General features: G+C 46.2%; 1 protein-coding gene and 1 long non-coding RNA gene across 11 annotated transcripts; one reads left to right on the forward strand and one right to left on the reverse strand.

Moving 5' to 3' along the window:
* Nucleotides 1–3,778: 3,778 nt before the first annotated feature.
* Nucleotides 3,779–28,984, reverse strand: LOC134338924 (uncharacterized). Its single transcript, XR_010016310.1, has 3 exons — nucleotides 28,786–28,984; nucleotides 8,988–9,188; nucleotides 3,779–4,174 (listed from the first exon to the last, which is right to left on the reverse strand). It is a non-coding gene; the product is annotated as an uncharacterized LOC134338924 (long non-coding RNA).
* luzp1 (leucine zipper protein 1) lies at nucleotides 26,144–225,472 on the forward strand. 10 transcript variants are annotated; one of them, XM_063035116.1, is made up of 8 exons: nucleotides 27,597–27,774; nucleotides 32,216–32,360; nucleotides 33,514–33,594; nucleotides 95,703–95,859; nucleotides 95,970–96,017; nucleotides 170,533–173,710; nucleotides 198,220–198,441; nucleotides 216,997–225,472. In XM_063035116.1, exons 6-8 carry the CDS (start codon nucleotides 170,774–170,776, stop codon nucleotides 217,033–217,035), a joined length of 3,198 nt encoding a protein of 1,065 aa, XP_062891186.1. In that variant the 5' UTR covers nucleotides 27,597–27,774; nucleotides 32,216–32,360; nucleotides 33,514–33,594; nucleotides 95,703–95,859; nucleotides 95,970–96,017; nucleotides 170,533–170,773; the 3' UTR covers nucleotides 217,036–225,472. The 10 variants fall into 10 exon arrangements, with proteins under 10 accessions (XP_062891192.1, XP_062891190.1, XP_062891186.1 ...); XM_063035121.1 differs by lacking the exon at nucleotides 95,703–95,859; XM_063035117.1 differs by lacking the exon at nucleotides 32,216–32,360.
* The last annotated feature ends 27,252 nt before the right edge of the window (nucleotides 225,473–252,724 follow it).

Genomic DNA, 252,724 nt, shown 5'->3' on the forward strand with positions numbered 1-252,724 from the left:
GTAACAGGAAGCAGAAGGTAATGGTGAGTGGTTACTTTGCCTCTTTGATGGAGATTTCACCTGAAACATTACCTTCCCATTGCATGCAAGTAGGGTTTTTTTAGGCGTGTGCGTGCACGTCTGTGTGTCTGTGCCTGCGTGTCCATGCGAGCGTCCGTGGGTGCGCCCGTGCATGCAAGTAGTCTTTAAATAAGGGTCTCAAGTCAAGTCAAGTTTATTGTAATTTAACCACATACATGTAAACTGCCAAACAAAACAACATTTCTCTGGACCAGGCTGTAAAGCACAGTAGTACACATAACACACAATAACTTCAGCAAGTAAGAATTAAATCTGCAAATGAATTATGAATAGATAAACAAAGTAAAGTGCATAAATTAAATATTGTAGGGTACAGCACAAATTACCAGATGACACATTAAATGCGATGCAGGAGGGAGTTCAGAAGCCTATTGGCCGGAGGTTTCTGCCTCTTTCACATTGTCGGGGTGATTCCTCATCCCTGCTACCCTTTGGGTTGAAGCATCTTTCTTCCTTTCAACAGGAGTTCCCAAACTGGGGTCCATGTACCTCTTGCTTAATGGTATTGGCCCATGGCATAAAAAAGATTGAGGACCCCTGCTTTGGAAGGACGTCCCCTTCGAACACAGATGAGGAGGAATGACTTTAGCCAGAGGGTGGTGAATCTGTGGAATTCTGTGCCACAGACAGCAGTGGAACAGGTATATAAAGCAGAGGTTGGTAGGTTCATGGTTAGTAAGGGCGTCAAAGGGAGAAGACAAGAGAATGCAGTTGAGAGGGAAAATAAATCAGCGATGTGGAATAATAGGCCAAATTCTGTTCCCATGTCTTATAATCCTTCCCTCACATCCTTGCAATTACTTTAAATCTGTTTTTCTTCTCTCCTCTGCTGAGAGATCTTTACTATTTACTCTAATAAGGCTTCTTACATGCCTCAATTAAGCCTCCCCTCAGCCTCTTCTGTTCCAAAGTAAACAACCTTAGCATATCAAATCTATCCTCGTAGTTACAATTTTCCACTTCTGCCATCATCCTCATAAATCTCCTTTGCACCCTCTCCAGTGCACTGACAATTTCCTGTATTGAGCTGGATGCTGTATTCAAGTTGTGGCCCTGTGGTGCCTTAAGCAACTGTAGCAAACCAACCAGCCCTGCCCCCCCCCCCCCACACACACACACACACACACACACACACACACGTACTTTTATATTCTATGCCTTGGCTAATAAATGAAAATAGCCACCTAACTTTTTAAAAGATCTTATTCACTGATTCTGCTACTTTTCGGGATTTGATCCCAAGGGCGATTATATCACTCAGTAATCTGTTCAATATTGTACATTTTCTGTCCTTACACCAGCTCAAATGCATTACCCCATTTTTCCAGCAATTAAATTCCACTCACCATTGTTCTGCTCAATTGAGCAGAGCTTCTAAATCTTCCTGCAATCTAAACACCAAACAGCACAGTACAGGACCTTCGGCCCACAATGTTGTGCTGACCTTTTAACCTACACTAAGATCAATCTAACCCTCCCCCCTCACATAGCCCTCCATTTTTCTTTCATCCTTATGCCTATCTAAGGGTCTCTTAAATGTCCTGAGTGTGTCTGTCTCTACTACCACCCCTGACAGTACACTCCACACAGCCACCAATCTCTGCGAAAAAGCCTTACCTCTGACATCCCCTCCCCTCTCTATTTTCCTCCTATCACCATAAAATTATGCCCCATCATCATTTCTGCCTTGGGAAAAAGTTTCTGGCTGTCCACTCGATCTATGCCTCTTATACACCTCTATCAAGTCATCTCTCATCCTCCTTTGCTCCAAAGGAAAAGGCTTAGCTTGCTCAACCTTTCCTCATAAGATATACTCTCCAATCCAGGTAGTAGCTCGGTAAAACTCCTCTGCACCCTCTCTAAAGCTTCCGCATCCTTCCTATAATGAGGCAGCCAGAACCGAGCACAATATTCCGAGTGTGGTCTAACCAGGGTTTTATAGAGCTGCAGCCCGCAAACGCAATCCCCCAAGTATGAAGGCCAACAGACCGTACTCTCTCTTGACAGCCCTATCAACTTGAGCAGCAAAATTTCTATTTCACCTTCAACCACGTCGCCAAGTTTTGTCTCATCCGTAAACTCTTTCATAATCCTTCAAAATTCAGTCTAACTCATAAATATGACGATAAAAAACAAGGGATGATGTCCTGAGAGGTGTGAAACCCTGATGGGAACAACCTTACAGACACCAGAATCTGCTTCAACCACAGACCTTGACTTCTGCCACTGAGCTAATTTGAGATCCTCTTGTTACTCTCCCATGGATTCCATTGGCTTTCATCTCTTTGACCAGCTTACCACCAATCAACAATCCCTATAGACCACATTAACCACACCACCCTCATTGACCCTCCTTGTTAATTCCTCAAAGATTCAAACAAGTTAGGCAAGCCCTAACCTCGCTTTATTAAACCCATGCGGACTGTCCCTGATTCATCTGTTGGGGGACCTTCCAAATGAAAGTTGGTACTGTCCCTTTAAATGAATTCCCAGCTGACCAAGTCAAACCAATGGTCCTGTAATTAAGTACTTTATCCCTTCCACCCTTTAATAAATAATGTACAGGTTCAACAGTGTCCCAGTCAATAGATATAACATAAAAACTTAAGAAGTCAAGCCTGATCTGGTATCAGTGATATCATGGTTGATCTGGTTATAGACTCAACTCCACCTATCTTTCCCCATAACTTTTAATTTCCCTTCAATGCAAAAATCTATCTAATTGTCTCTTAAATGGTACAATAATAAGGAAAAGAAGGAAAGATATGTCGCATCCGGAGTTTCTCCGGTTAGCAGACGATTTCCCTCCGCGCCTCTCTGACGTAGTGGGGAACCACGTACGAGGCAAGTCACAGCAGTGGTTTGCCGTTGCCTTCTGCTGGGTGGGTTTCCAAAGAGATCACCAGCTCGTAACCCAGCTCGGATGGAAAGCGTGCAGGGGAGCCGGCTAGATTCGAACTCGGGACCTTTTGTCCCGAAGTCCAACACTGATGCCACTACGCCACCAGCTTCAATCATCGTAAAATCTTAAGACACGGGAACAGAATTAGGCAATTTGCCCAAAGAGTTTTCAGTGCCATTCAATCATGGCTGATTTATTTTCTCTTTCAGCCCCATTCTCCTGCCTTCTCCCATTAGGGGAGAAGATGGCGGCGCAACAGCAGTGCACGTGGCCACTTTGGTGATAAATATCTGTTATCTGTCAAGTAGGGGACCGTGCACAATTCTGATTTGATGGAGACAGATGTGAGAGTACGGAGGAACATCTGGAAAACTACTGAAATGCCCGCTTCGCTGCCGCTGCTACTGTGTGGTAACCGGAATCTCTGGAGCTGAAGGCCCCAAAATCCTCGGCTTTGCGTGTTTCAGTGGCAAGGGAGAGGTTGAAGGCGCTCGGCAGAGGATGGCGCTCGGGAGGCTGTATCAGAGAGACTGGTCGGATGCTCGAAGTTTTCGGACGGATGGACTTAGTGTCGGCTGTGGTCGGCTGCTTCCGAGGTATCGTCAAGTTGACGGTGCCTGGAGGTTTATGGCAGGGATTTTCTCCCTTTTGCCGCCTGCTATCGGGGACTCGGGAGTCGATCGACTCGGGACTTTGAGACTTTTTTTTACCATGCCCATGGTTTGTTCTTCATCAAATTATGGTATTGCTTTGCACTGCTGTAACTATATGTTATAATTATGTGGTTCTGTCAGTGTTAGTCTTTGGTTTGTCCTGTTTTCTGTGATATCACTCCGGAGAAACATTGTATCATTTCTTAATGCATGTATGCATTTCTAAATGACAATAGAAGAGGGCTGAGTGTTCTCATAATCTAATACCCTTTGACACCCTTGCTAATCAAAAACGTATTGACCTCTGTTAAACCACATGGTTAGCGCAACGCTATTACAGATTGGGGTGACGGAGCTTGGAGTTCAAATGTGGTGCAGCCTGTAAGCAGTTTGTACGTTCTCCTCCGTGAACCGTGTGGGTTTCCTCTGGGTGCTCCAGTTTCCTCCCACAGTACAAAGACGTACCGGTTGGTAGGTTAATTGGTCATGATGGTGGTGCGGCTCGTTGGGCTGGAAGGAGCTGTTCCACACTGTACCTCTAAATAAAATAAATAAATATTTGCACAGTACTGTAGTAATTTTATGCATTGTCACAAAATAAATTGCATGACATATGTGAGTGATGATAAACTGTTCTCTGATATGGGTCTCTATTGTGGAATGAGAGTGGGAAGGGGGCAGGGAGAGGGGACTCGTGGTTGGGAAAAGGGGAAGGGAGAGGGAGAGGGAAGCAATATAGAGACTTCTGCAATGATATCTCAGGACTGGGTGTATCTGTACCCGCACTAACCCTCCCCACCCCCTGGCACTCCTTCTCTGCCACCAGTCACACACCCCTCCCATGGCGCTCCACCCTCGCCATTCCCAACATCCTTTGCTCCCACCAGATTTACAAACTCGATCTTCGCTCTACATTGACAAATACAGTCCTGTGCAAAAGTCTTAGGCATCCTAGCCGTATGTATATAGCTATAGCTAGATAGATGTGCCTTTAGACTTGTGCCCAGTACCGTATCCAGTGACTTAGTCTCAACTAGTCCCTGTACCCAGTTGGGTCTGGAAAGTTGTAGTGAAAAAGTTGCAGCTTTCTCCCTTGCTTCTTAACTGCACAGGATATACTTCACCTTCACCTTGTTATTTATCAATGATTAGCTTCCTACTACATGATTTATAACTCTGTTTATCCTATCTAATATTTCACATTCCTTGATTTTAACCACATCATCAACATTATGTTCATATTCTATTAAGAAAGGCCTCACGTATTTGTTAATAACATTACCCGATCCTCTGGCCTCACGTACCTTTGCGGTCCTTACCCCCATAGGCCCTCTCCTTCCTTAGTTACCCTGTTGGATTTTCCTTGAATTCACTAATTTAATTTCATTCCCATAATCCTACAGCCTTCCTGTCACATTCAGCTCTTCCTGCCTCATATATACTCTCCTTTCGTTCTATAGCTTACCCTCTCTGCCCCTTATCATTGAATGCAGCTTTTGTGGCCACGTTAACTCTGAACCCCACGACTCTCCTTCGGTGCCTCCCCTTTGCTCCGAGACTGATTTATCACCAAGCTGCTGTTTCCTGTCCGCATTTGCTGAATCACTTCTCAGTCGAGTGAAGATTGGCCTCTCCCCAACCCAGTTATTCCGGAACTTGGCTAAATCGAACTGAAGCATGATCATTGACACAAAAAGGCACTCCCATTGAAACCCCTTTCACCTGCCCAGCTTCTTTCCTTAATTTAAACTCAGAGCAGCCCCCTACCCCCACCACCATCCACTCATCTGGGCCTTGCTTCATCCGGAAAAAAAGCAGTTCTCAATGCAGTATAAGAGTTCAGTCGTCTCTCCATCTTTTAACAGCATTTGTCTTCAATGTGGTGCCTGGACTGAAACTTCTCTCACCCCTCCATGCCAAGTGAGATCTTTCAAAGTTTAAAATGCTTCTGGTGGTTCAATTTAATATCAGAGAGTGCGTACAGTGTACGACCTGAAATTCTTACTCTTCACAGACACCCACAAGACAAAGAGACCTCCCCAAAGAATGAATGATAGAAACATCAGAACCCCAAAGCAGCCCTTCCCCCTCCGCACACAAGCAGAAGTAGAAGCATCAAGTCTCCCCATCCCCCACGTGCAAGAGCACAACCACCCACCCTTCACTGCCCCACCCCCACCATGCAAGCAATAGCAAAAGACTTTGATCTACAGTCCACCAAAGCCTACCGTTTATCCCGCAATACAGCAAAGAATTGATTAAGCATTTACCCCTGGTACAGAGTCTGGCCTAAAGGGAAAATCACTCCCAAGTCAAGTCAAGTTTATTGTCATTTTATTGTCGCCAAACAATTGATACTAGAGCGTATAATCATCACAGCGATATTTGATTCTGCTCTTCATGCTCCCTGGAGTACAAATCGATAGTAAAGATTAAAAATTTAAATTATAAATCATAAATAGAAAATAGAAAAAGGAAAGTAAGGTAGTACAAAAAAACCGAGATGCAGGTCCGGATATTTGAAGGGTATGGCCCAGATCCGGGTCAGGATCCGTTCAGCAGTCTTATCACAGTTGGAAAGAAGCTGTTCCCAAATCTGGCCGTATGAGTCTTCAAGCTCCTGAGCCTTCTCCTGGAGGGAAGAGGGATGAAAAGTGTGTTGGCTGGGTGGGTCGTGTCCTTGATTATCCTGGCAGCACTGCTCTGACAGCGTGCGGTGTAAAGTGAGTCCAAGGATGGAAGATTGGTTTGTGTGATGTGCTGGGCTGTGTTCACGATCTTCTGCAGCTTCTTCCGGTCTTGGACAGGACAGCTTCCATACCAGGTTGTGGTGCACCCCAGAAGAATGCTTTCTACAGTGCATCTATAAAAATTAGTGAGGGTTTTAGGGGTCAGGCCAAATTTCCTTAGCTTCCTCAGGAAGTAAAGGTGCTGGTGGGCCTTCTTGGCAGTGGACTCTGCTTGGACCACAAGCTGCTGGTACAGTCCACAGTAAAAACGAAACAATGTTCTTCCAGGACCATGGTGCTACATGAAACAACACAAATCTACACTAGACTATATGAGACAGCACAAGGCTACACTAGACTACGTAAGACAACATAAAAACTGCACTAGACTACAGACCTGCACAGGACTACATAAAGTGCACAAAACAGTGCAGGGCAGTACAATAATTAATAAATAAGACAATAGGCACAGTAGAGGACAAATCACAATATAATAATAAATGATGTAGATGTCAGTCTAGACTCTGAGTATTGAGGAGTCTGATGGCTTGGGGGAAGAAACTGTTGCACAGTCTGGTCGTGAGAGCCCGAATGCTTCGGTACCTTTTGCCAGATGGCAGGAGGGAGAAGCATTTGGGTGAGGGGTGCGTCCACCCCAGTGCTCAGGGCCAATCAACTCAACCCAACATGTAACTTTAGAACATTTAGGCTCAACCTTTCCCCAACAAGAAATTATATGTGTGAATGTGTATGCAATTCCATCTCGGCATTTATATTTCATTCTTACTCCATATGTCAAATCCTAACGGACTCCGAGGTGATCTTCTTCTTCTTTGGCTGTCCATCGGTTTCGGTGATGACTGAGGACTGGGCAAGGTTGTATGGAAGACCGGCAGCTGCCTATGCTGCAAGTCTCCCCTCTCCACGCCACCGATGTTGTCCAGGGGAAGGGCATTAGGGCCGATACATCTTGGCACCAGTGTCGTCGCAGAGCAATGTGTGGTTAAGTGCCTTGCTCAAGGACACAACACGCTGCCTCGGCTGAGGCTCGAACTAGCGACCTTCAGATCACTAGCCCGACGCCTTAACCACTTGGCCACACGCCACATCCTAGGTGATACATCCTGGTGAAATAGTAGGCTGCTAGAGCCTGTAGCCTGTACACTCAGCGACCACTTTATTAGTTACCTCCTGCACCCAATAAAGTGGCCACTGTGTGTATGTTCGTGATCTGCTGCTGTTGTCCATCCTCTTCAAGGGTCAACATGTTGTGCGTTCAGCACACCACTGCTGTAACACGTGGCTATTTGAGTTACCGTCACTTTCCTGTCCGCTTGAATCAGTCTGGCCATTCTCCTCTGAGCTCTCTCATTAACAAAGCCTTTCCACCCACAGAACTGGACTCACTGGATGTTTTTTTTTCCCTTTTCGCACCATTCTCTGTAAACTCTAGAGCAGGGGTTTCCCAACTTTTTTTTATGTCATGGACAGCTAACATTAACAGAGGGATCTGTGGACCCCAGGTTGGGAAACCCTGCTCTAGAGACTGTTGTGCGTGAAAATCCCAGAGATCAGGAGCTTCTGAGATACTCAAACCACCCCATCTGGCACCAACAATCACTCCACAGTCAGAGTCACTTAAATCACATTTCTTCCCCATTATGATGTTAGGCCTGAACAACAACTGAACCTCTTGACCATGTCTGCATGCTTTTATGCATTGAGTTGCTTCCACATGATTGGCTGGTTAGATATTTGCATTAACGAGCAGGTACGCGGTTGTACCTAATAAAGTGGCCACTGAGTATATATGCTACATCAGTTACCTGTCAGCCAGCTGCTCACCCTGTCATACAGAGTAATACTTGGCATCAGGCGGCCAAGTATGTGTCTGTTTAATAGGGTGAGTGACAGGCTGAGATTTAATTGGGTTTATGAATTCAGGCTAGACCTTTGAGGGCCAAGGCTCCGTACCTGGACAATTTAACAGCCCTCCCTGCCCTGACAACTCTAGCCCAACATGAGTGAGGCCTCCGTCGGTCAGGGTCGACCATGGATATTGTATCCTAGTTGTCTAGATACGCAAGTCGGGGCAGTACGATATGGAGAGCAAGCTGTTGCCCAGGTAGCAAGCTCCCCCTCTCCACGCATCTGATGAGCCTAAAGGAACAGCAGGGACTGATACAGTTTGGTACCAGTTGTGTTGCAGGAGTTTCTAGTAAGTTTTGAACTCAATATAGCACTGCCTTAGGGACTCCAGCTCTGGATTTTTCCCTCGGGGTTCACTCCCGAAGCCTTCTCCATGAGTACGTATAGCCGCAAGGCAGCAGAGGTCTGAGATCAGAGTTTTCCTTCTCCTAAATGAGCTGCCAACCAGGCTGGTGAGCCCCATCTGCCCAAAGCGACTGGTTTTAAGGTGCCAGTAACCCACCTTTGCCTTCTTTCCTGTCAGGAGAAACAGTTCCGTCGGACTTAGTAGCTAAGCCACACATGAAGGTTAGGAGCTGGACTTGGTTGTCAGAGGAGATCTGAGACTCTTGGCTTTGGGAGCATTAAATAGGTGGTGGGAGCTTGTCCCCATTACCACCCCCAGCTAAAACAAACTTAAGGAACATTACTTACTGTCCGTTACGCCGCTGGTATATAGGGCAGCAATGAATGTCTTCCATCTCTGATGGTGTTCCGGGCTTCCTCTATCATGTCAGTAGTTTCCTCATTGTTTTCACTCCTGTCAGTCATGCAAGTCCCGGGTGGAGACTCAGAAATACCGTTGCACTCAGATGGGAGGAGAAGATGGCGGCGTGCCTGCGCGTGCGCGGCCCTCTGGTGAAAAAATGATATCGTATCTGTTAAATAGGGGCTGTGGACAATTCTGATTAGATGGAGAATGGACGTGAAAACACAGAGGAACACCTGGAGAAATTTCTGAAACGCCCATTCACTGCTGTTGTTACTGCGCGGTTGGGAATCTTTCGGAGGGTAGGCCTCAAAATCCCCAGCCTTGCCTGCTTTTGGCGACCGAGAAGGGGGTCGAATCATTCGGACAGAGATGGCGCTCAGTACTCGGTGTCGGAGACCTGATCAGAGCTCGAAGTTTTCGGATGACTCAGAGTCGGATTGTGGTCGGCATGGCAGGGAGAGTTTTTCTTCCTTCTCCTGTCTGCGTGAGATGTGGGACATTTGAGAAACTTTGAACTTTACTGTGCTCACGGACTTCTTCATCAAGTTATGATATTGTTACACTGTTGTAGCTATATGTTATAATTATGTGGTTTTATCAGTTTTTTTAGTCTTGGTTTGTCCTGTGTTTTGTGATATCACACCGGAGGAAATAATGTATCATTTCTTAATGCATGCATTACTAAATGACAATAAAAGAGGACTACGTGTCTTCATAATCATATCATATATATATAGAAGGATCCTTCATTGCTGTTCCCATAACAACTTTGTTTTACTAGTTTGGGTTGTTAGTCCCAAGCTGAACCCCTAAACCTCAAGGACCACCCGGTGGACCACATTCAGTCTGGCCTCTACCCTTTGACCTGTTCGGCAAGGGTGACCCTACCAAGAGCCAAAGCACAAAGACCTGACTCCAGCCAACATAGCTCTCCAGGTCATTGAGGCACACAAACCTCCAAACCCTACAACAAAGTTGTGGTCCTCTTGTAGGATTAAGCTCAGCGTAAGTTGGGACTTTCAGCAGAAGAGGTGATAACAGAGGGGAAAACAGATGGTAAGGGATTAAGTAAATGGGTCTTTAGGTAAGAAAATTAATGAACCCATTATACTGATCAAAATTAATATATCTGGCAGAAGTGATGGGATTAGACTGCACAATCTGTTATATGTTAAATTTGTGTGGCCTCGTGACAGACTTTTAAAAAAATACACGATGACTTTCAATGGATTTTCCATTTTCCTCTGACTTTAAGTAGTGAATAAACTTATCAACCTGGAGAAATACATACAATACGTGAGCTTTTCTTGTCAAGTACCACCTTAAAGTGTTGTTTCAAAGGATTTAAAGTCCATCTATTATCAAAGTATGCATGCAGTATACAACCCTGAGATTCATCTTCTCCATAGACAGCCATGGGACCTGTTCAGAGGAAAAAAAATCAACCTCCTCCACACGTAAAAAAAAAACAAATCATGCAAATGGCAACAAAAACGAGTGAGAAACACAGAATATAAGGCACAAAATCAAAAGGCGTATTTCTATTCAGCTCAGAGTTCATTATCTTCAGACTGCCCTAGCTAGCAAGAAACACATCGTATGTGAATTAGATCACAAACCACCTTGCTCCAGCACCATCCTCCAACTTTGACCTATCACTTATCAATCCTCCCTCCCCTTAGGAGTGATGATGGAGGATTCGAGAGTTGTAAATATTATTTTATTTATTATTTATTGGGATACAGCACAGAACAGGCCCTCCTAGCCCCTTGAGCCGTGTCACCTGGCAACCCTGATTTAATCCTTGCCTAATCCTTGCCTCGGTGAGTAGGGTAAAGGAAAACCCCAAGGCATTCTTCAGTTATGTGAAGAACAAAAGGATGACAGGAGTGAAGGTAGGACCGATTAGAGACAAAGGTGGGAAGATGTGCATTTAAACGGAGGTTGATAGGTTTTTGATTCGTCAGGGCTTCAAAGGTTGCAGGAAGAAGGCTGGAGAATGGGGTTGAGCGGGAAAATAAAGCAGCCAGGATGGAATGGCAGAGTAGACTTGATGGGTTGAATGGCCTAATTCTGCTCCTATATCTTTTGGTCTGAAAGGATTTAATCCAGAGAAGTGTAAGATTAGGCATTTGAGGAGTGCAACAAAGGAAGAGAAAACACAACAAATGTGTGGATATTAGGTGCTCCGAGGAATGGAGTAGTAGTCAGGTTGTTAAAGACTACAGAACAAGTGGAAAAGATGGTTGCAGAACCATCTTGAATTGCTGAAGGACAATAAAAAAACAGCAGGGAAGCTATAGAAGAATTACATATGGTTATGTCAATGGTTCAATTTAATGTCAGAGAATGTAAACAATATACAACCTGAAATTCTTACTCTTCACAGACATCCACACGACAGACAAAACCCCAAAGAGTGAATGAAAGAAAAATATTAGAACCCCAAAGCCATCCTTCCCCTCCCACACACAATCAGCAGCAAAACTATCAATACTCCCTCCTCCCCCCCACCACCCACCATCCACCATGCAAGCCCACAGAGACCGTGATCGAGAGTCCATCAAAAATTCTGTCTAATCCAAAACTCTGACGTCTCAAAAGGCTCTCTCTCTCTCTCTCTCACTAACAAGAAAAGAGAGATATCACGCAGACATCCCACCTCTCCCGGAAGTTCCGGGAGTCTCCCGCATATTAATAGCGGCTCCCTGATGCCCGCAAATTATATACAATATCCCGGAAATCATTTTTTTCAGAGCGAACGCAAGAGAGAGAGCGATAGAGCTAGCCAGTGTGAGAGCGAGAGCAAGAGAGCGCGCGCGAGAGAGAGAGAGCAAGAGAGAGAGCACGCCATGGCAGAATGTTCCAGAAAAAGAAAACATAAAACGTACATCACCCCAGACTACACTAAAGTGTACCCCTGCCTAATAGGGGTCAAAAATAATGACAGTGTTGCTCACTGCACTGTTTGCAACAGTGACTTTTCTATTGCCCATGGTGGGTTAAGACTGTAAAAGACCTGTTGAGGTGAGTTTAACAGGTGTCATTCGTTCATCAGCATAGCTAACATTATTTAAACTAGCTGGCTAGCTGCTAAGGAGCTACTCTATTGCAGACATCCCACCTCTCATGGAAGTTCCGGGAGTCTCCCGCAAATTGATGGTGCTACCTCCCTGAAATGAGTTTTTGCAGGGTGGGATGTCTGTATCACGGAAAGAGGGCAGACCAACAGCTTGTTGTTTCGATGTTACAATCTGCGGTGCTGCTTATCCGAGTTCCCCCAACTCGAGAATCAGCAAATTGTCTCTTGGAAGAGAGAGGAAGACAGAGAGTGCAGAAGTCTCTGACAACCGCAACCATTGCCTCAATATTTTGACCTCCCACGATGCTTCAGTTGGCCACATTGGCAAGGAATCGGGTCGCCTTCAGGGCCGCACCCAGAAGGCGCACGTCTTCTCAGCCTTCTGAGATGTTCGATGTTGAGATATTTGCCGAGCTTGGCAATTAGTTTGCAGACGTTTCATCGCCAGTTGAGGTGACATCCTCAGTGCACGGTTGTTGGTGTTTCTCTCTGGGAGTGCTCACGCTTTTATAGCCTCCCCCATTCATTCGCCTCGGTCCTGATTGGCTACCCCTTCAGTTGACCTTTGAATTCTATTGGCTCAAACTTCTTTGGCCGTTAGTGGCTAAGCACATCGCTACGCAAGCTCTCGTGGAGAAAATACAGTTGCTCTGGCGTGGAAACGTCACGACAGGTGGAGGTCTCCCAGTGTCGAGCCTCTTTGAGCGTTGCTCGCCCGAAAGTAGTTTAGGATAGGAAGATGTGTCTGAACAACGATGAATATACTGCATTAATCCAGTGAAAATGATCCTGGATTGATCTGTGCAGCCTTAATCCTGCGTGGAAACCGATTTGTTTTGAAATGAAAGCACGCTGCCTCTTCATCCTATTGAATGGGAGAGATTTGGAATCCGAGGTTTTGGAATGCTCTCTGTTGACAGCCATGAGGAATTTATCTGCACACAGCATTACTGTTTAGACTGATTGTCCATGCTGACAGTTTAAGAACTTGGTATCGAGCTCATTGATTGATGGGCCTACCCGTGAGCATGCCCACTCGATTATGGCATTTTGAAAGAAATGTTTGCATTTCTAAAGCAAATTTGATGTCCCTTTCAGAATATCCTGAAGTATCTCGCATGAAATGGGATGCTTTTGAAACGTGGTCACTGTTGTAATGGAGAAAACACAGCGGGCGATTTGAACACACTGAGTGTCACAAACAATGGGGTCACAACGACCAGTGTAATGACGAGTGGGGGATAATCGTTGCCGGTGATAACTCTGTGTTTTTCTAATCTATCATTCCCCACTGTAGGTGGGGAGTTGCTTAACATCACATCCGAAAGACAAGCACCTTTTCCTAGTACAGCACAGGAACGGGCCATTACAATATTGTGCTGAACCAGCTAAAATACAAATCAAAAACACCCAAACACTAATCCCTCCTACCTACACCATGTCCACATCCCTCCATCTTCCTTCTATCAATGTGCCTATCTAAACATCTGTTAAAACTCTCAAATGTTACTTGTCTCTACTGCCATACCAGGCAGTGCATTCCAAATACCCACCCTCTTTGAGTAAACTACTTAACCCTCACACACCCCCTTAATCCTACCCCTCTCACCTTCAATGAATGCCCTCTGGTTCCTGGGAAACAGACACTCTCTGTCTACTCTATCTATGCCTCTCAAGATCTTATAAGCTTCTATCACATCTCCCCTCAGCCTCCGGTGCTCCAGAGGAAACAACCCAAGTTAATCCTGCCTCTTGTGATAGCACATGTCCTCTAAACCAGGTAAACCCCTTCCAGTAAGCCCAGGTCATTGTGCTGAAGTGTCAGGTGTGGGACCTGGTTCCATGATCTTCTGACTCAGAGATAGAATCATAGAGTCATAGAAAAGTACAGCACAGAAACCGGCCCTTCGGCCCATCTAGTCCATGCCAAAACAATTAATCTACCTGCTCCCATCGACCGGCACCCTTCATACCCCTACCATCCATTTGCCTATCCAAACTTCTCTTAAACGTTGAAACCATGCTCTCATGTGCTACGTGTGCTGACAGCTTGTTCCACACGCTCACCACCCTCTGAGTGAAGACATTTCTCCTCAAGTTCCCTTTAAACTCTTCACTGCTCACCTTCACCCATGACCTCTGGTTGTAGTCCAACCGAACCTCAGTGAAAAAAGCCTACACGCATTTACTTGATCTGTACTCCTCATAATTTTGTATAGCTCTATCAAATCTCCTCTCGATCTCCCATGTTCCAAGGAAAAAATCCTAACCTATTCGATCTTTCCAAATAACCCAGCTCTTGCGTACCCAGCAACATCGCTGTGAAGTTTCTCTATACTCTTTCAACCTCATTTACATCTTTCCTGTATGTAGGCGACCAAAACTGCACACACCAACTTATTAACATCTTATACAGCTTCAACATAACATCACCTTTCCTGTACTCAAAACTTTGATTTCTGAAGGCCAATGTGCCAAAAGCTTTCTTTACAGCCCTATCTACCTGTGACGCCATTTTCAATGAATTATGCACCTGTATTCCCTGATCCCTTCGTTCTACCACACTCCTCAGTGCCCTAGTGTTAGGGTTGGTCCTGCCAAAGTGCAACGAGTCTCACTTGCCTGCGTTAAATTCCATCTATTGTCATTTTTCAGCCCATTTTTCCAACTGGTCCAGATCCCACTCCAAGCCAGGATACATGAGAGAGCCCTGAACCAAACCATGATTAACACGCTGTTCTCTAATCAGTAATGATATCTTCTTACACCAATCGCAACAAAAACAACCCTCAATTCCCTCGCACTGTTGAATTGGAAGATATCCTGGACATTTCACCAAAGCATTAACAAACAAAACCGACTAGGCTTGATGGAAGAGGTCAGTTTTAAGCAGGGCCTGAAGGGAGGACTGAGAGGCCAAGAGGCTTTGAGTGGGGAATTCATTGGTTGAATATACAGCTGTTGATGGTGAATTTTTTTTTGAGGCACTGCGCCTTGAAGATGTCCTGGATACTATGGAGGTGAGTGCCCATGATGGAACTGACTAAGTTTACAAATCTCTGCAGCTTATTTCGATCTTGTGCAGTAGCTTCTGCATACCAGATGGTGATGCATCCAGTTAGAATGCTCTTCACGGTACATCGGTAGAAGTTTGCGAGTGCTTTTGGTGACGTAAACTCCTCAAACTCCTAACGATAAATAGCCACTGTTTTGCCTTCTTTATAGTTACATCAATATATTGGACCCAGGTTAGATGCTCAGAGATACTGACACCCAGGAACATGAAATTGCTCACTCTCCACTTCTGGTCTCTCTTCCCATTAAGTGTTTATTTCTAAGCAGGAAGGGGTGTAGAAAAGATTCACAATGATTCAAAGATTCGAGTGAAGATTCAAAACTTTATTGTCATTCTAACCATACATCAGCTCTGCAGGGCAGAATGAGACAGCGTTTCTCGGGGGCAGTGCAATCATAACATAACAAACGCAACACTAAATAATAAACATAACAATAAATAGTAAAACACAACAGCCACATGTCAGTTAAAATCAGTTATAAGTGTCCAGTGCAAGTTAAAAGTGTCCAAAGCAGAGTCAGGTGGAGCAGCTATTTAGCAGTCTGACTGCCTGTGGGAGGAAGCTGTTTAGTAGCCTTGTGGTTTTAGCTTTGATGCTCCTGTAACGTTTGCCTGATGGCAGAAGAACAAACAGTTCATGGAGAGGGTGTGAGGGGTCTTTAGTGATGTACCGTGTCTTCTGGAGGCATCGACTCTGAAAGAGGTCTTGGACAGAAGGTAGGGAGACCCCAATAACCTTCTCTGCTCCCCTAACCACCCTCTGCAAGGCTGTTTTGTCGACAGCCCTGCAGCTGGAGTACCAGGTTGTGATGCAAAAGGTCAGCACACTCTCAACCACGCCTCTGTAGAATGTAGTTAAGATGTTAGTGGGGAGTGATGCTTGTTTAAGCTTCCTCAGAAAGTGCAATCTCTGCTGGGCCCGTTTCACAATCCCAGTGGTGTTCCTGGACCAGGTGAGATTGTCCAAGATCTGAACCCTAAGGAAGTTGATGTTTTCCACTCTCTCCACTATGTCGCCTATACCGATCACTATCTGGTATGGGAGTAGGTAAGCATCAGACTGGAAGCCCCTGGAAAGAACTGTGAGAACAGTTGAGAGGATCATAGGGTCTCCCTATTATCCATCAGGGACATTAATCAGGAGCGCTGTATACTTTATACTTTATACTTTATTGTTGCCAAACAATTGATACTAGAGCATACAATCATCACAGTGATATTTGATTCTGTGCTTCCCGCTCCCTGGAGTACAAATCCATAGTACATATTAAAAATTTAAATTATAAATCATAAATGGAAAATAGAAAAGGGAAAGTAAAGTAGTGCAAAAAATCCGAGATGCAGGTCTGGATATTTGGAGGGTACGGCCCAGATCCGGGTCAGGATCCGTTCAGCAGTCTTATCACAGTTGGAAAGAAGCTGTTCCCAAATCTGGCCGTACGAGTCTTCAAGCTCCTGAGCCTTCTCCTGGAGGGAGGAGGGATGAAAAGTGTGTTGGCTGGGTGTGTCATGTCCTTGATTATCCTGGCAGCACTGCTCCGACAGCGTGCGGTGTAAAGTGAGTCCAAGGAAGGAAGATTGGTTTGTGTGATGTGCTGCGCCGTGTTCACGATCTTCTGCAGCTTCTTCTGGTCTTGGACAGGGCAACTTCCATACCAGGTTGTGATGCACCCCAGAAGAATGCTTTCTATGGTGCAGCTATAAAAATTAGTGAGGGTTTTCGGGGACAGGCCAAATTTTTTTAGCTTCCTCAGGAAGTAAAGGTGCTGGTGGGCCTTCTTGGCAGTGAACTCTGCTTGGTTGGACCAAGTCAGGTCATTTATGATATTGACCCCAAGGAATTTAAAGCTTTTGACCTGTTCCACTTGCGCACCACCGATGTAAATGGGGTCGTGTGGTCCGCTACTCCTTCTGAAGTCAACAACCAATTCCTTCATCTTGCTGACGTTGAGGGATAGGTTATTGTCTTCGCACTATGCCACCAGATTCTTAATTTCCTCTCTGTACTCAAACTCATCATTACCTGAGATACGGCCTACAATTGCGGTGTCATCAGCAAACTTATATATTGAGTTCGATGGAAACTTGGCTACACAATCATGAGTGTACAGTGAGTACAGCAGGGGGCCCTTAGTATTATCAAGGATCCCACCCATCCACCCAGCATCCTCTTTGGCTGTCAGGAGACTCTGATGCGTAAAGACAAGAACAAACAGGTCGGGTAACAGCTTCTTCCCTCAGGCTGTTAGGGTTCTGATCTCCTTGTCGCATCGCATTCAAAGTGTTCTGTACCTTACAATATTTAATCTATGCACTTTAGTCTGTTTATTTATGTGTAATCCAGCTGTAGATTTTATCCTTACTTCCATAAGTTATTGTGTGTTATATGTGTGATATGTAGTATTACACCCTGGTCTGGAGAAATGTTGCAACACACACAAAATGGTGGAAGAACTCAGTAGGCCAGGCAGCGTCCATGGAAAAAAGTCCAGTCGACGCTTTGGGCCGAGACCTCTCGGCAGGGCATTTGGGCAGGAGTCCTGCCGAAGGGTCCGAGCCTGAAAGCTCGACTGTTTACTCTTTTCCACAGATGCTGCCTGGCCTGCTGAGTTCCTCCAGCATTTTGTGCGCGTTACTTGGATCTCCAGCATCTGCAGATTTTCTCCTGTTTGTGGCCAGAGAGGTGTTGGCTTGTTTGATGGCATACATGTAAATGTCAAGAAACTTGGCGTGACCGGAGGGCTTGGGTTAGAACAAGTTTGGACAGGCTGCAACGTTTTTCTGTGGAGCAAATGAGGGTGAGGGATGAGCTCAGTAACATTACGAGGGCCACAGGTGAGGTAGAGAGCCCATGTTTTTCTCAAGGCATATACGTCTAAAACGAGGTTTAAAGTCAGAGGGAAGTGATTTAAAGGGGAACTGAGAGGATGGTAGGCACATGGAACAAGCCGCCAGAGGAGGTAGCAGAGGTAGGTACTTTTATAATGACCAAACAACATTTGGACAGCTTCAAGATTAAGATGAGATTGAAATGACACAGGTCAAAGCAGGCAAATGGTATCGATTTCAGTGGGCACCTTGGTCAGCAGGGATGCGTCGGGCTGAAGGATATAGGAGCAGTATTAGGCCATTAGGCCAATCAAGCTTCTTCAACCACCTCATCATGGCTGATCCATTTCTCTCTCAACTCCATTCACCCGCCTTCTCTCCGTAACGTTTCACGCCCCGACAAATCAAGAAGCTATCAACCTCTTCCTTGCTCGATGATCCTATGAACCTGCCACTTCTAATGGGAGGCCCTTCATCCAAAGCAACCCCTTGAACTTAAAAACATTAGAAATAGGAGCAGGAGTCAGCCATCTGGCCCATCGAGTCTGCTCCAGCGTTCAATAAGACCATGGCTGATCTGACCATGGACTCATCTCCATCCACCTACCTTTCCCCCATAACCCTTAATTCCTCTACTATGCAAAATTCTATCCAACCTTGTCTTAAATACATTTACTGAGGTAGCCTCCACTGCTTCATTGGGCAGAGAATTCCACAGATTCACCAGTCTCTGGGAAAAGCAGTTCCTCCTCTTCTCCGTCCTAAATCTATTCCCCCAAATCTTGAGGATATGTTCCCTAGTTCTAGTCTTGCCTATCAGTGGATACAACTTTCCTGCCTCCATCTTATCTACCCCTTTCATAATTTTATATGTTTCTGTAAGATCTCCTCTCATTCTTCAGAATTCCAGCCAGTGCAGTCCGAGGTGACTCAATCTCTCCTCATAGCCTAACCTCCTCATCTCTGGAATCAACCTAGTGAACCTCCTCTACTCCTCTGTAACTGAGATATAGAAGTTATAGAGTCATAGAAAAGTACAGCACAAAAACAGGCCCTTTGGCCCATCTAGTCCGTGCCCAGCCAGTTAAACTCCTATTGACCATACTCCTCCATACCCCTCCCATCCATGTACCTCTTCAAACTTCTCTTAAACATTGAAATTGAGCTCGCGTGCTTGTGCTGGCCCCTCATTCCACACTCTCACCACCCTCTGAGTGAAGGTCCCCCCCCTGTTCCCCTTAAACTTTCACCCTTAACCCAACTTCTCTGCCATTCAGTAAGAAATTGAGCTGATCACGTAGGTGTCTCCGTCGCTCTTTCTGCCTGGCATTGGAAGCTAAGGTTCGTACCCTTGGAGACAACCAATCTTGAATATATTCAGTAATTTAGTATCCACAAAGAATTCCAAAGATGCACGGCTCTCAGAGGGAATAAATTCTTTTAATTTTTTTCATTGGGCTTCTTTTTATTCTGACACAATGATACTTAGTTCTGGTTCCTATCACCAGGGGAAACATCATCATAACATCCACTCTCTGAAACCCCTGCAGAGTCTAGTGCCACCCCTAATTTGGCTAATTCCGGACAGCGTGGTCGACCTTTCCTCATAAAACAATCGCTTCAACCTGGGAAGCAGTGCTGGGAGCTGAACTGATGAGCACGCCCAGAGCCACAGCAACAAAGATCAATGTTACTGGTAAACCTCCTACAGTACGCCAGGGATTACGTTTTATTGGCTGCAAAGTGCTTGGGAACATCCTAAAAGGGATGGAATAGGTGCTATAGAAAGATAAGTCTTTCTATATAAGGGGAGTTAGTGATGTGTAAGGAAGTAAAATATGAGGTTGTGATCACTTGAGTTGAGTGTGATCTATTGGTGGTAAAAAGAAGCGGTCCCAATACTGATATACATACATATATTTGTGTGTGTGTGTATCAGATAGTTAAATTAAATAAGTTGTGCGAAAATAGAAATAGTGCAAACACAGAAAAAAAAGGAGATAGTGTTCATGGGTTCAACGTCCATTCAGAAATCAGATGACCGGGGGGAAGAAGCAGTTCTGGAATCGTTGAATGTGTGCCTTCAGGCTTCTGTACCTCCTTCCTGATGGTGGCAGTGAGAACACCCCCTCTAAGAAAGGAGGAAGGCAGCAGAAAGGAAATTATAGACCGGTTAGCCTGACCTCAGTGGTTGGGAAGATGTTGGAGTCAATTGTTAAGGATGAGGTTGTGGAGTACTTGGTGACAAAGGACAAGACAGGACAAAGTCAGCATGGTTTCCTTAAGGGGCAATCTTGCCTGATGAACCTGTTGGAATTCTCTGAGGAGATTACAAGTAGATAGATAAAGGCGATGCAGTGGATATTGTATATTTCACTTTCAGAAGGCTTTTGACAAGGTGCCTCACGTGAGGCTGCTACCAAGTTAAGCGCCCATGGCATCACAGGAAAGTTACTGGCATGGTTAGAGCATTGGCTGATTGGTAGGAGGCAGCGAGTGAGAATAAAAGGATCCTTTTCTGGTTGGTTGCCAGTGACTAGTGGTGATCCACAGGGGTCAGTGTTGGGACTGCTTCTTTTTATGCTATATATCAATAGCTTAGGTGATGGAATAGGTGTTTTTGTTCTCAAGTTTGCAGATGATATGGTGGAGGGGCAGGTAGTGTTAAGGAAACAGGAAGGATGCAGAAAGACTTAGACAGATTAGGGGAATGGGCAAGGAACTGGCAAATGAAATACAATGTTGGAAAATGCATGGCCATACACTTAGGTAGAAGAAATAAATGTGCAATTTTCTAAACGGGGAGAAAATCCAAAAATATGAGATGCAAAGGGACTTGGGAGTCCCTGTGCAGAACACCCTAAAGGTTAACTTGCAGATTGAGTTGGTGGTGAGGAAAGCAAATGCAATGTTAGCATTCATTTCAAGAGGTTTAGAATACAAGAGCAGGTATGTGATGCTGAGGCTTTATAAGGCACTGTTGAGGCCTCACTTTGAGTATTGTGAACAGTTTTGGCTCCTTATCTAAGAAAAGATGTGCTGGCATTGGAGAGGGTTCAGAGGAAGTTCACAAGGATGATTCTGGGATTGTAAGTGTTATCATACGAGGAATGTTTGATAGCTCTGGGTCTGTACTCACTGGAATTTAGAAGGACGAGGGGGCATCTCATCGAAACCTTTCGAATGTTGAAAGGCCTAGACAGAGTAGATGTGGAAAGAATGTTTCCCATGGTGAGGGAGTCTAGGACAAGAGAGCACAGCCTCAAGATAGAGGAGCGTTCTTTTAAAACAGAGATGCGGAGAAATTTCTTCAGCCAGAGGGTGGTGAATTTGTGGAATTTATTACTACAGGTAGCTGTGGAAGCCAGGTTTTTGGGTGTACTTAAGGCAGAGCTTGAAAGTTTCTCGATTGGACACAGCATCAAAAGCTACGGGGAGAAGGCTGGGGAGTGGGGATGAGGAAGGAAAAAAATGGACCAGCCATACTTAAATGGTGGAGCAGACTCGATGGGCCAAATGGCCTAATTCTACTCTTACGTTTTATGGTCTTATGGTCTAACAAGTGATAACCTGGGTGACAGGTTTTTAATGATAGATGCTGCCTTTTCGAGGCATCGCTTCTTGAAGATGTCCTGGATACCATGGAGGTTAACGCCTTTGATGGAGCTGACTAAGTTTGCAACTCTCTGCAGCTTACTTCGATCCTGTGCAGTAGCCGCCCCCTCCATACAAGACGGTGATGCAGCCGGTTAGAATGCTCTCCACGGTACATCTGTAGAAATTTTCGAGTTTTTGGAGACATGTCAAATCTTCTCAAGCTCCTAATGAAGTTGTTGTGTCTTCTTTGTAAGTGCATCTTAAATGGACATCTTGTAGTATAGAGATAAAGTCATAATCTCACAAGCTATCTCATCAAGGCCCTTGGTTGTTTTTGTCTAAATGCAATGTACTTTCTCTGTAACTGTAACACCGTATTTTATTTCTGCTTTTTCCCCTTTGTGCTACTTCAATGTGCTTGTGTTTTGAAATATATCTGTATCGATGACTCACTGTATCTCAGTACATTTGACAGTCACTGTTCCCTCTGAGCTGCACAGGTGTGCGACCACGCAGTAATTGAAATGCTCCCACGCACATAGCCTTTGTTGCCACGCAGCTGAAATTCTCTGTTAATGTAATTTTGAAATCTATGTTAATATAATCATGAAATACTCTGTAATTAATTGTGTTAATGAATATAATCCATAAATTTTCTAAATAATACATGTACCACAACCTTTACTTTGCAACATTTTAGAGCTTCAACATAATTAAATTGTCAGTGTTTCAAGTTACATTCCTGTTACAACTTGTAACAGTACACACAGAATGGAAGCCAGTAGACCATTGTTAAAAACTGCTGGCCCTCTAATCGCCGATGCCGTCCAGTCAAAACGTTTTAAGGTGGAAAAACATTTAAAGTGCTGTGCAGTTTTCAGGCCGTGTTAGAATTTTCTGCTCAGAGCAATGGTTAGTCTGCTCAGCTGTAAAAAAAAATTAGCGGGAATATTGAAAATAAAACAATTACTGATTTTCACCATTCCTTTGCATCTTCCCATCTGTGATCCCAAACAATCAGTACTCATTAAAGGGCAAGGTCTCCATCTTAAATAATGCAGAGCCTAATGTGTGTCTTCTTCTTCTTGGTCACTTATGTATCTTTATACCCATTTCTTTGGCGAATAGCCTCACCACAGATCTCAGAACCTTTCCCCGTCTCCAGAATTCCCAATCCACCTCGACCCCTCTTTCTGGCCTCTTACCTACTCTGGATCCACGTTTCCCTTTCCACAGATGGCTTACAACGTGTTCCCTGCATTTTCTGTTTTTATTTCCATTTTCCAAAATCCGCAATTTGGTTTTTATCCTAGCAGAGATTGCTGATTGGGTGGCACGATAGCGCAGCAGTTAGCATAATGCTTTGCAGGGCAGGTGACCCGGGTTCAATTCCCGCTACTGCCTGTAAGGAGTTTGTACGTTCTCCTCATGATTGCATAGGTTTCGTCCAGGTGCTACGGTTTCCTCCCACAGCCCAAAGATGTACCGGTTGGTAGGTTATTTGGTTATTGTAAATAGTCCTGTGATTATTAAATTGGTGAGTTGCTGTGTGGCATGGCTCGAAGGGCCGTAAGGGTCTAGTCCACACTGTATCTCAATACATAAGTAAATAAATAAAATCCATCTAAAATATAAAAATGATCCCGAGCTGGATTGTTAGTCTTTCACATGGGCGGGGATGCTCACTGGAGCAAGACCTGCACAAAAGGGTTGGATCTGGTTTGCAAGTCCATGGGGAACTCATTAAATCCACCAAATATTGGAAGGCCTAGATAGAGTGGACGTGGAGAAGATGTTTCCATTAAACACACACAAAACATGCTGGTGAACGCAGCAGGTCAGGCAGCATCTATAGGAAGAGGTACAGTCGACGTTTCGGGCTGGGACCCTTCGTCAGGATTAACTGAAAGAAGAGATAGTAAGAGATTTGAAAGTGGGGGGGAGGGGGAGATCTGAAATGATAGGAGAAGACAGGAGGGAGAGGGATGGAGCCAAGAGCTGGAGAAGGGAAACGATCATGGGACAGGAAGCCTGGGGAGAAAGAGAAGGAGGGAGGGGAGCCCGGAGGGTGGAAAGCAGGGAAGGAGTTATAGTGAGAGGGACAGAGGAGAAAAAAGAGAGAGAAAAAATGGGGAGGGAAATAAAAAAATATATAAAATAAATAAATAAGGATTTGGGTATAAAGGGGAGGAGGGGGATTAACGGAAGTTAGAGAAGTCAATGTTCATGCCATCAGGTTGGAGGCTACCCAGACGGAATGTAAGGTGTTGTTCCTCCAACCTGAGTGTGTCCCTCTGTTCCTCTCACTATAACTCCTTGCCTGGTCTCCACCCTCTGGGCTCCCCTCCCCCCTTCTCTTCTCCTCAGGCTTCCCATCCCATAATCCACTCCCTTCTCCAGCTCTTAGATCCACCCCTCCCCTCCTGTCTTCTCCTATCATTTTGGATCTCCCCCTCCCACTTTCAAATCTCTTACTATCTCTTCTTTCAGTTAGTCCTGACGAAGGGTCCCGGCCCGAAACGTCAGCTGTACCTCTTCCTATAGATGCTGCCTGGCCTGCTGCGTTCACCAGCATTTTTTGTGTGTGCTTCTTGAATTTCCAGTACCTGCAGATTTCCTCGTGTCTGCGTTTTTAAGATGTGTCCATTAGTGGGAGATCTAGGACCAGAGGGCGCAGCCTCAGAGTAGAAAGATGTCCCTATAGAACCAAGACAAGGAGAAATTTCTCTAGCCAGAGGGTGTTGAATCTGTGGAATTCATTGCCAACAGATGACTGTGGTGGTCAAGTCATTGAGTATACATAAAGCGGATGTGATAGGTTCTTGATTAGTTAGGGTGTCAAAGTTTACGGAGAGAAGGCAGGAGAATGTGGTTGAGAGGGAAAATAAATCAGCCATGATCAAATGTTGAAGGGCCTTGGGCCGAAACATTTTCTGTTTATTCCTTTCCATCGATGCTGCCTGATCTGCTGAGTTCCTCCAGCGTTTTGTGTGCATCACACAGAATATAATGTTGCAGCTACAGAGAAGGTGAAGCACAGCTACGTAAAGAAGGTGTGAAGGTCACAACAGGACAGATTGAGAGATCAAGAGTTTATGGACAATTAATTTGATAATACCATAATGGGCACGGAGAAAGTGAATAGCCACAGTCTTTTCCAATGGAAGGAAAATCCAAAACTAGAAGCTGAGGCTGCAGAACTAACATTTAGAAGACATTTGGGCAGGTACTTGGGTAGGAAAGGTTCAGATCAAGGGTTCTCAAACCAGAGTACACGGGCCCCTTGCTTAATGGTATTGACCCCTGGCATATAAAAGGCTGGGAACCCCTGGTTTAGAGTGATTTGGGCCAAATCGTGGCACATGAGACCATCCGAGGTGAGTATGATGAGTTGGGCCAAAGGGCCTGTTTCCGTGCTGTAGACTCTCGAGGGCACTGGTTCATTCATCCCTCCCTACTAATCTCCCTCCTGGATGTCCCTATAGAACCAACAGGAGGAGCTATTTCTCCAGCCAGAAGGTGTTGAATCTGTGGAATTCAGATGACTGTGGTGGTCAAGTCATTGGGTATACATAAAGCAGGATGTGATAGGTTCTTGATTAATTAGGGTGTCAAAAGTTGACAAGCAACTTAAGTGCCACAACCTGCCCATTTACCTCCATCCTCACCTCCATTCAGGGCCCTGAGCAGTCCTTCCAGGTGAGGCAATTAGCAAATCTGTAGGGGTCATCCAGTGCAAGGTTCCCAATCTGGGGTCCATCGACCCCATGCTTAATAGCCTTGGTTCTTGGTAGAAAAGAGGTTGGGTGCCCCTGGTCTAGTGCACCTGGTGCTCCCGATGCGGTTTCCTCCACATTGCTGAAACCCAACGGAGAATGGGGAAACTGCTTTGTTGAGCACCTCCGCTCCACCTGCCAAAAGCGGAATTTCCCAGTGGCCAACCATTTTAATTCCTATTCCCATTCCAACATGTTAGTTCATGGCCCCCTCTTTGGCCACAATGAGACCACTCTCAGGGTGGAGGAGCAACACCTCATCTTCCATCTAGGTAGCCTCCACCCTAGTTGAATGTACATCGATTTCTCCTTCCGGTAAAAAAAACTCCCCCCCCCCCTCTATTCCCTACTCTGGCTTCTTAGTTCTTCTCTCCACCTGCCTATCCCCTCCTTCTTTCCTTCCTCCTATGGTCCACTCTCCTCTCCTTCCAGATTTCATCTTCTCCAGCCCTTTACCTTCCCCACCCACCTGGCTTCAACTATCACCTTCCAGCTAGCCACCTTCCCCTCTCCCCCACCATTTTTTAAAAATTCTGGCATCTTGCCCCTTTCTTTCCAGACCCGAAGAAGGGTCTCGGCCCAAAACTTTGATTGTTCATTTATTTCCATAGATGCTACCTGACCTGCTGAGTTCCTCCAGCATTTGGTATATGTTCCAATGATTGAAAGTGAAAGGGGAAACTTTTTAAGGTGACGTGAGCGATTTTTTTCCTCCCACATTGGGTGGTGCGTATATGGAACAAGCTGCCAGAGGCAGGTACAATTGCCACATTTGAACAGGTACATCGTGCGTGTTTATGGATATGTGGACTAAACGGGACCCACAACACCCAGTCCATGCCTTGTTCTCACTGCTGCCATCATGATGGATGTACAGGAGCCCCTGAAGACATATCATCAACCAAATCAGGTACAGCTTCTTCCCTTCTGCCATCCAATTTCTGAGTGGACATTGAACCCATAAAACACTAGCTCGCTACTTTTCTTTTAAAATTCTGTTTTCTTTCCACTACTTAGTGAACTATTCACACTTCTCTCTATTACTATGTATTGCGTTGTAATGAACAAATGCCGGTGACATTAAACCCGATTCTGAAATGGGATTAGCTGAATTGGGCAATTTGGCTAGTATGGATGCGTTGGGCCGAGCGGGCTGATTTTTATGCGGTGTTCTATGACTCCAGTTGCCTAAATCAGCGCTGGGACGGAATTCTACAGCATCGAGGAGGAGGAGAAAATTGGGAAGCCGGTTGACACCAAGACGCTCTCGGAATGGGACCTCAGTGCTGACATTTTGTTCTAACGCTAACATTTCCACGCAGTCTGTCGGACGTGCCCGCAACACTGGCGTGCTCATTCTTTAACGCAGGTCTGCAGAGACCGACTCAAAGTAGCTAGCGCTGAAAGGTCTGTATCCTGGCAGCGAGGCGCCTTGATCGGCCGGGGGTTGGGGGGGGGGCGGTTGTTGAGGATTTACGGCCGCCGCGTGTGATTCCTGTAGGATTAGGCAAATTCCTACGGCCGCAAGTATCTCTTTAAGTAACCCCACCCCGCCTTCCGCTGAGAAATTCTGCTGATTCCCGGGAAACGGGCGGATGACGGCGGGGGGGGGGGGCATTAACATCCACTGGGGCTAACCCGGTCTAAATCATCAGAACTAGCCGGCGGAGTTTAAGTGTCCACCCTAACTACTTGCCGGAGCGTTAACTCAAAGCAGAGTGAGACATTTCAACGCAACGTGTAAAAAGTGACCGCGAAAAAAAAACTCTTCGCTCTGACTTCATGGAAGTGAAAAAACTGCAGCAAACTCGGGAGCCCCCGCGGCTTTTATGCGGGGACCGGGAATGAATGAGATTTTCTCTTCCCTACAAGGGGGAGGGGGAGAAGCTGGAATCTACACTTAAAAGTGTTCGCGGGACAATGGCGTGAGAACTCCTTAAAACTGGGACTTGGGAGTTGTCCCGCCCTCTCTCCCCCCCCCTCACCCCGACTGCTTCCTGCAGTAATTCCTGAAACCTGAACGTTGTTTCAATCCTCGTTCTGCCTGCTGAAAAGGACCTGCCCCAACCTCGAGGCCACTCACTGAAGCAAAATCCGAATTGCCTGCTCCATACATGGGCAATGGGCTGACGTCAGCACCTCGGGAGGCCGGCGTTTCGCACGCATTCACCTTTCATTGTTGTAAGGCGCATTCTTTTCCAATGTTGGACGGGGGAGTGTGATGGGCGAATCCACCCCCCCACACACACACTTCTTTTTACAAGCAGGGGAGGGAAGAATTGGACTCGGGGGGGGGGCTGACGAGCGCACCACTCAAGGGAGTTTAAGGCGGCGGGACCCGCTCCGAGACTTGTTTGCAGCTTGAGAAGGTAGGAGAAGCGGCTACTTCACCGGTGCTGGAAGTTAGGAGCTCTGTGTGTGTGTGTGTGTTCCCGGCCAAAGGTACAAGAGGAACAGGTGGGGGCAGACGGAGGGAAGGTTAGTGCGGAAGCCAAGGGGAAGGGGGGGGGGAAGGAGAGTGAAAAGGAGATCTGGGGTAGGGGCTGAAAACGGGGGGGGGGGCGGGCAGAGGCAGCTAGCTGCCCCTCTCAGGTGTCTCGGCACTTGTTGAGGAGCGGTGTCTGCCACCGGTGCAGGGGTTAAAGAGCCGGCGGCCCTCCTTTCTTTCAATCTTCAGGTTCCCGGGCAAGGGATTACACCGGGGAAAAGTCTTCAGAGCAAACTCGTTCTAAAGGATTGTAACGATAGAAGAGGTCTCCCAAGGGCTGGGTAAGGATCACGACAGACTCCACCCCCCCCCCACCAAACACTCTCTCTGTCTGCCCCGGGGGGTTGTGGATGAGTGTGTTTCGAATTTGGATCTCAGTTATGTGTTCACCTTAGCCGAGAGTGCTTTCACTGGGCCCTGTTGCATCGTCGCTGTGCAGAAACCGGCAGAGTCACTCCGCCTTGGGGCTCGCTTCCCGTTCCCGTGCGGCCGGGGGCGGGTAAAGTCCGCATTCTGGGTGGGAGCAGCGGCGTGAGAGTGCGAGGGCTATCTCATTCCTGTGGCTGCATCGTCTGGTGTGGCGGGGGGGGGGGGGGAGAGAAAGAAAGAGTAGAAACTGATCTCATTAAGTCGCATGTTTACATAACTTTAAAATATCTGGCGTTCTGCATCATTGGGTGTCTTTCGATTTTACCCGTCTTGCAGATCCACTTGGTATTAAATATATTGGGCAAGGGTTTACGGGCTGACCCTGGCTCCGTTTGTGACTGGTTCTAGATCAACGCGGGTTGACAGCGTTGTGACAGTATTAAATCCTGCCTGTCCTTGGTTACGGACAGCACAGGTTCCCTTCACTAAGTGCCACCACAGTGGGGGAGATTTGCTTACCTACCTTCCGCCGTTACTTGCCAGGAACAATAAAGGGGCCGTTTTACTGACTGTTGGGTGCAGTATTCTGCAGTGAAGTGTCTCCCCGTCCCCGTTTCCACAGCAGAGCTGCCGCGGTATTAATGGTGCATTGGCACAGAGTGAACAGGTAATGCAGCATTTTCCGCACCACGCACGGGTTCGGGATCAAAACTCCCGCTGAAACCTCCCCCCCCCCCACACACACACACACACACAAAAAACCAGCAACGTGACTTGTTTCTGGAAGACCAACTTGCCCCCGCTGTGCAGTGTCACTGAACTCATCAAGGAGTCAACACTGACAGGCAACAGGGAAGTGTTTCCTGCATCTAGACAGCTAAGAGGCTGCCAATCTGATTCATCAGCAATGGAGTACTGCCGGCGTGTACTGTCTTGTATTAGTTACCTGTATATCCGGTTCATTACGACAAAGGAATGAATTCACCCCACAGCCTGACCTCTGACCCGAACAGCATTTACCACTGAAGCCCGCTCCAAACAATGGCCCCTTTATCGTGTGGCCTTGCGTTGAATGGCGGGCTCTGACCCTCCTGCCTTCACCAGGATCCACGTATAGCCGTTCTGTGCTTTTTCACCAGTGACGCAGAAATGCCAGCTGCTGAACTGTAGGCAGCATCGTTGCCAGACTTGATCGTACTTGTACTAGGTGTGCACAAACATGCCCCTTTACGTAACCGCCGCGCACAGACAGAAGGGTGAAAACATTTATTTTCTTTCTTCCTCAAGCTGTGACATCAGCAAAGACCTCTGGACCTCTCTACTAGAGTATAACACACTCCAGCACAAAACCAGGCTCTTCAGCCCTTCCTAGTTCATTCCAAATAACGCTGGACATCCAAATTATTCTAGAAGTGTTGCTTACTCAGAATTTTTTTTGTTTGACTTAGACGCTGAAAGATGAGCACAACTATAATTTCAGACTACTTGTCTCACATGGGAATTTGAAGAAACAAGATATTAACTTTTATTGAATATGATGCATAATGGTGCTGGCACTTTGCAATATTTCAACTGAGCTAAAAGCGTTTTGTTGATAATTTTCATTTGCACTCGGTGTCTGAGCTTTCTCACTTAAGTGTCCAACAATAATCAGCCAATATTGAAGGATTCCAGTTGCCCTGATGCGGTTTCTCCACGACCGTGACGTCTTGGTGAAGCCTTTCACCACTGACAGTGCCAAGATTTCCAGGGAAGTCTAAATGGGAACGCAGAAAATGAATCTTTAGTGACGTGTTGCACTTCATGGTTTTGAATGCTTGAAGCACATTGACAACCAGCTGTACATAGTTTGGTGCTCTGCAGTTGCCAAGAAAATTTTCAACAACATCCTTGAATGCCTTCCATGTGATTTTCTCCGGTCCTACTAGAAGTGCATCATTGGTGATCTGTTTGATTTGTGGACAAGCAAAAAATGCCTTCCTTAATCATGGCATCAGTTATTCTGACTTGAATTATGAATTGAAACAACGAATATAAGGGATTTTTTAAAAAATGGTGCTTGATAGGGAAATTTAATGGTGATTTTCATGACCAGCAGCCCAGAATCTTTTAAGATACACCCAAAAGTATTCAAGAAGCAAAATCTTTGCTGTCTAGTGCTATTAATCTGTCTAGTCCTATCGACTCACACCTGGACCATGCCTGTCCATACCCCTCCCATCCATGTACTTGCCCAAACTTATAAATGTTGCAAACAAACTCACATCCACTACTTTGGCTGGCAGCTCATACCATACTCTCCACCCTCTGAATGAAGAAGTTCCCCTTAAACACTTCACCTTTTACCCTTAACCTACAACCTCTAGTTCAAGCCTGACCCAAACTGAATTCAAAAGGCCTGCTTGCATTTACCCTCATAATTTTGTATATCTTCCCTCATTCTCATATGCTTCAGGGAATAAACATAGAACATAGAAATTTACAGCACATTACAGGCCCTTCGGCCCACAATGTTGTACTGACTATGTAACCTACCCTAGAAACTGCCTAGAATTTTCCTAGCACATAGCCCTCTATTTTTCTAAGCTCCGGTTCTAACCTTTTCAGCCTTTCCTTGTAACTAAGTTCCTCGTCCCAGCAATGTCCATGTAAATTTTCTCTGTACTCTTTCTATCCTGTTCATAGCTTTCCTACAGGTAGGTGATCAGAACTGCACACAATACTCCAAATGTGGCCTCCCCACGTCAGCATAAAATCCCAATCATGACCTTTGCAAATGAGTTGATTTTTGGTTTGTTGATCTGGCAGAGGTTACATGAACTATTTTCTTGTAGAGCAAAGCATTCCTGGCACTTTCTACCGCAGCTGAACAAGTTGCATACCTGAATCTCTGTAACCGTGTTAAGCACCAGGAATATACCAGTTGGGGGCCAAAGCAAGTTATCTAAAATTGATCAGTGAACTATGTTAAATCTGCAAAACACAAAATGTCGGAGGAGCTCAGCGAGTCAGGTAGTGTCTATGGGCAGTGGCTGTTTTGGATTGAGTCCCTTTTTGCATTCCTCCAGAGATTTTTGCTTTATATTTCAATACCTACAGTGTCCTATGTCAGTATGTCGGGTATGAACTTGGACGCAGTCGTGGATCAGGGCAGAGTGAATGTACCGATGACTTCCTTGGTATTAAGAGGCAATTAATGAAGCTTATCAAGATAGATGCAGGTTGATACTTCCCTGTCTGGATGCCTAGTGCCTGGTTTCACCACTGATTCCGCAGGAGCATAAAGGCCCAAGATTATAGGAATAGAATTGGGCCATTTGGCCTATCATAGCTGATCAATTATCCCTCTCAACCCCATTCTCCTGCCTTCTCTCCGAAAGAAGCTGCAGAGAGTAGCGGGACCCAATACATCATGGGCACAAACCTGCCCACCATAGATACTAACTATGTGAGGTACTGTCTCAATGAAGGCATTATCCATCATCAAAGATCTCTACTATCTGGCCCAAGCCATCTTGCAGCTATCATCAGTCAGATGGTACTGAAGTCCCACACCACCAGGTTCAAGAACAGATACTTCCCTTTGACCATTCTGTCCTTGCATAAACTGGCACAACCCTAGTCACCACATCAGTATAGCAACATTATGGCCAATTATCTCCCAATTTGTACTGCAATGGACTTTGCTTTAATGTTTATTTCTTGTAAAATTTAGATTGTGAAGACACGCAGTCCTCTTTTATTGTCATTTAGTAATGCATGCATTAAGAATTGATACAATATTTCCTCCGGTGTGCTATCACAAAACACAGGTCAGACCAAGACTGAAAAAACTAACAAAACCACATAATTATAACATATAGTTACAACAGGTCAACAATACCATAACTTGATGAAGAACAGTCCATGGCACAGTAAAAAGTTCAAAGTCTCTCAAATGTCCCACATCTCAGGAAGAAAACTCTCCCTGCCGTACCCGACCACAGTCCGACTCTGAGTTGTCCGAAAACTTCGAGCCTCCGATCAGCCCCCAACACCGAGTACCGAGCACCATCTCTATCCGAACGATTCGACCTCAGCCTCGGTCGCCAGCAGCAGGTAAAGCCGGGGATTTTGGGGCCTACCCTCCGGAGATTCTCCATCACACAGTAACAACAGCAGCGAACGGGCGTTTCAGAAATTTCTCCAGACGTTCCTCTGTGCTTTCACGTCTGTCTCCAAATCAGAATTGTCCACGGCCCCTATTTAACGGATACGATATCATTTTCACCAGAGGGCTGCGCACGCACGGCGCGCTGCTCTCTCCCCTCCCGCCTTGTTGCACTTATTTTTGTTTTTTTTTTTGTGAAACATTATGTGCTTGTGATGGGCCTGCAAGTAGGTTCATTGTACTTGTGCGTACTTGGACCTGTGCACGTGGTAATAAGCTCGACTTTGACTTAGAATAACAGGTTAGCCCTTATTGAGATGAAGGGAGATACCTTCACTTGGAGGAGGTCTCCAACCAAGGTGGTTGTGAGCACTCCCTCACTGAGGAGGTTCAAGGCAGGCCGATGGATTTTTTTTCAAGGTAGAGAGCAAAGTTAGATTAGTGCAGGGAAATAGCACCAAGGTAGAAGACCAGCAATGATATTGGATGGTGGAGAAGGGGTACTGAGCTGGCTGCTTGTATTCCTTCAGAACTTTACTGGCACTTTGCATTTGGCATTTGCAGAAATTCTCTTAATGGTAACAGAAAGTAAGTTTTTCTGTAGCAATTCGAATCCTCTTGAAAACAGCTCAGTGTGCAACAAACTAAAATATCATTTTGTCTAAAGGGAAACCAGCTGCTGAAAGAGCACTTTCTTATTTAGCTCTTTATGCTCCTATTTCCTCGCCATCCGCAAATCTCCTAAAAATTTAAGTGTCCAGCGTCATTGCTTTGAATTTCACACACTCAACATTTTAGCAACAGCTTCTTTCCCTTCGCCATCAGATTTCTGAACGGTCCATAAACACTATTTTGCTCTCCTTCTGCACTACTTAATTAATTAAAATATATATCATTGTAATTAAGAGTATATTTTATGCTTTGCTCGGCTGCCACAAAACAAATTTCACAATGTATGTCACTGATAAAAAACCCAATTCCAAAATTATGCAGTCTCGCTTTAATACTAAAATAGCCAAGGCATCCCAAAGTTCAAAGTAAATTTGTTGTCAAACCGTGTGTATGTCATCATACATCACCCTGAGATTCATTTTCTTGCAGGCATTCACTGTAGAGCAAAGAAATACAAAAGAATGAGTGGAAAATACAAAGATTGACAACCAGCATGCAAAAGAAGGCAAGGTATACCAATACAAAAAATCAATAATAAAAAATAAATAATACTGAGAATGTGTTGTTGAGCCCTTGAAAGTGAGTTTCTAGGTTGTGGAATCAGTTTAGTGTGAGGTGAGTGAGATTATACATGCTGCTTACCAATGTATATAACCGATTCTAAAACTTGACTCTGAGGAGTTATCAGGTTACCTGGTGATCTGAGAAGAGATTATTAAGGATAATCTTTAAAGCACAGCAGCAGAGACAGAATGCCTGAGTTTAGACCTCCTGAAGGCACGACCGAAAATAATGGAGTGATTTTAGTTTGGTTGGATGTGTAAGGTTTCTGGTCTGGAAGAGCAGAGAGATAGTTGGTAGGCAGAAGGGGTTAACAGATAAGGGAGGGTATTGAGGGTGTTTAAAATTGAGTTTTTGGACCAGGAGCCTATGTGAATCAGCAAGCACAGGGTAAGGGGCTTGCAGGACTTGGGACTGAGAGAGCCAGTGCGTTTGATCTCTAGCCGTTGGCAAGCAGCCCCAGCAGGACAGTTGGAATAGGATCAGTGGGTTGTCCCATTCAGCAACTTTCCGCACGGGTCTTTGCCATTCTCGTCTCCTGAATATGCAAGTTGATTTTCCACAGGAACAGATGAGTCTTCTTATGTAACCGTTCTCTTATTTACAAACGGTTTTGCACATTTTGGGCAGGGGAGAGGGTCATAACTGGCATTACAGTCTATTCCTGGCTTTGCCTGACTCTGTAACACGCACTCTACTAAATTATGGTTGGGCTTTGAGACTGGACAATTGTCGCACCAAATCCCATCAAGAGAAAATCTGTGGATGCTGGAAATCCGAGCAACACACACAAAATGCTGGAAGAACTCAGCAGGCCAGGCAGCATCTATGGGGGGGGGGGGTAAGTACAGTTGAGGTTTCAAGCCAAAATGCCAAGTTCCTCCAGCATTTTGTGTGTGTTGCACCTAAGTCCATTGCCTAGCCTGTGATTATCCACTTAGCAGGAGCCAGATATCAAAGAGTGGGAATGGATATTAGACAGATCTTGGACCTTCAATATCTTTGTGGCCAGTGACTCACCAAAAAAAATAGGAAATATTCAAGGAAACTCATCTCTTAAAACAAAATGAGCTTGGACTGTCATACAGCCCACTTGAGCACCAATGTGCTTTTGTTGGAGCTTTCATTGTATCCCTGGCTTGGATGATGGTGTGAATCAAATGTTGTGGGTTCGAGTGACAGTTCAGAGAATTGCTCAGGTTGGAAGGGTAATTGTAAATTGGGGCTTTTTGGATTGAGAGCCTGTTTTTCATTCAGGCTTCCTATTAGGAGAAGCAAAAAGCCAAGGAGCTTGTTTGTCTCTGAGAAGGTGAGGGTGGACCAGTTTCTTGAACCACCACAGGCCTTCTGAGGAAAGTACACCCATGCTACTGTTGAGCGGGATAAGTTCGAGAACCTGGGCACAGCGACGATAAAGGAACAGCGATGCATCTTCAAGTCGAAGTTATTTTGTGACTGGGAGGGGACTCCCAAGGTGATGGTTTTCAAGGTGCCCGCTGCCCTTGTCCTCTTCAGTGGTGGTGGTCATAGGTTTGGGAGGTACCGTCAGAGTAAACTGGGTGAGCAGTTGCATTCAGTTTCGCCGATGGCGCAGTCAGTGTGCTGGTGACAAAGTGACTGAATAGTTCAGGCAGTGCGTGGGTACCAGCTTGGAATCTGGATTAATGTCACCGGCATATGTCATGAAATTTGTTGCTATGTAGCAGTAGTGCATTGTGATATATAATCATTACAGTGAATATATATGTCAGGGTGGGTGATCGTATGAGCAGCCGGTGCATAGCACAAGTCCTGGTTATGTGACCACTGACGCCAGGCAGACAATCTCTAAAGAATCCGGTTTAATACCACCAGCATATGTCGTGAAATTTGTCGTCTTTGCAGCAGCAGTATAATGCAATGCATAATAACAGGGGAAAAATGAGAATTACAATAAATAATTAAGTAGTACAAAGATAGAAATAAAAACAAGTAGTGAGGTAGTGTTGATGGGTTCAATGTCCATTCAGAAATCGGATGGCAGAGGGGAAGAAGCTGTTCCTGAATCATTGAGTGTGTGTCTTCAGGCCTCTGTACCTCCTCCCTGACGGTAACAATAAGAACAAGGCACGTCCTGGGTGATGGGGGTCCTTAATGATGGACGCCATCTTTTTGAGGCATTGCTCCTTGAAGATGTCCTGGATATAATGGAGGCTAATTCCTACGATGAAGCTGACTGAGTTCACGACTCTCTGCAGCTTACTTCGATCCTGCGCAGTAGCCACCTTTGGATGACGTTGAGATCCCTGAGTGTTGACAGGGAGCCGCTCGTTCAAGGACGTGCTGATTGTTCTGACACCCTTTCGCCTTGTCAGCAATGGAAAAGCTTTGAGGTGTCAGGCAAATTGGTTTCTTATTGTCAAGTGAGGTATGGTGAAAAGGTTTCTCTTTAAGCTTGCCTTCCACACGGGCTATGTCGTCACATCGCTGCTTTGACATAGTACAAAAGAGAAGCAATAACAGAGCGCAGAACAGCGTGTTATGGAGAATGCAGGTCAGGCAATCAATAAGGTGCAAGGCTGAAATGCAGTAAATTGTGAGGTCAAGAGTCCATCTTGTACTAGGGAACCATTCAATAGTATTGAAACAGCTGGATAGAGCCTGGTGTTACATGCTTTCAGGCTTTTGTATCTTCTGCCCAATGGATGGTGAAGAGAAGAAAGAATGTCCAGGGTGACTGGGGTCTTTGATAATATTGGCTGCAAGAAGTATAGTCGATGGAGGAAAGGCTGGTTTCCAAGATGTGCTGAGCTGTGTCCACGACATTGTGGAAGCAGCATTAAGTGACTGGGTGTGGTTGATATTTAGGCCCGAGATGTTGAGGGTGATGGGTTGACCTTGAGAAGTGTGTACGTGTGTGAAATTGACTGAATGTACTTGGTTCTGAGAGCAAGCATTCCTTCCATTCAGAATGGGAGCACGTGTCGGCAGGCAGGCACCCACCACTCACAGCATCGGCACTGGGAACACCTAGGAGGGAAAGCGGGTCATCAAGGTCAACCATGATTGACCTGAAGCGTATTGTCTGCCCTCGGTCCCAATCACCCTGGGTGCCGTCTATCGAAAGTCCTAGACAGTGGACGTAGTGAGGATGTTCCCTACAGAGGGAGAGGCTGGGTCCAGAGGGCACACCCTCAAAACAGAAGGACGTTCCTTGAGAACAGAGACGAGGAGGAATTTCCTTCACTAGAGGGTGGTGGCGAATCTGTAGAATTCATTGCCACAGACGGCCGTGGAGGCCAAATCATTTAAGGCAGAGGTTGATCGATCCTTGGTGAGGTTGTGGGGAGAGGGCAGAAGAATGGGTTTGAGATGGAAAATAAATTGGTCATGATCAAATGGGCTAGCAGACTCAATGGACCAAATGACCTAATGCTGCTCCCATCTTATAATATGCCAGCAGTTCTCTTGGCTGTGTGATGATCTTTCATCTGCAATGGAGGCAGGAAGCCAAACATTCATCGTGGGGCCACATTTGTGCGTTGCCTACCACGGCCAAGCAATTTCAAGGAATCCCAGTACTTCCCTGAACTGCACAGAGCACATAGAACAGTTGTCTCTGGGACCATTGCTTTACAAGGACCCAATAAATTATTTTTATGATGTAAAATTCCAGGAACTTTACAAGTATTTCGGGAATCGAAGTCTAGTGTTCTATCTGTTTCTCTGCACGGACAAGTTGGGGAGCTCCTTAAATGAGAAGTCTCAACTTAACTTTCTACCCTGGTGAATACAAAACGTTCTCAGGAGAGGTGGCGGAAACTAAATGAAGTCTAGCGCCACGGGCAAACGGGACGTCCCTTGTGTTCGTGCTTTCTGATAATACTTTACCGTTGAGCCTCTGGTACCTGACAATGTGGCTCACGAGAGCTCTGGGTTTCTGGCAGTAATAAGTTCTAATTTGCCTGTGCAGTCAGGAGGGAGAGAAGAATAGATGCCCCTCTGTCTTTCACATGGATGCCCAAGACCTTGCTAAACCTATCCACCTCCTCTTCTATATTTCCTGACCGCATAGTAGGCTGTTTGGCCCATTGAGTCTATACTAGCTCACAGAGCAGCTCTGTTTCTCCCCCTCCCCTGCCCCACTGATTTTCATTGTAATCTGTTCTCTCCACTTTCCCATCGGCTGTCGGCCACCCGCCCGCATGCCAGGGGACATTTAACCTAAAGTCTCTAGGAGGAATGTGAGCGAAGCAGGCAGAGGAAGCTCGTGCGGTCACAAGTGGATTGTGAGAATTGAACCCGCGTCTCAGGTCCTCTGAGGACGCACCTCTGCTAGCTGTGGTAGTGAGCTCTTTCCCTTTGGAGGGAGGTTTTGACTTGCTTGTGGCCACTTGCTCCAGTGGGGTTTAGGGCAGCAATGAAGTTCGTCCAGCTCGAGCAGTGTTCCGGGCTTCCTTCATCATGTCAGTAGTTTCCTCTCGGTTTTTTGTACAGTCAGTCATGCAAGTCCCGGGTGGAGAATCGGGAACACCGTCGCACTCAGATGTGGAAGGATTCCTCATTGCTGATTCCGTAACTGTTTTACCAGTCAGGGTTGTTAGCCCTGGGCTGAACCCCCTGAACCTGGAGGACCGGTACACCACTGGCCTCTACCCTTTGACCTGTTTGGCACGGGTGACCCTACCAGGAGCCAAAGCACAAAGCCCTGACTCCAGTCAACACAGCTCTCCGGGTCACTGAGGCTCGCAAGCCTCCAAGCCCTGTGAAGAGTTGTGGCCCTTTTGGAGGGGGAGGTTTTAAGGGTCAACTTGATTGGCTCTGTGTATTCATTTGTTGAGGCTCTATGATCTCCCTTTATCTCCAAGAGGTTCTATATAAATACAGTTTTATGGAGTCGTGTGTATGTGTTGAGACTTCTAATATAAAGTTAATATAATTTAGATTTTAAAAAGTTTGTGGGGAAAGCTGCATTTTTAAAAATAATTAATCGCCAGTATTTGCAAAACAACTGAATCTTATCAGTCTTGTTTTTCTGGATACTGAAGGTTCGTGCCATGCTAGACTCAGAGCACATTTGCAAATGTGCTCCAGAAAGATACGGCCGTCACGGCTTCCTCTTGCACTTCCTTTGTTTAGCAGCGAGTTTTCAGGGTGTGGAGAGAGAGACGGGAATGTTTTCACTCTGAGCTGCTCTGCCCGTAAGTGCACTTTTGTGACACTGCCCGTGGTTGGTTGAGCCTCCCGTCCAGAGTGGTGGCTGAGGAAGGTCACGCCCGCTCTCTCTCGTCTCTCACTATTGGTTCAATATTGAAGCCGGCAGCAACCTCCAGTCGGCAGTGCTGTCAGAAGGCCGGATCATCTGGGCAGCCATGTTGTTGGGCAACTCCACAATCTTCATGTGGTGTCATGGTATCATTAATACAGTCATCTAAGAAGGCATAATGGGAGAACTGAGAGGTTTATATCAAAGGAGGAGACCTCGCTGAAGTCTATAAGATTATTGGAGACATAGATAGACAGTCAGTATCTTTATTGCAGGTTTGAACTGTCTAATACCCAGAGGGCGTACATTTGAAGTGGCGGTGAGGCGGTAAGCTCAAAGGGGATGTGAAGGGCAATTTTTTTTTCCCTGCACTGAATGATGGGTGCCGGGAATGTTCTGCCAGGGGTGGTATTGGAGGCAAATACGACAGCGCCATAGTTCGTTCCTTCGTTATGTGCTGTGGGTAATTATGATCTCATGACCGTGGTTGTTTTCAGTAAATTTTTCTACAGGAGTGGTTTGCCATTGTCTGCTTCTGGGCAGTGCCCTTACAAGATGGGTGACCCCAGCCATTATCAATACTCCTCAGAGATTGTCTGTCTGGCGTCAGTGGTCACATATAACTAGGACTTGTGATATGTACCACCTGCTCCCATGGCTTCACGTGACCCTGATCAGGGGAGAGGGACTAAGCGGATGCTTTACCTTGCATCTCCTTTGCGCTGTTGATGCAAATGACACATTTCACTATGTTTTGATGTACGTGTGACAAATAAAGCTAATTGTTAAATCTTTTTGATCTTGTACTGTACAATGTTCTGTAACCTAATTGCCATATGCGATGTTAGCATTCATTCTGACATGACTAGAATATAAAAGCAAGGATGTAATGTTGAGACTTTATAAAGCACTGGTGAGGCCTCACTTGGAGTATTGTCAGCAATTTTGGGCCCCTTATCTAAGAAGGGATGTGCTGACATTGAAGAGGGTTCAAAGGTTGATGAAAGTGATTCTGGGATTGAAAGGCTTGACATTTGCTCGCTCTAGGCCTTTACTCACTGGAGTTCAGAAGAATGATGGGGGGATGAAAACCTCTCAAATGTTGAAAGGCGTCTGGAGTGGATGTTTCCTATAGTGTGGGGGAACCTAATTCCAAAGGGTACAGCCTCAGAATAAAGGGACAAACATTTGGAACTGAGATGAAGAGGGATTTCCTTCGCCAGAGGGTGATGAATCTGTGGAATCCGTTGCTACAGGAGGCCTAGTCATTGGGTGAAAATTAAGGCAGAATTTGATAGATTCTTGATTAGTCAGGGCATGAAGGACTATGTGGAGAAGGCAGGAGATTGGGGATGAGAGGGAAATGAATCAGCCATGATGAAATGGCAGAGCAGACTTGATGGGCCAAATGGACTAATTCTCCTATGGTCTTCTGAGGAAGCAGGCATGGTGGGCTGAATGGCCTACTTCTGATCCTTATCTGATGAAGATCATATCGGATGGCAATGACTTGTGTAATTACTGGGGTCAGCAGCACTATCTGCTTGCAAAGAGTTCAGCTTTAAAATTGGTCAAGAATTGGAATCAGTGACCAATGCCAAACGACAATGTCGTCTTCACTCTTGACAGTGTTCTGTGCTGTATCTCAATAAACAAATTAAATACTGAGGTGACCAGAAGTGAACACAATATTCCAGGTGTGTTCTTCCCAGTTTGTTGAAGGATCCGTAACTTTGAAAAGCCACAGTAACACTGGTGGTTTTGCAGACTTTTCTCACCACACTGTTTTACAATTGATGCCTGCAACTGCCCGCTGATCAATGTTGACATGATTTGCCAATTACAAGGACACGCCTGCAGTGCTCACACAACCTATTAATAGGTTTATAGGCAGTGTGGCATGAAAAAGCAAGCCCTGGAAAATAATTTGGTGCCAAGCAAAATCTGTCCCTGGTTACATGCAGCTTCACCCCTTGATCAGTGTTAATTTCAATCAGTAGATCTGTCACAGTCCCTCACAGTAAAACTAACCTCTTTTTCACTTGCTTGTACATCACCACAACATCCAAACCTTTTCTGTAGCTAACGGGAGAAATTCCTGCAGCTTTCAAAATCAGGTATTGTATACAATATACAACCTGAAATTCTTACTCTACATAGACATCCACGAAACAGGAAAAATAAAACCAGAAGAATGAATGACAGAAGAACATTAGACCCCAAAGCCCGCTCTCCCTGCTCCCATGCACAAGCAGTAGCAAAGCATCAATCTACCCGCTTCTCCAGCAAAAGCATCATCCCCCACCACCCACCGTGCCTCAGCAAAGCCCCCAGAGTCCATGATCTTCAGTTGATCAAAAATCGCTGTCCATCCCAATGTTTTGACATCTCGGGCAGGCTCTCGCACTCAATAGCGAGGAGGAGATTGCTCCTGCAGCAGGTGAGAGGGAGACCAGCCCGATGTTACAATCTGCAGTGTTTCTTTTTCAAGTCTCCCCCCCCCCCCCCCGGACTGGAGGGCTGCCTTCCAGTGGCAGTGGACACTGCTGTCTCGATATTGTAACCTTCCCACTTCAGTCGGTGACTCTGGTTGGGAATCCGCAGGGCTGTGATGCTATAGCAAATTGGTGATGGGGAAAGAAGTTTTGGGGAATTGCAGGGAGATTCATTGAAGTAAAGAGTATTGGAATTGTTTTATTATCTCACATGTACCGAGGTACAGTGAAAAGCTTGTCTTGCATACTGTTCATACAGATCACAGTGCATTGAGCTCGAACAAGGTAAAACAATAATAATGCAGAATAAAGTGCAATAGGTATGCACAGAATGCAATACAGGTAGTGAATGAAGTGAGGATGATAACCTGGTAGATTGTGAGGTCATGTGCCTGACCAAGCTTCTACATTGTACAGCAGCTGATAGGAAAGCACTTCAGCGGGTCGTCTCTAGCGCACAGAAGATCATCGGGACACAGCTCCCAGCCCTGGAGGACACTTACAGCTCTCGCTGCCTAAGGAAAGCTACAAGCATCTGTAAGGACAATACACACCCATGCAATCATCTGTTTGAACTTCTTCCATCTGGCAGACGTATAAGATTTTCTATGCCCGCACCTCCAGACTAGAAAAATAGCTTTTTCCCCAGAGCTATAATTGCTCTGAACCAATTGATCAAGCATCATCCATAAATTTGTTATATTGCAACTTTAATACTGGTTTTATGGTTGCTGGTTGTACTGGTTGGTTACTTGATTTTATTTATTGTTTATTTTATTTGTTGTTTTATAGCATTGAGTATGGGAGTTGTAAACTCATTTTTGCTGTATTGGTGCCTGACAAATTGTATTATGCAATGACAATAAAGATCATTTCATTTCATTCATTTCACTTCATTTCAAGAAAGAAATCCAGAGCAACACACTCAAAACGCTGGGGGAACTCAGCAGATCGGGCAGCGTCTATAGAAATGATCAAACAGTTGATGTTTTGGGCTAAGATTCTTCTTCAGGACCGGGAAGGAAGGGGGAAGATACCAGAACAAAATGGTTGGGGGGGGGGAAGGGGAAGGAGGCTAACTTGAAGCTGATAAGTCAAGCCAGCCCTTTATCTTTCCTACCCACCTGGAATAGTTTACCAAAAAGATTATCTAGCATTCTGGTTATACCCGTATTTAAAGCGTTGTGACCCTGTGGTAGATGCAGGCATATTTTAGCGTGGGGAAGGGTTGGAACAGACTACAGACCTGGAATGATAATGCAATTCACTGGAGTCCCACCTCAGAATCCGAAAACGTCCCAAATATGGATATCTTCTATCATACTTTCCATTTATAGACTTTCAAAATAAGAACCCACATTTAATCTTTTGGATAAATTTCCTTGTTCTGATGCTCAACAGAAGCCTGATAAACATCTCTGAGGAAGCCAATTATAAAAACAGTGCTGGCAGGGCAAGCGGGCTTTTGGAGGGTTGGTACAGTGGCGTTAAAGTGTTACGCTCATCTAACAGTGGGCTAAGCATGAGTAGGTTCTGAGTTTCACTTGATGTCACAGCAAATACTTCAGAGTGTGTTGACTGATGTACAAGTCAGCAGTACGATGGAATGCTCTCCACTTGGGTCAGCCGATTGCTAACAGCGAGTGCGAAAGAACAGCGTCCAGCTCAAAACTTGGCATTTCACTCACCATGCTTAAACATTTAGTCCTACACTAGATGCTTTCTCTAGTTCCCTTGTCCATTGGGCAGAAGATAGAAAAGCCTGAAAGCATGTTCCACTTGGCTCAAGGACAGCTTCTATCCATCCCATTGTTGTAAGACTATTAAATGGGTTCTTAGGACAATAACTAGATTCTTGATCTCACAATCTACCTTGCACTGGACAACAAAGCTTTTGCTTCTTAAATACTTTTGGGTGTATTTTATAGATTTTGGGCTGCTGATCATGAAAATCAGCAGGAAAGTTCCCTATCATGCACCATATTTTTGAAATGCCTGTATTTATTTTAATTCATAGTTCAAGTCAGAATAACTGATGCCAAGATTAAGGAATGCATTTTTGTTGGTCCGCAAATCAAACAGGTCATCAATGACAGGCAATTCAAAGAACTTCTATTGGGACTGGAGAAAATCACATGGAAGGCATTCCAGGATGTTGTTGAAAATCTACTGGTCAACTACAGAGCTGGTTCACAACATGCTTCAAGCATACAAAACCATGAAGAACAACGTGTCACTAAAGATTCATTTTCTGCATTCCCATTTAGACTTCTTCCCTGCAAATCTTGTCACTGTCAGTGACGAGCATGGTGAAAGGTTTCACCAGGACATTGCAATCATGGAGAAACGGTATCAGGGCAACCAGAATCCACCAATGCTGAATGATTATTGTTGGACGCTTAAGTGAGAAGTCTCAGACACTGAGTACAAATGAAAATCATTATCAAAACACTTTTAGCTTAGTTGATCTATTGCAAACCGTCAGCACTGTTATGCAATTACATGCATTCTATTCAATGAAAGTTAATTTCTTATTTCAATAAATTCCTACATGGTACAAGTAGCCTGAAATTATATTTGTGTTCAGCTTCAAGTGGTTTATCTTAAGCACAAAAAAAAAATTCTGAGGAAGCAGCACTTTCAAAAATTTTTCTTTTTTTGTCTCGTGTTACCTGCACTGTACTTTCAGTGTAGCTGTTACACTTTATTCTGCGTTCAGAATTGTGTTTATTGTGAATGACTTTAGTCGTGAAATTTGTTTTGTGGCAACAGTATAGTGCAGGCAAATCAAATTATTTAAAGTTACAATATATAAAAAAACAAGTAGTGCAAAAGGTGAAAAGTAAGCTAGGGTTCTTGAGTTCATGGACTGTTCAGAAATCTGATGGCAGAGGGGAAGAAACTGTTCTTCAAATGTTGAGCGTCTTCAGGCTCCTGTATCACCTCCCTGATGGTGGTAATGAGAAGAGGGCATGTGCTGGATGGTGACGGTATTAATGATGGACACCACCTTCAAAAGGCATTGCCTCAAAGAGGATATCTTTGATGTTGGGGAGGTGGGGTTTGAACCCATGATGAAGCTGGCTGAGTCAACAGTGCTCTGAAGACCATGTAATGGTGCTGCCATACCAGGTGGTGATACAACCAGTCAGAATGCTCTAGATGGTACATCTGTAGAAATTTGCTAGTTATTGTTATTATTTTACCTTGTTCCGCCTCAATGCACTGTGAAGTAATTTGATCTGTATGAATGGAATGTGAGGCTAGCTTTTCACTAGGTCAGTACATCGTCATCATCATGTGCCGTGTCGAGAGACATCATCATTTTGCGCCGTGTTATGGGACATAGGCAATCATGGTTCCATGATTGTTCTGGGCAAATTTTTCTTCAGAAGTGGTTTGCCATTGCCTTCTTCAGGGCAGTGCCTTTACAAGACAGGTGACCCCATCCGTTATCAATACCCTTCAGAGATTGCCTGGCATCAGTGGTTGCATAACCAGGATGACCATCCACCACCTGCTCCCTTTGCTCCATGTGATCCTGATCGAGGGGGGTTGAGGAGGTGCTACACCCTGTCCAAGGGTGACTTGCAGGTCAGCAGAGGGAAGGAGCACCTTACATCTCCTTTTGGTAGAGACGTATCTCCACCCCACCACGCATCATCTGCTAACACCTCTTCCATTATAAATCTGTCTCCATAACCAGAACTTCCTCCTCAAACAGCTTGTGCTTGTTATGTTCTCCAGTCAGAGGTACAATCTCTCTGAATGACCAATCCCCTGAAAGAGAGATTTAGCATTTCTTCAAAACACAATGAAAAGTCAGTTAAAAATTTGCAGATTGAGTATAGATTTTTATTTGTATTCACCAATCTTTGCCAACAAGGCAATTATTTATTTCTCACCTCTAAATGCCCTTGAGAAAATGGTGGAGAGCAGCCATCTTGAATCTTGAACTGTGGTAGATTGTCTGATGGTGGTGAAGCTAATCCCACATAACTCTCAGTCAGTGGGGTTCAGGACTTGAATGAAGTGACAAAGAGGACAATACCTTTTCAGGTCAGGGTGGTACACTACTTGGAAGCAGAGATGGGAGTAGCTGACACAATCAAGTACAAATGGTTTAAAACCAGAAGCTGTTGGAAATTTAAAAAAGACGCTACCATCTTTACCACTTTAGTCCCAGAACTGCCCACAGGACCCTCTGTGAAGAGTCATCAGTTCCGATTCACATCCTTATTCATTAGCAAATCTTGTCTCTGCAAAAATTTCAGATTCAGAATCAGAATCAGGTTTATTGTCACCGGCGTGTGACGTGAAATTTGTTAACTTTGTAGCAGCAGTTCAACGCAATACATAATCTAGCAGATAGAAAGAAATAATAAATTAAATAAAATAAAACATAATAAATAAGCAAATCAATTACATATATTGAATAGATTTTAAAAAGTGCAAAAACAGAAATACTGGATATTTTTTAAAAAAGTGAGGTAGTGTCCAAAGCTTCAATGTCCATTTAGGAATCAGATGGCAGAGGGGAAGAAGCTGTTCCTGAATCGCTGAGTGTGTGCCTTCAGGCTTCTGTAGTTGCTACCTGATGGTAACAGTGAGAAAAGGGCATGCCTTGGGTGCTGGAGGTCCTTAATAATGGACACCGCCTTTCTGAGACACTGCTCCCTGAAGATGTCCTGGGTACTTTGTAGGCTAGTGCCCAAGATGGAGCTGACTAGATTTACAGCCTTCTGCAGCTTCTTTTGGTCCTGTGCAGTAGCCCCTCCATACCAGACCGTGGTGCAGCCTGTCAGAATGCTCTCCATGGTACAGCTATAGAAGTTTTTGAGTGTAATTGTTGACATGCCAAATCGCTTCAAACTCCTCATAAAGTATAGCTGCTGTCTTGCCTTCTTTATAACTACATCAATACGTTAGGACCAGGTTAGATCCTCAGAGATCTTGACACCCAGGAACTTGAAGCTGCTCACTCTCCCCTCACTTGTCCTCAAACATTAAAATACTTCCAGGTCAGTTAAAAGTGAACAAGATGAACCCTTGATTATAAAGATGAAGTCTTGCTCACTCAAGCTACTTCATCTTGGCCCCTTCACCTTATTTATCTCCCCACTCTCGACTTGCTCTGTGACTGCAATGCTATACAGCTGACAGTTACTTACTCCAGTAATGGAATAATTAGTTTCAGACACTGATATTTTAGAACATGGTAAGCTCCTGAGGGATGTGGGGCTGGAAAGAATCAATTGAGTTATGAAGTCATAAAATCATAGATGTCCAAAACGTGAAAGGAAGCTATTTATCCCATCAGGTCCATGCAAGCTAATCCTGTTTTTCAGCTCTCGTCAAGAGTTGTATCCATCTTGGCCTCATCATCCTTTCAAGCTGTGAATTCCAGATTCCGTGACTCAAATGTCAGCTACATCCTTCTGTTCCTTCCCTCACTGTCTCCATATCTAGCTTCTCCTTCAGAGAGTTGATGCTTCCACCAAAGCTGTACCTCTTTTACTACCACTTTATGATCCTGCTACTGTTGGAACCCGTGGTTTACATTCTGGTGGTGTGTTTTTTGGGGCCGAGTGAGCAACCTGGTGCTCTGCTGTCTCTGAGGGAGCTGGGTGAGGTTTGGGGTGGAGCGTGCAGACTGGAGGCCAGGTAGCCTGGGAGACCCCATTTCTCGCCGATGGAGCAAGGTTGAAATCAACGAGGAAGAGAATGGAAGGCAAGTGGGGATTCAGCACCACCTACCCATGTCTGACCAGTCTCCCTGTCTCTCTCCCTCTCTCTCCCTCTCTCTCCCTCTCTCCCCCTCTCCCCCCCTCTCTCCCCCCCTCTCTCCCCCCCCTCCTCTCCCCCCCTCTCTCCCCCCACTCTCTCCCCCCCTCTCTCCCCCCCTCTCTCCCTCCCTCTCTCCCTCCCCCTCTTTCTCTCCCTCTCCTCCTGGACATGGGTGCCTGCGTTTGACTGGTCTCTCTCTCTCTCCCTCTCACTTATAAGAAATAGGAGCAGGAGTAGGCCATCTGGCCCATCGATCCTACCCCACCATTCAATAAGATCATGGCTGATCTGGCCATGGAGTCATCTCCACCTACCAGCCTTTTCCCCATAACCCTTAATCCCCCCACTATGCAAAAATCTATCCAACCTTGTCTTAAATATATTCACTGAGGTAGCCTCCACTGCTTCATTGGGCAGAGAATTCCACAGATTCACCACTCTCTTGGAAAAGCAGTTCCTTCTCATCTCCGTCCAAAATCTACTCCCCCGAATCTTGAGTCTATGTCCCCGAGTTCTACTTCTCACCGGATGGTGTCAGGATTTTGGCAAAGTTTGATCCACGCAGTTTGTGGATTGGACTCTGCAGTTCATGTTATGACATGTTTCTGGTTTCTGGTCACTCCTTTTTTTAATTGCTATTTAGTACGATTTTGATTGGGGCGGACCAGCTCTGTGGCCTGTAGTCGACAAGCGACAGCGCTAAAATGAACTGAAATAAACTGAGCCTTCCCAACCTGTTTCAACGACTTTGTAAATTGAATTGACTTTAGTTCTTGCATCCTTCACATACATGAGGAGTAGAAATCTTTATGTTACATCACTGTCTAAATGTGCAATGTACAATCATGGTAATTTATAATAAATAGAACAGTCAATGTAACATAGAAATACACTCAAATCAGAGTGAGTTAATCAGTCTGATGGCCTGGTGGAAGAAGCTGTCCCTGAGCCTGTTGGTCCTGGCTTTTATGCTGCAGTACCGTTTCCCGGATGGTAGCAGCTGGAATAGATTGTGGTTGGAGGTGATTCGGGTCCCCAATGATCCTCTGGGCTCTTTTTTTTCATACCTGTCCTTGTAAATGTCCTGAATCATGGGAAGTTCACAACTACAGATGCACTGGGCTGTCCGCAACACTCCCTGCAGAATCCTGCGATTAAGGGAGGTGCAGTTCCCATACCAGGCCAGTCAGGATGCTCTCAATTGTGCCCCTGTAGAAAGCTTTCAGGGTTTGGGAGCCCATACTAAACTTGGTTGGATGTTTTATATTCTGTTTTTCACTCGGTTTTTTTTTGCCTTTTGTGCAATTTCTTTTTTTTTGGACGTTAGATGTTTGACGTTTTTGTTTGAATGGGTTCCATGGTGTTTCTTTGTTTCTGGTTGTCTGTGGGGAAGATGAATCTCAGGGTTGTGCAAGGTTTGATAATAAATGTACTTTGAATCTTTGAAACCATGCCTTGTGGTAGTGCGCTCTGTGTTCTCAACAGTCTCGGCAAAAAAATTTTCTTTGGATTTCACTGACCACCCCTCCCCTTCCCTTGTAGTTATGGTTTTACCTGTAGACTTAAATCACATCTCAAGGAGATCTGTCCAAGAGTAAGTTGAGAGACTATTTGAGTACTTCCTCGGTTGAGGATGTCTTGTTTCCACTGGATTTCTGAGGAAAGAAAAATTCCTGTGGGTGAGTTCTTTTAATGAGTCAACCATAGCATGCCAGCTACCGCATGGACTTGACAGAATGGGGTCTTGGCTCAACGTGAAGGAGGTGCAAGACGACAAGAGGTCAGAATCTGCTGCTCAGAGATCGAGACTTACAGGGGCACGCTGTGTACATGTAGGTACGCGGCTCGACCCTGACTAACAGTATCCGTGTCTTTTTTAAACATCTGTCTTTGCAAACAGCTTGATACTTTTTTTTCAGGAAGGGAAACATTGGGGAATGATTTATTAACACAGCCTTTTGTTATTGTGGTCCCTAAGACAGCTTCCACTTAATCGCTCCTGAGAGGAGGGGATTTATTAGGAGAACATTTTACTCTGATTACAGAATCAGGTTTAATATCACCGGCAGATGTCGTGAAACTTGTTTTAACTTTGCGGCAGCAGTACAATGCAATACATGATAATTGAGAGGAAAAGATTGTGAATTGCAGTTTACCAGAGGGCATGCGTTGAAGGTGATAGGGGGTAGGTTCAAAGGAGATGTGAGGGGTAGGTGTTTTACTCTGAGTCAAGGAGGCCTGGACTACACTGCCTGGTATGATGGTGGAGGCAAATACATTAGAGGCTTTAAAGAGATGTTTAGATAGACACATGGATGTGAGGAAGATGGAAGGATATGGACGTGGTGTAGGTAGGAGGGATTAGTGCTTGGGTGTTTTTGATTAGATTTTTTTAGCTGGGTCGGCACAATATTGTGGGCCGAATGGCCTGTTCCTGTGCTGTACTGTTCTGTATCTTCTACAGAAAAAGCTGCTTCTGAATCGCTGAGTGTGTGCCTTCAGGCTCCTGTACCTCCTCTCTGATGGTAGCAATGAGAACAAAGCATGACCCAGGTGATGGGGGTCACATGTGAGTTCCAACACTTGCCTTTTTTTCCCTAAAAGATTAAAAACTAATCTTTAAACAATTGTTGCCATGCAGAAAGCACTGGAACTCAGCAGGTGAGGCAGCAACCACAGAGGGGAGTGGACAATTGACGCTTTCGGCCAAGTCCATCAGCTGTCCACTTCTGTCCCTGAATGCTGCCTGACCCACTGAGTTCCTCGTACATTTCCTGCGTGCTGCTGCCCTGGTTTTCCAGGATCTGCAGTCTTTCTAGCGCCTGCTAGTTTGTTTAGTGCCTCGATCAGCCCTTGCCAAAACCGGCAGCCTTGAAACATGCATAACTGACAATTAGATTAGGGAAGATCCAGCTGTTTGGCTTTCTAAAGAGGGGAAATTCTCAGCTGCCTTGGTGACTTTGAAAGAAGTCGTTTGAATTGTGTATTTATTCTGATCAACACGCCATTGCAGTGACTCACGAGTACGTCTGAATGAATAATGTATGACGTTGCAGTGTCTTTATGGAAATGATGCTCGAACGCAGTGCAGGTCGCTGCAGACGTGGTCGAAAATGTGCTGGTAATGTTTGCTTTTCGCTTAACCCAACCGTGCGCGTGCCTGCATGAGCACGCCTGCCTCTCGACAGGTTTTCATTGAGGGAAGCATGGTGTGAGGTCAGGATCTAAAGGCCAGTTCAATCGCTTCACGTCACCAGAGATCGCCGACCTGGGTTCGATTCCCGCCGCCGTCTGGAAAACGTTTGTACATTCTCCCTGCGAGCGCGTGTCCTTCTGAGTTCTCCGGTTTCCTCTCGCGTTCCTAAGACGTACGGGTTAGTGAAGGTGAGATGCTATGTTAGCGCTGGAAGCCTGGCGAGGCTTAAAGGCTGCCACCCCTGTCACTGATTTGATTTGATACGAAAGACACACTTCACTGTATGTTTCGGCGTGTATGTGACAGATTAAGCTAATCTTCAGCTAAAATTAGTGTACACTGAAGATATTTCTGTAATTATAAGGTAACAAAAACAAATGTTGCTGTTTCAATAACTTCAGAAATGCATTGCTAATCTGATCCTAATGTGACTTAATTTGCACTCGGTAGTAAAAGGCAGGGGGAAGACTTATTTTCTAGCCCCTCTTGGTGTCCCCAGGAGGTATAGAATAGGCATCTGTTAGTCTCGTGAGACCATGGATTTGCACCTTGGAAGGTTTCCAGGGCGCAGGCCTGGGCAAGGTTGTATGGAAGACCGGCAGTTGCCCATGCTGCAAGTCTCCCCTCTCCACGTCACCGATGTTGTCCAAGGGAAGGGCACTAGGGCCGATACTGCTTGGCACCGGTGTTGTCGCAGAGCAATGTGTGGTTAAGTGCCTCGCTCAAGGACACAACATGCTGCCTCAGCTGAGGCTTGAACTAGCGACCTTCAGATCACTAGACCGACGCCTTAACCACTTGGCCACGCTCCAACCTGTAGGTATGTGTATGTACATATATCAGCTGAGTTCTACTGCGGTAAACTTTTCCTTCACGTAGTTTCTGCCATTCATTCTGTCCAGGGTCTCATACAGAGAGGGGTACAACAGCAAATACCTTCTTGGTTGAGTTACAACATTTGAAGTCGGTCCATAGCCACTTCCATTCCACTACGAGCACCCTGGGTGGGCATGATTGTCCCACGATCGTGCGCTGGTGCAATTTGGGGGCTTATGAGGAACTCACCAGTGAAACAAGGACCAAAGATGCAATGTACCATTGGTCAGTGGGCAACAGTTATATCACATACATTCAGTGGCCACTTTACTAGGTACCTAATAAAGTGGCCATTGAGTGTATGTTCATGATCTTCTGCTGCTGTAGCCCATTCACTTCAAGGTTTGATGTGTTGTGTGTTCAGAGATGCTCTTCTGCACACCACTGTTGTAACGTGTGGTTATTTGAGTTACTGTCACCATCCTGTCAGCTTGAACCAGTCTGGCCACTCTCCTCTGACCTCTCTCATTAACAAGGCATTTTCACCCACAGAACTGCTGCTTTTCGCACATTCCTCTGTAATCTCTAGAGACTGTTGTACGTGAAAATCCCAGGAGGTCAGCAGATTCTGAGATACTCAGTCCACCCCATCTGGCACCAACAATCATTCCTCGGGTCAAATTCACTTAAGTCACATTTCTTCCCCATTTCTGATGTTTGGTGTGCACAATGAAACCTCTTGACCCTGTCTTCATGCTCCTATGCATTGAGTTGCTGCCACATGATTGGCACCCATTAGTCTCATGAGGCCATGGATTTGTGCCTTGGAAGATTTCCAGGGTGCAGGCCCGGGCAAGGTTGTATGGAAGACCGGCAGTTGCCCATGCTGCAGGTCTCCCCTCTCCACGCCACCGATGTTGTCCAAGGGGAGGGCACTAGGGCCAATACAGCTTGGCATCGGTGTCGTCGCAGAGCAATGTTTTGGTGTGTGGCCAAGTGGTTAAGGTGTTCGTCTAGTGATCTGAAGGTTGCAAGTTCAAGCCTTGGCTGAGGCATCGTGTTGGGTCCTTGAGCAAGGCACTTAACTTCCATACAACCTTGCCCAGGCCTGTGCCCTGGAAACCTTCCAAGGCTCAAATCCATGATCTCACAAGACTAACGGATGCCTATATACACATGATTGGCTGATTCGATATTTGCATTAACGAGCAGGTGTACTTCACAAAGTGGCCACCGAGTGTACGTCAAATATCGACATAGCTCTTTTCTTAAGAATTTGAGAAATTCTTGAGGCCCGTGATTTCTCAACCAGGCCAACAACTACAGCCCCGCGCTCATTGACAGTGGTTGCTGTTGGATACAGTGACTTGTATGCCAAGCCACTCGAGCGGACAGTTTGGAATCGACCATCTTGAGCAGGATGTAGACAGCACCAGAGTAGGACTTGTTTCCAACAGTGAGGGAGTCTAGAACCAGAGTGCACAGCCTCAATACAAAGACAAGGCAGAAGTTGATTGATTCTTGATTGGTCAGGGCAGGAAGGGATACGGGGAGAAGGCAGGCGATTGGGGTTGAGAGGGAAATGGATCAGCCATGTGAAATGGAGAAGCAGACCCAATGGGCTGAATGGCCTAATTCTGCTCCTATATCTTATGGTGACATCCCTTAAGAGTCATGGAGCCCTAGAACTCAGAAACTGGCCCTTTGGCCCATCTAGTCTGTGCCGAACTGTTATCCTACCTAGTTCCCATCGACCCACACCTGGACCATACCCTTCCCATCCACGTGCTTATCCAAACTCCTCATCTAAGCTCCTCTTAAATGTTATCTTTGGAACAGAGACGAGGAGGAATTTCTATAGCTGGGGCGTGGTGAATCTGTGAAATTCATTGACGCAGATGGCTGTGGAGACCAAGTCATTGGGTATCTTTAAAGTGAAGGTTGATAGATTCTTGATTGGTAAGGGCATTAAAGTTTTATGGCGAGGAGGCAGGAGAATGGGTTTGAGAGGGAAAATAAATCAGTCACGATCAAATGGCAGAGCAGACTTCATAGGCCGAGTGGCCTAATTCCGCTCCTATATATTATGGTCAGAGTGTATACAGTGACCCCTTTAGGAGAGTGGGTAATCGGTTGGGCTTCTGCTGCAATCCAAGAGTTTCTAATTCGAACCCATGTCTTTACCAAAAACACAAATTTCAAAGGTCCTTCTGGATTGAGTCTGCTACCGTGTCCATCCATCATGGAAAATTGGGCAGGAGGTTCAGGAGCCTGATGTCTCACAGCACCAGAATCAGGAACAGTTATTGCCAATGTTCCCTCTAATTTGTGATTACCAGTGTGCACAAAAATCTTGTGCTGTGCAATTTTGTGCCCAGTGACATTAACGTGTGCACTGAATAATTTCTTCAATAAAAACAGTATAAATAAGCCAGTTCTAAACTCCGCAGACGAATCATCGCAAGCTCCACGTTGTCAGCATTGTCTGCATCAGAAACCAGAAGGGGAATTGTGATTATGCACAATTGTGAAATATACTGAACATGCCAATGAGGTAGAGGGTTTCAACCTTTTGTGCGCAGTTTAAATTCCTTTGTGCGTTAGTAGCAAAAGATGCGTGCGGGCGCATGCGTGAACACCTTGTAAGGAACATTGGTTATTACCCTTCAGCCATTAGGTTTGTGAGCCAGCTTGGACAAATTCACTCATCTCAATGCTAAGCTGATTCCACAACCTATGGATTCACTTTCAATGATACTACAACTCATGTTCTCAGTATCAATTAGTTAATTAACTTATTTTTATCTTATCTTTTTTCTTACTTATGCCATTACGCCGCTGGCGTTTAGGACAGCAATGAAGGTCCTCCATCTCTGGTGGTGTTCAGGGCTTCCTTCATCGTGTCAGTAGCGTCCTCTCAGTTTCCACTACTGTCAGTCACGCAAGTCCCGGGTGGAGACTCAGGAATACCGCCACACTCAGATGTAGAGGGATTCTTAATTGCTGTTTCTGTAATAATTTTGTTTGACTAGTCAGGGTTGAAGTTGTTAGCCCTGAGAACCTGGAGGTCTGGATGACCACTCTTAGTCTGGCCTCTACCCTTTGACCTGTTTGGCATGGGTGACCCTACCAAGAGCCAAAGCCTAAAGCCCTGACTCCAGCCAACATAGCTCTCCGGGTCACTGAGGCACAAAGCCTCCAAACCCTACAAGGTTGTGGTCCTCTTGGAGGCTTTCTTTTAAATATTATTATTATTATTAATGTTTAATTGATTCATTTATATTTTATTATATTTGCATAATATGTATTCTTTTGTCCCCTGGTTGTTTGTCAGTCTGTAGTTTTTCACTGATTCTGTTTTATTTCTTTGTTCTACTGTGAATGCCCATAAGAAAATGAATCTCGGGATAATATACAGTGACACGCAGGTTTCTGATAATAAATTTATTTTCAACTTTTCACTGTTTGTTGTATGTGCCAAGGTAACCGTACTGCAGCATTAACACCCTGCAGGATTTAAATGAGTTTTGCAGATTACTGTGCGGCTGTGGTTGGGTCTGAGCTGGGCAGAGTTGAATAGTTAATTAAGACATCAACCACAACAGAATTCCTCTTGCTGTTTGAAATCCTGTTTACTGTAGACAGCTCCACATTTTCAGGTTGAACCAGACATTAAAGAGAATACAGACTAAGGAAAGCAGGTGGTGAAGGAAGTCCTTCAGAGTAAATAACTGTTTACCTTGCTTGGAGTTGCTTTGAATGCAGGTTGACCAGTTGATGCATTTTGTAGATCTTTTAAGCTTCTGTCAGCGTATATAACATATGACCAGGGAAATTAAAATGTCTGGTATCCACTATCAAAATCAACTTTAATATCGGGGGCTTGTGTTGTAAAATTTGTTGTTATGTAGCATCAGTGTGCTGCACCACATTAAAAAATCTGTAAATTACATTAAGAACCCAATTACATTAATTGGGTGCATTTAAGGCAGAGATAGATAGGTTCTTGATTAGCCAGGGCATCAAAGGGTATGGGGTGAAGGCAGGGGAGTGGGGATGACTGGAAGAATTGGATCAGCCCATGATTGAATGGCGGAGCAGGCTCGATGGGCCGAATGGCCGACTTCCGCTCCTGTATCTTGTGGTCTAACTATTCCTGAATCGTTGAGTGTGTGCCTTCAGGCTCCTGTACCTCCTTCCTGATGGTAACAATGAGAAGAGGGCATGTCCTGGGAGTTGAGGGTCCTTAATGATGGATGCCGCCTTATTGAGGCTTCACTCCTTGTAGGTGTCCGGATACTACGGCGGCTAGTGCCCATGCTAGAGCTAACTGAGTTTAGAACTTTCTGCAGCTTATTTTGATGCTGTGCAGTAGTCACTCCCTCCACCCCGCCATACCAGACATTCCCAGTGACAATAAAAACTATTGTGACATTTACAAAGTCCACAGTAAATTTATTATCAAAGTATATATGTCATGTCACCATATATGTCACCATGTACTACTCTGAGTACTCATGTAGTATTCATTTTCCTGCGGACATACTCAATAAATCAGTAATAGACTAATAACCATAATAGAATCAATGACCAACTTGGGTGTTCAACCAGTGTGCAAGAGATGGCAAGCTGCAAGTACAAAAAGAAGGAAATAATAATAAATAAGTAAAGAATAAATATCGAGAACATGAGATGAAGAGTCCTTTCTTTCCTCTCCTTTCTATAAATGTATACCTCAGATAAATATTATGTGGAGATTTGTGACAAATATGACTATATGATATATATGTACAGTATCTGAAATACATCTTGTGGAAATATTTGTTTGATGATGAACTTCAATAAAAAATAAATTACAAAAAAAAAGAAAGTGAGTCCATAGGTTGTCTCTCAAGGATGGGGCAAGTGAAGTTGTCTGCTTTAGTTCAAGAGCCTGATGGTTGAGGGGGTAGTAACTGTTCCTGAACCTGGTGGTGTGAGTCCTGAGGCTCCGGTAGCTTTAGATTAATAACTATGCTAGTTTTGATTGCCACTTTAATACAACCTGTACTTATCACAACCACTAAATGGAGGTGTAGGGTATTTGTAAAGGTAAAGTTTAGCTTTATTTGTCACATGTACATCAAAGCAAACTGGGAGCTGTGTAATTTGTGTCAACGGCCATCTTACTGCCTGTTACGCCACTGGCGTTTAGGGCAGCAATGAAGGTCCTCCATCTCTGTCAGTGTTTAGGGCCTCCTTCATCACGTCAGTAGATTCTTTTTGGTTTTCACTCCTGTCAGTCATGCAATTCCCAGGCAGAGACTTGGGAATACCATCGCATTCAGATGTAGAAGGATTCTTCATTGCTGTTTCCATAACAATTTTGTTTGATCAGTCAGGGTTGTTGGCCCTGAGCTGAACCTCTGAACCTGGAGGACCAGTGGACCACTCTTAGTCTGACCTCTACCCTTTGACCTGTTCGGCGTGGGTGACCCTACCAAGAGCCAAAGCGTAAAGCCCTGACTCCGGCCAGCATAGCTCTCCGGGTCACTGAGGCACACAAGCCTCCAAACAGCGACAAGGCTGTGGTTCTCTTGGAGGTTAACGAGCAACATTGTCTGAACGATCTGCTGGGGGCAACCTGCGAGTGTTGCCACATGTCCAGCACCAAAATAGCACGCACGCAACGTACTAACTCTTGCTAAACCTTGCGTCTTTGGACTGTGGGAGGAAACTGGAGCACCCGGAGGAAACCCACACAGCCGCAGGGAGAGCGTACAAACTCCTTACTGGCAGCAGCGGGAATTGAGCCCTGTTTACTGGCGGTGTAAACGACCCCCATGGTCCACGTTGAGCCGCAAAAGAGTTGTGATCATCGAGAGGGGGGAGGAAAGTGGGAGGAGCTCAGCAGCTGAGGCAGCAAAGGGACGATTGAGATTTCAGGAGGAGATCCTGTGTCCAGACTGAGAGTGTATGCTGAGCCAGTATGAAGAGGAGAGGGGTGAGACACATGTGGCTAGCGATAGGTAGATCCAGGTGGGGAGGTGCTGATGGGCAAGGGAGGGATGGAGATAGCGACGAAGGCTGAGAGGTGTGGAGCGAAGAGGTATCTTGGATATTTAATTTCTGGTTACGTTTGATTTAGACACTTGAATCTTCAGGATTATTGCAAATGTCTCTCCAGATTATTGTCTATGATTTTCAGCCCAAGTTCAAAAAGTTCAAAGTATATTTATTATCAAAGTATGTACACAGTATTCAACCCTGACATTCATCGTCCTCACAGGCAGCCACAAAACAAAAACACCACAGAACCCATTCAATGAAAACATCAAACATCCAACGCGCAAAGAAAAACTAATCACGCAAGGAGCAAAAAAAAAGTGAGTGAAAAACACACAGAGTATGAAATATCAAACCACAGAATCATTAAAACAGTCTAGGAATGTTCAAATTTAGTTTGAATGGTCTAGTTGAGTTCAACTTAGGGTTGTGTCATTCGCTGACCTCAGACTTCAGAGCCAGCCCGTCCCGATCAAAATCGCAGAAAATAGCAATAATAAAAAAAAAGGAGCAGATGTCCAGATGAAAGCCGTGGCTTCAGATTTTATCCAGGAGGTAGAGGTGGCCTTAAAAAGGGAACGCAAATGTAGAACCTCAACTTGCTGTGAGACCTCTCTTGGCAGACTCTAAGTAAACGGGCTTCTGAAAATTGGGCCCAGAGGGAAATTTGAGTGTAACACCAGGTCACCATTTTAGAATCAACTTCCAATGAACCTAGTGTTACTGGAATGGGTATTTTTTTTAAAAATTCTATTTACATTGTTTATAGATCTAGCTGACTGAATTGGCTGTTGCTTTGGACTGGATCCAACGACTGAACAAGACTTTTGAATCTTTATATTATTATTTTTACAAGGAAATGCTGTGGAGGTTCCATTTGGCTAAAGGGAAAAAAAATACTTGAAATCTGAGAGCTCATCTTTAACTTGCAACTGGTCTGCCAAGTCTTTTTTTTTACCAAAAGTAACTTGTGCGCAGTGTATCTGCATGTTCGAAGCGTGTTTCATTATCAATGTTATCAGCTTCATGTACTTCGAGGGTTCATGTTGAACGAAGGGTAATCCTGAATAATTTTGGCTCTGCTCTTCCAGCAGTGCAGATAATATCACCCAGTCACGCAACTCAATTACCCTCAGTGCGTGTCAATACATAGATTGTGGATCTGTTGCAAATACCTGAACGTCAGACACAAAACACATTTAATTAGGGCATTCTGTCCAAATGAGGACTAGAATATGAAACATGGAACAACTGCCAAGGCTTGATGAGATATACTTTATACTTTATTGTCGCCAAACAATTGATACTAGAACGTACAATCATCATAGCGATATTTGATTCTGCGCTTCCCGCTCCCTGGATTACAAATCGATAGTAAATATTAAATATTTAAATTAAAAATCATATATAGAAAAATTAGAAAAATAGAAAGTAAGGTAGTACAAAAAAACTGAGATGCAGGTCCGGATATTTGGAGGGTGCGGCCCAGATCCGGGTTGACAGCGAGCTATTGGCCTCCCCTCTCTCTGTGATGGGGGCGATAACTCTTCCCCTCGCTAGGGAGGGGGCCTGTCTGAGATGTCGAAGTGTTGGGGTGGACAGTAGTTTTCGATGGACTCTAGATCATGGTCCCTTTGGGGGCTTTGCTATTGCTTGCATGGTGGGTGATGGGAGATCGGTGCTTTTGCTTGGGCAAGTGGGGAGGGGGGAGGGTTGATGAGTTTTCGGGGAGGGGGCTATGGGGGTTCTAATGTTTTTCTGTCATTCATTTTTTGGGTTTTTTTCTCTGTTTCGTGGATGTCTGTGAAGAGTAAGAATTTCTTTTTTTTTCTTTTTTTTTAAGTAAGAATTTCAGGTTGTATACTGTGTACATTCTCTGATATTAAATTGAACTGTAAATAGTGTGAGCAATATTGGACCCGGTATCTAAGGAAAGATGTTCTAGCCATGGAGAGGGTCCGGAGGACATTCACAGGAATTATTGGGAAGGAAAAACATGAGGAGCATTTGAGAGCTCTGGGCCTATACTCGACAGGGTTCGGAAGGTAGGGAATCTCACTGAAGTCTACTTGATTCCATAAGGCCTGGATAGAGTGTTTTCATGTCAAGTCAAGTTTATTGTCATTTAACTACATACTTGTATACTGCCAAACGGGACTAGATTGTAAAGCACAGTAGTACACATAACACACAATAACTTAGGAAAGTAAGAGTTAAATTTAGAGATGAGTTATGCATAGATAAAGTAGTGTATAAATATTGTAGGGTACAGTACAAATTATGCGATGACACTTTGAATGTGATGCAGCAAAGAGTTCAGAAGCCTAATGATAAGAAGCTGTTTCCTGTTCTGACCATTCTTGTCTTAATCCATCGGTCACCTCCTGCCTGATGGTCGAACGTCAGAGAGGATGCTGGATGGATGAGTGGGATCTTCGATAATACTAAGGGCCCTGCGTACGCTCCTGATAAATGTCCCCGGTGTATGGTAGGGAGACCCCTATGATCCTCTCAGCCGTTCTCCATTAGTGAAAGAGTCTAGGATCAGAGGGTACAGCCTCTGAAGAAGGGATAAACCTTTAGAACAGAGGTGAGGAGGAATTTCTTCAGTCAGAAGGTGGTGAATCTGTGGAAATTATTGCCACAGATGGCTGTGGAGACAGTTATTGAGTGTATTTAACATAAAGTTTGATTTGATTAGATTAGATTAAATTATGAGAACACTCAGTCCTCGTTTATCGTCATTTAGAAATGCATGCATGCATTAAGAAATGATACAATGTTCCTCCGGAGTAATATCACAAAAAAAATAGGACAAACCAAAGACAAGACCACATAATTATAACATATAGTTACAGCAGTGCAAAGCAATACCATAAGTTGATAAAGAGCAGACCACGGGCACGGTAAAAAAAAAGTCTCAAAGTTCCGATCGATTCCCGATAGTCCCTGATAGCAGGTGGCAGGAGGGAGAGACTCTCTCTGCCATAAACCTCCAGGCACCGACAACTGTTGATGCATTGGAATCTCCCGACCATAGCCGACACTGAGTCCGTCCGAAAACTTTGAGCCTCCAACCAGCCCTTCGACACTGAGCACCATCTCTGCCGAGCGCTTCAACCCCACCCCGACCGCCGAGCAGCAAGCAAAGCCGAGGATTCGGGGCCTTCCCCTCCGGAGATTCAGGATCACACAGTAACAGCGGCAGCGAAAAAGGCATTTCAGAAGTTTCTCCAGATGTTCCTCCGTTCTCTCACGTCTGTCTCCATCAAATCAGGATTGAGCATGGCACCCTACTTGACAGATTACAGATATCATTCACTGGAGTGGCCGCGCAAGCTGCGTCGCGCCACCATCTTCTCCTCCTCCTCCATAGGTTCTTGATTGGTAAAGGAGTTGAAAATGTGGGTGAATGGGTTTGGGAAAAATAATCAGCCTTGATTGATCACTGGAGCAGATCAGTTGGTGCGATTCAGCACTCATGATTATTGTGTACTACTGTTGCCACATCAGACAGACACGAGAAGTCAACACGCCCAGAAACCAGATTCGAATTTACATGTTGGTTTTTGATGGCCCACCTGCTTCCTAGGTGTAATAACGTATCAAGGTTTGCTGCCCAGTGACGGACAGAACACTCCCATAACCAGCAACGTGTCAATGACCAGCTAAGCTGTTTGTCGGGTCGATTGAGGGATGAATATTGGTCAGGAGATCAGAATCTATCCCATGCCCCTTTTGGTTGAAGTACCCCATGTGATGGCAGACACAGTCCATGGAGGAACATCTCATCTGAGAGACAGCAATGATCACTTCCTCGCCTGTGCTCCAGGAGCACACATGTCCTGATACAAGTCAGTATTTTTATCTTCGGGTCCCGAAAGTGAAGGGAGTTTCAGGCAGCACTGGTTTTACATCCTCCTGCTGCCAGATTCATTTGTCATAATTTGTTTCATTGGTGTGTAAGTATCTTGCAGTGGGCCAACGTTTCCCTCCGGGCACCTGGCAATGATTTTCAGATCACCAGTGACCCCCTAGGTAGGCAAGTCGGTGAGTCTGGAGTCAAAGGCCCGGACCATCATCGGCAAATGTTGGGGTCAATATCAAAGATCAAAGGCTAATTGGAAGTTCAGAAATCAAAGATCAATGGCCAAAAGCCTGGGTCCAAGTATCTGAGAGTTCACTGGGAAACTCGGAGGCCCATTGTCTGCAATTCTGCTGTAGTCTTGAACTGGGGTTGGAGGACTAGGAAGAAAGATCTTGCTTTGGTGTTCACACAGAGTGCAGGCAGAACTCAGCAAGTCAGGCAGCATCTATGGAGCTGAATAAAAAAAGCCGGCGTTTCGGGGAACTCCCCCCACCTTTTTATTCTGGTGTCCTCCTCATTCTCCCCTCGGTCCTGATGAAGAGTCTCGGCCCAAAACGCAGACTGTTTATTCATTTCCACCGTGCTGCCTGGCCAGCTGAGTTCCTCCGGCGTTTTGTGTGTGTGTGTGTGTGTGTTCCTCTGGACTTCCAGCTTCTCCTGGGCTTTTTGTTACTCTTTGTTCTGTCGTTGTCGCTTTATTGTTCGGCTGAACGTGGTGACCATGCTGTGTTAGCAATGGAATCGGTTGTGTTGGTTGTTAACGCAAGTGAGCATTTCACCCTATATTTTGACAGACATGGTAAATAATTCAATCTGAATCTGATCAGATATTAAGGCACAGATTCCTACCATGTATGAGTGCTTTACAGCTGGTTGGAGGTGTAGCTTGTTATCAAGTGCCCAAGAGTTCTCAATGAATCAAGTCATGAAAGGTGAATGAATACAGTAGTCATAGTCATACTTTATTGATCCCGGGGGAAATTGGTTTTCGTTACAGTTGCTCCATAAATAATAAATAGTAATAGAACCATAAATAGTTAAATAGTAATATGTAATTTATACCAGTAAATTATGAAATAAGTCCAGGACCAGCCTATTGGCTCAGGGTGTCTGACCCTCCAAGGGAGGAATTGTAAAGTTTGATGGCCACAGGCAGGAATGACTTCCTATGACGCTCTGTGTTGCATCTCGGTGGAATAGATGTAAATAGTAAATTTAATTATTAAAGTACCTGCCTGTCACCATGCACAAACCTGAGATTCATTTCCTGTGGGGATCCTCAGCAAATCTATAGAATAGTAACCATATCAGGATCAATGAAAGATCAACCAGAGTGCAGAAGACAACAAACTGTGCAAATGCAAATGTAAGTAAATTGCAATGAATAATAGGAACATGAGATCGTGAGGTAACGAGTCAGTAAAAGTGAGATCGTTGGTTGTGGGAACACTCTAATTGTGGACTTCAGAAGACAAGGGAACACATACCAGTCCTCAAGGAGGGATCAGAAGTGGAAAGAGTGAGCTATTTCACGTTCCTGGGTGTCGATATATCTGAGGATCTATCCTGGACCCATCATATTGATGCAGCTACAAAGAAGGCACGACAGTGGCTATGTTTCATTTGGAGGTTGAGAAAGTTGAGTCTGGCTCCAAAACAGTTGAAAATTTCCACAAACATACTGCGGAGAGCACTCTAACCGGCTGCGTCACCATCTGGTGTGGGTACTGCACAGGATCGAAAGAAGTTGCAGAGAGTTGTAAACTTAGTCAGCTCCATCATGGGCACTAGCCTCCTTAGTGTCAGGGACATCCTTAAAAAACCAGCGTCCATGATTGAGGACCCCCATCGCCCAGGTCATGCCTTGTTCTCATTGCTACCATCAGGGAGGAGGGACAGGAGCCTGAAGCCTCAATGATTCAGGAACAGTTTCTTTCCCTCTGCCATCAGATTTCTGAATGGGCAATGAACCCAGGAACACCACCTCACTAATTTTTATTTTTATTTCTGCACCACTTATTTAACATATATTTAAGGCAATGCAATTTTTTAATCTCTACTATTTCGCCATGAAATTTGTCGACTTTGCGGCATCAGTACAATATAGTGCATAATGATAGCTCTCTCCCCCTCCATACCAGACAACAAAGCAACCAGTTAGAATGCGCTCCATGGCATAGCTGTAGAAATTTGCGAGGACATGCTGCATTAACAAGTGAAATATGATCGGTTAAACTAGACACAACTGGAATGCCTGATGTTTGCAGTAACAACAAGATGCTCCATTCCTGGCACGGAGACAGCTACAGACTCCTCAGTCTTACTGACAGTTTCATTGTATGCGGCTGTCATCGATTTCCCACACTCCCTGCCAGAAATTGATTGTACTGTTGTCACACCTTGAGGAGGTACGATAAGCATTTTCCGTGTGCCTGAGAAAAGAAGGTGAATTTTAAGAGCGGTGGAACGGTTAGTACAAACAACAGGAATTCTACAGGTGCTGGAAATTCAAACAACACACATCAAAGTTGCTGGTGAACGCAGCAGGCCAGGCAGCATCTCTAGGAAGAGGTACAGTCAACGTTCCTGTCTTCTCCTATCATTTTGGATCTCCCCTTCCCCCTCCCACTTTCAAATCTCTTACTAACTCTTCCTTCAGTTAGTCCTGATGAAGGGTCTCGGCCTGAAATGTCGACTGTACCTCTTCCTAGAGAACGGTTAGCACAGCGCTTTGCAGTACAGGCGACGGGTTCAATTCCCACTGCGGCCTGTGAAGAGTTTGCATGTTCTCCCCGTGACCTCTCCAGTTTCCTCCCACATTCCAAGGACTTAATGGTTAGTAGGTTAATTGGTCATTGTAAATTGGCCTAATCCATGCTATATTTCAATAAATACTGCTTTTTGTCGTTCTGTTCAAGACATGCCAGTATTTAATCTGTAGGGCTCTTGCCTCTATAACGCTCAGCTATATTGGCTCGTATTTATCTAGGGGAAACCCCGTAAGCCGCCCACCTTGTCTCCTGGTTACGTCGGTTGCTGTACAAATGCCACCTGATTCAGCTTCAAACGTCAATCATCAGCCAGCACACAATGTCCGTTTTACCAATTACACTTTATAGATATTACTAAGTCTATGAGGTTAATAGAAGTACAATACGAAAAAGGAATGGAAAAGGCGCCAGACTTATTGAAGTTCAATTTCTTCGTGCACACATTGGAGCTCGGGGACCTCTTCGGGACCACCCGACCCCTTCGACTCGCAGCTCGGGACCACCCGGATCCCTTCGACTCGCAGCTCGGGACCACCCGGACCCCTTCGACTCGCAGCTCGGGACCACCCGGACCCCTTCAACTCGCAGCTCGAGACCACCCGGACCCCTTCGACTCGCAGCTCGGGACCACCCGGACCCCTTCGACTCGCAGCTCGGGACCACCCGGACCCCTTCGACTCGCAGCTCGGGACCACCCGGACCCCTTCGACTCGCAGCTCGGGACAACCCGGACCCCTTCGACTCGCAGCTCGGGACCACCCGGACCCCTTCGACTCGCAGCACGTGACCACCCGGACCCCTTCGACTCGCAGCACGTGACCACCCGGACCCCTTCGACTCGCAGCTCGGTACCACCCGGACCCCTTCGACTCGCAGCTCGGGACCACCCGGACCCCTTCGACTCGCAGCTCGGGACCACCCGGACCCCTTCGACTCGCAGCTCGGGACCACTCGGATCCCTTCAACTCGCAGCTCGGGACCACCCGGACCCCTTCGACTCGCAGCTCGGGACCACCCGGACCCCTTCGACTCGCAGCTTGGGACCACCCGGATCCCTTCAACTCGCAGCTCGGGACCACTCGGATCCCTTCGACTGGCAGCTCGGGACCACCCGGACCCCTTCGACTCGCAGCTCCGGACCACCCGGAGTGATTAATCAGAGCTTTTCCCGCACGTCCGTCGTCTTCACAGTCTCTCTCTCCTCCAACTCCCCACCAAAACCCCATGGTTCCCAGCCGTATGAGACAGCATAAAAAAGTAAAGGCATCCATTAGCCTTGCGAGACCATGGATCTGTGCCCGGAAAGTCTTCACTCTCCAGGGCGCAGGCCTGGGCGAGATTGTATGGAAGACCAGCAGTTGCCCATGCTGCAAGTCTCCCCTCTCCACGACACCGATGTTGTCCAAGGGAAGGGCATACAACCTTCCCTTGCTGTCTTGATATGAGACAGCATATCACCCCAAGAAAGAATACATGGACACCCATTGGTTCATTTACTCTGTTATCTATATTATAACCCAAGCATAGTGCTAGCTAGAGACTTTATCAGCATTTTAATATAACAAAGAAGCCATGTTAATTAACATATGCAGTAACATAAAAGATTAACATAACAAAGAGGCCATTTTGATTAACATGTGCAGTAACATAAAAGAAGAAACCCCTTACACCTCCAAATCGAAGTTCTGGGTGCGAGTGACTCTCCACCCACACAGGTATGAAAATTTTTTTTTTGTAAATTGTACACCATGATAACATAGAGATTAGCACAATGCTTTTGCAGCTCAGCGCGTCGAAGTTCAGACTTCAATTCCACGGGCTGACTGGAAGGAGTTCGTGTGTCGTCCCCTGTGACTGCGTGGGTTTCCTCCGGGTGCTCTGGTTTCCTCCCACAGTCCAAAGACGTATCGGTTGGTAGGTTAATCGGTCATTGTAAATTGTCCTGTGATTAGGCTGGGATTAAGTAGGTGGGTTGCTGGGTGGTGTGGCTTGTTGTACCAGAAGGCCCTGTTCCATGCTGTATCTCTAAATTAAATAAATAAATATTATCAGAGACTCAATCTTCCGGAGTTTGATGTTTCGGTGTTTGCGAGCTTGGCAATTAGCTCGCAGAGGTTTCATCACCAGTCGAGCTGCCATCCTCGCACAAAGTTCACACAGCCCATCAGCGATTGAGATTTCCTCCCCACATGGCAAACAACGTCCAATCAGCTGATTGAAAAGTACATGAAGGCCAAGCTTTCAGAGGACACACCGCCATCAACAGCACAATGATGATGTCTCCTCGTGTGGCGATGAAACGTTTGCGAGCAAATTGCCGAGGTCAGAGATCAGCTCAACCCAAACATTACTATAGATTGCAAAATAAATAATTAGTGCAATAATGAGGTAGTGTTCTTGGGCTCATGGCCATAGATTGATTTATTATCCATGCAAGGCAGTAAATGGCCTTGGTTTGATACAGGGCAGCACAGTAGCGTAGTGGTTAGCACTGGCCTGCAGCGTTCACCAGCAACTTTGATGTATGTTGCTTGAATTTCCAGCATCTGCAGAATTCCTGTTGTTAGTGGTTAGCACAACGCTTTGCAGTGCAGGTGATCCGGGTTCAATTCCCTCTGCTGCCTGCGGGGAGTTTGACCGCGTGGGTTTCCTCCGGGTGCTCTAGTTTCCTCCCGCAGTCCAAAGATGTACCAGTCGGGAGGTTAATTGGTCACTGTAAATTGTCCCATGATTAGGCTAGGGTTAAATTGGGGGTCAAGCAATACACATCAAAGTTGCTGGTGAACGCAGCAGGCCAGGCAGCATCTCTAGGAAGAGGTACAGTTGACGTTTCAGGCCGAGACCCTTCGTCAGGACCAACTGAAGGAAGAGTTAGTAAGAGATTTGAAAGTGGGAGGGGGAGGGGGAGATCCAAAATGATAGGAGAAGACAGGAGGGGGAGGGATGGAGCCAAGAGCTGGACAGGTGATTGGCAAAAGGGATATGAGAGGATCATGACGTTTCATGAGATGATCATACAAGAGGATCAGGATCAGGTTAGTTCTGACGAAGGGTCTTGGCCTGAAACGTCGACTGTACCTCTTCCTAGAAATGCTGCCTGGCCTGCTGCATTCACCAGCAACTTTGATGTGTGTTGCTTGAATTTCCAGCATCTGCAGAATTCCTCGTGTTTGCGTTAAATTGGGGGTCGATGGGTGGCGCAGTTGGAAGGGCCAGACGAGCCTATTCTGCATTGTACCTAAATAAATAAATCTCATCTTAAAAAAAACACATCCTGTGGAGAGATGTTTTCCCAGGGTGAAAATGGCTAATACAAAGGGAAATCATTTCAAGGTGATTGGAGGAAAGTATCAGGGGTTGTCAGAGATGAGTTTTTTTCCCCCACAGAGAGTGGGGAATATGTAAAACCTGCTTCCAGCGGTGGTGGTAGAAGCAGATTGTTAGTCTTTGTGTCCAGTTTTTCATTAATTCTGTTGTATCTCCTTGTTTTACTGTGAGTGCCCGCAAGAACATGAATCTCAGAGCAGAGTATGGCGACATATAGATACTTCAAACTTTGAACTTTAAGACACATTGGGGGCACTCGAAACTCAAAGATAGGTGCAGGGATGATAATAAAATGGAGGGCTATGTTGGAGGGAAAGGTTAGATTGATCTTAAAGTAGGTTACAAGGACGGCACAACTTTGTGGGCTGAAGGGCCAGTACTGTGCTGTAATGTTCTACATTCTCTGTACTTCTTGGCCTGAAGAAGGGTCTTGGCCTGAAATTTTGGTGGTTTACTCTTTTCCATAGATGATGCCGGACCTGCTGGGTTCTCCCAGCATTTTGTGTGTGTGTGTTTCCGTGGCCAGGTAAATGCTGACGTCCCACTGAATCCTTCTGCTGTGATCGATAGCATAATCAGTGTGCGACCGGGTGAATCAATCTGGTTTCCAATTTATTGAAGGCAGCTATGCGGGTCATGGAAGGGGCAGTAGCTTGGTTCAATGCAGTAACGAGCACATTTAACCTCGGTGGTCTATCGATCCATTCGGAGCAGGGAATTTGGATGGGTTGGAGAGTGGAGGGATTAATGAAGTACTCCCGTGCAGCGTCCAAGAACTGCCGGGATACCAGCGGCAAACCCTTCCCACAGCTCCTTGAGTGTGCTTCGCAAAGACTTCACACACCGGAAAAACAAAATAACAAACTATGGCTGTGGGTCTGCTCACCATCCAGGAGTTCCGGTAGCACCTGTGGAGGGTAAACCTTCCATTTTGTTACCTATATAATTAACACCGCAGCAATTCCTTACTCGTAAATCAGGACGGCACACAGTGGAGCTCGTCGCGGGGTCAGCGGTGGATAACCTGAGCAGCCCCCTATTTCTGGGTGTCCATATCTCAGGAGACTGTCTTGCTCCCAAAATGATGCAATCGCGAAGAAGTTCGAGGAGGTTTGGTGCGTCACCACAGACCCTATGGCAGGCTTCCACGGAGAGCGTTGTGACTGGTTGTGTCACAGCCTGGTGTGGAGGCTCCAGCTCACAAGATAGCAAAAAAAAGTTGCGGAGGGTTGAAAACTCAGCCAGCTCCCTCATACGCACAGGCCTTCCCGCTACTGAGGTTCTTTTCTTACCGTATTTCCTTTTGTGCTGCACTAGACCTGGAGTAACGATTATTTTGTTCTCCTTTACTTGTGTACTGGAAATGACATTAAGTAATTCCTGATGAATCTTGAAGAAGGGTCTCGGCCCGAAACATGGAGTCTCTATTCACTTCCGTAGATGCTGCCTGGCCTGCTGAGATCTTCCTGTGTGTGTGTTGCTTTGAACCTTGAAATGATTTGTCCATCTCCTGCCTGGCTTTAAATCATTCCTACTGACCCTTTTCTCTGCTCCTGAGAAAACACTCAACTGCAATGTGGTTTTCCTTGATCTACTCCCTCTAGAAAAACTGCTGAAAGTGTTGAATTTCATTTGCTGTCACCCATCCATTCAGTTTAAATCTTATTTTCCTCCTCTACCTTCCTACCTCGTCTTCCCTAAAAACATAGTCGTTTGCTCAGCTGCGGCACAGTAGTGTAGTGGCCAGCGCAACGGTTTAGAGCACCAGTGGACACCGATGGGCGTTCGATTCCTTTTGCTCTCTGTAAGGAGTTTTGTACGTTCCCCCTGTGACCGCGTGGGCTTCCTACGGGTGCTGCGGTTTCCTCCTGCGTTTCAAAGCCGTTCGTGTTACGGTTAATAAGTTGTGGGCGTGTGCTAGTTCGATGCCGGAAGCGTGGCGGTACTTGCGGGCTGCCCGCCGGCACAGCCTCAGACTGCGTTGACTGTTCACGCGCGCAACGCGTTTCGCTGCAAGTTTCGATCTCTCAGTATACCCACGACAAGTAAAGCGACGGCGCCCAGAGACGGTCCACTCCAAGGTGTCCATCCTTGCTGAGGTGGGATGTTCTGGGAAGCAGCATGGAATGCTTCACCACCCAACCGGAACGGTGGATACCGTCGGGGGCAATCCAGGAGCGTTGGCAATGGCTTCGAGAGGGAAGCATGTGGGGTAGGTGGTCAGTTCAATACCTTCGAGGTATTGAACTTGGAACAGCTGGCGATGAGCCCTCATGTGCCCATTTCACCATTCAGTGATCCGTTGTTGAACTCCACAGAGTCAAAGATCACTGCAGCCCGAGCCAGGCCCTTCGGCCTGTCTACTCAATGCCGAGCTATTGTCCTGCCTAGTCCCATTGGACCATAGTCCTAAATACTCCTCCCATCCTTGCACTCATCCAAACTTTTCTGAAGTATTGCAATGGAACCCACGTCCACCACATCCACTGGCAGCTCGTTCCACCCTCTAAGTGAAGGAATTCCCCCTGAGGCAACTCTTTTTAAAAAAAAATGTCACCCTTCACCCTTAACCTGTGACCTCTAGTTCTAGTCTCACCCAACCTCAGGGGAGATGCGACTGGCCACCCACGGAGCCCGGTTTCACTCTTGTTGACTGAAAACAAACATTGTTCTCTGTGTACAGCAGGCAGCTGTTCCAATACTGCCGTCCCTCCACCTCCTCCTCATTTCCACAATTAGTCCTTGGCCAGTCCTCCGAGGATTCCTCACAGGGCCAACAATGGCAAGGTCGCCTTTCCCCCGATGCTAACTCCATCGTGCAAAGACGTTTCGGTTGCGGTCAAGTTCAGATTGATTTATCACACGCACAGCGAAATATACGGCAAAATGTGTCACTCATGTTAACAATCAGCGCATCTACAGGTCAGAGGTAACCAATTTTCTTCGCTGAGTATTAGGAATTTGCTGTGGTGTGTTGGTCAGGATGCAACATGTAACAAAAAAATAATATTCAACAATTTTAAAGAATTATATATATATATATAAAAGTAAAGTTAGAAGTCAATAAAATGTGCAATTATATATAAATACCAGCACATACAATGTAAACAGCATTATAAGGAGTGGTTAGAGTATTTACAATATAAGACTATTACAGTAATGGGTTAAGTAGAATGGTTGATCAGATTAACTGTCTGTGGGAAGAAATTTTTAAGATGGCATTGTGTTGTTTGTCTTAATAGCCCTATATAACTTTCCAAAAGGCAGCTTTTGGGAAAGGTAGTTTGCTGGGTGAGTAGTGTCCGCAGTATTTTCCCTGCCTGCTTTTTTGCCTTGGATGTGCTGGGGGTGCCCGTTCTGATTTCTTAAAAGGTATCCTGGTTCAAAAGTATCCTGGCAAATGTCTTTTTTTTTAAAGTTTAGCCGTCTCTTGCTGACTCAATCAAACCTCACTGGAGCAGGTCTGTGCAAATCTTGCTTTACCAATACTCCTGTCCTCATTCCTGGAGACGGTGCTTCAAATTGACTATGTTGTCTGATGTTACTCACCGCAATCAATATCATTCAGGTGACTTATCAAAGATCCCTTTGTCCTTTATTCATTTGAAAAAGTGTACAAATAAGTACTTGGCTTTTTAAAAAAAAACACATTTGTTCAAAGTGTTTACTCAGACTAATTTAATTTGGTTGATGCTCCTTTATTCTTGCATGCTTTCATTGCCGTGTGGCCTGCAGTGATCATTGCTGGGAGGGAGAGGAGATGGGAGGGGGGTCCCGGTGATCTGTACATATGCAGCGGAAACCGGGAGGGAAGAGGGATTTCAAATATCAAAGTAAATTTATTATCAAAGTGAGCATATTTCAATAAAGTGCACATCCTGGTGTATGGGTCAGGAAAGCAGCATCCATCATCAGAGATCCCCACCACCCAGGACATGCTCTCTTCTTGCTGCTGCCATCAAGAAGGTGGTACAGGAGCCACGGGGCTCTCACCACCAGGTTCAGGGATGGGTACCACCCCTCAAACATCAGGCTTTTGAACCAAAGGGGATAACTTCACTTGCCCCATCATTGAAATGTTCCCACAACCTATGGGCTCATTTTCAAGGACTCTTCACCTCATGCTCCTGATATTTATTGCTTATTTATTTATTATTATTAATATTATTTCATTTTTTTTTGTATTTGCACAGTTTGTTGTCTTTTGCACACTGGTTAAACACCCAAGTTGGTGCGGTCTTTCATTGATTCTGTTATGGTTATTCCTCGATAAGTCCGTAATAGAGTGTGTCCAGAAGAAGAAGAATCTCAGGGTTGTATGTGGTGACATAGATCAAAGTTGAAAGGTAATCTATTATCAATCTATATATATATTATCATATATATGTCACCATCTACAACTCCCGAGGTTCACTTTTTTGTAGGAAATTCACAATAGACCAAAGAAATGCAATAGAATTCATGAAAAACTACAAAGACTGATAAACATCCAATGTGCAAAAGATAAACAGTGCAACTACAATAAAAATAATAATAATAACTAAATAATACTGAGAACATGAGTTAAACATAGAAAATAGGTGCAGGAGTAGGCCATTCGGCCCTTCGAGCCTGCACCGCCATTTATTATGATCATGGCTGATCATCCAACTCAGAACCCCGCCCCAGCCTTCCCTCCATACCCCCTGACCCCCGTAGCCACAAGGGCCATATCTAACTCCCTCTTAAATATAGCCAATAAACTGGCCTCAACAGTTTCCTGTGGCAGAGAATTCCACAGATTCACCACTCTCTGTGTGAAGAAGTTTTTCCTAATCTCGGTCCTAAAAGGCTTCCCCTCTATCCTCAAACTGTGACCCCTCGTTCTGGACTTCCCCAACATCGGGAACAATCTTCCTGCATCTAGCCTGTCCAATCCCTTTAGGATCTTATACGTTTCAATCAGATTCCCCCTCAATCTTCTAAATTCCAACGAGTACAAGCCCAGTTCATCCAGTCTTTCTTCATATGAAAGTCCTGCCATCCCAGGAATCAATCTGGTGAACCTTCTTTGTACTCCCTCTATGGCAAAGATGTCTTTCCTCAGATTAGGGGACCAAAACTGCACACAATACTCCAGGTGTGGTCTCACCAAGGCCTTGTACAACTGCAGTAGTACGTCCCTGCTCCTGTACTCGAATCCTCTCGCTATAAATGCCAGCATACCATTTGCCTTTTTCACCACCTGCTGTACCTGCATGCCCACTTTCAATGACTGGTGTATAATGACACCCAGGTCTCGTCGCACCTCCCCTTTTCCTAATCGGCCACCATTCAGATAATAATCTGTTTTCCTATTTTTGCCACCAAAGTGGATAACTTCACATTTATCCACATTAAATTGCATCTGCCATGAATTTGCCCACTCACCCAACCTATCCAAGTCACCCTGCATCCTCTTAGCATCCTCCTCACTGCTAACACTGCCACCCAGCTTCGTGTCATCCGCAAACTTGGAGATGCTGCATTTAATTCCCTCATCCAAGTCCTTAATATATATTGTAAACAACTGGGGTCCCAGCACTGAGCCTTGAGTTGTAGAGTCTTTGAAAGTGAGTCCGTAGGTTGTGGAATCAGTTTGGGGTTCAGGTAAGTGAAGTTGCCCATGGCGGTTCAGGAGCCTGATGGTTGACGGGTAATAACTGTTCCTGACCCTGTTGATGGGGCACCTGAGGCTCCTGTACCTCCTTCCTGACGGCAGCAGCGAGAAGAGAGCATGGCCTTGGATGGTGAGGGGTTCCTTGAGGAAGGTTGCGTTCTCGTGTCAGCACTCCTCGTAAATGTGCTCAATGACGGGGAGGGCTTCCCCTGTGAACACACCAGTCCTCATAGAGGGGTCAGAAGTGGAGAGAGTAAGCTATTTGAAGTTCCTGGGTGTCAATATTTCTGAGGGCCTAATCTGGACCTAACAGATCGATGCAGCCATAAAGAAGGCAAGACAGCGGCTAGATTTCATTAGGAGCTTGAGGAGATTTGTTGTGTCAACAAAAACACCAGCAATGGTATGGTCTGACACCAGTAGAGAAGTGGTTATTGGTGAACTCACAGTCCCCTGGGAAGACAATATCGATGAAGCCCATGAGCGCAAGTTAACCAACTATGCAGAATTAAGATCAGAGTGCAGAGACAGAGGGTGGAAGGTCTCATGCTATCCATTCGAAGTAACTGCCGTGGGTTTATTGCGTTCACTCTCCAGAAGTGGCTGCGTGATCTTGGCTTCACTAGAAGAGAGATCAAGTCAACCAGCAGGGCTGCAGCTGAGGCAGCAGAGAAAGGATCAGCGTGGGTGTGGACCAAGTACGTCCAGAGGGGCAGATAGTTGGACAGTGTATGCATATCTTGCAAACCCTTCAGTAGTTGCATAGACACCTGAAGATCAGACTATCTGTTGGATGGAAGTGACTGATAGAGGCAGATGCCAAGTTTTTAAGCTCACCAGTGGGAGGTGGTGCTTTCGCACTGCTGGCCCACCACCCTGAGGCAGTCTTGAACATAAGCGGGCTGAAACTCCTGAAGACAGGTGGCAGATCAACTGATGATCCCACTGGTGATAGCACAGGACAGTTAACATCTTAGTCCACTTGTATTTTTAATTATAATAATTCAGATGTATCCTGGAAAGATGTCCAGGGCATCTTCAAAGAGCGATGCCTCAAAAAGATGGCATCCATCATTAAGGACCCCCATCACCCAGGACATACCCTCTTCTCATTGCTACCATCAGGAAGGAGATACAGGAGCCTGAAGGCATACAGTCAATGATTCAGGTTACGTGGGCACGTGGCCAAGTGGTTAAGGCCTGGACTAGCTACCTGAAGGTCATGAGTTCGAGCCCCAGCCAAGGGAACGTGTTGTGTCCTTGAGCAAGGCACTTAATCACACTTTGCTGTGCGACGACACTGGTACCAAGCTGTATGGGTCCTAATGCCCTTCCCTTGGACAACATCGGTGGCGTGGAGAGGGGAGACTTGCAGCATGGGCAACTGCTGGTCTTCCGCACAATCTTGCCTAGGCCTGTGCCCTGGAGAGTGAAGACTTTCCAGGCGCAGATCCATGGTCTCGCAAGACTATCGGATGCCTTTAATGATTCAGGAACAGCTTCTTCCCCTCTGCCAGCCGATTTCTGAATGGACATTGAACCCATGAACACCACTTCACTACTTTTTTCTTGCTCTATTTATTTAACTACTTAATACATTAATTCAGTCATTTTTCTCTACTATTATGTATTAAATTGTACTGCTGCCACAAAGTTAGCAAATTGGCGATATTAAACCTGATTGTGATTCTGAAGCACTGGGCTGTGTCCACCACTTTTTGTAGGTGATTGAAGTACCTCCAGACCTGGCTGTAAAAGTGCTTATTCTGGAGAGCTGCAGGCTTGTAAAGGGTGCGGTGAAATCGCCCTGCAGGAGGAGGAATAACTGGTGAATTTGCCTGGTGTAGACCAGAACGAGAGGAATCTGTTTGCACAAGATTTACAAACAAGATAGAACGTATAATTTTGAGGGTGGTGCCTAGTTAGACATAGACTACAGCACGCCTGACCTTTTAATCTCAAAGTGATCCTTCTTCAAACAAGCCATCGAGCCGTGCCATAAACTCTGAATGCGCCACAAATTAATGCGATTATAACAGACTCCAGCTCACATCATCCGGCATCCTGTAATCAGGAGTTTATTTCAGATTGCCGCAAGCTCTCAGATTTCCTGTTAGCCACCCCCCACTCCTCCCTGACGTTGGGAAGTTACCGGGATACAATCTGAAAGTCCTTTGGTATCGCACTGGTCCCTGGCTTTCCGCCCCTTTAGCGGCCGGTTGGCCATGCCGTCCCATCCCACTGCGGTTCTCCTACGGACGCGAGGTTGGAGAGATCCCGTTGCCTGTGGCAGGGGACGCCAGCCGGCCACTCCTTGGCCGTGGGTGGAGAGCGGCCTTCAGGTGCAGTCACCTCCTGGGGCAGCTCGACACACCCGAGCGTCTCCCCTCCCTTTCGTTGCAGGTGAAATCAGGAAGTGAACGGACGACGGAGTTCATGTGTGAGGGCCGCCATGGATGTGGTGCTCCAGCAGGATTGTGCAAGAGCACAGTCTGGTCCAGCTACCCTGTCAGGCACCAGACATAGAACATAGAAATCTACAGCACGTTACAGGCCCTTCGGCCCACAATGTTGTGCCGACCATGTAACCTACTCTAGAAATGGTCTAGAGTTTCCCTATCTCTATTTTTCTAAGCTCCATGTACCTAAGAGTCTCTTAAAACAGTGGTCCCCAACCACCAGGCCGCGGACCGGTACCGGGCCACAAAGCATGTGCTACCGGGCTGCGAGGAAACGATATGAGTCAGCTGCACCTTTCCTCATTCCCTGTCACGCACTGTTGAACCTGAACATAGGGTTGCCAATGTCCCGTATCTGCCAGGACATCCCGTATATTGGGCTAAATTGGTTTGTCTCATACGGGACCGCCCTTGTCCCGTATTTCCCCCGCTAAGGTACAGCGTTCCTATGAAACCTTTCGTGCGGAAATGGCGTGAAGCGAAGAAGCAATTACTATTAATTTATATGAGAAAAATTTTTGAGCGTTCCCAGACCCGAAAAATAACCTAGCAAATAACACATAAAACCTAAAATAACACTAACATATAGTAAAAGCAGGAATGATATGAAGTAGAAATAATGTATGTACAGTATAGTCGGGAAGATTAAGCCAAAACCGATGTGTGGGGGGAAAAAAAATCGGCACGTACACGCATGCGCACACAAGTGCCCACGCAAGACTTCATGGTCATGGTAGTCTTTCTCGGGGTAAACACAAGTGTCCCGCATTTGACTGCTACTTTTGTCGCTTATTTGGGAGTGAGAAAGTTGGCAACCCTAAATATAAAAGAGTGAAAGACATGTTGAGGTGAATTTAAACCTACCTGAACCCCCCCGCCCCCCCGGTCGGCCGGTCCACAAGAATATTGTCAATATTAAACCAGTCCGCGGTGCAAAAATGGTTGGGGACCCCTGTCTTAAAAGACCCTATTGTATCTGCCTCCACCACTGTCGCTGGCAATGTATTCCATGCACTACATTAAAGAAAGCCCTTTCTTTAAATTTTTGCCCACCGTCTAAAATTTGAGTCCATGAGACACAGGAGTAGAATTAGACCAGTTGGCCTGCTCCACCATTCAATCATGGCTGATTTATTGTCCCTATCAACCCCATTCTCCTGCCTTTTCCCTATAGCCTCTGACACCCTTACTAATCAAGAGCATGTCGAATTCCACTTTAAATATACTCACTGACCTGGTCTCCAATCGTATTCAGCAATGAATTCCAAAGATTCACCCCGCCCCCTGGCTAATAAGGACGGCATGGTAGCATAGTGCTTAGCACAACGTTTAACGGTACCAGCAACCCGGGTTCAAGTCCCGCCACCGCCTATAAGGAGTTTGTACATTCTCCCCGTGACCGTGTGGGTTTCCTCTGGGTGCTCCTGGTTCCTCCCACAGTCTAAAGACATACCAGTTGGTAGGTTAATTGGTCATTGTAAATTGCCATTAAAGAAAGACCTTCCCTCCTAATTTTCACGATTTTGAGCCCATAAGATACTGGAGCAGAATTAGGCCAATTGGCCTATCAAGTTTGCTCTGCCATTCGATCATGGCTGATTTGTTATCCCTGTCAATCCCATTCTCCTGCCTTCTCCCCGTAACCATTGACACCCTGACCAATCAAGAAAATGTTAGACGCCACCTGGTTTGGCCCTCACAGATTTCACCACCCTCTGGCTGTCCTTCAATTCCGACGACGATAGGAAACCTGTGCAGGAAAGTTTTTAAGGTGCTCGCCGAAGTAGGGAAGTCTTAAAACTCGAGGGCATAGGATTTTGGTGGGGGGGGAGGTTTAATGGGAGTTCTGAGGGGCAACACCTTCACATAGAAGGATGGTGGGTACATGGAACAAGGTACCAGGCAAATGGGTAGAGATGGGGACAATTAAAATGTTGGGAAGACATTTGAACAGAGGAATTGAAAAAGTTTTAAGGGATATGGGCCAATGTAGGCAAGTAGAACTAACTCAGAAAGACATTGGTCAGCATGGAGATGTTGGGCCAATGGGTCCTGTTTAGGTGCAGTTAAACTATGTGACCATACAACTCTGTAACCAGGCCAATTGCTTTGCTATCCTACTATAAGATTAAAGATTGCCTCGATTTTTCATGTGTACATCAAAACATGCAGTGTCTTTTGAGTCAATGACCAACCTAGTCTGAGGATTTGCCGGGAACTGCAATGCTAGAGTGTTTTTACCCAGACTGTGGTCCCACACAGCAGCTTCGCTCAGTAGGCCTCAGGCCTGGGAACTTGGGCGACTGAACTCTGCAGCTATGGCCCAACGCCTGAAATGGCCATTCGCAAACTGCTTCTGTAACCGTCTTGAACACTTCTCGAGGTGTATCAGGACTAGTGTCGTCAACCCGCCTCGGGATTCCTTAGCCTCCGCGGCCTGCGGGCGGTGAGGAAGAAACTTCCGCACCTTGTCGCTATTTTTGTGAAATCGGGAAGCAAGTGTACATGGCAAGATCCCACGATTGCAATTCTGCCTTTCGCCGTGCGGAGCCGATTCAACGACAGGAGCAGGAAGGAGAATGGCGCTTCCTGGCCGTGAATGTGAATGAATCTGAAGTGCTTTGGACCAAGTGTGAATGAAAGGAATCTGCCCGCTGCTTGGTCTGATTGAAGCGGTATCCAATGTCAGCAGATGGCGGTCGTTTGCAGACAAGCCGTGTGTGGCTCTGATTCCATTTGCATGTCCCAGGCAATCTTGTGTGGCAAGCATCACTGTCCAAAGCCACCCCAGCTGAGCAAAAGAAACCTCTTTTCCATAATTGTGGTAATATTTACTTATTTATTGCGACACAGGTGGAGTAGGCCCTTCTGGTCCTCCAATTTAACCCTAGCCTAATTGTGGGGCAATTTGCAATGACCAATTAACCTAGCAACCGTCACGTCTTTGGACTGAGAGAGGAAACCAGAGCACCTAGAGGAAACCGCTTCGCCAAGCATCTGTGCTCCATCCGCTAAACGGGTAGGATCCCCCAGTGGCCACTCATTTTAATTCCTTCCATTCCCATTCTGATATGAGGCCGCAGGGGTTGGAAGAACAACAGCTTATATTCCGCTTGGGTAGCCTCCAACCTGCTGTCATGAACATAGATTTCTCAAACTTCCAGTAGTGCCCTCCCCCATTTCCCATTCCCTTTTCCCCCCTCACCTTGTCTCCTTGCCCGCCCAACACCTCCCTCTGGTGCTCCTTCCCCCTATTTCTTACTTCCATGGCCTCCTGTCTCTTTCATCAATCAACCTCCCAGCTCTTTACTTCATCCTTCCCCCTCCAGGTTCCACCCCTCACCTTGAATTTCTCCCTCCCCTCCCCTCAGCTTTAAAATCTACTCCTCAGCTTTTTTTTTTCTCTCCAGTCCTGCCGAAGGGGTTCGGCCCGAAACATCGACTGTACTCATTTCCTTGATGCTGCCTGGCCCGCTGAGTTCCCGCGGCGTTTTGTGTGTGTCGCAGCAAGACCCTTGCTGATTGGATTTGGCGCAGTAGAGCACGTTCGTTTGAACAGACGTGCTGCTTTTTTAAAAATTCAGTATTACAACTTGGGCAAGGAAGTGCCTATATTGTGCACAGCAAGATTCCACAAATGACCATTCAATCTTCTGAGTGAGGCGGGGAGCATTCTGACTGGCTGCATCCACCTACCGTCTGGTGTAGTGGGGGTGGGGGGGGGAGGGAGGCTACTGCACAGGATCGAAGTCAGCTGCAGAGAGTTGTAAAAGTAGTCAGCTCCATCATTTGGCCTGCATTGATCAAGATCTCCAGCATCTGCAGAATCTCAGTATTCTTGCTTTTCCCAGCGTTCCTCACTGCGCATCTGCACCCCTCCCTCACTTCATCCACCCCTCTCCTTTGTTGTGAGGGTGGGGTTTTTAGTCACCCCTTTCACTTCCAGAGAAAAATAAGCAGGCTGCTTTCTATTTTCTCTAAACCCGAGATTTTCCATCGCTCTGGGGGGTCAGAGCCGCAATGTTTTTGTATATTTGGCCAACAGCTGCTAAGTAAGTGGGACTCCCACTTAACCCAGTGTTAAAAAACATCCTGTTCAAAGTTCAAAGGTCAAAGGTTCATTTCTACTCTGAGATGCTGCTTCTCTAGATAGCCACAAATCCAAGGGGAAAAAAAAGAACGTCAACCCCCAAAACCCCCTCCCCCCCACACGAACATTGGCCCCCAAAATACCCCTCTCCCTGCTCAAAAAAAAGGAACAAAAATGCAACAATGAGTCGTCGTCTTTTTCTTGGGCCCTTAGCACTCAGTGGGGCACAGGCGCTTGGTGACCTCCCATCTCCATCGTCCAAAGTCGGCAGTACAGTTGGAGTTCATCAATTTTTCTGCAATCAATTGTACACAGCTTCACCAGAGCCCTGATGGCCAGCCCTCCCCGTTTCACCTCTCACGGGGACTTTGAGAGGTTGTACAATGAGTAGGGAAGGAAAGGTACATCGCATCCGGAGTTTCTGCGGTTAGCGGACGATTTCCCTCCACGCCTCTCTGACGCAGTGGGGAACCGTGTACGGGGCAAGTTACAGCAGTGGTTTGACGTTGCCTTCTGCCGGGTGAGTTTCCAAAGAGATCACCAGCTCGCAACCCAGCACGGATGGAAAGCGTCCAGGGGAGCCGGCTGGATTCGAACTCGGGACCTTTTGTCCCGAAGTCCGGCGCTGATGCCACAACGCTACCAGCCGGATCGTACAATGAGTACCCTAGGGTAAAACGGGATCTTCTCATCAGCATCGGAAGCCACAGTTCATCCAGTTACCCTGCGCAATGTGTAATGTGAACAGGTATATTTAATTAACAGGCTCTTCAAACCACATATTTAATTACTAGGGATTAAAATATGTAATTATGAATTGATATAAATATTCGTGTTACCTGGGTGAAGTATAAATTCTAATTCATCCCGGATTCCAGAGAGCTTAATAAATTTTTTTTTTTAAAGTTGTTTTTCCCCACTTTGAGGCATGTCTGGCCTCCCTCCCTCGTTCCTGCTCAGAAGCCTTTCTGAGAGAAGCGGGTCGTGTTGAAAGGCATCCAGACTCTGAAGCTGCTTCTGCAAACGCCCCAGATGTGGAGATTGCTAAATCCCAATCGGCCCGGCCTTGAAGAACTGCAAAGCTGTCTGTCGGGCAACTCCCTGTAGTGTAGAGTTAATAACTCTGAGCCTCCTAAACCACACACGTCACACAAAGGCTTTAAAATACCTCATAGATGGAAATCAAGTATAACAGGCGACAAGGGTAATACCAGGTACTCTTCAGAAGGCAGGGATAACACAGACTGAAAATCAAGAAGTACAGATGTTGGAAATCTGAAATAATAACTTAAAATTTCATGTTGCGTTCATCGAGCTTGGAAATTAGCTTGCAGGCGTTTCATCATCAGTCGAGTGTTTCTGTCTGGGAGTACTCGCATTTATATAGGCCCCCATTCATTTGCATGCCTCGGTCCTGATTGGCTACCTCTTCAGTTGACCTTTGAACTCTATTAGCTCCTGTTTCTTTGGCTTTTAGGGTTTCAGAGATGGGATCAATTTTGATATGTTTGTTTACGGAGTTATCAGAAGAGAACCACACTTCGTGCCTGCCTCATGTTTGCCTACGCCAGAAGCTCCACTGTGTCCCATTTAAAGTGTAGTCCTTCTTGGACTTCATGTATTGAGATCAGCAATCAAAACTTAAAGTGCTAGCTTTCAGCAGGCCAGGCAGTATCTGCAGAACAGACATAGAACAGTACAGCACAGGCCTGATGTTGTGCCAAACCTTTAACCCACCAATAAAGAAAAACATTCTCATATGCTTCCTTAACCACCCTGACTACTGGTACTGCCATATTAGGTACAACCTCCTATACCTAATAAAGTGGTCTCTGAGTATATGTTCATGGTCTTCTGCTGCTGTAGCCCGTCCACTTCAAGGTTTGATGTGTTGTGTGTTCGGAGATGCTCTTCTGCACACCACTGTTGTAACGTGTGGTTATTTTTGTGCAGGAGATCAAAGGTTTCTGAGGTACTCAAACCCACCCTGCCTGGCACCGACAATCATTTCCCCATCGAAGGGGCGGCATGGTAGCCTAGTGGTTAGCACAACACTTTACAGTACCAGAGGCCTGGGTTCAAATCCCGTCACTGCCTGTAAGGAGTTTGGCACCTTCTCCCCATGACTGAGTGGGTTTCCTCCGGGTGGTCCGGTTTCCTCCCACGGTCCAAAGACGTATCGGTCGGTAGGTTAACTGGTCGTTGTAAATTATCCCGTGATTAGACTAGGGTTAAATCAGGAGATTACTGGGCAGCATGGGTTGAAAGTCCAGGGGGGGCCTATTCCGCACGGTATCTCAATCAAGTACAGGGTGAAAGAAAAATGGAGGGTTATGTGGAAGGGAAGAGTTAAATTAATTTTGAAATAGATTGCAATGTAATGGGCTAAATGGCTGTACTCTGCTGTACCATTCTGTGTTTTATTATGGTTACAATCCATTCCGAAATTCACAGTAATTTATTATTGAAGTTCATACAGTTTTATATATGTGCCTCAGACTTTTACACAGTACTGTATTTGTCAACGTGGAGCGGCGAGTGAGTTTGTAAATCTGGTGGGAGCAAAGGATGGGAATGGCGAGGGTGGTGCACCACGGGAGGGGTGTGGGACAGGTGGCAGACAAGGAGTGCCTGGGACGGGGCTGGTTCCAGCACGCCAGCCCTGAGTCAACAGACAAGTTCATTTGATTCCAAATGATAGGTGTATTGATCATAACAGAATATCTCTCTGGTGCTTCCCATTCCCCCTCACCTTCCCCTTTTCCCAACCATGATTCCCCTCTCCCTGTCTCCTTCCCACTCTCAGTCCACAACAGAGACCCATATCAGAATCAGGTTTATCATCACTCACATATGTCAAGAAATTTGTTTTTTTTTGTGGCAGCTGACAGTGCAATACATAAAATTACCACAGTACTGTGCAAAAGTACTTGGGCACCCTAGCTATATATATGCTTGTGTATGTATATATGTATGTGCATACATGGATATATCTGTATATATGTATCGCCATATACAACATTGAGATTTATTTTCTTGTGGGCATTCTCAAAGAACTATTGTCCGCAGCCCATACAACATCCAACAGTCACCAGCACCATCTTACTCACCCAAAGGCGTAGAGGGCTGCCGTGAGCTTTCTGAACTTGCTGGCTGTCTCCACCCTTGCTCCATCGTCATCTTGTGTTTGTCTGCCTCCGTTTGCCATCCACCCGCCTCGCTCTCTCAGCTCCGTGCCCCCCCCCCCCGGAGCCATTGTTCTATGACTGATCTCTCAGTCCATCAATCACCTCAGATACCTGTCTTGCCACTTCCCTCATGTTGTGCACAATGTAGGATTTAGACCCTGAAATCTTTTTTTTAATTTAATGAGGTACAGCACAGAATTGGCCCTTCTGGCCCTCCCAGCTGTGCAGCCCAGCAACCCCTGATTTACTTACTTCTCAGCGTTTAGGGCAGCAGTGAAGGTCCTCCATTTCTGTCCAGGAGGATTCTTCTTTTGCTGTTTCCATAACAACTGTTTTTTGACCAGTCAGGGTTGTTCACCCTGAGCTGAAACCACCCTCCACCCTGACCCTGGAGGACCAGTGAACCACTCTTAGTCTGACCTCTACCCTTTGACCTGCTTGGCATGGGTGACCCTACCAATAGCCAAAGCTCAAGGCCCTGACTCCAGCCAACATAGCCCTCCCGGTCATTGAGGCACACAAGCCTACGACAAGGTTGTGGTCCTCTTGGAAGAACCCTCGGCTGATTAAACCCTAGCTTAACCACCAGACTATTTACAATAACCAACTGACCTACTGACCAGCACAGCTTTGGATTGTGGGAGGAAACTGGAGCACCCAGAGGAAACCCACGCAGTCACGAGGAGAACGTTCCTTACAGGCAGCGGCGAGAATTAAACCCCAGTCACTGGTACTCTAAAGCATAGTGCTAACCTCTACACTACCATGAAATGTCAACTTTTCCTTCCCCCCCCCCCCCCACTCAGTTCGTCCAGCATCTGGTTGTTGTACCGGCTGACCAAAATCGTTCAGTAGCCTCTGGCTGTCTTCCTCACTGTCAGCACCAACTGCCAGGTCTAAATTCTGGAATGTCCTTACTACTAGACACCTTTCCCAGACAGACTACAGTAGTTAAGGAACTCCCAACCATCACCTTCTTAAGATCTCTAGGGAAAGGCCATAAATACTGCCTTTCTAATGTGGCCCGCATCCTGAAAAGTCAATGAGCGAAAAATGATAAAGATGTGCCATTCTTATGGTAAGTTACTGTAACTTGTCGCACATTCTACTGGAATGTAATGCACTGTAGCGTAACGATTGGATTAACTTAATAACAGCGTCTGTAACCTAAGTTTAATTCCTGCTGTTCTTTCCGAGGAGTTTGTACGTTCTCCCCATGTCCGCATGGGTTTCCTCCGGGTGCTCCAGTTTCCTCCCACAGTTCAAAGACGCACGACTCTAGGTGTAATTGGGTGGCCCTTCCGGCCTGATACCTTGCTGTATCTGTTGGGTGGCGGGGTGGAGATGCGCCTCCGCCAAAGGAGGTGTGAGGCACTGCTTCCCTCCGCTAGCCTGCGGGTCACCCTTGGGCAAGGTGTAGCACCTGCTCAGCCCCCGATCAGGGTCACGTGAAGCCATGGAAGCAGGTGGTGGATGGTCGTATGAGCAGCTGGTGCACATCACAAGTCCTTGTTATGCCACCACTGACGCCAGGCAGACAATCTGTGAAGAGTATTGATAATGGTGGGGGGGGGGGCACCCATTTTGTAAAGACACTGCCCAGAAGAAGGCAATGGCAAACCACTTCTGTAGAAAAATTTTCCCAGAACAATCATGGTCAGCAGATGGAAACCACGATCACCTGTTATATGATACGGCACATAATGATGATGTAATATGATATGGCACAAATGATGATGTCATATGACATGGCACAAAATGATGATGGTGGTCTCTAAGTAAATAAAATAAATTAATTAATCATTTATGTAGACTAACTGGTGTGTATTTTGGCTCCTAGTACTGAAGTAAATGACTAAGATCGTACAAGGATCAGGTCACAGCATCTGAGGACTGTCTGTCTAACTGAATCGATCACAACCCTCTTATCCTCCGTTGAACTAGCCAAATCTAACATCTCGGATATCACCACCTGCTCTTGCACCTGACACCGAGAAGCAAGTGGTCTTCCGGCTAGTAAAAATGTGCTCTGCTTATGCCCGTGGTATGCAGTCTGTCCAGCACCTGCAGGAAGCTCAAGTGATGGATTTGGACATTTTAATTTGCATACTTTTGTTTTCTCTTGACTACTGCGGCCTCCGTTAGCCTCGCTCCTGGAGACAAGTGAGCAGTCTCACCATCCCTGTGCTTTCCCACCCACGTGGCTCTGAAAGGAAATCCAAGTGTTGCTAAACACTTGTATAGCTGTTTGCGCATCCCATTTAAAACCTTCTGAGCCTTTCTGAAGAAAATTTCAAAAGTTCAAAGTAAATTTTATTATCAAAGTACATCTGTCACCACATACAGAGCTGAGATTCATTTTCTTGTGGGCGTACTCGACGAATCTATAGAATAGTAACTCTAACAGGATCAGTGAAAGATCAACCAGAGTGCAGAAGACAACAAACTGTCCAAATGTTTGTATAAATGAATAGCAATAAATAACGAGAACATGAGATAAAGAGTCCTTAAAGTGAGATCACTGGTTGATAGGGCAAGTGAGTGTAGTTATCCCCTTTTATTCAACAGCCTGATGGTTGAGGGGTAGTAACTGTTCCTGAACCTGGTGGTGCGAGTCCTGAGTCTCTTGTACCTTCATCCTGATGACAGCATGGCTTGGGTGTTGAGGATCTCTGGTGGACTCCGCTTTTCTATGGCAATGTCTCATGCAGATGTGCTCAATGGTTGGGAGGGCACCATAACTGCTGGTACAGTACACAGTAAGAACAAGACAACATTTTTCAGGATCATGGTGCTACATGAACAATACAAAAACTACACTGAACTACATAAAACAACACAAAAACTACACTAGACTACAGACCTACCCAGGACTGCATAAAGTGCACAAAACAGTGCAGGCATTACAATAAATAATAAACAAGACAATAGTCACAGTAGAGGGCAGTAGGTTGGTGTCAGTCCAGGCTCTGGGTATTGAGGAGTCTGATGGCTTGGGGGAAGAAACTGTTACATAGTCTGGTCGTGAGAGCCCGAATGCTTCGGTGCCTTTTGCCAGATGGCAGGAGGGAGAAGAGTTTGTATGAGGGGTGCGTGGGGCCCTTCATAATGCTCTTTGCTTGACGGATGCAGCGTGTGGTGTAAACGCCTGTAATGGCGGGAAGAGAGACCCCCGATGATCTTCTCAGCTGACCTCACTACTATCCAGAGGAGGTTTGAGAAGCTGGATAGCTCAGGAAAGAAGCTTCGGAGATGACGTGTAGACCTGTTGGTGATGGACTTGCAGCGTCTCCCTGATGGAAATTTGGTGAATAGGTGATTACTAGGGTGGGTGGAGTCAACAGTTTCTTTCTCACCTGTTCTATTTATTTATTGAGACAAGGCACAGAATAGGCCTTTCTAGCCTTTCGAGCCGCACTGCCCAGTGACCCCCTGGCTTAACCCAAGCCTAATAAAGGGACGATTCACAATGACCAATTAACCTACCAACGGGTTCGTCTTTGGACTGTGGGAGGAAACCCACGCGGTCGGGGGCGGGGGGGGGGAGAACGTACAAACTCCTTGCAGGCGGCGGCGGGAAATGAACCCAGATCACCAGTACTGTGAAGCGTGGTGCTAACCACTGCCCCATAGACGCTTTTCTGTGCTCTGGCGATGAACAGGTCTTTTAACGTCAGTAGCTGACAGGCAATCATTTTCTCCGTTTTCACTGTAACCTGGATTTGGGCAGGGAGGAGGCGGCAGGAACCAAATCGGTGAGAACTTAAACCTAAACGTTTGTCGCACTCTCTCAGTGAGGGCTGTTTGATGTTCTCCCAGACCATGCTGTAATTCTGGCAATTTCCGATCAATGAACTAGATAGTTATTTTTAATTTAACAAAGTGCAGCTGTGCTTGCATTTCCCAGCGTCATGTTCTGACAGTTGAGGTTCTAGTTTTCGCCAAATTCTTCAAAGGCACCCTCCGAGAAGCAAATGCTAACTTCACAACAGCTGCTGGGAAACCGCCGATCGTCTGCAATCCAGTCTGAAATGGATTTCTGCTTGTTTACCTTGTAAAATCTGGTGGGCTAGAACTCTAGCCGGTGGTCAGCATACTGCCTCAGTGGGTGGGCTTGTCTCGATGCCGGGGAATGTGGCTTTTCATACAACATGGAAGAGTACGGCAGAGGAACAGGCTGTTCGGTCCACAGTGTTGTGCCAAACCAGCTAAAACGCAGATCAAAAACACTCAAACACTAATCCCTCCTACCGACACCGTATCCATACCCCTCCATCGTCCTTACATCCATGTGCCTATCCAAACTTCCCTTAAAAACCTCTAATGTATTTGCCTCTACCACCATACCAGGCAGCACATTCCAGGCATCCGCCACTCTCTGGGTGAAAAAACTTACCCCTGGCATCCCCCATAAACCTACCCCCTCTCACTTTCAATATATGCCCTCCAGTACTAAACCTTTTAACCCTGGGATGTAGATACTGCCTGTTCACTCTATCTATGCCTCTCATAATCTTAGAAACATAGAAAACCTACAGCACAATACAGGCCCTTCAGCCCACAAAGCTGTGCCGAACATGTACTTATTTTAGAAATGACCTCGGGTTACCCATAGCCCTCTATTTTTCTAAGCTGCATGTACTTATCCAGGAGCCTCTTAAAAGACCCTGTTGTATCGGTGAACCTCTTGTAGATCTTGCAAACCTCTATCAGATCTCCCCTCAGCCTCTGACACTGCAGAGAAAACAACCCAAGTTTATCCAGATGATCGCGCAAGCCTTGTAAACCAGGCAGCATCCTGGTGAATCTCATCTGCCCCTTCTACTAGAACTGTACGCAGTACTCCAGATGGTGACCAACCAGAGCTATATAAAGTTGCAACACAACCTCCTGACTTTTGAAGTCAATGCCTCGACTAATAAAAGCAAGAGCTTTTTTTCACAAGCGGTTTAAACGTCCTTTGACTGTTGTACCTTCCGGGTCACAGCTTCATTCTTTAGTCGCTATTGAGGGTGCAGTGGTGAGCGAGCGAAGATGCTGCTGGGGAGGGACTCTAGGACTTAGAGCATGCGACACGGGTCAACTGCCAGAGCATTTTCCACTTGGATGAAAGAAACTTAGAGGTGGCGGTGTCCTTTGCCTTTATAAAACAAAATTAAGATGAGCTTTATTTTGTGGCATACATCAAAACGTGTCGCACGCAGGTCAGGCCGCATCTATGGAAGTCGGCGTTTTGGGCCAACCATCCTTCAGGACTGGAAAGGGAGGGGAAAGACGTCAGAATCAAAAGGTTGCGGGGAGAGGAAGGTGATGGTTGAAGCCAGATTGGTGGGAAAGGTCGAGGGCTGGAGAGGAAGGAATCTGATAGGAGTGGACTTATAGGAGAAAGGGAAGGAGGAGAGGACTCGGGAGGGAGGGGGGTGATAGGCAGGTGAGAAGAAGTAAGAGGCCTGAGTGGGGAATAGGGGACGGGGAGGGAATACCGGAAGCAGAAATCAATATTGGAGGCCGCCCAGACGGAATATAAGGTGTTTGTGTCAACGACCAGCACAGTCTGAATGTGAGCTGGGGGCAGCCCACAAGCGTTGTCTTTCTCCCAGCGCCAACAGAGCATGCCCACGACTTACTAACCCTTAAGGCTGATTTACACTTCTGCGTTAACTCAACGCGGTAACCTACGCAAGTGACTTACGTGCATTGTGAGCATTTATACTTGTGTGTTGGTGTGTCTGCGTCGCTCTGCAATTCGCGCACGTCACGCATGTGCACACGCCTGCCCGTGCAAGGCTTTATGGTCATGGTAGTCTTTCAGGGGGTTAACAAGAAGCAAGCGTCTTTTTTCAGTAAGAGCGAAATGTGTCCTCTATAATTTCGGAGGTCTGTAAAGCTTTATTGAAAGCATTGCAGCCAGAGTTCCTTCCCTGCCCTTCAGTCGCCCAATGGGAAGCTATTGCAGCGTAGGAGGAAATGTGATGCTACCAAGCGGACCAATCACTGGTGTTGCGGTCTGCGTTGCCGCGACGCATAGTTACATTTTGGGAGAGGTGCGCGTCAGGCTATGGTGTAGGGATCCGCGTAGTGTTCGCGACGACGCCGTACCTACGGCGTTGAGTTGACGCACAAGTATAAATCAGCCTTTACTGACCCCTCTGCCTTTGGAGTGTGAGAGGAAACCCACACGGTCACAGGGAGAATGTACAAAGTCCTCGCAGGCAGCGGCGGGAATCGAACCTGGATCACTGGCACTGTAACAAACTGCACTAACTGCTGCACTGCCATGAAGCCCTAAGAGGGTGGGGGTGGTATTAAAGAGTCTGCACTGGAATGTGCAGTGCTTCAGGATCTTAAGTAGTCATTGGCCAAGGCAGGGCTGGCAATGCCTGGTTTGGCCTTGAAGGACAGTTGGTGAAACATTTATATTCTTTGTATGGGTGCTTTGCACAACACTTCATGGGGCCTTGGCTCCCGGTGGAGCACAGACCATTGATGACCTCCCGTCTCCATCGCCCAATGTTTATGGTGTGGTTAGAGTTCATCAATGTTTCTACAATCCATTGTATCCACCGTACAGGCCCTACTGGCTAGCCTTGCCCATATCCACCTCTCAGGGCGGGGACATAGGGCTGGACTTTGAGAGGCCTTTGCACAACACACCATGACCAAAACCACTTTGCTCTTATTGCAGTTAAGCCCATCTCCCCTACTGGCGCATAGACCACCGACGGCAACCCACCAGATTTCTTGGCCCCAGACAAGTCTTTCAAGCTGTCCCTAGGTAGGGCCCATCGAGGATCCTTCCTCTCCCAGGGATGAGGTCTCCAGAGATTGTGTCGGCATTCCTGCAGCTCTTTGTATAACGGGATGGGGTTGCTCGCCCCATGCCCGGCCTTCCCCCGTTCGCAGCCGGGCTTCGGAGCATTCCATGGCGGAGTTGCGTTGCTCAGGGTGTGTTATCGGCTGGCTCCAAGCGCCAAGGCAGTTCTCCAGTCCAGGTCTTAAGTGAACAGGGCACTAGGAGAAGAAATTGAAATCATCCGTGTGCAGTTTAGGTCACCCACCTGCAGGAAAGATGTAAGTAAGGTTGATAGGGTACAGAGAAGATTTACAAGGATGTTGCCAGATCTGGAGGTACAAGGAAAGATCGAAAAGGTTAGGACCTTATTCCTTGGAACGTAGAAGATTGAGAGGAGATTTGATAGAGGTATGCAAAATTATGAGGGGCATAAATAGGGTAAATGCAAGCAGACTGTTTCCACTAGGACTACAAGCAAAGGTCATGGGTTAAGGGTGAAAGGTGAAAAGTTTAAGGGGAGCATGAGGGGAAACTTCTTCACTCAGAGGGTTGTGAGAGTGTGGAATGAGCTGCCAGCACAAGTGGTGCGTGCGAGCTTGATTTCAACATTTAAGAGAAGTCTGGATAGGTACGTGGATGGTAGGGGTATGGAGGGCTCTGCTTCCAGTGCAGGTTGATGGGAGTAGGCAGTTTAAGTGGTTCGGCACGAAGTAGATGGGTTGAAGGGCCTGTTTCTGTGCTGTACTTTTTTTCCAAATAGATTGCTCTATTAGGAATCCATGATGCACTGAATGGCTTTAGCTTGTTCCATAAAATGCTTTGGTTCTAAATGTTACAACAATTTTCAGTTCAGTACTGCAATGCTAGCTCCACACCAACCAGTGGTCAGGTTTAGTAAGCCCTTTGCCTCCATCATATGAAATTCCTCTCGTCCTGGCTCATCTTCCCAAGAATAACGTCAGTCCACTTGGGATCCTCCCTTTTCCTAGGTTTTGGTGAGTGTCATCCCTATTGTATCTTGAGTAGGATGTGATGATATACTTATGGTGCTGACTCACAGTTGTCTGTACCACATGCATTGCAGAAAAAAAATTAACGGGACGTTCAGTTCTGGTGCAGCCCACTTCTGATCACTCCAAGATACCAAGACAATGAATGTGTGACAACTAGTGCAGAACTTGCCTGCAGTTTTTATCTGCTGTGTCACAGATCATTCGGTGTGTACGTGGTAACAAAATGCAGCAATACAGCCACCCAGGTTCTCAAAGTGTAAGCATCCCATTTTGTAGGTGCAGTGCGGAGGAAGCGTTGTTCTGCTTCTAGGTGTGTTTATCTGTCGGTCAGGGTCGACCACTGACGTTGCACCCTAGCTGTCTGGATAGGCAACCCAGCGTGGAGGGCAAGCTGTTGCCCACGTAGGAAGCCTCCTCTCTCCATCCATCCGACGGACCCAAAGGAATGGCAGAGACCGATACAGTTTGACACCAGCAGCGTCGCAGGAGTGGCCAGTCAGTGTTGAACTCAACGTAGGAGCGTCTTGGGGACTCCAACCAGGATTGACCAGGCCCAGCTTGTGGACCATGATAATGAAACGTGTGTCGTAGGGTGTTTTAGACCTCGTTATTTGGTTTCATTTTGACCATTTGGGGAGTAGGATGTTTTGAGGCCTGTGTATAATGAATATGCTGTAAGCTACTGTGCACATTCATTGCGTTGACTACATTATACCCAGTCGCTTCGCTTAGCCCTGTGAAATAGATATAGTCTCCTCTACAGTCATGAGATTGTATTATATGTGACCATTTGTGGGAGTGAATAGAATTCCCATCTGAATGGTTCTCTTCCATCACCTGCTGTAGGGGGGAGCTAACTGCTTTCCCTGCTAAATAATGTTTGTTATTAATGGGACAAGGGCAAGAGGGGGGACTATCCAAGGGCTCATAATACATTTTAGATTTAGTACAGTTACTGTGCAGATGTGTGTGACTTGCCATTAATATGCCGAATTACCTGCTACAGGGTCGGGAGGTTGTCGGAGCTCGTCGGAAATGCTTGCGTGATCAGTGAGTGTAGTCAGGCACTATTTATTCAGTGCGCATGTGAGGACCAGTGAGACGTTTGTGCTGACGGTCCCGGACTGCTGCCTTCCCACTGTTTCGGGGGAGCCAAGTTTGATCTTGTGGTAAACCATATATATATGTTGTAACTCGGTTACCTGTCTGGACACACCCCTCTGCTGACTGCCCCTGTGGCTCCTCCCACAGAGTCCTGTATAAAGGTGTTTGCCTTGCCCCTCCCCCTCAGTCCGGGGGCAGACACTCACCGTGGAGGTCGTATTGTACAGCGAATAAAAGCCGTTCAGTATTTTACCAAACCTCAGTCTTTTGGAGTAATTGAAGGTGCTTCAGATCCCGATCTGGGGTGTTTATGGTGCAGAATTTGTGGGTTCCCCTTTGCATGCGTTTCCCTTGTTACACTCCTTATCAGGGTGAATGCGTTTCAGGTCCACGGTCAGTTGGTCTCTCCGTTAGTAGGTGACCCTTTGTCCCTTGTTGGTGAGGCTCTGTCAGCACAGTGGTACATTTGAAAGGATGCAACAGCCAAGCATCACTGGCAGAGTGGACTGTACGCTCATTGGCCTCTTTGTTAGGTATCTCTGTATCTAATAAAGTTCCCACTGAGTGTATGACCATGATCTTCCTTTGCCGTAGCCCAGCCACTTCAAGGGTCGATGTGTTGGGCGTTCAGAGATGCTCTTCTGCACACCACTGTTGTAATGCGCGATTATTTGAATTGCCGCCACCTTCCTTTCAGCGCAAACCAGTCTAGCCGTTCTCCTCTGAACCCTCTCATTAACAAGGTCTTTTTCCCCACTGGAGGTTTTTGTTCTTTTGCACCAGTCTCTGTAAATTCTAGAGGCTGTTGTGCGTGAAAATTCTAGCAGTTTCTGAGATGTTAAGACCACCCCATCAGGCGCCAATGATTATTCCACGGTCACAGTCGCTTGGGTGACGTTTCTTCCCCGTTCTGAAGTTTGGCCTGAACAGCAAATGAGCCTCTTGACCATGCCTGCATGCTTTTATACGTTGAGTTGCTGCCACATGATTGGCTGATCAGATATTTGCATTAATGAGCAGATGTAGCTAATGAAGTGTTTGCCTTTCCCCCCAATCTGTGTGTGACAGTTGCTCCTCAAGGGGTCGTTCAAGATTCGGACCTGGTGTCAAGGGAACAATTTTCATATTCAAGCCAGGATGGTGTATTTCCCAAGAACCTGATGCCCTTGACCTTGGTGGTAGAGATGGAATGTTTGTTAGGTTCATTTATTTATTTATCACAGTGCAGAATAGGCTCTTCTGGCCCTTCGAGCCATCACCGCCCAATTTGATCCTGGCCCAATTTCAGGACAATTTACAATAACCAATTAGCCTACCAATCGGTACGTCTTTGGACTGTTGGAGGAAACCGGAGCACCCGGAGGAAGCCCACGCAGCCACGGGGAGAACGTACAAACTCGTTCCAGGCGGCAGATATTGACGGTACACACCGCAAACCAGGATGCCGGTTGGTGGGTGGAAAAGCTGTGGAAGAACAGACTTCTGCTCTAGTTGGACTGTCCCTTGGAGCAAATTTTGGGAGTAAAAAATGTTACTCCGGGAAGCTACTGTGATGATGAAGGAAGCCCTGAACACCACCAGAGATGGAGGACCTTCATTGCTGCCCTAAACACCAGCGACGCAATTGGCACCAATCGATCAGCCCACCAGCAACTGAGCCAGAGAGATAAGAAATCCTTCTGCTAGGATTCTCACATGTCAGCATCTTTCAGTGATGTTCAGTTAGTAGTGAATAATAATTCTTTTTTTAGGTAATATCTGCAGGTCAATAATGTACCAATGTTCAATTTGAATGCAAGTGCAATGTAAACGCTCCCAACAGATTTCTAGCACCGGCTAGACATGCAGACATGCAGAAAGGATGTTTGTGTGTGCTCTCTCCATGATTCCCTTGTCCATTCGTCCCTCCCCACTGATCTCTTTCTGGGCATTTTTCCTCGCAAGCAATCTAAGTGCCCACTTGCTTCCATTCAGGGCCCCAAGCAGTCCTCCCAGGTGAGACAGCACTTCGCTTGTGAATCTGCTGGGGTCATCTCCCGCGCCCGGCGCTCCCGATGTGGCCTCCTCAACGTTGGTGAGACCCGCCGCAAATGGTGGGGCCGCTTCATCGAGCACCTCGGCTCCATCCAACAAAAGCGTGGCTTCCCGGTGGCCGACCGCCTTAATTCCGATTCCCATTCCCATTCTGACGTGTCGGTCTGTGACCCCCTCTGGTGCCGAGATGAGGCCACACTCAGGGTGGGGGAACAACACCTTATATTCTGTCTGGGTAGCCTCCAACCGGATGGCATGAATATCGATTTCTCCTCCCGGGTTTTAAAAAAAAACCCTCCCCTCCCTCTCTTCTGAGAATTTACTGGGAGGGAGCAGCCTGCAAATGTCACCAGGCATCCAGCGCTAACATAACGTGCCCACAACTCACTACCCCTGACCCGTATGTATATCTTTGGAATGTGGGAGGAAACTGAGAGACCCACAGGAAACCCACGCAGTCACAACGTGCTAACTCTTCATAGGCAACGACGGTACTGAACTCTGGTCGCTAACGCTGTACTAGCACGGCGGTAACCATTACGCCACCTCAGTGTGGTTACGGCTGGAATGTAAAGATATTTCCTCCAGCCGTCAGGAGAAAGCTCGAAGGGCTTCACTGGTGATTCATGAAGGACTGTTGTTGTTGTTGTTCCTCTCTGCACCTTGTGGCATTTCGGGCGGCGACCTTGCACGTTTTGTCTTTTTTTTACGAGTTGCTCGCTCAACGCTCAACCCAGCACGGATGGACAGCGTGCAAGGAGCCGGCTGGATTCGAACCTGGGACCACTCGCCTCGAAATCCAGTGCTGATGCCACTGCACCAGCGGCTGGTAAATAAGGGGCCATAACCAAGACCAAGGCGACCATTATCCATCCTTGCAGGAAACCGTCAAGAGAAGTAGAAATAAAGGGAAAAGGAAGGAAGTATAAAGACATCTTTAACAGATGTTTTTGAAGAGGTACTAAGGTTATTCTAGGGTCAATGGAATAGAATCGTACATTTAGCAAAGCAAACAGAAGGTGATCTCGGGAATTAAAGGGTTAATGTATGAGGAGCGTTTGTTGTCTCTGGGCCTGTTCTCACTGGAGTTTGGAAGAATGAGGTGGTGATCTCATTGAAACCTATTGAACAGTGAAAGGCCTAGGTAGAATGGATGTGGAGTGGATGTTTCCTGTAGTGGAGGAGTCTAGGATCAGGAGGCACAGCTTCAGAATAGAAGGACTTCCCTTTAGAACAGAAGATGAGGAGAAATTTCATTAGCCAGAGTGGTGGTGAATCTGTGGAACTTATTGCCACAGTCGGCTGTGGAGGCCAAGTCATGGGTATTTTTAAGGTGGAGGTTGATAGGTTCCTGATTAGTCAGGGTGTGAAAGGTAACGGGGAGAAGCAATGAGATTGGCGGTGAGAGGAATAATAAATCAGCCATGCTGGAATGATGGAGCAACCTCGATGGGCTGAATGGCCTAATTCTGCTCCTTTGTCTTATGGAGTCACGTGTTCAGTCAGTTACTGGAGGCTTCTTAACACAAGAATAGGCAGAGATCTTTTAAAATGGGTTTCAACTGAATTTGATGGCGGCACTGGCTGGGAGATTTAATATCCTGCCAATGAGCTATGATCGATTGGCATTGTAGCTGAACGTGTGATTGGTACAGTGACCCACCTTAACCCATGCCACCAAACAGGCAGCCAGGTATGGGTATGAGGTAAGAGTTTCCGTCGGACTGTGTGGCAACAGTCTCATTCAGATCTGCTACCACTCGCTGAGTTGGGTGGTGGTGCGAAGGAAATATGGGACAGGTGCCAACCTGGGAGTGCAAGAGAACTTGTCTCTGAACTACAGGGAGGCAAAGGTTAGTGTACTTAAGTGAAACTTGGGAAACGGTGCTCGATTCCACTTGCAGTAAAAATAGTTCTCCCGGCTTTGAAATGACTAATACCAGATGGGATGCATTTAAGGTGAGAGGTATAAGTTCAAAGGAGATGTGTGGGGCAAGTTTCTTTTAATATAGAGTGGAATATGCTTCCAGGGGTGGTAGGGAGGGAAAACATGATAGAAGCATTTATGAGGCTCTGAGATAGGCACATGACTGTTCGAAGTTCAAAGCTCAAAGTAAACTTTGTTATCAAAGTGCATGTATGTCACCCTACACACAACCCTGAGGTTCATTTTCCTTTGGTTTAATAGCAAATATCACAGGATCAATGAAAGATCAACCAGAGTGCAGAAGATGACAAAGCGTGAAAATGCAAACATAAATAGGAATGTTCACGAGAGAATGGGGTGATGAGATGAAGAGTCCTTAAAGTGAGATCATTGGCGGTAGGAACATTTCAACGATGGGGTGAGTGGGTGTAGTTACCCCTTTTGTTCAAAAGCCCGATGGTCGAGGGGTACTAACTGCTCTTGAACCCGGTGGTGTAACTGATGAGGCTTTTTTGCCCCCTTTTACAGAGAAAGCACGACAGCGCCTCTACTTCCTTAAGAATCTGCGGAGATTTGGTAAGTCATCAAAATTCTTGACAAACTTCTACAGATGTGTGGTAGAAAGTGTATTGACTGGTTGTATCACAGAGGCACCAATGTCCTTGAGTGGAAATTTCTAGAAAAGTTGGTGGATGCGGCCCAGTACATCATGGGTAAAGCCCTCCCTACCATTGCTTTCCTACGAAAGGGTTTCATGTTGATGTGCTCAACATCCTGAGAATGGAGGGATATGAATCCTTTGTAGGGCAAAAGGATTAGTTTAGTTAAGTGCTTAATTAGTTTGACACAGCTTCATAAAGTAGTAGAGCGATACAGCATGGAACTATTCCATGAATCGATCCAAGTGCTTCTCAGATTATACTCGCATCAACCATTTCCTGGGCGAACCCATTCCAGGAACCCACTGTCCTCTATGTAGACAAGTTATCTCTCAGTTCTCTGTCTAATATCTTCCCTCTTGTATTCGTGCCCTCTGGATTTGACCTCCCCAACCCCAGGGGTAAAACTGTGACCATCCATCTTATCCCTACCCCTCATGGTTCTGTAAACTTCCGTGAGGTCACAAGTCATTTCCTTGAACTGCGGGAACTAAAGATCCAGCGTGGCCACCCTCTCCCAAAAATTCTAGCCCTCTTGTCCATCCAGTATCCTCATCAATCTCTTTTGTACCCTCTTTGGTTTGTCAATGCCCTGACTCAGGGGGTTCCCAGCCCTTTTATGCCACGGACCAATACCATTAAGCAAGGGGCCTGTAGACGCCAGGTTGGGAACTGCTGCCCTAACTGATGAAGGCCAGTATGCCAGATGTCTTTTTCACCACCCTGTCCACCTGCTGCTTTCAGCAAACTGTGTGCTTACACTCCCAGTCCCTTTGTTTCACAATGCATTTATCAACGTTGAACTGCATTCGCCTCTCCTCTGCCCATTTCTCTGAAATCTCTTTGCAATTCATTGCGACCTGCTTGGCAGTCAACATCTTCATCATCATCGTTATGTGTGCCGTGGGCCATGAATGTTTTTGGCAAATATTTCTACAGAAGTGGTTTGCCACTGCCTTCTTCTGGGCAGTGTCTTTACAAGACGGGCGACCCCGGCCATGATCAATAGTCTTCTCAGAGGTTGTCTGCCTAGTGTCAGTGGTGGCATAACCAGGGCTTGTGATGTGCACCAGCTGCTCATACGACCATCCACCACCTGCTCCCATGGTCACGTGACTCGGATCGGGGGGGGCTAAGCAGGTGCTACACCTTGCCCGAGGGTGACCTGCAGGTTAGCGGAGGGAAGGAGTGCCTTACACCTCCTTGGGTAGGGACATCAATGAGGTCCCCTAATTAATATCGTGCACTGTACTGTGTTCCTTGTGAGAGGTAGAGTATTTATGATGTACTAGAAATTGGGATTATTTTTTCCCCGCTGGCTGTATTACAATACTTCCATTTCCATTGAAAGGATGCACTTGTTGGCAATCGCACTATCGTTTGCTTACCAAGGGATCACTGTTAATACAAGGTCTGGTTTGGAACTCTACTGCAGTGTCAGCAACAGGGGTTCAATTCTGCCACGGTCTGTAAGGAGTTTGTACATGACAATAAGATATAGGAGCAGAAGTAGGCCATTTGGCCCATCAAGTCTGCTCTGCCATTTGATCATGGGCTGATCCAATTCTTCCAGTCATCCCCACTCCCCTGCCTTCACCCCATGCCCTTTGATGCCCTGGCTGATCAAGAATCTATCTATCTCTGCCTTAAATGCACCCAATGACTTGGCCTCCACAGCCGCTCATGACTTACCACCCTCTGTCGAAAGTAGTTTTCTCCGCTTCTCAGTTCTCAATGGACGTCTTTCAATCCTGAAGTCGTGCTCTCTTGTCCTAGACTCCCCTACCATGGGAAGTAACTTCTAATCTGTTCAGGTGTGACCCCTATGACCATCTGGGTTTTATCCAATGCTCATTACCTCCCGCATTCCAAATATGTACGGGTTAATTGATTAATTGGTCACAGGGACCCCTAAAGGAAGAATGTCAAGTAACAAGCAGTACGTTTTGAGGAAACTGGCTGTTCCTTTCCATGCCTTGCAGTGCATTGGGCGGTAACCTTGCTGCTACTTTATCATTTTTTTGTTTGTTTTTTTTTTAATGAAGCTGAGTTACTAGCTTGACGCCCAGCCCAGCACAGATAGAAAGCGGGCAAGGAGCCGGCCGGATCCGAATCTGGGACTACTACGGATGCCACTATGCCACCAGGTGGCGAAGCGCTTGGCGGAAACCCAAATGGTCACAGGGAGTATGTACAACTCCTTATAGGCGGTGGTAGAATTGAACCCAGGCTAGAAGCTATCGCGCTGTACCTTGAAATAAAATACAGTCGGCCCTCCTTATCCGCGAGGAATTGGTTCCGGGACCCCCTGTGGATACCAAAAAACGCGGATGCTCAAGTCCCTTATTTAACCTGTCTCAGTGTGGTGGATCTTAGGACCCAGCGGAACCCCGGACCTTATTTAACCTGTCTCAGTGCGGTGGACTTTAGGACCCGCCGCAGCTCTGAATCTGTAGTGTTTCTGTTCACGAAAATAATCACGATCACAATTGAAAATAAAATGGAAGTAATAAAGCGATTGGAAAGAGGTGAAACACCCATCGGTCATTGGAAAAGCGTTAGGCTACAGTCGGTCAACGATCGGAACAATTTTAATGATGCATGTGAAAGGCCCTGCCCCGATTAAAGCTACAATTATTACTAAGCAACGCAGTGGTTTAATTATTGAAATACATACGTTTCTTAAGTGTTTTATATGCATAGAAAGGTAAAATATAATATATACTAAGACAAACGTTTGACTAACTGACACTAAATAATACCGAATGTACCCGTTCTGACTTCAAATCCAACTTAAAGATGGACTCAGGAACGGAACTCGTTCATAACCCAGGGACTGCCTGTACTTTTAAATCATCTCTAAATTACTTATAATACCTAATACAATGTAAATGCTATGTAAATAGTTGTTATACTGTTGTTTAGGGAATAATGACAAGAAAAAGTGTCTGTGCATGCTCAAACAACGAGTGCTAGAGAGAGAACTTCCGGGTTTTCCTGATCCATGGTTGGTTGAATCCGTGCATGCAGAACCCTCGGATAAGGAGGGCCGACTGTAACTAAATAAAAGATTGTGTAGCTCCTGAAGTGCAAACAGAAACTTTCCAGCACGATTTATGCTTCAGATGCCCATCGAGTGTGGCCACTCACTCTGTAGTGTTTCATTTCGAGCAGGGTGTTCCCAACTTTTTTTATAGCACAGACCCTGACCATTAACTGAGGGGTCTGTGGACTCCAGGTTGGGAACCCCTGGTTTAGAGCGGTGCTAGGGGGTTACTTCATGTTTTCCCAGGACAGGCTGTATTAAGTTACTCCATCCAAACCACAAAGGGTTATGGCCTGGAACTTGCCATTCCTCCTGTCCACTTGCCGATCTGTCCCATCGGTCATTAACCCTAACTGTTAATTTGCAGGTTGAGTCTGTGATGAGGAAGACAAATGCGAGGTTAGCATTAATTTCAAAAGGACCAGAATATGAAAGCATGGATGTAATTTTGAGGCTTTATAAAGCACTGGTGAGGGCCTCACTTGGAGTATTGTGAGCAGTTTCGGGCCTCTTTTCTTAGAAAGGATGTGCTGACACTGGAGAGAGTTCAAAGGAGATTCACAAAAATGGTTCCAGGAGTGAACCACTTGTCATATGACGTGCGTTCGATGGCTCTGGGCCCGTATTCACTTGAATTCAGAAGAATAAGGGGTGACCTCATAGAAACCTATCAAACGTTGAAAGGTCTTGATAGAGTGGATGTGGAGAGGATGTTTCCATGGTGAGGGAGTCTAACACCAGAGAATACAGCCTCAGAATAAAGAGGTGTCCTTTTAGAGCGGAGATGAGGAGGAATTTCTTTAGCCAGACAGTGATGAGTCTGTGGAATTCATTGCCACAGGCAGCTGTGGAAGCCAGGTCTTTATGTATGTTTAAGACAGAGGTTGATAGATTCTTGATTTGGTCAGGGCGTGAAGGGATACAGGGACAAGGCCGGAGATTGGGGCTGAGAGGGAAATGGATCAGCCTTAATGAAATAGTGGAGCAGACTGGATGGGCCAAATGGCCTACTAATTATCTTATAATCTTTACAGTCTTATGTCCTTCCTATCACCCGGATATTCTCTCTCCTCCTCCCTCCCATCGGGCAGACGATACAAAAACCCGAAAACTCACATCACCAAGTTCAAGAGCAGCTCCTATCCCACTGTTATAATTCTATTGATTATCTTCTTTTACATTAATGGCAAATCCTTGACCCTGCAATCGATCTCACCTTATTGTCTACCTGCACTGTCCTCTCGGTAACTGAAGCTCCACATTCTGTATATTATTAACAGCATTTCCTGTGTACTACCTCAAAGTACTTGTGTTTTGATATTATCTGTATAAATGATTTGCAAAGCAAAGTTTTTTTCCACTGCGTTTGAGTACACGTGACAGTAATAAACCAAAACTGTGCAAAAGTCTTGGGCACATAAGTATAGCTAGGGTGCCTCGGACTTCTGCACAGCACCGTATTTGTCAACGTGGAGCGGCGAGCGAGTTTGTAAATCTGACGAGAGCACAGGATGTCGGGGATGGCGAGGCGGAGGGGTGCGGGGCAGGTGGCAGAGGAGGTGGGGAAAACATTCCGGGAAGGAGAAATCGATGTCCGTGCCATCAGTTTGGAAGCTCTGGAATATGAGGTGTTGCTCCTCCATCCTGACAGCGGCCTCATCGGGGCAAGGGAGGAGGCCGTGTCGGAGCAGAGTCAGAATCAGGTTTAAAATCACCAGCATAGGCTGCGACACACATAGCAAATGCTGGTGGAACGCAGCAGGCCGGGCAGCATCTCTAGGAAGAGGTACAGTCGACATTTCGGGCCGAGACCCTTCGTCAGGACTAACTGAAAGAAGAGATAGTAAGAGATTTAAAAGGGGGAGGGGGAGATCTGAGATGATAGGAGAAGACAGGAGGGAGAGGGATGGAGCTAAGAGCCGGACAGTTGATTGGTCCAGCTCTTAGCTCCATCCCTCCCCCTCCTGTCTTCTCCTATCATTTTGTGTCCCTTTTGCCAATCAACTTTCCAGCTCTTGGCTCCATCCCTCCCCCTCCTGTCTTCTCCTATCATTTCAGATCTCCCCCTCCCACTTTCAAATCTCTTACTAGCTCTTCTTTCAGTTAGTCCTGACGAAGGGTCTCGGCCCGAAACGTCGACTGTACCTCTTCCTAGAGATGCTGCCTGGCCTGCTGCGTTCACCAGCAACTTTGATGTGTGTTGCTTGAATTTCCAGCATCTGCAGATTTCCTTGTGTTAGCATATGCTGTGAAATCTGTTGACTTTTACGCTTAGCAGTCACTTTATTCAGTACGAGAGTACAACCTGTGCAGTTTCGCGGCTCGTAGCCCATCCACTTTAAGTTTCGACGTGTTGTGCACGCAGGGATGTTCTTCTGCACACCGCTGTCGTAGCATGCGGTCAGTTCAGCTACTGTCAGCTTGGCCACTCTCTCATTAACAAGGCAGTTTGACCCACAGAACTGCCACTCACTCGATTCTTGTTTCTCGCACCGTTCACAGCCTCACAGTTGTAGCCATGAGATAAAGCTTTGAACACCCAGAAAGAGGTGCGTTATTGAATAACTCTAAGGAGGAATGATGTTTTTTTTCCCACTCGAGTTCAATGGCAAACACTTTCTACGCACAGATAATGTGTACACTCCCTGCACTATTGACTTGCACAGGGACGTTGACGCAGGTGTTACCATGCCGACCTGGGTGAGGTCACCCGCACGCTGGTTGGCTGGAGTTGGATGAGTCATTTGCATGGAGTCAATCAAGTCACTGCGCTCCAGCTTTTGAACGGGGCGGGCAAAGGTCCACTCTCACCTGGGGCTGCAGCCAAGCCTGACGGAAGGAAGGCGGAAACGCCTTCCGGAAGTCGACAGGAGTGTGGGAAGAGGCGAGGCGAGACATTCTATAGGATAGGCAGCAAGTGAAAGTGTTCCCTTAACCTCAGGACGGGAGTCCTTACAGCTGGGGATTGGACCTCAGTGGAAAGGGAGGGGTCGGATTGGGAGAGGAAGCCCTCAATAAAGATGGTAGTATACCGCCTCGGGGCGGGGGGGGGTCACTCGAGTGGGAGCAGTGCTATTGATGTGTAAGAAGGTAATAGAACAGAACTGAAAGCATTGCCTGCAAGTGTAAAGAACGAAAAGGCTTTATTCTTGAAGGATCTTTAGTGTGAATAAACCTAATTTTGATCATTTTTTTTAAAAAAAAGTACTTGTAGCTGTAACTAGCACTGACGAAGCACTGTACTGGCCCAGGATGTTGTGGCTGTGATTATAGCACCCAAGCTGTGGAGAGTGGCTGTCATCACTGTGTAAGAGTGCCTGCGATCTCTGTATGTGTTGAAATAGCAATCCAGTCTTCACTGTCCAAATCCGAATCAGGTTTAATATCACCAGCATACGTTGTGAAACTTGTTGACTTTGCAACAGCAGCACAATGAAATACATAATAATAGAAAAACTGAATTACAGCGTGTGTGTGTGTGTGTGTATGTACATGTGTGTGTATGTGTATGTATATATGCGTGTATGTATATATGTACATGTGTGTGTATATGTATGTGTATATGTATGTATATATGCGTGTATGTATATATGTGTGTGTGTGTGTGTGTGTGTGTGTGTGTGTGTGTATATATGTATGTATATCGTGTGTGCATATGTGTGTAGTGAAAAGATAGATATTAAAAAGTAATGAGTTAGTGTTCATGGATTGAACGTCCATTCAGAATTTAGGTGACAGAGGGGAAGAAGCAGTTTCTACCTCACTTTTTTTAATATACAGTATTTCTGTTTTTACACTTTTTTTAGTCTATTCAATATACGTAATTGATTTACTTTATTTATTATTATTTTTTTTTTCTCTGCTAGATTATGTATTGCATTGAACTGCTGCTAAGTTAACAAATTTCACGTCACATGCCAGTGATAATAAACCTGATTCTGATTCTGAATCGCTGAGAGTGTGCCTTCAGGCTCCTGTACTACCACCTTGATGATAGCAGTGAGAATAAGGCATGTCCTGGGTGATGGGGGTCCATAATGATGGACACTGCCATACAAAACCAAGAAGTGCAACATGTCACTAAAGATTCATTTTCTGCATTCCCATTTAGACTTCTTCTCTGCAAATCTTGGCGCTGTCAGTGACGAGCATGGTGAAAGGTTTCACCAGGACATTGCGGTCAGGGAGAAACGGTATCAGGGGAACTGGAGTCTATCAATGTTGGCTGATTATTGTTGGACACTTAAGCGAGAAGCTTCAGACACTGAGTACAAATGAAAATCATCAAAACATTTTTAGCTTAGTTGAACTATTGCAAAGCACTGTTATGCAATTAAATGCATTACATTCAATAAAAGTTCATTTCTTCTCCAAATTCCTACATGATTCAAGTGGTCTGAAATTATATTTGTGTTCAGCTTCAAGCGGTCCATCAGAAACAAAAAAAAAAATTCTGAGGAAGCAACACTTTTGAAAAAAATATTGTTGTCCAGTTATCGGATGTGGAAAGGCCAGCAGGGTGCAGGACTCCAGGATAGAATGGCTTTCATTCTGGCTCTTTCCAGAGGAAGACACAGAGGCTGAATCGTTACCAAGAGCAACGCCAACTGCCTTTGATTTATGAACTTCTGTTTGTAGAGGAAACATGCACCACACAGGGCTGGGAATATAATCTGCTGTTGGCACCAGTAGAAGGAATCCCCGGCAGCTTGTTGTCATTTCTGCACAGCAGTGCTTGGGATTAAACGCTCTTTAAACAATACTTCCCACCTTCATTCTCCGTGAACCCACCCTGAAGGCAGAGCTTCCTGCTGGGATGTCCTCTCTTAGAGAGCAAGTGGCCCGAGCTCCAATGTGCCAAATCCAGAAGGTGAAAGTCAGTCGGCTATTTAACGAGAGAGTTGCAGCCTATCGTAAGATTGTATGATTCAAATGAAGCAGGTACAGTTTAGCTGCGGGTGGCGGGGTGAAGATACGTCTCTACCAAAGGAGGTGTAAGGTGTTCCTTCCCTCCGTGAGTCTGGGCAAGGTGTAGCACGTGCTTAACACCCCCGACCAGGGTCACATGAAGCCGTGGGAGCAGCTGGTGGATGGCCGTATGAGCAACTGGTGCACATCACAAATCCTGGTTATGTAACCACTGAAGCCAGGCAGACAATCTATGAAGAGTACTGATAATGGCTGGGGTCGCCCATCTTGTAAAGACACTGCCCAGAAGAAGACAATGGCAAACCACTTCTGTAGAAAAATTTGCCAAGAACACTCATCGGTCATGAGACCATGATCACCTATATCACATGACACAGCGCATAGTGATGATGTCATACAACACAGCACATAATGATGATGTCATATGACACAGGACATAATGATGACAATTTCATAATAACATTTCTGTGGAATTGGGCTCATGAGACAAGGATGTTCTCGATCGTCTTAGACTCTCTGGCTAGAGTAAAGTTTAATTGAAGGATAGCAGGCAAATTATTTAAGACTGAGATGAGAATTTTCCTATTTTTTAATGGCTTATTTTTGTCACATGACAAGAGGCATAGATAGAATGGACAACCAAAAACATTTTAGCAAGTTGGAAATGGCTAATAGGAGGGGGAATAATTTTAAGTTGATTGGAGGAAAGTATGTGGGGGGGGATGTAGCGTGGTGCGTGGCCAAGTGGTTAGGGCGTTGGGCTCATGATCTGAAAGTCATGGGTTCGAGTTTCGGCCGGGGCAACGAGTTGTGTTTTTGAGCAAGGCACTTAACCACACACTGCTCCAGTCCACCCGGCTGAGAATGGGTACCGGCAAATGCTGGGGGTTAACCTCGCGATAGACTGGCGTCCTATCTGGGGAGGGGGGGGCGGGGGGAGTCTCGTACTCTCAGTCGCTTCACGCCACAGAAACCGGCATAAGCACTGTCCTGATGGGCCTCAAAGGCTCAGGACAGACTTTAACTTTAATAGGGGGGGATGTAAAAAGTTAAGTCTTTACACAGAGAGAGCAGAGTGTGTGGAATGCCCTGCCGGGGTTGGTGGGTGGAGGCAGACACATGAGGGGCGTTAAGAGACTCTTAGATAGACACATGGATACATACAATTGATTAAATTTAGAGTATGTTAAAATAGCACAGCAATGTGGGCTGAAGGGCCTGTACTGTGCAGTAATGTTCTCTACGCAGAGGTACAGTGAAAAGCTTTCTTTTGGATGCTATCCACACACATCATTTCATTAGATATAGGAGCAGAGTTAGGCCATTTGGCCCATCGAGTCTGTTCTGCCATTTCATAATGGCTGATTCATTCCCTCTTGATATGTTCTTGATATTTATTGTTTAATTATTTATACTCTCATTTGCGCAGTTTGTTGTCTTTTGCACTCTGGTTAAACACCCTAGTTGGACGGTCTTTCATTGATGCTGTTATAGTTACTGTTCTGTAGATTTATTGAGTATGCCCACAAGAAAATGAACCTCAGGGTTGGATATGGTGACATAAGACAAAGGAGCAGGACTAGGCCATCCAGCCCATCAAGTCTGCTCCGCCATTCCATCATGGTAGATCCCACTCAACCCCACACACCTGCCTTCTCACCATATCCTTTGATGCCCTGACCGATCAAGAAACGATCAACTATCACCTTAAATATACGCACGGACTTGGCCTCCACCACAGTCTATGACAGAGCATTCCCCACAGATTCTCTACTCTCTGGCTAAAAAAATTCCTCCTCACCTCTGTTCTAAAAGGTCGCCCCTCCATTTTGAGGCTGTTCCCTCTAGTTCTGGATATTCCCACCATAGGAAACCTCCTCTCCATAGGAAACACATTTGTACTTTGATAATAAAGTTTACTTTGAATTTTGAACTTTAAATAGGCACAGACTCTCACGAGCTGAAGACCCTGATTCTATGCTAAACTTTGAGCTTTCTGTTTAGAGCCTTGTTCAGTCAATGTGTATGCCATTGTTTATAAAACGGACAGATCACCAAATCTTCCAGCAACAGCGTCCGACACTTTGTTTCTCCCGGCTTCCAAGAAGTTTGATGATGTTGCCATGGTTCGCTTCGATGTCTTAGAAGAGGCTCATGTCGCACTCTTGGCGAGGAGTCAGTGCGTTGTGGATTCGAGCGCCACCTCAAAGACTTGAGCAAGCCATATTGAAGAGGGCGGCAGTGATCTTTGAGGTGGATGTTACCCTGGGGGTGTGACTACCCTCAGATCAGAATCAGGCTTATTATCACTGACATAAGTTCTGAAATTTGTTGTTTTGTGGCAGCAGTATAGTGCAGTACATAAAATGCATAAATAGAGAGGGAATGTTCATGGCTCATTGTCCGTTCTAAAAAATTGATGGCGGAAGGGAAGGAGATGTTCCTGAAACATTGAGTGTGTGTCTTCAGGCTCGCCAATGAGTATAATATTTTATTGGCTGTGAAGTGTTCTGGGGATATTGTAGTAGGAAAGGACAAAGCTATAAATATGTGATTTTCACACGTCATCGTGCTACCAGGTAATCCATGCCTAAGGTAAACACAATGTTAGACCCTCATTTTGGGCGCCCGTGTCTTCCTTTGAATTAGTTTAATGTTTTGAAGTTACAAAACATAACAGCCTGCAGACAAGGCCTTGGAGATGCTTCTTCAGTTCCCAACGACTATAGGAGGGTTGACTTTGATCGCCTCAATTCTTACCGTCGCAAATATCCTGTATACTTTCAGCTCGCGGCTCCGGTGGAGCAACATCTGCCTTCCCCCCGAAACCGGGTGATGCAGGCTCCAGGCTGTGAAACTTTATGGGCTCTCTCTAGTGCAGTGCCGAAGGGTGCACTGTGACATTACAGCTTCCAGTACAGAGCTGCTCTGCCTTCCAGTTTCTAAAGTGCTTAATTGACTTTTGAAATGTCAGGAGGTTCTTAATATAAATGCATTGGCTCCTTTGAAATTAGTCGGTGTGTTTAATGCACAGCTCAGCTGTGATTAGAAACATCTCGAGCGTTTCTCACTCTCCATAGCGAGCTTCTAACAGCCATTTAAGTAAAGCTTACCTTACCTCTCACAGTATTGAAGTTTTGGCCTCTCCTTTTGCTGGCGATGGTTATGTTGAACATAGAAAGCCGCAGTGCGGTACAGGCCCTGCGGCCTACGACGTTGTGCCGACCTTTTAACCTACTCCAAGGCTAATCTAACCCTTCACGCCTACATAGCATACATTGTGGGCCGAATGGCCTGCACTGTGCTGTACTATTCTGTGTTCCCTGTTCTAGTACAGCTAGCATCCGCCAAGAGAGAAATGGTTAATGCTGCAGGTGGATGAGATTTATTCATAACTGTGCCTGCCATTTTATTTACAAATGTTTGGTGAGATCACACTGGGAACCTTCTTGTTGGAAGAAATGGCTGCCTCTAGCAGCAAGGAGTAGTGAGGCGGCAGATAGTTCTGTTACCTCAGCACCAGAGGCCGGTGTTCACTCCTTGGCCGCTGTCTCACAGAGTCAGACAGCATTGAACAGATCCTTTGGCTCAATATTGTCCATGCTCACTGTGTTGCTCGGCAACCTAGTCCCATCTGACCATATTTGGCCCATTGCCCTCTAAACCTTTCCTATCTATGCACTTATCTTTTAAACGCTGGCAGTGTGCCTGTCCATCCAAGAGGACGACAACCTTGTAGGGTTTGGAGGAACACACATCAAAGTTGCTGGTGAACGCAGCAGGCCAAGCAGCATTTGTAGGAAGAGGTGCAGTCGACGTTTCAGGCTGAGACCCTTCGTCAGGACGAACTGAAGGAAGAGTGAGTAAGGGATTTGAAAGTTGGAGGGGGAGGGGGAGATCCAAAATGATAGGAGAAGACAGGAGGGGGAGGGATGGAGCCAAGAGCTCTGTCCCTCCTTCTTTCTTCCTTCAGTTAGTCCTGACGAAGGGTCTCGGCCTGAAACGTCGACTGCACCTCTTCCTACAGATGCTGCCTGGCCTGCTGCGTTCACCAGCAACTTTGATGTGTGTTGCTTGAATTTCCAGCATCTGCAGAATTCCTGTTGTTAGGGTTTGGAGACTTGTGTGCCTCAATGACACGGAGAGCTGTGTTGGCTGGAGTCAGGGCTTTATGCTCTGACTCTTGGTAGGGTCACCCATGCCAAACAGGTCAAAGGCTAGAGGCCAGACTAAGAGTGGTCCTCTGGACCTCCAGGTTTGGTGGTTCGGTTCAGGGCTGACCACCCTGACTGGTCAAACAAAATCGTTATGGAAACAATATCGTTATCCTTCTACATCTGAGTGTGACTGTATTCCTGAGTCTCCACCCGGGACTTGCGTGACTGACAGTAGTGAAAACCGAGAGGAAGCTACTGACACGACGAAGGAAGCCCTGAACACCGCCAGAGATGGAGGACCTTCATTGCTGCTCTAAACGCCAGCGGCGTGATGGGCAAAGAAAAAATGTGCCTTTCTGGCAGCTCATTCCAAATTCACACCTCCATCTATGTGAAGAAACTGCCCCTGATGTCCCCTTTAAATAGCTTGTCTCTGATCTTAAATCTCTGGCCTCTTGTTTTAACAATCCCTCCCTGGGAAAAGAGGGTGCCTTCACCCTGTCTATGCCCCTCATGGTCTCATACCTCTATCAGCTCACCCCTCGATCTCCTACATTGCAGGGAATTAAAGTTCTAGTTGATGCAACCTCTCCTTGTACCTCAGGCCCCCACAGGTCCAGGCAAGATCATGGTAAATCTTTTCTGCACTCTTTCTCAGTTAATAACACCTTTCCTATAATGGTGACAAAAACTGTACACAACACCCCCAAATGCGGCCAGTCCAATGTCCTAAATTGTTGTTCCCTTTCTCGCCTTGTGGCTGATTGGGCGCCATTTTGCCTTTGCCATTTCCGTAGCCATTTTGACTTTTTTTTTCACTAGGTTGAGTTGCTTGCTCAACACTCAACCCAACATGGATGGAAAGCATGCAAGGGGTTGGCCGGATTCAAGCTCGGGACCATTGGCCTCGAAGCCCGGAGGATGCCATTACACAGACATCCCACCTCTCCCGGAAGTTCCGGGAGTCTCCCGCATATTAATAGTGGCTCCCTGATGCCCGCAAATTATATACAATGTCCTGGAAATCAATTTTTTTGAGAGCGAGCGAGAGAGCGCGAGAGCGACCACGAGAGAGAGAGAGAGTGCACGCGAGAGCCATGGGAGAGTGTTCCAAAAAAAGAAAATATAAACCGTACGTCACCCCAGACTACACTAAAGTGTACCCCTGCCTAATAGGGGGTCAAAAATAATGACAGTGTTGCTCGCTGCACTGTTTGCAACAGTGACTTTTCTACTGCCCATGGTGGGTTAAGACTGTAAAAGACATGTTGAGGTGAGTTTAACAGGTGTCATTCATTCATCAGCATAGCTAACTAGCTGGCTAGCTGCTAAGGAGCTACTCTATTGCAGACATCCCACCTCTCCCGGGAGTCTCCCGCAAATTGATGGTGCTACCTCCCTGAAGTGAGTTTTTGCAGGGTGGGATGTCTGCATTACACCACCGGCTGGCAACATCTTGTATTACTGCAGCGTCACTTCCCAACTCTTGCAGTCAGTGGCTTGACTGGTGAAGACCAGTGTGCCAAATGCCTTGTTCACCACTCTGTTTACCCATGGCACTCCTTTCAGTGAGCACTCCTAGGCCTCTGCTGCATAACCCTGCCCAGGCCCCACCATTCAGCGTACAAGGCCTACCCTGCTTTGATCTCCCAGAATGCAATGCCTCACAAAGAGCTCCATAGTATGCTCCCAAACTGGAAAACCATGGATTAAAGCTACATTGATGTAACCCGCTGTTACCTCGAATAATTAGTATCTGTAGCAACACACACACACGAAATGCTGGAGGAACTCAGCAGGTCAGGCAGCACGTACGGAAAAGAGTAAACCATCAACGTTTCAGGCCGAGACCCTTCATCAGTTAGTATCTATGTTTGCCAAGAAATACTGTAAACCTTTCCCTTGGTGCTTACATTGAGAGAGAATAGGAGAGACTCTCGCTAACTAACTGAAAGCCGTTTGCCAGCCCTGTGAGGATATTTGCGCATTCCCCCCCCCCCACAACTGCATGGGTTTGCCCCAGTTCCTGTTTCCTCCCAAGCCCCAAAGGCAAGCCAGTTGGTTAATTAGCCTGATGAAGGATCTCCACATGAAACGTCGACTGTCTATGCCCCTCCCGTAGATGCTGCCTGATTTGCTGAGTTCTCCGAGCGTGTGTTGCTCAAGGTCCTCAGCGTCTCCTGAGTTCATGATAAATTAGCCTCTATAAATGGCCCATTAATATTGGTAAATATCACAGGACAAGCGGGAGTTCTGCTCTGACCCTAAATGCTACTTACCTACCACACTGAATCATCTGCTTCCCCCCTCTCTGTGTTTTATTTATCAGTCAGGGAATGAAATGGTTACTATATGAGGTGTGTTTGATGGTTCTGGGCCTGTACTCGCCGGAGTTTTAAAGAATGAGGGGTGATCTCATTGAAACCTACTGAATATTTAAAGGCCTAGATAAAGTGGATGTACAGAGGATGCTTCCAAAAATGGGAGAGTCTAGGAGCAGAGGGTACGGCCTCAAAATAGATTTAGAACAGAGATGAAGAGCAGGGGGTCCCAAATTGGGGCCCACAGACCCCCTTGCGTAATGATATTGGTCCATGGCATAAAAAATGTTTGGGAACCCCTGGAGGAGAGGAATTCATTTAGCCAGACGGTGGTGAGTCTGTGGAATTCATTGCCACAGATGGCTATGGAGGCCAGGTCATTGGGTATACTTAAAATGGAGGTTGATAGGTAGTTAATTAGTAAGGCTGTCCAAGGTTTCGGGAAAAAACAGGAGAACAGGGTTTAGAGGGAAAATAAATCAGTTATGATCGAGTGGCAGAAAAGCCTCGATGGGCCGAATGGCCTGATATCTTATGGGGGAGAGAGAATAAACTTGCAGCACTGCTGCCAAGTAAGGAGAGTTGGATGGGAAATAAGAGAAAATGGAGCTGGATAGATGGAGTTGGTTTTCTGGGAACGGCCATGGACCTAATGGATCAATTGCCTGTCTCCTGTGGCCGTAATAAAGAACTGAAGTGTAAACAATAATAATAAGCTTTCTTAAAAATAAGTGCATGAGAAGGCTTTCTGGTGCCTTATGAGGAATTCATTCACGTCAGAGTGGCGTCGAGTGAAGTGAGGTGTGGCATTTTAATGAGCAAATATTTCACACGGTCCCAGTCACTTCCGAGCCATCTAAGCAGTGCCATATTGCTGTTATTTTTCAATCAACCGTTGAACTGGGCGAGGCAGGGCTGTGTTCTCATGATGCCACCATGCAAACGTACCTTTGTGTGAGTTGGCTGCGAAGTGCCCCGAAAGTGAAAATAAAAGTTTTAAAGTGGTGGCCACTTTAGTTCTCTGATAAAGAGCATTCGGGAAAACTTTGTACAATTCAAAGGACATTTATTATCAAAGTATGCATACAATATACAACCCTGAGATAAGTCTTCCCCCACAGACAGCCCTGAAACAAAGAAATCCTTGGAACCCGTTCAGAGGGAAACATCAAACCCCTCCCCCTCCCCACGCAAAGTAAAACAAGTTGCACAAATGGCAACAGAAAAAGGACGAGCAAAAAGCACAGAATACAAAGCACAAAATCAAGAGAGTCCACATTTCAGTCCAGCCCAGTGTTCATTTAACTGCAGGCCGCCCCGATTCAAAAGTTGCCCAAAGTAGCGACAGGAAAAGGAGTGACCAGAAGCTACAGACGCGTCATAATGTGAACCACAGTCCCAATCCACAAATCGTGTCGATTGAACCTCGCCCAAGACACGGAAACACGGGGAAATCTGCAGATGCTGGAATTTCAAGCAACGCACATAAAAAATGCTGGTGGTGAACGCAGCAGGCCAGGCAGCATCGATAGGAAGAGGTACAGTTGACGTTTCGGGCTGAGACCCTTCGTCAGGACACGAAACTCTGGCACCTGCCCTCAGGAGCAGCAAGTGAGAGGGAGAGAGAGAGACTCTCACATGCAGACACCTTCCTCTGGCTGCAGCGAGTATCACAAGGTGGATGGATGTTACGTGAAATTAGATTAGATTATTTACGTTATTTAAACAGACAGCAAGCTAATAGGCCCTTCCAGCCCAATGAGCCCAGGCTGGCCTAGTGACACCCATGTGAACAATTGACCTACTGACCCGTACGTCTTTGGAATGTGGGAGGAGCCCTGCATGGTCATTGGGAGAATGAACAAAGACCTTATGGATCGTGTCAGGAATTGAACCCTGTTTGCTGGTGTTGAAAAGCGTTGCACTACCCCGCTGGCCGCCATGCTACCATTCCGCTTAAAGCAGGTGTTCTCAACCTTTTTTGAGCTGTGGACCCTGGGCCGGGAATTTCTGGCTTAAAAGTATTAGATTAGATTATGAGGACACACAGTCCTCTTTTATTGTCATTTAGTAATGCATGCATTAAGAAATGATACAATATTCCTCCGGTGTGATATCACAGAAACACAGGACAGACCAAGACTGAAAAACTGACAAAAACCACATAATTATAACATATAGTTACAACAGTGAAATCAATACCGTAACTTGATGAAGAACAGGCCATGAGCAGGGTAAAAAAAAGTTCAAAGTCTCTCGAAAGTCCCACATCTCACGCAGACGGGAGAAGGAAGAAAACTCTCCCTGCCATGCCCGACCACAGTCCGACTCTGAGTCATCCGAAAACTTCGAGCTTTGACACCGAGCACCGAACACTATCTCTGCTGAACGCTTCGATCCCAGCCTCGGTAGCCAGCAGCAGGCAAAGCCGGGGATTTTGGGGCCTTCCCTCCGGAGATTCTCGATCGCACAGTAGCAGGGGCAGCGAACCGGGCATTTCAGAAATTTCTCCAGATGTTCCCCCGTGCTTCTCACGGCTGTCTCCATCAAATCAGAATTGTGCACGGCCCCTATTTAACAAATACGGTATCATTTCACCGGAGAGGCTACGCACGCTGCATCACGTCACCATCTTCTCCTCCTCCTGCAGCAGATTAATGCATTTGAGTTTACATTTACATTTCAGTAAAAACATGTATTTCGGATATGGAAACACTGTGTGCACTGCTTCCCAGAATCATGGTTAGGTCACATCTGGAGAATTGCACACAGTTCTGGTCACCCCACTATAGGAAGGATGTTGAGGCTTTGGAGAGGGTGCAGAAGAGGTTTACCAGGATGCTGCCTGGTTTAGAGGGCAAGTGCTATCACGAGAGGCTGGACAAACTTGGGTTGTTTTCTCTGGAGCGCCAGGGGAGATCTGATAGAGGTTTACAAGACTTTAAGAGGCATAGATAGAGTGGACAGAGAGTACCTGTTACCCAGAGTTGAAATGCCTAATACCAGAGGGCATGCATTGAAGGTGTGAGAGGGTAGGGTCAAAGGAGGATGTGAGGGGCAAGTTTTTTACTCGAGAGTGGTGGATGCCTGTAATGCGCTGTTTGGTATGGTGTCCAAAGCAAATACATTAGAGGATTTTAAGATACGTTTGGATAGGCACATCGGAAGGAAGGAAGATGGAGGGATCTGTGTTTGGGTGTTTTTAATTTGCTTTCTAGCTGGGTCAGCACCACATTGTGGGCTGAAGGGCCTTTCCCGGTGCTGTATTGTTCTAAGTTCTATGTTCTATCCTTCTATGTGCTGCTAAGGTTCGTCATAAAATGGAACATTTAAGTGTTCGCTCATCAGTGGCACATTTGTCTGAGAGGCATGATGGCCCCACCCGATGTCGTACCAAGGGAGTGCTGCATTGTCTGAGGGGACGGCCGGGGGATGAGGTCCTGCTCAGTGGGCCTGCAAATCCTATGACACCATGTGAACAAAATCTAGGGAATTCACTCTTGCATCTAGATCACCAACATCTTTGAGCTCTTTTCCGATCTTCTGCGTTGGCCCCTCCGCACCAGACAGTGATGCAACCATTCAGAATGCCCTCCCACCGTACATCTGTGGAAACTTGCTGGAGTCTTTGGTGACGCATCAAATCTCATGAAATTCCTAACACAGCTGCTGGCGTGCCTCCTTCATGATTGCATCAATATGTTGGTCCCAAGACATATCTCCAGAGATGCTGATGCCCAGGAACTTGAAGTCACTCCCCCTTATCCCAGTCAGGCTCATATGAAGCCATGGGAGCAAGGAGTGGATAGTCCTATGAGCAGCTGGTACAGATCACCAGTCCTGGTTACGTGGCCACTGGCACCAGGCAGACAATCGCTGCAGAGCAGCGCACACGCAAAATTCCGGAGGAGCTCAGCAGATCAGGCAGCATCTGTGGAAGAGAGTAAGCAGTCGAGACCCTTCCTCAGGACTGAGAGGGAAGCGGGGAGATATTGTTCATGGCTGCGGTCACCCATCTTATAAAGACACTGCCCAGAAGAAGACAATGGCAACTCACTTCTATCAAAAAATTTGCCGATAACAATCGTGGTCATGGAAAGACCATGATCATCCACATCATATGATATGGCGCCTGACCAATGAGGCCTTATCGCTGCTGATCCCTCGGTAAGGACACGTAAGTGTTCTCCCAACTTTCCAATCCTGAAGTCTACAATCAGTTCCTGATCTAACTGGCACAGGTGCCAAGGTTGTTGTTGCAACGCCACTCAACCAAAGCTTGCAATCGTCTTAGAACATAGAAATCTGCAGCACATTACAGGCCCTTTGGCCCACAATGTTGTGCCAATCCTTGTAACCTACTCTAGAAACTGCCTAGAATTTCCCTATCGCATAGCCCTCTATTTTTCTAAGCTCCATGTACCTATCCAAGAGTCTCTTAAAAGACCCTTTTGTATCTGTCCCTACCACTGGCGCTGGTGGTGCACTCCACACACCCACCACTCTCTGAGTGAAAAACTTACCTCCAACATCCCCCTTGTACCTACTTCCAAACACCTTAAAACTGTGCCCCTTCGTGTTAGCCATTTCAGCCCTGGGACAAACGGATGGTGCAATCCGGGGTATATTATGATCGAGGAACGTATTTGCAGACTGGATATTGAACTTTTTACTGTTGGACTTCGGCCACATTCCACCATGATACAACACTGGGTGGCACGGGAGGTCGTTCCTGCCTGTGGCCATCGAACGTGCAGCTCCTCCCGTGGAGGATCAGACACGCTGAGCCAATAGACTGGTCCTGGACTTATTTTCCATCTGGCATTGTTTGCATTTTGGTGTTTGATTGTTGGGGTTGTTTGTATTGCTATATTTACGCTCTATTCTTGGTTGGTGCGGCTGTAACGAAACCAGATTTCCCTTGGGATTAATAAAGTAAATCTATCTATCTGTCTATCTAAAAAGCATCTGGCTACCCACACCATCAATGTTTCTCATCATCTTATACACCTGTATCAGGTCACCTCTCATCCTCTGTAAGGCCAAGTTCACTCAATCTATTCTCATGAGACACACTCTCCAATCCAGTCTTCGGTGTCCTTTTGAAACAACAAACCACCGGAAGAGAATTATACAAACACCAGCAGCCCACAGTAATTTTTGCCAAGTGCCCTTCGACCTGAGCTCTTGCTTTTGGCTGGGAAATATTGAGCCTGCGGTAGAACAAAGGTCCCTACGGAGAATCCTGGCAATTCTGGACAACGTTCCTCACCCTCTACGTGCCACCTTGGCTGAACAGGGGAGCACTTTTAGTAAAAGACTAAGACAACTGCACTGCTCCAAAGAGCGCTATATGAGGTCATTCTTACCCTCGGCCATTAGGCTCTATAATGAGTCAACCTACAGCTGGGGAAGTGATGACCCCCCCCCCCGCCTCCTGTTAGACTGCTTGATGTAACTTCTTTTTATTCTTTCTATTTCTCATAATATTTATATCTGCGCACTTGTAATGCTACTGTGACACTGTAATTTCCTTTGGGAATAGTAAAGTATTTGTCTGTGTTTCCTGCTGCTCAGTCAGCAGTGCACACCAGAAAGCAGCAGATCAAAGCCTTTCCCAGGGCTGGATAGCTTACATAGGTGATGTGCCTGGCCTGCGATGTGTCCGGGAACTTATCTGGTTTAATGGTAAGTGGTGTTATTAGGTTTAGTGAAAATGGTATTATTTCAGTAGCCGGGGGAAATGTTTCCTCAGCTTCAGCTGTGAGACTTTAGGAAGTTGTTTACAGTGGGCAAGTGTTCAGCACATTCAATCAATATGTACATTTTTAAAACATGCATTTCTGTAGCACCTTTCACACCCTTTTCAGTGCGTTTGCATTGAATGAAGTTTTGCCTTTGAAGCCGCCAGTGGTACAGTACTGTGCAAAAGTCTTTACAACATGTATATAGCAAGGGTGGCTAAGACTTTCGCACAGGACTGTATTTGTCAACGTGGAGCCAAGAGCGACTTTGTAAACCTGGCAGGAGCAAAGGGTGTTGGGAATGGCGAGGGTGGAGAGCCGCGGGAGGGATGTGGTGTGGGAATGTAGGACAGGTGGCAGAGAAGGAGTGTCGGAGCCGGGTGCAGACACACCCAGCTCTGACACACCAGGCAAGATCATTTGATTCCAAACAATCAGTTTATTGATCGTTACAGAATGTCTCTCTGGTGCTTCCCACTCCCTCCCCTCTCCCTTCCCCTTTTCCCGACCATGATTCCCCTCTCCCTGCCCCCTTCCCACTCTCAGTCCACAGTAGAGACCCGTATCAGGTTTATCATCACTCATGTACGTCACGAAATTTGTTTTTTATTTTGCAGCAACAGTACAGTGCAATACATAAAATTATAAAATCTTGCCCGGAGACTACCATTCTTCAAAATTTTTGCACAAGGTTTTTGTTCACCCATCTCTGAGAAAAACAGGGGAAAAAAATTCTGGTAGACAGAAGTTCTGTGGACAAAGCACCTTGTTCATGAGAGAGGTCGGGAGAATGGCCAGACTGGTTCAAGCCGACTGGAAGGTTACAGTAACTCAAACAACCGTGTGTTACAGCAGTGGTGTGCAGAAGGACATCTTGGAATGCACAACACGTTGAACCTTGGAACGGACGGGCTTACAGCAGCAGAAGACCATAGCTGTAAAGTGGTCACTGAGTCCATGGATCTCGATCGATCCCCACCCTCCACCCATGTTCCACTGCTGATGCTACAGATGTTGTGGTACGTCAGCTTCCTCCTTAAACAAGTCAGGCAGTGAGTTTAACTAATGAAAGGGTATTTTCAGCATCGTATGGCAGAGAGAATTTCAGCCTCTCGGGAAAAGACTCTTGATATGAATGTGAGGATGAGTATCTTCTGCACCCGGGGTAATTTCTTCTCTTTTAATCTTCGCCTGCCTCCACCCTGCAAGGTTTTCAACCTCTTAGTAATTCAGCTTGTGGAAAGGCCATTCAGCCCATTAAAGGGGTGTGCACCACTCTTGGCTCTTATCTTCTAACCTCAGTGTAACCGTCTTCTTTATGCTTCATTGGGTCAGCTGGTGTCAGACCCAAGATAAAGCAGATAAGTGTGAGGTGTTGCACTTTGGTAGGACCAGTCCAGGTAGGTCTTATACAGGGGGCTGTAGAGCACTGAGGAGTGCTCTAGAACAAAGGGATCTGCACCTCTACTCCATCCGCCAAAAGCAGAACTTCCGGGTGACCAAGCATTTTAATTTCCATTCCCATTCCCGTTCCAACATGTTGGCCCATTGCCTCCTGTTGTGCCACAGTTAGGCCACCCTCAGAGTGGAGGAGCAACACCTTGTATTGTGTCTGGGTAGCCTCCAACCTGAATATCAAATTCTCCTTCTGGTAAAAAAAAATCCCTCCCCATCCCCTCTTCTTCTCTTCCCCACTTTGGCCTTTTACCTCTTCTCACCTGCCCCTGGGTCCCCTCCTCCTTCCCTTTCCCCTATGGCCCACTCTGCTCTCCAATCAGATTCCTTCCTCTCCAGACCTTTTACCTTTCCCACCCACCTGTCCTCACCTATCACGTTCTAGCTATCCTCCTTCCCCTCCCCTCACCTTTTTATTCTGATATCTTCCCCTTTCCTGTCCTGACGAAGGGCCCCCGGCCCGAAACGTTGACTGTTTATTCCTTTCCACAGATGCTGCCTGACCTGCTGAGTTCCTCCAGCATTTTGGTTGTGTTGCTTTCAATTCAGATGTTTGGGGGTGGGGGGTGACTGCTTGCATCTTCCTCGTCCTCTCATTGTTGTAATTATCAATTCCAAAGGGAATATCCCAGACACGAGTGATCTGATTTCCTTTTGGCTTTGGTGTTTGCTTCTCATTTTCGAGTTTCTTTAACATCTTCACTCTGGTCATCTCTCCACATCCTTGACTGTTGACCTCGTCTCTGCGTAGTCAGACTCCACAGCGGAGGGACTCTCTAGCTGCTGGGATCCAGACCAACCATGTGTTTTCGCTTTGGCTAACCTTTGAACCTGAGTACACTGGGAAACGGTTAATGCAGAGAGCAAGAGTGTGAAGGTCAATAGAGGTGGCCCAGTAATAACACACACCCTATGGAAGGGGAACAAGGAGAAGCTGGTGGGAAAAGCACTCGAATTAGCTTAATTTGTCACTTGTACATTCAAAGTTCAAAGTACATTTATTATCAAAGTATGTATAAATGATACAACCTTGAGATTTGTCTCCTTGCCAGCAGCCGCAAGACAAGAAACCCAAAAGAATTCAATTTTTAAAAAAAGACCAACACCCAATGCGCAGAGAAAGAAAAAAAACTAATTGCGCAAACAATTAAAAGCAAGCGACAGCACTGGGAACGAAAGTGAGTCCATAGACCCGGAGCAGGCCCACAGCCTCAGTTCATCACACGGCAGACCAAAACAACATGGAGCGAGCAGATATTCACCCCGGAGCAGCCGGCGCAGGGTACAGTCCCAGCCTCTGTGCCGCGGAGAGTGGAGTAAACGTCACTAAGCGAGCAGGGCCAGCCCAACCACAGCGTACTTACAATTCAGATCTTCAAAAAGGCGGCATCCATCATTAAAGACCCTCACCACCCAGGGCACTCTTCTCCTTGCTACTTTTTAGGAACAGCTTCTTCCCTCCATCATCGGATTTCTGAATGGACGAGGAACCCATGAACACCACCTCACTATCTTTGCCCTACTTATACAGCAGTTCTTAAAATTTTTAGTATATTTTAATACTGTACTGTTGGCGCAAAGCACTACATTTCATGATGTGGAGGAAGTCCCCTGCGGTTGTATGGTCTCCCTCTTTTCCTCTATGTTGTCAGAGGATGGCGTTGGAGTCCTGGGTCTTGGGCAAGGTTTAATTGATGCGGTTTGTGGATCAGACTCTGTGGTTCACGTTATTATCTGTTTCTGGTTACTCCTTTTATTTGTTGCTATTTTGTGTGATTTTAATCGGGGCAGCCTGCAGATTACAGAACGATGCAGCGCTAGATTGAACTGAATATGCCTGCACTCTTGGTGTTTTATACTCTGCGTTTTTCGCTCGTTTTTTTTGCTGCTTGCGTGATTTTTTTTTGCACGTTGATTGGAGGGTGGGGGGGGTTGATGTTTTTCTTCGAACGGGTTCCGTGGTGTTTCTTTCTTTCGTGGCTGCCTGCGGGAAGACAGATCCCAGGGTTGTACACTGCATACATAACCCTTTGATATGCCAATGATAATAAGTCTGATTCTAACCCTAACCATACATCTTTGGGATGTGGGAGGAAGCCCATGTGGTCAGGGGAAGAACGTAGAAACCTCGTTCTGGACGGTGGCAGGGATCGAACCGCAATCAGTAATCGCCAGCGCTGCAAAACAATTGCGCTAACCGCCACGAAACCGCGCTGCCTCAGCTTCGGTTTTTTGACTTTAGCTACATTTCCCGCTGACTCCCTGTCTGTTGGCCAAGGCCAGTCTAAACATTATCACAGCTACAAGGGGGGGCGACTGCTGCTGTTCAAAAAGACAAGACATTGCATTCACCGATCTGAAAGGGTGCAGTTTGCTCACTGGTGGACAGTTCACCACACTTCAGTCGAAAGAATGAAAGCATTGTGCATTCTCAAAGTCTCCTTCCTCCGCTCATGGAGAGATGTGGGCAGTCCTGATGCGTTACCGATTTTTCTTATTATTATGCGAGATTAAATCTGGGTTGTTTTTGAAGGAAATGCGATGACAGGCCCGCCACAAAGTGTGACGCCTCACTGTGCACAAGTTCAGCTGTAGATCCAGCATCGCCCCTCTGTGCAGTGACAAGGCAAAGCAAGGAGGGAGGAAAGGAAATTGAGGGATGCTTTGGTCAGTTGGTAGTGGAATTGGCTATTATTGTCACAGTTGGAGCTTGTCTTGCTTACCGTTTATACAAATCAAATCATTACACGGTGAGCTAGAACACTGAGGGGTCCGCAGACCCCTCGGTTAATGGTAGGGGTCCTTGACGTAAAAAGGATTGGGATTTCCTGAGATAAATAAAAGTGTAAAAGCTACCAAAAAGTGCAGTGTAGGCAAATGATAAAGTGCAAGATCGTAACGAGATGGACTGTGAGGCTAGGAGCCCAACTCATTGTACAAGAGATCCGTTCAAGAATCTGATAACAGCGGGGTAGAAGCTGTCCTTCAGCCTGGTGATGTGTGCTTTTGGGCTTTTGTAGGATTGTTGACCCGCTTCAGGACTCCTCCTTGGTCCTGAAGAAGGGTCTCGGCCCGAAACGTCGACTGTTTATTCTTTTCCACGGATGCTGTCCAGCCTGCTGAGTTCCTCCAGCATGTTTGTGTGTGTTGCTTTGGATTTCCAGCATCTGCAGACCTTTCTTGTCTTTAGGCTTTTGTGTCTTCTGCCTGATGGGAGAGGCATAATAGACATCTGTTAGTCTCGTGAGACCATGGATTTGCGCCTTGGAAGGTTTCCAGGGCGCAGGCCTGGGCAAGGTTGTATGGAAGACCGGCAGTTGCCCATGCTGCAAGTCTCTCCTCTCCACGACACCGATGCTGTCCAAGGGAAGGGCATTAGGACCCATACAGCTTGGCACTGGTGTCGTCGCAGAGCAATGTGTGGTTAAGTGCCTTGCTCAAGGACACAACACGCTGCCTCAGCCAAGGCTCGAACCAGCGACCTTCAGATCACTAGACGAGTGCCTTAACCACTTGGCTACGCGCCAACACAAGGATGGCGAGAGGGGAGAAGAGGGAATGTCCAGGGTAGGCAGAGACTTTGACTATGCTGGCTGCTTTACTGAAGCAGAAAGAAGTATTGACTGAGTCTCCAAAAGAGAGGCTGGTTCCTGTGATGTGTTCTGCTGGATCAGAAGCAGAGGGAGATGGTTATATTTCCCCTTGCTTACAGACATTAAATGATCTGTACCACCTACAACGTCCTTGACCCTAATAATTTTCACTACAAATAATCCATCTGTCTGGGGTTTTAAAATGATTAATTGACTCTTAACCTCAACAGGCCAGGGGTCACTTACAGCATGTGATCACGCTGGAAGGTCTGCAGAGAAATATAATTAGAACTGGTTTATTACTGCCACATGTACTGAGGTGCTGTTTATACAGATCAAGTCATTACCCAGCAGTACAAGGTAAACCAATTGCAGAATGCAGAATAAAGTGTTAACAGCCACAGAGAAAGTGCAGTCCGGATAAACACTAAGATGCAAAATCACAATGAGGTTGATTGTGAGATTGCCCGGACTGGGGAATTTATTTATGGGGAGAAATTGTCTGAGCTGAGCTTGTTTTAAGAGCAGAATTAGGCCATTCGGTCATCAAGTCTGCTTCACCATTCGATTTATGTCTTCATTTATTTTCCCTCTCAACCCCATTCTCCTGCCTTCTCCCTGTAACCTGTGACGTCCTACTAATCAGGAGTGATCAACCTATTGGTTTTAAATATACCCAATAACATGGCCTCCACCATCGTCCGTGGCAATGAATTCCACAGATTCACCACTCTCTGGCTCAAGAAATTCCTCCTCATCCCTGTTCTAAAGTGCCATCCTTGTATCCTGAGAGTGTCCTCTGGTTGTAGACATGACCACTATTGAAAGCATCTTCTCCACGTCCACTCTATCTAGGTTTCGATGAGATATCGTCTCCCCTCCCCCTAATCTTCTAAGCTGCATTGAGCACAGGCCCAGGGCCATCAAACGCTCCTTATACATTAACCCTTTTATTCCCCAGAGCAAAGGAGACTGGGGGTTAACATGATATACAGGAAATGCAGGTGGGGTAGATAGTTAGAATATTATTTTGATATCAGGGGTGTCAAGGAGGGGGAACGTCGACTCAGACCATGAGAGGCCTGCGTCGGGCATCTTCATGTCTTACAAGGCGCAGATTGGAAGTCTGTGTGGGGCGCCACTCCTCACACAGACTAGAGCAATGTGTGGTTAAGTGCCTTGCTCAAGGGCACAAACACGCTGCCACAGCTGAGGCTCGAACTAGCGACCTTGAGGTAACTAGACGAACGCCTTAACCACTTAGCCATGTGCCCAACACAATGTCAAGAGGGCATATGTTTAACTCCTTAATACCCAGAGTCTAGACTGACATCTACATCATTTATTATTATATTGTAATTTGTCCTCTACTGTGCCTATTGTCTTGTTTATTATTTATTGTACTGCCCTGCACTGTTTTGTGCACTTTATGTCATCCTGTGTAGGTCTGTAGTCTAGTGTAGTTTTTGTGTTGTCTTGCATAGTCTAGTGTAGTTTTGTGTTGTTTCATGTAGCACCATGGTCCTGGAGGAATGTTGTTTCGTTTTTACTGTGTACTGTTCCCAGCAGCTTATGGTCGAAATGACAATAAAAAGGACTTGACTTGACTTGAACAGCACAGACTCTTTGTCCACAATGTTATGTTGACAATTTAATCTGATATCCATCTAACCCTTCCCTCCCACTTGGCTCTCGATTTTTCTTTCATCCACGTGCCTATCTAATCTCTGACATGGATGGTCCCAAGGTCGGTTTGGGAAAGGAGGTGGTTTAGGCCCTGGGGCTGGCGACCACATCCCGTAAAAACCCAGAACTACAGAAACGCCAAAGACGGGAGAGGAAGGATCTTCGCCTGGAAGATGCAAGAAGCTGTGTGGTGAAAGTGGAAGCCGCCTTCCATCGGCCCATGAGGGGTGGGGGGAGGGCATGGCAGTTTAGCAGATAACATAATACTATCACAGCGTCAGCAATCTGGGTTCGATTCCCACCTCTGTCTGCCAAGAGTACATTCTCCCCCATGACTGCGTGGATTTCCTCCGGGTTCCTCCGGGTGCTCCGGTTTCCTCCCACATTCCTGCTTGGAATGTGTGTACAGGTTAATTGGTCAGACGGGTACTGCAGAGACATTTGTTCAGGCACTTGGAGAGACAAGGCTGAGAGGGATGTAGATCTACTGTGTAAAAATCTTAGCAACATACATATAGCTAGGGCACCCCAAGGCATTTGCACAGTACTGTAGTAATTTTATGTATTGCACTGTACTATTGGTGCAGAAAAAAACAAATTTCATGACATATGTGAGTGATGATAAACCTGATTCTGATCTGGGTCTCTATTGTGGACTGAGAGTGGGAAGGGGGCAGGGAGAGGGGAATCATAGTTGGAAAAGGGGAAGGGAGAGGGGAGGGAGCGGGAAGCACCAGGGACACATTCTGTAATGATCAATAAACCAATTGTTTGGAATCAAATGACCTTGCCTGGTGTCTCAGGGCTGGGTGTGTCTGCGTCCACGCTGCCCCTCCCCAATGTTCCCACTAACTTGTCATGACCAGTGTGTGCAAAAATCTTGTGCTGTGCAATTTTTTGCCCAGTGACAATAACGTGCCCATTGAATAATTTTTTTTCAATAAAAACAGTGTAAATCATCCCGTTCTAAAATCTGCAGACAAATCATCACAAATGCCACGTTGTCAACCCCGTCCGCATCAGAAACTGGAAAAAGAAACGTGATTCTTTGTGTACAACTGTGAAACATACTGAACATGCCAACGAGGTAGAGGGTGACAACCTTGTGCCCCAGTAGCGAACGATGTGTGCACGCACACACACCTTAGGGGCAACATTGCCCCCACCACCCCTGACATTCCTCCTCTGCCACCCCTCCCACAGCGCCCCACCCTCACCATTCCCTCGCTATGTATATGTGAAGACTTTTACACAGTACTGTGGGTGCTCTCAATATCACCCAAAATGCTAGGCACCAAGTTGAAAGTCACGTTTGCTTGTTCTGAACTCCACACAGATGTATATTTTTTCTATCCCATCAAATCTTTTAATCAACTTGAAAGCACAACCAGGTCACTCGAGGGGTTCTGGCTAAGTTGTTGCAGTCTCTCCTCCTCAAAGTTAACCCTTTAACTCCTGAATTAAATGAGATCGATTCTCACTACCCCGCACTGAACCTTCTAATTTAAGAAATGGATTTGAAGACCTTCACGATGTGAATTCAGTGCTGAAAGAGAGCAGTGGCTGGAAATCAGTCTGAGCTGCAGTTAAGTCCGCTCGCCGGCATCCGGGTAGCTATGCAGGTTTGGCAGAAATGCTGGTGCCACTCAAACATCCGACCATCATAATGAATAAAGAACTCTGTTGTCTGACTCTCTACAAAGCTTCTGCCAATGCTAACCCACTGTTAGCAGCAGAGCTGGAGGGCAAGTTCTAAGTTGCCTCGGAAAGTAGCGTTCCATCTGCACGCAAAGCAAATAATTATCCAGGTACCTGTCGGTACAGGCATTGTACCAGTTTTCTGAGAATCTCTGTTCCCTGGTTTTAAGCTCGATTTGCTTCACATCTGAGGAACTACTTGGTTCAAGAATTATTCCAGCAGAACACAGAAATATAGTTTTGTTTCCTGCCATTGCTGGCGAAGAATAATTGCGCAGATTCAATGCACAGAGTGTTCTACACTTGCTCAGTCTGCAAAAGCAATTAAATTGATTCAAAGTACATTTATTATCAAGGTATGTATTCAGTATACAACCAGCCACAAAACAGAGAAACACCATGGAACCCAGTCAAAGAAAACATCAAACTCCTGAAGACCAAAAAAAAAGGAACAAATTAAACAAATGACAAAAAAAAAGAGCGAAAAACACAATATAAAACATCTTCATCACATGGCTGTGTGTTTCACTTAGTGCTTGTCAGGATAAATTCAAGTTCAAAGTACATTTATTATCAAAGTATGTATGCAATATTCAACCCTGAGATTTGTCTTCTCCACAGACGGCCACAAAACAAAGAAAACCATGGGACCCGTTCAAAGAAAAATATCAAACTCCCCCTCCCCCATGCACAAACAGCAACAAAAAAAAAGTGAAAATTAAAGGGTAAATTGAAAATTTTCCTGACATTTACTAATGGTAGAGCAGCTTTTTGTGTTTTAAGTAGAAAAGGAATCAAGCAGAGATAAGAAAGTTAAGATATAGCGTGAAGGTATTACAGCTTGGAGCTTTCTGCCGTCGTCTACGCGGAGTTTGTATGTTCTCCCCGTGACTGCGTGGATTTCCTCTGGGTGCACCCCGTGACTGCATGGATTTCCTCCGGGTGCACCCCGTGACTGTATGGATTTCCTCCGGGTGCACCCCGTGACTGCGTGGATTTCCTCCGGGTGCACCCCGTGACTGCGTGGATTTCCTCCGGGTGCACCCCGTGACTGTGTGGATTTCCTCCGGGTGCACCCCGTGACTGCGTGGATTTCCTCCGGGTGCACTCCGTGACTGCGTGGATTTCCTCCGGGTGCACCCCGTGACTGCGTGGATTTCCTCCGGGTGCACCCCGTGACTGCGTGGATTTCCTCCGGGTGCATGCCACGGGGAGTCTGAACAGGGACTCCTATAGAATGGCACCGGAATTGAATTCCGGAACGCCCCGAGCTGTGATAGCGTCACGCTGACCGCGCAGCCCAATCACCGGAGTGTTGCCCAGTGCTTTCGTGTGCGGGTGCCAGCGACCGGGGATCGAGTCCGTCATAACGGAATGGTGCTCAGTCACTGCGGGCGTGCGCAAGGTAAAAGGCTGCGTGGGCGAAGCCCGAAAGAGCAAGCGGCTGCTTGGAAATTTACTGTGATCTGAGCTGCGGACAGACGAAACCAAAATTGGCTGACGAGTGGAACAAGCCTGATGCACAGTATTCATGTGTTCAAAACCAATCAATAATGAATGTAAAAGCACAGCGATATTTCCACTGTTAACAGTGTCACTGATGTTCCATTCTCTGAACTGGAGCTCTGCATCCAGCTATACGGTTACCCCAAACCGAGGCACTCTGAGCAGCTGTCATCTTCCGGAGAGGTTGACAACCACCGGAAAATGGAAGAGAGCGCTGCTCTGTGTTTCAGTGTCGGCCGCCGGGTGTGGCTTCCCACCGCTGAGTGCGTCTACAAGGAGCGCTGCCCCAGGAAAAGCAGCACCCATCATCAATGACCTCCAGGGCCTCCACCATCCAGGTCATGCTCTCTTCTCGCTGCCGCCATCGGGGAAGGAGATGCAACAAGCCTCAGGTCCCACACTGCCAGGTTCAGGTACAGTTATGACCCCTCAACCGTCAGGCTCCTGAACCAGCATGGATAATTTCACTCACCTCACCACAGAACTAAGGACTCGTTTTCAAGGACTCTATAACTCATGTTCTCAATATTATTTATGACTTTTTTTTTTGTATTTGCACACAGTTTGTCTTTTGCACACTGGTTGCTTGGCAGCCCTTGTGTGTAGTTTTTCATAGTCATACTTTATTGATCCCAGGGGAAACTGGTTTTCGTTACAGTTACACCATAAATAATTAAATAGTAATAAAACCATAAATAGTTAAATAGTAATATGTAAATTATGCCAGGAAATAAGTCCAGGACCAGCCTATTGGCTCAGGGTGTCTGACCCTCCAAGGGAGGAGTTGTAAAGTTTGATGGCCACAGGCAGGAATGACTTCCTATGATGCTCTGTGTTGCATCTCGGTGGAATGAGTCTCTGGCTGAATGTACTCCTGTGCCCACCCAGTACATTATGTGGTGGATGGGAGACATTGTCCAAGATGGCATGCAACTTAGACAGCATCCTCTTTTCAGACACCACCGTCAGAGAGTCCAGTTCCATCCCCACAACATTACTGGCCTTACAAATGAGTTTGTTGTTTCTGTTGGTGTCTGCTACCCTCAGCCTGCTGCCCCAGCACACAACAGCAAACATGATAGCACTGGCCACCACAGACTCGTAGAACATCCTCAGCATTCATCGATTCCGTTGTATTCCTCTTTTCTACTGTGAGTGCCTGCAAGAAAATGAATCTCAAGGTAGCATACATATGGACACTTTGATAATAAATTTACTTCGAATCGCACGATTGTGGGATTAATCCTTACTCTAGAAACCATAGTGCAGATTTCTGGTTGTATTGCGTGTTAAGTTGGACTAACATGAGACATAGAAGGTGCTGCAGAAGGACAAAGCTTTCTTGTGTTACCCGCCCATCCTAATTTTCCTGCTGCTAAAATCGTAATTTTACTTTAAGCTTCCTAGTCCGTGTCTATGGATACTCACCGTCAAAAATACCCTCTCCCCCACCCTTCCAACCTGCCCAACACCTCCCTCTATTTCCCCACCTCCTTCCATTAATTTCATGGTCTTCTGTCCTCTCCTATCAGATTCCTCCTTCTTCAGCCCTTTGTCTCTTCCCACCTATCACCTCCCAGCTTCTTACTTATCTCTGCACCAATCACCCACTTTCTCCCTCACCTGGCTTTACCTAACATTCCTTCGTTAAGTGCTGTGTTGTATGACGCGGGCAATCATGGACTTTCCATGACCATGATCGTTCTTGGCAAAATTTTTTTCTACAGAAGTGGTTTGCCATCGCCTTCTTCTGGGCAGTGTCTTTAAGAGACGGGTGACTCCAGCCATTATCAATACTCTGCAGAGATTGTCTGCCTTGCGTCAGTGGTCGCTTAACCAGAGTTTGTGATACGTACCGGCTGCTCATATGACCATCTACCACCTGCTCCCTTGACCTCACATGACCCTGATCAGAGTGGGGGGGGTGCTAAACAGGTGCTACACCTTGCCCAAAGGTGACCTGCAGGCTAGCGGAGGGAAGGAGCGTCTTACACCTCCTTTGGTAGAGACGTATCTCCACCCCGCCCTACAGGGTTCTGCCTAACACCTGTACTCTTTCTCTCCCCTTCCCCTCACCTTTTTTATTGTGGCTCCATCCCTCCTCCTTTCCAGTCCTGATGAAGGGTCTCAACCCAAAAAGTCAACTGCTTATTCCCCTCCACAGGCGCTGCCTGATCTGAGTTCCTCCAGCATTTTGTGCGCGTTTACAAATATCAAACTGGAAGCAACTGGTACTTTTTCATAAACCAAAAAAATACACAGATGATGGAAATTTGAGATGATTATGGAAAATACCCCATGCTCAGCAGGTTGGGGAGGAGGGTGAACAGATCTCTTGTTGTTGGCCATTGAAAGTAAATTTTATTATCGAAGTACATATATGTCACCGTATTCAATCCCGAGATTCATTTTCCTGTGGCTGTACTCAGCAAATCTTTAGAATAGTAACTGTAACAGGATCAATGAAAGATCAACCAGGGCGCAGAAGACAACAAACTGTGCAAATGCAAAAGGAAGAAAAAATAATATAAATAAGTAAGGAATTGATCAGATTACTTTTATTAACTCTCTGTCTCTCTGTACGTACTTGTCGCATTCACTGTTGCGGCCTCCCAGGACAAGCTGGCTCTCGTACCAATGGCATCTGAGGAGATCAGTAGACCAGAGATAAAGAGTAGAGGTATTAGGATGTAAAAAGAGGGCGAGGGACTGCTTTAACATTTGGAGATGAGGGTACATTATTGGGGAATTGGATTCATAGTGTGCTAGAGAATCAAAACCAGGTTTAGTCTAATCACCGGCATATGTCAAGAAATTTGTTGTCTTTGCAGCAGCAGTACAATGCAATACATAATAATAGGAAAAAAACATGAATTGCAGTAAGTATATATATTAAATAGTAAAATTAAATAAGTAGTGCAAAAATAGAAATAGAAAAGTAGTGAGGTGGTGTTGAGGCATTGATCGTGGGGATAGCCAGAGGATTTTTCCCAGGGTTGAAATGGCTAGCTCGAGGGGACATAGATTTAAGGTGCTTGGAAGTAGGTCCAGAGGGGATGTCAGGGGTAAGTTTTTTTACACAGAGAGTGGTGGGTGTGTGGAATGCACTGCCAGTGACAGTGGTAGAGGTGGATGCAATAAGGTCTTTTAAGAGTCTCTTAGATAGGTACGTGGGGCCTTAGTAAAATAGCGGGCTATGCGGTAGGGTAATTCTAGGCAGTATCTAGAGTAGGTTACATGGTCGGCACAACATTGTGGGCTGAAGGGCCTGTAATGTGCTGTAGATTTCTATGTTCTATGTTCCATGGTTTGAATGTCCATTCAGAAATTGGATGGTAGAAGGGAAGAAGCTGTTCCTGAATCGTTGGGTGTGTGCCTTCAGGCTTCTGTGCCTCTTTCTTGATTGTAACAACGAGAACAAGGCATGACCTGGGGCATGGGTGTCCTAAATGATGGATGCCGCCTTTTCTGAGGCCCCAGTCCTTGAAGATGTCCTGGATACTGTAGAGGCTAGAGCCCACGATGGAGCTGTCGGAGTTTACAATTCTCTGCAGCGTATTTCGATCCTACGCAGTTGTCCCTCCCTCCCAATACCAGACGGTAATGCAGTCAGTTAGAACGGTACATACAGCCTGGAAACACCTCTACTGCCCACAGTGTACAAGATTGGCTATCAATTATTATTACACTGATCCCATCTCCCAGCATTTGACCTGTGCCCTTTCATACCATGGAGTGTCAAGTGCTGAACCATCTCCAGTGCAATCCTTCCCAAGGTATGGGGGACTGGAACTGCGCACAATACTCCAGCCACGGTTTAACAAATATTTAATGGCATTGTACTGTAACCTCCCTGTACTGATATTTGGTCTCCTGGCTAATGGAAATGAATATCCCACGTGTATTCATCTCCTTCAATGATTCTTGGACTTGTTCCTGCCACTCATTGTGTATATGCCAGTTCAGGAAGAGGTGGAGTTGGGAGAGGAGGGTAAAAAGAAATTGCCCTGCAGCCACCAGCAGTGGTTTTTAATTCTACCAATTTCCTCGGGGGGGGGCGGGGTTCCATTTGGATTCATCCAACAAGCTGCTCCAGTAACCAGAACCGCTCGGAGTGCACGCTCCACTGCGTTCAATCTGGAATTGGTAACAGGACCCAGAGCTGCTCTCATGAGTGCCTGATGAGTTGGCACTGGGGGACGATATTTCCTGCCTTTGGCTTCTGGCCTTCCAAGAAAGAAAATGTTGTTTGCTTCTGGGAGTGGGATAGGAACTCACACCCCACTTTCAGGACAGTATTCTCCTTTCATCAATCTTTAATCTCTCCCTTTTACCAGAACTAAGCAAGTCCTGACATAAGTCATACCCACGTTTTTTTTTCTTTCTTACCCTCTCTCTCTCTCACCCCCACACCACTCCCTCGTACCATTCCCCCTCCCTCTTTCGTACCACTACCCCTCCCTCTCCTCCACCATTCCCCCTCCCTCTCTCCCGCACCTCTCTCTCTCTCTCTCTGCCTGTCTCTGTGGTAGAAGCCCAAGTCCTGCAGAGTAACCCCTGGCTTCTGGTGTTCCCGTTGAGACTCTCTCCAGTAATCCTGCCTGCACCACACTTTAATGCGTTACAGCAGGGAAGGTTTGCAAATAGAACTGCTCGTGAAGTCAGCAGCCCTTGGTGAAAGCCAAGGCACACAGTGAAATAACTCCTGGTGCTTGCCCAGTGCTGCATGCTGTTCATCATCCTGTGTGTGTGTGTGTGTGTGTGTGTGTGGGAGGAAGCGGGAGTGAAAATTAATGAACCGAGTAGGAGGAAATACTTTCTGACTTACCCTGAGTCTAGAATGGAACCGCGTGTGTGTGTGTATACACGGCACAGTAGCATAGCAATAGCACAATGCTTCACAGCACCAGCGTTTGTGATCGGGGTTCAATTCCCGCGGTTGCCTGTAAGAAGTTCGTACGTTCTCCCCGTGACTGTGTGAGTTTCCTGTGGGTCCCACAGTCCAAAGGCGTATGGGTTAGGGTTAGTAAGTTGCGGGCAATCACTGCTGGCGCTGGAAGCATGGCGACACCTTGGGGCTGCCCTCTGCACCATCCTCAGACTGTGTTGGTCACTGGCACAGTGACTTATTGCACGGTACGTTTTGATGTTCCGATGCGCCTGTGGCAAATCGAGATCGTCTTCAATCTTTATCTCATGCGTGTGTGTAGAGAGAGGGCTGTGGCTTCAGCTTCCTCTTTTTTTTTTGGGGTGTGCGTCTGCGTGTCCGTGATGATGGATTTTTCATGGCTTTTACAAGGCGCGGAGTGAAAGAGAGAGACTGTGTGACACGCCACTCCTCACACAGACAGTTTCACAGTATTTTCCCTTTATTTTTACGAGGTCGAGTTGCGATCTCGACACTCAACCCGGCACGGATGGAAAGCGCACTCGGGAGCGGCCCCGACTGGTTTCGAACCCGGGAATCTCTGCTCCCGGGTCCAGCGCCGATGTCGTTGCGCCACCAGCCGGCCCATGGCTTCAGCTTCCATTCCGGGTTTTTGACTGCCGGTCTGGCATGGGATGCCGCAGCTGTCATTAAGTGAGACCTGAACCACGTCCCTGGCAGATCTCTCAACTGGAAGCAAATAATCGGATTACATCACGTCGAAGGAGAAAAGGGAAGTCTTTCTCAGGGTCCTGGTCAGGCAGCAGAGCTGTGCTAGAAGTTGGCTCTTACTGACTGCCTGTTATGCAGCTGACACTTAGAGCAGCAGTGAAGGTCCTCCATCTCTGGTGATGTTCAGGACTTCTTTCATCGTGTCAGCAGCTTCCTCTCGGTTTTCACTACCGTCAGTCATGCAAGTCCCGGGTGGAGACTCAGGAATACCGTCACACTCAGATGTAGAAGGTTTCTTCATTGCTGTTTCCGTAACAGTTTTGTTTTACCAGTGAGGGTTGTTAGCCCTGAGCTGAACCCCCAAACTTGGAGGACCACTGTTGGTCTGGCCTCTACCCTTTGACCTGTCTGGCATGGGTGACCCCAGCAAGCATAAAGCCCGGACTCCAGCCAACGGAGCTCTCCGGGTCATTGAGGCACACGAGCCTCCAAACCCTACGACAAGGTTGCGGTCCTTGCAATGTATAAATTTTCTTCCCATTTGTATTTATAGCAATTTGCATTTCCTAATTCCTACTTATGTAAAAATAGCCAACAAAGGAAGTTCCCCAACACCACCCTTCCCCTGGCAAGGTCCTAAACTGTACCAGGACGATTTGGCTCCCAGTATGTTGTTTTACCTGTCGTCAGCCAGGGTGGTGATGACAGATGTGGTCCTTCTAATCTCTGTGCTGTCAGTGTTGGATCCTGCTGTTCTTGCAAGTTTGAAGGTCAGGAATGAAATGTTTAAAATTGGTGGTTACAGCTGTTCCAAGGAGAAAGAGCTAAGAAATGCAGAATTTACCTCCCCCCTCACCTTCACTCAGGGCCCAAAACTGCCCTTCCAGGTGAGGTCACAGTTCACCTGCGAATCTGCTGGGGTCGCCTGTCATGGCCGGCGCTCCTGAGGCAGCCTCCTCTACGTTGGTGAGACCCGTCGTAAATTGGAGGGAACACTTCATCGAGCACCTTTGCTCCATCCCCCAAAAGCGGATCTTCCCGCTGGCCAAACATTTTAATTCCCATTCCCATTCTGACGTGTTGGTCCATGACCTCCTCTTGTGCCAAGATGAGGCCACCAGGTTGGAGGAGCAACATCTTATATTCTGTCTGGGTAGCCTCCAACCTGATGGCTTGAATATCAATTTCTCCTTCCAGTAATTTTTTCCCCTTCCCCTTCTCGCTTCTATTTCCCACACTGACCTCCTACCAGTTTTCCTCGCCTGCCTGTCACCTCCCCCGGGTCCCCTCCTCCTTCCTTTCTCCTATGGTCCACTCTCCTCTCCTATCAGATTCCTTCCTCTCCAGCCCTTGACCTTTCCCACCCACCTGGCTCCACCTCTCACCTTCCAGCTATCCTCCTCCCCACCTCTTAACTCCGGCATCTTCCCCCTTCCTCTGCAGTCCTGAAGGAAGTTCTCAGCTTGAGACGTCGACTGTTTATTCATTTCCATGGATGCTACCTGACCTGCTGAGTTCCTCTAGCGCTTTGTGTGTGTTGCTTTAGAGCAAACAAGTCGTCAACTTCGAGGAAAAAAAAACTCACTCTGACTAACATTCCAGTGCTAGCAACTAACCCATAAAATAGCCACGTTCAAGAGGCCTGTCAACTGCTGCAGTAAAACAAAGGAACATCCAGAAAAATTCAGAAGCAGCTGTACAATTCCTGGAAAATTCTCTCAGCAATTACGCGTATATAGGTGATTATATAAAAATGCAAGCAAACTTAGGAAAGTTAAACCACACAAAAAAAAGAAACAATTCTATGCCCTAATCCAACAGTAGGAAGGGGCGTGGTGGATTAAAGCACTTGGAAATGCAGTTGACAAGAACATGTGTTCACTGGGACAGGAGGAAGAGACGGGCTTTGGACACAGTGTCAGTGCCTAACTTTTGTCACAGGCATTCCACTTGGCTGCTCATTTTGGGAGGGTATTGCGGGTTTGGAGTCTGACGTTCTTGTTGCAGTTTGGCGCGATCTGTTAGTTATTTGGTGCGAGGGGGTGGGCTGGGGGTTTGGGGCCTGATGTTCTTGCCATTTGGTGCAGTCATGTTTTTTTTTGTGTATGAGGGAGGGTGTTAGAGGTTTGGCGTTTAATGTGATTTGGCTTTTATTTTGCATGGGTTGGGTGGTTGATCTTTTTGTCGTTTGCGAGATTTGTCTTTTTTTTGTGCTGGGATGGGGGTTTATGTTTTTCTTTGAACAACTCCATGGTTTTCTTTGTTTCACGGCTATCTGGAGAAGACAAATCTTGGAGTTGTATACTTCATACACTGATAATAAAGGAACCTTTGAACCTTTTGAGACAATGGAGGCTAAGGACTCCAGCAAAATCTCACCTCAGTGACTAGATATAGAGCAGATTAATGAGATGAAGTTGCAAGATTTTGGTTGTTGTTTTTTTTTGACTACTTAATTTTCCTGTGACAGAGAAGGAAGCTATTTGGCCCATCGAGTCCATGCTGACTCACAGAACAATCCTTTTCCTTTGCTATCTATCATCATTCTTCCCACACACTGATTAATTCCCCATCCTCTCAGATTCTATCACTCTCTGGACATGATGTCCAATTCAAGCCAGACAGTTACCAAATTTTTTTGTAAACGTTGCTTCCTCAGAAATTTTTCTGTGTTATGATAGCTTGAAGCTGAATACAAATGTAGGAATTTGGAGAAACAAGAAAATAACTTTTATTGAATATAATGTGTTTTAATTGCATAACAGTGCTGACACTTTGCAAGTTCAAGTAAGCTAAAAAAGTTTTGTTGATGATTTTCATTTGTACTCAGTGTCTGAGGCTTCTTACCTAAGTGTCCAACAATATGCAGCCAGCAATGATGGATTTCAGTTGCCCTGATACCGTTTCTCCATGGCCACGATGTCTTAGTGAAACCTTTCACCACAGACAGTGTCAAGATTTGCAGGGAAGAAATCTAAATAGGAATATAGAAAATGAATCTTTAGTGACATGTTGTACTTCATGGTTTTATATGCTTGAAGCATGTTGTCAACCAGCTGCACATAGTTTGGTGATCTGTAGTTGCCAACATCCTTGAATACCTTCCATGCAATTTTCTCGTCCCACTAGGATTGTCTGTCATTGACCTGTTTGATTTATGGAAAATAAATGCCTTCCTTAATCTTGGCATCAGTTATTCTGACTTGAATTATGAATTGAAATAGCAAATATGGATGTTTAAAAAGAAATGGTGCATGATGGGTAAATTTCATGGTGATTTTCATGATCAGCAGCCCAAAATCCATAAAATACACTCAAACGTATTCAGGGAGCAAATTCTTTGTTGTTTAGTGTAATTTGGAGATACAGTACAGTAACAAGCTTTTACAGTCCAACGAACCCACACCGCCCACTTACGTCCACGTGACCAATTAACGGTCTTTGGAATGTGGGAGGAAATTGGAGCACCACCCGGAGAAAACCCACATAGCCACAGGGAGAAAGTGCAAATTCCAAACAGTTTGCACCCAATGTCAGGATTGAACTGGGGATGCTGGAGGTCTGAAGCTCAACAAGCTGCAATAGGTTTGTCATTTATCTGAAATTCAGACCCCAGATTTATGTCAAGCTTGAAAGGGAGCTGGAAAACTCTGCACAATGTTAGTTGTTGAGACTTGCCGGCTCTGGAGGACCTGCGTTATAAGGAAAGCGTGAAAAAGTTAGGATTTTATTCCTTGGAATGTAGAAGATTAAGGAGACATTTGGCAGGGGTGTACAAAATTATGAGGGGTGTAAGTAGGGTAAATGCAAGCAGGCTTTTTCCACTGAGGCTGGATGGGACTACAACTAGAGGTCATGGGTTAAGGGTGAAAGGTGAAAAGTTTAAGGGGAACACGAGGGGGAAACTTCTTTGCTCAGGGTTGTGAGAGTGGAACGAGCTGCCAATGCAAGGGTTCCATGCAACTCAATTTCAATGTTTAAGAGAAGTTTGGATAGATACGTGGATGGTCGGGGTATGGTCCCAATGTAAATTGATGGGAGTAGGCAGTTTAAATGGTTTGGCATGGACTAGATGGGCTGAAGGGCCTGTTTCTGTGCTGTACTTTTCTATGACTGTATGACTTTTCTTTATCTTTAAGTTGTATAAACATCTTTTAGTGCAACAGAACCACAAGGAACATTCCAATCAAGATATCGGCATCAATGTTAGGCATCATCATCATTATGTGCTGTCTCATATGACATCATCATTATGTGCCATATCCTATGACATCATCATGTGCCATGTCGTATGATGTGAGAGATCATGGTCTTCGGCCATGATTGTTCTTGGCAAAAATTTTCTACAGAAGTAGTTTGCCATTGCCACCTTCTGGGCAATGACTTTACCAGACTGGTGACCCCAGCCATTATCAATACTCTTCAGAGATTGTCAGTGGTCGTATAAGCAGGACCTGTGATATGCACCAGCTGCTCATACGACCATCCACGAATGCTCCCATGACTTCACGTGACCCTGATCGGGGGCTAAGCAGGTGCCACACCTTGCCCAAGGGCGACCTGCAGCCTAGCAGAGGGAAGGAGTGTCTTACACTTCCTTTGGTAGAGACGTATCTCCACCCTGCCACACAAATATTAGACGGGTAACTAAAATCCAGGGCAAGAGAAGTTTCTAAGGAGTAAATGGAGGAGAGAAAGAGAGGTGGAGAGATTTGGGGAGGGCATTCCAGAGCCGAAAGCCTGGTAAGGGAACTCTTGTGTTATTATAAACACAAGAGGTTGTGCAGATGCTAGAATCTTGAGCATGGTACATGCATGTTCTCGTTCGCTCTCGTTCTCTCTCTCTCTCTCACTCTCACTCTCTCACACACACACACACAGTCTCTCTCTTCTCTCCTCTCTCTCACTCGGAGGAATTCAGCGAGCCAGGCAGCATCTATGAAAGGGAATAAACATTCTTGATACAGGGTTTGGACGAAAAACGCTTCTAACTGGTGAGTCTGTGGAGGAATGTGAGATTAGTGCCTTTAGGCGCTGAGGAAATTCCTCCTCATCTCCCGTATTCACCTACACATCCTAAACCATCTGACACTAAATATTGTTGAATTTTGAAGCTCCCGGAGCCGGTGATAATGTTGTCGTCATCCATCTGGTTTACTGAGTTCCTGTCGTTGAGTGTGTTGCCTGAGATATCAGGACCTGGTCAGTGAGGAATGGGGACATCCTGCATTGTAAGCCATTGACACAAATTGACGTTGAATCTTAAAGGCCCACTGCCAGTGGTAGCGAACCTGGCTAGTGGGAACTGAGCATAGGACGAAAAGGTGCAAGGTCATAATGAGGTAGATTGCGAGGTTGTGTAGATTAGAGAACTTATTTTATTTAGTGAGCTGCGCCGCTCAGCAACCCCCGATTTAACCCGAGCCCGATCACCGGACAATTTACGATGACCAATTAACCTACACCTTTGGATTGTGCGAGGAAACCAGAGCAACCACATGGTCAAACTCCTTACAGGTAGCGTCAGGCATGGAACTGGGGTCGACTGTACTGTAAAGCGTTGTGCCAGCCACTACGCTGATGTGCTGCTGGTAGCATTGTGACTTTAGTTATGGGGAGAGATTGACCGGGCTGGGTTTGTTTTAAGACCATACGACACAGTCGCAGAATTAGGCCATTTGGCCCATCAAGGCTGATTTATTATCTCTCTTGCCTTCTCCCGCTAACCTATTGACACCTTGCTAATCAATAACCCCTGCTTTAAATGTACCCAAAGACTTGTCCTCCACAGCCGACGGTGGCAATGAATTCCACAGGTTCACCGCCTTCTGGCTAAACTGGTGAGTCTGTGGAGGAATGTGAGATTAGTGCCTTTAGGCGCTGAGGAAATTCCTCCTCATCTCCCGTATTCACCTACACATCCTAAACCATCTGACACTAAATATCGTTGAATTTTAAAGCTCCCGGAGCCGGTGATAATGTTGTCGTCATCCATCTGGCGTTGAAGCAGCGGTTCTTTTATTTTTTTGGGGGGCGGGGGGTAGAGTGGGGGGTCAGATGTTGATGAGACGAGAGCCGCTAACCCAGCTGAGGATTGTTAATGAGATTTTATTTGAAGTGTGTGGGGGTTTTTTTTCGCGGGCGGTTCATCGATCCTGTGTTAATGGGGGGGTTGTGTGTCAGAAGGGCGCGGGACGGCAGGGAAGGCGGCGGAAAGCCGGTCAAACCTGCGCCCTTCGCGGTGTTTGCAAGCGCCCCCGGTCCGCAGGCGACAAAGGGTCTGGTCTCCACGGAATCCCGATGCTATGAACGGCGGCACTCGGGTAAGTGAGAACGATGCCCCTCAGCGCCCCAAGAAGCTGCAGGGGGAGTGTGTGTGTGTGTGTGTGTGTGTGTGTGTGTGTGTGTGTGTGTGTGTGTGTGTGTGTGTGTGTGTGTGTGTGTGTGTGTTTTAAGTTGCAGCTCTGCACCAAATTGCATGTCGACGCCCGCCGCTGATCTGCGAGGCGACCGAGGAACGGAGAGGTGTGTATTAGCGGACGAACCAGTCCTCGGTCGGAAGTTTGGAACCCGTCTCTTGCCCCCGCACCGATCCCGGAGAGATGCGGGCATTTGCCTGGCGAGGCGCAGGAAAACCGGGGGCCACTGCGGTCTCCGCAGGACGGGGGGTGACCTTGCGGGTTCCGGGAGGAGACGGAGAGCGGTGCAGCCGAGGGACCGAACCTGCGAGGGACCGCCTCCGAACACCACATGGCGAGCGGCTGTAATCCTTAATAATTCAGCCGCTGACACGCCGTGTACCTTCACTGCCGTCGAGATTTTAAAATGTAACCCACTGCGCGGAAAGGAACTGGACGGCGCTGGGGCACATCGGCGTCTTGGTGCAGGAGTCGATAGTTCCCTACCTCCCGTAGGCGCTGCTCGGCTTGCCGAGTTCCTTCAACAGATTACTTGTGGGGAAAAAGCAAGAATGTTGGCGGGATTAGGAGAAATAGTTATACTTGGAGTGGCGGGGATGGAAATCGGGATGAATTGCCGTCCTCAGCTGGCACAGGTATGAGGTGTCCCGTGACACAGGAGCAGGCCATATCTTTATCATTCAAACTCCTGGTTGGAAAAGGGGGGGGGATATGATTACAGATGCATGGTTGAATAAGAAGGAAATGCATTCAATACAGGGGGCACGGGTAGCATAGCGGTTGGAACAACAGGTGACAAGGGTTCAATTCCCGCAGCTGCCGGTAAGGAGTTTGTACTTTCTTCCGGTGACAGCCTGGGTTTCCTCCCACAGTCCAAAGACCTACCGGTTGGCGACACACACAAAGTGCTGGAGGATCGCAACAGGCCAGGCAGCATCTGTGGAAAAGAGTAAACAGTCGACGCTTCGGGCCAAAAAGCCCTTCTGCAGGGCGTACCAGTTGGTAGGTTAATTGGTCATTGTAAATTGTCCCGTGATGAGGCTCGGATTAGATCTGGGGTTGCGGGGCCGCGTGGATCTAAAGCTAGTCCACGCTGTAACTCAATAAATTTTAAAAATATATATATAAAGAAGCTTGTGCTGGAAATGGATAATAGATGCTGGGGGAACTCAGCAGCCAGGCAGCATCTGTAGAGAGAAATGAACTGGCCATGTTTAGGGGTGAGACTCGGGCAGGACTGGAGGGGGAAAAAAAGCTGAGGAGTAGATTTATAAGGTGGGGGAGGGGAGAGGGAAACACAAGGTGAGAGGTGAAACTGGGAGGGGGAGGAATGAAGTAAAGAGCTGGGAGGTGGATTGGTGAAAGAGATACAGGGCTGGAGAAGGGGGAGTCTGATAGAAGGGAACAGAAGGCCATGGAAGGAAGAAAAGGGGGGGGAGCACCAGATGGAGGTGATGGGTAGGCAAGGAAATGAGGTGAGGGGAATGGGAAATGGTGAAGGAGTTGAGGGGCGCATTACTGGAAGTTTGAGAAATCGATGTTCGTGCCATCAGGTTGGAGGCTGACTTGTCACATATACATTGAAACGTACAGGTGAAATGTGTCATCCGCCTTAACGGCCAACGCAGACCGAATATATGCCTGAGGGCAGCCTGTGAGTACCACCATGCCTCTGGCACCGATGTAGCATGCCCACAGTTTACTAACCCTAACCCTAATCCATACGCCTTCGGAATGTGGGAGGAAATCTGCGCAGTCACGGGGAGAGTGTACACACTCCTTACGGACAGCAGTGAGAATTGAACTCTGATCACCTGTGCTGTAAAGTGTTACACTAACTAGTATGCTACTGCACAGCCCCTAATTTGAATGAACAGAACTGGGTGGTAATCTTAAATAGTCTGCCAACACGCACAGCAAATTCCTAATCCATGTAAATGTATCTGGCAAATATACTTGATCCTTCAAGCACGAAGGGACCAAAATGTGTACTGAATGTGTAATATGTAAATTTGTGAACAGTCTATCAACTGCAGACTGTTTTAGCTGAAGGGTGGGAACACTTCTTGTTTGCTTATCTTCATATACTCAGCAAGTTAAGTAATTACTAACAAGAGAAAATCTGCAGATGCTGGAAATCCAAGCAACACACAAAATGCTGGAGGAACTCAGCAGGCCAGGCAGCGTTTATGGGGGGGGGGTGGGGGGGAACTACAGTCGACGTTTAGGACCAAGACTCTTTGGCAGGACTGTGATGAGAAGTCGATTTAAAAGGTGGGGGAGGGGAGAGACTCCCGGGTAGCCTCCAGCCTGATGGCATGACCATCGATTTCTCAAACTTCCAGTAATGCCCCCCCCCACCTGTCCTTCCCCATCCCCCATCCCCTTGTCCCTCATTCACCTTATCTCCTTGCCTGCCCATCACCACCCTCTGGTGCTCCTCCCCCCTTTTCCTTCTTCCACGGCTTTCTGTCCTCTCCTATCGGACTCCCCTTTCTCCAGCCCTGTATCTCTTTCACCAATCAACTTCCCAGCTCTTTACTTCATCCTTCCCCCTCCCAGTTTCACCTCTCGCCTTGTTTCTCTCTCCCCTCTCCGACCTTTTAAATCTACTCCTCATCTTTTTTTCTCTCCAGTCCTGCCGAAGGGTCTCAGCCCGACTGTTTATTCATTTCCATAGATGCTGCCCGGCCTGCTGAGTTCCTCCTGCATTTTGTGTGTGTTGCAGGTAATTACCAAGGTGTAAACTGGCCAGGAATTTCATGGTACAGTATCACAAGCTGTTTTCTAGATTTCTCCTGTTATAAACACAAGATACTCAGCAGATGCTGGATCTCCAGAGCAACACACACAGAATGCTGGAGAAACTCAGCAAGTCAGGCAGCTTTTATGGAGGGAAATAAACAGTGAAATGTTTTGGGTATTTTGTAGTTGTCTCTCCCATTGCTGTGCCAACTAGGCTTATTGAGTCATAGAAAAGTACAACACAGAAAGAAACTTTTTTGTCCGCCTAGTCTATACTGAACCATTTTAAAAGCCCAGCCCCATTGACCTCCTCTCCATCCTCTTCCCATCCATGTATCTATCCAAATTTCCCTGAAAGGTTGAAGTTGAAGATTAAGGAGCTGGTGGTAGACCTGAGGAGAGCTAAGGTACCGGCGATCCCTGTTTCCATCCAGGGGGTCAGTGTGGACATGGTGGAGGATTACAAATACCTGGGGATACGAATTGACAATAAACTGGACTGGTCAAAGAACACTGAGGCTGTCTACAAGAAGGGTCAGAGCTGTCTCTATTTCCTAAGGAGACTGAGGTCCTTTAACATCTGCCGGACGATGCTGAGGATGTTCTATGAGTCTGTGGTGGCCAGTGTGATCATGTTTGCTGTTGTGTGCTGGGGCAGCAGGCTGAGGGTAGCAGACACCAACAGCATCAACAAACTCATTCGTAAGGCCAGTGATGTTGTGGGGATGGAACTGGACTCTCTGACGGTGGTGTCTGAAAAGAGGATGCTGTCCAAGTTGCATGCCATCTTGGACAATGTCTCCCATCCACTACATAATGTATTGGTTGGGCACAGGAGTACATTCAGCCAGAGACTCATTCCACCGAGATGCAACACAGAGCGTCATAGGAAGTCACTCCTGCCTGTGGCCATCAAACTTTACAACTCCTCCCTTGGAGGGTCAGACACCCTGAGCCAATAGGCTGGTCCTGGACTTATTTCCTGGCATAATTTACATATCACTATTTAACTGTTTATGGTTTTATTACTATTTATTTATGGTGCAACTGTAACGAAAACCAGTTTCCCCCAGGATCAATAAAATATGACTATGAAATCAGGCTTGCATGCACAACTTGCACTGGCAGCTCATTCTACACTTTCATGACCCTCTTGAGTGAAGAAGTTTCCCCTCATGTTCCCCTTAAACTTTTCACCTTTCACCCTTAACCCATGACCTCTGGTTGTTGTCCCACCCAACCTCAGTGGAAAGAGTCTGCTTTTGTTTAGCCTGTCTATGCCTCTCATAATTTTGATTCGTCATCATGTGCCATACTCTGCCAGAGCCTCGGCCACCACTTTCTTCCGCCGCGGTCTGTTGGCAGTCAAACCTCTTGCATCTCTGGCAGTGAGGCTGGTCCACTTCTTGATGTTGTCGATCCAGGTTGTCCTCTGTCTGCCCCGGGAGCGGCCTCCCTCCACTCTGCCTTCAAGCACAGTGCGTTACAGTGTGTCATCAGTTCTTGAGATGTGTCCAAAATAGCAAAGCCTCCCTTGGACAGAAGCATATAATTTTGTATACCGCTATCAAATCTCCCCTCAATTTTCTACATTCCAAGGAATAAAGTCCTAACCCATTCAATCTTTTCTTATAACTCAGGTCTTCCAGTCCCGGCAACATCCTTGTAAATTTTCTCTACTCTTCCAAACTTGTTTACATCTTTCCTGTAGGTAGGTGACCAAAACTGCACACAATACTCCAAGCAACACACATCAAAGTTGCTGGTGAACGCAGCAGGCCAGGCAGCATCTCTAGGAAGAGGTACAGTCGACGTTTCAGGCCGAGACCCTTCGTCAGGACTAACTGAAGGAAGAGTTAGTAAGAGTTGTAAGCGGAACAAGTGCTACACATGCCCTTACACTTCCTCCCTTACCACCATTCAGGGCCCCAGACAGTCCTTCCAGGTGAGGCGACACTTCACCTGTGAGTCGGCTGGGGTGATATACTGCGTCCGGTGCTCCCGATGTGACCTATATATATATTGGCGAGACCCGACACAGACTGGGAGATCATTTTGCTGAACACCTGCGCTCTGTCCGCCAGAGGAAGCAGGATCTCCCAGTGGCCACACATTTTAATTCCACATCCCATTTCCATTCTGACATGTCTATCCACGGCCTCCTCTGCTGTAAAGATGAAGCCACACTCAGGTTGGAGGAACAACACCTTATATTCCATCTGGGTAGCCTCCAACCTGATGGTATGAACATCGACTTCTCTAACTTCCACTAATGCCCCACCTCCCCCTCGTACCCCATCCGTTATTTATTTTTATGCACACGTTCTTTCTCTCACTCTCCTTTTTCTCCCTCTGTCCCTCTGACTATACCCCTTGCCCATCCTCTGGGTCCCCCCCCCCACCCTTGTCTTTCTCCCCAGACCTCCTGTCCCATGATCCTCTCATATCACCTGTCCAGCTCTTGGCTCCATCCCTCCTCCTCCTGTCTTCTCCTATCATTTTGGATCTCCCCCTCCCCCTCCCACTTTCAAATCTCTTACTAACTCTTCCTTCAGTTGGTCCTGACGAAGGGTCTCGGCCTGAAACCTCAACTGTACCTCTTCCTAGAGATGCTGCCTGGCTTGCTGCGTTCACCAGCAACTTTGATGTGTGTTGATTGAATTTCCAGCATCTGCAGAATTCCTGTTGTTCACAATACTCCAAATTAGGCTTCACCAGTGTCTTATACAACTTCCACATAACATACCATCTCCTGTACTCATTACAACCAACACACATAAAAATTGCTGGTGAATGCAGCAGGCCAGGCAGCATCTGTAGGAAGAGGTACAGCGGACGTTTCGGGCCGAGACCCTTCGTCCTGTGTGTTGCTTGAAATTTCAGCATCTGCAGATTTCCTCGTGTTTGCGACCTGTACTCATTACTTTGGATAATGTGCCAAAAGCTTTCTTTATACCCCTATCTAGCTGTGACGCCACTGTCAATGAATTATGGATTTGTATTCCCAGATTCCTTTGCTCTACTTCAAAAGTAATTCACTGTGACATACTGACGTCATGAAAAATAACCCATTCCTCCTTCTCTTTCTTTCCAGAAATGGTAATTTTGTCAAGTAACATGTACAAAATGCTGGGGGAATTTGACAGTCGGCTTCTGTAGAGGGAAATGAGCAGTTCACATATTGGACCTAATGAATGGTCTCAGCCCAAAACACTGACTGTTTATTCCTCTCCATAGATGCTGCCTGACTTGCTGAGTTCCTCTAGCATTTTCTGCGTGTTGCTCAAGATTTCCCACATGTGCAGAATCTCCTGTGTTTTATTTTTCTCAGGTCCTAAATGGCATCACTTCGTGACCATTCTTGTGAACCATTTGACCACATTTGACAAAAGGGCTGCTGCTTGTTTCTTTTATTTTCATTGAATCCGTGTTTGGGTGGCGAGGTGGAGATGCATATCCACCAAAGGAGGTGTAAGACACTTCCATTCCACTAGCCTGCAGGTCACCCTTGGGCAAGGTGTAGCACCTGCTTAGCCCCCCTAGATCAGGATCACGTGTTCTATCACTAGCATTTGTTGTCTTTGTGGCAGCAGTACAATGTAGCACATAATAATGGTAGAAAAACTGTAAATATATATAGTTAAAATTTTAAAAAGTAGTGAGGTAGGGTTCATGGGTTCAATGTCCATTCAAAAATCGAATGACAAAGGGAAAGAAGCTTTTCCTGAATCATTGGGAGTGTGCCTGCAGGCTCCTGTGCCTCCTTCCTGACCGACGGTAACAACGAGAACGAGGCATGACCAGGGTGATGGGAGTCCTTTCTGAGGCATCGCTCCTTGAAGATGTCCTGGATACTACTGAGGCTGGTGCCCATGATGGAGCTGACTAAGTTTACAACTCTTTGCAGTTTATTTCAATCCTGAACAGTAACACCCCTCCTCCCCCACCCCATACTAGACAATGATGCAACCAGTTAGAATGCTCTTCACAGTAGAAATTTTCTAGTATGTGTGGTGATGTACTAAATCTCCTCAAACTCCAAATGAAATATGATAATGTTGGGGATAACTTCACTTACCCTATCATTGAAATGTTCCCACAGCCATCTCATGTTCTTGCTATTTATTGCTTACATATTTATTTCATTTTGTTTCAGCATTTGCGCAGTTTTTCGTCTTCTGCACTCTGGGTGAACGTCCAAGTTTGGCAGTCATTCATTGATTCAGGTTATCCCCAAAATCATCATAATTCATTTGGAGTTTACTTAGAATCATTGACTATTATAGTTACTATTCTATAGGTTTGAGTTTGCCCACAAGAAAATGAATCTCTGGGTTGTATCTGGTGACGGATACAGTATGTACGTTGATATTACATTTACTTTGAACACTGAACTTCCTAAAGGTTTGTCTATTGATGGGTCCTCAGGAGACTGTAGAGGCCAGTCTGGTATCTACATATTCATAGAAGTAGTAGCTGTGGTTAGTGGTTGGGTCTTTTTGATGATCAGTCCCTTCCTTCATAGCTACCATTCATTCTCCACAGTTCTCATGTAGCGCAGCTCCCTCTTGAACAGATTTATCTATTGGGAGCGATGCCTTCTCAGGTTTTGGATGCCATGTGGAATTTCTCCAGGCTGATTTTGCTGTTATTCTTGAACCATTTCCTTTGCCCACCGGGGGCTCGCTGGACCTCCCTTCAATTGGGAATAAAGGACCTGTTTGGAGAGTCGTGAGTTAGACTTCCAGATGAGACGACCTATCCATCAGAGTTGGTATTGCTCATCGTGGAAACCGTCAGATACACAGCTCCGAAACCTTGCTTCAGCTGCTCCCTCTTAGCGAGAACAGATTTTAATGTTAAATGTCACACATGGGTCCAATGAAGACCAGTGCTTTATTGATGTGGGAAAAATGGAAGCACCTTTAATGGGTACATGAGAGGAAGTATTGAAATATAGCAAGGTGCTAAATAAAGTTCAGAGATCCACATCAACTTACTATCAAAGTGCCTATAAGTCATAGTCATACTTTATTGATCCCGGGGGAAATTGGTTTTCGTTACAGTTGCACAATAAATAAATAAATAGTAATAAAAAACAAAAATAATTAAATAGTAATATGTAAATTATGCCAGGAAATAAGTCCAGGACCAGCCTACTGGCTCAGGGTGTCTGACCCTCCAAGGGAGGAGTTGTAAAGTTTGATGGCCACAGGCAGGAATGACTTCCTATGACGCTCTGTGTTGCATCTCGGTGGAATGAGTCTCTGGCTGAATGTACTCCTGTGCCCACCCAGTACATTATGTAGTGGATGGGAGACATTGTCCAAGATGGCATGCAACTTGGACAGCATCCTCTTTTCAGACACCACCGTCAGAGAGTCCAGTTCCATCCCCACAACATCACTGGCCTTAGGATTGAGTTTGTTGATTCTGTTGGTCTCTGCTACCCTCAGCCTGCTGCCCCAGCACACAACAGCAAACATGATAGCACTGGCCACCACAGACTCATAGAACATCCTCAGCATCGTCCGACAGATGTTAAAGGACCTCAGTCTCCTCAGGAAATAGAGACGGCTCTGACCCTTCTTGTAGACAGCCTCAGTGTTCTTTGACCAGTCCAGTTTATTATCAATTCATATCCCCAGGTATTTGTAATCCTCCACCATGTCCACACTGACCCCCTGGATGGAAATAGGGGTCACCGGTACCTTAGCTCTCTTCAGGTCTACCACCAGCTCCTTAGTCTTTTTCACATTAAGCTGCCGATAATTCTGCTCACACCATGTGACAAAGTTTCCTACAGTAGCCCTGTACTCAGCCTCATCTCCCTTGCTGATGCATCCAACTATGGCAGAGTCATCAGAAAACTTCTGAAGATGACAAGACTCTGTGCAGTAGTTGAAGTCCGAGGTGTAAATGGTGAAGAGAAAGGGAGACAAGACAGTCCCCTGTGGAGCCCCAGTGCTGCTGATCACTCTGTCAGACACAGTGTTGCAAGCACACCTACTGTGGTCTGTGTATATGTCACCGTATACGTATGTGGAGGTTCATTTTCTTGCAGGCATTCACGGCCGAACAAGCAATGCAATAGAATCAATGAGAAACTATGTACAAAGAAAGACTGACAAACAACTAGTGTGCAAATTCAAAAAAAAAATTAATTAGTACTGAGAGCCTGAGTTGTGAAGTCCTTGAAAGTCAGTCCATAGGTTGTGGAATCATTTCGGTGTAGAGGTGAGTGAAGCTATCCACACTGGTTCAGGAGCCTGATGGTTGACGGGTAATAACTGTTCCTGAACCTGGTGGTGTGGGACTTAAAGGCTCCTGTCCCTCCTTCCCAGCGGCAGCAGCGGGAAGACAGCATGTCCTGGATGGTGGGAGTTCTTGCTAGGTGCTGCTTTCTTGTGGCAGCACTCATTGTAGATGTGCTCAGTGGTGGGGAGGAGTTGTATCCATCATTTTTTTGTAGGTTTTTCCATTCTGGGGCACTGATATCTCCATACTCGGTTTTCAAATTATAAAGAAAACCATAATACATTAGAAGTTATTGTTTAACGCACAATCAAAACTGTGGATATAAAGTCCTCTAATTCTGCTTTCTCATTATATCCGGTGAATAGGAATTTATGGGGTTTTAACTCAACTCATCCATCAAACTGTTAATCTAAATTCTATTTTATTCCATCTAACTGGTGTTATTAATAAAAGCAATCAATGTTGATAGTTTTTCTATGATTAGAGGTGGAGAGGGTTAGTAACATTCGATTCCTGGGTGTTAATATTCCAAAGGATCTGTCCTGGACCCAGTGAAGAAAGCACAACAGCACCTCAACCTTAGGAATCAGTGGAGATTTGGCATGACATTGAAAACTTTGACAGACATCTATGGACATGTAGTGGAGAGTGTATTGACTACATCACAGCCTGGAATAGAAACATGAATGGTCTTGAATGGAAAATCCTACAGAAGTTAGTAGATTCGGCCTAGTACATATGGATAAAGTCCTCCCAACCATTGAGAACATCATCATGAAATGCTGTCATAGGAAAGGTGCTTCCATCGTCAGAGATCCCCACCACCCGGGCCATGCTCTTTACTCGCTGCTGCCATCGGGTTGAAGGTAGAAAACCTCAGGACTCGCACCTCCAGGTTTGAGGACACTTACTATCCCTCAACCATCAGGTGCTTGAAAGGGGTTAACTACACTCACTTGCCCATACATTGAGGTGTTCCCACAACCAATGATCTACTTTAACGATGCTTGTTACCTCATGTTCTCGTTATTTATGCTTATTTATTCATATTTGCATTTCCACAGTTTGTTGTCTTCTGCACTCTAGTTGATCTTTCATTGATCCTGTTATAGTTACTATTCTATAGATTTACTGGGTATGCCGACAAGAAAATGAACTTCAGGGTTGTATATGGTGACATATGTGAGGGGTGATTGATAAGTTCGTGGCCTAAGGTAGAACGAGTCAATTTTAGAAAACCGAGCACATTTATTTTTCAACATAGTCCCCTCCTACATGTACACACTTAGTCCAGCGGTTGTGGAGCATACGGATCCCTTCTTTGTAGAAGTGGTCCACAGCAGGGGTGATTGATAAGTTCGTGGCCTAAGGTAGAAGGAGATGAGTTATTAACTTCAAACTTTCTGCATTATCACTCAAAGAGTTGAACTACATGTGCATGTAACGAGAGCGTCTTGGACCTCCAGGTGGTCCACAGCAGAGATGATTGATAAGTTTGTGGCCTAGGGTAGAAGGAGATGAGTTATATGGCTCTCGTTACATGCACGTGCAGTTCAACTCTTTGAGTGAAAATGCAGAAATTTTGAAATTAATAACTCACCTGCTTCTACCTTAGGCCACGAACTTATCAATCACCCCTGATGTGGACCACTTATGGAGGTCCAAGACGCTGACTTCGACAAAGAAGGGATCCGTGTGCTTCATGGCCGCTGGACTAAGTGTGTAAATGTAGGAAAAATAAATGTGCCCAGGTTTTCTAGAATTGACCCCGTCTACCTTAGGCCACGAACTTATCAATCACCCCTCGTGTACTTTGACAACAAAATTTACTCTGAACTTTGGAGTTAGGTCCTCCTGCCCACCCAGCTCAGAACTCTCTGCAGGTCTGGGTGATTTGATCATATGCATCCTCGACGCTAGACCAGGTCCCCCTCACCTCACCACCACACAGGTCAACATTCTGACCTGATGCAGGGCCTCGACAAGAAAAGTCTACTTTGCACCTTTTGCCTCTGAAGGTTCTGATTGACCTGCTGGGGTCACCCGGCATTCCCTTTTCATTCTGAGCCTCAGCCAAGCCCAGTCCATTTTCGTTAATACGGTGAGCGCGAGGCTGGGTTTGCGGCAGTGCCTCGATAACTTAAACACGGGAAAATCTGCAGATGCTGGAAGTTCGAGCAACACACACACAAAATTGCTGGTGGAACGCAGCAGGCCAGGCAGCTTCTATAGGAAGAGGTACAGTCGACGTTTCGGACCGAGACTCTTCGTCAGGACTAACTGAAAGAAGAGATGGTAAGAGATTTGAAAGTAGGAGGGGGAGGGATGAAGCTAAGAGCTGGAATGTTGACTGGCAAAAGGGATACAGAACTAGAGGAGGGGGAGGGTCATAGGACAGGAGGCCTAGGGAGGAAGAAGTGGGGAGGGGAGCCCAGAGGAAGATGGAGAGAAGGCATCTCTTACTATCTCTTCTCTCAGTTAGTCCTGACTAAGGGTCTCAGCGCAAAACGCTGACTGTACTTCTTCCTATAGATGCTGCCTGCCCTGCTGCGTTCCAGCAGCATTTTGTGTGTGTTCCTCGATAACTTAAAATGCTTTTCACTCTTCTTGGTTGTGCTGTTTTCAAACATGCCCTATCTGTTCTGAATTACCATGCGTTTCCACATGCTGGCTACCTCGGAAATATTGTATTAACCGAATCAGAATCAGAATCCAGTTTAATATCACCAGCATATGTCCCGAAATTTGATGTTTTGAGGCAGCAGTACATTGCAATACATCATGATAGAAAGAATCTATAATTTACAATAAGAAACGTATGTAAAAATTAAATAAGTTGAAAAAATAGAAATAAAAAAGTAGTGAGGTTGTGTTCATTAGTTCAATGCCCATTCAGAAATCGGCTGGCAGAGGGGAAGAAGCTGTTACTGAATCATTGAGTGTGTGCCTTCAGGCTTCTGTACCTCCTCCCTGGTGATAGCAATGGGAAGAGGGCATGTCCTGGGTGATGGGGGTCCTTAACGATGGATGTCGCCTTTTTGAGGCATTGCCTTTTGAAGGTGTCCTTGATGCTGTGGAGGCCTGGCCTGCGATGGAGCTGGCTGAATTCGCAACTTTCTGCAGCTTTAATGATCTTGCACAGCAGCCCAGGATGATAGGATCCTGTGATCCCATCACGTTATACACAGCAGTGTTCTAGTACCTGGTGCAAGCCTTCCCTCCAATATCTAGGTAGCGTAGGGGGCATCTTGGTAACATAGCCGTTTAGGGTGCCAGCGATCAGCAACCAGTGTTCAATTCCCACCGCTGTCTGTAAGAAGTTTGTAAATTCTGCCCATGACCACATCGGCTTCTGGGTGCTCTGGTTTCCTCCGACTTTACAAAAACATACAGGTTAGGGTCAGTCAGTTGTGGGCATACGGCATTGGCACTATCAGCGCCGTGACTCCTGCGGGCTGCCCCCAGCACATTATGAGATCGAGGTGGTCATTGGCGCAAATCAAAGCATTTCGCTGTTTGTTTTGAGGTACATGTGACAAATAAACTAACCTTTCATCGATAGGTAATTTAATGATGCTGCGATGCACCCTTGGATACGCTGGGACACATCATCAGTGACGTACCCTGGGCTCATCGGGTGTTTTGGGCCTTTCAACATCAGGCACCCTTGCTCAGGCGACCCAGTTAGGGTTGATCAGGCCCCAGCTTGTCTCCTGGCCCACGGGCCACACCTCTTGATCCATCGCCATCTGGAGGCTCGCTCAGCAAAGCCTCTGTGATGGTCCTGATGGCTCCTTGCAGTCCCCTAATGCCAAGGAGAGAGTAGCAAGCAGCTGGCAAGCCTCTGTAGGCTCACATTGTGCCCTCCACCCCTGTCTTTGGCACTGCTCTACCAGCTCCTGGTATTTGGCTTTCTTACACTCGCCTCCTCAATCCAGTCTTCCCAAGGCACTGTCAGTTCAAGCACAATCACCTGCTGCGAGGTCTCTGACAGATTGACCACGTCAGGCCTCTGGAAAGATGATGTGGTGCAGTCAGGGAACTTTAATTTCTTGCCAAGATCGACTCTCAGTTGCCAGTCAGAGAGTCAGTTTGAAGATCTTTGCTCGTCTTATCCCCGCTCCCAATATGTCAGGAGGTGGTCAAACTCCCAAAAAAGAGTTCCTCGTTCAAGTAAATCTTCACAGGTAAGGGCACAGCATTTCTGAAGGAACGTTATTTTCTCACAGTTGTTAACGACACTTTCCTGACGTGTTTATATGTAGCCCACGAGATCTATCAATTACCCAGGCAATGATCGTAGTCCCATGTGGATGTGTGATGTTTTTCTACAGCCTCTATTTTAAAATCTCCTCGATCACACTTTCTCAGGAGTGTTGAAGGAGCTTCACAGTGTTAATTGCTCGTGTTCTAAATGTCGAATAGCTTTGAAGTTTTCTGAGGTGAATGTTTGAGGCCAGTTTGCAGCCCCTCCATTTGTTTTCTATTTCGAGCATGGGGTGCTCGTGAAGCTTCTTGGCGCATTGAATTCTGGTAAAGTCTGTGTGCATGTGTATGCACGCACGCCCGCCACTCATTTAATCTGTGTAAGTGAGATGAGCTTTTCATGTTGTTGAATATACGCATATGTAGCGTAGCGGTTAGCACGACGGTTTACAGTACGGGCGACCCGGGTTCAATCCCCGTCGCTGCCTGCAAGGAGTTTGTACGTTCTCCCCAAGATTGAGTGGGTTTCCTCCGGGTGCTCCAGTTTCCTCCCACAGTCCAAAGATGTGCCAGTTGATAGGTTAATTAGTCATTGTATATTGTCCGGTGATTAGGCTAGGATTAAATCGGGGGTTGCTGAGCGGCGTGGCTCGAAGGGCCAGAAGGGCCTATTCCGCTCTGTATTGCAATAAAATAAAAATAATGATATGTAATAATAATTATCATATATTATTATCAGAATCCAGATCAGGGTTAATATCACTGGGATATGATATTAGAATTTATTTAAAAATTACATCCATTCTATAACGTGAGGGAGTAAAAATCTTTGCGTTATGACTGTTGCAATGTACAGACATGTGAATTTATAAATCTAACAGCTTGTGCGAAGAAGCTGTCCGTAGCCTGTCGGTCCTGGCTTCAATGCTGCGGTAACGTCTGCCAGACGGAAGCAGCTGAAACAGTTTACGGTTGGAGTGGCTGGTGTCCCCAATGACCTTCCAGGCCCTCTTTCTGCACCTGCTGCTGTAAACGTCCTCAATGGTTAATACGATTTGTTAACTGTCATGTAATCTGTTAACTTCGTGGCAGCGGTACAAAAAGATCTAGTGCTTAGTGATGTAGTGTCCATTCAGAAATCAGATGGCAGAGGGGAAGAAGCTCTTCCTGAGTCATTGAGTGTGTGCCTTCAGGCTCCTGTACCTCCTTCCTGACGGTAGCAGTGAGAAGGGGGCATGTCCTGGGTGGAAGGGGTCTTTAATGATAATATATAAAATTCTGTACACACCCACACGCACTCTTGATGCTCGGGCCATTGACCCTTTCTTTGTAATTGAGCACTTGAACTAAAATCTCAGCCACGGTGCGTGAATCTGAACTATTTCCTTTGAAAATAAGACGGGATGTTCTGGGAATGGAGAGGAGCAGAGTTCCAGTGGAAATTTTTTGAGCCAACACTGTATAAATGGACATGCTTTAGACACTTACGCATCGTCTGTAACCATCACTGTGGAGCTGGGCTGGTTGCATTTGCCACGTTTGAACCGGACCGTGGGGTAATCTGCCCGCCATTTGCGTTCTCTGTGAAAGTGAAATGCGCTTTCTGTAATTTAATGTTGTTGAATATAAGTTTGAAAGCATATCAATTACTCTTGGCCACAAACTGCAACTTCAGATGCCAGGTCATAAAGCAAAATTATCTGATGTTGAGACGTTACTGAAATAGGCTATGCAAAGGGTTAAGTAGAAACAGATGTTGCTTTGCACTGTGCTGAAGGTTTGAAAGTGATGGATGCCACAGTCTGGGTCCGCGGATTATTATAAATATATCCATAATGTCAACAGCAAGTCTGAAGTGTCATAAATCGACGATATTTCAGCATTTCGCGTGCTAGAGTAGTCCGTGAATTATGGTTGCAAGTGGCAAATTGTAGTGCACCCATTTAAATCTATGGACGTCAATCAGCCCTGTGGCATTAACACCGAACTCTCTTTGGACCACTTGCATAATTGTTTCCTAAGAATGCCAAGTCAGCAGTGACGTATCGACCTACCTTCTACATAACAAAGACATTGCAGAATACAGTTTGATTGTTGTGGTGTTGGCTGAGCTTGGCGATTAGCTTGCAGGCATTTCATCACCAGTACTCAGCGCGCAGTTAGTTTTCGGCGTTTCTCTCTGGGGCTACTCGGGTTTACGTAGGCCCCTGTTCACCTGGAGAAGAGGGATGCTTATGTTAGAATGCTGTTCCTGGACTACAGTTAAGCATTCAGCACCATCATTTCCCCCGGTCTCAAAAAGAAGCCCAGAGATCTCGGCCTGCACCCTGTTTTGTGCAGCTGGATCTTGGACTTCCTGTTGGATTGGCAGCAGGTGGTAAGGATGGCACACCTCACTTCTGCACACCCCCCGACTCTCAACACAGGAGACCCCCCAGGACTATGTCCTGAGCCCCCTCCTCTACCTATAGATTAGATTAGATTAGTTTAGATTCAACTTTATTGTCATTGTGCCGAGTACAGATACAAAGCCAATGAAATGCAGTTAGCATCTAACCAGAAATGCAAAGAATAGTACTGTGAATAAACAGTAAGTGCTACAGCACACAAATATAGAAGTACTGAGACAGTACAATATGGATGCAATACTGCTTAGTGCTGTGATGAGAGGTTCAGCAGGGTCACAGCCTCAGGGAAGAAGCTCTTCCTGTGCCTGCTGGTGTGGGAGCTATACACCCACGACTGTGTTGCCACGCACAGCTCCAATCTGCTGATCAGATTTACAGATGACACGACATTGATAGGCCTTATTTCCAACAATGATGAGACGGCCTGCAGAGGAGAAGTCAATGCCCTGACACAGTGGTGCCAAGAAAACAGCCTCTCCCTCAATGTTGAAAAACGGAAGGAGGTGATTGTGGACTACAGGAGGAACGGAGACAGGCTAGCCCCTATTGACATCAAGGGGACTGTAGTTGAGAGGGTGAGTAGTTTCAAGTTCCTCGGTCTACACATCACTGACGATCTCACCCGGACTGTACATACCAGCTGTGTGGTGAAAAAAGCACAACAGAGTCTCTTTCACATCTGACAACTGAAGAAGTTCAGCGTGAGTCCCCAAAGCCTCGGGCCTTTCTACAGGGGCACCATCAAGAGCGTCCTGACTGACTGTGTCACCGCCTGGTATGGGAACTGTACTTCCCTCAATCGCAGGGCACTGCAGAGAGTGGGGCAGACAGCCCAGCGCATCGGTGGATGTGAACTTCCATCCATTCAGGACACTTACAGCAGCGGGTGTGTAAAAAGAGCCCAGAGGATCATCAGGGACTCCAACTATCTGGCAAACGGTACCACAGCATTAAACCCAGGACCAACAAGGTCCAGGACAGCTTCTTTCACCAGACCATCAGATTTATTGAATTGAATGATTTTTATTGTCATTAAACATAGGTACAATGAAACTCTGTTTGGCTTCCTCTCAGGCAATTAAGTAAAGCGGTAGATAAAAACAAGACAGTAGTAGAAAAACAGTATTAAATAGATAAGTAGCAGACAATAAGTTGCAGCAGCACCAGAATATCACAGTAATGCACAAAGTGCCATTAGTACAAGTATTTGAGTCCTTGTGTGTGTGTGTGTGTGTGCTCACAATTTCAGTCATTGTTCTGTGGGAGTGCTGTGATGGAGGCCACAGCTCTGGGATAGAAGCTGTTCCTCAGTCTATTTGTTCCGGCTTTTAGCGTCCTGAACCTTTTGCTGGACGGCAGCGGGTCAAACAGGGCGTAGCCGGGGTGTGTGGTGTCTCTGGTTATGCCGATTGCTTTCCTCCTGAGTCTGCTGGGAGCTCCATCCTGACATATTCATTACACATTGATCTGATTGTACATACATGTATACAAAACGACGGTGTATACAATCTTAGTGTTTGGGCAGTATTCTCCCACATTTCCCTTCCTTTTTGCTTGTGCCTAGCGATGGAGACACAATACAAAGATTTTTTTACCCCCTCGTGTTTGGAGATGGATGTAAAGCATAAAAAAATTCCAATTCTAATTCCAATTCTAGTCCTTCTTTGAGGACTGACAGCAGTAATGTGGTTAGTCACATTTGACAGTCTGTGGGCCTAGTAGCTGTTAGGAGTCACCATAAAGCTTCTAGATGTTGATCTCACCTAGGAACAAAGCCAAAGAGTCTGTGTACGCAGCCAAGACCAAAGTTTGAATTGGCACATAAGAGATCAACTCCAGTTATAGTTCACCGCCAGAAGTTCATGTCTGTGATTGCAGTCCAGTAGTGGGAATTTTAAAAGTGATCCTTCAAAGTTCAAAATACATTTCTTATCAAAGTACGTATACATGAAACAACCTTGAGACTCGTCTTCTTACAGGCAGCCACAAAACAACCCATTTAAAAAAAAAAAGCTGGTCAAACATCTGATGTCCAGAGAGGAAATAAAATCATGCAAGCAATAAGAGTAAGCAAGTAGCATTTAGAGTGAAAGTGAGTCCTCAGACATGAAGCCCAGAGCAGGCCACAGCCTTGGCCTCAGTTCAGGGCAGAGCCGAGTAAACATCGCGGAAAAGCGAGCAGAACCGGTTCGACCCTTGCCTCTTGCCCCGACGCCCAGCCTTTTCAATCCACCTGGCCCGGTGTGTAAGTCGTCCAACATCGGGTTGTTCCCTGCACTAGGACCTGGGCCCTGCTCACACTGTGAAAGTGACATTAAGATTGCAGCTTCAGATTTCTGCAGCTCTTTGATCCTAAACTATTGGTATCTTGAATTCAAGATTGTTTATTGCTGATCTTCAACACTCGAGCGTAAAGTAGAAGGAAATAATTGGTACTCTGGATCAAGAACACAATAAGCATAAAGAAACACGGTAGCATAATGGTTAGCACAACAGATAACAGGTAACCTGGGTTCAATTCCCACCGCTGTCTGTAAGGAGTCTGTACGTTCTTGTGACCACATGGTTTCTTCCTGTTGCTCTGCTTTCCTCCCACAGTCTAAAGAGGTACTGGTTGGTAGGTGAATCGGTCATTGTAAATTGTTCTGTCATTGTGTTCAGATTAAATCGAGCAGCATGGGTCAAAGGGCCAGAAGGGCCTATTTCGTGCTGTATCTCAGTAAATAAATAAGTTTTTTTTATAAAAAAAGGCAGTTCCTCAAGAAGGCAGCATCCATCTTCTCTTTGCTACCATCGGGGAGGAAGAACAGGAGCCTGAAGACTCTTTTCCTCATTACTACCATCAGGGAGGAGGAACAGAGGACTGAAGATCCCTCTCCATTTTCAGAAACAGCTTCTTCCCCTCCACCATCAGATTTCTGAACAGTCCACCAATCCATGCGCACTATTCATCTTTTGTATTACTTATTATTTTATTTATTTTAAATTATAATAATTGTTTTTAATGTCTCGCACTGGGTTGGCCATAGAGCAAGCTGTTGCCCATGTAGTAAGCTCCCCCTCTCCATGCAACTGATGAAACCAAAGGAGCGGCAGAGACCGATACAGTTTGGCACCAGGAGTTGCCAGTCCACATTGTACTCAATGTAGGACAGCCTTATGAACTCCAGCGCCAGATTTTTCCCTTGGGATTTACTCCTGAAGCCTTCCCCGTGAGTGGATACAGCCGCAAGATAGCGGAGGTTTGAGATCAGAGTTTTCCTTATGAGCTGCCAACCATGGCTGACAAGCCCCATCTGACCCAAAGCAGGTGCTGTTAAGGCGCCAGTGACCCACCTTTGCCTCTTCTCCTGTCAGTAGAAATGGTTCCACTAGGATTTGTAGCTAAGCCTCACGTGAAGGCCAGGAGCTGGACTTGATTGTCAGAGGCTATTGGAGGCGCACATCATTGGGAGCATTTAATAGGTAGTGAGAGCTTGTCCCCATTACCACAAAAAAAAAATTTCTTGACATATGTCAGTGATAATAAGTCTGATTCTAAAAGGTTTGACCCAAAATATTGGCTATCCATTTTCCTCCAGATGCTGCCTGACTCCTTTGAGTTTCTCCAGCAGTTTGCTTTATGTAGAGTTTATTTCCTTTGTTGCTTTCTGCATTGTTTTGTGAAGGAGTAATCTTGGTAACCCAAATCCAATTACAAGTGGCTAGTATCGAATAGATCACGGTATTTACTGCTGGTAGATTACACAGGACAATAAATTTTTGGAAGTGCTGCTTCCTCAGAAATTACTTTTGTTAATGATAGACCGCTTGAAGCTGAACACAAATATAATTTCAGACTAAGAATTTGGAGAAGCAGGAGATTAACTTTTATTGAATATAATGCATTTAATTACGTAACACTGCTGACACTTCGCAATAGTTGAACTAAGCCAAAAATGTTTTGTTGATGATTTTGATTTGTACTCTTTGTCTGAGACTTCTCGCTTAAGTGTCCAACGATAATCAGCCAGCATTGATGGATTCCAGTTGCCCTAATACTGTTTATCCATGACCACAATGTCCTAGTGAAACCTTTCACCATGCTCGTCACTGACAGCGCCAAGATTTGCAGGGAAGAAGTCTAAACGGGAATGGAAAAAATGAATCTTTAGTGATATGTGGCACTTCATGGTTTTGTATGCTCGAAAAACGTTGTCAATCAGCTGCACGTAGTTTGGTGCTCTATGGTTGCCAAGAAAGTTTTCAAAAGCATCCTTGAATGCCTTCCATGCGATTTTCTCTGGTCTCACTAGAAGTTTCTTGAATTGCCTGTCACTGATGAACTGTTTGATTTGTGGACCAACAAAATGCCTCCCTTAATCTTGGCATCAGTTATTCTGACTTGAATTATGAATTGAAATTATAAATATACCATTTTTTTAAATGGTGCGTGGTAGGGAAATTTCCTTATGTTGTCCTGTGTTTGTCTTTGTTGAATAAATCCAGTCTGGTCTAAGTGGATTAGGCCAGGTAAAAGCTTTTCCAAGTGATTTTCCTGATCAGTAGTCCAAAGTCCATAAGATACATCCAAAATGATTCGGAAAGTAAAATCTTTGTTGCCCAGTGTTACAAGTGATTTGCAAATGAATGTACAAACTAGACAGTCCTAAGATATTTTAAAAATAAAGGCAAGTATGAAAGGGAAAGTGGCTTTGAAAATTTATTGTTGCCAAGAACTGTTCCTTGTGAACCTGTGCCAGGTGCAAAGATAACAACAGTGCTTTCTGAGTGTTGTGCAATGACACAGGAATTTCCTGCCTGTTCCTCTCTCTTCATCTCTCTTGCTGCTTGCTTTGACGTGCAGGTGTCTGTAGCTCCTTCTGAATTTTGCCCTCATTCAATGTCGCTGATATCAAACATTAATCACAACTCGGTGAGTCTGTGCGGCTAACGCTTAAGGTTGCTTCCAAACTTCCTGCAGAGAAATCAGCTGCACCAGGCTCATCTGAAATCCAGTTCCCACAAAGTCTCTCTCCCTAAATTAACAGCATATTAATCAACCATTTCAGTTTTGTTCAAAAAGTTCAAAGTAAGTTTATTATCAAGGTACATATGTCACCATATACAACCCTGAGATTCATTTTCTTGTGGGCATACTCAGCAAATTCCATAATAGAATAATAGGCATAATGGAAGACTGCACAAACTTGGGCATTCAACCAGTGTGCAAATACAAAAGAAAGAAAGAATGGTAATAAATAAATAAGTAATAAATATTGAGAGCATGAGATGAAGAGTCCTTGAAGATGAGTCCATAGGTTGTGGGAACATCTCAAGGATGGGGCAAGTGAAGTTGTCCCCTTTGGTTCAAGAGCTTGAGGGGTAGTAACTGCTCCTGAACCTGCGGAGTGAGGTGGTGTGAGGCCTGAGGCTTCTGTACCACCTTCCTGATGGCAGCAGTGAGAAGAGAGCTTGTCTTGGGTGGTGGTGGGGTGGGGGGGGGGGTCCCCTGATGATAGATGCTGCTTTCTTGCAGCAACACTTCGTGTAGATGTGCTCAATGGTGGGGAAGGTTTTACACATGATGGACTTGGCCCTATCAACTATTTTTGTAGGATTTCCTGTTCAAGGGCATTGGTGTTTCCATACAGGCTGTGATGCAACCAGTCAATATAATCTCCACTACACATCTATAGAAGCTCTATAAAGCCCTTATTAGATCACACTTTGAAAATTGTGCTCAGTTCTGGTCCCCTCATTATAGGAAGAATGTGGAAGCTTTAAAGAAGGTACAGAGGAGATTTATCAGGATGCTACCTCGATTAGAGAGCGTATTTTATGAGGATAGGTTGAGTGAACTTGGACTTTTCTCTTTGGAGCAAAAAGATGAAATAGAGGTGTACAATGAATAAACTCTTCTTGGGTTCCAGCCTTGTACCCAGCTGGAAGCCCGAGAAGAGTTATTTGGTCATGTATGCCGGAAAAGCACTAGATCCTTTTTCACTTACCTCTACGAGGTGTACAAGTTCAAGAGGGGTACTTGATAGAGGTGTACAAGATGATCACAGGCATAGATTGAATGGATAACCAGATACCTTTTTCCAGGCTGGACATGGTTAATATGAAGGAGGCGATTTTTGTGGCAAGCTGGCTGATTCATTGTCGTTATTACTCAGACTTTTTTTTTCTGTTAAAATTTCTGATTGATATATGTATTTGGATTTGACTATCCTAGCTGCCGTGGTGCGATTGGAACTCGTGTCACTCAATTAAGGGTTCCCAACCTGGGTTCCATGGACCCCTCGGATAATGATAGGGGTCCGTGGTATAAAAAGGATTGGGAGCCCCTGCTCTAGATCAATGGATGTCCATTCAGGCAGTTTAACCATCGTGCTGAAATACTGGATTAAGCATGCAGGCACATTCTACTGAAGTATATTGAAATTATTATAGGTACCCGTTAGTCTTGTGAGACCATGGATTTGCACCTTGGAAGGTTTCCAGGGCGCAGGCCTGGGCAAGGTTGTATGGAAGACCAGCAGTTGCCCATGCTGCAAGTCTCCCCTCTCCACGACACCGATGTTGTCCAAGGGAAGGGCACTAGGACCCATACAGCTTGGCACCGGTGTCGTCGCAGAGCAATGTGTAGTTAAGTGCCTTGTTCAAGGACACACACGCTGCCTCAGCCAAGGTTCGAACTAGCGACCTTCAGATTGCTAGACGAATGCCTTAACCACTTGGCCACGCGCTAACATTGAAATTAGCATCCCCTTAAATCATGCAATTACAGAATGTCGAGCACGGTAGGAGGCCAGGGGGATGTGTCGATGCCAGCTTTCTCCCCTTAACCCCTGGTTCATAGTTCACTGCTCTGCTAAGGTCTCTCCACCACGTGTTTGTCCAGCTGAAGGCCTCCACCACATAACGCAGGTTCCAGATTGCAGCAAGATACAGTGTAGAACTGTCCTTCATTTCCCCTTTTAATTCTATTAATTCACTTACCCTTTGTTTTATGCCATAAGACCCAGGAGCAGAATTAGGCCATTCGTCCATCGAGTTTGGTCTGCCATTCCATCATGACTGACTTATTCTCTCTCAGAACCCTATTCTTCTGTCTTCCTGCGATCCCCAGCACCCTTACTAATCAAGAAACTACAAAACGTACCCAGTGACTTGACTTCCTCAGACATCTGAGGCTATGAACTCCACAGATTCACCAATCTCTGGCTAGAAATTCCTCCTCATCTCTATTCTAAAAGGACATTTTATTCTGAGGCTGTGCCTTCTGTCCTGACACCCCCCAATATAGAAATCATCTTCTCCACAAACACTCTATCCAGGCCTTTCAATATCCCTGTGTCCTACTCCTTGACAGCTCCACCAGAGGAAATAGCCTCCATTATCTACCGTGTCCACTGCCCTCCTCAATTTCGACAGTTTGATCAAATCTTGCTTCACCTTTCTCTTTTAACTAAATAGTTCCAGCCACACGGACCCCTTGCTTATTGGTATTGGTCCATGGTATAAAAAGCATTGGAACTACTGCTTTACAACTATAGTCCTTCATCTCAGAAAGCAGTTGTACACATCTGTCCTCACCCCATCCTCTCGCCACCCCACCAGTGATAGGGTTCTTCTTGTCCTCACTAGCCACCACATCCAGCACATAATTCATTAACTTCTGCCATCTCCAATGGGATCCCACCATCTTTCTCCCACCCCCCCCAACTTTTTGCTCTCCTTATAGAACTCCCTTGTACATTCATCCCTTCCCACTGATCTCACTCCTAGCACTTATCCTTATAAGTGAAGCAAGTGCTACACTTGCCCCTACAACTCCTCCCTCACTACCATTCAGGGCCCTAAACAGTCCTTCCAGGTGAGGCGACACTTCACTTGTGAGTCCACTGGGGTCATCTACTGTATCCGATGCTCTCAGTGTGGCCTCCTGTATATCGGTGAGACCCGATGTGGATTGGGAGACCGCTTCACTGAGCACCTACGCTCCATCCAGCAGAAAAAGCGGAATCGCCCGGTGGCCACTTCCCATTCCAACATGTCAATCCGTGGCCTCCTGTACTGTCGCGATGAGCCACGCTCAGATTGGAGGAGCAACACCTTTATATTCCATCTGGGTAGGCTCCAACCTGATAGCATGAACATCTATTTCTCGATATTCTGGAAATTGCCCCCCCCCCACTTCATTCCCCTTCCCATTTCCCCCTCTCACTTTATCTTCTTGCCTGCTCACCACTTCCCTCTGGTGCTCCTCCATGGTCTTCTGTCCTCTCCTATTAGATTCCCCCTTCTCCAGCCCTGTATCTCTTTCACCAATCAACTTCCCAGCTCTTTACTTCACCCCTGCCCCCCCAGGGTTTCTTCCTCCCCTCCCTCCAAATTCTAACTCTGACTCCTCATACCTTTTTTTCCCGGTCCTGCTGAAAGGTCTCGGCTCGAAACATCAGCTGTACTCTTTTCCATAGATGCTGCCTGGCCTGCTGAGTTCCTCCAGCATTTTGTGTGTTTTGCTTGGATTTCCAGCAACTACAGTATTTCTTTCGCTCGTACATCTTGCCTAACTTCTCTTTAACACCTTCACATTCTTCCAATGAGAAGGCACCTGGAGTTGAACACAATGCTCCTGCTAAGGCTACACCATTGTTTTATAAAGGTTCAGCACAACCACCCAGTTTTTAGACTGCTTTCTCACCAGCCCACCACTTCAATAACTTTTGCACCATACTGCAGCTCCTGTATCTTCATTCTGCATTGCTCCCTGCCAAAATGCTCCATGTCACATTTCTTTGTATTCAACTTCATCTGCCACACACCTGCCCAATCCAGCTGTCTATCATTTTCCCCATAATGCAGCCAAAACTTTAGTTTCAAAATAGGAGCAGGAGTGGGTCACCAGATCTCTTTATTATTCCATATGACCATAAGAGATGAGAACAGAATTCGGCCATTTGGCCCATTGAGTCTGCTCTGCCACTTGATTTGGCTGAGTTATTTTCCCTTGCAATCCCCGAGGGGCAGCACAGTAGAGTAGTGGTTAGCACAACGCTTTACAGTACCAGCAGCCTGAGTTCAAATCCCGCCGCTGCCTGTAAGGAGTTTGTACGTTCCCCCTATGCACGTGTGGGTTTCCTCCCAAAGTCCAAAAGCCTACCAGATGGTCATGGTAAATTGTCCCATGATTGGGCTAGGATTAAGTCAAGGGATTGCTGGGCAGCATGGTTCAAAGGGCCAGTTCTGCACTGTATCTCAATAAAAATTTCCTGCCTTCTCCCCGTAACTTTTGACACCCTTTCTAAACGCTACTATGGACCTGACGCACGCTATTCAAGTGTTACCAGTGTCAGAGCAAGGAGTCAATAGAGACTGCACGTTGGAGCAAACAATCACAAATCCTAGGAGATGGAGAAGATGGAGAGCAAAGGCCATTCAGGAAGTGGTGGGTTGCGGACCACAACCCCACCTTAGAGATTTGATTGGGATGGTACTTTAACACAGGAGGAAAGCCCCCAGTTCTGTCAGTTAGTCATAGAAAAGTACAGCACAGGAACAGGCCCTTCAGCCCATCTAGTGCATCCAAACCATTTAAACTGCCCACTCCCATTGGAAGACAGAAAACAAGTACAGAACTCCTGCTACTAAGGAAGCTGGGTGACATCAGATGGCAGGCGCAACATGGACATCAAAAGAAGAATAGGGATGGCAAAAGACACCTTTATGAGAATGAAGACTATACTGACCAACAGTAAACTAGGCATGACAACCCGCCTCAGAGCACTGAAATGTTACATTTATCCAGTTATGTTATGTGGCTCAGAATGTTGGACAATATCTAGTAACATGAGGAAACAAATTGAAGCAGCAGAGATGTGGTTTTTTAGAAGGATGCGAAGAATATCATGGACAAAACGAATATCTAACGAGGATGTCATGAACAGAGCAAGCACAAAATGAGTAATAATGTATGAGATCATGAAAAGGCAACGTAACTTCATTGGACATGTGATTAGGAAAGAGGAGTTAGAATGCACGGTAATTATGGGAAAGATTGAAGGGAAGAAAGCAAGAGGAAGACAAAGACAAATGATGATGGAGACAGCAGCCAGAGAACTGGAAATGAATACCAATGAATTGATCCACTTGACCCAAAACAGGAGTGTGTGGGCCATGGCAGTCAAAGCTCAAACTGGGCTCGGCGCCTGATGATGATGATGGTGATGATGACTCCCATTGACCTGCACCAGGATCATAGCCCTTCATACGCCTACCATCCATGTCCCTATCCAAACTTCTCTCAAACGTTGAAATCGAGCTCGCGTGCACCACTAGTGCTGGCAGCTCACACCACCCTGTGAGTGAAGAAGTTTCCCCTCATGTTCCCCTTGAACTTTTCACTTTTCACCCTTAAGCCATGACCTGGAAGTGTCGTCCCACCCAACCTCAGTGGAAAAAGCCTGCTTGCATTTACCTTATCTATACCCCTCATTATTTTGTAAACCTCTTTCAAATCTCCTCTCAGTCTTCTGCATTCTGGTTGGCCGGATTTGATATTTAAAATCAATTCCCCCTCCTGGAAGCTTTGGATTTGATCCCAACCCACTGAGATGAAATGGCAGGGAAGGGGACGAGTCTGTTCCATCTCCCATTTTGGGTCTGTTGACCGCTTGGGATGTCCTCCCAGCTGCCAAGATTCCTGCGTGTGAGTTAAGGCACATACTTGCTGATCTGATAGTGCGGTATTTTTAATCTTGAGAAACAGCTGGCAATAGACTGCAAGGCTCTAATTCTGGTACAACTCCTCCCCTCGCCCCTCCCAACCACCTTCCCCAAAATTCACCACCAGAAGTAAGGCCAACTTTGGATCAGTCCAACTGGTTCAATTCCAAGCACGGGATTAAATAGCTTCCGCTCAAAGCCAAAGTTCAAACGTGGCAGCTTTAAATTGTTAATTTCACACCATGTGTTGACTCTCAGGGCGAGAACAATGTTCGCTGTCACTTTAACCTCAGTAATTACAAGCGTGTTCATTACTACTGCACTGGACATTATTCAATGCAAAGTAAGATGGCTGCCTTGAGGACTGCCTCATCTTCCCATCGGTGTTTGTACAGTCTAGTGGGATGAGAACAGGGTGGTAAATCTGTGGAATTTTTTTGCCACAGGCAGCTGTGGAGGCTGGGTACAATAAGGCAGAGGTTGATAGGTTCTTGATTAGTCAGGGTGTGAAAGGTTACAGGGAGAAGACAAGAGAATGGGGTTGAGCGGGAAAATGGATCAGACATGATGAAATGGTGGTGCAGACTTGATGGGCTGAATGGCCTAATTCTGCTCCAATGATATATGATCTTATCTATGTGACTTAATTTTGTAGTTGTTCTGTAAACTGAGGGATAGCTGACATCTTGCACTGAGCTGAGGGGTTTGCCACTGACTGCGGGGCAGAAAGCACTGAGGTTCAAAGTAAATTCTATTATCAAAGTACCTATATGTCACCATATAATACGACCCTGAGATTCATCTTGCTGTGGGCATACTCAGTAAATCTGTAGAATACTAACTATAACAGGATCAATGAAAGATCAACCAGAGTGCAGAAGACAACAATCTGTGCAAATGCAAATATAAATAAATCGCAATAAATAACGAGAACATGAGATAAAAGAGTCCTTAAAGTGAGATAATTGGTTGTGGGAACTTCTTGATGGGATAGGTAAGTGAGTGTAGTTATCGCCTATTGTTCAAGGTCCTGATGGTTGAGGGGTAGTAACTGCTCTTAACCTCTGCCTTAAATATACCCAATGGCTTGCATTGGCAGGTAAGCAACTACATGTGGAGTCATAAAATGAGATCTGCGTGCAGCTGGGATTCATTTCTCTCTGAAGCAGCATTTCATCCAGGGGGAAACTGGCTCACAGATGATCAATCAGCTACCAGAGCTCGGCGTTCGAATCTACTTTTCTAGAGACTCCTGTCCTATACTTTGACAGCCAGGGCAGCAACAATTGGATCCTGTAAACTAGCAAATTCAGGTTCCAATACAGATTTATTTCTCACAAGTAATTGACACAGACAGATAGTTGAGTTGTTTGCGTTAACAGCCAGCACATGCAAGGCAGACTCAAAGTTCAAAATACATTTAATATCAAAGTATGTATACATTATTCAACCTTGAGATTCATCTCCCTACTGGCAGCCACCAAACAAAGAAACCCCAGAAGAACCCATTTGAAAGAAAAGACCATCAACACCCAATATGCAGAGAGGGAGAGAGAGGGAAAAAAATCTCAAATTGTGCAAACAGTAAAGGTAAGCAAATAGCTTCAGAAGTGGAGTTTTACCAAAGACACCAAGCCAGACATCACTGCAGCTACAGCAGGCCACAGCCGCGGTTCACCTCGAAGCCAAGTAAACATTGCAAGATCACAGGCGCGAAGCCGGGTGTCACTGCAGCCAGCACTGCAGTTCAGTGTGGAGCCGCGGATCAGCGAACAGATCTGGCCTTCGCCTCTGGTCCCGATGCCCTGGCCTGGCGTTTAAATCGTCCAAACATCAGGTTGTTCCTCAGGACTGGCCCCCACCACCAGGACTCGGCCCATACCCGACCCCTCCGATTCAGCCTGGCATAAAGAGTTATGCTTCTGATTATTCAATGATTGGCTGGGTGCCTACGGAGGAGACAGATGTGTTACGGGCGACCTGGTAGCGTCGTAGTAAGCGCAGCGCTTTACGGCATCAGCAATCTCCAATCAGGGTTCAATACCTGCTGTGGTCTGTAAGGAATTTGTACGTTTTCTATAAGACTGTTGGGGGAGGGGGGTTCCTTCCACGTTATTTCCGAAGAACTATGAGTTAAGGCTGGTAAGCTGTTGGCACTGGAATTGTGGTGATATTTGCGGGCTGCCCCCAGCATATCTGCGGACTGTGTTGGTTGTTGACACAAAAGACACAATTCACTCTACATGTGGCAAAGAAAGCTAGTTGTTAAGCACTTTAAGCAACACACACAAAATGCTGGTGGAATGCAACAGGCCAGACAGCATCCATAGGAAGGAGCGCAATCGACGTTTCGGGTGTGTTGCTTGAATTTCCGGCATCTGCAGATTTCCTCGTGTTTGCGTGTTAAGCACTTTAATCTGCTTCAAATTACGGACATTATTTGAATTCTGACTATGCTGGAACTGAAAGCAGATCCGTGACTGCGCCATATCAGAATCAGCACTGTGTCTTCTTTGACGTGAGGTTTGTTGTTTCGTGGCAGTATGACTTATAACTTGCAGAATAAATACATAATGCAAAAATAAAAGAAATAATGATGGAGTGTTTGCAGGTGGTGGGGTGGGGATACGTCTGTACCAGAGGAGGTGTAAGGCGCTCCTTCCCTCCGCTGGCCTGCAGGTCACCCTTGGGCAAGGTGTAGCACCTGTTTAGCCCCCCCCTGATCAGGGTCACGTGAAACCAGGGGAGAAGGTGGTGGATGGTCGTATGAGCAGCTGATGCACATCACAAGTCCTCCACCTCCCGCCCAGAGAACAAATTGCAGAAAAATAATAGGTGGAGGAAAATAGGAAATAGGAGTGGTACTAATGGGATGTTTCTGAGATGGGCGTGAACAATGTCCTACAAAAATATTAAATATAAGTATATTGGCTGACAGACTTGAGTGGAGCACCAACACAGAGGCTGTGTACAAGAAGGGCCAGAGCTGCCTCTACTTCCTGAGGAGACTGAGGTCCTTTGGAGTCTGCAGGCCTCTCCTTCACGTGTTCCACCACTCTGTTGTCACCAGAACAACCTTCTATGCGGTGGTGTGCTGGGGCAATGACATCAACACAGGTGATGCCAACAGGCTCAATAAACCGATTAGAAAGGCTGGTTCAGTTATAGGCGTCAGAATGGACACACTGGAGGCTGTGGTAGAACAAAGGACTCTACAGAAAATCCTGGCAATTCTGGACAATGGTTCTCACCCTCAGCATGCCACCTTGGCTGAACAGAGGAGCACTTTTAGTAATAGACTAAGACAACTGCTCCGCTTCAAAGAGTGCTATATGAGGTCACTCTTACCCTTGGCCATTAGGCTCTATAAAGAGTCAACCTATAGCCGGGGAAGTGATGACCCTCTCCCATTAGACTGTTTGAAGTAACTTATTTTTTTATTCTTTCTAATTCTCTTATAATATTTATAGATCTGTGCACTTGTAATCTACTGTGACACTGTAGATTTCCTTTGGCATCAATATCTCTCTATTGTTAAGCAGGAGTCTGTGGTGGTGTACAGAAATTCCTAAGATGGTACAAGGGCTTGGTGATCTGGAAAGGATAGAATCATGGAAAAGCACAGCACAGAAACAGTCCATTCATTCCATCTAGTCCGTGCTAACCCATTAGACTGCCTACTCTCAGAGATTTTTGTATTGGGACCATTGACCTCCATACCCCTCCCATCCATGTACCTATCCAAACTCTCTTAAATGTTGAAATGGAGCTTGCGTGGACCACTCACACTGGCTGCTTGTTCCACACTCTGAGGACCCTCTGAGTGAAGGAGTTTTCACTTCTGGGGGAAACCGGTGACATAAAATATAAGAAGGTTGTGGCATAAGCATGCAGCAAGGATAACAATGGAGTACTGTAATTGGATTAAATATTTAACTGAGACATGTTGGCCTCTACACACGTTTGGCAACTTACTGTGGGGGTGACGAACCGTGCCCTCCAAGACAAATAAAAAAACACACACACACACACACACACACACACACTTGAAAGCCCGTGTAAAAGGTGAGTTCCTCCCACGTGTAGGAGGCCCAGCGGATTCAATCGGCCGCGCACATACGTGCCACGTCCTCACAATTGATCCGATAAGGTTCAGAAGTCAAAACTAGATCCAAAAGGAAATGTAGAAAAGGGGGTCCAGCAGGACAATTGTTTTTGTGTGTGTGTGTGTGTGTGTGTGTGTGTGTGTGTGTGTGTGTGTGTGGCGGGGTGGGGGCAGTGCATGTAATTTTCTGTCTCAGTGGGAGTTGAAGATCCACATCCCCTTGCTTAATGGTATTGGTCCATGGTATAAAAGAAGTTTGGGAACCCCTGAACACAAACACAGATAAGGATACGCCGTGGAAAGCAATAGAGGGTCTGCTTCTAGGGTCCATGCGGGGTGGAAGCGTGGATGCCAGTATATATCCATTGGGCTGAATGGCCTCCCTCTATGCTGTAGATACAGTATAATACCGAATTCCAATCATACTGATGTGCATCACAATGAACTTTAATAATTCTTGAGCTTTTATTGTATGTTTTTTTTTCCAATAAGTAACACAATTTTGTCAGGTAACATAAACCTCATTTAAGGAAAATATGCTGCAGGTTTTGATTGTTACACGTAGTTGAATACAGGAAATATATTCATCTACAAAGATATTTTCGAACCCAGCATCCTTTACTCTTTCATTCCAGATCAGGCTTTAGAACATAGTCATAGAAAAGTACAGCACAGAAACAGGCCTTTTGGCCCATCTTAGTCCACGCCAAGCCATTTAGATTATGAGGACACACAGTCCTCTTTTATTGTCATTTAGTAATGCATGCATTAAATGATATAATATTCCATTTAAACTGCCTACTCCCATTGATCTGCACCCGGACCATAGCCGTCCATACCCCTACCATCCACGTACCCACCCAAGCGTCTCTTAAACATTGAAAACATTGACACGATGACTTAACCTGGGAGTTCTCAGGATCCATGATTGTAAATTTGCTGGAAATGGTATAGACTGTTTATTGAAAACAGAACAGTACAGCACAGGAATTAGCCCTTGGGCCCACGATGTTGTGCCAAAATAAACTAGCAATTAAACCCTAACTAAAGTAATTCCCTACACAATATCCATATTCCTCCATATGCCTGTCTAAGAGTCAGTTAAACACCTCCATCATATTTGTCCCCACTTCCACCTGTGGCAGCATGTTCCAGATACCAGCCACTCGGTATAAAACAAAACCGGCCTCGTGAACCTCTTGCTCTCTCCATAGATCAGTTGTTCCCAACCTGTGGTCCACGAACCCCTTGCTTAATGGTATTGGTCCATGGCGTGTAAAAGGTTGGATGATACCAACCTTTAGACGATATCATCTAGTATTAGACATTTCAGCCTTGGGAGAAAGAAACTGTCTGCTCTGTCTGTGTCTCTCATAACCTTATAAACCTCTATCACAGGGGTTCCCAACCTGGGGTTCACGGACCTCTTGCTTAATGGTGTTGGTCCATGGCAAAAAATAAAAGGGCTGGGTAGCCCTGCTCTATCAGGTCTCACCTCGGCCTCCACTGCTCCAGAAACAAAAACAACCCAAGTTTGCCCAGTCCCACCTTGAGTACATGCCTTCTAATTCAGGCAGCATCCTGGTAAACCTTCTGCACTCCCTCCAAAGCCTCCACATCCTTCCCATAACTGGGAGTGACCAGAACCGAATGCACTCTGGATGTGGCACTAGCCAGTGATTTATAAAGTTGCAACATAACTTCCTGGAGGAAATTGGTAAAAGTTTGTCTTTCTCAGGACTATGTTAAGAAAAGTTGCTCCTGACCCAAGTAAAATCCAATTAACAAAAACTCTTTGCAGTGCCTTGACAAGAATTCTGAAGTATCTTTTTTTCTCTTTACAGGTTAAAATGCTTTTGATGCTACAAGAAGCTTTTCAGACTCAAAGGCAAAAAAGGTTTGGAACAAGACAAGTGAAAATTGTGCTGGCGCCATTTTCAACACTTGAGATATAAAACCCAGTCAGGAGAGGCAACCGATAAATGCCCAAAGAAGGGGGGAAAGGCTTTTGGACAGAGAGATAAGTTATTTTGCAACCTAGCTAATCCCTCCCCAATCTGAACTTGGCCTTTTAAAGGGAGAGTAATGACTGACATGATGAACCTCAAGGAGACGTCAACTCGCCAGCTGAGGCTTAAGCTGGCCAGCTTGGCGCGGCGGGTGGATGAACTGGAGGAAGCCACCCGAAGCCTCCATCGGATGGAGGATGAGATTATGGACCTGCAGGACAAGGTCATTCAGGGCGAGGGCAGCAACTCCAGCCTCCTGTCCGAGGTGGACGTCCTGCGCAAGCGCGTCCTCGCCATCGAGGGGAAGGACGAGGAGGTGCGGAAGGCCGAGGACATGTGCAGGAACCTGAAGGAGAAGCTGGAGGCAGAGGTCAAGCTGAGCAAGGACCTCAAAGAGGAGATTGAGAAGCTGCAGGACAGGATGGCAGAGCTGGAAAAGCTGGAGGAGGCATTTAACAGGAGCAAATCGGACTGCACTCAGCTGGGCCTGAGCCTGAACGAGGAGAAAAACCTGACCAGGAAGCTGACGTCCGAGCTGGAGCTGCTCCGCGGCAGGGTGAAGGAGCTGGAGTCCTCCGAGAACCGACTCGACAAAACAGAAAAATCCATAATCGAGGAGCTGGAGAAGTTAAAATCTCTAACGGTCGTCTTAGCCGAGGAGAGGAAGAGCATGAATGAAACACTGCAAGAGAACGAGCAAGTTATACAGGACCTGACAATGAAATTGGAAATGAATAACAGATTAAACACGGTGGATCAAAGCAAGAACTCCTCGAACCTCCGGGCAAACGTCAATGAGAAGACATACGGTTATACAGGGGACCGAGGTGATCTCAGGATAGAGGAGAAAATGACCTCTGGCCTCTCTTCCAAAGGAACCTTAGGAAAGGGGGGGTTGGACGCTCTGACTATAACACACAACGTTGAGCTCAGAAACAAGGAGACTCAGGGAGGCCAAGAGGACAACAAAGTTAAGGAACTCACTCAAGAGATAGAAAGATTGAAGAAACGCCTCACCTTCCTCGAGATGGTGGAGGAGGACCTGAAGAAGACGGAGGCAAAGCACAACGAGCTGCAGGAGAAGTACCTGAACGAGCAGTCGCTCGCCAAGCTGCTGGGCAGCCAGATCGAGGAGATGAAGCAGCAGATGTCGAGGGAGAAAGCCCCGAGGAACGGCGAGACCCCACAGCAGGAGGTGCGCGTCAGGTCCCGGCAGGACAAACCAAAGTACAAGGGCGTCGCAGCGGAGCCGCAGGTCCCGAAAGAGAAACCTCAGGAGGTTTCATCACAGCCAAGGTCCCAGAGGGAGAAACCGAGGAACCGAGACTTGTTACTGGAGGACAGCAGCACAGTAAAGAGCTACAGACGTCCTCTCAGTCCCAGTACTGGTAGACGCTTTCAGCGGTCGTCTTCGAACCCAAGGGTCACGCCTGGTGAGAAGAAAACCGAGGAGAAGGCTTCTGCACCCTGCTCCGAACAGAAAGATCAGGAGCTGCACTCAGAGAAAGTCAGGAAGATGAGGGAGCCTCCGTCTGTGCTGAGTCGCTACCCTCCCGCGGCCAACGAGTCCAACGTGAAGAGACCCTGGGGCGCTCAGAGTAAGCAGAGCGTAAATGGACCCAAGAGCAAACTGGATAGAGATGATGGGGAGCTGGAGCAATCTTCCCTTTCAGACAGACAGAGAAAAACGCCAAGTTATTCAGAAGTTTCCGAGAATGAGAAATCGGCGTGTCAGAATGACGTTAATGGCTCGGGTGAACAGCTGTTATCCACAAGTGCTCCCCCTGCCCTTCAGAATGGAATGATGGCCCCCTACAGGAATCACTCGGCCTCCCCGCCTTCCCTCAGCGAAGCCAAGAACTCCTTCGTGGTTGAGTTTGAGGTGCCCCTGGCCACCGACCACGAACCCGCGCCGGCAAAGCCGGCGGAGAAGCCGCTGTCCAACCCAGGGGCTGTGCCAGGAGGCTCGCCGACGACAACGAGGCCCCGGCGGTCGAAGTACCTGCATTCCTCGAGGTCCCAGGACCTGGGGCTGGAGTACACCGCCGTGAAGTGTTGCCCGGTGGAAGACCCCCTGAGGTACAAGCGCGTGGAAGCGGCCGTGGCGGAAGACGCTGCCGCGAGCCAGAGGGCGGGCCCAGAGCTGAAGAGGGTGTGCAGCCCTCGCGAAGGCCTGAGGTCCAAAGCTGTCATTAAGCCGGCTATCATCGCCATCGACAAGAAGGAAGTGATGATGGCGGGGGGGGAGGCGGGCGCAGGGGAGCAGCGGCTCTCTCCCAGAGCGGTGCCAAATAAAGTAACCAGCAGCATTATGATACTTCCGTCGGAGCTGTCGTCTCAGAGGGGTAGCAGTGCCGCGGTGCCAAAGGAGAAACATACCTGCACTAGCAACATCACCATCGGCGCCGGTGACGGGTCCATTCAGAGGAGTAACATCAGCATCCCGTACGAGATATCCATCTGCCGGAGCGATATCACAATGAAGCACATGGAGTCGGACAGCAGCGAAGAGGACGAGACGGAGTCCGTGTCCGGGCTCTCTGTCAGCAGTGGGGTCACGGTGAGGTCTTCCGAGACGGCAGACGACGATGGCGTCTGCAACAGCATCGCCTCCTACCGGTCGAGGAGGAGCCGGCTGGAGACGAGGAACGCCGCTGCCGCGGACCCAGCGGAAAGGAGCGCCTGGAGGAGCGGCCGCGCGGAGTCCCTGAGCGAGCCCGCCAGGCAGGAGGGGGACCTGGGCCTGGACTACTCCCGGCTGGCCTCCCGCAGGGCCAGCCACCAGGGCAGCACGGGCGAGACGGCCGAGCGCCGCAGCAGCGGGGCCGCGTCCGAGGGGCTGGCCGCGAGGCCGAGCAATGGCTCGCATGCTTTGGACACCGCGGAGTCCCGGAGGTGCATCGCGACAGATCCCAGCCGGAGTTACGTCAGCGTGACGGAAACAGTTACCCGAAGGAAGCAGACCGTTTCAGTAGCGTCCAAGGTGGCCGACTGGAACAACAGCTGTTCTCAGGTAAGTCCGCTTCACAATGCCGTGCCTTTATAACAAGATGTTGGGTGATACCTCTCCACTCTCATAAGAACATAAGAAATATGAGCAGGAGTAGGCCATCTGAGCCAGTGAGCCTGCTCTGCCATTCAGTAAGATCATGGCTGATCTGCCCTTTTCCCCAAAACCCTTAATTCCCTTACTATGCAAAAATCTATCCAACCTTATCTTAAATATACTTACTGAGGTAGCCTCCACTGCTTCATCGTGCAGAGAATTCCACAGATTCACCACTCTCTGGGAAAAGCAGCTCCTCCTCATCTCCGTCCTAAATCTACTCCCCTGAATCTTGAGGCCATGCCCCCTAGTTCTAGTCTCACCTACCAGTGGAAACAACTTTCCTGCCTCTATTTTGTCCATCCCTTTCATAATTTTATATGTTTCTGTAAGATCTCCTCTCATTCTTCTGAATTCCAGCAAGTACAATCCCAGGTGACTCAGTCTCTCCTCATGGTCTAACCCCCTCATCTCTGGAATCAACCTGGTAAGCCTCCTCCGCACCACCTCCAAGGCCAGTATATCCTTCTTCAAGTATATAAGGAGACAGAGAAACATAGAAAACCTACAGCACAATACAGGCCCTTCAGCCCACAAAGCTGGGCTGAACATGTCCTTACCTTAGAAATTACCTAGGGTTGCCGATAGCCCTCTGTTTTTCTGAGCTCCATGTACCTGTCCAGGAGTCTCTTAAAAGACCCTATTGTATCATAGGAATTGCTGTCTATGTGTCTTTCTTATCAACTTGTCCCTCCCCACTAATCTCCCTCGTGGCACTTATTCCTGCTAGCATGACCTGCCCATACACCTCCTCCCTCACCTCCATTCAGGTGAGGCAACAGTACACCTGTGAGGCGATGGGGTCGTCCATTGTGTCCACTGCTTCCGGTGAGATCCAACACAGATTGGGAAGCCTCTTTATCGAGGACTTTTGCTCTGTCTGCCACAAAACACAGGATCTCCCCTTTCAATTCTACTTCCCTTCTGTTCCGTTCTAACACCAGAACTGGGAGATGACCTCCTGTACTCCCACAGTGAGGCCAAGCTCAAGTTGGAGCAGCAGCGTCTCATATTCCCCCTGGGTAGCCTCCAACCCCGATGGCACGAGCATCGATTCCTCTCACTTGAGATCATCAAAAGTCCCGCAGCTTCGTGGCGGGGCGTCGAAGTTCAATTCTGACGTCACCTGTAAGGAGTCTGTATATCCTCCCCATGGAAAGTGTGGATTTTCTCTGGGTCCTCCCACAGTCCAAAGACGTACCGGTTTCGTAGGTTATATCGGTCATTGTAAATTGTCCTGTGATTAGGCTCGGGTTAAATTGGGGGTCTCTGGGCAGTGAGGCTCGAAGGGCCTGTTCTATGCTTTCCCCTTAATAAAAGTAAATAAAAAATCTTAAAAAATGAAACAATGTATCTCCCCCTTTCCCTCCTTGTCCATTCCCCATTCTGGTTAACCTCCCTGTGTCATAGACAGAGATAGTTTTCTGTAGCAGGTACGTCTAGACGACAGGTATAAGGGGAGACGGAGGATGTTTAAAGGGGATTTGAGGGGTAATTTTTTCATACGTAGAGTAGTTGGTATCTGGTATAGGAGAAGGTGCCAAAGGCAGAAACAATGACAATTCTTACGAGGCATCTGGACATATACCTGGATGAGCAGGGCACAGACAGGAGACAGAATTAATCGCGGGGGGGGTGGGGTTTGATTATTTGAAGGCCAAGTTACAAGTTTAATTGCCATACAGCTAAATGAAGCAGCACTCCCTCCGCTTGTCTATAAGGAGTTTTCCCGTTCTCTCCACGAACACGTGGGTTTCCTCCGGGGGCTCTGGTTTCCTCCCACAGTCCAAAGACCGGTTGAGCAGGATAGTTGTTCAAACCAGAGCAACACAACATCGTCGCGAAAATGATTCCGTTGGGTGTCTCTCACGGTTTAGTACCGGGGTTGGGAAGGCGGATGGGATTAGATGGGTTAAGAAACAGTTATGAGACCCCCTCCTCCCACAATGTGACACTAACAGCTCTCACAGGGTTGTTCTCCAGATGCAAAGCAAAGGTTCCTTTAACAAAAGAAAACATACATTCAGTGGCCACTTTATTAGAGACCTCCTATACCTAATAAAGTGGCCACTGTTCATGGTCTTCTGCTGCTGTAGCCCATCCATTTCAAGTTTCGACGTGTTGCGCCTTCAGGGTTGCTCTTCTACACGTTGCTGCTGTGACGTGTGGTTACTTGAGTTACTGTTGCCTTCCTCTCAACTTGAACCTGTCTGGCCATTCTCCTCCAACCTCTCTCATTAACGAGGCATTTTCGCCCACAGAACTGCCACTCACTGGGTGTTTATTGTTTTTCACACCATTCTCTGTAAGCTAAATACTGTTGTGAGTGAAAATCCCAGGAGATCAGCAGTTTCCGAGATACTTAAACCAGCCCGTCTGGCACCGACAATCAATCCATGGTCAAAGTCACTTAGATTACATTTCTTCCCCATTGTGATGTTTGGTCTGAACAGCAACTGAACCTCTTGATCTTGTCTGCATGCTCTCATGCATTGAGTTGCTGCCACATGATTGGCTACTTAGATATTTGCATTAGCCTAATAAAGTGACCAAGGCGTCTACTTAGGAGATTAACGTACATCATTCTTCACTGTTCAAGATCGAACTTGGTGCATCCCGGAAAAACATTTCACAAATTTCTCAAGCAATTTGTGGAACTATGTCTACTGGATGAAACTCAGCAATTAGTGAAGGGGATGGAGGGAAAGAAGTAAATATGGAATTTTAATCATTCCAGCCGTGCCAAGATCAATATTATTCTTAATATTATCATTCATCAGGGTCTGGCTCACTCTGAGAGGAAAAAAAACAAATTCCCTCATCAGGTCCTTCCCACAGGACATATTGTAGCAGAAATGTTTCCATGTTCATACAGACAAGGTGCAGCTCTGGCTCACCTCTGCCACAACCTGGTACCTTGCCAGGCTTCCCGTCTCCAACAGCCGGACATTCCCTCCAACCCTCCGCTGATCCTTTTCCGTTCCTTTTCCATTTCGTTGTGCGAAGGGGTTGATGTTCTGTTCTGTTAGTTTTTTTTTCTGTGTGGGGTTGTTTTGACGGTCGATGTTCTTATTCCGTCTTGTGTGAGGGGTGCGGCGGTTTGGGGGCTGACGATTGGGATGCCATTCTTTTTTTTTGTGCGGGGAGGGGGTGGGCTTGGTGTTTCTCTCCTGATCAACTTTCATGTTCTTTCTTGGATCCGTGGTTATCTGGAGAAGACGGATTTCCGAATTGTACCTGGATACATGCTTTGAAAAATAAATGAACCCCTTTAAAAGTTTTTCAACCTTTGATTCAACCATCTTCCCCCAACATCCACCAAACTTCCTGGTGCTAAACTTTGATAGACACCTGACGTAATCATTGATGCTGAGAGGTTGTTCATTTGCAAAGAACAAATCGCAAAGGGAGCCCATCATTTAAAAAAAAATTGAGGCACTTTGAAGTGTCTTCTCCAAGGGGGTTGGTGAATACTTGGAATTTTCCGCTCCAGAGGGTGGAGTAAGCCCTTGTGTGATGAAGAAAACATAAATCCATTGGTACTTGCAGAGATACCATTGAATCTGTGAACTGAGGTTTGAAACAGTCTGCTCAGGACAAAACTGTTGCCCTTTACCCCCTCGTGAACTCTTGTTCGCTGGTCCTGCTTCCCTCCTGAGTTCTCACAGTCCTGCCCTCGACTCTGACCTGGATATTTATCTACACTTGGGATACGGTATGTCTCCAAAGGAAGCGTAAGGCGCTCCTTGCCTCTGCTAGCTCGCAGATCACCTTTGGGCAAGGTGTAACACCTGCTTAGCCCCCTCCCTCCCCCCCCCCATCAGGGTCATGGGAGCGGGTGGTGGATGGTTGTATGAGCAGTTGATGCATATCACAACTCCTGGTTATGCGACCACTGGTGCCAGGTAGACAATCTCTGAAGAGTATTGATAATGGCTAGGGTGGGAGGGTGGATGGTCACCTGTCTTGTAAAGACCCTGCCCAGAAGAAGGCACACAGCCAAATCACTTCTGTAGAAAAACTTGCCAAGAACAGATCACCCACGTCATACGACACGGTACATAACGAACGAGTGATTTATCCACACAGGCCGCCAAATTTTTCTAAAAAGCTGCAGATGCTAGAAATCTGAAATAAAAACAGACAATGCTAGAAGCACTCAACAAGTCTGGCAGCATCTTTGGAGAGAGTAACAGATCAAAGACCCTTTCAAGTTTTGACAAAGAGTCCTTGATCTGAAATATTAACTTACTTTCTTTCTCTCTCCACAGATCCAGCTGGTGTAAAAATTCTCTTTTCACTAAGCTCATCTTCTAACTCCTCACACAACTCTCCCCATAATGCAACCCCATCTGCTACTGAAGTCCCCATCCATGTTTTTTCCTCAGGACGTGACTGTTCCAGCGGTCTCACAGAAGTGTCCCATCTCCTCTGACCAAAGCTCCAACCTGCCTTGAGTTTGTTAACAGCACATTAGAATAGATTAGATTGGATTCAACTTTATTGTCATTGTGCCGAGTACAGATACAAAGCCAATGAAATGCATTTAGCATCTGACCAGAAATTCAAAGAATAGTGTTATTTACAAAATAACTGCGAATAAAAAAAGTGCTACAGCACACAAATATAAAAGTACTGAGACAGTACAATACGGATGCAATACTGCTTAGCGCTGTGATGTGAGGTTCAGCAGTGTCACAGCCTCAGGGAAGAAGCTCTTCCTGTGCCTTCTGGTGCGGGAGCGGAGGCTCCTGTAGCGCCTACCGGATGGGAGGAGAGTTAAAAAGTCCATGGTTAGGGTGAGATGCATCCCTGATAATGCTTCTCGCCCTGCCCAGGCAATGTTTATGGTAGATGTTCTCAATGGTGGGCAATTCGGTGCCGATAATCTGCTGAGCAGTTTTCACCACTCGCTGGAGGGCTTTGCGGTCTGATATGGGACAATTGCCATACCACACTGAGATGCAGTTGGCGAGTATGCTCTCAATGGTACAGTGGTAAAAGTCCGTCAGTATCCTGGGACAGAGGTGAGCTTTCTTCATGGTCCGCAGGAAATAAAGGCGCTGTTGCACCTTTTTGATCAGGATGGAGGAGTTCAAGGACCAGGTGAGATCCTTGGAAATGTGGACACCAAGGAATTTGAAGCTTGATACACGCTCCACTACAGTTCCGTTGATGTAGATGGGGACGTGAGTGTGGTTCCTGGCATGCCTGAAGTCCACAATGATCTCCTTGATCTTCTGGGTGTTAAGGGCTAGATTGTTGTCTCGTCTCAGCGAAGTCTCGCAAGAAAACGTGAACAGGAGTGGGGCATTTGGCCCCTCAAGCCTGCCCCACCATTCAATATGATCATGACTTCAATGTGCCAGTCACCCAAAGGCCTCAGTTCCTTGGTCATTCAAATCTTCATCTATTTCATGTCTCCATCACTCTCTAGAGCAGAGAACTCCAAATATTCACGACCATCTGAGAGGACATTTCTACTCACTTCTTTTTTAAGTACAGGCTCTTTATTTTGTCATTGTGTCCCTTTGTTTGAGACTCTCTCACTAATGGAAGCTTACCAACATCTCCACTGTCAAGCCCCCATGGGATCCAATATGTTTGAATAAACTATGAAGAAGCAACACGCAAAGATCGGGCAGCATCCATAGAAATGAATAAACAGTCGCTGTTTCGGGCTGAGACCCTTCATCAGGATTGGAAAGGAAGGGGGAAGAATAAAAAGTGGGAGGAAGGTGGATAGCGAGAAGGTGATCAGTGAACAACACGCACAAAATGCTGGAGGAACTCAGCAGGCCAGGCAGCATCTGTAGAAAAGAGTACAGTTGATGTTTCAGGCAGGACTAATGGGTCTTGGCCAGAAACGTCAACTGTTTACTCTTTTCCATAATTCTACCTGACCTGCTGGGTTGCTCCAGCATTTTGTGTGTGTTGCTCAGAAGCCAGCATCTGCAGATTTTTCTCTTGTAGGTGATCGGTGAAGCCAGGTGGGTTGGAAAGATAAAGGTCTTGAGAAGAAGTAATCTGACGGAAGAGAGTGGACCATAGGAGAAAGGGAAGGAGATGGAGACCCAGGGGGAGGTGAGAAGAAGTGAGAAGCCAGAGTGGGGAATAGAAGAAGAGGACAGGGAAAGAGATTTTTTTTCAGCAAAAGAAGAAATCGATATTCATGCCATCAGGTAGGAGACTACCTAGACAGATATAAGGTGTTGCTCCTCACCCTGAGAGTGGTCTCATCTTGGCACAAGAGGAGACCATGTCAGAATGGGAATGGGAGTCGGAATTAAAATGTTTGGCCACCAAGAAATTCCGCTTTTGGCAGATGGAGTACAGGCGCTCAATTCGTGGTGGGCCTCACCAATGTAGAGAAGGCTCCAGTTAACGACAGGTCTCACCAATGTAGAGGAGACGGCATCAGGGGCACTGGATGGCCCCAGCAGGTGAAGTGTTGCCTCACCTGGAAGGACTGTTTGGGGCCCTGAATGGAGGTGAGGGAGGAGATAAACTAAGAAGAATACAGACTCAACATGTCTAACCTATCATGATAAGGACAATATCCCATCCCTGCATTGTAGCGAAGTGGTTAATGGGACACCATTACAGTGCGTGGGTTTTCTCTAGGTGCACCAGTTTCATCTGGCGTTCCAAAGATATACTGTCAGGATTAGTTTAGTATGTTGTGGGCATGCTATGTCGGCCTCTCCCACCCTGGGAAAAAGCCTCTGGCTGTTACTTCAACCTTTACCTCTTAAAATTCTTGTATATCTCTATCAAATCACCTCTCAATCTCCTTTGTTCCAAAGAGAAAAGCCTTAGCTCGCTCAACCTTTCCTCATGAGACATGCTCTCCAATCCAGGCAGCATCCTGGTAAATCTCCTCTGCACTCTCTCTAAAGCTTCCACATTCGACCTAGAATGAGGCAACCAGAACTGAACACAATACTCCAAGTGCGGTTGAAACCAGAGTTTTATAGAGCATATACCAGACATTACCTCGTGGCTCTTGAACTCAGTCATGGACTATTGAAGGCCAACATACTGTACCACCCAATCAATTTCTATGGCCATGGACATCCTTCATGTCCTAGGATGTTAGCCATAGGCTTCAGAAGAAATCTGACTACATAAATGAGTTGGGATATGTATGTCTATTCTTCTGACAGCAGTTGAGCTGTCCCACCTCTGGCAGCCATTAGATCCTTGCCTGTGATCCAAACAAAATCATAGATTTCAGTGCATTCCAGTCCTGAAGGACACGCTCCAAAGCTAACTGAGCAAATCAAGGAGTCTCCAGACCATGTCAGGCATATCAGAATCTTCATCGTTTCCAGTCTTCCGGTTTCTCACAGGCCAAAATGGCCTCTTGTTATCATTAGACTCTGAAGAAGTGACAGTCCTTTCACCAGAAAAAACATGTGAAAGAAATTTTTTTTTTTTAAATATCCAGAGATAATGTCAACAGCAATGTTTAGCAGCCTTTTCAATTTGCTTCCCTTTCTTTTATGGAAGGCAAAATACACCCAGTGGCCACTTTATTAGGTAAACCCGTACAACTGCTCGTTAATGCAAATATCTAATCAGTCAATCACGTGGCAGCAACTCAATGCATAAGAGCATGCAGACAAGGTCAAGAGGTTCACTTGTTGTTTAGTCCAACCATCAGAATGTGGAAGAAATGTGATCTATGTGACTTTGACCGTGGAATGGTTGTTGATGCCAGACAGGGTGGGTTAAGTATCTCAGGATCTCCAGGAATTTTCATGCATTACAGTCTCCGGAGTTTACAGAGAATAGTGCAAAGAACAAACAAAACAAAAAAAATCCAGTGAGTGGTGGTTCTGTGGGCAAAAATGCCCCATTAATGAGGGAGGTCAGAGGAGAATGGCCAGACTGGTTCAAGCTGACTGGAAGGTGAAAGTAACTCAAATAACCAAGTGGTGTGCAGAAGAACATCTCTGAATGCACAGTACATCAAACCTTGAAGGAGATCGGCTACAGCTGAAGAAGACCACATACTTACAGGAGATACCTAATAAAGTAACCATTGAGTGTAATTCAATGGGATATGACATGATGGTTTCATGTTCAAACAATGTGTAGTAACAGCACGTCAAAGAAAAGCAATCCGCTATACATCTGCTTGATAAAACCTGCCCAGTCTATTTGTTCACAAAGATGTCACAGTCAGGCAGAATCTGACCCAGGAGCATCCTTCCGAAAGCACATGATAATAATATTGTCTGTACCTGTTGAGATCTAGACAAACAAAAGTTCTGCAGCTCAGTTAGTAAAGAAAGGTTGATCCCAAACCATTGGTCATTTGAGAGTTTGATAGCATGGTGAGTAGTTATCCATGCTGCAAGTTGATTAAGATCATAAGAATTCGGCCATTCGGTCCATCATGGCTGATTTACTCCCCCTCTCAATCCCATTCTCATACCTTCTTGCCGTAACTTCTGTCACCCTTACTAATCAACGTATCAACCTCTGCTTGGAGGTTGCAACAGTGGTGTGCAGAAGAGGACCTCTGAACGTACAACACTTTGAACCTTGAAGTGGATGGGCTACAGCAGCAGAAGACTACGAACATAAATTCAGTCGCCACTTTATTAAGTACGAGAGCTGTCCAATAAAATGGCCACTGAGCGTATGTTACAGGATTCTGCAAAGTAGACAAAATAAATATCGTTATGTGCCGTGTTGTATAATGTGGGCAATCATGCTCTTTGACCGTGATTGTTCTTGGGAAAATTTTTCTACAGAAGTGGTTTGCTATTGTCTTCTTCTGGGCAGTGTCTTTACAAGACAGATGACCCCTGTTTAGCCATTATCAATACCCTTCAGAGATTGTCTGCCTGGTGTCAGTGGGTGCATAACCAGGACGTGATGTGCACCAGCTTCTCATACAACCGTCCACCACTTTCTCCCATGACTTCATGTGACACTGATCAGTGGAGGTGGGAGAAGCAGGTACTCCACCTTGTCCAAGGGTGACCTGCAGGCTAGCAGAGGGAAGGAGCGCCTTACACCTCATTTGGTAGAGACGTACCTGCACCCCAGTATCCATTTTCACAGTAGTTCAACAATTGGTTGAACCATCATCTCAAGACAGCTTGTAAGTTTTGTAGAACGTCTCCTTCCTTGCACTGATCTGCTGCCTTCATCTTTGCGCCCCCCCACCCTACCCAATGTGGCCTTTACTTACAGTTTGCCGCTCTTCAGACCACACAGAACGTCTGACCATAAAGGGAGCACGCCTAGAAACAAAATAATTGAGACAAAATCCTTCCTCCACCCCTGTACTCCAGCCAAAATCTCTGGCGATAGAAAATGCACATTCTTAAAACTCGGAGCTTTGCGAAAATCCATAAAACCGGTAAATGGATCCGACCCGCTCCCTCCTGCTGTTTCTTTCCCGCAGAGACAGAGAGGCACAAACCAGAGCAATCATTACAACTCTGCCACATCATTGTGCACTTTGACCTAGTAAACAAACTCAGTCTAATTAAGGGGAGTTTTTATGTGAGTTTGGATTCTTCTGCTCTTTATTGGTTCCCTGGTGCTGCTGTGTGGACAGTTTGCACTGTGTAAAGGTCACCTGAGTTCCTTCTGTCCATTTAAGTGGGCAAAAAGACAGGTAGGATGTGCCATACATACAAATCACCTACCTGATATTCCTGCGTGTATAGATTAAAGTTCAGGGTAAATTTTATTGTCAAAGTACATGTTTGTCACCATTTTCAACCCTGAGATCTATTTTCTTGAGTGACATACTCAATAAATCTATTGAATGATAACCATAATAGAATCAGTGAAAGTCCTCCCAACTTGGACGTTCAACCAGAGTGCACAAGACCAACAATGTGTGCAAATACAAAGAAAAGAAATAATAATAATAAATAAGTAAGCAACTAATATCGAGAACCTTAGGTGAAGATTCCTTGAAAGTGAGTCCATGGGTTGTGGGAACATTTCAATGACGAGGTAAGTGAAGTTATCCCCTTTTGTTCAAGAGCTTGATGGCTGAGGGATAGTAACTGTTTCTGAACCTGGTGGTGGAAGTCCGGAGGCTCCTGTACCTTCTTCCTGAAGGCAGCAGTGAGAAGAGAGCATGGCCTGAGTGGTGGGGGTCCCTGCTTTCCTGTGACGATGTTTTGTGTGGATGTGCTCATTCATGGGGAGGGTTTTATTTTGTGATGGACTGGGTCGTATCCACTAGCTTTTGTAGGAATTTCCATTCAAGGGCATTGGTGTTTCTGTACCAGGCTGTGATGCAGCCAGTCAATATACTCTCCACCACACATCTATAGAAGTTTGTTATAGAAGATTAGAATAGAACCAGAAATAGATTACGTACCTCGAGCCCCCTTGTCCATTTAGACCTCTTATCTTTCTATATCTAAAGTTATTTGACTAGGTAAGTAGGGTTGTGAAGAGTATAAAGTCCACCATGGGGTAAAGCCCTCCCCACCATTCAGCACATCAAAATGGAGCATTATCACTGGGAGGCAGCATTCATTATCAGGGACCCTCACCACCCAGGTCATGCTCTCTTCTCACTTCTGCCATCAACAAGAGGGTACAGGAGCCTCAGGGCTCACACCACCAGGTTCAGGAACAGTTATTATCCCTCAACCGTCAGGCTCTTGAACCAAACTTCACTCAACTTCACTTGCCCCATCATTGAAATGATCTCACAACCTATGGATTCAGTTTTAAGGACCCTTCATCTCAAGTTCTCAATATTTATTCCTTCAGTTAGTCCTGACGAAGGGTCTCGGCCTGAAACGTCGACTGCACCTCTTCCTATAGATGCTGCCTGGCCTGCTGCGTTCACCAGCAACTTTGATGTATGTTGCTTGAATTTCCAGCATCTGCAGAATTCCTGTTGTTTGCGTCTCAATATTTATTTCTTACTTTATTATTTTTTTTTTCTTTTTGTATTTGCACGATTTATTGTCTTTTGCAAACTGGTTGTCCACCCTGTTGGTGTGATTGATTCTATTATGGTTATTGGATTTAATGAGTTTGCCTGCAAGAAAATGAATCTCAGGGTTTGGATATGGGGATAATAAATTTAATTTGAAAGAAATAATTATTACTTTGGATCTGATGCAGCACAAAAATAGAATAAGATAAAGAACACTAATAATTTTTTAAAATACAATAAATATAAATACATAAGATAGCTTATATACATTGACTGATCGTGTGTCCATAAAGTGACACTAGGCATAAAAGTCTCTGTAAGTCACGTGGCTGACAGGAAATGATAAAGTTGTGGTGGTATGGTTGTAGAGGGCTGGGTTAATGGGTGGAGGTGTTGATCAGTCTCGCTGCTTGCGGAAAGTAACTGTTTTTGAGTCTGGCGATTCTAGCGTGGGTGCTATGCAGCCGCCTCCCTGATGGGAGTGGGACAAACAGTCCATGAGCAGGGTGGGTGGGATCCTTCATGATGTAACTGGCCCGTTTCCAGCACCTTTCTGTATATACTATGTGTCCTTGATGGCGGGTTGACTAGTGCCGGTGATGCATTGGGCAGTTTTGACCACCCGTTGTAAACCAGTCCTGTCTGCCGCAGTGAAGTTTCTGTACCGTGCAGTGATGCAGTTTGTTAGGATGCTCTGTACTGTAGAATGACATGAGTATGATGTGCATACCAGCTCTTTACAGCCTCTTCGGAAAGTAGACGTGTTTTGTAGGATAACTCCTTATCTCTCAAATCAATCCAGACAGTCCAGCCTATGTTGCCTCCAACAATTACATTTTTAGAGCAGTAAACCAAACCAGCACATGGCACTTCCAGTATGTTCAAAGAAATTTGATTACTAAAGTACCTACGTATATATCAAAGCAGCATCTATCATCAAAGTTCCTCATCAGCCAGACCATGCTCTTTTCTCTCTGCTTCCATCAGATGCAAGGTACAAGAGCCTCAGATCTCACACACCAGGTTCAGGAACAGTTACTACCCCTCAACGAACAGGTTCTTGAACAAAGGGGGTAACTACACTCACTTGCCCATCCTTTGAGATGTTCCCACAACCAATGATCTCACTTTAAGGACTCTTTATCTGGTTATTTCATGTTCTCGTTATTTATTGCTATTTATTTATATTTGCATTTGCACAGTTTGTTGTCTTCTGCACTCTGGTTGATCTTTCATTGATCCTGTTATAGTTACTATTCTATAGATTTGCTGAGTATGCCCACAGGAAAATGAATCTGAGTTTTGTATGTGTTGACGTTTATGTAAAGAAGAAAGAATATTTACTTTGAACTTCGAATGTTACCATATACTACCTTGGGATTAATTTTCTTGTGGGCATTTACAGGACAAAAATAAAATAGAGTTTGTGAAACACTATACATAAACAGGCATAAACAACCAAGACCACAAGATGTAGGAGCAGAATTAGGCCATTGGGCCCATCGATTCCGCTCCATCATTTCATCATGGCTGACCTCAGCCCCAATCTCCTACCTTCTCCCTGGATCCCTTCATGCCCCAACTAGTCAAGAATCTAGCAACCTCTGCCTTATGTATACCCAGTGACTTGGCCTCCACAGCTGCCAATGTTCAAATAAAGAGAAACTGGGCAAATGAAAAGCAATAATAGTGAGGACAGGTTGCTTAAAGTCCTTACAGTGAGTCGTCAGGTCGTAGAATCCATTCAGAGTTGAGGTGGGTGAAGTTTTCCACGTCGGTTCAGGATCCTGATGATTGTAGGGTAATAACTATTCCTGAGCGTGGCAGTGTGGGACCTAAGGCTCCCGTACCTTCTGCCCAATGGGAGTAGCAAGAAGAGGCATGTTCTGGATGGTGGGGGGGTTGGGGAGAGTATTTGATGATGGATGCTGCTTTCTTGTGGCAGCACTCCTTCTAAATGTGCTCAGTGGTGAGGAGGGCTTTGCCTGTGATGGACTGGGCTGCATCCATCCCTTTCCGTAGTTTTGTTCCATCCCTGGGCATTGGTGTTCCCCTACCAAGCTGTGATGCAACCCAGGAGCCGTGTGGTCCCATAAGTGCCCCGAACAATCCCAGCAAATCCTTCGCTTTTCTGCTCCAAAGCCCTTTCAAAAAGGTTAACGCACAGTTAGCCTTCTGAACTTCTGTTGTCCCTGGTGGGTTACTTGGTATCTCATCAACCAGCATGGCCAGACCTCCAAAACTTCAACCTTTATAATTCCTCTCACCACTTAAAAATTCTACCTTTCTGTTGTTTCTCCAAAGAATCCAGGAAATTTTAAATTGTCTTTGGATGAGATGGAGATTAGCTTTATTTGTCACATGTACATTGAAACATCAAAACATGCAGTGAAAAGCTTTGTTTTTGTGTCAGATCAAATAGGCAAGAATTGCGCTGGGCAGCCCACAGGTATTGCCACGCTTCCGTCTCCAGCACAGCGTGCCCACAGTTACTAACCCTAAGCTGTAGGGCTTTGGAACGTGGGGGGACACTGCTGCACCTAGAGGAAACCCATGTGGTCATGGGAGAATGTACAGATTCTTTACAGTGGTGGGAATTGAACCCTGAGTGCTGATCACTGGCACTGTAAAGCAATCGTTAAGCACTATGTTACCTTGCCACCCTAAATCTGCTGTTTCCACAGCCACCACTTGTAAAGCCCTGCAATATGTGGAGTGGCAAGGTTCTAGTTCTCCTGATTCCTGCAGCGCTCTCTCCTTCATGATATTATTTACTTATTGAGATACAGCGCGGAATTGTTCCTTCCATCCCCTCGAGCCGCGCCACCCAGCAATCCCCCAATTTAATCCGAGCCTAATCACGGGACAATTTACAATGACCTACTAACCTACAAATCGGCAGTTTTAGACCGTGGGAGGAAAGTGGAGCAGCTGGAAGAAACCTACGCGGTCACAGGGAGAACATACAAATCCTTACAGGCATTGGCGGGAATTGAACCCTTGTCTCCTGTACTGTAAACCGTTGTGCTGACCACTACGCTACCCTACTAACTGGCATAAAATTCCACATTATTAAAAAGCTCTTTGATTCCTCTGCTAATTCTCATACATTTATTGTGCTCTGGAGTCAAGGTAGATAAAACAATCTCCTTTATTACCATTTTTTTTTGTTCTTTAATTAATAATGTTCCTGTCATCGTGTTTCTGGGACCCATAGTTATTTTACCACTTGCTTCCTTTTTACAAGGTTGTAGACGCCCCTAAAACCATTTATTCATTGTGAGAGTCAGTCAGTAAGTGTCGTCTAATCTCTCCACCAGTTTTTACTTCCAGTCATTTGTCGCTCCATCCTAAAAGCCTTAAATCCTCAGGCTTACTAATCTTCTTGGCGTTATTATAAACCTCTTTAAATGTAGCACTGCCTTTAACGTTTTTTTTTACTAATCTACAGATGGATAATATTCCTTGTGGGAATTTTACGTGCATTTGTTAAAAAAGTTAAAGTAATTGTTAAAGTAAAAGTTAAATCTACTGACGAACTCTTAAATCTAATTTTCCAATCTGCCTTAAGGTTCTGCATGGTAGCGCAGTGGTTAGCACAACGGTTTAGAGTACAGGCGACCCGGGTTCAATTCCCGCCGCTGCCCACCAGGCGTAGGTTTCCTCTAGGTGCTCTGGTTTCCTCCCACAGTCCAAACGCGTGCCGGTTAGTAGGTTAATTGGGCATTGTAAACTGTCCTGTGATTAGACTGGGGTGAAATCGAGGGATTGTTTGGCAGCGGGGATTGCAGGACCAGAAGGGCCTGTGTCTCAATAATATTTAAAAATAAACAAATAAATAGCTTAGTTTTTAAAGCACCTGGCAAAACTCCAACCACTACAGCTGAGCAGTTTGGAACGCTTTGACCAGTTTGCACTAAAAATGGACTTTATCTTTTGTTCTCAGTGTGTTTTCTTGTGAACTAAATATAATATATATTTATGTTTTTCTTGTAAATGCTGCTTATATGATGCCCTGTGCCTGTGATGCTCCACCTGCACATACTTGCAATTCTGCATATAACAATAAACTTAACTATGACTTTTTACTTTTAATGAATGCACTCTATAACTATTTAAGTTCAGGGCTCTGGTTTCTGATGGATTGCGTCCCTTTCGAGCGTAAGCAAACTTCTTTTCCATCTTGATCACTTTTCCCTGAAAGTATTACTTGCCAGATATGCGGGTGACACTGTATTAATTGCAAGTACGGAGGAAGAACTACAAAACTTAATTGATGTAATTGTTGAAGAAAGTGCAAAAATGGGTCTATCTATCAATTGCAAAAAGACAGAATGTATGGTGATATCCAAAAAGAAGGAGAATCCTATCTAAATGGGGAAGACATAAAACAATTACAGATTAATTTTAAACGCAAACAACTTAGGAAGCTGGGTGACATCAGATGGCAGGTGCGATATCAGCCAGTGTTGATGGCAAGTGTGAAGGTGGACTCTCGGTATCTCGTGGCATGGTAACTCCCTCCTCCAGCAGTAGCCCACAGAACTTTCCCCAAGGGCCCCCTACGTAACCATACACCTAATCCCGAGCCTTGCCAGATCAGTCAGCGCAGTCCTTAAGTGGCTTCGCACCGTGAACCAGCAGCAGCAAGTAAATGAAATAAGAGGTTGCCTTGTCAGTTTCCAAAGCAAATCCGTTAAGTGGCTTCTCGCTCCAAACCAGCAGCGGCAAGTATGAAAAAAGAGGTTGCCTTGTCAGTTTCCAAAGCAAATCCGTTAAGTGGCTTCTCGCTCCAAACCAGCAGCGGCAAGTATGAAAAAAGAGGTTGCCTTGTCAGTTTCCAAAGCAAATTCATGAAGTGGCTACTCGCTGTGAACCAGCAGTCCATGGAATGTCCTTGGTAAACTTGTCCATTTCTCTGTGTGCATTCCATATTTATAAACTTTTCCTCAGATTTCTTGGGGAATGAATTTTTAATCTGTAGTATATCTCAAATTTTGCTAATTTGCTAATACAAAATGTCGGACTATGGGAGCTGAAGGGTGAACCACAGCGGACCAAAGAGTTTTCCCTGCAGGTGAAGGGGCATATGGTGGTGAGGACAGTGCAAATCTGTGATGGGATATAATTAGATTGAACAAAAACCCAGCAAATGGTGTTCAAGGATGTAGTTTTGAAGCTTCATACAACACTGGGGAAGCATCACTTGGAGTATTGTGAACAATTTTGGGCCCCTTATCTAAGAAAGGATGTGCTGACATTGGAGAAGGTTCAAAGGAGATTTAAGAAAATGATTCCTTGGTTGAAAGACTTGTGATATGAGGAGTGTTTGATGGCTCTGGGCCTGCACTCACTGGAATTCAGAAGAATGAGGGATGACCTCATTGAAGCCTGTCAAATGTTGAAAGGCCTCGATGGAGTGGATGTGGATTGGATATTTCCTGTGGTGGGGAATCTAAATCCAGAGGACACAGCCTCAGAATAGAGGGGCGTCCTTTTAGAACGGTGAGGAGGAAGTTCTTTAGCCAGTGAGTGGCGAATCTGTGGAATTCATTGTCACAGGCGGCTGTGGAGGCCAAGTCACTGGGTATATTTAAGACAGAGTTTGATAGATCTGTGATTAGTCAGGGCATGAGGGGTTACAGGGAGAAGGCAGGAGAGTGGGGCTGAGAGAGAAATTAGATCAGCCGTGATGAATTGGCAGAGCAGACTCGATGGGCCAGATGGCCTAAATCTGCTCCTGTATTTTGTGGTCTTTATGGTGTTTAAGGTAGGAAAGTGTGAGATCATTCACTTTGGTCAGGGGAATCAAAAGGCACATTGTTATCTAAATGCAGAGTGATGGCAAGTGAGGGAAGTGTTAGAACATAGAACAGTGCAGCACAGACTCAGGCCTTTCAGCACACAGTACAGTGCTGTGAACCAGTTAAATTAGCAATCAAATAGCCAACTAAACTTAATCCCTTCTGCACACACAATGTCCACACCTTTCCATTCTCCCTCACATTCATGTGTCAACATGTTAAGTTCTGTCGTTCCTGCTTGTGTTCTCCTGCTGAACGTCGTGGACAGGCTGTGTTGGCACAACAGAATGTTTGGGCAGCATGGTAGCGTGGTGGTTGGCACAACGCTTTACAGTACCGGTGACCCGGGTTCAGTTCCCTCTGACGCCTGTAAGGAGTTTGTACGCTCTCCGCGTGACCGCGTGGTTTTTCTCCAGGTGCTCCCGTTTCCTCCCTCACCCAAAATCGTACCATTTTATTAGGTTAACTGGTCATTGTAACTTGTCCCGTAATTAGGCTAGGGTTAAATCAGGAGATCGCTGGGCAGTGTGGCTCGAAGGGCTGGAAGGGTCTATTCCGCATTGTATCACAATAAATAAATACAAGATAAATCTCGTAGAAGTCCCTAATGTACTTATCTACCCTCTACTACCATCCTACGCACCCACCACATCTCGCAACTCCTTTGAACTCGCCCCTCTCGCCTTATTGCATGCACCACCTGGTTGGCACAGGTTTTCAGAGCCCTACATGTTGAGGCCCGTTTCCCCACCATTCCCCACCGACCTTTTACTTCTTCTCACCTGCCTATTCTCTCCGTGTTCCCACCTCCTCCCCCTTCTTGTACGGTCCACTCTCCTCCTCTTTCAGATTCCTTCCTCTCCAGCCCTTGACCTTTCCCACCCACCTGGCTTCACCTATCACCTTCCAGCTTTCCCCTCCCCCCCCACCTCTTTATTCTGGCATCTTTCACCTTCCTTCTCAGCCCTGACGAAGGGTCTGAGCCTGAAACGTCAGCTGTTTATTAATTTCCGTAGATGCTGCCTGACCTGCTGAGTTCCTCCAGTATTTTATGTTGTTGCTGCCTCAAAGCTTTTAGAAACATAGAAAACCTACAGCACAATACGGGCCCTTCGACCCACAAAGCTGTGCCGAACATGTCCTTACCTGAGAAATTACCAAGGGTTACCCTTAGCCCTCTATTTTTCTGAGCTCTATATACCTGTCCAGCAGTCTCTTAAAAGACCCTATTGTATCCGCCTCCACCACCGTCACCGGCAACCCATTCCACACTCTCACCACTCTCTGCATTAAAAAAAACTTACCCCTGACATTTCCTCTATACCTACTTCCAAGCACCTTAAAACTGTGCCCTCTTGTGCTAGCCATTTCCGCCCTGGGGAAAAGCCTCTGACTATCCACATGATCAATGCCTCTCATCATCTTGTACACCTTTTGTTTTCTTTTATTGCACCACTTACCTAATTTAACTTCTGAAAAATACACATATACTTACTGCAATTTGCTATTTCTATTATATATTGTAATGTACTGCTGCATAACAATAAATTTCATGACATGTGCTGGTGATATTAATTGTATGCTGATTCTGCCCTCTGATATTCAGCATTTCAACCCTAGGAAACAGAAGCAGATTATGTTCCATATCGTGTGCCACAAGTAATCATAGTCCCATGACCATGCTCGTTATTGGAAGTGCTTTGTCATTGCTGTCTTCTGGGCAGTGTCTTTACAAGACGGATGACCTCAGCCATTATCAATACTCTACTCTTCAGCGATTGTCTGCCTGGCGTCAGTGGTCGCATAACCAGGACTTGTGATGTGCACCAACTGCTCATACGACCATCCACCACCTGCTCCCATGACTTCACATGACCCTGATCGGGGGGCTAAGCTGGTGCTACACCTTGCCCGAGGGTGACCTGCAGGCTAGCGGAGGAGAGGCACGCCTAACACCTCGTTTGGCAGGAGCGTATCTCTACTCCACCACCCAACCACTTTATCTGTGCCCCTCCTAATCTTATGAGCCTCTGTGAGAGATGACAAGCGAGTGAAGGGTTCTGGTGCATGATTCACACAATGTTAGCAGGCAGGTCTAACAAGTATTTAAAGCAGTATCCAGGATTTGGCTCTTGTTGTGGAGAGGTGGGAAAGAACAAAAGGGTAGTTTTGTTGTCTTTGTACAGGATGTTGATGAGCTGACGCCTGGAATACTGTGCACAGTTTCCACCCCTCTGCCTGAAGAAGAACATGGTAGCATTGGAGGCCGTCCAAAGGTGATTCACCAGGCAAATTCCAGGCACAAGAGTGTTGTCCTAACCAGAGGCTTGGTGGCTGTATACCTTGGAGTACTGAAGAATGAGAGGTGGTCTTATTCAAACACATGAGATCCTGGGGGGGTGGTTGACGGGGAGATGTTGACAGTGGGAAAATCTTAAGAAGGGGATCGAAGTACAAGGTCAGGGATAACCATAACCATAAACACATAATTACAGCACGGAAACAGGCCATCTCAGCCCTTCTAGTCCATGCCGAACTCTTACTCTCACCTAGTCCCACCGACCTGCACTCAGCCCATAACCCTCCATTCCTTTCCTGTCCATATATCTATTCAATTTAACTTTAAACGACAACATCGAACCTGCCTTAACCACTTCTGCTGGAAGCTCGTTCCACACAGCTACCACTCTCTGAGTAAAGAAGTTCCCCCTCATGTTACCCCTAAACTTTTGCCCTTTAACTCTCAACTCATGATGGATAGATGGATGGCCATTTAAAACTCAGATGCACAGCAATTTCTCTCAGATTGCGACAAATCGCTGGAATTCTCTGCTGCAGCGGGTGAAGGAGACCAGGTCAACGGCTGTATTTAAGGTGGAGGTAAATAAACAATTGAATGACTGAGGAGCTGAGGAGTTGGGGCGAGCGTAGATCAGCCGCGATCCGATGGAGTGGTGGGACAGGCTTCTGAGTGGCCAAATGGCCTACTCCTGCTATTTTCTTGGGTTCTTGCGTTACAAGCATGCAAGCAATCGGCGATTTCGAAAGGGATTTCAAAACCCTGCAGATTTTTCTCCTCCGCAGATGTTGCTTGACCCGCTCGGTTTCCTCCTGCAGGTTGCTCGTTGCTCCAAGTACATCCTGAAGCCCACTAGCAACCCTCGCTATCCCTCGCTCCCTTGTCAAAAGCTGACTCACCATGTGCCAGCGCACTGGAAGACCGACACCTTGCCCCACCCGCTGATGACCAAAGGAGTCTCCTGACTCCAGTCCATCCATTAGATACGATCTTGCCTTAAGCTGCTGGAGTTGGGAAGATGAGAACATTGATCTTACTCTCCTGCGTACATTAGGGACCCCCATCACCCAGGTCACGCCTTGTTCTCCTTGCTACTGTCAGGATGGAGGCACGCACTCAACGAACCAGAAACAGCTTCTTCCCTTCGGTCATCCGATTTCTGAATGGACGTTGAACCCATGAACACTACCTCACTATTTTGTTTTCTATTTTTGCACCACTTATTTAATTTAACTAATATATATTACTGTAATTCAGTGTTTTTCCTCTATTATTATGTATTGCATTGTACTGCTGCTGCAAAGTTAACAAATTTCACAACATAGGCAGGTGATATTAAACCTGATTCTGATCAGTACAGAACAGAACACGCCTTTCAGCCAGTGATGTTGTGCTGACTTCCATTCTATTCCAAGATCAACCTAATGCTTCCTGTCCACGTAGCCCTCAATTTTTCTGTCATCCACGTGATTTCTGTCATTTTCTGTCATCTAGGAGTTTCTTAAAGGTCCAGAAAGCGTCTGTCTCTACCATCTTCCCTGACAACACACTCCTCACACCAACCACTCTCTTTGTAAATAAGAAAAACTTAACTCTGACATCCTCTCCTATACTCCACCCCCCCACCACCCCACTCCCGTAAGCCATCTTAAGATTATGCCTCCTCCACGGTTAGGAAGTTTGGCTAGTTACTGCTGCCTTCAAACCTCACTGCATTGAATCTCAACGCCCTAACCAATGTCTTGCATAGACGTACTTTATTAATCCCGGGGGAAATTGGTTTTCATTACAGTTGCTCCATAAATAATAAATAGTAATAGAACCATAAAGAGTTAAAAAGTAATATGTAAATTATGCCAGTAAATTATGAAATAAGTCCAGGACCAGCCTATTGGCTCAGGAAGTCTGACCCACCAAGGGAGAAGTTGTAAAGTTTGATGGCCACAGGCAGGAATGACTTCCTATGACGCTCAGTGCTGCATCTCGGTGGAATGAGTCTCTGGCTGAATGTACTCCTGTGCCCAACCAGTACATTATGTAGTGGATGGGAGACATTGTCCAAGATGGCATGCAACTTAGACAGCATCCTCTTTTCAGACACCACCGTCAGAGGGTCCAGTTCCATCCCCACAACATCACTGGCCTTAGGAATGAGTTTGTCGATTCTGTTGGTGTCTGCCACCCTCAGCCTGCTGCCCCAGCACACAACAGCAAACGTGATCGCCTGGCCACCACAGACTCGTAGAACATCCTCAGCATCGTCCGGCAGATGTTAAAGGACCTCAGTCTCCTCAGGAAATAGAGACGTCTCTGACCCTTCTTGTAGACAGCTTCAGTGTTCTTTGACCAGCCCAGTTTATTGTCAATTCGTATCCCCAGGTATTTGTAATCCTCCACCATCTCCACACTGACCCCCTGGATGGAAACAGGGGTCACCGGTACCTTAGCTCTGCTCAGGTCTACCACCAGCTCCTTAGTCTTTTTAATATTAAGCTGCAGATAATTCCAAGCTTCTGAAAATATAAGCTGAAGATTAATGAAGTACAGGCTGGGTCATGTTGTCTTGCCAAACTGCAGGAGAGATCTGTACCTGAAATCTGTACAGGAATCCTTTTACATTCCAGAATATGACATGGTTATTGTGAAGAATGTTATGCATTCATGCTTACGGACTCAGGCACTTAAGAACTGGAGAGAAGCATTTAAGTTTGTTTTGAAGTGGGTTCTGTTCGTGATTAAACTTGGTTCTCGTGCAATGTATTTCTGCAGTCCTCTGGCATTCAATATGTCCAGAAGCAAGAACTGGAGCCATCCCTTCCGATGATTTTACAGGGGCCGAGAGTGCTCAGAAACGGGTTAATGGCAGGATCTTAGTGTGGAGGAGTAGAGGGATCTTTGAGCATATCTACATGAAACGCTGTCGTAGGAAAGCAGCATCCATCATCAGAGATCCCCACCACCCAGGCCATGCTCTGTTCTCGCTGCTGCCATCAGGCTCTTCAACAAAAGGGGTAAATTACACTCACTTGCCCCATCATTGAAATGTTTTTAAAGCCAGTGATCTCACTCTAAGGACCCTTTATGTCATGTTCTTGCTATTTATTTATATTTGCATTTGCACAGTTTGTTGTCTTCTGCACTCTGGTTGATCTTTCATTGATCCTGTTATAGTTACTCTTCTTTGGATTTGCTGAGTATGCCCACAAGAAAATGGATCTCAGGGCTGTATCTGGTGACACACATGTACATTGATAATAAAATTTACTTTGATCTTGAGGTTCAAGCCCTTAGATTCCCCCAAAGTTGAAGTGCAAGTTGAGAAGGTCCATGGTGTGTCTGCCTTCATTATTTGAGGGACTGAGTTCCAGAGCCCTGAGGTAATGTTGCAGCTCTGTAGAACTCTGGTTAGACCACACATGGAAAATTGTGCTCAGTTCTGTTCAACTCCTTATAGGAAAGATGTGGAAACTTTAGAGAGGGTGCAGAGGAGACTTGCCAGAATGCTGCCTCGATTAGAGAGCATGTTTTATGTGCGTAGGTTGAGCAATTAAGGGCTTTTCTCTTTGAAACGAAGGAGGATTAGAGGTGACTTAAAAGAGGTGTGTAGTTATATATCACTTCACATCTTTCTGGATCGAGCTCCGTCTGCCGTTTCTAAGCACTCCCGGCCCTTGTAAAATCATCGGCAGGGATGGCTTCAGTTCTTGCTTCTGGACATATTGAATGCCAGAGGACTGCAGAAATACGTTGCACGAGAACCAAGTTTAGTCACGAACAGAACTCACTTCCTAGGTATAGTTGACAGCTAGTGCCTTTTCCCAGGGTGGAAATAGCTATTACAAGGGAGCATAATTTTGAAGGTGACTGGAGGAAAGTATAGAGGGGATGTCAGAGGTAGGTTTTCTTATGTAAAGAGAGGTGGATGCGTGGAATGCCCTACCAGGGGTGGTGGTAGAGCCACGTGTATTAGAGATGTTGGAATCGGTTGTTTTTTATACTATAAGATATTAGTTGAATTAATGCTAAGACTAAAATCGTAGCTCTTTAACTGACGTAATTTGTATTTTTAGCAAACTTGCGCATTTTTCAAAGTATGTGGTGGCCCATCTCCACCCACTGATGGAAGACAGCACAGCAGTAACATATACTTTTTCATTTTTAATTGTCTAAATATCAGCACATCATACACGTGTTACAATTGTTTTAATTATGCAGCCTTTTGATTGCATTCTGTTATCTAAGGCACTTGCTGTTATCTTGAGTGTAAAGGGTGATAGATTTTTCAAAGGCGCCATCTTTTCATTGGATCTCTTCAACCTCTGCTTTGCCTCTCAGCTCCTCTCTTAGTTTCACATGCTCTGTATCTTTGTTTAAACTTTAAAACAAACGATCGTGAAGAGTCAAAGTTTCCTGCGCATTCCTGAATTCCTGAAGGAACCCAGGGATCAAAAATTACTGAGATCTAATGGGGAGATTTAAGAGGCTCTTAGATAGGCACGTTAATGAAAGAGAAATGGAGGACGATGTGGGAAGGAAGGCTCAGATTGATTTCAGAGTAGGTTAAAATGTCAACACAACATTCCCACTATTCAGGACATTTACAAAGACAGGTGTGTAAAAAGGGTCCGAAGGATCATTGGGGATCCAAGTTACCCCAACCACAAACTGTTCCAGCTGCTAGCATCCAGCAAATGGTACCGCAGCATAAAAGTCAGGACCAACAGGCTCCGGGACAGCTTCTTCCACCAGGCCACCAGACTGATTAATTCATGTTGACGCAACTATATTTCTGTGTTATATTGACTATCCAGTTGTACACATTATAGGCATCTGTTAGTCTCATAAGACCATGGATTTGCACCTTGGAAGGTTTCCAGGGCGCAGGCCTGGGCAAGGTTGTATGGAAGACCAGCAGTTGCCCATGCTGCAAGTCTCCCCTCTCCACGACACCGATGTTGTTCAAGGGAAGGGCATTAGGACCCATACAGCTTGGCACCGGTGTCGTCGCAGAGCAATGTGTGGTTAAGTGCCTTGCTCAAGGACACACACGCTGCCTCAGCCAAGGCTCGAACTAGCGGCCTTCAGATCACTAGACGAATGCCTTAACCATTTGACCACGCGCCAACACCAGTTGTACATAATGTTGATTATAAATTATTATAATTGCACATTGCACATTTGAACGGAGGCGTAACGTAAAGATTTTTACTCCTCACATATATGAAGGATGTAAGTAATAAAGACAATTCAATTCGATTCGTGAGCCAAACGAGCTGTACTGTGCTATGCTGTTCTATGTTCTAAGGAGGTACCATCCCTCCCTGATAAGCTTCTAAGCTGTCCTCAGAAGGCTCATACTAACCGCACTCTCTCTATTCAGTCAGTACAGGACAGCTCAGACCTCCTCTCCGCACTCAACTCCAGCGTGATGTCCAAGAGAAAGGAAGCGGCAAAGCAGATCCTGTCGGATATCGTCACGGAGAGGGCACCGAGGACCGAGGCCGCGGGCAAGAGGCAATCAGTGAAACTTGAATTGAGGAGGAATGCCGAGAGCAGCCCTACCCATCAGGGTGGGGCCAGGACAGAAGAGCGGACCACTGTCGTACGTATCCTTGGTGGATCATGAGCACTGGGGAGAGCAAGGAAATGGGAAACTGCATAGTTGTGATGACTGTTGGAATAACGCTCAAAGTACATAGCACAAGGTCCAACTTACAGCAATCGTTAAGACAATGTATTTCATTGGCATGATCAGTTGACTATGGGGAGGACTTGAGTATTAATGTCTCGATAGAAATATACAAAATTATCAGGGGTATAGATAGGTAAATGCGTGCAGGCTCTTTACCCTGAGACCATAAGATATAGGAGCAGAATTAGGCCATTTGGCCCATCGAGTCTGCTCCACCATTTCATCATGGCAGATCCACTTTTTTTCTCAGCCCCATTCTCTTCATATCCTGACCCAATCAAGAATCTATCAAATATTAAATATACATAAAGACTTGGCCTCCACAGCTGTCTGTGGCAATGAATTCTTCAAATTCACCACTCTCTGGTTGAAGAAATTTCTCCTCATCTCCATTTTTAAAGGGAGCCCCACTATTTTGAGGCTGTGTCTTATGGTCCAAGACCCCCTCACCATTGGAAGCATCCTCTCCAAATCAACTCTATCTAGGCCTTTCACCGTTCAATAGGTTTCAATTAGGTCATCCCTCATTCTTCTGAATTCTGAAGCAAAGAGTGGGAATAAACGGGACCTTTTCAGAATGGCAGGCAGTGGCTAGTGGGGTACCGCAAGGCTCAGTGCTGGGACCCCAGTTGTTTACAATATATATTAATGACTTGGATGAGGGAATTAAATGCAGCATCTCCAAGTTTGCAGATGACACGAAGCTGGGCGGCAGTGTTAGCTGTGAGGAGGATGCTAAGAGGATGCAGGGTGACTTGGATAGGTTGGGTGAGTGGGCAAATTCATGGCAGATGCAATTTAATGTGGATAAATGTGAAGTTATCCACTTTGGTGGCAAAAATAGGAAAACAGATTATTATCTGAATGGTGGCCGATTAGGAAAAGGGGAGGTGCAATAAGACCTGGGTGTCATTATACACCAGTCATTGAAAGTGGGCATGCAGGTACAGCAGGTGGTGAAAAAGGCAAATGGTATGCTGGCATTTATAGCGAGAGGATTCGAGTACAGGAGCAGGGAGGTACTACTGCAGTTGTACAAGGCCTTGGTGAGACCACACCTGGAGTATTGTGTGCAGTTTTGGTCCCCTAATCTGAGGAAAGACATCCTTGCCATAGAGGGAGTACAAAGAAGGTTCACCAGATTGATTCCTGGGATGGCAGGACTTTCATATGAAGGAAGACTGGATGAACTGGGCTTGTACTCGTTGGAATTTAGAAGATTGAGGGGGGATCTGATTGAAACATATAAAATCCTAAAGGGATTGGACAGGCTAGATGCAGGAAGATTGTTCCCGATGTTGGAGAAGTCCAGAACGAGGGGTCACAGTTTGAGGATAAAGGGGAAGCCTTTTAGGACCGAGATTAGGAAAAACTTCTTCACACAGAGAGTGGTGAATCTGTGGAAATCTCTGCCACAGGAAATAGTTGAGGCCAGTTCATTGGCTATATTTAAGAGGGAGTTAGATATAGCCCTTGTGGCTACGGGGATCAGGGGGTATGGAGGGAAGGCTGGTGCAGGGTTCTGAGTTGGATGATCAGCCATGATCATAATAAATGGCGGTGCAGGCTCGAAGGGCCGAATGGCCTACTCCTGCACCTATTTTCTATGTTTCTATGAATACAGGCCCAAAGCCAAAGAAAATACTCTTCATATGACAAGGTGTTCAATCCTGGAATCATTTTCACGAACCGCCTTTGAACTCTCCCCAGTGTCAGCACAGGTTGGGTGAAACTAGAGCTAGAGGTCATGAGTTAAGGGTGAACGGTAAAATATTTGAGGGGGAAACTTCTTTACTCAGAGGGCACAAGCTGACAGCGGAAGTGATGGATTGCAACATCTAAGAGAAATTTCATTAAGTGCATGGATGAGAGGGGTATGGATGGTAGGTCGAAGGAACAGTTCAGCATGCACCAGATGGGCAAAAGGGGCTGTTTCTGTGCTTCAATACTCTATGATATATAGATGCCTATAAAAGGTATTCACCCCCGCCCCCTTCCAGAAGTTTTCATGTTTTATTGTTTTACAACATTGAATCACAGTGGATTTAATCTGGCTTTTTTTTTGGCACTGATCAACAGAAAAAGACTCTGTCAAAGTGAAAGCAGACCTCTACAAAGAGATCTAAATTAATTACAAATATAAAACACAAAATAATTGATTGAATAAGCATTCATCCCCTGCCCCTAATATGACACACCAAATCGTCACTGGTGCAGCCAATTGGTCTTAGAAGTCACATTCTTCGTTAAATGTGTGCAGTCAAGGTGTTTCAATTGATTGTAGTAAAAATACACCTGTATCTGGAAGGTCCAATTGCTGGCGAGTAGTATCCTGGCAAAAGCTCCACCATAAAGACAAAAGAACACTCCAAGCAGGAGATGGATATAAGAAAATTTCCAGGTCACTGAATATCCCTTGGAGTACAGTTAAGTCAAGCATCAAGAGATAGAGAGAATATGGCACAGCAGTAAATCTGCCTAGAGCTGGCCGTCCTCAAAAACGGAGTGACTGTGCAAGAAGGGGACTAGTGAGGGAGGCCACCAAGAGACCTATGACAACTCTGGAGGACCTACGATCTTCAATGGCTGAGATGGGAGGGACTGTGCATACGACTGTTGCCCGAATGCTTCATGGGAGAGTGGCAAAGGGAAGACCACTGTTGGAAATAAAACACTCATGAAACCTAGGCTAGTTTGCCAGAAGGCAAGTAGGAGACTCTGAAGTCAACTGAAAGAAGGTTCTATGCTCTGATGAAACCAAAAGTAAGCTTTTTGGCTATCTGACTAAATACTATGTTTGGTGTAAGCCAAACACCACACATCATCAAAAACACACCATCCCTACCGTGAAGCATGGTGGTGGCTGCATCATGCTGTGGGGATGCTTCACTGCAGCAGGCCCTGGAAGGCTTGTGAAGGTAGAGGGTAAAATGAATGCAGCAAAATACAGGGAAATCCTGGAGGAAAACTTGATGCAGTCTGCAAGATAACTGCAAATTGGGAGAAGGTTTGTTTTCCAGCAAGACATGACCCCAAGCATAAAGCCAAAGTTACACAGGAATGGCTTAAAAACAACAAAATTATTGCCCTGGAGTGGCCAAGTCAGAGTCTGAACCTCAATCCAATTGAGAATTTGTGGCTGGACTTGAAAAGGGTTGTTCGCTCACAATCCCCATACAGTCTGACAGAGCTTGAACAATCTTGTAATGAAGAATGGGGAAAAATTGCAGTGTCCAGATGTGCAAAGCTGATAGAGACGTATCTACACAGACTCGAGGCTCTAATTGCTGCAAAAGGTGCATACTATATACTGACTTGAATGGGGCAAATATTTATGCAATCAATAATTTTGTTTTGTATTTCTAATTAATTTAGACCACTTTGTTAGAGATCTGTTTTCATTTTGACTCAAGAATTGTTGAGCTGTTGATCCGTTGATCAGTGTCCAAAGAAAAACTCAAATTAACTCCACTGTGATTCAATAAATCATGAAGACTTTTAAGGCGGGTGAATACTTTTTAGAGGCACTGTACTTATTAGTGTAAGAAAAAATCCCCAGGCATCTACCTAGAATGGCATGCCTGTGATACGAGCAGAGGTTGAGTAAACAATCCTTTGTTCTGCAAAATTTAGCAGAAAGGGTAATGATCTCATTAAAATGTCCAGAATTCTTCACGGGTGCCACAGGGTAGTTACAGGGAAAATGCCTTGGCTGGCGAGTTTAGAACAAGGAGTCGTTGGTTCAAAACACGGTTAGGAGATGCAAGATTCAACGAATAACTCAAAGAAGTTGTTAATCTTGGAAGATCCTATGCTGGAGGGGTAGCACCGAATCCACTAAAATCTGAGATCAGTAAGATTTTTGAAGATTGGAGGAACTAAGGGACTTGGTCCATAAGACATAGAAGCAGAATTTGGCCACTCAGCCCATCAAGTCTGTTCTGCCATTTGATGGTGGTTGATTTATTTTCCCACTCAACCCCATTCTCCTGCCTTTTCCCTGTAACCTTTGATACTCCTACTAATCAAGAACCTATCAACCGTCACTTTAAATACACCCAATGACTGAGGGCGGTGAATCGGTGGAATTCATTGCGGCAGATGGCTGTGGGTGCCCTGCTCCAGTTTCTGATGTTCGTAGGCATTCACTTACTGTTTGTGGGCTCAGTGGCAATGCCAAAATACGAGGTTTACAGGCAGTGGCGGGAATTGAACCTGGGTCGTAAAGCGCTGTACTAACCACTGCCATGCCGCCCTTAAACACCGACCTTCAATTACAGAGCCAATTCTACTTAGTACTTCAGCTTAAAGCAGAGAGATGCACACAAAATGCTGGAGGAACTTAGCAAGTTAAGTGGCATTTCTGAAGGGACTTTCAGTTAAGAAATTCATTATTGAAGCATTGCATGCCCGTCGTAACACCTTAAGATATTGGAGCAGAATTTGACTCATCGAGTCTGCTCCACTATTTCATCATGGCTGATCCAATTTTCCTCTCAGCCCCAACCTCCTGCCTTCTCCCTGTATCCCTCCATGCCCTGACCAATCAAGAATCTATCAACCTGTGCCTTAAATATACCCATTGACTTGCCCTCCACAGCCGCCGATGGCAAAAAATTCTAACGATTCTCCACTCTCTGGCTGAAGATATTCCTCCTCATCTCTCATGTTCTAAATGGACATCCCTCTATTCTGAGGCTGTGTCATCTGGTCTTAGACTTCCCCACAATAACAAACATCCTCTCCACATCCACTCCATCGAGGCCATCTGGTAGTGCTGCTGCTTCCCCCCCTCCAGTGGCCCAGGGTCCATCCTGTCATGCACTGCTGTCTGTGTGGAGTTTGCACGTTCTCCCTGTGGTTGCATGGATCTCCTCTGGGCTGTGGGTGCTCTTATTTCCACCTACATCTTGAGAACGGGTGTGTTGGTGGGTTAACTGGCCACTGTAAGTTGCTCCCCTCGTGTAGGTGGGCGGTCAAAGAATTAATTGGAGCTGATGGCGTTGCAAGTCATAGAGTACAGAACCAAGTCCTTTGGCCCACCTTGTCCATGCAGATCTGATAATCTGCCACCTCTCATTGGCCTGCAACTGGACCATAGGTCTGCATTCCCTATCCAATCCTTTTACCTATCCAAACTTTCCTTTAATGTTGCAATCAAACCCGCAGTCACCACTTCCCACTGACAGCTCATTCCACACTCTCACCACCCTCTCAGGGAAGGCGTTTCCCCTCAGGTTCCACTTAAGTGTTTCACCTTTCCCCCTTAACCCATTACTTCTAGTTGTTGTCCCACCCAACCTCTGTGGGAATAGCCTGTTTGCATTCACCCTGTCTGTTTGTTCATTTGTTATGTGTCATTTCATATGACGTGAGTGACTGTGGTATTTCCATGATTACTCTTGGCAAACTTTTCTACAGAAATGGTTTGCCACTGCCTTCTTCTGGGCGGTGTCTTTACAAGACGGGTGACCCCAGCCAGTATCAATACTCTTCAGAGATTGTCTGCCTGGCATCAGTGGTCGCATAATCAGGACTTGTGATATACACCAGCTGCTCATACAACCATCCACCAGCTGCTCCCATGGCTTCTCGTGTCCCTGGTCGGGGGTGGGGTGGGGGGGGGGTGCTAAACAGGGTGCTACATCTTGCCCAAGGGTGACCTGCAGGCTAGCAGAGGGAAAGAGCACCTTACACCTCCTTTGGTAGAGACATATCTCCATCCCACCACCCATATCTTATCTAAATCCCTCATAGTTCTATATACCTACATCAAATCTCCCCTCATTCTGTTGCGCTCCAGGGGGAAAAAAAGTCCTATACTATTCAACCTTTCCCCAAGCCTCAGGTCCTGAAGTCCCAGTAGCATCCTTGTAATTTCCTCTGTACTCTTTCAATCTTATTTACATCTTTCCTGCAGGTAGATGACCAGAACTAAACACAATTCTCCAAATTTGGCCTTACCAATCAATGTTTTATAGAACTTCAACATAACATCCCATCTCCTGTACTCAATGCTTTGATTTATGAAGGCCAATGTGCCTAAAGATCTCTTTGTGATCCTATCTACTGGTGATGCCACTTACAAAGAATTCTGGATCTGTATTCCCAGATCCCTTTGTTCTACCGCACTAGGGATAGTACGCAGGGAAAATAAGTGAGTGAATGGGATTGATAGGATAGACATAATGGGCCAAATGGTCTTCTTCGTTGTCATAAAGAGAGGTGGGAAATATGGTGGGCCAGTGAATGCACAGCAAGATTCCACAAACAACCTCCTGGTTAGAACCTGCTGCTGCTCTTCGCCCGAATATTCTAGTTGGGGAGTGGACAGATACGTAAGAGGGTGGATGGTAGCTTCGGTTTTCATTCAAAGAGTGGAACTTCAGACAGTAGGGTCATAGTCATACAGCACAGAATGAGGACCTTCGGCCTGTCTCGTCCTTGCCCACCAAGATTCCCACTGAAGCTAGTCCCATATTCCTCTAGACCAGGGGTTCCCAACCTTTTATATGCCATGGAGCTCCTACCATTAACCAGGGGTCCGTGGACTCCCAAGTTGGGAATCCCTGTTCATGTACCCGTCCATGTGCTTTCTAAATGTTGCCAATTGACCTGTCTCAACCCCTTCTGGCAGCTCGTTCCATATATGCCTCCTCCCTCACCTCCATCCAGGGCCCCAAACAGTCCTTCCGGGTGAGGCAACACTCCACGTGGGCATCTGCTGGGGTCGCCTATCGTGTCCGGTGCCCCCGATGCGGCCTCTAGATCGGTGAGACACATCGTAAATTGGAGGACCACCTCATCGAGCATCTCCGCACCATCCGCCATAAGCGGGACTTCCCAGCGGCCGGGCTTTTTAATTCCTGTCTCATTCCCGTTCCGAAGTGTCGATCCATGGCCTCCTTTTGTGCCAAGATGAGGCCATCCTCAGGGTGGAGGAGCAACACCTTATGTTCCGTCTGGGTAGCCTCCAACCTCATGGCATGGATATCAAATTCTCCTTCTGGTGAACAAATTTACCCCCCTCCAGCCCCACCACTTCCTCTTTTCCCCTCTCTGACCTTTTACTCTTTCTCACCTCCCCCAGGCTCCCCTCCTCCTTCCCTTTCTCCAATGGTCCACTCTCCCCTCCTATCAAATTCTTTCTTCTCCAGCCCTTGACCTTTCCCACCCACTTGCCTTCACCTTTCATCGTCCAGCTAGCCTCCTTCCCCTCCCCCTTACCTTTTTATTTTGGCATCTCACGCTTCCCTTTTCAGTCCTGGAGAAGGGTCTCAGCCCGAAATGTCGACTGTTCATTAATTTCCATAGATGCTGCCTGACCTGCTGAGCTCTCTCAGCATTTTGTGTGTTTCTGTTGCTTTGGACTTACTGCATCTGCAGACCTTCTCATGTTTCATTCCATATACCGACCAATCTTTGGGTGAAAATGCTGCCCCTCAATTGTCTACTAAATCTCTCCCCTCTCACCTTAAATCTATGCCCTCTAGCTCCGGATTCCCAGGAAAAAGATGACGCACATTCCCCTATCTACATCGTTCATAATTTTATACACCTCCATAAAATCTCCTTCAGTCTCTTATACTCCAATGAAAAAGTCCCAACTCCTTCAACCTCTCTCTATAATGTAGTTCTGCAACTATTAAAAAGGCATCCGTTAGTCTTGCGAGACCGTGGATCTGCGCCTGGAAAGTCTTCACTCTCCAGGGCGCAGGCCTGGGCAAGGTTGTATGGAAGACCAGCAGTTGCCCGTGCTGCAAGTCTCCCCTCTCCATGACACCAGTGTTGTCCAAGGGAAGGGCATTAGGACCCATACAGCTTGGCACCGGTGTCATCGCAGAGCAATGTGTGATTATGTGCCTTGCTCAAGGACACAACACGCTGCCTTGGCTGGGGCTCGAACTCACGACCTTCAGATCACTAGTCGAATGCCTTAACCACTTGGCCACGTGCCCACACAGTTCCTGCAACAATCCTTGAAAATCTCCACTGCCCTCTTTCCAGACCGGTGTCAAATTTCCTTCAGCAAGGCAGCCAGAACTGAATGCAATATTCGAAATGCAACCTCACCAATTACTTGTACAACTGCGATATAACGTCCCAACTTCTATACCTAATGCCTTGACTGATGATGGCCAGAATGCCAAAAGCATCCTTCACCAAAGTTCAATGTAAATGTTATTATCAAAGTACATACATGTCTCCCTACACAACCTTGAGATTCATTTTTGTGATTATTTATTTATTTATTTATTGAGATGCAGAACTGAATTGGCCTAACAAGCCACACCACCCAGTAATCCCCCAATTTAATCCCAGCCTAATCACAGGACAATTTACAATGACCAATTAACCTGCCAACCGGTACGTTTTTGGACTGTGGGTGGAAACCAGAGCACCCGGAGGAAACTCCTTACATTCAGCAGTGAGAATTGAACCCGGGTCACCTGTACTGTTTAAAAACGCAAACACGAGGAATTCTGCAGTTGCTGGAATTTCAAGCAACACACATCAAAGTTGCTGGTGAACGCAGCAGGCCAGGCAGCATCTCTAGGAAGAGGTACACTCGACGTTTCGGGCCGAGACCCTTCGTCAGGACTAACTGAAAGAAGGGCTAGTAAGAGATTTCAAAGTGGGAGGGGGAGGGGGAGATCTGAAATGATAGGAGAAGACAGGAGGGGGAGGGATGGAGCCAAGAGCTGGACAGTTGATTGGCAAAAGGGATATTAGAGGATCATAGGACAGGAGGCCCAGGGAGAAAGAAAAGGGGGAGGGACTTTCAAATCTCTTACTATCTCTTCTTTCAGTTAGTCCTGACGAAGAGTCTCGGCCCGAAACGTCGACTGTACCTCTTCCTAGAGATGCTGCCTGGCCTGCTGCGTTCACCAGCAACTTTTATGTGTGTCACCTGTACTGTAAAGCGTTGTGCTAACCACTACGCTACCATACTGTACCACACTCAACAAATCTATTGAATGATAACTCTCACAGAATCAATGAAAGACCACCCAACTAGGGCGATCAACCAGAGTGCGAAAGAAAACAAACTGCAAATACAAAAATAAATAGATAGATAGATAAATAAATAAGCAAGCAACAAATATCAAGAACATGAGATGAACAGTCCTTGAAAGTAAGTCCAATGGTTGTGGGAGCGTTTCAGTGATGGGGCGAGTGAAGCTGTCCACTTTGTTTCAAGAGCCTGATGGTTGAGGGTAGTAACTGACTTCCCTGTCCACCTGCAATATCGCCTCCCGGGAATCATGTACTTGTACTCTTAGGTGCCTCAATTATACATTTCCCAGGGCCCGATCATTTTCTGTAAAAGCCCTACCCTCGTTTGTCCTCCCAAAGTGCAACACCTGGCCCTTATCGGGATCAAACTCCACCTGGCATTCCTCGGCCCACCACCATACAACACTATCACATTTCTGTGGTTGCCAGGGACAGTCTCAAGCTTGCCTGGTATTTCTGTGGTTTTCACGGGGAGGTTAAATAGCATTCATTCCAATCAGTTCTGCTCTGTAAAGGCTTTAGCAAGACAATTCACCTCTTTAACACCCTATGATCCTGTGATTTATTTCCTAGGTTGTTTACAGCTGTGCTCTGGGTATCAACCTTTAAGTAGTAGAACAGGAATCGCTGATCTGGCATCCATGGATCCCTTGCTTAGTGGTATTACTTACTTACTGACCGTTATGCCACTGGCATTTTGAGCAGCAATGTACATACTCCATCTCTGGCAGTGCTCAGGGCTTCCTCCATCTTGTCAGTTTTCACTACTCTCAGTCTCCCGGGTGGAGACTCAGGAATATCGCCGCACTCGGCTGTAGAAGGATTCTTCATTGCTGTTTCCGTAACAATTTTGTTTGGCCGGTCAGGGTTGTCAGCCCTGAGCTAAACCCCTGAACCTGGAGGTCCGGTTGACCACTCTTGGTCTGACCTCTACCCTTTGACCTGTTTGGCATGGATGACCCTACCAAGAGCCAAAGAGAGAAACTTGGGTTGTTTTCTCTGGAGTGGCACGGGCGGAAAGGAGATCCGATAGAGGTTTATAAGATTATGAGAGACACAGATAGTATCTGTTTCCCAGGGTTGACATGTCTAACACCAGAGGGCATGCACTGAAGGTGAAAGGGGGATGTGAGGGGTGAGTTCTTTACTCAGAGGCTGGCGGATGCCTGGAATGTGCTGCCTGGTGTGGTAGTAGAGGCAAATACATTAGAGGTTTTTAAGAGACATTTGGATAGGCACATGGATGTGAGGAAGATGGAGGGCTATGGCGTAGGTAGGAGGGATTTGCGTTTGGGTATTTTTGATTTGCTTTTAGCTGATTCAGCACAATATTGTGCCCCAAATGGCCTGTTCCTGTGTGGTACTGTTCTATGTTCTATAAGGCCCTGATTCCAGCCAGCATAGTTCTCTGGGTCATTGAGGGACGCAAGCCCTGAAACCCGGCGACAAGGTTGTGGTCCTCTTAGAGGTTAATGGTTTTGGTCCATGGCACAAAAAAGGCTCCAGATAATCCTGGAGAATTGGCATTCCTCCTCTCCTATGAGGGCACAGTCACGTTGTTGGAACAGAAGTATGGTGGTGATTAGTAACAAAAGCCATTAACAACAGAACAGGTAAATGCCAAACAGGGCCTAGTCAGAAAAGGCTTAACAGCAAACGAAGGAGGTTAAATGTGAATATCTACAATATAAGACATATAAACAAGCTGAGTACAGGAAGATATTGGAGGTTTAGAAATATGCTTACAATTATTCAAATCCCTTGATCATGTTTCTGCCATGCAACATGCACTTCTCTGTTATTTTCTATTTAACCACAAAATGCTCTGTATTGAAACAGTTGCCCAGCAACAGACATGGCCACTTAATACATTGGAGCTCTCCGTGTAAAACGGTTCAGATACAGAGCACTGCGTGTGACTGGAAATCCTCACGAATGCTATTTGAGGAATGTGTGCTATGCGTTACCGGGCACAGTGGATGCACAATTGGTCACATCTGTGCAAAGCCTCCCTCTCCATCATGCCTGCCCTGATACTCTTTTTTTTTGTTAAAAACCACACCTTGGAAGTGTTTTATCAAGCTGTGTATAATCGAACACATGATGAGCGATTAACCATTGAGCCATGTTCTGAATCTAGCCGAAAAGTTAGAACAAAATACGAGAGGGTTTGATTTTTTTTTCAGCAGGAGTTTTGCAGATAGAGCGCGACAGAACAGAAAAAGGCTCTTCAGCCCATCTAATTTATGCCAAACCATTTAAACTACCTAGTCCTCCTGCACCCAGACCATAGTCCTCCACACGCCTCCCATCCATACACTTAACCAATCTGTCTTTATTAACTTATTGAGATGCACTGTGGAATAGGCCCATACGGCCCTTTGAGCCACGTTGTCCCATAATTGCTGATTTAACCGTAGCCTAATCATTAGACAATTTACAATGACCAATTAACCTACCAACTGGTGCGTCTTGGGAACTGTGGGAGGAAACCGGAGCACCCGGAGGAAACCCACGCAGTCACGGGGAGAACGTACAAACTCCTTACAGGCAGCAACAGGGATTGAACCCAAGTCGCTGGCACTGTGAAGTGTCGTGCTGACCACTACGCTACTGGGCCGCCCTGAAATGTTGAAATCAGACCCCCGTCCACCATTTCCACTAGCAGCTCTTTCACATTCTCACCACACTCCTGAGTGAATAAGCTCCCCCTCCCATTCCCCTTAAACATTTCGCCATTCACCCTTAACCTATGACCTCCAGTTCTAGTCTCACCCCAACCTCAGTGAGAAAAGTCTGTCTGTATTTTACCCCACCTACCTCTATCAATCTCCTCTCAGTCTCCTACGCTCTTTTTGGTGAGGCAATGCCATCGGACAGATGGGACGGACTGTGAAGGGTTTTGAACGGCTTTTAACACTTCATCCACTTCACTGACATTATCGGGTGGGGGGGATCTCCCAGAGGCGGAGAAGGGCATCTTCGACCCCCAGCAGTGGAAGCAATACAGCCCAGGATAGTTAGTGGTCAGATCGCACAGGGATGGGTGAACTCTCCAAAATATGTTGAGCCTCACGGCTGGTGCTCTGACCTATTGGTGGCTGGGAAATTTCTTCCCTGATGAAATTTATTTTTCACACATATATCGAAACATGCAGTGAAATGCACGCTTTGCATTTACAATGCAGTGTGAATTGGGGACCAGATAGCAGCAAGATTTTAGGCCAATCATTTAGTACTGAGTTAAACAGAAATTTCCTCTTGCAGTTGGAGGTGATCTGTGGAACTCTGAGCCCCGGGGGGTTGTGGAGGCTCGACGTTAGGACTGTTTAAAGACCAAGTAGATATGTTTTTGAAAGTTTGGGGGACTGAAAGCTGTGGGGAACTGGCCCAGACAAGGAGCTGAGATCTGCAGCTGATCAGCCATGAGTGTAATTGATGGTGGGACAGGTTTGAGGGGCCGAGTGGCCTTCTCCTATTTTCTTATGTTCCCATTACAAACGTGCTTTCTAAGCTTGGGGCTGCATTGGGAGCACCCTACCTTCTGAGTCGGAAGGCTGTGGTTTCAAATCCCACGCCTGAGACTCACAAACGAGAGCTGAGGCTGATGTGGTACCAAATTAATGAGCCCTTCTCGGGCATCCTCTGGGGAAGGAGAAGAAAGGCTCTAACATTTTGGATCGAAGACTTTATCTGCTGCCTCGCATCTGACCAGACCTGTGAATGTGATGGGTCCAGCTATGTTGGTCCCACACACACACACACACACACACACACACACACACACACACACACACACACACACAAGCGCGCACACACACACATGCACACACTCTCTCTCACACTCTGTCTCTCCCCCTCTCCCCTCTCCTCCCTTCTCCCCCTCTCCTCCCTCCCCCTGCCCTCTCCTTCCCCTCTCACCCTCCTCTCCCCCCCCATCTGCTGTTGCTGAGGAAGGTATGTTTGTGACCGTCTCTCTCTCTCTCTCTCTCCCCCTCTCCCTCCCTCCCTCTCTCCCTCTGCACCCGAAGGAGGGTGTCTCTGTGTGACAGTCTCCCTCTCCCTCTCTCTGCTGCTTCTGGAGAAAGATTTCTGTGTGACGGTCTCTTTATCCCTCTCGTCCACTGCACCTGGAGGAAGGTGTCTGTGTGTATGATGGTCTGTGTCTGTCTGTCTCTTCCCCTCTCCCCTCTCCCCTCTCCCCTCTCCCCTCTCCCCTCTCCCCTCTCCCCTCTCCCCTCTCCCTCTCCCCTCTCCCCTCTCCCCTCTCCCCTCTCTATCCCTCTCCCCTCTCCCCTCCCTCTCCCCTCTCCCCTCTCTATCCCTCTCCCCTCTCCCCTCTCTATCCCTCTCCCCTCTCCCCTCTCTATCCCTCTCTCTGCTGAACCCAGAGGAAGTTGTCTGTCTCTGTGTGACAGTCTCTCTCCATCCCTCTCTCCGCTGCTGGCGGAGGAAGGTCTCTGTACTCGAATGGTCTCTCACCCTCTCGCTTGATGTTGTCAGAGGATGGTGCCGGTGATCTGGGTCTGGGGCGAGGTTTAATTGACACGGTTTGTGGATTGGGCTCTGTGGTTCACGTTATGATGTGTTTCTGGTTTCTGCTCGCTCCTTTTTTTGTTGCTATTTTGATTGGGGCGGCCTGCAGATAACGAACGACACAGCACTAGGTTGAACTGAATATGCCTGGACGTTATCGAAGACTTTTGTGGGTTTGGTGTTTTACATTCTGTCTTTCGCTCATTTTTGTGCTTTGTGCACTAGGGGGAGGGGGCATGTTTTTCTTAGAACGGGTTCCATAGTTTTCTTTGTTTCATGGCTGTCTGTGGGGATGGCAAGTCTCAGGGTTGTACACTGCATACATACTTCGATAATAAATCTACCTTAAATCTTTGACACGTGCTGGCTTCCCCAGCACATCCCTGGGGTGTGTCGGTGCATTTAAGACAGAGGTTGATTGGTTCTTGATTTAAGTTTATGGGAAGAAAGCAAGGGCATGGGGTTTAAAAAAAGATCAGTCACTATTAGCTAGCAGAGCAGTTTCAATGGGCCAAATGGCCAAATCCTGCTCCTATGTCTTGTGGTCTATCTTTTAGTTTGATTGTTGAAACAATGCCCTCATCTGCTTCTTTAAACTATTCCAAGGAAGATGAGGGTAATTATTCCAAAGATCCTGCCCAATATTTATCCCTCAATAAACATCAGGAGGAGAGAGCTGATCTTATTGTTATCACTACTGTTTGTGAGGGCTTTCTGTGCACACATGAGCTGGCAAATTTCCCACATCCAGCAGTGATTAAGCTTCACGAGTTTGCAAACGCAGTGCTGGGGCGGCAGCAAACACCAGATGTGTATAATTTCTGTTGGAACAGAAGGGATAAACTAAATCATTATGAAGGCTGGTTTGTAAACAGTTGCAGAAAGGAGAGGCTATTTCAGCTGGGGCAACTCCACTCTTAAAACGTACGACAGTGTAGCACAGTGCAGGTTCTCTCGGCCACAATGCTGTGCTAACCCTTTAACCTACACTCTCAGAATCAGAGTCAGGTTTATTATAGAAACATAGAAAATAGGTGCAGGAGTAGGCCATTCGGCCCTTCGAGCCTGCACCGCCATTCAGTATGATCGTGGCTGATCATCCAACTCAGAACCCTGTACCAGCCTTCCCTCCATACCCCCTGATCCCTTTAGCCACAAGGGCCATATCTAACTCCCTCTTAAATATAGCCAATGAACTGGCCTCAACTGTTTCCTGTGGCAGAGAATTCCATAGATTCACCACTCTCTGTGTGAAGAAGTTTTTCCTAATCTCAGTCCTAAAAGGCACGTGACATGAAATTTGTTAACTTAGCAGCAGCAGTTCAATACAATACATAATGTAAAAGAAAAAAACCAGAATAAAATAATAAGTAAATAAATTACAGTATACATATATTTTGAATAGATTGAAAATCATGCAAAAACCAGAAATAATATATATCAAAAAAAGAGGTAGTGTTCGTGGGTTCAATGTCTATTTAGGAATCAGATGGCAGAGGGGAAGAAGCTGTTCCTGAATCGCTGAGTGTGTGCCTTCAGGCTTCTGTACCTCCTCCCTGCTGATAACAGTGAGAAAAGAGCATGCCCTGGGTGCTGGAGGTCCTTAATAATTGATGCTGCCTTTCTGAGACACCGCTCCTTGAAGATGTCCTGGGTGCTTTGTAGGCTAGTGCCCAAGATGGAGCCGACTAGATTTACAACCCTCTGCAGCTTCTTTCAGTCCTGTGCAGTAGCCCCCCCCCCCACCCCCCATACCAGACAGCGATGCAGCCTGTCAGAATGCTCTCCACAGTACGTCTATAGAAGTTTTTGAGTGTACTCGTTGACATACCAAATCTCTTCAAACTCCTATAATGAAGTATAGCCGCTGTCTTGCCTCCTTTATAACTGCATCGATATGTTGGGACCAGGTTAGATCCTCAGGGATTTTGACACCCAGGAACTTGAAGCCACTCACTCTCTCCACTTCTGATCCCTCTGTGAAGATTGGTATGTGTTCTTTTGTCTTACCCTTCCGGAAGGGTCTGACACATATCCTTTCATTATTCCTTCATGTGCCTGTCTTCAGAGTCTACAGTGCATCTCATCTACCTCTAACCCTGGGAACATATTTCATGCGCCTACAACTCTGTGTAGGGGAAAAAAAACTTGCAGCTCCCCATACTTTCTTCCAATCACCGTATAATTTTAAGACCATGAGACCATAAGATATTGGAGCAGAATTGGGACACTTGGCCCATGAAGTCTTGGCTTCCACAGCCACCCATGGCAACAAATTCCACAGATTCACCACTCTCCAGTTAAAAAATTTATGCCCTCTCATATTAGCTATTCTTGCCCAGGGAAAAGTCTCTGGCTGTCCTGTCTATCTATGCCTCTTATCATCTGTACACCTTTATCAAGTCACTTCTCACCCTCCTTCACTCCAAAGAGAAAGCTTTACCTTGCTCAACCTTTCCTCGTAAGACATGCTGTCTAATCCAGGCAACATCCTGGCACATATCCTCTAAAGCTTTCACATCCTCCCTATAATGAGGGGACCAGAACTGAACACAATAACCAAGCTGCAACATTACCTCGAGGCTCTTGAACTCAAATCCATGACTAATGAAGGCTAACACACACCATAAACGTAAACACGAGGAAATCTGCAGATGCTGAAAATTCAAGCAACACACATCAAAGTTGCTGGTGAATGCAGCAGGCCAGGCAGCATCTCTAGGAAGAGGTACAGTTGCCGTTTTGGGCTGAGACCCTTTGTCAGCACACCATAAATCTTTTTTTTACCATGTGTGGTTACTTTGAAGGATCTATATGGACGTGGACCCCAAGATCCCTCTGTTCCTCCACACTGCCAAGAATCCTGCCATTAACCCCGGATTCTGCCTACAAAATTGACCTTCCGAAATGAATTAATGCAGTTTTTTTTTGGGTTGAACTCCATCTGCCACTTCTCAGCCCAGCTCTGCAAGGGTCAGTATCCCGTTGCAACCTCCAACAACCCTCCACACTATCCACAACTCCACCAACCTTCATGTCATCTGCAAAGTTACTAACCCATCCTTCCACATCCTCAGCTACGGTACTGTGCAAAAGTCTTAAGCACATATGTATAGCTAGGGTGCCTAAGACTTTTGCACATTATTGCATTTGGCAACGTGGAGCGGAGAGCAAGTTTATAAATATGGTGGGAGCAGAGGATGCTGGGAATCATGAGGGTGAAGCGCGTGAGAGGGGTGAGGGACAGGTGGCAGGGAAGGAGGGCCAGGGGCTGGGGGTGGGGTACGGGTGCAGAGACACCCAGCCCTGAGACACCAGGCAATGTCGCTTGATTCCAAACAATCGGTTTATTGATCATTACAGAATGTCTCTCTGGTGCTTCCCACTCCCATCTCCTTTCCCCAACCTTGATTCCCCTCTCCCTTGCCCCCTTCCCACTCTCAGTCCACGATAGAGACCCAAATCAGAATCAGGTTTATCATCACTGACATATGTCATGAAATTTTTTTTGGCAGCAACAGCAGTACAGTGTAATACACAAAATCACTACAATACCCTAGCTATATATATGTGCCTAGGACATTCGCACAGTACTGTAAGTCATTTAGAAAAATTACAAGAGCAGGGGTCCCAGAAAATTCAAAAATCTGAGGTGCAAAGTGACTTGGGAGTCCTCTTGCAGGATTCATTAAAGTTTCATTTGCAGGTTGAGTTAGTGGTGAGGACGGCAAATGCAATGTTGACTTTCCTTTTGTGGGGATTAGAATATAAAAGCAAAGATGTAATGTTGAGGCTTTATAAGGCACTGGTGAGGCCCCACTTGGAGTATTGTGAGCAGTTTTGGGCCCCTGATCTCAGGAAGGATATGCTGCCGTTGGAGAGGGTTCAAAGGAGGTTCAGGAAAATTATTCCGAAATTGGAATGTTTATCATGTGAGGAGTGTTTGATGGCTCTGGGCTGTACTCACTGGAATTCAGAAGAATGAGGGGGGTTTCATTGAAACCCATCGAATAGTGAAAGGCTTCGATAGGGTGGATGTGGAAAGGATGTTTCTTATGGTGGGGGAGTCTAAAACCCAAGGATAGCCTCAGAATAGGGCGACATCCATTTAGGATGGAGAAGAGGAAGAATTTTTTTTAGTCAGAGAGTGGTGAATCTGTGGAATTCATTGCCACAGGCAGCTATGGAGGCCAAGTCATTGGGTATATTTAAGGCAGAGTTTGATAGGTTTTTGATTAGTCAGAGCATGCAGGGTGATATGGAGAAGGAAGGAGATTGGGGCTGAGAGGGAAATGGATCAGCCATGATGAAAGTAGAGCAGACGATGGGCCAAATGACGTAATTCTGCTCCTGTATTTTATGGTTATAAAATGCCCGGTAATTAATTGTTTTGTTGAATATAAGCCATAATTTATCCAAATAATAAATGTACCACAACCTATGCTTTCAAACATTTTAGAGCTTCAACATATTTACATTGTTAATGTTTCAAGCTACAACACCATAACAAATTGTAACGATAAACACAGAACGGAAGTCGGTAGCTTATTGTTAATAAACCGCCAGCCTGCTGAATGCCGACGCCGTCTAGTCAAAACATTTTACTTTTTCCATTGTGCCTATTAGTTGTTTTGACTGCCTGATATTGTTTGCTTTGTTCTGGTTTGTGTTTACTTGATGTGAAAAATTCTATATTCCGACTTTTAGTATCTAATAATAATTTTTTAATTTAAAAAAATGTTAGAACAAAGTAAAAATTACCCAAAAAAAGCATTTAAAATGCCGCATGACTTTCAGGTCTTATAAAAGTTTCCTGCTCAGGTCAATGGTTGGTCCGCAGTGGTGCAAAATAATTGGAAGGAATGTTGATTATATCTTGCATACTAACGCTGATTCCTTTTGACTTTTCAGGGTATCCTCTCCCAGATAAGGATGACCTCGAGACGGTGAAGCTTATGCTATCGATTTTCAAAATCGCACTGCAGTTTTTTTTTTATGTCGATAAGGCACTGCACAAGCTTCTGCAGTATAGGGTTCATTTTCATCCTGTATACTCCGTGAACTAAAGTAATCATATTACACCTATATTTTTCTAGAGACGATCAAGTTCAGAAGAAATTCTTAACAGCTGCTCGCAGTAGACAGGGAAAACAATTGCAATTATTCAACTCAGGGGAAGGAGAGGTGCCCCCCCCTTCCGCTGGCACAGAATGAGCCAAAGACAGAGACTGTGATAAATTCACCGTGCCTTTGTGCAGAAGGACACTTCAATCTGTGCCATTCGTTCTGGGAGAGGGGAAAAATCAGGAAATCCAGATAGTTGCAATAGAGGCAAGTTCAAAGCTAGTGCAGTTATTATTAGTTACTTCCCTAGGTGAAAGCTGTACAAATCTGCAAATCTTATTTGAACGTCTGAAGAACCTCAGTAAGTATAAAGTCTCCAGTGTATATCAGTGTTCTGGATAAGCAGCCAGTGTGTGTATATAATTGTTCTTTGTACTTGGTGAAAGTTTGCTTTTAACAGAGACAAAAAAAAAAGATTTTAAAAAATAAGTTTTTTTTAAAAAAAGGACCAGGAGTGACTCGGTAAATGAGAATATGCAAGAGAACCTCAGTCACCAGTTTGTTGCACGTATGCTGCGGGAGGAAGTTGGATCGGCTTCTGGCAAGAATCCCGAAGCTATCAGGGATTCAGGCACTCCACGTTGTTCATAGCACCTGAAGTATTTCTGTTCCTTCTCATTCCCGAGGGTATTATTGCTTCTGCTTTCGTGTGCCATTCTTACAGTGAGCTGATTCAATACAGAGCCGTGCCGCTTTGCGTCTGAAGGTAACCATTTGTCATCTAACTTTCTCCTTTCTGGTCATTCCTTAGCCCAGCTGCATTAAATTCAGTGCTGATTTCCAGTATTGTACATTGTTACGTGTGCCCCACTCCTGTGCAGGAGATGGGAAAGGTAGGGCGTCACATAATAAGGCTGAACCTCACTTAGACCTCGTTCACCACTGAACAGCCTGAAATCGCAGTGCGATTTGCTGAGGAAAAAGAAGTGATGAATATCAGGGAGTACAGATAGAGCACCAAATGGCAAATACTTCAGGCGTCTGTTAAATCCACTGTAGCACTTGTGTAACGCATGCAAAATGCTGGCGGAACTCAGCAGGTCAGGCAGAATCCTCCCCCACCCATCCCCCCCTACTGCGGCACAGGCGACCAACAACAGCTCGCCAGAGTCCTCTGTACTGGCCGGTCTCTCAAGTTGTCACCAACTGTAGCCCATCTTCCTGGGGTTATTTTTTTTCCTTCCTCTCCCAGGGATGAGGTCTTTGGAGCTTCTGTTGGTGTTTCTGTGGCTCTGTGTTTTCCTGGGATGGGGTCGCTGGTCCCTTGCCCAACGCTCCTCCTTTCGCGGCCGGGCTTGGAACCATGCATGGTGGAGTTCGGGCAAGAGGTCTCAGCCCAAAATGACGAATGTTTATTCCCCTCCCCTTCCGAGTTCCTCCAGTATTTTGTGTATGTTGCCCTGGATTTTCCAGCATCTGCAGAGTCTCATGTTTATGATTTGTAGCACTTGTGTCTTCCTCTGTCATTACTGACCAGAAAACCCCAGTGTTACATCTCATTCTCACGTCCTCAATCCAAGTTCCTCCTCTGGCTGTGAGGAGGCATGGTCTAGGCAAGGACCAGCACTGGATGAGCACTGTGCTTTCAGCTTCCCCTTCATAAAGCACACCGAAACAAGCGGCTGGTGTAAACATGGCATCCGTTTAACCCCAGCGACCTGAGCTTCTCACTTCAGTGTTACAAGTAACGAGGCGAAGAGGTGTACTTCCAAGCAACTATGCTGCTAATCTCTGCCCCTCACCTCCCATATAACCATATAACAATTACAGCACGGAAACAGGCCATCTCGGCCCTTCTAGTCCATGCCGAACTCTTACTCTCACCTAGTCCCACCGACCTGCACTCAGCCCATAACCATCCATTCCTTTCCTGTCCATATATCTATCCAATTTAACTTTAAATGACAACATCGTACCTGTCTCAACCACTTCTGCTGGAAGCTCGTTCCATACAGCCACCACTCTCTGAGTAAAGAAGTTCCCCCTCATGTTACCCCTAAACTTTTGCCCTTTAACTCTCAACTCATGTCCTCTTGTTTGAATCTCCCCCACTCTCAATGGGAAAAGTCTATCCACGTCAACTCTATCTATCCCCCTCATAATTTTAAATACCTCTATCAAGTCCCCCCTCAATCTTCTACACTCCAAAGAATAAAGACCCAACTCGTTCAACCTTTCTCTAACTTAGGAGATGAAACCCAGGTAACATTCTAGTAGATCTTCTCTGTACTCTCTCTATTTTGTTGACATCTTTCCTATAATTAGGTGACCAAAACTGTACACAATACTCCAAATTTGGCCTTGTACAATTTAAACATTATGTCCCAATACAACTCTGAGTTTGTTGAAGGCTTCAGTCCACCACTTTATGCAACTCATCCAAAATCCGCACCCCAGGTTTGGATTTGAACGGGGGAGCAAGTTGGTCACGGTGGCTGCTGAACCAGGCTGTTCAGACATACCTGAAGTAGGCCAGACTTCCCTTAGCCCGGGGGTCCCCAACCTGTGGTCCATAGACCCCTGAGTTAATGGTAGGGGTCCATGCCATTAAAAAAAGGTTGGGTATCCCTGCCTTTGCAGATCATCCATCAATGGTTCAATTTAATATCAGAGAATGTATACAGTGTACAACCTGAAATTCTTACTCTTCGCAGACATCCACGGAACAGAAAACAACCCCAAAAGAATGAATGACCCATAGCCCCCCCCCATCCACCCACCATGCAAGCCCCCAGAGACCATGATTTAGAGTCTATTTAAAAACTACTGTCCATCCCAACACTTCTCCATCTCAACAGGCCCTCTCTGTCACTAACGCGGGGGAGAGAGGTGTCGATCCTGCCACATGAACACATTGCCCAGCTCTGATTTCTTTTTGTTTCTCGGCCACTTGCACTGAAAGGACAGAAGGTGAAAAGTTATTTCGTTTTTGAAAACTTCCAGTGTAAAGTTGACCCGGTTTAAGATTTGACCTTCCAATCACCTTTCTTACTTGAGCAGTGATTATCCATGATTAGTTAACCAAGGAGTTCTTCCCTTTCTTGATAAAGCATTGAATGAGAGCCCCCAAAAATGTAATTATTTGATTTATAAAATGTACCTTAAATTTGACTGCACCCTTTCCAGACAGAATTAAATGGATTAGGATGGGATTGGTGTAAAAAAAAGTGTTCGGCCAGCAGAGAATTGATGGGCTGAAGGACCTGTCCCCATGTTGTATTGCTCGATGACTCTCCATTAGGTTGACCATATTGAAGATTTTTTTTTTAAAGCAGCTTTCTGTTACATTTGGCATTTGGCACGTGGCAGCTGGCTGCCTTGCGGGAAATGGGGAATGAACTGGGGGGTGGGGAAAGGAGAAAGAAAATCCTGCTGGGTTCCAGTTCCACCTGGAGACCACGACCTCTAATGGAAAGCATGTAATTCTAAAGCCCACATTCCTGAATACCCTCCCTGTCGTCAGCTAACTGAAAGATTTGCAATATCTCCAGAACAGTACACGAATTGTGCTTGGAAAGTCACAGAGCACTACAGCACAGAAACAGACCCTTCGACCAATCTGGCACTGTAGTCCCACTGACTCGCACCTGGGCCAGAGTCCTCCATACCCCTCCCGTCCACGTACATAAATGAAACGGCATCCACCACTTCCGCTAGCTGCTCATTTGGCACTTGCACCATCCTATGAGTGCAGAGGTTCCCCTTAAGTCACCTTTCACCCATAACCTGAGGCCTCCAGTTGTAGTCCCTTTCGACTTCGGTGGCATGGTGGCCAGCAGTACCAGCGACGCAGGTTCAATTCCCGCCGCTGCCTGTAAGGAGTTTGTACGTCCTCCCCGTGACCACGTGGGTTTCCTCCCACAATACAAAGACTTACCAGTCGGTGGGTTAATTGGTCATTGTAAATTGTTCTGTGATTAGGCTAGAGTTAAATTGACGGCAGCTAGGAGGTGTGGCTCGAAGGGCCTATTCTGCACTGTATCACATTAAATATATGAAACACACAGGTGAATTCAGTGGAGCAGAGACCTTCGATGACCTCCCATCTCCACCATCCAAAGTCAACAGCAGGGTTGGAGTTCAATGCTTCTGCAATCCACTGGCCTCTACCGCTTCACCAGAGCCCTGCTGGGTGGCCCTACCCGTCTCCACCTCTCACAACGGGGTTGTAGGGTTGGACTTCGAGAGGCAGGCGGCACATATGGAGGGGAATAAACAGTCAATGTTTCTGGACTGAGGCCCTTCGTCTGATCTGGAGAGGAAGGCCGGAGATGTCAGAATAAGAAACACAGAAAACCTACAGTGCAATACAGGCCCTTCTGCCCACAAAGTTGTGCCGAACATGTCCCTACCTTAGAAATTACTAGACTTCCCCATAGCCCTCTATTTTTCGAAGCTCCATGTACCTATCCAAAAGTCTCTTAAAAGATCCTATCACATCTGCCTCCACCACCATTGCCGGCAGCCCATTCCAAGGTGAGGTGTGGGGAGTACAAGCTGTCGGGGGAGAGGTGAAACCAGGTGAGGGAGGGGCATTGGGTGGGGAGGGGGTGACAGAGCTGAAGTAAGAAGCTGGGACCCGATAGGTAGAAGAGGTGAAGGGCTAGGTGTCCATACAGTCTTTCAGGTTCAGCCCCTCGTAAAGAAGCCATCTTAGTCACTCATACACAGCTCATTATCCCAGCTCACTCCCCCACCTTCGAGTCATCCTGTGCAATATTTTCCTTCTGATTTTGTTAACATGAAATTACAGCCGTGCTCCAGTGTCGTTTTAGAGAAGGAGGATCAAATCTGTAAGTATATCCTGCAATAACAGACATAATAGCTGCCTTGAGCAATGGTTCCAACCCACTCTCTGCTGGATCCACTAGATAGGTCTGTTTAACACAATAATGCTGATTATGATTAAAACCCACATAAAAATTCATGGGAAATAGAAAAAATGAAAACTACAGTGCAGAAACAGGCCCTTCGGCCCATCTCATCCATGCCAAACCATCTAAACTACCTACGCCCATTAACCTGTACCCAGACCATAGCCCACCCCAACCATCTATGTACCTATCCAAACTTCCTTGAACATTGAAATTGAAATCGCATCCACCACTTGCATTGGATTGCCAAACTCTGTGAGTGAAGAAACTTCCCCTCAGGTTCCCTTTGAATGCCTCACCTTTCATCCTTCCACCACCAAGTGCCTCGCAGTTTTTGCACATTAGGAACAGCCAGCGTTTTCCTTCTGATAGCTTTTATCATTGGGGGCGTGAGTGCACAATGTTCTGTGCACCGCAGCTCACCTATAATCCTGAGGTGGAGGAGCTCAGCAAGTCGGGCACCATTTACGGAGAGAAATAAACAGTCGATGTTTTAGCCCCAGAGCCGAGGTCCTGATAAAGTGTCTCGGGCTGAAACCTACCTATCTGCTGCCCGTTACACTGCTGGCATTCAGGGTAGTAATGAAGGTCGTCCATCTCTGGCAGTGTTCAGGGCTTCCTTCATCGTGTCAGTAGCTCGGTTTTCACTGCTGTCACGCAAGTCTTGGGTGGAGGTTCAGGAATACCGTCGAACTCAGATGTAGAAGGATACTTCATTGCTGTTTCCGTAACAATTGTGTTTGACCAGTCAGGGTTGTTGGCCCTGAGCTGAATCCCTGAACCTGGAGGACTGGTGGACCACTCTTAGTCTGGCCTCTACCCTTTGACCTGTTTGGCACGGGTGACCCTACCAAGAGCCAAAGCATAAAGCCCTGACTCCAGCCAACATAGCCCTCCGGGTCACTGAGGCACGCAAACCTCCAAACCCAACGACAAGTTTGGCATCCACCTGGAGGGCAGCCCCAAACAATCACTATTTATTTCCTGCCACAGATGCTGCCTGACCTGAAGAATTCTTCCACGATTTTATGCGCATCACCAAGAATCTTCCACGCTTTCAACTTTCACCACAGAGAAGTGCCAAAGCCTCAGGGTTTAGAAAGGGCAAACCACTGTGTTAATTCAACAGGGAACAGCGTAGGCTGAGGTATTTACAGGACCTCTCAAACTTCACCCCTTCACTGACGATTGGAAGCTAGAAAGTGCCCCAGAACACCAGAGGGGCGGGGGTTAAAACTTCATCCAGAAGGTCTGGGTTAAATCTGTACTTCATGATCTTCATTATCTGTGCCTAACAAGACTACTTGCATCAATCGAAAGGTACATGGCCTTGTTTAAAGCTACAAGTGTGATACTACTGGTGGAACTTTTCAATTTGCCAAGCTCAATATACCCCTTTACATTTTGAATACGAACTTGCTTTCCCATTAGATCGTAGCTTTCGAAAGAGACACGCTCCCTTTAGAGCCTTTTGCCTTCCTGTTTTTGTTCCGATAGGACTTGAGGCTTTTTGATGGGGTTTTTGCAGGATAACTAGAAGTGGACGGGAGGCACTGGAAATGAACCACACAGCTCTCCTATACAAATGAGGAGAAACTCGTCTTTGCTGAGAGGGTATGAGTGTGCCAGCTCTTTGTCGCTCTCTCCAACCAATATCCAATTCGGTCAAAGTCAACTGAATGTCAGGAGCGGATTGCAGTCACTGGCTGACACTCTTGCCCCTGTATGTCCCTGCTGAACAAGTTTTGGACTTCTCCCTTAAGTCATTTGCTTTTTCAGCAATCCGCTTGCTTGGACACTCTCACCGGTTCAACCCGCTCTTGAGTTTCTGCTCTTTGCGAAAGCTTCAAGATCCCTCAAGCATTCTTCCAGGTGGCTAAACATTTTAATTCCCATTCCGATGTGTCGATCCATGGCCTCCTCCTGTGTTAAGATGAGGCCGCCCTCGGGGTGGAGGAGCAACACCTTATATTCTCTCTGGGCAGCCTCCAACCTGACAGTATGGGTATCGATTTCTCCTTCTGGTGAATAAACCCCTCTTCCCTTCCTCTATTTCCCACTCTGATCTTTTACCTCTTCTCACCTGCCTGTTACTTCCCCCTACTCCTCCTACTTCCCCTATGGTCCACTCTCCTCTCCTATCAGCTTCTTCCTTCTCCAGCCCTTGACCTTTCCCAACCACCTGTCACCCCCTCCTCCCACCTTTTAATTCCAGCATCTTCCCCCTGCCTTCTCAGCCCAATATGTCGACTGGCTACTCTTTGCCATAGACGCTGCCTGACCTGCTGAGTTCCTCCAGTGTCTGGTATGCCTTGTCTGTATCATAGCCCGCTCCTCCAGACCTCAGTGACTCGAGGCCCTCCAGTCTGCTCTCTCAGCAGACGATCACATCTTCCTAACTTCCCTCCTCGACTTAGAATCGATGTCGCTGGTGGCCTCGGCGTATTTGAATTCAGCTACGTTGAATGGAATTCTCTGATGAGATCTACTCAGCGCTTGCAGTAAAGGGGCAAAAGGATCTGTGCTGGAGATGACTCTGGAGGCGTGCAGAATCCTCAGGGTTGGCATTCGGCTCTGCCCCACTGTGCCCACACTGATGCAGTACTCTGCTAGTGTGATAACTCCGAGCCCGAGTCTAAAGACTTTGTGGAAGGCGCGATTCAGGTGCGTTTCTCGCACTTCGGGCGGCCCCGGCAGTGCTGCCAAAGCCAAGTTCGCTCCTGTAGAACAAAACTTGCGCAACGCTCGATCCCGTGAACCACATTTACAGAGTCATTATAAAATGTACCATTATATATCAAAACAATATTTTAAGAGGAAATAACGATAGCATTACTGCCTTAATTCACATAGGCCTGATATTGCACCGCTCGCACTTCCTTGCCTGCCTCCACCATCATTTTAGTTCAAGAATTAGTACGTCTTGTTAAACGGATTTATCCGCTCCACGGCAAATAACGGGCAGACGCGGTGTAATTCCAGAGCAAACTAGGACTGGTACTGCAACAACGTTCACTCTCAGCAAAGCTGCAGCCTGTTAATTGCCTAGACGCACATAGCCACTGATTGGCTTGATGTAAAGGATTTTTTAAAGCAGCGGTTTTAATAGATTTTAAAAAATGCAAGTGTAACAAAAAGATATGTAACAAAGTAGATTCAAGAACATTATTTATTTGGTAAAATGCATTCTAAGGTATTTTAAATAGCTTGCAATATCAAACTGCACCGGTCTTTCCGCAAAACTGCGAGAGCTTCAGTCAGAAGGTAGAAAGCCGCTTATCGGTTGTGTTCAACGCATGTTTATCTGATTTTCCCCTTCTGTGGAGATTTCTGCATGTATTGCTCCTGAATTTAAACTGTCCGCTGAACAATTAAAATATATATATTAATCATAAGGTGCAGTGTGCTTACTTTACGGTCCAATAATTAGCGAGGCAATGGTGAGCCGAGCGTATGGCCGATGGTGGAGGAACGTGGTGGGGAATCTAATGTGGGGCGTGTGACGGGAGGGAGGAAGGGTGTGTATAATGTAGGAATATGTTGGCATGTGGGAGTATATTGGAAAAGAATGATTTTATTTCAGAATCAGAATCAAGTTTAATATCACCGGCATATTTCATGAAATTTGTTAACTTAGCAGCAGCAGCAGTAAAATGCAATGCATAATATAGAAAAAAAATCTGTGAATTACAGTAAATATATGTATATATAATCGTTAAATAAGTAGTGCAAAAATAGAAATTAAAAAGTAGTAAGGTAGTGTCCATGGGTTCAATATCCATTCAGAAATCGGATGGCGGAGGGGAAGAAGCTGTTCCTAAATCACTGAGTGTGTGCCTTCAGACTCCTGTACCTCCTCCCTGATGGTAACAATGAGAAGAGGGCATGTCCTGGGTGGTGGGGATCCCTAATATTGGAATTTTAGAAGCACCGCTCCTTGGAGATGTCCTGGATACAACGGAAGCCAGTACCAATGATGGAGCTGATTAATTTTACAACTTTCTGCAGCGTACTTTGATTCTGTGCGGTTGTCCTCCACCCCATACCAGATAGTGATTTGCAGCCACTCAGAATGCTCTCCGCTGTACATCTGTAGAAATTTTACAGTGTTTTAGCTGACTTCAAATGAAATATAGGCGCTGACGTGCCCTCTTTACGGCTCCCTCGATCTGTTGGGATCCTCAGAGATCTCGACACCCAGGAACTTGAAATTGCTCACTCTCTCCACTCCTGATCCCTCTACGAGGAGTGGTTTGTGTTCCCTCATCTTACCCTTCCTGAAGTCCGCAATCAGCTCTCTGGTCTTACTGACACTGAGTGCCAGGTTGTTGCTGCGACACCGCTCGGCTTTATTTACTTAGTTATACCCCAGCAACCTCACAACCCCAGCGGCGTAATGGCAGTAAGTTAGTAACATCTTACACAACCTCATCATAACATCCCAAGCCCTGTACCCATCCAGATCGGAACAACTACTGAGGTATGGCTCTATAGCCGCTTCAGAGCCGGCTACTTCCTTGAAATTCACTGCTGTCCGTTGTGCATTAAATACTTTCGTAATGTTTGAGTATATATATTGGTTGATTAAGTATTTCTGTTTGGTTAAATAATTAATTACGGGTTATATGGAAAAATGTGCATGGCCTACGTCATCACACTACCACGTGATACGTGCGCGCCTCGCTCAAACTAAAAGACGAAGTTACACCCGTATTTTTGGACTCTCGGGAGTTCCTGTGAATTAACAATAAATTGAAGAGATACAAAACGTACCACTGGCGATGAAGTATTTTTTTTAATGAACACGACACGGCTACCGACCTGTTAGAGTGCAGCGTGGCGTTCGAAATCAAATAAAACGCAGCGTCCAGTTAAAAACAGAAAAAGCAGTCAGCACGTGTTCTTCGGCAGGGAAAACCACATAACAATTACAGCACGGAAACAGGCCATCTCGGCCCTTCTAGTCCGTGCCGAACTCTTACTCTCACCTCGTCCCACCGACCTGCACTCAGCCCATAACCCTCCATTCCTTTCCTCTCCATATACCTATCCAATTTAACCTTAAACGACAACATCGAACCTGCATCAATCACAAGACATGAGGGAGCGTTAAAAAAAAGTGTAAACAGAAGGGTTCAGGGTTCATAAAGAGTGAGTACTTGGTGGTAATGGTCATTTCAGCTATGGCTGGCTACTTCAGAAAGACTGACGAGTTTTATTCCACGAGGGGTGGTGACTGCCATAAGTCTCATGAAGATCACCTTCTACTGTTCGTGGGGGTGAATCCTGTATTTGTCTCTCTGTAAGAAGGCCCTAATATTGTATCTGCTGTGGAATTCTTACTGACGCCCAGCGTTCAATAATGTAACCTCGATGGCTGAGGGGGACTCTCAGTTCACCTATCATTTGGGAACCATGGAGATGGGTCCAAGAGGGAGCGACAAGGGAGTGCTGGGGCTGAATGGGTAATCAGAAGGAATACTGGGATCTACTCAGAGCTTGAGGTCAAACATTAACACCAAGCATGTTGAATGTGTACGTTGACTACAGTGCCAAAAGGACTCTGGCCAAGCGTGATATCCACTCAGTGGCCACTTTATTAGGAACGCCTGCTGGATGGTGCAAATATCTAATCAGCCGATCACGCGGTAGCAACTCGAGGCATAAAAGCATGCAGGCATGGTCAAGAGGCTCAGCTGTTGTTCAGACCAAACATCAGAATGGGGAAGAAACATGACTTTTAACATGGAATGATTGTTGGTGCCAGAGGGGGTGATTTGAGTATCTCAGAAAGTGGCAATTTCCTGGAGTTTTTACACACAACGGTTACTAGAGCTTACAGAGAATGGTGCAAAAAAAAAACAAATTTCATGACATGTGAGTGATGATGATAAACCTGGTGCTGATATGGACTGGTGGGAAGGGGGCAGGGAGAGGGGAATCATGGTTGGGAAAAGGGGAAAGGAGAGGGGAGGGAGTGGGAAGCACCAGAGAGACATTCTGTAAAGATCAATAAACCAGTTGTGTGGAATCAAATGACCTTGTATGGTGTCTCAGGGCTGGGTATGTCTACAACTCCACCACCCCCTGCCCCTAGCACTCCTCCTCTGCCACCTGTCCCACACCCCTTCTGCAACACTCCACCCTCACCAGTCCCAACATCCTTTGCTCCTGCCAAATTTACAAGCTCGTTCTCTGCTCCACGTTGACAAATATGCTACTAGAAACATAGAAAACCTACAGCACAATACAGGTCCTTTGGCCCACAAAGCTTTGCCGAAAATGTCCTTACCTTAGAACTACCTAGGCTTACCCATAGCCCTCTATTTTCTCTGCTCCATGTACCTATCCAGGAGTCTCTTAAAAGACCCTATCATATCTGCCTCCACCACCGTCGCTGGCAGCCCATTCCACGCACTCACCACTCTCTGCGTAAAAAACCTACCTCTGACATCTCCTCTATACCTACTTCCAAGCATCTTAAAACTATGCCCTGTCATGCTAGCCATTTCAGCCCTGGGAAAAAGCCTCTGACTATCCACTCGATCAATGCCTCTCATTATCTTGTACACCTCTATCAGGTCATCTCTCATCCTCCGTTGCTCCAAGGAGAAAAGGCCAAGTTCACTCAACCTATTCCCCAATCCAGGCAACATCTTTGTAAATCTCCTCTGCACCCTTTCTATGGTTTCCACATCCTTTCTATAGTGAGGTGACCAGAACTGAGCACAGTACTCCAAGTGGGGTCTGACCAGGATCCGATATAGCTGCAACATTACCTCTCAGCTCTTAAACTCCAATCCCACGGTTGGTGAAGGCCAATGCACAGAGTCAACATGTGTAGCAGCTTTGAGTGTCCCTTGGACTCGGACCCCAAGATCCCTCTGATCCTCCACACTGCCAAGAGTCTTACCATAAATACTATATTCTGCCATCACATTTGAGCTACCAAAATGAACAACCTCACACTTATCTGGGTTGAACTCCATCTACCACTTCTCAGCCCAGTTTTTCATCCTACCGATGTCCCGCTGTAACCTCTGACAGCCCTCCACACTATCCACAACACCCCCAACCTCTGTGTCATCAGCAAATTTACTAACCCATCCCTCCACTTCCTCATCCAGGTCATTTATAAAAATCACAAAGAGTAGGGGTCTCAGAACAGATCCCTGAGGCACACCACTGGTCACCGACCTCAGAATATGACCCACCTACAACCACTCTTTGCCTTTTGTGGGCAAGCCAGTTGGATCCCCTTGGATCCCATGCCTCCTTACTTTCTCAATAAGCCTTCCATGGGGTACCTTATCAAATGCCTTGCTGAAATCCATATACAAAACATCTACTGCTCTACTTTCAGCAATGTGTTTAGTCACATCCTCAAAAAATTCAATCAGGCTCGTAAGGCACGACCTGCCTTTGACAAAGCCATGCAGACTATTCCTAATCATATTATGCCTCTCCAAATGTTCATAATTCCTGCCTCTCAGGATCTTCTCCATCAACTTACCAACCACTGAAATAACACTTACTGGTCTATAATTTCCTGGGCTATCTCTACTCCCTTTCTTGAATAAGGGAACAACATCTGCAACCCTCCAATCCTCCAGAACCTCTCCGTCCTCATTGATGATGCAAAGATCATCACCAGAGGCTCGGCAATCTCCTCCCTCGCTTCCCACAGTCGCCTGGGGTACATCCCATCCAGTCCTGGTGACTTATCCGACTTGATGCTTTCCAAAAGCTCCAGCACATCCTCTTTCTTAATATCTACATGCTCAAGCTTTTCAGTCCACTGCAAGTCATTCCTACTATCGCCAAGATCCTTTTCTGCAGTGAATACTGAAGGAAAGTATTCATTAAGTACCTCTGCTATCTCCTCCGGTTCCATACACACTTTTCCACTGTCACAATTGATTGGTCCTATTCTCTCACGTCTTATCCTCTTGCTCTTCACATACTTGTAAAATGCCTTGGGGTTTTCCTTAATCCTGTCCGCCAAGGCCTTCTCATGGCCCCTTCTGGCTCTCCTAATTTCATTCTTAAACTCCTTTCTGCTAGCCTTATAATCTTCTAGATTTTGATCATTACCTAGTTTTTTGAACGTTTCTTAAGCTCTTCTTTTCTTCTTGACTAGATTTACGACAGCCTTTGTACACCACAGTTCCTGTTCCCTACCATCCTTTCCCTGTCTCAATGAAACATACCTATGCAGAACCATATGCAAATATACCCTGCACATTTCTTCCATGAGAACATCTGTTTCCAATTTATGCTTCCAAGTTCCTGCCTGATGGCTTCATATTTCCCCGTACTCCAATTAAACTTTTCCTTAACTTCTCTGTTCCTATACTATGGTAAAGGAGATTGAATTGTGATCGCTATCTCCAAAATGCTCCCCCACTGAGAGACCTGACACCTGACCAGGTTCATTTCCCAATACCAGATCAAGTACAGCCTCTTGTCTTGTAGGCTTATCTACATATTGTGTCAGGAAACCTTTCTGAACACGTCTAACAAACTCCACCCCATCTAAACCCCTCACTCTAGGGAGATGCCAATCAATATTTGGGAAATTAAGATCTCTCACCACAACTACCCTGTTATTATTACACCTTTGCAGAATCTGTCTCCCTATCTGCTCCTCGATGTCCCTGTTACTATTGGGTGGTCTATAAAAAACACACAGTGGAGTTATTGACCCCTTCCTGTTCCCAACTTCCACCCACAGAGACTCCATAGACAATCCCTCCATGACTTTCTCCTTTTCTGCAGCCGTGACACTATCCCTGATCAACAGTGCCATGCCCCCACCTCTTTTGCCTCCCTCCCTGTCCCTTCTGAAACATCGAAAGCTTGGCACTTGAAGTAGCCATTCCTGCCCCTGAACCATCCAAGTCTCTGTAATGGCCAGAACATCACAGCTCCAAGTGCTGATCCACGCTCTAAGCTCATCCGCTTTGTTCATGATGCTTCTTGCATTAAAATAGACGCATCTCAAACGTCTGAGTACGTCCCTTCCTTATCACCTGCCTTTTGCACTGTCTCCAAGCTTTTTCTATTTGTGAGCCAACCTCCCTTTCCTCCGTCATTTCAGTTCCCACACCCCAGTAATTCTAGTTTAAACTCTCCCCAATAGCCTTAGCAAACCTCGCCAGGATACTGGTCCCCCTCAGGTTCAGGTGTAACCTGTCCTTTTTGTACAGGTCTCACCTGCCCCAAAAGAGGTCCCAATGATCCAGAAATCTGAATCCCTGCCCCCTGCTCCAATCCCTCAGTCAATCATTTATCCTCCACCTCACTCTATTCCTATACTCACTGTCACGTGGCACAGGCAGTAATCCCGAGATTACTACCTTTGCGGTCCTGCTTCTCAACTTCCTTCCTAACTCCCTGTAGTCTGTTTTCAGGGCCTCCTCCCTTTTCCTGTCTATGTCGTTGGTACCAATATGTACCACGACCTCTGGCTGTTCTCCTTCCCACTTCAAATATCATCAACACAATCAGAAACATCCCGGCCTTAGGCATCCTGGTTATATTTATGTGTCTTAAGACTTTTGCATAGTACTATAGATCAGAAGCACATGATTAGGTACAGAGGCCACTGAAAATATATTTTGTTCTACAGGAAATGGAATTATCCAGCAGCCTAATTCAAGCAATGGGAACTGCACAATTAACTGAGATTTAGTATTGTATTACTAAACACAGATTTAGAGGGGAGAGAAGGGGAAGATGACGATGTGATGTCGCGCGCGCAGCCGCTCCGAAATGATATCGTATTTGTTAAGTAGGTACTGTGCACAATCCTGATTTGATGGAGACGGACGTGAGAAGCACAGAGGAACATCTGGAGAAACTTCTGAAATGCCTGCTTCGCTGCCGCTGCTACTGTGCGATCGAGAATCTCCGGAGGGGAAGGCCCCGAATCCTCGGCTTTGCCTATTGTCTGTTGCTGGGGCCGGGGTCGAAGCGCTCGGCAGAGATGGTACTCGGTGCTCGGTGTCGGAGGACTGGTCGGAGGCTCGAAGTTTTCGCGCAGACTCAAAGTAGGACTGTGATCGGGTGCTTCCAGGATGCTGCATCGGCAAGTTTGTGGCGCTGGAAGCTCATGGCAGGAAGAGTTTCTCCCTTCTACCATCTGCGTGAGATGATGGGACTTTTGAGAGACTTTGAGACTTTTTTTACCATGCCCATGGTCTGTTCTTTATCAAATTATGGTATTGCTTTGCATTGTTGTAAATATATGTTATAATTATGTGTTTTTTTGTCAGTTTTTTAGTCTTGGTTTGTCTTGTGTTTCTGTGATATCACACTGGAGGAACATTGTATCATTTCTTAATGCATGCATTACTAAATGACAATAAAAGAGGACTACGTGTCCTCATAATTTAATCTATTAAATTCAAATTATGCAGTGTTTGGTAATATTGAAGCTCGAATTAAAACCACGAAGTTATTTATTGAGATCCAACGTGGGAATAGGCCCTCCCAGCCCTTTGAACCACGCCGCCCAGCAATCCCCTGACTTAATCCTAGCCTAATCACAGGACAATTTACAATGACCAATTAAACTACCAACCGGCACGTCTTTGGACTGTGGGAGGAAACCCATGCGGTCACGGGGAGAAGATACAAACTCCTTCCCGGCAGCAATGGGAATTGAACCCTCGGTCGCTGCTCATGTAAAGCGTTGTGCTAACCACTATGCCACCGTCCCACCCCTTGCCATGTACTCAGAAACATCTTTTAAGCATAAAATTCTGTTGCCTTGTAACCATCCCATTCAATAGTTCTGCCAGAGACGTGACATTATTTTCACCACATTCTTACAGTCTATAATTCCAGGCCTTAAGCTATTTGCAGGCGTCATTCCTTTAATAACCTATTATTTTTAAATCACTAACTAGTTATCTTAGTGACCAGAACACCAGTAACCTCAAACAGAACTCAGCAGGAACAGGCGTGGGCTTGCACAATGTTGGATCAATTTAGATTTTCAAACTTCACCACACTTAATCTGTGCTTTAACAATAAACATTTCATGCAGACATTTGTAATTCAATTCCTAATGCACTCCCAGATTAAGATGTCTAGTCATTACACTAAATAAATAAGCCAGACGCAAAGTGGTATCTTAAGGTATTTATAATATTTGCTTTCAACAAAGCAAGGCACGCTATTTTCTCAAGTTTAAAAGTTCATACCATACTTTTGTTTTGAGCACGTAAGCATGGCAGATCAACAGAACATAGGTAGGTTTCCTCCTATCTCACAAACAAGAGAAAACCTACAAATACTGGAAACCCAAGCAACAGACACACACAATGCTGGAGGAACTCAGCAGGCCAGGCAGCATCTGTGGAAAAAAGAGTACAGTGGACGTTTCTGGCCGAGAGCCTTCAGCAGGACTGGAGGGACATAAAAGACGAGGGGTCAGAGTAAAAGGGTGGGGGCAGGGGAGGGAGAAACACGAGGTGATAGGTGAAACCGGGAAGGAGACGGGGAGGGGATGAAGTAGGCAGCTGGGAAGTTGATTGATGGAAGGGATACAGGGCTGGAGAAGGGTGGGAGGGGATCTGACGGGAGACGACAGAAGGCCATGGAAGAAAGAAAAGGGGGGAGGAGCACCAGAGGAAGGTGAAGGGGAGGAATGGAGATAAGGTGAAGAGGGAGATGGGAAGGAGGAATAGGGAGGGGGAAGTGGTTTCACCAATCACTTTGTCTTTCTCCCTCCTCTCCCCCCACTCTTTTACTCTGACTCCTCTTCCTTTTCCTCCTTTCCTACTAGCTCCCTTTAAGATTGGACTCATAAGCTACTTGAGAGCCCATAAGTAGATCAACAGAACGAAGACCGCCATCCTCGACCTCAAGGGATAGCCGCGACGACTAGCTCCCTAATTAGTCACAGACTAGAGTAAATTTTTTAAAAAACACAAGACATTCTGGAAATCCAGAGCAACGTGCACAATTGCTAGAAGGTGGCATGGTAGCGTAGTGGTTAGCACAACGCTTTACAGTACAGGCGACCCGGGTTCAATTCCCGCCGCTGCCTGTAAGGAGTTTGTACGTTCTCCCCGTGACCGCGTGGGTTTCCTCCCACAGTCTGAAGACCTACCACTTGGGGGGGTTAATTGGTCATTGTAAATTGTCCTCTGATTAGGCTGGAATTAAATCGGGAGATTGTCCGCTGGCACAGCTCGAAGGGCGGGAAGGGCCTACCCTGCGCTGTATCGCAGTAATAAATCATTTTTAACTCAAGAGGTCAGGCAGTCAAAGTTTCAGGCTGAGAATGTTATCAAGACTGGAAAGGAAACAAAAAGGGGGGGGAGGAGAGGGGTACAAATTGGCAGGTGACAGGAGAGGAATGAAATGACACAGGAAGTGACTTACTGCCACATTAAAGGAATGAACCAGAAACAACCATATTGGGAGTCTGTCTGATCAAACCAGTGGTGGTCGTCCATCGTGTCTGACGATGACAGGAAACCTGTGCGGGAGAGTTTTTTAAGTAGAAAAGTCGTTGCACTGGGGCAGTTCCACTCTCTGGACCTCAGGCGTCCGGGTCCAGTGGTACGAACAAACGTCACAACCTGGGGTATTCCTTGGTTGCAGTGGATGATCGTGAGTCTTCAGTGCCTTGTCACGCCCTTCTCTCTCCACAGAGCGTCGCAGAACCACCTTCCCGGCCGTTGGATCTCCCTGTAGATCTCATCCACCCAGTCTGCCAGAGCTGACAATCAGAGCAAAATCACCTTGTTAAAATGATTACCAAAGCAACAAGTGAAATCCTAAAGATACTTAACCTATTTACTGTAAACCGTATATGTATACATTGCCTACACTTGAAGCAGTCATGACACTAATACACTGTTTTAAATTTAAAAATCAGTGATGAATTAGTAATTCTCAAAGTCCAACCCTATCTCCCCGTCATGAGAGGTGGAAGTGGGTAAGGCCGGCCAACAGGCCCCTGGTGAAGCCTGTATCAGCCAATTCCCGGTGCAGTGGATTGCAGAAGTGTCGATGAACTCCAACCATACTGTTGACTTTGGACGATGGTGATGGGAGATCATCAATGGCCTAAGCTCAACTGCGAGCCGAGGGCCCAAAAAGATTTCCCTCAGTAACGAACGGTACCAGAATTTCCGAACACCAACCTTGCCACCGGCTTTGGACAATGGAGACAGGTCATCAATAGCCTAAGCTCCAGTGGGAGCTAAGGGCCCAAGAAGAAGACGAAGAAATAGTTTGGAAAACCTTCAAGATGGCGCCGGAACGTGTAGTGACACTCGTGGGCTGCCCTCAGCGTGTCTCTGAGTGTGGTTAAAGATTAGCTTTATTTGTCGCATGTACATTGAACCATACAGTGAGACGCATCATGTCTGTCAAATCCAATTAGAAAGCTTTGTGCTGGACAGCCCATAAGGGTGCCACGCTTCCAGTGCCAACATAGCGCGCCCACAACTCACTAACACGTACGTTTTCGGAACGTGGGAGGAAACCAGAGCCCCCGGAGGAAACCTGCGCAGTCACGGGGAGAACATACAAACTCCTTACGGACAGCGGTGGGAATCGAACCCCAACTTACTGCTGGCTAATAACCGCCATGTTACTGCGCGCATTGGTTGTTAACAGAAACGATGCATTTCACTATCTGTTTTGATGTCCCTGTGATAAGTAAAGTTGAATCTAAATTAGTATATTTCTTTTATTTAGTTATCAGGTCATAGGGATCTCTGGCCATAACACCATAAGACACAGGAGCAGAATTAGGCCATTCGGTCCATCAAGTCTGCTCTGCCATTTGATCATGGCTGATTTATTTTCATGCCAAATTGCCCTTGAGAAGATGGTGGTCAGGCAGCTTCTTGAATATGTGGGGCCTACCTAATATTTAAGAGGCTGAGGGTTGTGTGAAGATGTTGGGGCTTCCTCCAGCAGCTTCAATCCGAACCTTCGAGAGATCCTCCCACCACCACAGATATTGCCCGACCCGCTGAGTTGCTGGAGCAGAACGTCTGTTGCTGACTTCTTATCTAGCCTTCTCCAGTCGGTGGAATTTCCAAGCTAAAGAGCTCAGCCAGGATCAGGGGTGAGATTTGGTTTATCCACAGGAGGCCAAGGGAGGTAGTAGATGTAGTGAATCCTGCCTGAAGTTGGCGAAGATTCTGTCTGGGTCTCCTGCTCTTCGTGATTTTCATAAATGACTGGAATGAGGAAGTGGGGAGTGGGTTAGTAAGTCTGCAGATGACGTGAAAGTTGGTGGAGTTGTGGACAATGTTGTCGTAGGTTACCACGGGACGTTGATCGGATGCAGAGCTGGGCTGGGAAGTGGAAGATGGAATTCAATTCGGAACAGTGTGAAGTCGCTGGGCAGCGTGGTCTAGGCCCAGGGCCTTTTTGCAATAGCGGTTCCCGCGTCCCAATGCAAGGGTACCATCCACTGTTTAGACAGTTTAAACGCCGGCCCAGATCGGAGGCGAGAGACGATTTCGCTCTCTCTCTCTCCCATGATGTTCACTCCTCTCTCCACGGCACCAGAGCCTTTCGCTGCAGTGTTCTCGGATCCTAAAGCGAGGTACGATTCATTGTTTGGGCAAATTAAATGCTGCCCCAGATAGCCTGGAAAGGATAACTGGGACGGTAACAGGATTGGAGGTGAGAACCGATTTTGCTCATTCTCTGCAAAGGTAACTCCTCTCTCCGTGGCGCTGAGGCTGGGAAGACTGTCCCGGCCGCTGTGATCCGTTCCCGTTACTATGATGAACTGATACCAAGGCTTTGGGCCTACGCTGGGCTGTTCAGGGGTTTGGACCTGAGGATTCAATCTGGTTCGGAATATTGTCCCTAACTTCTATTGTTTGCATGATTTGTCTTTTTTTTCCCTTTCTCTTGTGCAGTGGGTGTTGGTTCTTATTTTTTTTCAATTGGTTCTTTTGGGTTTCTTGCTTTGTGGCTACCAGTAAGCAAACAAATCTCAAGGTCGTAGAATTCATACATTCTTTGATTCACTCCACAAGGTCAAATTTGAAGTCAGGATACAGGTTTAATGGCAGGTTTCTTAACCCCTAGGGTGCAGGAGTTAGATAAGTGGGTGACTGTCAGGGAAGGGATGGGACGAGCTCAGATAGTAGAGAACACCCCTGTGGCCATCCCCCTCAGTAATCATTATCTCATTTCAGATGCTGTTGAGAGAGGGTTGACCTGACAGAGGACGACCACAGCGATCGGGTCTCTGGCACTGAGCCTGGTTCTGTGGTGAGGAAGGGAGAGAAGATGAGGAATACGGTAGTCATGGGGGATTCCATAGTGAGGGGAACAGACAGGCTGTCCATTTAGAACAGAGATGCAGAGAAATTACTTTAATCAGAGGGTGGTAAATCTGTGGAATTTGTTGCCACAAGCGGCTGTGGAGGCCAAGTCATTGGGTGTATTTAAAGCCGAGATAGATAGGTTCTTGATTAGCCAGAGCATCAAAGGATATGGGGAGAAAGCAGGGGAGTGGGGATGACTGGAAGAATTAGATCAGCCCATGATTGAATGGCGGAGCAGATTCGATGGGCTGAATGGCCTACTTCTGCTCGTATATCTTATGGTCTTATGGTCTTATGGTCTTAACTGTAAAGGAACAGAGGGCTCATAGAGTTCATATCTGTGGAGAAGGTTAAAAGGTTGACACAATATCCTGGATTGTACTGTTTTATGTTCAATATTCTAAGTCAAAGTTTAATTTTATTGTGAAATCCCGTCTCTTCTCACATTTTATCTGGTATAGTAACCATGTCAACCTTTTACCAATTTCCTAAACAAGCAGAATTAGGCCATTTGGCCCATCGAGTCTGCTCTGCCATTTTATCATGGCTGATCCATTTTCCCCCTCAGTTCCAATCTCCTGTCTTCTCCACGTATCCCTTCACACCCTGACTAATCAAGAATCCGTCACCCTCTGCCGTTAATACGTCCAATGACTTGGCCTCCACAGCTACCTGTGGCAACAAATTCCACAGATTCACCACTCCCTAGCTAAAGAAATTCCTCCTCTTCTCTGTTCTAAATGGACGTCCCTCTATTCTGAGGCTGTGTACTCCTGGCCTAGGCTCCCTCACCATAGGAAGCATCCTCTCTCTGTCGAGGACTTGCAACGTTCGATAGGCTTCAATGAGATTCCCCCCATTCTTCTGAATTCCAGTGAGTAGAGGCCCAGAGCTATCAAACCCTCCTACTATGGTAAGCCTTCATCTCCAATATCAGCACATCCTCTCTCAGATAAGGAGTGCAAAACTCCTCACAATACTCCAAGTGAGGCCTCACGAGTGCCTTATAAAGCCTCAACATTGCATCCTTGCTTTTATATTCTAGTCCTCTTGAAATGAATGCTAAAATTGTATTTGCCTTCCTCAGCACTGACTCAACCTGCAAATTAACCATTAGGGAATTCGTTAAGGCAGAGGAATTTTACATGAGGACTCCCAAGTCCCTTTGTGCCTCAGCTTTTTGAACTTTTTTCTCCATTTAGAAAATAGCCTACACTTTTATTTCTTCTACCAAAGTGCATGACCATAGGCATCCGTTAGTCTCATGAGACCATGGATTTGCACCTTGGAAGGTTTCCAGGGCGCAGGCCTGGGCAAGGTTGTATGGAAGACCGGCAGTTGCCCATGCTGCAAGTCTCCACGACACCAATGTTGTCCAAGGGAAGGGCATTAGGACCCATACAGCTTGGCACCAGTGTCATCGCCTAGCAATGTGTGGTTAAGTGCCTTGCTCAAGGACACAACACGCTGCCTCAGCTAAGGCTCGAACTCGCAACCTTCAGATCACTAGACGAATGCCTTAACCACTTGGCCACGCTCCAACACAACAAAAAAGATCCATGACCATACACTTCCAGACACTGTATTCCATCTGCCACTTTTTTGCCCGTTCTTCTAATCTACCAAAGTCGTTCTGCAGCCTCTCTGTTTCCTCACCCTCCACCTACAATGTCTTCGTATCTTCCACAAACTTGACCACAAAGCCATCACTTCCACCACCCAAATCATTGACATTTTAACCCAAGTAGTTCAATGTCAGACAGCATTCCTCTCATAAATGTTTACCGCGGCCCCTCCCGAGGCAACCCCACCCCTTACTCCTTCTGCTGCCAGGTTCCCAGCCGCTGACGTGATCAGTAAGCCTTTCCTTCGTGAATGGCGATGTCAAACAGCTCACCGCACTACTCCCAACTCCTTGACCCCAGTATTTGCACAAGCGCGGCTTTAAGTCGCTCTAGCCAAGAAATGACCCACGTGCTCCCCGCCCTTCCTTGAGACCCTTTAAAAGTTGTCAGTCACCTCATTAAGCCCCTTTCCCCCCTCCCCCGCCCGCACCCTGTTTGCAGATCCTGTTCGGAGGTCTATTTGGGGGCAGGACAGGAGCATGAAAGTCAGTGTGACGCTGTTGTAGCACCAGTGACCCAGGTTCACTTCCTGCCCTTGTCTGTTTTGCACGTTCTCCGCCATGACTGCCTGGGTTTCCCGCACCTCACCCTCCCACGTGCTCTGGTTTCCTCCCACATTCCAAAGACAGAACGGGTTAGTGGGTTAATTGGTCACAGGGGTGAAATTGGGCAGCACAGCCTCACTGGGCCAGAAGGGCTGCATCTCGAAACAAATCTCTAAGTCAAAGAAAATACTATTGAATACAAAGAAGGTTCACCAGATTGATTCCTGGGATGGCCGGACTTTCATATGATGAAAGACTGGATCGACTAGGCTGATATTCGTTGAAATTTAGAAGATTGAGGGGGGATCTTATTGAAATGTATAAAATCCTAAAGGGATTGGACAGGCTAGATGCAGGAAGATTGTTCCCGATGTTGGGGAAGTCCAGAACGAGGGGTCACAGTTTGAGGATAAAGGGGAAGCCTTTTAGGACCGAGATGAGGAAAAACTTCTTCACCCAGAGAGTGGTGAATCTGTGGAATTCTCTGCCACAGGAAACAGTTGAGGCCAGTTCATTGGCTATATTTAAGAGGGAGTTAGATATGGCCCTTGTGGCTACGGGGATCAGGGGGTATGGAGGGAAGGCTGGTACAGGGTTCTGAGTTGGATGATCAGCCACGATCATACTGAATGGCGGTGCAGGCTCGAAGGGCCGAATGGCCTACTCCTGCATCTATTTTCTCTGTTTCTATGTTGAACACTGGCGATGTTTGTGAGTGAACAACATGTTGTTTTGCTTTCATGAGAATGAGATCGTGCGCACGAACCCTACAAAACCCGGTCCGAAGAACTCGCAAACTTGTAACTATATCGTGAGATACAGGAGCAGGGACACACCACTCAGCCATTGAGTCTGCCATGTCTGATTTCTCTTCAACCCCACTCACCAATCTTCTCCCCGTAACCTTTAACCCCCTTTACCAGTCAAGAACCTATCAACCTCTTCCTTAAATGCACGCAATGATTTGGCTCCACAGCCCTCTCTGGCAACAAATTCCACAGATTCATCATCTGCAGACATTTCTCCCCATCTCAGTTTTAAAGGGACACCCCTCTATCTGAGGCTGTGTCCGCTGATCCCAGATTCTCCTACTAAAGGAAACACCCTCTCTCGCCTGCCAATTCTGTAAACAAACATCGACTAAATGGACGCCATCTCTAACAGCCAAAGAAACGCGAGCCAGTAGAATTCAAAGGTCTGCTGAATGGTTAGCCAATCAGGACCGAGGCAAGTGAATGGGGGAGGCGGTATATAAACATGAGCACTCCCAGAGAGAGACACCAACAACTGTGCACTGAAAATGTCACCTTGACTGGTGGTAAAATATCTACAAGCTATTTGCCGAGCTCGGCGAACAGTGAAGCGTCAAACACCCTCTCTACCACCACCTTGTACCTGTCTCCTACTCCAGGTTTCCCTGATGTTCACCGTAGGTTCTGGGCTACTCCCAGACAGGTTCCCCTGTCTCCCCCGGTCCCTCATCATCAGGCAAAAGGGTAGGGCATTGGGGAGCTGCTTGAAAATGAAGGGACCCCATCTATCCCAATGCCAACTCCAACCACTCACAGTTTTATTCTTCATGAAGAATAAATGGAAGGCTTTTCACCCCTCTGCCTGTGACGTTGCTACAAGTACCGCTTTCATTGCACCACTCCGAAAATATGGTCATTTGTTGTCAACGACTTTGACAATACAATCGGAATCAAGCTTCATATCACTGGCAAAACACACACAGAAAACGCTGGAGGAACTCAGCAGACCAGGCAGCATCTGTGGAAAAGAGTCAGCTGTCGACATGGCCACCCATTTCAATTCCACTTCCCATTTCCATTCCAACAAGTCATTCCACGGCCTCCTCTACTGCCACGATGAGGCCACACTCAGGCTGGAGGAGCAACACCTTATATTCCATCTGGGTAGCCTCCAACCTGATGGCATGAACATCGATTCTTAGAACTTCCCGTAATGTTCCCCCCACCACCCCCTCATCATTCCCCATTCCCATTTCCCTCTCTCACCTTATCGCCTTACCTGTCCATCACCTCTCTCTAGTGGTTTGCCCCCTTCCCTCTCTTCCATGGTCCTCTGTCCTCTCCTATCAAATGGGTTGTTTCAATGGGTCTTCTTTGTTTCGTGGCCGTCTGTGGAGAAGACAAATCTCAGGGTTGAATATTGCATATGTACTTTGATAATAAATGTACTTTGAACTTGATTTTATCCTGACAAACACTGAGCTGAAACGCACAGCCATGCGATGAATCAATGTGGTGAACAACATCAAGTTAAAATAATTTAGTGGCTGCCTCCATCTACAGTTCTGACTAAGGAATTCCAGACGGGTAGAGGGACAGAACAGCCATCTGGTTCGTGTACACAAAACCACATTGAAAACCAAAGTAGAAACGAAGCAATGGGGAGGAGGGCAGGGGTCACATCAAAAGCGAATGGGTTCATATATTAGATTGAAACAATTTCTGTTTATGAGAAGGAGATATGAGCCAAGTCTGGGATTTGTTAGGACACCGGCCGATTCTGGGGCTGGCCAGCAGGGGCAGACATGGTTCCCTGAGGGTTTTTTCAGAACTGATTGGACTGCCCTGTTACTGGTTGTTGTCGGCACATGTTCCCAATTAATGTCTGTCTATTTAAAACCTGCTTCCCGTACCTTACTTTGCTCAGTCTTAAAAGTGTGATCTTGTAAGTAGCAAGAGCCTCCTGGTGTTTATTCTATTCTATTTTATTTTATCTTTTCTGTGTTTCTTTTAAACGTCTGCTTACTGCCTCCCATTTCTGGATTTTATTTGTGCATCAAGATATTGGATTATTGAATTTGTGTTTGGATTACTGCATTCTTGAGTTGCACTGGATGCCTGGTTTTGCCTTTGCCTGTTGTTTGTTTTGCCCATCTTGGCTAAAGTGCCATCCCCTTCTCTCAATTCCTGTCTCTGCCGCATCTGCTCTCAGGATGAGGCTTTTCATTCCAGATCCAATGAGATGTCCTCCATAGAAGCTGCCTAGCCTGCTGAGTATATCTAGTATTCTCCTTTTAGCCATGATTCTTTTCTCCCTTCTGCCATCAGGAAGAAGGTACAGGAGCCTCGGGACTCACACCACCAGGTTCAGGAACGGATATTATCCCTCAGCTAACAGGCTCTTTAAACCGAAGGGAATAACTTCACTCGCCCTATCTTTGAGGCACCTCCACCTTCTACCAGATGGCAGCCGAGAGAAAAGATCGTGGCCTGGGTGGTGAAGATCTCTGACGATGGGTGCTGTTTTCCTACTGCAACGTTTCGTGTAGATGCGCTCAATGTTTGGGAGGGCTTTACCGGTAATGTATTGTGTAATGAACCGGAGGTGATTAGAGAGATTGAGGTGAAGGAACCCTTAGGAGACAGTGATCATAACATGATTGAGTTCACTGTGAAATTTGAAAAAGAGAAGCTGAAATCTGATGTGTCGGTATTTCAGTGGAGTAAAGGAAATTACAGTGGCGTGAGAGAGGAGTCAGTAGGGGTGAGCCTGTCTCCATTCCTCCTGTAATCCACAACCAGCTCCTCTGTTTTTGTGACATTGAGGGAGAGGTTGTTTTCTTGACTCCACTGTGTCAGAGAGATGACTTCTTCCCTGTAGACCACCTCGTTATTGCTTGAGATTATTTCTTACTGTCTGTAAATAAATCATCAATATACCTTTTCGAAGCCAGTGCATTTCCTGTCTCGCTTGCCAGACGCGTGAACCTGATTCAGCATTACAAGGGGTAATAACTGCTCCTGAACCTGGTGGTGTGAGCCCTGAGGCTCCTGTACCACCTTCCTGACGACAGCAGCGAGAAGAGAGCACGACCTGGGTGGCGGGGGTCCCTGATGATGGATGCTGCTTTCCTGCGACAACACTTCATTGTCTTTCTACTTGTTAAATTTACACTTACAGAACATAAATTTATTTACAACATAAAAAAGACAATTCTAAGGATCATACTCTTAAGGGCTTCCTAGTCAAAGGAGGGTTCCTTTAACAATTTCAGGGAGAAGAGACAAACAGCTGGAAGAGAGCATGTCTTCATAACCTTCCCTCTTCATGAGACAAATAAAGCTAATCCTTAAATCTTTTCTTTTCACACAGATATTAAGAGGCTCTGCTGTCGAGATCACCAGCCCGGACGTGACATCGCTATGGGAAGTTATGGAGTGAAATGATACTTCCGAAGGAGACTGCCACTTGAACTTTGGTGCAGCACTTCAATGAGGTAGAAAGACAAACTTTGCCAAAAGCAGCTGGGTCATTCAGAGCTCTGGCATCAGCAACACCCCGCTACACAGTGGTCAGCGACAAAAAATCTTTCTTGGCACCGATCAATTATAGAATGGAACTAAAGAGCATAATTTCACTGAACAACAAATTTTTTTCAAAAGGGTTGCTTCCTCAGAATTTGTTTGTGCTTTTCATAGACTGCTTGAAGCTGAACGCAAATATAATTTCAGACTACTTGTATCACATAGGAATTTGGAGAAACAAGAAATTAACTTTTATTGAATATAAAGCATTTGATTACAGAAAAGTGCTGGCACTTTGCAATAGTTCAACCAAGCAAAAAATGTTTCGTTGATGATTTTCATCTAAAGTTTTTTGCTTGAGTGTCCAGCAATTTTCAATCAATCAAAATGGCAGTTTATCACACAGTGTACCACAGTTTCAATTATGCAGCTCTTCTATTCTTGATTTGACTTTCCTTCCTTTGGCAGCCAGGGTTGCTGATATCCGTTCACTTTATACAGGCAAATATTCCATTGTGATATACAGAGACACACAGCACAGAAACAGACCCAACTCGTCCGAGATTCCCATCTAAGACAGTCCCATTTGCCAATGTTTAACCCATCTCCCTCTAACCAGAGTGCTAGCGCAGTGGTTAGCACAACGGTTTACAGTACAGATGACCTGGGTTCAATTCCCGCCGCCGCCTGTCAGGGGTTTGTACGTTCTCCCCGTGACTGCGTGGGTTTCCTCCGGGTGCTCCAGTTTCCTCCCACAGTCTGAAGACGTACTGGTTGAGAAGTTAATTGGTCAATGTAAATTCTCCCGTAATTATGTTTAGGTTAAACTGGGGGATTGCTGGGCAGCGCGACTCGAAGGTCAGAAGGGCCTATTCCACACAGTCTCCCAATAATAAATGAAAATAGCATGAATTAGGCCCTTCTGGCCTATAAACCTTTTCCTCTCCACGTACCTCTCCAAGTGCCTTATAACTGTTGTTATTGTGTCTCCTCCGGCAGCTCAATCCATATACATACCGCCCTTTGTGTGAAGTTACTCTCCACCACCCCTGGGTCCTTTTTAATTTTTTTCTCTCTCAGTTTAAACCTCTGTCTTCTACTTACTGATTCCATTGCCCCGAGGAGAATGAGTTTCATGGGTCTAAGCCCTGGAATTACCCACTGGTGAGGCGGGGTGAGTAGAGGTGACGCAGAATCGAGGCGCCAGGGCCCTGGCCTTTGACCGATTTAAGCCTCTGGCTAAATCAAGGGGGCAAGGCCCAAGCCCGAGAGCAAGTAACAACCCGAGGTTTGGCCAATTTAAGCACTGGACTGGATTGGAAAGATCAGAGGAGAGGAACAGGCCAGCTTTCAAGCTCGCTGCCCCGTGTGGTTTACTCGTCTCTGCGCTGATCTGAGGCTGAGACCTACAACTAACAGGCTCCTGAATCAGCCGCAGTGACCACCTGTGGACTCACTTCTGTGAGCGTCAGTTCTGAATATTATTTGCTCATTTTTACTGTTTGCACGATTTGTTTTCTTTTCTGCACATTGGGTATTTGACAGTCTTTTTTACTGGGTTCTGTTGGGTTTCTTTCTTTTGTGGCTCCCTGTAAGGAGACGGATTTCAGAGTTGTATATTCTATGCATACGACAGTTTGCGGGTTTTGTTTGTTTTTTCCTGTGCCGGGGGAGGGGAGTAGATGCCTTTTCTTTCAACAACTCCCATGGTCTTTCGGTACTTCATGGCTATCTGGAGAAGACAAATATCAGAGTTGTTGGTGCACATTTTGACAATAAAATGAACCTTTGAACATACTTTCACAATAAACGCACTTTGAACTTTGGAGGGAAAGGTTCACCAAGCAGATTGACAAGGGTTCAGAACCTCCTCATGGGTCACTGGAGGTGATCACTATACGCTGGCCTCCATCAAAGCCACCATCTCAGCTAAGCCTCCATCTCATAGTCAATGATTCTGGTTCACAGTGATCACTGAAGAAGATTCACGAGCAGGAGCCACGGCAGAGACCAGTTACAATGACTCCTAGGGTGAGATATTTGACACAGGGAGTCTGAGTTTTTATGGTTTGTATCTTTGCTTTATAGAAAATAGCAGAAGTGAATAATAACTCCCTAAATCATGAAACGTGTGGTTCTAATACCCCATTTACAGAATTTAGCCTATAATAAACTTGAATACAACTTAGGAGGCAAGATCTCAAATCAAACCCTCTAGAGACGGAAGGACTAGCTGAGCAAGACGAAAGCTCAACTCCCTTTATTGCGGAAACGAGAGCGTTCCCTGGAGTTTTAGCCAGTGAAATGTTGATTTGAAGAACGTTTTTTAGATACTCAGGGTAATTTTCTGCTGCTGCGGAGTCGAAGACCGGGCATCGGGGTGGCACAGTGGCGCAGTGGTTAGCGTAACGTTTTTACGGTAGAGGCGACGCAGGTCCATTTCATGCCCCTGCCTGTAAGCAGTTTGGATGTTCTCCCAGTGACCATGTGGGTTTCGTCCGACAGTCCAAAGACCTACTGGCTGGTAGGTTAATTGGTCATTGTAAATTTTCCCGTGATTAGGCTGGGATTAAATTGGGGGATTGGTGAGTGGTGTAGCTCGAAGGGCCGGTAGGGCCTGTTCCACACTGTATATCAATAATAAAAAAAAACATAGTCTCAAAGAAAGAGCTCGGCTTTGTAACAAACTGAGTGAATGCAGAGGGTGATAGAATCAGGTTTAATATCACCAGCAGATGTTGTGAAATTTGTCATTTTGCGACAGCAGTACAATGCAATACATAAGGCATCCGTTAGTCTTGCGAGACCATGGATCTGCGCCTGGAAAGTCTTCACTCTCCAGGGCGCTCTGTTAGTCTTGCGAGAGCATGGATCTGCGCCTGGAAAGTCTTCACTCTCCAGGGCGCAGGCCTGGGCAAGGTTGTATGGAAGACCAGCAGTTGCCCATGCTGCAAGTCTCCCCTCTCCACAACACCGATGTTGTCCAAGGGAAGGGCATTAGGACCCATACAGCTTGGCACTGGTGACGTCGCAGAGCAAAGTGTGATTAAGTGTCTTGCTCAAGGACACAACACGTTCCCTCGGCTGGGGCTCGAAGTCACGACCTTCAGGTCGCTAGTCCAATGCCTTAACCACTTGGCCACTTGCTCACACAATGCAATACATAATAATAGAGAAAAAACTGTGAATTACAGTAAGTAAATGTATATTAAATAGTTAAGTAGTGCAAAAATAGAAATTTAAAAATAGTAGTGAGGTAGCATTCATAAGCTGAACGTCCATTCAGAAATTAGATAGCAGAGGAGAAGAAGCTGTTCCTGAATCGTTGAGTGTGAGCCTTCAGGCTCCTGAACCACCTCCTCGATGGTAGCGATGAGAAGGGGGCATGTCCTGGGTGATGGGGGCCCTTAATGATGGATGCTGCCTTTCTGAGGTATTGCTCCGTGAAGATGTCCTGGATCATACGGAGGCCCGTGCCCGTGATGGAGCTGACTGAGTTTACAACACCCGACAGCTTATTTCGATCCATGCCGAGTAGTGTCCCATCCTCATACCAGACAGTGATGCAGTCAGTTAGAGTGCTCTCCACGGTACACCTCTCTTTCCCTTATTAGGAAGAGAGAGAGAGCCTGTGGTATGTCAAATACTGGGTGAACAAGTAGTATCTGGGGTACTGCAAATCTGTCTTTATTGATGCTTTGCTGCATGCTTGAGTGCTCGGTGGAGGGCACTGATGCTTTTTTTTTCCTGGTGGGGGTGGGAGGGTCTTTGTTTTGCTGCTGCTTATGTGTGGGAGGGGGAGCTGGGGGGGCTTGACGTTCTCACATTTAACTGTCATTCATTTTTTGGGCCACTCCTCTGTTTTTACGGATGTTTGCGAAGAAGAAGAATTTCAGGATGTATGTTGTAAACGTTTGTCTGACATTAAATGTACCTATTGAAACCTATTGACCTATAGAAATTTTGTTTTCAACGGCAATTAATACTCATTCATAATTTTACATGAGTTTAATAGATTTCAGTTAACCAAGGACACTAAAGGATAAGGGGAAAGAATTGATCCAGAGAACTGGGTCACCAATCTGATGTGATCTTATTGAATGGTAAAATGCACAAAAAGCCTCCTTTGCTCCTACGATCAATGCATGGAATCTCTTCTCTGATAGGATACCGGTGGTAAAAACATCATTTAAGAATCTCATGCAAGGAATGGATATGGGAAGATCAACAGACAAAATGCTGGAGGAATTCAGTAGGTCAGGAAGCATCTTTTGCTTAATGGTATTGGTCCATGGCATAAAAAAAAAGTTGGGAACCCCTGATCTAAAAGATTCGGTGTTTCAAGCTGAGACCCTTCATCAGGGTCCTTCATCCAGGCCTGATGAAGGGTCTCAGCTTGAAACATTGGCTCTTTATTCCTCTCCACAGATGCTGCCTGCCCTGGTGAGTTCCTCCTGCATTTTGTGGATTTCCTGCAACTGCAGAATCTCTTTTATAGATGGGTGTGGGTAGTTTTGGATGGAGCTGAAATTGTCATCTTAACTGGACTTATGACATTATTGTGTCACTTCAGATCTCCACTAAAGTGACTCGTTCATTATGTGCCCTGTCATATAACACAGGTGATCATGAACTTTCCATGATTGTGACTGCTTTTGGCAATTTTTCCCACAGAAGTGGTTTGCCATTGCCTTCTTCTGGGCAGCATCTGTGGAGGGAAATGGACAGTTCATGTTTCAAGTCAAAATGCTTAATCATTTAGTTCGTTGAAACGCATTCCATTAGTAACAAGTTGCCCTTTGAAATTACCTGGTAAGCTATTCAGGCCCAGGTTAATAACTGCAGGTCACGCCTCATCCAATAAATGAGTATCACTTTTTAAAAAAATTAGATTAGATTAGATTATGAGGACACGCAGTTCTCTTTTATTGTCATTTAGTAATGCATGCATTAAGAAATGATACAATATTCCTCCAGAATGATATCACAGATATCGTGATATCGTGAATCTTCCGAAGGGAAGGCCTCAAAATCCCCGGCTTTGCCTGCTGCTGGCGACCGAGACTGAGGTCGAATTGTTCGGATAGAGACGGCGCTCAGTACTTGGTGTCGGAGGGCTGATCGGAGGCTCGAAGTTTTCGGACGACTCAGAGTCGGACTGTGGTCGGGCATGACAGGGAGAGTTTTCTCCCTTCTCCCGTCTGCGTGAGATGTGGGACTTTCGAGAGACTTTGAACTTTTTCACTGTGCCATGGACTGTTCTTCATCAAGTTATAGTATTGTTGCACTGTTGTAACTATATGTTATAATTATGTGGTTTTGTTATTTTTCTCAGTCTTGGTCTGTCCTGTGTTTTGTGATATCACACCGGAGGCATATTGTATCATTTCTTAATGCATGCATTACTAAATGACAATAAAAGAGGACTACGTGTCCTCATAATCTAATCTGGTCTAATGAGCGAAGAATGACCCGAGTTTTGCCAATTTAAGTGCCAAATCAGATTGAAAAGGTTACGGGGGCAGGAGACGAGGGAGGGGCTGGTTCAGTTTGTGCTCCACGATGTTTAATTGTCTCTGCGCTGAACTGGAGTGGTGGCCTGCAACTAGCAGGCTCCTGAATGGGCTGCAGTGATGACTGGTTTCATGGCTGTAAACCCACTTTTGTGAATGTTATTTGTTTACTTTTGTTGTTTGCGTGATTGTGTGTGGGAGGTGGGTAGGGAGCTTTGGGGTTCTTACGTTTTTCTCTGTCATCCATTCTTTGGAGTTTTTCTTCTCTTTCGCGGATGTCTGTGGAGAGAAAGAATTTCAGTGTGTGTGATTTGGATTTAAGTGAGGGAGAGTTGCGCAGCGTCAGCCTCACTCTCTCTTCCCAATTCCCATCTGGATCCAGTGGCAAGACAGAGTCGAGACGGCTGGAGATGGGACTAGGCGCAGTGGGTGACCAGGACGTCTTCCGTGTCTTGTCCTGCTTGACATGTTCCACGACGCTTGCAGAGACCGCCTTCTTGACCGTTGGACCTTCCATTGGTCTTGTCCGCTCAATCCGCCGGAGTCTGTCTTCACATGCTGGGATAGACAACTCCCTATCTCACCGAGGGTTTGAGACCCGTCGGCTACCCTCACCTGGTTTAGCCGGCTTGTCGAAGCCGTCGCCCAGGGTGTGGCCGCTGTCGCATGCAAACAGCTACGGGGAGCCACAGGTGAGAGCTGAGTGCCAAGTGGGGACCAAAGGTGGACTAACCGCCTTGAAAAGGACGTGACATGTTCCCCCACCAGAGGTGCTACCCCTCCCTGACACCCCATACACCCCTGTGAATGACAAAGTTTTTTTTTATTCACCTACAGGAATTTTCAGCTAAGCCAGCATTTATCGCCCATCCCTAGTTGCCCTCGAGAAAAGGGTGATGAGCTGCCTTCTTGAAGCACTGCAGTCCCTGAGGTGTGGGTATACCTACGGTGCTGTTGGGGAGGGAATTCCATGATGTTGACCCAGCGACAATGAAGGAATGGTGATATGTTTCCAAGTCAGGACGGTGAGTGACTTGGGGGGGGGATTTCCAAGTGGTGGTGTTCCCAGGTATCTGCTGTTCTCGTCCTTCTAGATGGTAGTGGTCGTGGGTCTGGAAGGCGCTGCCTCAGGAACTTTGGTGTGTTGTTGCAGTGCATCTTGTAGATAGTACACACTACTGAAACCGTCCATCGATGGTGGAGGGATTGGATGCTTGTGGAAGGGGTACCAATCAAGTGGGCTGCCGTGTACTGGATGGTATCAAGCTTCTGCAATGTTGATGGAGCTGCACTCATCCAGGCGAGTGGCGAGTATTCCATCACACTCCTGACCCGAGCCTTGTAGATAATGGACAGGCTTTGGGGAGTCAGGAGGTGAGTTACACGCCACAGGGTTCCTAGCCTTTGACCTGCTCTGGTAGCCACCGTGTTTATATAGCTGGACCGGTTCAGTTTCCTGTCAATGGTAACCCCTAAGATGCTGATAGTAGGGGATTCGGTGACGGTGATGCAACTGCATATCAAGGGACGATGGTTAGAGCCTCTCGTGTTGGAGATGGTCATTGCCTGGCTCGAATGTTTCTTGCCACTCGTCAGCTCAAGCCTGGATATTGTCCAGGCCCTGCTGCATTTGGGAATGAACTGCTTCACTACCTGAGGAGTTAGGAATGCTGCAGAACATTGTGCAGTCATCTGCGAACATCTCCACTTCTGACCTCATGACGGACGGAAGGTCATTAATGAAGCAGCTGTAGATGGTTGGTCCTAGGACACTTCCCTGAGGAACTCCTGCAGTGATGTCCTGAGGACGAGATGATTTGCCTCCAACCACCACAACCATCTTCCTTTGTGTCAGGTATGATTCCAACCAAGAGAGAGTTTTCCCCCCAATTCCCATTGACTCTATTTTAGCTAGGGCACCTCGATGCCATACTCAGTCAAATGCTGCCTTGGTGTCGAGGGCTACCACTCTCAACTCCCCTCCAGTATTTAGCTCTTTGGTCCATATTTGGATCAAGGAGATGATGAGGTCAACAGATGAGTTTCCCCTCATGTTCCCCTTAAACTTTTCACCTTAATCCATGACCTCTGGTTGTAGTCCCACCCAACCTCAGTGGAAAAAAAAAGCCTGCTTGCATTTACCCGATCTATACCCCTCATAATTCTGTGTACCTGTCAAATCTCCTCTCGATCTTCTACGTTTCGAGGAATAAAGTCCTAATCAGTCTTTTCTTATAACTCAGACCCTCCAGACCCGGCAACATCCTTAGGAATTCTCTCTGTACTCGTTGAACCTTATTTGCATCATTCCCGTAGGTAGGTGAGCAAAGCTCCTGTACCTCCTTCCGAATGGTAGCAACAAGAAGAGAGAGAACATGGCCTGGATGGAAGAGGTCCATGTGCTCCCAGGATGAGGCTTTTCATTTCAGAACTAAAGAGATGTCCTCCTCCTGTAAAAGGGTTTTCCTTCCTCCACCATGAATACTGCCCTCACCTGCATCTCTTCCATTTTGCGCACGTCTGCCCTCATCTCATTCTCCTGCCACCCCACCAGGGATAGTGTTTCCCTAGTCCTCACCTACCACCCCACTAGCCTCTGCGTCCAGCACAATTCTCTGTAACTTTCTGCCATGTCCAACGGGATCCCGCCACCAAGCACACCTTTCCTTCCCCCACACTTTCTGCAGGGATCGCTCCCTACACGATTCCCTTGTCCATTTGTCCCTCTCCATTGACCTCTCTCCTGGCGCTTATCCTTGCAAGGGGAACAAGTACTACACCTGCCCCTACACCTCCTCCCTCACTACCATTCAGGGCCCCAAACAGTCCTTCCAGGTGAGATGACCCTTCACCTGTGAGTCTGTTGGGGCCATCTACTGTATCTGGTGCTGCCAGTGTGGCCCCCTATATATTGATGAGAACCGACGTAGACTGGGAGACCGCTTGGCCAGGCACCTACGTTGCACCTGCCAGAAAAAGCAGGATTTCCCAGTGGCCACCCATTTCAATTCTACTCCCCCATCCCTATTCCCACACGTCAGTACATGGTCTCCTCTCCTGCTGCAATAAGCCCCATTCAGGTTGGATGAGCAACAGCTGATATTCCATTTAGGTGGCTTCCAATCTGATGGCACGAACACCAATTTCTCGAACTTCTGATAATTGCACCCCCTTCTCCTTCACCGTTCCCATTTCCCTCTCTCATCTTAACCCTTTACCTGCCCATTACCTCCCTCTGCTAACCCTTTCCTTTCCTCCATGGTCTTCTGTCCTCTCCTATCAGATTCCCCCTTCTCCAACCCTTTATTTCTTTCACCAATCAATGCCCCAGCTCTTTACTTCACCCCTCCCCAACTCTCAG

The sequence above is a fragment of the Mobula hypostoma genome, chromosome 28, assembly GCF_963921235.1.
Source record: "Mobula hypostoma chromosome 28, sMobHyp1.1, whole genome shotgun sequence".
Taxonomy (NCBI): domain Eukaryota; kingdom Metazoa; phylum Chordata; class Chondrichthyes; order Myliobatiformes; family Myliobatidae; genus Mobula; species Mobula hypostoma.

Excerpts from the sequence above, each read along its gene's own strand:
- luzp1 (XM_063035122.1), top strand. The coding sequence starts at position 170,774 with ATGACTGACATGATGAACCTCAAGGAGACGTCAACTCGCCAGCTGAGG. Across the intron at positions 173,711-198,219 it reads GGAACAACAGCTGTTCTCAG|TCAGTACAGGACAGCTCAGA; the intron begins GTAAGTCCGCTT and ends CTCTCTATTCAG. Across the intron at positions 198,442-216,996 it reads CAGAAGAGCGGACCACTGTC|GGTATCCTCTCCCAGATAAG; the intron begins GTACGTATCCTT and ends TTGACTTTTCAG.